The 288,358-nt window shown below is 38.1% G+C and overlaps 7 protein-coding genes across 13 annotated transcripts in view; 4 read left to right on the top strand and 3 right to left on the bottom strand.

The window, feature by feature from the left end:
* The first annotated feature begins 25,399 nt into the window (after positions 1-25,399).
* pex11a (peroxisomal biogenesis factor 11 alpha) lies at positions 25,400-30,894 on the top strand. The gene is made up of 4 exons (XM_084409271.1): positions 25,400-25,712; positions 26,181-26,422; positions 26,538-26,653; positions 29,618-30,894. The coding sequence occupies exons 2-4, from the start codon at positions 26,367-26,369 to the stop codon at positions 30,184-30,186; spliced, it is 741 nt and encodes a 246-aa protein (XP_084265397.1). The 5' UTR covers positions 25,400-25,712; positions 26,181-26,366; the 3' UTR covers positions 30,187-30,894.
* Positions 30,895-32,998: 2,104 nt separating this feature from the next.
* LOC311291199 (RNA polymerase II elongation factor ELL) lies at positions 32,999-75,685 on the bottom strand. The gene is made up of 12 exons (XM_084410116.1): positions 75,488-75,685; positions 71,746-71,793; positions 52,445-52,569; positions 49,941-50,104; positions 43,631-43,872; positions 41,739-41,863; positions 38,428-38,554; positions 37,617-38,058; positions 36,160-36,223; positions 35,624-35,795; positions 35,004-35,048; positions 32,999-34,444 (listed from the first exon to the last, which is right to left on the bottom strand). Exons 1-12 carry the CDS (start codon positions 75,668-75,670, stop codon positions 34,334-34,336), a joined length of 1,848 nt encoding a protein of 615 aa, XP_084266242.1. The 5' UTR covers positions 75,671-75,685; the 3' UTR covers positions 32,999-34,333.
* Positions 75,686-81,158: 5,473 nt separating this feature from the next.
* Positions 81,159-126,868, top strand: fkbp16 (FKBP prolyl isomerase 16). The gene is made up of 8 exons (XM_084409270.1): positions 81,159-82,093; positions 83,123-83,292; positions 83,676-83,764; positions 119,293-119,510; positions 122,019-122,194; positions 122,568-122,645; positions 125,945-126,085; positions 126,210-126,868. The coding sequence occupies exons 1-8, from the start codon at positions 81,523-81,525 to the stop codon at positions 126,294-126,296; spliced, it is 1,530 nt and encodes a 509-aa protein (XP_084265396.1). The 5' UTR covers positions 81,159-81,522; the 3' UTR covers positions 126,297-126,868.
* Positions 126,869-128,997: 2,129 nt separating this feature from the next.
* serf2a (small EDRK-rich factor 2a) lies at positions 128,998-130,622 on the top strand. The gene is made up of 3 exons (XM_084409274.1): positions 128,998-129,128; positions 130,010-130,115; positions 130,265-130,622. The coding sequence occupies exons 1-3, from the start codon at positions 129,122-129,124 to the stop codon at positions 130,329-130,331; spliced, it is 180 nt and encodes a 59-aa protein (XP_084265400.1). The 5' UTR covers positions 128,998-129,121; the 3' UTR covers positions 130,332-130,622.
* Positions 130,623-130,650: 28 nt separating this feature from the next.
* On the bottom strand, positions 130,651-140,948 carry rasef2 (RAS and EF-hand domain containing 2). 2 transcript variants are annotated; one of them, XM_084409272.1, is made up of 17 exons: positions 140,365-140,948; positions 139,127-139,279; positions 138,039-138,129; positions 136,479-136,574; positions 136,310-136,390; positions 135,684-135,799; positions 135,504-135,572; positions 135,315-135,396; positions 135,084-135,154; positions 134,710-134,893; positions 134,522-134,620; positions 133,658-133,799; positions 133,478-133,559; positions 131,567-131,681; positions 131,382-131,495; positions 131,231-131,307; positions 130,651-131,144 (listed from the first exon to the last, which is right to left on the bottom strand). In XM_084409272.1, exons 1-17 carry the CDS (start codon positions 140,673-140,675, stop codon positions 131,042-131,044), a joined length of 1,986 nt encoding a protein of 661 aa, XP_084265398.1. In that variant the 5' UTR covers positions 140,676-140,948; the 3' UTR covers positions 130,651-131,041. The 2 variants fall into 2 exon arrangements, with proteins under 2 accessions (XP_084265398.1, XP_084265399.1); XM_084409273.1 differs by having other exon boundaries at positions 130,681-131,144; positions 136,310-136,387; positions 140,365-140,818.
* A 4,537-nt stretch (positions 140,949-145,485) lies between these two features.
* On the bottom strand, positions 145,486-212,503 carry sema4ba (sema domain, immunoglobulin domain (Ig), transmembrane domain (TM) and short cytoplasmic domain, (semaphorin) 4Ba). 3 transcript variants are annotated; one of them, XM_084409740.1, is made up of 15 exons: positions 212,353-212,503; positions 176,531-176,904; positions 162,570-162,730; positions 161,535-161,597; positions 160,312-160,410; positions 159,538-159,649; positions 158,906-159,022; positions 157,732-157,889; positions 153,149-153,330; positions 152,559-152,709; positions 151,090-151,300; positions 150,354-150,469; positions 149,850-150,007; positions 148,893-148,987; positions 145,486-147,627 (listed from the first exon to the last, which is right to left on the bottom strand). In XM_084409740.1, the coding sequence occupies exons 2-15, from the start codon at positions 176,643-176,645 to the stop codon at positions 146,864-146,866; spliced, it is 2,502 nt and encodes an 833-aa protein (XP_084265866.1). In that variant the 5' UTR covers positions 176,646-176,904; positions 212,353-212,503; the 3' UTR covers positions 145,486-146,863. The 3 variants fall into 3 exon arrangements, with proteins under 3 accessions (XP_084265866.1, XP_084265865.1, XP_084265867.1); XM_084409739.1 differs by lacking the exon at positions 212,353-212,503 and adding an exon at positions 201,150-201,345; XM_084409741.1 differs by lacking the exon at positions 212,353-212,503 and adding an exon at positions 178,265-178,329.
* A 50,681-nt stretch (positions 212,504-263,184) lies between these two features.
* Positions 263,185-288,358, top strand: part of znf710a (zinc finger protein 710a) — a 25,597-nt gene continuing 423 nt past the window's right edge. The window contains exons 1-5 of one of the 4 annotated variants that reach the window (XM_084409871.1): positions 263,185-263,385; positions 283,145-284,710; positions 286,114-286,305; positions 286,421-286,595; positions 286,919-288,358. The exon at positions 286,919-288,358 is cut by the window's right edge and continues 423 nt beyond it. In XM_084409871.1, the coding sequence (XP_084265997.1) occupies positions 263,359-263,385; positions 283,145-284,710; positions 286,114-286,305; positions 286,421-286,595; positions 286,919-287,082 (2,124 nt within the window). In that variant the 5' untranslated portion in view covers positions 263,185-263,358 and the 3' untranslated portion in view covers positions 287,083-288,358. Of the gene's footprint in view, positions 263,386-280,852; positions 280,947-283,144; positions 284,711-286,113; positions 286,306-286,420; positions 286,596-286,918 lie in introns of those variants that run through there. The other 3 variants (XM_084409873.1, XM_084409870.1, XM_084409872.1) reach the window with 3 other exon arrangements.

Below are 288,358 nucleotides of genomic sequence, written 5' to 3' on the forward strand. Positions count from 1 at the left end.
CAGTAAAAGGCCCAGCCCGATAGTAAGTATGAGGCTACTATCGGGTGGGATCTCCGCAGGAAAGACCTCATCCACTTCCACCATCCTCCCGGTAAGACTGAGATGGTCTACCCAGGATCACCACTGCAGTGCACTCATAGACTCTGGAGCCGAAGGTAACTTCATGGATCACCGGTTTGCACTACAGTTACAGATTCCCCTCCGAACACTTCCCCAGAGAATTACTGTCAATGCGCTCAACGGACAAACTCTACCTGCCATCTTTCAAGCTACCGAAAAACTTACCCTCATCACATCAGGAAATCATGCAGAAACCATTTCTTTTTACATTACGGACTCACAACTCACCCCCATAGTTTTAGGACACCCCTGGCTTAGCTTGCACAACCCACGTATCGACTGGAAAGGCAGAACCATCTCAGCTTGGAGCACTGAGTGTCATAAGTCGTGTCTAGTGTCTGCTTGTTCTGTTGTTTCTGTCCCTGTGTTTCAGGAGGAAGCCGTGGACTTATCAAACGTGCCCGAGGAGTACCGGGACCTGAGTGAAGTGTTCAGTAAGTCAAGGGCTGCTTCTCTCCCTCCGCATCGTCCCTATGACTGTGCTATAGATATTCTGCCAGGTAAGTCTCCGCCTAAGGGCAAGATCTATTCGCTCTCAGTTCCGGAGAGGGAGGCTATGGAGAAATATATTTCTGATTCTCTGGCAACCGGGTTCATCCGCCCTTCCTCTTCTCCAGCGGGGGCGGGGTTCTTTTTTGTGGGGAAGAAAGACGGATCTCTGCGACCTTGCATTGATTACCGAGGGTTGAATAACATCACGGTAAAGAATACTTATCCTTTACCGTTAATGTCTTCAGCCTTCGAGAGGTTGCAGGGAGCCTCACTCTTCACAAAATTGGATTTGCGTAATGCTTATCATTTGGTCCGCATCAGGGAGGGGGATGAATGGAAGACTGCTTTTAACACCCCTAGGGGGCATTTTGAATATTTGGTTATGCCTTTTGGGCTTTCCAATAGTCCCGCAGTCTTCCAGGCACTAGTCAATGACGTGTTGCGAGACATGATCGATCAATTCATATATGTTTACCTGGATGACATATTGATTTTTTCTTCGTCTCTCCAGGAACATGTGCAACATGTACGACTAGTGCTTCAAAGGTTGTTAGAGAATGGGCTTTTTGTCAAGGCGGAGAAATGCGTTTTTCATGCACAGTCGGTTCCCTTTCTGGGACACATTGTGTCGGCTGAAGGTATGCTGATGGATCCTGACAAGGTTAAGGCTGTGGTAGAGTGGCCAATCCCAGATTCCCGCAAGGCCCTGCAGCGGTTTTTGGGATTCGCCAACTTCTATCGGCGTTTTATTCGCAATTTCAGCCAACTAGCCGCACCCCTGACTGCCTTGACCTCTCCCAAAACTGCGTTCAGGTGGTCAGACGCAGCTGAGGTTGCGTTTGCCAAACTCAAGAGCCGCTTTGTTTCAGCTCCAATCTTAATTGCCCCTGATGCTTCACGTCAGTTTGTGGTAGAGGTCGATGCGTCAGAGGTGGGGGTAGGTGCAGTGCTTTCACAACGCTCTCCTTCAGACGACAGAATGCATCCCTGCGCGTTTTTGTCACATCGATTATCTCCTGCTGAACGAAATTATGACATTGGTAACCGTGAGTTGTTGGCAGTCAAGCTAGCATTGGAGGAATGGCGTCACTGGTTGGAGGGTTCAGGGGTACCCTTTATAGTCTGGACTGACCACAAGAATTTGGAGTACATTAGAACCGCCAAAAGATTGAACTCCAGGCAGGCTCGGTGGGCACTTTTTTTCGGCCGTTTCGATTTTACTCTTTCCTATCGTCCGGGTTCCAAGAACATCAAACCCGATTCTTTGTCGCGTATTTTTGATCGTCCCGAACACGAATCTACTCCCGAGCGCATTTTTCCAGAGACCCTAATTATCTCTGCGCTCACTTGGGAGGTCGAATCGAAGGTCAAGAAGGCCTTAGAAGGGGTAACGCCTCCGATCCGGTGTCCACCTAACCGCTTATTTGTGCCGGAGGGATTACGATCAGACGTTATCCAGTGGGGTCATTGTTCCAGTCTAGCTTGCCATCCAGGGGTGAGTCGTACCATTTTTCTTGTTAAGCAGCGATTCTGGTGGCCTCTTATGGCTCGTGATGTTCACAATTTTGTTTTGGCTTGCTCTAGTTGTGCCACTGGTAAGTCGTCCAATCGACCCCCAGATGGGTTACTTCAACCGCTGTCGGTGCCTTCGAGACCCTGGTCCCACATCGCTCTAGATTTTATCACCGCCCTCCCACCCTCCCAGGGTAACACGGTAGTTTTGACCGTGGTGGACCGATTCTCGAAGACAGCCCACTTTATTCCCTTGCCCAAATTACCTTCAGCCAAGGAGACAGCGGTGGTAGTCGTTAACCACGTCTTTCGGTTACATGGCCTCCCGACAGACGTGGTTTCTGACAGGGGACCCCAGTTTGTGTCCAAATTTTGGCGAGAGTTTTGTAGATTGCTGGGGGCGACGGTCAGTCTGTCCTCTGGGTTCCATCCCCAGAGCAATGGTCAAACTGAGAGAGCCAACCAAGATTTGGAAAGAACGTTACGATGTTTGGTCTCCAGGAATCCCTCCTCCTGGAGTCAACAACTTGCTACGGTGGAGTACGCCCACAATACGTTGCCAGTGTCATCCACGGGCCTATCTCCATTTGAGTGTAGTGTAGGGTACCAACCACCTGTTTTTCCTAGTGCTGAATCCGAAGTTGCGGTCTCCTCTGCCCACGCCTTCATCCAGAGGTGTCACCGTACTTGGACGAGGGCCCGAGAGACACTCCTCCAAGTGCGGGAGCGCACCAAGGCCAAGGCCGATCGCCACCGGTCAAGGCCTCCCGTATACGTCGTCGGTTCCAAAGTGTGGCTTTCTACCAAGAACATTCCTCTCCGTTCCGTGTCGAATAAACTAGCTCCTAAATTCATTGGCCCGTTTTCTGTCACCAAGATTGTTAGTCCGGTGGCAGTCCGCCTCAAACTTCCTCCGGCGTACAGGAGAATTCACCCCGTCTTCCACGTTTCTAAAGTTAAGCCTGTGTTTTTTTCACGTATTAATCCGCCTGTCCCAGTTCCCCCACCGCCGCGACTCGTAGACGGGGAACCATCCTATTCGGTCCGTCGCATCCTGGATTCTAGGCGGAGGGGACGCGGATTTCAGTATTTGGTGGATAGGGAAGGTTACGGTCCGGAGGAGAGAAGTTGGGTTCCTGCTCGTGACATCCTGGATCACTCCCTTATCGATGATTACAATCGACAGGTAAGGAGGTCTGGGAATGCCGTGAGGCATTCCTAGGAGAGGGGGTACTGTCACGGTTGATAATTCATTGTTTCCTCTGTGTCGCGTGTCACTGTTTGTTTACATGTCTGTGAGTTTGCGTGAGTGGGCGTTGTCCCGCTCGCGCGTTTGTTCAGTGCTCCAGCTGTCTGCAATCATCTCATTTCCCCTCCTCAGCTGTTTCCCATTACCATTCTCTACATATACTCACTCATCTCTCCATTCCAGTGTCCATCCGTTGCTTGCAGTCCCTCGTGTTGTCGTGCCGTCTTCCGGGTTGTGTTCGTCTTCTGTTGTGGATGTTTCCTGTTGTTTCACCGCACCCGAGCACCGATCACTGAGCACCGAGCACCGAGCACCAGACCATCGAAGTCCCTGTGTGACCGAGCCTGAGCGTCTTTTCCCCCTGAGTATTCCGTCAGCCCTGTGGCCAGAGAAGCGTCTTCGCGAGTTCAACCTGAGAAGGATCTTCCTCATTGACTTTGAGTGATATTCATTGTATTGAGTGTTGAGTCCTAATAAACACTTGTTCACCTGCTATTGCTTCCAGTGATTTGTCATGACAGGCGAAGGATGGAGAGGAGAATCTCAATAGCAAATTTAATGCAGAATTTACAGACTAACAAGACCTAGTGAAGAGTGACTGAATTAACCAGGTTTATATAGGCAGAAACTAACAAGCAACAGCTGAATACAATCACTGATAGTCTGGGCAGTGGGTTATGGGTAATGTAGTCTTTGCTAGAGTTGTGGGAAGTGTAGTGCAGGAACCTGGCAGACCTGTAACACCACTGACAAACACAAAAAAATCAGTTTATTTTAAATAGCCTCGATTTACCGGTTTACATGCAAATCAATAATAAAAAGTGAACAGTTGGATCAACTTAAAATAGTTACTTCAATTGGTAACACCTAAAGAAATTAAGTTTTCTCAACTTAAATTATCACATTTTATCGTGAAAAACGTGATTTACCAATTGAAGTAATTTTTTAAGTTGATCCAACTGTTCACTTTTTACAGTGAACTTGGCAATGCAAGTAAACAGTGTTTACAAGACTGTAAGAAAAAACAGGTTATTATTATGGTGACGTCACAACGCAAGCATCCATGTATTTTCACTCAGAGTATTCTATTTATAATGTGAGTTGTGATGTTAAATAAAGCATTAAAAACCCCAGAGTATATCAAAATGTCAGTGTGAAACTTGCACAGACTCATTCTCCTCTCATATTTGAAGTTTCTACAACTGTACCACTTGTCCTTTGGCTGAATGAGATAAGAAACCAATTGGGTCAAGAAAAAAAAAAAAAATCTCCTCCCCTAGCGCGAACCACTTGCTGTGGCTGGATGCTCTTAAATCTGCCGTATAAGGACATTTTCCTTATACATTATGACATATCACACATGTGCACTTCAATAAGCTAAAATCTAGCTGTGTCATTCGGCTTATTCTTAAGCCGTTCATTACCTTACGCCGGTAAAGGAAAACGGTTTAATGCATTTACATGATATCGGCTTATTAAACATAATTGGGTTAAGAGTGTGCGTGTAAACGCAATAAATCATATTAAGGCGCAGGAGAGAATGTAACAGCTTTACACACGTTAGCAAGGACAACACGTCCTGTGAACTGAACCAAACTGAGGATAGACAGAGGATGCACACAGGATAAACTAAACAAGACACAGGTGAACACAATCGGTAACCAAGGGAACAAACTAGACATAGGGAAAACAGGAAACAGGAACTAACTATCTAAAAGTCAATAGAAAAATAAAAAATGTCAAGTAACAGAAATTATTTTTGATGAGTTTTATTTAACAATAATAATAATAACACTGTGGTTATCAACCACCTACTTTAAAATGAGCTCTTAAATTGTACATTGTAATATAATCTGTCTTCCAAACTAAAAGCCGATATCATCATGTTATAGTATTACAATTTCCGTTGACCAAAACAATGGTTTAATAAATTATACCCATAGTCTGTAATAGCACAAGTCTCCTATTTCACAGATAAAATGCATTTAAATATAGATAAATTATGCATTTATGCAATTATGCATGAACATTTTAGTGTTGCTGATGAGGAAAAAACTTTTAAAATCATCATAAAGAGAACATCATTTGATTTTTTTATTCATGCATACAAAATCTCACACAAAAGGTCTAGAACTGCTAATCGCCAAAGATTAAGTTATTACATTCTTTGCAAAACACATGGTGACATTCATCCCAATTCCATTATTGTGACATCTTTGATCTCTATAAGATTAAAATTCCACAATTCCCCATAAATCACAAAAGCTTTGTAAAAGGGCCAATGAATGTCAAAGAGTTAATATGCAAGTCAGTGATGAAGTAGCTCTTGGCATGAATATAAAGGAAACTATTCCTTTCATTTGAGACAAACTGATGACCTCTGAACTGATGAGTTACAAAACACTTTCGTTCCAGTTCGAATGAAAGAACGAAGTCAACCTCAGTCAGTAATTTTTGACCTGAAAATTAACACTTCAGTAGAAAACAGCACACCCTGTCCTCCTTATTAAAAAATAAAAACTCCTCGTGAACAGGTGCACCAATCAAAGAGCACCTAATTGAACATGACCTTACCTCTTCTTTTTGGAAGTTAGTGTCAAGTTTTCTCTTTGGATAATTTCAAGAGGAAACTGGGAACTCTTTGTGCTCTCGGCACTTTGGGTACACGATGGGATATGACAGCTAGTGCTGCTCTTTACATGAAAGTGAGATTTGGAACTCGCAGTCTCTACCTGCGCTCTGCATGAAATGTTAAAGGTGACAGCAGGTGCTCTGTGACTGCTGCCGAACTGTGGTGACATCCATACTCAGTCTCAGCCCTATTGGTCTATTTCTGAAAAGTAGGACACCACATCTTTTTTATTTTATTCAATTCAGCAGTGAAATGCAAGGTCCAGTGATTCTTAAATTGCCCCTATTATGCTTTTTCAGACATTATACCTTTCAAGTAACATGTAGCTGTTTGTGAATGTAAAAGGTTTGCAATGTTACAAAATTCAAAGTGCACGACAAATGAAGTTATTGTCTCCTAAAAGACAGAATCGATTCTGAACTGCTGAAACGAGTCATCAGCAATTCTAATCACGTACCAATGTAACAATGTAAAACATTTGCATAATGCCAGGTTATGGTCTCTGACTTTGACCCAACTTCAAACACTGTAGTTGTAGCTGAGGCCTGGAAGAGTTTGGTTCATGTTGTCGACAAGTCAAGAAGACGCTGTTTTCAGTGCTGTGAATCCACTTCACATCTACTTGAAAAGGATGAGGACTCGTGCTGGAATTGATACGGTAAAACCAACGGCATCGTTTGTATCACTGTGCATTAAAGGCACACTATGCAGTTTCTGTTTTTCTCAAACAGCGACCCCTAGAGTCGCTGTGGAGTACTTGTCTTTATCGTTACTGTCGTAAATACCACTCACGCAGAGCCGTCTCTGCACTCTTCCGACCGCGTTTTCTTGGTTTTCTTCGTCGACTCTATGATTTACGTCTGAAATGCATGCTAGTCTTCCATGGCTGCTTCATATGTTGTTGATGTATGTGACGTCGTGCCGTAAAGCAAGTCGTGATTCTCGCGAGATTTGTCGGGCGCCACCTCTCAAACCTGCATTGCTGGTTTTGCCAGTGCCCCGCAAATTAAAGAACACAGACGCTTCCGGATCATTTCCATAATGACCAACGCAATTTACCAAAAGCAACGCAAATTAGCATCTGCTTTAAGAGATACTTTTTTTGCGTGGTAAATAATGACGCAAATACCAGTAAATTGATTAGCGCAAACCTTAGTAAATCACCTTGCAAGATTCATTTAAATACTCTCCTACCATACATTTTTCTTCTGAAAGGCAAACTCCGACAGCATATGCAATAAGGTCAGCTGCAAAAATAACTGTGTCCATGCCTTTTCAGTGCTAATTTTTCACTGCGTTTCTTTAGTAAATGTAGTTTTTAAACGCCAACAGATGATTTGCGCTGGTGCAAGCTGTCAGTAAATATTACCCTAATATTCAACAATATTATTGATTTGACTGCACTGACACTCGTGGATGAGAACTGAACTGAGCTGGGCGATGACATCACAGTCTCTGCAGAACTGCTTTATAGATTAAATTAACTAATTTAATAATTGATCATCTTTACAATGTAACTGAATCAGCACTGAACTGACTTCAGCTGAACATTGACACTATTTGTTTTAGAGCTGTTGTACAGCCGAAATGATCTCTGTTTGCATCACTGAATCATTTTCCTGTTATCACTGTAAAGCTGCTTTGAAACAATCTATATTGTATAAAGCGTTATATAAATAAAGGTGACTTGACTTGACAATCATAACAGACTGACCAATCAGAGCAGAGTAGTCTCTCCTGAAGGAGGGGTTTAAAGAGACCGAATCTTGTATTGAATCGTTTCAGACAAGAGGTAATGCTATGAATATTATAAGAAAATGTAAGTGTTTTTTGATATTGGATGCATGTAAACCTTTTAAAGAACACCTCCAAAACTCAATGAACCTTTCAAACAGTATAAAAGGAACACTTAAAGATGCACAGAACCAGATGAAGCATTTCAATGCTTGACAATTGTAATCTTTTCATGTCATGTCTTGCATACTCATTAATCACCTGTCAGGACACTATATGAGGCTATATTATTCCAGCTGAGGACTAGAATTACTCCAGTGTCTACAAAGTGGTTCTATCAGGTCTGGGGATGAAAAAGATTTCACATTATGCAAATAATAAATGACAAAAGGATGTATTGTCATTACCACTGCACCTGTCTCTAGAAAATGTTCATATAAATCCATGGTGGCTTATTTCAAGTCAACATCGGTCATTGTACTTGATTCTATAAAGCTGTTTCTGCCTTAAGAGTAAAAGGTAATTGTGAGTTTATAAGAAATAAGACATAAAGAGAGATATAATCATCACAATTACAAGAAACAAAGTTGTAATTATGAGATCTTAAGTCGCAATTGTGAGCTATAAAGGTGCCATTATCATTTGGCATAGGCCATTTACACTAAGTGTAAATAGCAAATAAACTAAATGTGAATAGTGTTAGATGCTATTTATACTGTCCCCTTCATCTGTTGCTGGTTTGAGTGGCGTCATTCATGAGTGTCATTTAGTCGTGTTAAACGATCACTAAACGATTATTAATCTTTTGGCTGCAGTTACTGGTTTGGTTTCTTTTGTAATCTTGGGCGGAGTTAGTGTAAATAGCCCTTTGCCAACAAAACGGGCTGTTTGCACTTCTGGGGCCCTATCTTGCACCCAGAGCAATTGACTTTGTACACCGACGCATGTATCATTCCTATTTTTCACCCGCGCACAGCGGACTTTTCCCTCCACAGACGCACATCGGTAAACTAGGAAATGCATTTGCGCTCCCGGGGGCGGTTCATCTCAAAGAGGAGGCGTGTTCCGGCGCAAACGTTCCCTGGTGCCATTTTGCAGGTTTAGAAAACAATTCCGCCACTGACCAGGAAAAACCTAGTCTAAAGTCAGTGGCGCGTTGCGCATGTTATTCATATGCTATTTTAAGAGCGCATGCTTGGCCATTATCAATGTAGCGTGTGCACAACGCGCATGCACCTTGCTTATCTCATCTACACACAGCAGTATGTAGCAGTTCTCATTTTTAGAAAACCATACATTATTACAAGGAAAAATATTAACACACGAGGGAAATCATTGTTGTGTCCATAAAGATGTGAAAAAATAGGCATAAATCTAGCTTACACATTTACCCAAATTATTATACGCCTGTTTAACCGAAGCTAATTTGGGTGGGTTTCTCCCATCCCCATACAATGTCACTTCTCTGTCTTTTACGGCCCTGACGAGAACGTCGGTCTCCTCGGGCTGTGAACCGCTCCTGGCGTGCGCCTGGCAAATCCGCCGTTATAATAGCAAACCGCCATGGAACAAGCACGCCTGCTCTTAAAGGGAATGTGAGATGTCGATCTCTGATTGGTTTATTTCACGTTAAGCCCAAACCACACCTATGAATAATGAAGCTACTTCAGACCAACCCATTTTAGATTTGCGTCGGGCGCAAGAGTCATTTATCCCGCCGGTATAATAGCAACAGTGCCCAAGACCCGCCCACAAAGTTACTTGCGTTTCGCGCTTGATACTTGCGTTTCAGATCGTTAAAATAGGGCCCTGGTGTGTTCAAGTCATGTCGAAAAGATCGTATTTACGAGTTGAACGCACATGAACGCCACCGCAAGGTCGTAAATACCAGTGTGAAGCTCGAGATTTTCTTCTTTTTATGCCATTTGGGGGCGTCAGTGAGAAACTTGTCGGAATGCCACAATATTTATAGGTTTGTAGCAGTGACATTGGTCAGGCTTTTTATTTACAACAAAATAAGCTCATTGCCTGCACAAAACAAGATAGCATTGTAATATAATATATAATATGTAATGACAAAGTTTACAGTGCTCCTAAATTAATTAAAAACATAAAAAGCAAAACACACCTGATGCACATTCTTTGTCTTTCATTTTCTAGAAGTAGTGTTTAAAAATCTTGCTGTATTTTTGTGTAGTTAAGGTACACCACCATCTTGCTCAGACGAAAGTGACTTGAACACACCTGACGACGTAAACATAACTTCCCAACTTGAATGCACCATTAGTGTAAATAGACAATCCATAATCTTTTTCCTTTTTCTGACACAGTTACAGGCTTCCATGCGCTTCTGAATTTCCTTAAAAGCAATGTTTAAAACCCAGACCTTACAAAATCATAGAAGATGAACATGGAAGAGTATTAAAGACAAAGAGACTTCCCCAGCAACCACAGCATACTACAACTTCCGATGTATAAAATCAAGTCCCGGTTTCCATTTTTCTTCATTTCACTTAGATATTCAACATGTCACACTACTGAAGTAAAATGGGTTGGAAAGAGTAATTGGGCAATAAAAGCAAAGAGCATATACATTCAACTAAGGTGTCTAACTTGCCCAAGAAAACCACTAATCAAATCCAAAAGGTGCTTTCAGCTTCACTGTCATTGAAATCTGCCCGCAGAGTGGAGAGATAAAGCAACTGAAATTGAATAATCAGATTAACCTTTTTCCTTGCTGAACTGAATTCATATTGACGTCAATGACTGAGGCTATCTGAGTTATACTGAGTTATCACACAATCAGTTCTTCTGCTACACTTGCTCTCTCTCGACCTTTATACAGCCTAAAGCCATTCAGAATCGAAAGAACCGACAACAGCAAAGCCTCAGGGTTATCTCCTAAACATATTCTCATCAATTATATTATCATTTTACATTTCATATTCTTGCATACAAAGGTTTTTTATATGGTTATGTCATTAAATTGCTTTTAATTAACAGTAAATTGGCCCATTAAGGAAGTTCACATCTCTGTAAGGATTAATCACAGGCTACCGATGAGTCAAGTACATGCTGAGGATTGTAATCAGACACTGCAGAGACCATTTTAGACCCAAACACTGATTAAAAGCAATTGCTCAAAGGCTGAACACTCACTGTGACCTACAGGACGTTTTGCAGAGGTAAAACTGAATTTTCAGTGTCTCATGATCCTTCAGAAATCATTCTAATATGCCAATTTGCTGCGTAAGAAACATTCATTATTATTATCAATGTTGAAAACTGTTTGAAAACATATTTTGTGGAAACCGTGCTACATTTTTATGACTCTTTGATAACAGAAAGTTGTAACATTATAAATGTCTTTACTGTAACTTTTTATTATTTAATGCTTGCTGAATAAAAGCATTGATGTCTTTCAGAAAGAAATAAATAAGCTTACTGAGCCCAAACTTTTGAATGGTAGTGTACATGAAAAATTTTGAGGCTGCATCTTCCAATAATCTGCCCTAGTATCATAAACTAAACTAAGCACTGTTCATCTGGTCACTTATGAAAAAAAGACTAGAACACTCATATTTTACTTTAATGTTTGTCTGGAAAGCCGTGTCATTAGTTGGGAGTCAGTCCTGAATAACAAACACACCAGAAAGCAAATTACACAGCAGGAGCTATCTCATCAGATACGTATCTGCAACATGACAGAGTCGGAAAAAATAGAGAGAAGGTTTCAAATAATCTGGGGTTTTCTTTCAAGGTCATTTGGTAAATCTAAACAATCTGTATGCAGAGCGCAGTGGAAGCAATATTCTCACCACTCACCTTTCGTCTTTCAAGAATAATAATAAATGAAACGCTGTTCGTTCTTTATCCACGTATGCTGAGCAGTCTATTCACTCTAGTTAAGCCTTCTTTTAATGAATCCTTGGGGACAGATTTGTTAGTCTTTTGCGCATGCCAATTCAATTGCACATCCATGTCATAAACCTTGGGAGTGATAGGATGTGGCTCAAAATTGTTGTTGTACGTCTCTTTCTCTTTGGCTGCATCCGAATATGCCTACAGTACTTCCCTACTATATAGAAGATTAAATACAGTAGCCTATATGAAAAGAGAAGTATGTCCAAATTCAAAGTATTCTTAGAACAATAGGCAAAAGGTACCCTGATGACCTACTACTACTTAGGAGAGAGATTTCTGTGCATCTAATCTCCCATGAGGCCACAGGAGAGGATTTATGAATGGCAATGAAGCGACGCTAGTGGCACTGGACACTTTGTTCTGGAGGTCTTGCAATACATATCCATTTTCAATTCAAATTAAGTTTGGACTGAATGTCAATATTTGGTAAAAAGCTTTCATTTGCATTGATTTCACACATTTTCACAGATGTTATTTTGTTAGCTACCATGCCAGATCATGCTATTCAGTCACATGATCAAAACATGTTTCTTGTCAGCCACAAGCAGACTCTCTAAATTTCCACACACACAAAAAAATATTCCAGCATTGGGACTGCAGAATGATGTAAAGGTTTTTAGATCAAATTTTTAATTGATTTGAAAATATTAAAATTTCATATACATCCATATATATACACTCACCTAAAGGATTATTAGGAACACCATACTAATACTGTGTTTGACCCCCTTTCGCCTTCAGAACTGCCTTAATTCTACGTGGCATTGATTCAACAAGGTGCTGAAAGCATTCTTTAGAAATGTTGGCCCATATTGATAGGATAGCATCTTGCAGTTGATGGAGATTTGTGGGATGCACATCCAGGGCACGAAGCTCCCGTTCCACCACATCCCAAAGATGCTCTATTGGGTTGAGATCTGGTGACTGTGGGGGCCATTTTAGTACAGTGAACTCATTGTCATGTTCAAGAAACCAATTTGAAATGATTCGAGCTTTGTGACATGGTGCATTATCCTGCTGGAAGTAGCCATCAGAGGATGGGTACATGGTGGTCATAAAGGGATGGACATGGTCAGAAACAATGCTCAGGTAGGCCGTGGCATTTAAACGATGCCCAATTGGCACTAAGGGGCCTAAAGTGTGCCAAGAAAACATCCCCCACACCATTACACCACCACCACCAGCCTGCACAGTGGTAACAAGGCATGATGGATCCATGTTCTCATTCTGTTTACGCCAAATTCTGACTCTACCAACTGAATGTCTCAACAGAAATCGAGACTCATCAGACCAGGCAACATTTTTCCAGTCTTCAACTGTCCAATTTTGGTGAGCTCGTGCAAATTGTAGCCTCTTTTTCCTATTTGTAATGGAGATGAGTGGTACCCGGTGGGGTCTTCTGCTGTTGTAGCCCATCCGCCTCAAGGTTGTGCGTGTTGTGGCTTCACAAATGCTTTGCTGCATACCTCGGTTGTAACGAGTGGTTATTTCAGTCAAAGTTGCTCTTCTATCAGCTTGAATCAGTCGGCCCATTCTCCTCTGACCTCTAGCATCAACAAAGCATTTTCGCCCACAGGACTGCCGCATACTGGATGTTTTTCCCTTTTCACACCATTCTTTGTAAACCCTAGAAAATCCCAGTAACTGAGCAGATTGTGAAATACTCAGACCGGGCCGTCTGGCACCAACAACCATGCCACGCTCAAAATTGCTTAAATCACCTTTCTTTCCCATTCTGACATTCAGTTTGGAGTTCAGGAGATTTTCTTGACCAGGACCACACCCCTAAATGCATTGAAGCAACTGCCATGTGATTGGTTGATTAGATAATTGCATTAATGAGAAATTGAACAGGTGTTCCTAATAATCCTTTAGGTGAGTGTATATACCAACCCGATCTCACGGCTATTCATACGTATTTTACGAGGTGGCTAATTCGTACGAATTCATACAACCTCACTCTCGATTTTTGCTAAATCTTACATATTTTACGAGTTGCCCAATTCGTATGAATTCACCTACCCCTGACCACGCCCCTATAAAACCTAGACAAATCGTACGAATTCATACGAGTGAGGTTGTGAGATAGCGTTGATAAATACATATATAAAAGTTTACTAAGAAGTATTTCCTGCTGAAGCAAAGACACTATTTGACTCTGGCCAAGTGTATCCATAGGATGGCAACATTCCCATTGCATTATGGGTGTTAAACCTATTTTGGCAAAGGGAAAACAACAGCTTTTTTCTCTGTTTTCTCTAGTCAGGCAGAATTTAAGTACTTAAAGGGATAGTTCACCCAAAAATGAAAATTACCCCATGATTTACTCACCCTCAAGCCATCCTAGGTGTATGTGACATTCTTCTTTCAGACAAATACAATCGGAGTTATAATAAAAAATGCTGTGTCTCTTCCAAGCTTTATAATGGCAGTGAATGGCTGTTTATGTTTTTAAGTCCATCAAAGTGCATCAATTCATGATAAAAGTGCTCCAACGGCTCTGGGGGGGGTTGATAAAGGCCTTCTGAAGTGAAGCGATGCGTTCGTGTGAGAAAAATATCCATATTTAAAACTTTATCAACTAAAATAACTAGATTCCGGCAAAGCATATATATATATATATATATATATATATATATATATATATATAAAACTCCGATTGTATTCGTCTGAAAGAAGAATGTCATATACACATAGGATGGCTTTAGGGTGAGTAAATCATGGGGTAATTTTCCTTTTTGGGTGAACTATCCCTTTAAGTACACTCTTTTAAAGTATGTTATTTCCATAATAAATACTCTTTTTAAAAGTTGGCTAAAGTGCACTTCTATTTCACAAGGGTAGGCATCAGTCTGTTAAGCTATTTGGTTTTTCAAGTCAAAATGTGTAGTTTCCAAAAAACTGAAACCGATATAAATTGAAACATTACAACCTTGTCAGTCAGACTGATCATGTACTTTACTGAAAATAGACACTGTAGACTCATTTAAAGAGGAAAAAGCTTAGCTGATGTATGGTGAATGATTTTCTCTGTCTGGGGAAAAAAAAACATATAACATTTTCTAGGAGCATCACAAACTCACAAATCTCCTGTATTGATATGCTTATACTTCGGAGACTGATTTCATCATGTGATATTGACATTCTACATTTGTAATAAATTGAGATGTTCCGGATCTTTATTCTTGCTTAGATGATATCCTGTGCTACACTCTGACTGTGCTTAGGTAAAGTTATTACTTTACCTATCTTTAGGCACCATTTAGCAAATGCTTTCATCCAAAAATACTTCAAGTACAACAGCAGCAGTTTCCCTCAAGCAACCGGAGGTTTAGTGCATTGCTCAAGGGCTAAAAGATGAGAGAGCAGGATTGAGATTTAAGTAACTTTCCAGTGGGGAAAATCTAGAGCTGAGCCTGCTGAACAAAAAAATGTTACACTAATTCACCCCAAAAATGGTCTAATTCGCTACTCATTTGTGCATAAAATCATATTTCAGTTTGCATTTATTTTAATTTGTGAATACATGCCCAAATAATTAACAGATGCTCAGACTTCATGCATTAGCTGAGTTTATCTAAATATTCTGATATTTATGTTCTGTTGCCCATTCTACACTTTTCTTCTTATTTGTCAGTTGTCTCTTCACTATTGCATATGAAACTGTTGTTTGGTGTGTAATGTTCAATGAAGCGGTCAGCTGAGCAGCTGTGAGGGGTTTGAAGAGACTCTAAAATACAATATGTGTCCCCTTTTTACAGTGCATCCGGGCAATTCACTTCACTCTCTGTCCTGGTTTGCATTCCTCTTTCAAGACTGTAATGCACACCACTGCATGAAACAGCTTTCATCTTTCAAAGCATCAACAGACAGATGGGTTTATAGTGAAAGCTGCATGTTTTTGACCATTTCGGACACCAAAACTGGTATGCAATTTTAGAAATGCAAGTGTAGACAATGTACATCAACAAATGAAACACTGTATTGTGATTTTAACATTTCATTAAGTAGCTCAATAATTTTTAACTGTGCTAAGATAATACGAAATATATATATATATATACATGTTTGTACAAATATATATATATAATTTTTTTTTTTTTTTTTTGTACAAACATGTACTATATAAACAGACCCTTTCCAAAAAATTAGAATATCATGGAAAAGTTTATTTATTTCCATAATTCCATTCAAAACGTTAAACTTTCATAGATTATAGATTCAGGGCTCACAACTTAAACGATTTCAAGTATTTAGTTGTTTATTTGTACATAATTTGGGCTTCCAGCTCATAAAACCCACGAAAACAGGATTTAATTTTTTTTGAATATTACATGAAATCACACAGTAATTACACAGTGATACCATGGTCATTGAACCAGGTTTTGGTTATTTTGGCAGTGTGGGCAGGTGCAAATCCTGCTGGAAAATGAAGGAAGCATGAAGTGCTCTGAACATGTCCTGGTAGACGGCTGCGTTGAGTGGACAGCACAGTGGACCAACACCAGCCGATGACATGGCTCCCCAAACCAACACAGACTGTGGAAACTTCACACTGGACTTCAAGCATCTTGGATTGTGTGCCTCTCCATTCTTCCTCCAGACTCTGGGACCTTGGTTTCCAAATGAGATGCAAAATTTGCTCTCATCAGAAAAGAGGACTTTGGTCCACTGTGCTTTATTAAAACGCAGCTGGAAGCCCAAATTATGTACAAATAAACAACTAAATACTTGAAATCGTTTAAGTTGTGGGCCCTGAATCTATAATCTATGGAAGTTTAACGGTTTGAATGGAATTATGGAAATAAATAAACTTTTCCATGATATTAAATTTTTTTGGAAAGGGTCTGTATATATATTTGTTTTTTTTTGTGCAATTTGTACAAACGTGTATATATATATATACACTCCTTTAAGGCTTGTCGGTAAACGGCCACTGTTCTGATTGGCGTTTTTTTTTTTTTTTACTATGAAACTAGACTCCTATCTCTGGAAATTTGCTTGACAGTGGAAAAACTTCTCCACACACAGCTTCGCCTCATTGACCAACAGAAAGCTGCTTGGTTTGAAAGTGACTTCTGTGTGAAACTGTGGTTCATTCAGCGCTACACTATTGACAACAGATAATGGATCTTTATAGACACAATTTTATTTTATTTTTTACATACATAATGGAGAAATAATGGTTGGGATAGATTGTTTTGCAAAAAAAATTGCAATATCCTAAGTACTGTATCAATTTCTTTTAAAAACATAATCATTTGATTCCATGTGATATTCACTTATAACTACTGATCCGACAATAAATCTTATACGAGTAACAAATGTGGTGTGTGTTATAGCTCAATCTTAAATTTATTCTGCATAATCATTTAGCTGATCACATGCATTCTAGATCTACAGCCTTAAAACTTTTATTGGATTGTGATTGGGTGACTTCAGTGATAAGTAATAAACTAAAAATGATCCACTAAACTCCATTAAACTAAGTTATAAAACAGAAAAATTGGTACTGGTTGTGCTGCTTTTGGAAGACTTTTCCATAACATTCTATGAAGGGAACCTGTTTTGATTGACAAAAAGGAACTCTTGGCTTATAATCAATTGATTTCCCATTGGCCGTCTTCTGCAATTGTGTTTGAAATGGCAAAAATTGACATTATCTGTCGAAATAAGATCAATCTAACTAATATGCGATGGTGTGGCAAGACAGCGGAATGACTGACATTACCAGACATCCCTCTATGGATATATCTCTTTTCTGCATAGATGACTGTAACCCTTTGTACAATAGCTCTGAGTAGATAAAACGAGTTGTTTGTTCTAACCACAAACACATGCACAATGAGAACCCATCCATGACCTTTGCATCATTGTAAAAAATATATCAGGTATAAAAGGCAGGATGAAATCATAAACGAGGCCCCTGCTGTTTAAGTAACGTGCGCACATATATACATTAACACAAAGAGTGATTCACAAACGTAGTCTTTTATTCAGACATCTCCGTTGAAGTTTGTGTACAGAAATAAACACTTCACTCACAAAAATGTCAATTTACAATCCAACAGCTTAGCCTATACAATTTCTAAAGAAACTGAAGAAATGCTCAGCGAGTTATCTGAAAAGCACAGTATAGATACTAAAGCTTTGCTTGCGCGATTCTGTCACTTGAATTACAATGCCTGTTAATCTGAAAATGCTATTTGAAGAATAAATTGTGTTTTTTTAAGAATAAAATGTGCTTTTTAAGAAAAGAAAGGATTCTGTGAAATATATAGGCTATAAAGGAGACTTACATAGTGACTGTACCATCTGTACCTGATATATGAAATATTTGAACAATCTGTGCTGGAACTCAACCTGAAAATTCAAATAATTGTTCAAAAGCAGCACTTACTCTTCTTTTTAGTCCGTTTAGAGCCTCAAAGACAAATAAAAAACCTTTTCAGAAGATAAGAACAGCACAAACTGGACTGGAGTAATCTTTGATGACCAGCTGACCTTCAGAGACCACATTGCAAAGACAGCTTGGTCATGCAGGTTTGCACTACACAACATCAGGAAGAGCAGGGCTTTCCTAACTGAGCATGCAACACAAGTTCTCGTCCGGTCACTGGTCATTTCTAGGCTTGATAACTGCAATGCTCTTCTGGCTGGACTTCCATCATGTGCAATCAAAAACCCTTTACAAAAGGGCCCACGTCACACCCCTCTTTATCTCTCTGCACTGGCTACCTATAGGTACTCGCATCATGTTCAAGGCATTGACGCTTGCTTACAGACCACAGGCTCAGCGCCCTCCTCCACTCGCTCTTACAAGTCTACATCCCTACCAGAAGCGATCAGTAAATGAGCGACGGCTCGTGGGACCATCACAGAGAGCCAACAAAATCACTCTCCAGAACATTTTCGTTCACCGTTCCTTGCTGGTGGAATGATCTTTATTTGCCTCTTTATTCATTTTGCCTCTTTTCGCTTGCTTCCTCATTTGTAAGTCCCTTTGGATAAAAGAGTTTGAAAATAAATAAATGTAAATGTACAACAGCTTTTTGCTTCTTTTAAAATACTGTCTTTTTGTAAATTCACAAACTTGCTTTGTATTGTGTGTGTTTTAAGAATGGCATTAAGAAGTAACCTTGAAGCATATCATCCAGTTTTTGTGCAAGTGGCATGAATATTCAAAACACATTAAAAACGACACTTTCTCTGAATGCATTTTCACACATTTAAGAGAGTTAATATTCTAAAAGTCTAAGGGCCAAAAGTGCCCATAGTTGAAGAAAGAAACAACCAAATGCATTCAGCAACTTTTGTGTATGTCCTAAGTGTGATCTAGACCCACATTTGTTTAACATGAACTCTGGTGAAGAAAGAAAGTTTGTCTATTGCTTGAAATTAACCCTGTCCTGTATGCTTGGCAGTGGTTCACTGAAAGCATATTAAATGATGACCGGTGTTGTAATGGTATAAGTGCTACGTCTCTAGATTCATAATAGATATTTGATCAAATATTCAACAACATTTTAAATTAATATCTTCCAATGAAAGATCACATGTTCACCATGCCACTCTTTATGATATATCATGGCTCTCCACTGTGCTTATTATGAATTTAGAGCTTTGAGTCTGAAAGCTCAAACAACACGTTATGAGATGACCAGAAATCAATGGCCGGCATTTGACACTGTGGTTGAAGTGAAGTCAAATGCAATAATATGCTTTAAGAATAGGTCAATATCTTCAACCTGTCATGAATGAAATGCAAAGTCAAACACAAAAAACTGATAGTTATTTATGGAGGTCTATTTTGAAGCAACAGAATGTACAGTAAAACACCAATTTCATGGTAAACAGTAATTTTGACTGTATTAGACACTAAAGAATGAGTCAGCTTTAAAATAATACATTTCTATTCATAATCATGTGTGTGATGGTGAAAGTTACTTTTAAAAGTAATGCGTTACAATATAAAGGTTACTTTCTAAATAAGTAACTAATTGCATTAATTGGTTACTTTTTATGGAAAGTAATGTGTTACAGTACATAACGTTTGCATTAATTTTTCTCACCTGGGCTGGGCTTGCTTGCTTGGTTTTTTTTTTTTTTTTTTTTAGTTTACTATGGTACTTTTTAATGTTTTTACTTTTACTATGGTACATTTTTAATGTCATGTTATATCTTGTTGTATTGTGTTAAGTTTAGCAAAATCATCTCCTGAAGTCTTTTGCAGATATATCTAGACATACATGCGTCTAACTACAGTTGCAGACGCTCAGTCTTTCTCTCAAATGTTTACAGACATGATTTGACTGTTCCAATATGGCGGACGGCTTACGTATAACAGCCCATAAAAACAGCCGCTAATGAGAATTTATATATATATTCATAGTTCAATACTTTTACTTCAGAAAAAAAAGAAGCAAAACTGATGTTTATCCAATGTCATTTGACTTATTAGTATGGTGGAATTGGATCATCGAAGGTCAACAGCAAAGACATTGCTTAATAAAGTGAGATTAAATATATAAAGTATTTATATTATTTAACATATTTAATTATTGCAAATTTTTTTTTTTTGATTCATTTTGAGGAATACTTGATCTGTTTTTGTGCAAGTGAGATGAGTAAATACATGCTCACATTTAGTCTAGATCTACAATATCTACATCATGTTCACACACAACGCCTCTGCACTTATTCCAGTTTTCTCTCAAGATCGGTACAGAAGAGCTATCAGTCGATACATGGGAAAAACTTGCATTACTTATTTGTAAAAGTAACTACTTTACTAGTTACTTGAAAAAAGTAATCTGATTACTTGTAATGTGTTACCCATACACTAGTTTAACTATTGCATACTAAGATATAGCAAAATTATTTGTCATTTTTGTAATTATTCATGTAATATATATATATTCAATATTTTTTTGTGATAGTATGGTAATTAAAAAAAAAAGAAAAAAAGAAAAAAAAAGAAGTATTGATTGAGTGTGAATGTAAAACATCCATAATCCTATACAGTTTTCATATTATCCTATGTGTAGCATTCGGTCATTGGCAGGGAAACACACTGGATGCATAGAATATACAGTAAAACAGTTCATCATCTGACAAGCATGTAATTCCTGTAGTGAGATAATTCTGTATCCACAAGCATGTTTTAATTGAGTGCTTTTGTATTGATGCTGCAGTTTGGCAGGGGCCAAAGGCACGTATTAGCTACTAATCTCTGGTTTAAGTAAGCAATCATGTGTCTGGGTCTTTAAACTGGCTAGTGGACATTACAAAATAAGAGTCTAATCTCTCTCGGCTGTCTGCCCCCGAGCATGGATGGTTTTCGCCCCTCACTCACTGTTAATGAACTCTTTACAGTAAGCATTCTCTGGCTCTAGGCCAGAACTAAGGTACTGATCAAAGAACTTTCAAAGCTTTGATTTGTGAGAATTGTATATACTGGACTTCTGTTATTCTGCTAGTCCTGGAAAAGTAAACGGTAAATATCACCTGATATCTTCATAATATGGTCAGCCTATATTATAAGCGTGTCTTAAATTCTTACTGTATATCTGAAAAATGCAAAACTATCAACAGGCTGGCTTGGATGTTGTTGGTGTGATTGAAATTTACACAGTACAGTGATAGACAGCTTTCGCCAAAACTCTTTGCTAGCATCTCAGCAGTCTTGCAATTAATTCTACTGTAGTCTGTTTGGACAGAGGCACAAAATACATTATTTATCATTGTGAATTTAAAAGAGAGAGAGAGATGATTATAATTTGAACTGGATTTCATTTTCTGAACGATGCATTTCACCTTTAGACTCAAGTTACTCTCAGCCCCAAATTGTGTTAATAAATTAGCCTCAATATCATATATGTGCTCTACAGATTTAATGAAACAAAGAAATACACGTTTGTTTGATGGTGTCATTTATGGTCACATAAAACAACAACGGTAATATATTCAAACCCTGAAAGCAATCTTAGCTGAAGGAAAAGAAAACAAGAAAAAGTGGATTTTGTCAAATTATCTTTTGAGCATAACAAAGCTGTGCGAATGCTTCGCCTCTTTCATTTGAACACACAGCTTGAATGCATCTCTGTTTGATGCAACTTGTTCAACAGTTGTTCCTATATAAACATGAAAGGCTTGCTTTCTAAATGACATATCTTTTGAGGATGGAATAATGACTGTAGATGTGATACGAATCTGAGAGTGCTGAAAAAAAGCCCAAATACACTAAAAATAAAATGCCTATAAGAGATTATGTAGGATGACAATGTGTAATTTGTAGGATGAAAGTGTAAAATGCATATTCTAATTGCATCCCATTTGTCCATATAATGAATAAAGAACAAACCAAGCAAATACCAACAAAACAGAAATACAAAATTGATTTACGATAAACAATCAAATATTTGTAACAACTGCGAAGATAAAAATGTACTTTAGCATAATTAGTCAGCTATACTATGAGTGCATGGATTTTATTTCAAACTACTTTAAACATTTTCATCAGCCATTATACTGTAGCAGCTGCTGCTATTTTAACTCGTTTTAATTTTTTATGAAGTTAGTTTTTATAACCAGTAAAAACAGGATTCGTTTGCATTATATCTGATAAAATAAAGCCTATCTTCTGCAATTCAAAGCAAAGGATCACAGAAATAAATATGCACTATTCAGCCTAAAAGCAGAACTAAGTGTTAAAATTAGGTTTAAATGCAGCTACTGGCAAAATACCATAACCTGTAAAAGCAGTAACCATTATGTCAGTGCTAACAGAAAGTGCAATCCAACAAAAAAGCCAGAGGTCTCTATAATTTGAGCCATTTACATGAATTGTTGACCATAATCATTCTGACTGTGGACCAACACAGCGGAAAAAACAAACTAACAGTTCTTGTGTTCAAACCTTATAGGATTTGAAGACATTCACAATCACAGCAGCACACGTTGCATTATCTACAATCTCAGAAAAGAATCACTCCACACTTTCACAATAGATGTACTGCACCTGCATGGCAACCGTTTTGAATATCATTAGATATCTCAAAATAACCTACTCTTGGAAGAAGGAGAAAGCAGAAACATACTTTTGTTTTACTCGCCTCCAGGCATGTTTAAAATAACCCATTCTTCAATCAATAATTCCAATTACAAAGTTGTTCTGTGTTTTCCTGGAATTCACACCAACAGTTTTCTCTCTTGTACATTAAGAAAAATTTCTTAGTGCATCTTTTTCATATTAAATTGCTTTTAAATGCGCTAAGTGTCTCTGTAAATACTTAACTCGCTGTACACATCATGATCTTAATGATAGCTCGTTTCAAAATGTGTGGCATTAAACATCTGTGACAGTTTAAAACACATCAACACTCCTCACAAACATCACAGTCTGGTAGGCAGTATAATCAAAAATTAGTATTATCTACACAATGACAGCTGAAAATGCATTGGTTAAATGTATTGTTTGTTCATAAGCCACATTAATATGCTTCTTCATGAACACTGTATTCTTGGGTAAACCATCTGTGCTTTCCCAAACTTCAGCTGTTCCAGGAATACTTAATAACTAAAGCAATCTCATGCATGCAAATAAAACCATTTCATTACATCAAATATAGCCTGATTGAGAATGGCACTATAAGGTACACTGTGTGATATCGTAAAAGTGACAAAAATTTCACTGCATATTTTATTTGGGCCGGCCTTTTACCTGAACTGCCTTTCAAAATGCCATGTTGCAGCCCTGAGGTGGTTGAATTAATGATTATGGTGTGTTTGGTCGGTCGGTGTGTGCAAAGACATTTCTGAGGATCCACTAAACACTGTGTGAGACTGACACTGAGTTTCTTTCTTTATTAAACACTGACCCCTGCAGGTGTGATCTGATCTGACTTTCACATAGCATGATAGTACTGTGATGTTTTTAAAAAGTTAAAATATGCACCACACACACACACACACACACACACACACACACACACACACACACACACACACACACACACACACACACACACACACACACACACACACACACACACACACACACACATACACACATACACGCAATTAATTCTGTGTAGAGATGGTGATTTTAAACTTTATGCAAGCTTCATAAAGCAATGATTGACAGCATTAATGAACTCTGGCTTTGATCTTATCATTTTGGACTTAAGGTCATCAATCTAACATGATTATACCATAATATTAATAAAAAATAAACATGCCCAATCCTAAATATTCTCTTTTAGTCTGCATATCAGAAATGAAAATAATAATAATTAATAAAAAAAATAAAAAAAAAACTCATTGTAAATGTAAAACATGTAATAGTTCACATCAAGAGGAATAATGAAAGGCCGGGAAAAATATCATAGATGATTCATTTTAAATTTCGCAGTCTATATCATCTTTATGTAAAAAAGTGAGAAGTGTTCATCATTCACTATATCTGATTTCAGGAGCATCTCATCTCTTGACCTATGATTTTCTATACTACTACTACTAGCAAAACAAGGTGTTTTCATAATCATAATTCTGAAATCTATTATTGAATCTGGTATTAATATGGAAGATTAAGCAAAGCACAAATAATAATCTGGACATATTCTTCCAAAAGGCAATCGAAACGACTTTGGTGATTATATGGGAGCAGTTCAAACTGTCAAGCAGAATCGTGTATAAAAATAGAAAGTAGGCTATGCCTGGTAATCTCATTCAAGTCACTCAGTTGGACAGTCAAGGCCCTGCATTTACAATGTGTTTTATGTAAAGAATTTCCTATTCCATTGTATGACACACACAAACATTTAATAAACAGTTGCTAAAAAGATTTTGCAGTCCCGCGGTAAATGACTTAGAATTTAGTGCTTAAGAAGTATTATGAGCAATATCTGTTACCACTAAACTCCAAACTGAATCCAATGTAAACACACTTTCACAATTCAGCTACTTTAAACTGCACATACTCTCACAACGTGATCAACATGCTTGAGTCCTACTCTGAAATAAACAAGGATGCTTGAAAGAATTCAATTGACTTGCCTATAACAACATAAATAATGATCATTATATGAAAGTAGATGCAAAATACATAAATTGTTGTTATATTGTTATGAGACAAATGCATATATGCGAACCTGGATCACAAAACCAGTCACAAGTCGCACGGGTAAACTGTGGCAATAGTCAACAATACATTGTATGGGTCAAAATTATCGATTTTTCCTTTATGCCAAAAATCATTAGGACATTAAGTAAAGATCATGTTCCATGAAGATATTTTATACATTTCCTACCGTAAATATATAAAACATTTATTTTTGTGAGCACACAATCGCGAACATAAAAGGATAACTTTAAAGGCGATTTTCTCAATGTTTCGATTTTTTTGCACCCTCAGATTCCAGGTTTTCAAATAGTTGTATCTCAGCCAAATATTGTCCTATCCTAATAAACCATACATAAATGGAAAGCTCATTTATTTTCAGCAATTAAAAAAAAGTGACCCATGTGACTGGTTTTGTGGTCCAGGGTCACATATTATCACGTCTTCCCGATTTTTAAGGAACAAAATAACTACGTATACGTCAAGAAAGACTGAATTTAAATGTAACAGCAGTGGCATGAGGAACTGGAACTAACCTGCGGTTCTAATCCAGGTATTTCCGTTCTCTAATCCTGATCCAGTCATTGGTCAGTTAAATCCGGAAGTAGGCTGTGACAGATCCATCATCCAAAAACATCCGATTTAAAACTCGAGCTTGACGACAATTAACATAAAAACTTTCTAAAATTACAAAAACAACAGCATTAATGATGTGCGTTACAATTGTAACATAACTGCGAATATTCATCTTAAAATTAATTCGTGTGTTGGTGATATGAACTAAACCAAAACAACCCTACAGTGAACGTGAAAGAATCGCTCTTTTGAGTCGGATCTTTCAATGAAACGGGTGAGCTGTTTCACAGAGGCAGTGTAAACAATTCATTCTCGACAGATCACGGAGGAGGATTTTACTTTTGCGGCGAAAAGTAAGTTAATAGCCGAGAATTAGACATGTTACAAATAAAAAGTAAAGGAAATATATTTACGACTGAATTAGAATTGCAACAAACAAAACTGTGATACATTCAATTACAATAAAAACACTGTCTACATATGGCCTATTACTAGAACATTTTTATTAAAATCAGACTGGGATGACAGGGACCGTGTAATGACGCAATTACGTAATGACGTAAAATTTGAGAAACGAACTGTTTGAAAGAACCGATTCCGGAAAATGAATCGGACTTCCTATCGCCAAAAAAGAACAAGAAAAAACTCTGGCCGTCATACATTTTTGTAACGTCATTAATTTTTAACTCTCCTATAATTAGTCAGCCATAAGCTGTATTCATTTTTATTAGCGCGACACAATAATGATTTACTAAATCGATCTGAAACTGTGTTCTTTGGTTCAGCGTGTGTTTTGTATGTTGCATGAACTTTCACCTCAGTTCCCACAACCACGCAGGATCTATGCGCAGGATCGTGTGGTTTTGACAGGACAAACAGTGACAACACCAACACGGATCTTTTAACTTTGAGTATGCGCTGCTTTTCGACTTTTTAGTCATTTACTCCTCAAAGAATCCCAAAAGAATTTTACACAGTTTTGTTGCACACTAGCTGCTGTCGCACACATGGAAACTTTCATTAGCTTCACTAACCAAAGTCAAGGAAGGGACCGCATATTCAGGTCAGTGCCTCTTATCAAAGCTTGTCATCCCTCAAAACAACATTGAACTGAAATTATTTGCTATAAAAGATGAGCTAGACTATGTCTGAACATTTGATTTGTTCGTTTGCTTTAGAGCAACCCAATATGCATGCGCTTTGGCGAAATACCTTCTGAGAAATGAAGCGAAGAGAAAAGAGCTGGTGAAAAAGCTGCAGTTTCTGGAGTCTAATATGAGTTCGGGAAGGAAGCGTAAGAATGAACATTTACTGTTACATAACACAAAACAATCACACACAAAACAAAAGTTCTTTTCTTTCTTTCTCAGTAGTTACTAGTATGTATTCCAGCTCAACTAGTACTTATTTATTAGTTACTAGGATCATTTATGAGACACTATGTATTCCAGTTACATTTCTTATCTCTCTAGTTACCTAACTTTACAGTTTGGTAAACGGACTGCATTTATATATAGCGCTTTCAACAGACCCATGGCCTCCAAAGCGCTTTACACATTGCCTCACATTCACCCATTCATTCATTCACTGACAGCGTATGAGTATAATAACATTTATTCTACTTAAAGTCACCATGAAATCAAAATAAGCAATTCTTATATTTTAATGGAATATTGCAGCATTCATTATAAATGATTTATCCTTAGACATAGTTTTATTTTAAATTCATGTGGCATTGTAATCTTTAATCAAAATGACATCCCTCTCCTATAGAGGGTTTTCACCTACGTCACGATTTGGTCGGTTACCCGGATGCGCGGCCATATTGGAGGTACTCGGATGTAAACAACAGCATGGATTGCACTGTTTATGTACTACTGAACACATTGTTACACTAATTTCTGATGTCTAAACCACGGGAACAACACAAGGAAGCTGCGAAATCATATAGAGAAGGACTTAAAGCAGGAAAGAGCTCAACATTTTGACAAACTTAAGGTAATATGTGGTAAAGATCTGAACGAGCTAGCTTCTCCAACTAGTCCTTACTTCTATTTTGACATTGGCTACGTTCAGATTGTCAGTCCAAAAAAAAAAGCACATGAAATCCGTTTCAAGCTACATCCATATGTGGTTTAATATCCTATTCAAATCACATATCAGGAAATCCACCAGTCTGAACGCTCTTTCGCGTGGTTTATGTGACTTTCTCACGCCACGTAAAATGTAAACATCAGACGTTGTTATAGGGAACATGCTGAAAGTCGCTGCCGAAACAAGGCTGTGTTGTTGCAAAGTGCCGGACAAGCAGAAAATTATTATTTTTGAAAAGTATTTTGAAACCGGCGCGGAAAAAGAGTTGTGCATACACCAGCCTCCTACAGTTCTGCAGATCGAGACTCAGTAGTCCAGCGCAGCGGCTACACATCTCCATATTGTACAATTTAAATAAGAAAACATTTATATTGCAAATGCAAACCCCTCCATCAACGCAACATCATTGCCGTGTTGTCAAAGAGCTGCGTGGACACACAAATCGGACCTGAACAGTTGCAATACAGTGTGGACATAATTTTAGATCATATTCCAATCGGATACAAAGATAATCGGATTGACAGTGTGTATGTACCCATAGTTAACTATTTTACGTCAAAATTTTAGCCATAGTTAACGCTTCATTTACACATGTGGCTGATGCTGTGCCTCTCTCAACCACAAACGCCATCTTTCATCAATTTTTTGCACTCTTCTCTTTAACTTTCGGCAGTCATGTTTTTTCTCGGTGCGACCGATGAGTACAGACCAAACCTTGACCATTTTTCAGAAGCAATAATCAGCCAAATTTGCGAGTCCGTTCAGTTCAATGGCACTGTTTACGTTCAGTGCCTCCAAAATGGCCGACTTCCGGATTGATGACGCGTCGTGAAAACCCTCTATTGAAACCTCTTCTCTTCTCTGATGGCGTGTTTACTGGCGCGAGGGCGGGGCAACCTGTCAATCACATGAGGTCACAGCAATAGAAAACCATCCAATCAATTCAAATCAAGTCCTGCCCTACATGTTTTCTTGTTTGGGGACTGTAAAGAATGGATCGAAAATGCTAAAAAGAAATTTGATGATATACCTCAGATACAGTGCTCACGAGCTAAGGGTAATAAAAAGCAACACTTCAACGGAGCATATGCACTTAAAGGGATACTCCACTTTTTTCGGAAATAGGCTCATTTTACAACTCCCTCAGACTTAAACAGTTGAGTTTTACCGTTTTCGAATCCATTCAGCCGATCTCCGGGTCTGGCGGTACCACTTTTAGCATAGCTTAGCATAGATCATTGAATCGGACAGGACCATTAGCATCTCTCTCAAAAAAAATGACCAAAGAGTTTCGATATTTTTCCTATTTAAAACTTGACTCTTCTGTAGTTACATCGTGTACTAAGACTGACGGAAAATGAAAAGTTGCGATTTTCTAGGCTGATATGGCTAGGAACTATACTATCATTCCTGCGTAATAATCAAGAAACTTTGCTGCCGTACCATGAGTCCACCAGGCGTAATGTTATGACGCAGCGCCTGAAAATAGTCCCCAGCTCTGGAACTTCCAACGTGACCGGGACTAAGTTTGTCTAACCTATTAGACCTATTTTCAGGCGCTGCGTCATATCATTACGCCTGCTGGACTCATGGTACGGCAGCAAAGTTTCTTGATTATTACGCAGGAATGAGAGTATAGTTCCTAGCCATATCAGCCTAGAAAATCGCAACTTTACATTTTCCGTCGGTCTTAGTACACGATGTAACTACAGAAGAGTCAAGTTTTAAATAGGAAAAATATCGAAACTTTTTGGTCATTTTTTTGATAGAGATGCTAATGGTCCTGTCCGATTCAATGATCTATGCTAAGCTATGCTAAAAGCGGTACCGCCAGACCCGGAGATCTGCTGAATGGATTCGATAACGGTAAAACTCAACTGTTTAACTCTGGGGGAGTTGTAAAATGAGCCTATTTCCAAAAAAAGTGGAGTATCCCTTTAAGTTTTCAGCATTAGGTGCGGAATTCCGTAAAGCTTTAAATAGGCATTGGCATATTACTTCTAGTGATCCTAAATTATCAGGTATTTTTAAAGAAGGTCCCAAATTGGTTTTTAAACGTCAAAACAATCTCTGCGACTTGCTTGTTAAATCTGAAGTTCCTTCTCATGCAGTTCAACTTGACATAGAATATCATCCATAATGGGTCTGTTTTGCTCTTTTTCAGTATTCAGGCTTGGGAACACGGTGAACTCCATCAATGCGGCCAAGAGCACTCTTCATATTTCTGACCCCGTGCTGCGCTTTTGCCTGACTTTCGCCAACCTCAGCCGTGCCTCGTACTTCATCTGTGACAACATACTCTGGGCCAGAAGTATCGGGCTAATACAAGATATCGACAAGGAGCGCTGGAGCTTAAACTCCACTCGCTTCTATTTCCTGTCCTTGGTCATGAATCTAACCAGAGACGTCTACGTGATCGTCCAGCTTATGGCGCAGAAGTCTCGGGACAGACGCTACCAGCAAAAAGTCGACCAGCACCTCAATGAAAGCCCGGATGTGGCTTGTGTCATAGTGCCTCAGCTTGATGCGTTCCTCTTCCTTCTCATCGAGAGCCTCAGAGGGCAGCCATCTGTGGCTCTCGATACACTTAAAAATGTGTGTGATCTTTTCATTCCACTTGACAAACTGGGCGTTTACCAGACAAATGCAGGGGTGGTGGGCTTCTGTGGGCTGGTTTCCTCTCTCTTAGGCATACTGTCAGTCTTGAGGCCCAACCTCAGAATCAAGCCATGATTTAGGGAATGAGGAAAATGCTTTAGAGTAACATCTTGAATAAGGATGCTTTCCTAACAAATGTTTTGATTACATTCTAGTGTTAAATTAGACTTCCATTAAGCTTTTGTGAAGGGATCAACATAATCGTTGTATAAGGGAGATAGGAAAATAGAACATACCCATAATGCAGCAGTGCACCTGCAAAAAAAGAATAAAAATAGCATCATTTAGATGAGATTTCACAGTGTGTGTTTGACCACATGCTGTGTACACTTTCATTAAATAGAGTGCCTTGCCGTATCTGTTGTTGTGTTATCATGGCAGCCCTAGTGAAATAATACACCTGTATATTAAGCACCGTTTAGTAGGCTACTTTTAATAGAGATTATATCACTTTGGTACTAATCATATTGAGATGATGTTTGGAGCTCGTGACATTTATTTTCCAGGCAAAAGCTGCTCTCTATGGTGGCAGATGCACAGCTTTTTAAAGCTCTTTTATGTAGAGAACCATCTGTGAAATTAGATCTATTCTACCTCATCCTGACAGATCCTAGACTTGTTTACATTTTATTTAAGATGTCAGACAGGGTTTTGTTATAGTTATTTCCAATTTTGGATTATCATGACTTTTATTACGTTCTGATTCTGCATAATTGGTTGTCAGCACAAACTGCTCTAAGAACAAGCTGTGAACTTTAATAAAGGAATTTTTATTCACTGTTAAAAAGGTTTTGGTGTATGTTTTCTCACGTCTGCCGAAAGAATATCGCAGCAGTTTTACCCCCACATTAGACACAATAGGAGGAGTAAAAACAAAATTCTAATGGGCACAAAACATCTCTTATGGATACAGAATATTTAAATATCTACATTAATTTGTGGTGATTTAGTTTTAAACTTTGTTGAAATCTTCACTAGATTTAAAGTCGCAACGTATCAGAAGTTGCATGCATACGTATTTTGACATGCATTCGAGTGAAACAATGAAAAAATGTAAGGCGGGGACTTTGCTCTATCCATCATTTGTGTGTTGGATTGAGGAAGATTGGCTAAATTTGAGGGTTCATTTACATGACAAAAATATACTAAAAACGGAAAAGGATTTACTTCGCGTGTTTCTTTGTCAAAACAATCCCTTTTCACACGGATCCATGAAAATGACTAAAAATGCTGTATTCTGCTGTCAGGCCAGTAGTTGGCGATGTAACTTTGTAAAGAAAAACTACGCGCCCATAGACTGAATACACGAATTCACAAATTTCCGTTTTTGTAGTTTACACAGATATGATAATGGTATCATTTTCAAAAACTTGTATTTTAAAAAATATTTTCAAAAGTTTGCATTTTCAGGTCCCCAAAATGCACAGTAGCACCTCACTGCAGTACACGAGATCTAGGGGGTGGAGTTGGATCCAGATCTAAGGGGTGGAGATTGGTGGGTTTAGGGGTAAGGGGGTGGAGATGGGTAGGTATATGTAAGGTGGGAGGAGTTGGATCTGGATTTCGTGTTCTGCAGTAAGGACCATCAAAATACATACGTTTTTAGTTTTTAGTCAACGTCGTGTAAACGGCCCCCAATCTTGCACTCAACTGTAAGAAGTGGGTGGGATTTAAGCAGACAAAATGATTGGAGAAGTTCAGTGTAGGTCACCAGAGAAAAGTTAGTGGAAGATCAAGTTATGATGCTGGAAAAAAAAAAAAAGTAGGGGAAAAAATCCATTTCATGCCGAATTAAATGCCTTATATTCAGAACTGGAAATGAAAAAGTCGGTGGACAACAGCATTAGTTAAACCAACTTTTCGGTAAAGTAAAACCTTTAGTAAATTGTTGGACTTGTAGGTAATTGCAATTTTTTTTGTCCTTCAAAATAAGAGATCTTTTGACTGCTATTAAATGTGAAACAACAGTATTTACAGGGTTTAATTACCCAGTGATATCAGGTAAACTAATGTTATTTTAGTATTATTTATATACTTCTATAGTGTTTAATATTTTAGTGTTTCAACTTAAACATTTTATTTCAGTTAGCTACCAAGACAATTTTAGTTTTTCATCCAGTATTTAAACATTTTATTTCAGCTTTATTTCAATAAACAAAAATATTTGTATAGTTTTAGTTAACACTGTGCTAAACACACAAAGCAGTGAAATTCAGAAGACATGTCCATATAATTAAGTTAATGTGGTCCAGTTTATTTAAGGCATCTACATCAATACATGAAGTTGCCCCATGAAAGGATGAAACAAACTGTTAACAATATAAAGAGCAATGCTATTTTGGCATTTATTTATCTATCAGTTTTCCAGCCAGATAACAAATCAGGATCAAGGATTAGAGGAACTAACACTGTAGTGACATAAATAACAGATCAGCAGTCTCCACAAGAGAAATGTCAAAGCGCAAAAGTGACAAAAAATACTTCCATAATGTACATGAGGCTATGGGCAGGAACAGGAATGACACGGACATAAGAGGGACTTTGGAAAGACTCCGCTTCTACAACGTTTGGTGTCTGAGCCGGGGCCGTTACGTAAAGTAGAAGACCAGTGAGATCCTCAGTTTGTGTTCATCAAGTCCTACATTCTGGGAAAACAGACATACTGTATACTTTCATTCACATAAAACATGACCCAAACAAAACAAAAAATGGATTCAGAGAAACACCTTCATGCTTTAAAGGGAAAGAACGCAGTGTTATTTCAAACTTCAAGAAATTAAACCAATAACGACATGTCAATAAAAAAAATACACTGAAGTTCCTGTAACATATCCAACAGATAAGGTCATGAATATGTTCTTTCATTAATCAATACATTTTTGTAAAAAAAAAAAAGGATAAAAGGAATTAAATGTGCTTTAAAACATGATTGTTTCAGCTGTTTAGTGTCCAAATAATAATCGTAATAATAATGTTATCAACATCATTATTTTAAGGACACAGTGTGCTGTGGTGGTTTGAGCACTGGACCCTGGACACAAAAATCAGGAGAATTGTTTCAGCTGTTTAGTGTCCAAATAATAATCGTAATAATAATGTTATCAACATCATTATTTTAAGGACACAGTGTGCTGTGGTGGTTTGAGCACTGGACCCTGGACACAAAAATCAGGAGAATATTATCACTTCTGAATGTTTATGGAAGCTTGTTTCTGCCACTGAATAAAACATAAAAAAAACAACTTAAAATTGTGCATTTATATCACGTAATTCTGACTCTAAAACTCACAATTGAGGGTTTATATTACACAATTCTGAGAAAAAAGGCAGAATTGCAAGATGTAAACTCGCAATTACCTTCATTTTTTTTATTCTGTGATGGAAACCATCTTCCATATATGTTTGTCATATTTAAAAAAAAAAAAAAATTCTCTCTCATTTTGATGCGTCCAGGTTATCACCTTTCCTTTCATTACACAATTGGCTACAGGAATTCGAGATTAAATTTGGATCCCAGAGCTCATCATGTGGCTACACACACACACAAAAGAGAAAGGTCTGGTCTAACTGAGAGTCTGATGTAGGTGCTTTCACACAGACGTTCATATGACGGATTGCACCCTCGTACTCTACACACAGTTCGGTAGGATCACCCCAGAGCTGAGAAAAATTCCAGGTTTCCCTTATTCTATCCAGTGATTAAACGCTCTATTATAGATGTCAAGATCTTACAAGTGTACAAATATACATTCAGTAAAATATCAAAATAGAAACTGTGCTTCGATAACAGACAGCGAACACGGATGAGATAATCATCTCTCATCGTCCAGGCTTTATGATTGTACCTTAAAAGCGGCCTGCAGCCTTGAAGGTCAGAGCTCAAAGATCAGGGCAACAGTTACACGTATGTGGGGGAAAAAAAACTATTTTGGCTTAGGTTGTGTCTCACGTCTAACCAAATTCCTCAACACTTTTTTTTTTAAATCAAAAATCAGAAACTTTAAAGGGCTTAAGTCACTAGTCGGAGGTCTTGGCCTTTGTTTGATAGTTTGGACTTAGATCCTCTGCCTCCACAGTTACCCACAGTTTGTGCGGAGGAAAGATGTGGAAATGCCTAGCCGTGTCCAAGGAGAGACACTTGGTCCTGGATTTTTCCACTGAGGAGTCTTTTGGTCCGTATACGAGCAGACTGGGAAGGAGGAGGAGAGCGGAATGGCTGGCACTAGGAGAGCGCTTGTGTGTGGTCATAGTCCAGAATCAGGCCTTTGATGTGAGATAGTTTCTGATGGAGATACTCGCAGCGTTTCTTTTCTTCCCGGTAGCCTGGAAACTTCTACAGGGACAGAGAAGATCACAATCGCGTTGAAAATCAGGGGCTTTCGCACTGGGTGTCAAAAATGCACTACATATAATGTTCAGTTTTCATATAGACCCAGAATACAAAGGCAGAAACGGTCCAGTAATGTTATTAACTGAGAATAGTCAAATCTATTACAAATAGTTTTCATTCTTTTAGAAAAGAATGAACATTTTAAAAAACAAAACAAAAGTTGCCTTGGCAGCTAACTGAAATAAAATAAGTTGGAAGTACTTAAATTACTAAAACTGAATTATTAATTAGAATTATTATTTTTTAAACATATAAAAATGACAAAAGCACAACAAAACAACAAAATAAAATATAAAACATAATAGCTAATTAAAAATATTAATAAATACTATAATAGCAGTATGATTACACTGAAAATAATTCATATTAGAATATTAAAACAAGGCTCATAGTTAAGTTTGTATATTTAAACCTAGCTCTAGTTTGGACAGTCCATAACATATTAAATATGCAGTTATGGGAGTTCGACATGTGCTTTTCAAACACAATCCAATTCTCTTACCTTCTTATACTTCCTATACTTCTCCATTATTTGATCTTCCATTACCTATAATAATAATAAAAAAAAATCAAACATATTAATCTAAAATAACCTCTGACATCATGCATTATGTAACCGTTATATAAAGTTTGCCAAGGAATTATCTTGTAAAGTTTATCTTGGCATTAAAAATGGACAGTACTGTTCAAAAGTTTGGGGTTGGTAAGATTTTTTATGCTTTTGAAAGAAGTCTCATCATAATGTGCACCAAGGCTGCATTTATTGTTCGAAAATACAGCAAAACAGTAATACAGTAAAACATTAAATAACTGTTTTCTATGATAATATAATTTAAAAGCTACATTTTCAGCATCATAACTCCAGTCTTCAGTGTCACATGATCCTTCAGAAATCATTCCAATATGCAAGTTTGATGCTTAATATTATTATCAATGTTGGAAACGTGATTCAGGACTGTCTAATGAATAGAAAATCTATTTTTGTAATATTGTCTTTACTGTTACTTTTGATCAATTCAATGCATCCTTGGTGAATTAAAGTATTAATTTCTTTCAAAAAAAGAATAATAATACTGACACCAAACATTTGAACGGTAGTGTATATGATGTATTTTTCCATACCTTATACTCCTGTGTCCCAGGAGACAGTGTCTTTATCTTAGAGCCCAGCTGTACAAAGATCTCCGTGACTTTCCCTATGCGTTCATGAAGGTCTCTGTACTCGTCGTATTCGGCACAGAAATCCTCTTTGTACCTCTGTCGCTGCTCAGAGTCTGTAATAGTGTTGTATTTTCTGAAAAGAAAAGTTCCTTGAGTGAACTAAACCATTTTAACAGTGACAATAATTCAAGTCACCAGGTGTAACCAGTAGGTGGCACTACATATCAAAATAAAACGAGTATTCTCATTCTTAAGGCGTTCGTCTGAAATGATCAGTGCTGTTTGTGACCCGTGACAGTTCAAATAATTTCAAAGTAAAAACGTGTGTTTTTTTTAATTCTTCAATTCTAATCAAGCACTATAGCTTTAAATGTGCAGCACTGTTCATTTTCGATTCCTTCATTTATTCGTGATGAAAATCAACAGACATGCTCCACCTGTAAATAAATACAGAAGCACAAAGCAGTCAAATAAAGCCGAAATCTGGTCTTACTTACAATAAATAGTCAGGCAGCTCATCGGGCGAGGCACGGGTGACAGGTGTGTTGGGCCGTTCGTGGTCTACACAATAACACAGACAAGAATCATAAAAAGGTTTATATAATCTCACTACACAAACATATCAAAGCGCCATAGATATCATACTGCCCGTTCTGATGGAGTCATTTATCAAATGTTGCGATAAGGGACGTGGAGGGCGGTCGATGCTGACAAGACGTCGGTCTAGGGCTCTGCGCGTTTTACAGTGGTTCAGCCAGCTGTTAGCGAGTTAATAATCCACGCTAGCGCTAGGGAAGGGCGCAGACAAGCAGTCACCTCACACACACACACACATCTGTGCATTCACACACAAACATACAGGAACATTTCCTGAATTGCTTGGCATGTCTGAACCTGTTTTGCCATAATTTCACTTGAAATGAAAGCATCTTGCAGTGAGTTACTTCTGAGAGAAGTACAGACAGGGTGTTTTGTTTTTCTTTTATGTAATTGGAGTTATGAAGCATCAAAGACATCTACTAGGGAAATGCCCTCTGAGAAACAATGACTCCATTGCCCTTACGGCAGTGCAAGTAAATATTGATCATGATCACCACAATCCCTGCTAATATCACTGCCTGGCATTGTACAGTGTAACGAGCATTATCATAAACTCAGATGGATGATAAGTGATTGAATGTCGAAGTTATACAACGTTTTTCTGCAGATTCCAAAATCTCTTGGCCGATTAACAGAAGAGCTTAAAAAAAAAGTTATGATAATACATAAGATTTATTATTTTAAATGATTAAATTCATTTTAAAATAATATTTATTTTAAAGAATAAATGTCAATAAAATCAAAAGACTGAAGAATATGAAAACCCGTCCTGTGTGTTGTGTTGTGTAAATGTATTATGGGCTATAATGTATTATGGTATTGATAATTATTTAACTTTATTATTATTATTATATTATTATATAATTATTTAACTAGTTATACACCCAAAAGTTTGGAGATGGTAAGATTTTGTTTTAATGTTTTTGAAAGAATTATCTTATGCTCTACAAAACTGCATTAAAAAAAATGATATAGTAGTATGATTTAAAATAACACTTCTATATTTGTATACATTTTAATATGTAATTTATTCCTGTGATGCAAAGCTGAATTTTCAGCATCATTACTCCAGTCTTAAGTGAAAGTCCATCAGAAATCATTCTAATAAGCTCAATTTCTTATTATTATCCATATTGAATATTTTAGGATTATTTGATGAATAGAAAGTTCGAAAGAACAGCATTTATTTGAAATAGATTTTTTAAATAAATGATTTCTGTCACTTTTGACCAATTTAATGTATTTTAAATCTTACAGACCCCTAATCTTTTAGTGTAGTGTATATAGTAGTTTCTCTGCAAATAATACATCATCCACCAATATATTGCAATATATTTAAGCCTTTTAAACCCACCATTAATATTTTCTTGGTTCTGTTTGAGGTCGGGACTGGTCTCGGCCCACGCAGGTTTTAAGCGTTCCCTCTCCTTTTCTTTATGCTTCTTGGACTTCTTCTTTTTGTGCTGGCCGTTCGCTAGGTGCTGGTCAGTGCGGATTTCTGGTTCAGTTCTTGTGTGTTTGGGGCTGCTGGGAGGCTGATGTGCTGGTTCTGGCTGTTCTGGTTTGGGCAAGCTGTTGGACTCGCTGAGCTTGTGCCGCTGGTAAAGACCATCTGGGCTCTGCTGGGCTGTATTGGTCCCCCTTTGCAAACTTGTGTTTCCATGAGCGGAGGAGCTACGGCCCATGGAGGAGCTGAGATGTCCATTGGAAGGAGATTGCAAGAGCATGTTCTGGTCTAATAAACGTTGCTTTTTCGGCGTCTGACTTTCTAGATGGTCGGAAGGCACTGGGCGTTTCTGGGAGTAAAAAAAGAAGGAGACTTTCACAAAGTTTGCAGATGGAAAACAGCATGACGACTAGCAATAGTGTGGACCAGCAGCTTAATTGGCTCTTGCAAACAGCAGTGACTGAAGCGCCTCCAGCATCTCCATAAATAAAGAGCAGACGGCGCCAAGCATGATCTTCACAAAAAAAAAAAAAAAAAAGAAAAGAAAAGGAGGCTCCTCTCACTCATCTCAGGTAAATCAATCACATATTCAACAACAAACCGGTCCACATAAGAACCTGCTAGTCCATTTCAGAGATTATACAACATGCAAAAGCTTTAAAATGAGAGCGACAGGGGGAAAAAAAAGTAGCACTTCTTTTTATAGGTGCATATTTACCATGGAGAGATTCTTGACAGGGCTGAGTTGGGATGGAGAATTCCCTGAGGTTTTGTGGAATGAATGGCTGGACTGGAAGCTTTTCAACTGGCTACTGCTGCTGCTGCTGCTGAGAGGCTGGAGTTTTCTGGAATATCAGAAAGTGAGACGCTGTCAAAATGTCATTCTTTGCATGCTTGCCATCAGGAAGCCTTTGCTAATTAAATTCTGAAACAAATCCGTGAAACGTCGCAAGTTGAGATAAACTTCCTTGTTCCAGAAAGCTATAAAAAGGTGCAGTTATGGAGTTACTGAAGGACCTAAACATTTAAAGCTCAGGATCAAGGTCTAGGATTTGCTCGGGTGTTAATCAGGTTGGGACGTTCCTGAGCGGAGTGTAAAAACACTAAAACTGCTGTACAGCGTTCGGACGGTCAGAGCGCCGGGGCTTGTTAGTCTAGCTTAGCATTTCCGGGTAACTGATAACATCTGCAGTGAGACTGGCAAAAGCCTCGGTAATGTCCAGTGACGAGAACAATGGTGCCAGAGACATTCCTACTCTGCTGGAACTTTCCTCTGGCAATCTGCTTCCTACAGCTCCTTCCTCTTATAGAGCTGCCTTTTCATCACACGGAGGATCGTTCCTCATAAGCGCCCTGACGAACCTACTGCGGAATATATGGTCAAATATAAATCAAAAATATGTTTTATTAAACTAATAAATAAAATGTAAAAAGATAGTAAAACAAAAGCCACTAGTTCAAAGGTTTGAGGTCGGTAAGGTTGCATTAAATTGGTCAAAAGACTTACATTGTTACAAAAGTTCTATTTTAAATAAATGCTGTTCTTTTGAAACTATTTATCAAAACATGCTTTAAAAAAAACTAGGCATAAAATATTAGGCAGAACAACTTTTCAACATTGATAATAAGAAATGTTTCTTAAGCACCAAATCAGAATGATTTCTGAAGGATCATGTGACCCTGAATGCTGAAAATTCAGCTTTGCACATTTGAAAATATATTAAATTATAACATATATTAAAATTGCAAATAAAATGCAGCCTTGGTGAGCATAAGAGACCTCTTTCAAAAACATTCGGACCACAAACTTATGCACAGAAGCACGTTTCAGCAAACACGCCATGTTGCGCAAGTCCCATTCTGGGGATTATTGCAAGAGCATCTTGAGCTGTCCCATTACGACCCTTTGACTGGCAGAGCGCATAAAAATCGAGAGGCAGAGGTGAAGGCAGAGGAGAAACTGAAGTACACAGTCAGTTAGGCGGAGTGTTGAAAACCTCCCAAAAACACGGCTGCCAAGCTCGTATTTGGCAGGATGGCTGTCGTTTATTCCCCTATTGTTCCGGGACTGAATGCGGCTGCACAGAAGCTTTCAGCATAATTCCACTCAACAGCACAGTGAATCGCATGGCTTCCTGCTCAGACAGGCCTATTAACCACATCATCTGTGCTAAAACGCATACTTAATAGGGCCTCCAAAACACATCATCTCGGCAGACTGCGGGGGCACGGCCTGGATGACAATAACGTACTGAACGTCAACAGCACTTCTTAGTCAAAGAAAGTTGGGAAATTATACTGTTATGAAAGCTTAACGTGTTTCACAGTAGGGTTATTATCCTTACCTAAAACTATTAAATACATTTTTGTTAATTGAAATAAAGCTGAAATAAAACAAAATGTAAATATTAGATAAGAAACTTAAACTAAACTAAATTTAGTTTGCAGCACTCCCATAGACTTCAATAGGAATTGAGGAATGTGGAAGTAATGCGTGTCGTGGAACAACCAATGGTTCCAGCATTGAACCCTATTCATTTCAGTGTTTCTCAAGCACAATCGCTGAAAAGTTGATGAAATTACTGTATTTTGTTTTACATTTTAGTGCATTAGTTGACCTCTCAGGAATCAAATTTTTATTTTGAAGTAAAAAGATAAAGTTAGACACCCTTGGGGTAAGATTAGGGTAATTTTACATTTTGTTCTATAACAACTAAATAAGCAAATGTTTCTATTTATTTCCTATAATAACTCATTGGCTGATGCATCATCATCATGCACATGCTAAACATATCTAAATATGCTAAAAATGTAAAAGTAAATGCACTTTCTTAAGTTGGGCATCTTCCCCCATGTTACCTTACAATCAAAACAATTAGATGTAGCTGAACACTTACATTTACATTTATGCATTTGGCAGACGCTTTTATCCAAAGCGACTTACATTGCATTTCAAGCTACACATTTACATTCTTATCAGTTCTTGCTTTCCCTGGGAATCGAACCCATGACCTTGGCGTTGCAAGCGCCAACGCTCTTCTAAGTTTCTCTACTAATTCAAATTTTGTACTGTAATTTTGTAGTGTCATTCTTGATTTGTAAAAACAGTTTTCAAAAGAAAACATGTATAATGCTATACCTCTAGTCAGTGTTTTTAGGTCATTGTTTTTCTGAGTGACAAAGTGCGTTTGTTGCGCGGAAACTTTGCTAGTGTGCTAATGTAAGAATGGCCTGATTTGTGACATGAATTAAGTGTTATATGGCGCTTTTCCACTACACAGTACCAGCTCGCCTCGGCTCGCCTTTGTTTGGTTTTACACTGTGTAAAAGTTGTACCTGTACCTGCTTCCAGGTACTTTTTTTCGTACCACCTCCGGCGAGGTTCTGAGCGAGCTGAGGCGATACTAAAATGTGACGTGAAAACACGGCAGACTGCTGATTGGTCAGAGAGAATCGTCACTATTCACTGCGTCATCATTGCACGCGCCAGACGGAGTATCCTGAATAAAAAAACAGCAAAAACAAAAACAAAACCATCCAAAAACAGCATACACTCGATTTCCCCCATTGTCCTGTGTGTGGGTAGCGGGTGCGTGTCGCGTAGAAGAAGTCACGGCAGTTTCCTGCGGCGTCGCTATGACGACCAGGTACTATTGTGGAGGTACTATCTGCAATGGAAAACGGAGCGAAAAGCGAGCCGAGCCGAGGCGAGTCGAGTCGAGTTGAGCTGGTACTGGTAATGGAAAAGCGCCAATAGTTTAAGAGCAATCTGAATGTGAAATTAAATGCTGTGCCAAGCTGAAAGTTGGTTAGAAGAACTGTGTGTTGAGTATGTATAAAGTATTGAGAAATGTGTCCAAGCAGTTGTGGGAGTATGCAAGACACAAAAAAAAAAGGTTGGAAGTAGAGTAAAGAAAAGCAAAGATATAGTAAGTTAAAGTATGGTAGATTAGGGTCTCACTCACTAAAACGGCAATAAATATTTACAAAAAGATAAAAAATTATGTTGTAAGAACTGAGAAAATGTACCTTGCCAACACCCTTTGAATGAGTTGGCGCTCTTCCTCCACATAGCCGGGCCAGTCCTTTCGCACATGTCTGTAGAAATCATCCTTTAGAGTAAAGCTGTGATCTTTGGGATTGAGTTTAGCCACCTGAAAGGAAATATACAATAGAGTTATTCTCCTAATCAGAAACTGCCCTCTGTTCCCAAATGCAGTTAAGTAAACAATCTTCCAAGAGTGACTTGAACCATCAAGCTTTCCTTCAGTCAGCATCTTTTTGAAGAAATGTGACACTTCAGAATTTTTTACGAGAAAGAATAATAACATACGATAGGCCTTTTAAGGACATTCTTAAATACATCCAGAGGAGGCTAATTCAATTCAGACCTCGTAAATGTAAAACAGAAAGCATAAATGTATCGCAGCACAGGACGTTTTGTAGAGCACTTCTACAAATGGGATATGAAGCCAGCTCAACCCTCTGTCAAAACATGATCCATTCTCGAAATATCATTAAGGCAGCAGGCTGATTGCTACCGCAAGCGCCGCAACCTCCCCTTGTTGACTGTGCAGGAACTCCTGAAAATAAACCCAGCAGGAAACATTCAGCAAATAAACCTACTGACAAAATCAGCCAGGGCCATCTCGCCTGCCCAAATGCAATAGGGAAGCAGCTCTGGACATAAACTACATTATCTGTACAAGCTGAGTACTGAACTGTGTTTTCTGAAGTAGGATTGATGGGAGAGATAAAAAAATAATAAAAAAACTTGGCACTGGTGCAGAATGTTACACTGACAAAGAATTTTAATTAACAACATATTACACAGGCTCCAGACTATAACTAAAATGGTCACGAAAGGGACAAAAATAAAAACGTGGAACAATTTCAAATCTAGCCTCCGTGAGCGACAGTCAGGAAAACTTTGTGTGCATTCATACGCAGATGGTCAGATATCATCTTGTGGGGTGGCCTTAGTTAATTACATTTGCAGTAAGTGTTTCCTGCATGCAATAACGAACAGTGCAATTCATGATTTTTTCGATTTGTGAACAAATGACTCTTATGAACTGGTTCTTTTTATTGAGTCAAGTCAAAATTATTCAGCAAACAATCTTGAACAAGCTTATGAGTAAGCGGTTTCAATCAAATCACCAAATCAGAATTTGACAGTGAAGACTGAAGTAATGATGCTGAAAATTCAGCTTTGCCAAAAAATAAATAAATAAATAAATAACATTTAAAATATATTAAAATAGAAAATAAAGCAATAAGTCCCGCGAAGCCGTGATTTATAGTGAATTTAGAACAGCTAAGGGACGTTGTTAGACACGACGCGGAGCGGAGTAACCGTTATAAAACGGTTATTCCATAAAAATATTCATTTTAATATTTATTCAAAAATATAACGCTATAACACATTTATTCCTCCGCCAAGCAATGTAGTTCCAAAGAGGTTGCTAAGCAACACATGCAGCAACAAAGAAATACAAACGGCAGTTGCGCGGTAATACTAATGTAATGCGGTCACAGGTGTGCGTTTGTTGAGTAATTTACAACGGCTTCGAAACGCGGCTCAACCAATCAGAATCAAGGACCGGAACTATCCGTTTTATAACAGTCATTTTAAACCGTAATAATATTTCACAATACCGTTTTTACTGTATTTTTGATTGAGTAAATGCAATCTTGGTGAGCATAAGAGACTTTTCAAAAACCCCTGACTTTTGAAATGTGATGTAAATTAGTGACATGTAATTTAAGCAGAAATATTCTTTTAAAACAGAATGATATTTATATATGGCACAAGTACAATCACTAGAGTGAGAGCATCAAATTGAAACTAATTCAAAACATCGAAACCATATTTTTCCATTTATGTATATTATAAACATTGCCGTGCACTTGTGTTTTACCTCATCCAGCACAGCGCTCAAGTCGGCCTTGTCTTTGGGGCTGGCTTTCTCCCTCTCCAGCCAGAGCAGTAGTTCTGGCTTGCTGTAGGGCTTTAAGGCCAGAATGTGAATGACACGTTCCTTCAAGGGCCTATGGGCCACCAAGCTGGGTGCACCACTCCTCTTGTTGCTGGGTGAATGTCTATTAATGTTGTCAGAGTTTGTAGGCAGGCCTTGTTTCTTCTTAATCTTCACGCATTTACCTGAGGGAAGAACAAAAACAACTTACCATAGTAATAACACTAAATTATGCATAATTACATGCAACTAATCCACAACCAAACCCTAATCCTACCCTAACCCTATAGTAAGATTTTGTAGTTGCTTAATATTACTCAATACTTAAATATATAATTACACTGTAACAATGACACTTTAAAATAAAGTGTAACCCAAAAAACAAACAAAACTAATGTTTTTCAATATTATTACTTGTGTGCTGGGTAAGAACTGAAATTATGGAAACTGGACTTAAGGCTGCACGATATATGAAATTGATAGAAATATCGCGATATGCATATTGCAATGGCTAACGATAACTGAATGGTTTTAAAACTTCAAAAGATTACGAGAAGTCTAAGTTTTAGGCCGACGCAGACAGCAGGGAAAAGACTAGACACATGACGGTTACATACATGTGACATGCTTAATGTTATTAGGCGCCATAAGCAAAGTACTCACGGGCAGAGGAAGCCGCCTCTCAGACAGCGTGTAATCTGATTTCAGTTCTCTTTCGCAGCTTATATGGCCAAATACACACAAATTTATCTCAAAATGCACACCTAGGTGACTATTCACGTAAAAGTGGAGAAAACAGTTGAGAAAGAAAGCACGCATGTAACTATATATATTGGATCCATGCAGCTCTTAAAGTGACAGCAGCCTAATAAACCCGCTTCCGTTTATATGCTTAATGTTAATCAAACAACATTAAAGAAAATCACTACCTGGTCCTGATGGAATAACTTTTGTAGCTTTGATAAGAATCAGTGTATATTTAATACATACAGTAAAGATTAAGCAGTGTTTTATTTTTACATTTATTTCTGTTGTTAAATAAACCTGAAGTAAATGACACTTGCTTTTTATGTAATGCTACAGTAAAACACTGCCGTTCACTTTCAGAAGTTGTAGGGATGCTTTCTTCTCACAAAAATAATGCGAAACATGTATGCTGGTCATTTCATTTTCAGGTTTCAAATATATTTAAATATAATGTACATTTATTTTACACACTTAAAGCATTACCACATCACATATCAAGTATCGCATTATTTAACGAGTTATCGCATATTGCATTTTTCTTCAATATCGTCCAGTGGAATATATTTTCTTTCTCTTTGTATTTTTTTACATCAATATAGTACAAGACTTTCCTGCTGAAATCTATGTGAAAACAAGTTAGGTCAAAAGTAATCTAAAAGTAATCAAAAAGTAGTCCGTTTACATTACCTAAAAGTGCAATAAATAATGTTACTAACTATCATTTTTTTTTATGTAATTTGCAATCAGTAGTGGACTAAATATTGCTTATATTATTCCTTAATGCATTTAAAACAAGCTCAGAATCTAAGACTTAAAAAAGTGACAGAGATTATTTCTTAACCCGACTGCCTCTTTAGCACTGAAAATAAACCGAGAGCTCTGCAAATAGCACAGAACTTCTGGGGCCACTCAAATCCCAAAGCTCTCGTTACGCAAAACAAAACCGAGCCGCCCTGAGGTGAAATTAGACACACACACACTCATAACGGAGAAGGAGTGAGCGGCGGCGCCGTGACAAACGACTGTCGCACATACAGTAGTGTAAACAGCAAGCGTTGGACCACTTTAGGAAATACAGCTTTGAGTAAACATTACGGCCCCCGTAGCACTCGTATGACCCATTCTCCTGATGTGCACTCTGAATCAGGCGGGCCGCAGAGTGTGAAAGAGAGCCGACGGTAAACGTTGCTCTCTCCAGCGCAAATATCTAAGCTGTGGAAACGGAAGCACCTAAAATAGAGCCGTTTTTTCTGCTTTCCATCTTCCCACCAGTGTGCTAATTCACCTGGAGCCAGCAGGACACAGGAGTGCTAATAGATATCAAGCATACCTAATCTTATTAGAAGTTTAAGCTGTACTTTGAAGGTTGCAATAGGACAAAGTGAAGCATAAGCTGTTCATACAGTGACTGCTATGCTTCTGTGAGCATCCAGTTTTACATAACGTTCATGCGTCCATTTATACCGCTTTAGGGCTTTATTATCGCCGCAGAAACGATTAGCTTTTGTCTTGCGAGGTAATATCAGAATGGACTGGGTTAAATCAAATTCATTTTACGTTAAGTCATTTCAAGCAATCCTCACATTAACTTGAAGGGAAAGTTTACCTAAAAATGTACTGTCTGTTATCATTTATTCACTCTCAAGTTGTGTACCTGTATGGCTTTCTTGCTTCTTCGGAGCACAAAATAAAATATTTTGAAGAATGTTGGTAGCTATTCAGTTTTGGTGACTATTGACTTCCATTGACATTTCTCAAATTTTCTTTTGTGTTCTGCAGAAGAAAAAGTCATACAGGTTTGGTAACAAGAAGTTAAGGTGGTGAAAAAAATGAAAAACAAAAATGTGGTCAAAAATCTCTTTAAGCCTTCAAAACGAACTCAACACCAAACCCTAACCCTAGTAAGTACATGTAATTAAATTACTCAGTACTTAAATGTATAATTTCACTGTAATACAGACACCTTATTATAAAGTGCAACCAATTTTTGTCTGCTAATCGCACATGCTGGCACATTTCATTATACTTAAAAGAGCTGTTTTCACATTTCAACAATTGTATTAACTACATGATGTATTGGGATAACCATGGAGCAGAGAGAACAATGACTCTATTTATGAGGAATGTTTGACTGTTACAGAGTCCAACATGCTGACAAACAAGAGAGAGAAAAAACAAAAAAGTACTGAATTCCTCTTGACGCCTAAACATGTCGCGCTTTCTATCTGCAAAAGCATTCAAAATACTTTACCGTGTTTTTTTTGTTTTTGGTAATACTGTATGAACTGTAGACAGATGTCACAAAACTCCAACATCAGACAATCAAATCTAGCCTTACAGGCAATCTCATCAAATCAAATTCCCAAATCAAATTGTTTTACCTCACAAAGCCCAGTATTCACTTGTTTAATCATGCCTGCATGCTCAAATATGCCACAACAGTGAAACATAGATAAAGGTGCTTATTAGGGGTGTAACGATTCGTTTTAACAACGATTCGATACGATTCAAGGATATTGGTTAATTTAGAACGATACGATCCGAAACGATTCAGTGACTTGAAATCGATTCAGTGACTTTTTAGCCAAAGGGAATCAGGTATCAATTAATTATGGATATAAACAAACAAGTAAACAACAATTAATGTCAAATGCATTCACATTTTATTTGAATGAAGTAGGACTGCACGATCATGACAAAAATCATAATTGTCGATTACTCCCTTTAAATTGTAATTGTGATTATTAATTACGATTATCACAACATTGAATGATGTTTTGAATAGTTCGGCCATGGGACCCACATTTCCTCATGGTCATCAAGCCACGACCCACCTTTTTAGGAATTATATAGGCCTATAATAATACATTTGTTTACACAAAAATTGTTGACACACAAGTTCTGTCCCCCTTTACTTAACATACAAAAAAAAATTGTAACAATATGACAAATACTGATAAACAGTAGGCACTTCGAGGTTAAGCTATTAAGTAGCAGTCCCAAACTAGTTTTTGTTAATACAATCTTGGTATGAGCCACCACAGTCAAATATAAAAATATACAAAATAACCAGTAAGTGGCATTTTGTTATGGAAACAACAACAATTAGGCTACCATGGTGATACACAGAACTGGTAAAGAAACATGGAAACTGCTCCTGATAAATAGCAACACACATGACGTACCAATAACGTAATTTATTGGTATTTTACTTTTATTTCTTAACTTACTCATTTACGACGTTGCATGCTCGTATTTCTTTTGCGCTTTAGTGAAGTGATACAGCGCGCGCCGGCGCATTTGCGCGTGCAATTAAAGAGTGCACGCTACGAGCACAGTATAAGGATGACACAGGACATGAAATTTCGTTTTTCTGAGGTGGGAGACTTTATTTCGTTACGAAAATAGTTATGAAAATAATGATAGAATAATGACACGGACATATAGCCTGACAACATCATCTGACCGCAGATACTGAATCTGGACAACACGTTTTTTTTTTTTTTCCTAATTTAAAACGTAACGACGTTGCATGCTTGTAGTTTATTTTGTGCTTTATATATAGTGAAGCTCCGCCGCATTTGCGCGTGCAATTGAAGAGTGCGCGCTACTGCAGTATAGCGGCTGAGAGGAGAGGAAAGTCCGTTTTTCTGAGGTGAGAGACTTTGCGCTGCTTGTTGTCTTTGCGCTGCTGCTGGCGCGTCACGCATGGCGACGACGTCACAGATAGGCAGACTGAATCGAGTAACGTTTAACGCCTTTATCATTAAAAGTGCTAAGAAAAAACAATCATATAAAGTCTGACGTGCTTAAATCCAATGCGTTATTTCCTAGTATCGATACAATCGATTCATTACCTTTTAAAACGATGTTAGATCGATATATGTCGTCCGGAAGGCCAACTTGACGAGCACAGATCGATGTAGTTGGATTATAGGAATATAAATAGATACATCGATGTAGTTGATGAATCGTTACACCCCTAGTGCTTATAGTAAATCCTACAGTGTATAGCTAGTTTGGCAGATATTATCAAGCAGATATTTGGCTGTTTTTTTCTGTTTGGTCGAAAACAGAGTTTTTCTGTTTGGTCGAAAAAGACTTAGCGCTGAGAACCATCTGAAACCCTGCTCTTTAAGATATCGATATTGGCCTTCAAAAAAATCCATATTGGTTTACCACTAACGACAACTGTACTCGTCCTGATCGCTTAATGAATGAGAACTAACATCAAACAAGCAAGTACATACTAAATGTTTGATGATGTTCTTCTGCACGCTTCACACCAGCATCCAAAATCAGAGCGACCTTAATACCTCTGCTCTTTATAATTAAACATCCACTGAAATACCTGCCATACGTTTGAAAGCATCTGTCAACTATGAGAACTATGATGGCAAAGCAGTCTTTAGAAGATACAGTAAGTGTACCATTACTTTACCACAGAAATACAGTGTGTCGCCGCAAGAGGTTTCTGCGCTCGACTACAGAGATGGGAAAAAAAGTTGGAGGCCGTTTTATTTTCGTTTCAGCCAAACAAATGTATCTGCCAGGCACTAAATTGTACAAGGACATGGCTCCATTTCTACCGCCATATGCATTTGGAGCTGGTTAAAAATATGCATGGCGACAGTATTGCTTTTTGTCCGTGGTGGAATAAAAAGCCAAAGCAAATACTATAAACTCAGTCGCAATATGAATGGAACCAAACACACACTATTATATGAAATCTGAATGGTGCAACATCAAATCATCCCACTTTGGTCCTCCTATAATGTCCGTCCCTAAATTATATCCTCAGCAAGCAGTGCAGCCCAAATGTGTTTACATTACAAGGGAAATTGAGACATACTGACAAAAAAAGAAACTGATTCTGCAGGGCTTTGTCTGGAAGGGCAGTATTTGCATTTCACAGTGAACGCGATTCAGTGCTTTTAATTGCCTTGAATCAAACATACTTTATTTTCTCCAACCACTCCATCACGCATCCACCTTTTTTAGATACGAGAGGCCAGAACGACACGTGTCCTTCTCTCTAGTCGTCGCTTGGGGAATTGCAGACTTTGCTTCAGAGAGAGACCCCATGTATAATTCAGTATTTCTGCAGATGAAAACCTAATTGATCCCCAGCCATGGTAATTAAAAGCCTGGGCTAAACTTCATCCACCCAGCTTGAGACTTGTTAGTGCATACTTCTGGCAGTCTCAATCAGATTAATGGAACAGGTCTGTGGCTTCATGCCTGTGTCATCTGCAGATAAACGCTTGTGAAGGAGGTATTGGGGGAGGGAAACACATCTTACACGCCTTCGACTGATACACAATCATCCCCTGATCAAAAAACGCTCTGGTTTATCAGTCATATGAACATAATTAACGATACTACTAGGGTAGGATTACTTGCTTTTGGATGAAATAAATGTGTTATTTGATTTGATTTATATGAGAGATGATTATGTTTGAATATGGAGTGGTCCTTTGTGTGTGTGTATGAGCTGGGTTCTTACTTGGACGTGTGGATCCAGGTTTGATCTCGATGGCTGAGCGACTCAAGATGTCTTTTTCCACTTGAGACATGCGCTCGCGGGTCATCTGGTAGGAATCGTCGGTGGCACACACCGTGATTTTGTCCTGAATACTGCCCTGACCTTCCAGATGATCCCTGCCATCTCTAAAAGGAAATACACAGTGAGTTAAATTATCAAGCTGGAAAATTTACATTTGTTGAAATTCCAGGGATTTAATTACAGTCTTTGAATTATCAAAATGATTGAAATTACAAACAATTAATGGATGTTTCTTACTGTATGTCATGTTTTTTTTAAGAATATTTATGAATTTATGCATGTCGTGGAGACGTGGCTATAGAGCTTGTTTGAGGAAAAATTATATAAATATTAATGTATTTATTTATTAATTTCCAGTAAACCTATGGGTTATATTAAAATTCTTATTTCTGAAAACATAAACATATTTATTTATTTATTTATTTATTTATTTATATATATATATATATATATATATATTTATTTATTTATTTATTTATTTAAATATTTGACAAAAAAAAAAATATATATATATATATATATACACACAAACACACTTTTCAGGATTCTTTAATATATAGGTATTTTACAAAGGTATATTTATAGCAGGGGCTACTGATATTCTGCAAGAAAAAAATATATTGTTGAAGCATACCATTTAAATAAAAAATGTTTAAGTACATATATCACAAGTAATTAAAAAATACTTGCAAATGGCATGCAAGTCAACTTCTGATTTGGAAGGTTTGTCTGTGTAATAACGTTAACAGCATTGTGAATAAAAGGCTGAATCAAAATCAGCGTGAAAATTTCACCGAAATTTCCTTAAAAGTTCTGAGCATCAACCTGCCATGAAAAGACTGACATGTTTAATTCCTCTCTCCGCATTTGTAAGTTTTACAGCTGCTCCCTTTGTCCACAAAGCAGCCGGAAAGTCAGTGACTAATTTATGACTAATGGTCTTAACCGGTTTTTGTGGAATTGCTTTGCATCCTCTTTCCCACAAACCTATGAAATGCTATTCTTCAGCGAGACAAGTGGAGTATTGTGAGACTACAAGTCTCCTTTGAGCGGAGAGCGAACAGATCAGTGCCACCCCGATCAAGAGCAGCAACTTCACAACCGACCGTGACGCCAAATACTGTAATGGAACTTGGGTTCAAAGGTCAAAGTAAATGTTGATCCTAACAAACAACCACCAACACTCAATGCTCAGACACACAATAACAAAATGGCAGTAATAGGAGTATACATTACTACTTTTATTATTGCATTAAGTAATTAAGCAGAGTTAAGAGTTTGTGAATATCAGTGAATAATGACTCAAATTTCATTCTTTCCCCATAAGTCCTATTGTATGAATTATTTATTAAATAATCCATTCATTATTTATGGTGCTTTTTCCCTTCCCTTTTTGGAGCTTGACAGTTCCCGGTCAGTATGAACTGTCACTATGTGCTCCACTGAGAAAATAACAGCATGTTATTTTATACAGATTTACAGGGGTCATGACGTGGACTTTTCTTTTAATGTGTTCCTTGAGGTTCACTTATGTTAATAATGTTTTTTGCACACACACACACACAAAAAAAATAATAATAATACATATATGGAAAAATTATTATTTTCGACTCTTTTAAGACTCTGAGAACTTTTAAGTTCTGATTGACTGACGTCATTGCATAGGAAACACCCTCAACTTTCAAGTGTTTTGAAAACATTATTCATATAAAACCATAATTTACAGACAAAGCATTATGAAATTATTTACTTTACATTTACTATCAGATTAAATACGGCTAACTGCTTCATCTTTCAACAAAAGATTCTTCGAGAACTCTCCATTACACCGTGTCTCGTGTACAGAACAAAATGCTCCGAACAAACATATAATCCTCCGATACGATCTGGGACGCCATTAAAATAAACCACCCACTTTTTTTACGACGCTGGGATTCTTCTGAAGTCTGTACAGAGATGCAAATGAGCTGTTTAAACAGGATGCGTTAAAGAGAATTTTTTTTCACTCTTTCATTTGTCCTGTCAACAGACTCAAGTACATGGAGTACATTAGAATCTGAACGCACATCTGTATACTGTATCAGTGTAGACAGTGTCAGAGATTATAATGCGTTCTATTTGCTTTTGACGTGACGCTCACATCCAGTGTAGCAAGTGTCAGCCGCTAAGCGACTGAATGCCAGTGGGCGGAGCCTATACTACGATGATGTATAATTATTCACAGATCCCGCAATATCAAAACGAGCTGTTTTTGGAGCTTTATTAAATAAATGCTTTGTTGAGAAATAGAATGTTTTACTGGTACGAAGACTTCTTATATGTCAAAATATCAAGACAAATTATATTTCTCAGGTCATGACCCCTTTAATATTATATTATACGTTTGAACTTTTGTTTGTGAAGTGTTTTCCCTTATTTGATTAAGTTTTACATCAGTGTCTTACCCAGAAACATACTGGTGAATACAGTCAAAGCTGGCCTGAGGTTTGTCTTTACTGTCACTGGACAGATAGAAGGAGAAGACGCGGAAAGCATCAGGAGAATCCGAGGAAGCAGGAATCTTGATATACTGTTAGATGAAAAGAAAAACAAAGACATTTCAGACCTGTGTCAATAACGTTTAATTCAATTCTAAATATACATTTATTAAAAGGTATCCCTAAATCATGCCCCTTATATACATGCTCACAAACAGTGTGATTATGTGAAATGGATATTTTTCATGCCCCCCATGCGTCTTCAGAATGCCTATTTTAAGCAATGGAAATACCCTTTCCAGAACAGATAATGCCAAGAAGATTTAACTTTCATTATATTGTACATACATACATAAAAAAAGGCATTCCTTGCCTTTCCAAACACACTGGCTTTTGTTTAATCGAGAAAAGCTCTAGCTCAATGCACTTAATGAAAACAAAGCTTTTTGGAAAAAACATCTTTCATCCAATAAACCAATCAAATGAGCTCCTCTTACGACTCACCAAAACACAGTATTCAGCTTGTACATAAAACGTTGCATGTCCTCATTAAGCAATTAAGTTATTACAGTACTTTCATAGAAAAGGTAGGCCTACTTGCTGTACCAAAACCTATTTCATGGTGGGATGATTTGTCCTTGGCTATTTCTAAAAAAAAAAAAAAAAAAAAACTCATATTTGCTAATTATATGAGCTTAACGTGGGTTTGTAACAAGCGTCCTACTGCACAACACACAGTCGCTAAACATGGTTGTAGTAAAAACTTCTACAGAAACTTTGCATGTTTCCTACATCTCTGCAAACATATGGTAGTTTTATGCTTTAGTACAGTAAAAACAAAAAACATTGCATAGAGCACCTTGAATGCGAGACAGTTTTTCATATGTTCTTGTTTTGTAATGAACATGTTCTTTTTTAAGCAAATGAGCCAAAGAAACCTTTATATTTTTCACCAGAGTATGTGCTATTTGCTCAGCTTTAATAGATGCTAGTAGGATGCCAAAAACGGCGAACGCAAACAGAGCTAAAAATAAACTTCAAGACAGGCAACCTACTTAAACTATTGTCTATTTATCAATGCAGCATTATTAGCTATAATTGGAAAAAGGTATTTTCTTTCCTAGTTGTCAACAGTAAGCTACAACCTCTTCAGTGCTACAAAACCTTTCAGCAAAACTGTGCTTTGATAGGTTTTGACTTATTCATGCCAGATCGACTGCAGCTCTGAGTCTGTGTTCTGAGGCAACGCAAGGGTCACGGCTCAGTAACTGAGTCAGTTACATAATACTCGCAGTCATCTGAGGGCGACCAAAACAAATGCAGCCCTGAACAAGTAACATCGGCAGCGTGACCTCACTACCTGTTTAAAGTCCTGTGAAAAGGGATCAATAAGATTCTGGCCAACTCTACATGCACAAAGCCAAAGAAGCAGTGCTTCAAGACTGCCAAACACATGGTGAGGGAGCGCTGTGAGCGACACACTGTGAGTCTGAGCAAAAGCGGTTCGTACAATCGACCTCGCGGCACTCAACTCGCCTTCATCCGGCGGCTTCTATACTATATAACTTAAGGCTTTAGGCAGGCTATTTCTGATATTAAAAGACAAGCCGTATTCTTCAGGGAGGCCTAGAAACCTACTTCCACTAATACAGAAAGGCAATTCAAAATACAAACTCATTAAGTAACAGGTATTGCGGTGTCATTAAAAACAGCTTTTCCTTTCAAACAGCCTCCAGCAGATAATGATGATGGATGTTTTAGTTGAGGCAGCGTCCTAGATTTGAGGGAAATGGATGGGTAGTGTCCGCATAATTTAAATACTTTATTTTTGTTCGGGAGGCAGCAGTCTATCATTTGTGCTCGAACGTGTCCAAAAGTGAGGTGGCGAATGATTATGGACACAAAAAGTCACCTAAATCATTTAAAACAGTTTTCAGGTGTGTGATTTTCCATAAATGAAATGGCAGGGAATAACAAGGCACCTTTAAAACCCCAGTCAAATGGAGCCACAGGGTATTTTCAAATATGCAGGGTTATGCTGTGCGAGCAAGTTTGGTTAAAGACTGGTTTAAAGAATGCATCAATGTCCTAGGGCATGAAAGCTCTCAAAAAAGCATAGTGCAATCTTTGTCCACAGAGAATGAATAATTTTCCCACCAGTGATCAAAACTCACAAATCAAAATCTACAGCTTCTACTTCTACAGCAAGAAATGGGCCAAAAACCAATCAACAAACAAAACTTCACAAACTTCCCTACTATATAGAAGGCGAAAAACAGTACGTGACAATATAAGAATGTCTGAATTCACAGTGCTCATAAAGAGTTGGCAAAACCTACATGGATGACATACTACTTTCGGCGAGATTCTGAAGTGTGCATACGATGGACACTTTACTATCCCATGAGGCCACGGGAGAGGATTTGTGAATGTCAGCGTAACAGACGCTGGTGGGTCACATGATAATGACAGCATAGTGAAAGTAGTACATTAATGCTATACACATTCATACTATATAGAACATTCTCGTGAAGTAATTACTTATTCAAAACAAGTACCTACTCAAGGGAGTATGTGATTTCAGATGCAGCCAAACTCTCTTCATCCCCATGTGTACAACGACTAGAGAAGCAAAATATAACAATTATAATATGGGCCTTAATGTATGAAATATACAGTTGCCTATATATTTGTCTTTATTTACAAAGGCATCATCATATTTGCCGGCCTCTAGCAACAAAAATCAATAAAATGCACTGTTTATAATCCTATAGGTTAATTGTTCCAACTTTCTTACAACTGCATGCTTCATAAACGTTCTAGAAAACACAAACACTGACCTCAAATGCTGGACTCATTTCAGCAGTGTTTAGTAAAGTGTATAAATACTCTAGCAAGCAATTTACCATCCTACAGATCTAAAAACAGCATGTACGGTCACCACAGAAAAGGGTTTTGGCTGTCACAAATGCCCGGTCACGCAGTACAACCATAAGCACTGTCGGCCACATGGAGCCAATAAAAAGCTTCCAGTCTCACAAACACACATTCAGCTCCACTACCCCCACAGAACGAACCCTGCCCCCATCATTATCTGTTAGTTTTCCGTGCAACAAAACAAGCACTCACAAGCAGTCACAACATGCTAGCAAACAGTAGCCTGCTACGACGATGGACACTCATGGGGGTTAAGTCGGGGGAATGACCCAGTTATGTCCTCAGCTTCAAATAAACAAGGCAGTAGGGCATGATGAGACTAATGCATATTTTCCTGAAACAAACCAAAAAAAGCATCACGGTCAGCCAACAGCTATAGCCCTGCTGGAAGACACTGCCAAAAGTGGTAGACATCTTCGCCCAAATTCAACAAGTCATTACAAGGAGGTCCCAGAAGTAGATCAATGGTGCACAGGAATGAATAATCATTTGCGTTTCAAATGGCCACACCGACGAACAAAAGCTAGTCACCTCTGAGGCATCAGCACAGCCATGGATTTACAGTCTTTACCCCCCTTAAAGCCCCCTTTTCCCAAAACATCACATCCCCCATCCCCTACCCTCCGGGAGACAAGCGTTCCCCCCAACCCTTGGTCCCCATCTCCTCCACGTGGTACATTCACTTGTCGACCCTTGGCCCAACCACCATGCACACTTCATATTCTGATTCTAATCAATGTCATGCAGGTCAGTCCATTCTGGGGACAACCCTCTTTTTCCATTCCCGGTTTTCTCCTCGATCTTCATAACCATATGTCATTTACTCCCTTGGTTCCCAGCTTCTGTCTCCAGGGAGAATGTTGTTTTTTTATGGACGGTTGGATCACACCAAGCCACTTAGATCTGAGTAAAGGCCCCTTCACACCAATAACTATATTAGCGTCCACACGAGTGGATAATATCGTTTTGTATATTCTAAGCATGCACTGCCGTTTTGTCGTCTGCTGCTTTAACAGTTTTTTTTTTTTTTTATAAACACTTTTTGTTATACTGGTTGAAACTCTCTTCACAATAATAGAAGTGGTCTAAATATTAAAACATGTACATATATCTTCTGTGGAAGTCTCAGGATCGAAAAAACGTTCATCCAATCATTGCATTCGGACCGATACGCTGTCCTACCTGCCTTGTCAACATATGTATCTCCATACCTCCATGCACCTGCTCGAGCAGACATTACAAGTCATCAGTGTGTTCCATGAGTCTATGCAGAGAAGACAGACATTCACGGAGTGCCGCAAACAAACAACAGCCGCCTTTTACAGTTCCCCCTGAACCAAAACAATGAGTTAATTCTGTGTTCACGCCATGTCGTAACCACAAGAGTTCGGATTGAGCTGATCAACAAACGGACAGGGAACTACGTCATCACGTTGAAAGGTCATGTCGGCGCCGGCAATACTATTTGAACTACTATTCATACTCATCAGAATGTTATTCATATACTATTCATATTCATATTCACTGAATACTATTACTATATATATATAATAGCAAACAATACTATTTGAACCATCCTCCTACATACGGTCGCATTGTAAACAGTGGGGCGGTACTTCTGCCGGCGCCGGCGTGACCTTTCAACGTGATGACGTAGTTCCCTGTCCGTTTGTTGATCAGCTCAATCCAAACTATTGAAGGTAAAAAGTCTATAAAATTTTTTTTTTTTTTCATGACCTATCGTTTCGCTAGATAACAACCTCTTCTTCAGCTGTGATCGCGTACAGCCCGTTTAAACTCTTCAAAGACTTTTGAAACTGCATTGATTTGGACTTAAAAACGATGGTAACCAATGAAGTCCATTGTTAGAAGAAAAATCCAGAAATGTTTTCCTCAAAAAACATATTTTCTCTCCCACTGAGGAAAGAAAGACATGGATATCTTGGATGGCATTGGGGTGAGTAAATTATTAGGAAATTTTCATTTTGGGGTGAACTAATCCTTTAAGAGAGATTTAAAGGCTATAAAGCAAGAGATACCAATAAAAGTAGGGCTTCCATATAACTTGTTGGTATCCACATCTTAATCCAAGATTCAAAAGTGTCAGAGAAATCCAAAGGCTTTGAGCAAAGTTCATTATCTGTGGTTCAAGTTGATTGTTAATGCATTTGCCTTTCGTTCCTCTTTGTGTTTATTCCTCCAGTGAGAGCCAACACCCATCTCGGCAGGTGAGATTTTATCAGCTTTTAGATCAGTACAGTACGTAGATCAGAAAGGTTACAATGCAAATACAGACTGCTTCAAGGGTTGTTACTGAAACGTTATCTCTCTCAACAAGCCTTGTGCATTTGTGATGATTGAGATTCAAGCCCTTTGTGTCATTCACCTTGTTTTCTCACAGTGAGTCTCATTTACGAACCATACACACATATTTGTGCATAAAAGCTCTTTGAAAATGTTACGGTGCAAAAAATCTATTTAATTTAACAAATTAAATACAATCACTTACATTTAGGATTACAATTAGAGTCATCCCAAACCATATGTGGGGGAAATAAATAAATAAATATTAAAATTCTATACTATTAAAACTAAATTGAATCATCACAAAATTATAAATGCACAGAACTAAAATGGATATTCATTTTGGGATTTGTGAAAGATTACGTTTAACAGCGTTATTAAATTAAATTAGTGTTTTTAAAGACTAACTTTAAGTGAATGTTAGATGACAGCAAAAGCAATCTCAGTGTATAGGTGAAATGAGCATGTACAATTCAACCTTCAATAACGGATATAAACTATGTAAAAGTTTGGGGTCTGAAATATTTAAAATATATATGCTATATATATTTTATGCTCACCAAAGCATTTGTTTGACCAAAAATACAGTAAAAAGAGTAATATTGTTAAATATTATTACAATTTAAAATAACTGTTTCTATTCTATTTTAAAATGTAATTTATTCCAGTGTCAGATTATCCTTCAGAAATGCTGATTTGCTGCAGAAGGAACATTTCTTCTTATTATTAATGTTGTGCTGCTTAATATTTTCGTAGAAACCGTGATACATTTTTTGTTTGATGAACAGAAAGAACAGCGTTTATTTGAATAGAAATCTTTTGTAACATTATAAATGTCTTTACTGTCATTTTGATCAATTTAATGCTTGTTAATTCCATTAATGGTTCATTCTTTGTTGAGGAAAAGTGTTTTTTTTTTTTTTTTTAATCATACTGACCCCAAACTTTTAGTTTAGGTAGTGTATAACCAAAAATCTACAGAGACCATAAAATCTCTAATATGAGCCAGAACTTTTTTGTACACGCAAGTACGCAATTATTAGTGAATTATATTCTTACAGTTAGTGACCAATTCAGCAAAGTCACTATGCCAAACAACAGTACTGTAAGTTAAACATTTTCCACTGCCAATAGCATTAACACATACACATTAGGTGGGCTTCATCCACGTCATAACAGCCACAAGGGAGCAGAGCACGACAGAAAGCCTTCGTCTGCGGCCCATCTTCAGACACATCTGCCACACGGTGCCATGTGTGTTTGGAGATGTCAAATACTTTCAGTCGGCTGTAAGGTGTGAACTGGGCTGGAACAGAACGACTTAGCAGGGGCCAAGGCCAATGAGGACGAGACAAAGGCTGTGCTTTGTAGCAACCATGGAAAAAAACAACTCTGCCTCTCTCTAAGAACATCATAATGTTTTTATGAGGTGGTGAGATGCACTGCTCCCCAGATTTAAAGTACTCAAAACTTTCTCCGCTCATGAGATTTTATGACTTTAAATGCTTGTGTTTTGTTCCTACGAAGCGCACATCTGTTTGGAAAGAAGAGAAGCTGGCGTGTTGTTTCAGGTGCTGTTTTCTTTTCTCTTTCTTAAGCCGTATTGGGTCAGTGTATGTAAAGAGACGAAACAGAACATCTCGTCCTCACACTTGGCATCATCATTTCAGGTTAGGGCTTGAAACTGACAGCCACCTAGTAAACAAAACTGCTGCCAGTTGACTTATTGATTAAAATCAGCATGAAATAGAAGTTGCGATAGTATTTTCTTCCCTATTGTGACATGTCAGAGTTAAACTGCTTCTCGGACAAGAAAAATATGTAGGGCGGGACTTGATTTTGTGCATTGGGAATTGATTGGTTGTGGTTTGTCGTGTGAGTGACAGGTTGTCCCACCCTCACGCCAATAAACACGTCATCAGAGATGTTGCTGCAAGGAGGAGTTATTTTAACTAAGGGCATATGAATAAAAAATATATATATTATAATATATACTGCAGTATGCCATAAATAAATAAAAAAAAATCAAGATTTCATGGTGTCTTTAACCATCTCTACGTTTCAGACCAGAAGGGAAGTTTCCAGCAGTCCAAAATCATGCAGCTTTTATCTCTGCTTCTGCAATTATAGTGCTAGCTATGATTCTTTGACTTTGACCAGTCACGTAATGAGCACTTTCTACTTTAGAGTTCAGTTGTCTTTGGCCTGGTTAAATTAGTTCCGCTGGTTCCTTCTACCCTACAGTCAGTCTTCACCGCGATCGGCACCATTGTTCTCTTCACGCAGCACGCTCGTCTACGGCTCCTGCGAGGCGCTCGTCTTTTGTTCCCGCCGCATGCGATGGCACGGAGTTTGGCCTATATTATTCATAAGCAGCAGGAACGTGTGGCCTGTTGGAAGAGGGTGGGGGAAGGGTGGGGTTTGGGACATCCCTGCCCAGGACCGACAAACGGGACTACATGACCCCCTGATCTGAAACGGACAGAGCCACTCATCCGAAAAAAGAAAAACAAAAAGAGGGGTGGGGGAGAGGGATGAAAGAAAGAAAGAAAAAAAAAGAGAGAGAGAGAGAGAGAGAGAGATACAGAGCTTGAGATTACAGTGCTAATGATAATCCACTACATAAGGGGCGAGATGGAAGAATTATGGGAACTGTGAATTATGAACTGAGCAAATGACCGTCACAACATCTGATTTAAGTGTACACTATGAGACTGATGCTCAAGTTACTGTTAAAAAAGTCTGAAGTAATGTTCTTTTTATCTAATGCAAGATACATTAGGGGGAAGTATTTAAAGGGATAGTTCACTCAAAAATGAAAATTATCCCATCATTTACTCCCCCATCAAGCCATCCTAGGTGTATATGACTTTCTTCTTTCAGCCAAACACAATCAAGAGTTATATTAAAAAATATCCTGGCTCTTCCAAGCTTTATAATGGGAGTGAACGGAAACTTTGATTTTAAAGCCCAAAAAAGCGCAGGCTATGTCTCCAGGGAGTCAATAAAAGGTCTTCTGAAGCGTTTTTGTAAGAAGAATGTCCATATTTATAACTTTATAAACTATAATCACTGGCTTCCAGTAACGGCCGAATGCAATATAAATCTTTTGTTACATTATACACTTATTTACTGTCACCTTTGATCAATTTAAAGCATTATTGCTCAAAATTATTTTAAAAACAACCCAAATTCGGGTAGTGTAATATGAATGAGACAGTGCATGGTGCAACATAGCAACTCTGGTTTTCTTGCCCACTTCTGTTCCTCCTTGCCGCTCTCTCAGTACGTACACTTGACAATCGGTCGGCCAGATTTCAAACCAGTGGAATCTATCATAGTGTCTTAAATGTGCTAAGAGATTTAAAACATGAAAGATCGAAGAGTTTCAGTCTTGGCTCCGGAGATGAAATTACAATAGTTCTAACAAGTGGCACTTAAGAAGGGAGATAGATAATGCATTCTACCTTTTGGGAAACCCTGTCATGTTTCTCAAAAAAAAACATGGGTTCTCAACCACACCATATATGATGCGATCAACTAGTATGCCATGAGTCACGTATTGTGAGTGCAGTGCATGAGCTTGTCTGTACCGGTCTGAAGTCCGTTACATTTAAATGGGGAGGAACCAGAGGGGGGTGGATGTCTGTTGATGCATGGGGGTTGGTTTAAGGATAAAGGGGGGTTGGCGATGAGAAGTTGTGGAGCTGAAAGAGGGGTGGTGGAGGGGGGGTTGTGGTGGCTGCCTCATCCCCTGAGGAACTGCCTCGGATGCCAAGCAAAATCTGTCTCTCTCTCCTCTCTAGCACCTGAGGGCTTATCTGTCAAGCTCAGTAAGCACTGGGCGACCTGACTCCATAACCATCCTTGTGTGTGTGTGTGTGTGTGTGTGTGTGTGTGTGTTGATAATGGGGGAGGAGAGCACCCCGCATGCTGCTTTCATATGCACCCCATTCACAGAGCAGCCAGAAGCCATCCTCCACTCGCCTATCAGTTACTATAGTGACGAGTCTGCGCAAATTAAATAGAGGCAGGTCTATGGGGGCGTCCACACACTCACTGGCCTCTGAGATTACAATAGTGGAACAGTTCTCCACGTTTTGATTGGTTAATGTTGCACATTTTGAAAATTCATACCCAACGCCAGCTTTGAAAGGTTCAAGGCAGTCTTCGCTCAGCATGTGTAGTAGTTTGTGTATTTTTATACACAGGATTGGTGGGAAATGCAGGGAGATCAGAAACCTTCAAAGAGCAATTAAGGATAGGACTGAATATTAAAGCGTATTAAATATTAAAGGGCCGAATATTAAAGCGTACACACAATTACAAGTCACTTCTTCAAATAATGTTATCAAACAGGTTCTCGGAAGCATTTAAAAAAGAAAAAGGTAATTGTGAGAAAGTTTAAAATAGTTTACAATAAGGTCTCATTAGTTAACGTTAGCTAATGTGTTAACTAACATTAACTAATGAGCAAGACATTTGCTACAGATTTTAATAATCCTTAAACACAACTGCTCATTTTCAGTTCATGTTAGCTCAGGTCCGTTAAATAATAATGTATGTGTACATATGTGTGTGTGTGTGTGTGTGTGTGTGTGTGTGTGTGTAAAATGCAAGAACTAAATGTCACAATGGTGAATAAAGTTGCAATTGTGAGTAAAGAGTTGTATTTGTGAAATTTGAGATCAAAATACGGAGATTTAAAGCCACAATTACAGGAAAAAAGTTTCAATAATGGGATATTGAGGTGTCATTGTTAAGATATTGTGAGATTTAAGGTGCAATTACAACAAAAAGAAAAAAAAGTTGCAATAGTGAGAGAGAGAAAATGTGTGTGAGGAAAAGTTTCTAAATTCTAAAATATTAAGTCACAATATAATAACCTTTTCATTGTACCTCAAGCTTGTCATATAAAGGTCTTCATTCAAAGCCTTAGGACAGAAACTGGTCAAAACAACTTATTCCTGAAATGCAGAATGCTTTTATGCCCAATGTTTATTTACACGACCATTGCTCATTTCCCGAGCAGTCACACTCCAGACTGCCGGATGGCCATGACAGACAAGCTACACGAACAAAAACAAACCTGAAAGAGGTTTCCGTTTCACGCTGCATTCACGTGACGGCTAGACGTGGCCATGAATGCTCTTCAAATAAGATTTAAACAACCCATGTGATGAAAAACTACTATAAACTATTAGAAGCGATGCATCCTGCTGGGCCGAGCCAAAGCCCCCTGCTGCAGGCACAGAATCAATGCATCCACCCATCCACATCAACAGCAACAGGACGCAGGCATGCTTAAAGAAAAGAGAACGTTTAATACTCAAGGAGACAATAATATGAGGTTTTAAGCATCAAATAATGAGTGGGTTATGGAATCAAAGAACGTTGGTGCGTTTGAGAGGTGCGGCCCGTTAATGGGTGATAAACTCAGAGCCGCACTCTTTCAGAAGTCGGTCCAGACACGTCAGAACTGTGAGCGTGCCCCGTGTGTGTCCGTGCATGAAAGGCCTGAAGTGTCTGTGATCTTCCCTTTGCAATTCTTGGCTTTGCTAAGCCATTTAAAAGATGTGAGATGTACAGTACAGCATTTTTGGAAGAGTTTCGAATACACACCACATTTTCCACATTAATCACATTTATCTTCAGAGGAAGATCCTTTTGAAACCAAATATGCTTTACTTAAGGTTCTTGGTATGCATAAAAATAAATAAACAGAGCACTCCTTGTTTTGCCAAATTTACCCATTTGCCACATGTTACCATTATTTGCATATTTCTGACAAATACCACAGCTTATCGTGCTTGTCTCTCGATCAACTTGCACCTGTCACAAAAGCATGAAGTCCATTTCATCTGGGCAGCTCGACATAATGAATATTCCACAAATCTGTTGCTGGGTAGAAAAATTTCGGTAGAAAAAAAACACACACACATTTTGACTATGCAAGAATGATTGTGAGGAGAAAGAATGACAAAAATGTTCTGCCAAAACGGTAAAAAATAAAATAAAATCCTGACAAAATTTATAATTTAAATGAAACCATGACATTTAATTAGCACTTCTTCGATAACGTGTATTGACTGAGTCAATGTCCATTTTGTGTACACACTGTGGATAAGCTACATGTCAGCAGTGTGGAGACACTTCAGCGTTACCAACAATGATGCTATTTAGATTTACATTTATGTAAATGTAATTTGCTTATTGATGAATTGATGATTATTATTTTAATTTTTCACCTGAGAACACAACACCCTTTACAGCATGAAGATTTCAGCTAACCAATTACCAAAAAGTTACTTTACCAAAGCTTTTATTTAGATTTTTATCCCTACTAGATAAACTTATAACTGCATATCTTTTTTTATATTGCATTTCTTTATGAAGGAACTGCATTGTAAAAAATTATATGATCAATAAGTATATATGTTTTGATCAAAATAAGATTTTTATATGTTATAAGTTATAGAAGATTAAGAAAGTTATACAAGATTCAACAATTTTCTTTAAGTCAGTTTAACGTATTTTAAGTTAGTTAAGGCAGGTCGTTCCAAACCTGTAAGTAGGGATGTCCCGATCCACGTCATCGGTATCGTGCCGATACTGGCCCAGAACGCTAGATCGGATATCGGAGGGGAGAAAAAAATATGATCCGATACCTATTAGGGGTGGAACGGTACATGTATTCGTATTGAACCTAAACGGTACGTGCGTCACGGTTCGGTGCATGGATTTACACGGAGAAAACACGGTATAAAAATAAATAAAACTCGCATGCACATTAATGTAATGTAATGCGTAACTACTATTAGATACGCGCATAGACATATGCGGGTTCTTTAGGGACACCTAATCTGTAGCCCCGCCTTAGCTCTGAACGAGCGTCTATTTCGCTTAAAACGCTCGCTTTATCATTATACGCGCACGGCGCGTCCTATTCGCGTTTGGTGTGAACGCAGCAAAATGAACAGGCTGCGATGTCAAGATTGCAATGCTGGAATGTGTGTGTGTGTGTGTGTCAGAGAGAGAGAGAGAGAGAGAGAGAGAGGCACAGGCGCGATCGAACAGTGGAAACATAAAAACATACTCCGTCATTTTGTTCATACAGGACATCATTAAAACTGCAAAAAGTGTTTAGTCTACTTATATTTGTGTAAAACACAACATTGTGCTTTTGTCAAACTGTAAACTCTTGTCAAACTGTAACCTACAACTGTCACCCAACCAAAATCACACACACACACGCTGTTTAAAAGCAAAAATTATCTCACCTTTTGGACATTCATCATATTGCATTGGTTTTCATTTCATGTCCGAAAACAGAGCACTAATCTGTTTATTTTGAAGTTACACATTCTACATTGATTAAAAAATAAAATAAAATGTGTTTTTAATGGTAGTAGTATTTTATACAGAAATAAATTATTTATAATTCAGATGAGAATAATGTTAAAGTTAATTACAATTTTAAGGAAACAAATATATTGATCTGAAATATAGCAAATTCATTTTAAATTCATTCAGGTACAATTACCAAACTCAAGGTCTTTTGAATAAAGGGAGACAGTCTTTTATTATCAACTGTTGTTGTGGACTATATACTGGAGAAGTATTTGTTCTCCATTTGAGTGAGATGTTTTTATGTGGCTAATTGAGCAAAGTGCTTCCATATATTTTATTATTAGTAGTATTAGTTCAAGAATAAAATAAAAATATCGGATTGATATCGGTAAATGGCCAAAGCTGCGGCATCGGTATCGTATCGGAAGTGAAAAAGTGGTATCGGGACATCCCTACCTGTAAGACTTTCGTTCATCTGAGAGCTTTCTGTCCCTCCATTGACAGCTACGCAACTACCACTTTGGCGCTTCAAAAAGTTCATAAAGAGATCGTAATCCATATGAATTGAGCGGTTTAGTAAAAAAAAGACACGATGGCTTTATATGATGAGTAGATTGAATTTAAGCTTTTTATTCACATATTAACATTGATCGGCGAACATAAACAGAAGCTCAACCGAACTTGCTTGACGCGTGAGAATGAACCTCATTCAATCGGCTCATCACGTAAAGCAATCGAGTCGCTTAACGATCTCTTTATGATCTCTTCATTAATTTTTTGAAGCATCAAAGTGCCAGCTGTCAAGGGAAGGACAGAAAACTCTCAGATTTCAACAGAAATATCTTCATTTGTGTTGGTTTGGAATGACATGAAGGGGAGTAATTAATGACAGAATTTTCCTTTTTGGGTGAACTATCCCTTTAAATAAAATCCTGAGCTTGGTGACATTCATGTGCGTCAAACTCGTAAATACAATCTTCCTGACCTGAATGCACCATAAGCTCACAGTATTATTTAAAAGACTTCTTCTGACTCACAAAAAAAAAGAAGATCCTCCCTGCTCTTGCAAGGACTTTGTCAAAGATGGCCTGTCAAAACCGTGCAGAAAACAGCTCTGCCAGTCAAAACACTGGGCCCCAGACAAGACGGGCACTCGGGTCCCTGTGCACGTCGCCAAGCACGTCACATCTGGATGAAAGAATCGGCGTGTGCCCTTTCATTCACACGTGGGACAGCTCCCCCCACACAGCCTCTGCTGCCAGAGACTCTGCGTTCTACGCTCATTCCTCTTATTGTCATTCTAATTAGCTTTCAAGAAGGAAAAAAAAGCCAGGCTCGCACACACACAGAGGCCCTGGCTGAGACAAGCACAGCAACTAATAGACACACTTTCATTCACCAGTCACATACAGAACTGACCATACATACAAAATTCACAGATCCCAAGACAAATTTGAGTAAAATAGGTACACTGCCTTATCCTCAGATCCAATTAGCAGAGCTACAGAGGATCCCTACAACGCATATACAGACATGTGTTTACACTAATACACACTCTCTGAGACTCCATCACAATTTTACTTACACACACTCATCGGAGGTGCGAGATGGAGAACTGGTGCATCCCAGCGAGAGAAAAGAGGTTGAGACAATCACAGCGATGACGAGAAGACAGATGGGTGGGGGAAGCTAAACCTTCACACACATTTACCATGAGAACATCTCAGAGAGAAATGCTTTACCCCCCACAGAACACACACTCAAACACACACTCACTCAGAAAACCTTTAAGGAAGGAATTCTTGCTGCTGTTGTATTGTCTGCTTCAAGTCACAAACAGGTGTTTTTAGTAAATAAGGGTCACTGACTTAACACGCATTTCTTTTTTTGTCGGGATCTCGTTATTCAAAAATACATAATTTCAATGCATTATGATGAACAGGTTTTCAATTTCCTAATTAAATACATTTTGATATTAATTCTTTGTGTAGCATAAAATTAGAAATGTCTATGTGGTGTAACTGTCTGCAGATATTGTAAGAAAAAAAGTCTTATTAAAAGTCCACCAAATCATAATATAATATCACAAATATCATATCAACTGCTTTTTGACATGGTTAGTTCAGGCTTTAAAATGTCAAAGACGACATTTGAAAAAACATCAAATTAAAATGATGTCTACCCTGACTACCGTCTGTTCAATATTCAAGAAAATCGTATTACTTTTTATTTGAGGGTTATACCACTTGACATTTTTAGATTAACTATCTCACAATTGTGCACTGTTATCAATCGAGAGACAAATACACAGATATACTTGAGAGAGCATATTAAATTAGAGAGCATAATACTATGCATAATCACGTAAAAGTTTCATTGCATTTTGAAAATGGTATACAGTAAAACTTTTCCAAAAATGTATGATCCCAACATGAATGCAAAGATCACATTTCGAAAAACTTGCTGGCAAATACGTTTTAAACTAGATTTTTAAAAGCCTTCTCTTTTTCCATCACAGACATTCATCATTCTCAGACATCCTAATTTGTTCCTGGCCCTTAAAGGAATTATGAAAATTGTGCAATGCAGCTTTTACATGATTCTGCATAATAATATGCTCTCTAATTTAATATGCTCTCTCACTTATGGCCATGCCTTAGTCTCTCAATTAATATGACATCATAAAAATGCATGTATAATACAAGCACTGGAAGAAGGTCAAACAAAAAAGTCCTGATATAGCCTGTCAAACTGCGGGACACTTCACATTTCACCCCGTGAGAACTGTTTCTGTTTATTAAAACAGACATATATATTAGTAGCCTCTGGATAATTAATTTTGTGCAGTAAAAATCCAATTAGCAAAAGAAAATGGGGCCGTGTGATGTGAAATCCCAGTCTTTGAGAATCCGAACTGAACCCGAACATCCCTAGTGAAGCCATCAAAGGCATTCAGATTCCATAAATCCTCCAGGATTGGGGATCACTCCCTGTAATATGAAAGGAATTTTACAACTCGAAACATCTTTTCCTGTGTTATTTCTCATCAGTTGCATCATCCTCATCCTCCACAGATGGTGAGAATTGAGCAAATTAAAGCTCCCCCATCTGTTAAAACCCAATGATGGCTAAATTATTTCTTAACTGCCACGTGAACACGCATTATCAAAGCATTGTTAAGTTAGTGGAAAATGGCAGCTTACAATTCTCAGCAGGGCACTTCCTGACTTTTCCACGCTGTCCCCGTCAAAGGTCTGGACTCTGGAGACAAGCCAGGACAAGGTTTATGGGAATTCCCTGGTATGGGGGAGCCCTCTTATAGGTGGAGGAAAATGACCTGGCTAAAGCCCTGTTCACACCGCCAGCGACACTCAACGACATGTTCCCATTCATTTTTAATGGAAGGCTGTCGACTTCCGGCAACATGAGCGACAGTGACCGCTGGTGACAGAATGTAAGCGTGTCAAGCGACGGGAGTCACGCTACAAAAGTTCAGAAATAGTCTCGAGTGCAGGCAAGACAGGACAGAGTTCCAGAGCGATTTTACTGCGATTTGACTGTAACCACATCCACATACATGGATGTAATAAAATAATGCGTGTAAAAGAAACTGTCAGCAGTCTCAGTGAGAGCGTGTTTCATTCATTGATAGTTTGTGTTGTTAATTATATGACACCGTGAGCAGTTTAGCACTGCTGCAGTTTCCCCTGCGTTATGTTGATTATCAGGGACAAAAAAAAGTTGATTATTTGTCAAATTCAAATGATGTTTTAGTAATTTTTGACTGTATGAGTGAGTTTAATTAGTTTAATTCATCATATAAAGTGATTTTGTCTCTTCAGAAAATTTGGACTAAACCACTCAATTCATATGTATTCATTTTACGATCTCTTTCTGAAGTGTAAAAGTGGTAGTTGCGTAGCTGTCAATGGAGAGACAGAAAGCTCTCAGATTTCATCAAAAAGATCTTCATTTGGTCCCTCCGAAGATGAAGGAAAGTCTTACAGCTTTGGAACGACATGAGGATGAGTAATTATTGACCGAATTTTCATTTTTGGGTGAACTATCCCTTTAAATCATCTTACGGAGTATATATAAAAGATAATAATAAAATTTGACTGACATGATAGCGAGAGACCAGACAAAATTCTCACACTATTCTTCTGGCATAATAATTTTATTATCAAAATATCTCACCATGTACTGACGCACCCGGGTCGCACCCAACCGGCATCTAAAATAAAATAGCCTATGTTTTGCCTTGGGCTGTGTGACTAATTGAAATCATAATAAAATCTCGATGTGATCATGCATGATTTCACGTCATGCGTGATGTATCAGAGCCAGGTAAATTGCAAGAAGTGTCAAACTATCGTTGTGGCAAAGCATTCACACAGATTATTTTTGCGGTGGAAAACACAAGATAGAGACGTGTTTTTTTTTAAAAGTTGAACTTCTTTTACCTTGAGCGCTGCATAGACAAGCCAATGTCATACACAACATGCTGCAAAAGACGCAAGCGCAACAGTTAAAGGGGTCATATAATGGTACATGCACTTTTACAAGTTGATTGTACTGAAATGTGTGTTGGCAGTGCCTGTAACACAACCATCATAAAATGATAAAAATCCATCCAGTGTTTTCATCCAAAGCTCATTATCATTTAAAGACACATGCACTTAAACGGCGTGCTGAAAACAGAGCTGTTTTTGACCAGGTAAAATGAGTGTTTTCTTACAATACTAATGAGAATTTTTAATTAAACTATATTACAAACTTTTAATTTAGACCCTAAAGAATCATATTAGCTTGTACAAAAATGCCATTATATGACCCCTTTAAAGACGTCCCTCTAGCGCGGTTACATAGAAAAACAATGGCACCTTTCAAACCAGCTGAACAGAAATGTATAATACAGGCATTTGCGAACTGCACAATATATCTGATATTTTCTGTTATCTCTGCAGAAGTCATCTCTGAGTGAAGGTGAATGTAATATGAAGATTGTACAAAGTGACATATTTAAAAAAAAAACACTATGAACATGAATAAGCAGCCACAACAAGGCCGGTATAACCATAGCAATCTATGGGTACAATATGCATCACATGACTAAACAAGCATCATCGTTTACAAAAACCTCTGTTTTCACAGTCCACACTACAATGCGAAAATGTCATCGTCAAAATTATCAAGGAAGAGCTCCGTTTCGCAGTACAAAAATGACGTCTCAGTGTGGACGGAAGAACAAAACAGAGAAAAAAAGATGCGTTTTCAAGTGAATCTATATTAATGTAGACATAGCCTAAGAAAGAGCAGAAATGGGAGCAAAGATGCAAAGTTGTACAAAGATATCCATCTATTGTAAAACTATGATGCTCAATATTATATCAAGCCTGACTAAAGTGAAAGCATCCCGAAGTTACGGCTAATAGAATGACTGATAACTTGGTTGCAGTACTGTGGACTTAACATCACTCCCTACCCCCAGCTGTAATAGCTTAATTTGTCACCCTGACACACATACAAACACACACACACACACACACACACACACACGGCTCAAATACCTCATTAATGCCCAGCAGCCCATTATCTGAGGAGGAGGGGATGAATGCTCAAATTCAGTGCAGCCAATTTGAATATGTAATGGGCTAAAGATATAATCACTATATCTAATTCGACAATTAGAACAGATTCCAGTTTTTACGCACTTGACACAACTATGCTACTCCAATTTTAAAGCGGAAGAAACTTCATTAGATCAGATATTGCTTGACTACATGTGACAGTATTTTGCATATTATAATTGTGGAATTAGTGGGGGTCGAGCGATGCTTTAGGAGACAGAGCGGCCACGGTTATCCCCCTCCTTGTCGCGGGTCTTTCATGTCTGCACTGAGACAACAGGCATAGAGACACACAGAGGCTCCCTTGGGTTTACCAACACCCCCACCTCTTCCTAGAGCTCTTGACAAAGCCTTTCCAGTCACCAGTCTGACCCAGTAACCTGGCGAGCAGCTCGGGGGTGTTGAGTAGCCTCTCCCGGGCTTCCGACCGCAATCCAGTCACACAGGCCGCCGTTTGTTGAGTCCTTTTCCTGTCCCGCTTCTGGATCAGATGAGTATGTTTTCGACGGGCCTGATTGTGGCTAGCGGGCGCTGATGGGGAGCTGTGCTACGGCTGAATGTGCTAATCCGTTTAGACACAGGCATCTTTCTTTACAGACGTTTCACTGGAATGCACCCCCCTACTAAAAAAAAAAATCCACCTAGGCCGTACAGTATGACCGCACTGCCAATTTCACCAGCTGTAAATAACAATACTCACATATAACCCAAACCACTGGCACGCAAATGATAGAAACCAAGGAATCGCATCCAAACGATGACACTGTTCTAATTTATGGCGCATAATTGCTCTTATGAACATGCGTGCTGCTATAATTATATAAATGTTCCCAATCTAGTCGGGCAGGCCCTTAGAGTGGCGTCACTGCGAGCTACAGTTCCCTCTCCATTTCAGGCGACGGTTCAGGAGCTCATGAAATATTGAGAGTATGCAGGCGGCTGAGGGGTGCCGTGAGTTTTTTGCTGCACGACTCGACAATCAGGTCTAATTAAAGGATTGCAATTTTTAGGCATCAGGAGGGGTGAGGAAAAACACATTCATCTTACCCCCTGGTTCCCCTTGAAGCAAATTGCCGGTTGATTTGGTAAGGACCCCTGGGGACAGAAGAAAAAAAAAAGGTAGAAGAGGTTGGTTAGCATCTACTATTATTATACAAAGGATTTGAAAAGAAACAAAGACATCCTGGAAATGCATCATCTCCACCTGAATCTCTAGGCTGGAACGGATTCCAAGATGCTTTAAGAAAAACAACGCAAATGTTTTTGTACCAGCCTTACACGAGTGAAGGAAGGAAAATCTGAAATCATTTACTGTCTTTTCAAACCTGTGTGACAAGTTTATTGTCCATATAATGAAAGTCAATCGGTTCCGAAACAACACATTTGGACCCCATTAACTTACATTGTAATAAATGTAAAAAAAAAAGTGTTCTACTGAGGAAAGAAAGTCATACAGGTTTAGAACGGCATGAGGGTTTTCATTTTATTAAGTGTTTACCCACAATGCCAGCATTTCCACAAGCTGTGTTTAGGTACTAACTTCAGTGAAATATCATGCCTACCTATTAGCTTCCCTTCCCAGTAATTACAGTCTCCTGTTACTTGCTTGCCCTCATCGACAGAGGCACAGCTCTCTCCTGTATTAATTCATGCAGAGTGTGTGTGAGGGGGGTTGCTTTCGAGAGAATGAAAGGCTGGCTGTCACTGGCCTCTCAGCAGTGTCATGGTTCTGCTTGTGCGAGCCTAAAGATCAAGGCCGGGCTTTGCTAATCTGCACCGGAATGCGTCCGATTAATAAATCTCGACTTGAAAGACTTAACATGAGTCAATCAAATGTTATTGTGTGAGGCGTGGATGAGTGTGAGGATGTTGAGTGAAAAGTGTGGGGGGTGGGACAGGGCAAACATCATGGGAAAAGCTTTTAGCCAACGAATTTTGAGCACTAATTAGGACTAAATGTAAGTTACAAAAAGGAAAAAAAAATTATATTTTTTTTCTAAAGGTCCATCAAACTAAATCAAGCAGGCCTGGACATTATCTACCCTGTGGTGTTTGTCCACCACATAAAGCGTGTACAAATAGGCCTTTTATATAACCATCTCTTGCGAGCTGTGTTGAGCTTTTAACACTCAGCTCAGTCCAACGTCCAGGAGCATTTTACGCCATGTATATGAAACAGACTCATTCACATCACTAACGTAAATTACTGAGACAAAAGGGAGAAAAACATTAGGCTTCCCCCAGCATAGCTCGAAACCATTAAGCAAGGTCAAAAGATAGCACTTATTATCTTCAAGGTACAGCTGGAGCTTTGGTCAACAAGCATGTTTATCTATTATGGATGTTACAGGGAGAGGCCGTCATGTCACACTCTTAGACATACAGCGCAGCTCAAGTTGCTTATTAAAAAAATACAGGCTTATTGGTTTTGCGTTTGTTGCTGTGGTCGGATTAGTGGCTAAACATTACTGAAGGGGGTTGTGGTGCTGTAGCTAACTTGAACTTTGTTTTTTTTTATTTTGGAGCAGCTTATAAGCACATAATGAGCACAGGTCAGAGGAGGACAGTGAGGTATCTAGTGACCTGACTTGCCCATGTCCTTGGTTATATTACAATGAATTAATTGTTCTTATTTTCACTTCTGACCTAATTTGTAATTGATAAACTAGTACCCAAGGTCTCCCATGAGCATCATATGTCAGACTGACCAGGGCCACAGCTCCAACCATACATTGTCGATAATGTATTACCTCTTACTTGTAAAATTAAACGGACACACTTTAAATTAGGTGTCTTTATCTACTAATATATAATTGTTAGGTATTGTGTTCATGTTGTATTGCAAAACACTTTTGCTGCTATTGAGGTGGGATATGGTTAAGTTTAGTATTTTTCAAATATCAGTACAATGTAAAATACGTAAAGTGTACACAATAAGAGTATGTTATCAAATTATTAATTAAAAAATTTAACAGAAGTTAGACATCAATTTATAGTTTATGCGATAATAGATATAACTAGGCTCAGAACTGAATATTGCAATGTATAACAGACAATGCAAATGACATCTAAATGCATCTATCTATCTATCTATCTATCTATCTATCTATCTATCTATCTATCTATCTATCTATCTATCTATCTATCTATCTATCTATCTATCTCTTGTATATTTACAGACAAAGAATAAAAAAATTAAATAATCCAACAGATTATTAAGGAATCCCCACCAGAACCCAAAATATTACTTAGACCAACGTGTTTATCTCTACTTTTCACTCTTTCTACTAGGTCACATATGATTGACAATAGAACATTCATATCGAGCTCCTGTTGCAAGCTCGAGAAAGTCTTCTCGAGTTCTGATTGGGTCAAACGACATTCTACACCGCCTGACTGACCAATGAGCGATGACATCGGGACGGCGTCCAAGCGTTTAAAGGTCTAACAACAATACGACAGAGCAAACCAACAAAAAACACCTTGATCGTCCAATCATCGTCAAGAAGCGCTGTGGTTGAGATGAAGCTGATTGACCAAGCTTGCCCAGCCCAGCTGGCGTACACGTTTTACCGCTGAAGTATTGATATTACTGGAATCTGTGCTGTAGAACCGACGGTGACAATGAGAAGTGTATTGATTACTCAGGATAACTGGTAAAGTGCAGCTTTCCTTTGCGCGAGGCGAACATTGCACTTAAAGGGATAGTTCACCCAAAATAAAACTCATTCAACCACCCGCATGCTGTTCAAAACCCGTCTGACTTTCTTTTTTCCTTGGAACACAAAAGGAAATGTTAGGCAGAATGATAGTGACTTACTGCTTCAAGTTCCTATTCACTTACAGTGCATGTTGTTGTTGTTTTTTTGCATACAATAAAAGTGAATGGGGACTGAGGCTGTCATTCCGTAGAACATCTTCCGTTTTGTGTAAGAAACAGTCATAAAGGTTCGTAACAGCATATAATAATAACAATATTTTCATTTTAAATTGAATTGACTGTTGCCATGCAATTGCCACATTTAAGTTAACAACTTCAAGAACTTATTATAAACTTAAATGTACCAATACGAGGTTAAGTAAGCTTTAATTCTCGGGATAGTTCACCAAATCTTGCAGCGAATTGAAATGTTCGAGTCAATAAAATATTTGATAGCGAAATAAAAAAATAATAATAATCTCAATGACTATTTGAATTGTTAGGCTAAATGCTATTCGATTAGTTCGAGCTTGAACCTTGAGCCCCTCTCAGACCGTAAGATCCCCGTGAGTGTTCTGGGTAAAAGAAACATTTCCCATCTTCTTTTAAAAACGATCATAATTTAATAGGCAAAGCAATATCCAGCATTAAGACAGTGTCATGTTGCATTTCGTATCATTTGTCAGAAATAATTAAGAGACGCCTTTATGTTGAATCTAAAGTGGAAGATAGGAGATTTTGTAAAGCCAATTGCAACTGGCTTAACGTAAAAATAAAACGATTGGCATTTGTTCAATTTTGTCACAGTATAAAAATATCAATAAGTAACAATAAATAAAAACGAACTTTAACGCACCACAGTAGGCTGACAACTGGATGTGTCCGATTTCCTCCTGTTAGGATACTATTTGTCCCTGTTCAAACAGCATATTGCACTTGAAGTGACGCAGGCTACTCTTCCGAAATAAATCAACACTTTACAAACAGCCAACTGTTTTGAAGTTGCGAGTTCTGAACTTTTCTTTCTGTCTGTCCAATTGAGATCAGTGGAGCAAATAAACACTGACGAAATCGAACCAAACGCGTTACCTTGAGATTCTGATAGGCTTCCAGCGTCCGGATGGCAGTGTCTGTTAGCTTGACGTGAAAGATGGTTTTGTTGGGAATGCTTTTATTAATCTTTCCACAGGAGAGTCCATACCGATGCTCCTGTCTCAACGCTGCCATGTCTGGAACTGAGGTGAAGTGGCGACATTCTAGTCCAAACGTCATTCTCAGCTGGGCGGGGTTACCAGACAGCGTTGTGGTCACGTCACTCACACACACACACGCACGCACACACATAAACACACGTTGTGTTTTCATGTTTTATGGGGACTTTCCATAAACATAATTATTTTTATATTGTTCAAACTTTATATTCTATCCTCTTACCCTAAACCTATAAATCACAGAAAACGTTCTGTATTTTTACATTTTCCAAAAACATAATTTAGTCTGATTTATAAGCTGTTTTCCTCATGGGGACCAAAACATTTTCCCACACAGACAAGATTTCAGATATTGCCATCTCTGTGGGGACATTTTGTCATCATAAAGTACCTGGACATCACACCCACACACACCCACCCACACACACACACACAAAATGCATATGTATTTCAGCATTAAACCTACAACTAAGGAGGGTGACAAGTCCAGTTTTACTGGACAGACAGATAGATTGCTTTTTTGAACGTGTATGTGTGAATATGCTAACTTGTACATTTTTATATATATGCACTGCCGTTAAACAATTGGGATTTATGTTTTTAAAATAAGTGTTTTATGCTCACCAAGGCTGCATTTATTTGATTAAAAATAAAACAGTAATATTGTTCAATATTATGACAATTTAAAATATATTTTTTTCTATTTTAATGTATTTTACAATATAATTTATTCCTGTGATGCAAGGCTGAATTTTCAGCATCATTACTTCAGTGTCATGGTCCTTCAGAAATCATTCTAATGTGCTGATTTGATGCTCAAAAAACATTCATTATTATTATCAATGTTGAAAACAATTTTTCCCCCAGAATTCTTTGATGAATAGAAAGTTCTATTTCATTTATTTGAAATAGACTCTTTTGTAACATTAGGCCTATAAATGTCTTTACTTTAACTTTTGATCAATTTAATGCATCCTTGCTGAATAAAAGTATTGATTTCTTAAAAAATTACAAAAAATAACATAGCTGTTTTCAACACTGATAAAAGCAGCAAATCAGCATATTAGAATGATTTCTGAAGGATCATGTGACACTGAAGACTGGATGTTGCTGAAAATTCAGCTTTGAATCAGAGGATACATTTTAAAATATATTAAAAATAAAATGATTTATTGAATAATAATAAATAATAATATAATATTATAATTATAAAAATATATATGTTTTTTGTATTTTTAATCAAATAAATGTAGCCTTGGTGAGCATAAGAGACTTTCAAAAACGTAAAAAATCTTACTGATCCCAAACTTTTGAATGGCAGTATATATATATATATATATATATATATATGTGTGTGTGTGTGTGTGTGTGTGTGTGTGTGTGTATATATATATATATATATATATATATATATATATATATATATATATATAATATATATTAGAACATACATAAAAAAATAATTACAGTATAGTAATGTAAAATATCAAATGAAGTCATCTGAAAAAAATCTCAATTTCATGTATGAATAAATCTCTGTATGTTAGATCGTCTTTTCCGCTTGCATATCATAAATATCATTACAAATATATTCTCTTGAAACCATTCGGTTGAAAAGCAACAGTTATCAGTCTGAGATAAAGCAAACAAATTTGGGTATGCCTGAGGAAATTCACTGCAGTGTCAATTGCAAATCTTGGAGATTTTGTGGTATTAAAGAAATGTCCTGTGAACAAAATGATGAGGGAAAAGCTCAGACTGTCATTTTAAACTAGATTAAAATGTGCATACAGAAAAATGCTTCACTTAATCAAGCCAGGCAATCATCTGCACCTTTTAAGCATGCAAACAGATGAGGTGAAATGGACAGTGAGGGGGGAAAATAGGGAATTTAGGTTAATTGGAAGACATAATCCCCAACAGACAAGGTGCTTGGGCCTTTGGATTAAGGAGCTCTCTCATAGTCTCTAATGGAAACTCTACTTGCCATATGGCTGTCTGAGATACAGGGACATCTGAAGCCGGCTGGACAAACAATATATGTTACCTTGAATCGTGGTTTATAATAAAACATGCCACTGACTCTACAACTGCTTTGAAATATTATGACATGAGACCCCATGTTATGTGTACATTTACATTATACAGATCAGATGAGTTCAATATTTTAAGGCAAAGAGAGCCATAACTGAAGTGTCAGAGCCTTAGGAATGGATCAAGTACATGACATTCACTGCTGAAATTCAAATAGGACAAGCAACTTGAAAAGAAAACAGTCAAACCATTGGAAATCCAGGATAATTGTATTCATAAGCCTTGAGTTTCGTCTCTGAAACTCCCTTCCTTTCCAACTGGTTTTTAAAAAACTGTTTGGGGATTTTACATTTGGCAGAGAATATTACAGATTTAGCAAGGTTTTCACAGTATGTGGCAATCTTGAAAGATTTGAGCTCATCAAATTGATAAAAAAAACATCAGTCTTTCTTACATAAAACACCAATTTTATTTAAATGTTCATTCTTTCAAACAGTAAGTCGCTTAGTCATCAGCTTAGTGACTATTCACAGAGCTCCACCACAGCTGTTCAAGTGCCATTTTAAGGCCCAGGTTAAACAAGAAGTCAGTCCTGTGGCCTTTGGTTAATCTTCCTCTTGCCATAAACAGTGCCGGCAGCCTCTGGAGAATGCAGAAAGCAAATAAAAATCTCTAGTGTGTTTCATCTTTAGAGACAAATCCAAGATCAACATTCTCAAAGCTGCATATAAAGTCACATCCGTGTACCTATACTGAATAGTTCCATTTAAATTTGATGCACTAATGCTGATAAATTAAATAGTGCAATCATTTTTAGTTTATCTCTCACGTAACAAACTGCATACTTTAAAGTTTATAGATATATAAATGTTATTGTTGCCAGTCAAGTGTTGTTGATTGATTGTTGTTTTAAAAATGTATTTGAGTGGAAAATAATCATGCATATGGACATTGAAAATGCTTGTCTTGTCTTGAAATTATGCATGGCTCATTGATGTCTCCTTTACACTTGGCATGTTGCAAACCTGGAAAAACCTGTTCATGTGTTCACACACAGTAGGTTATCTTCGGTCAATGCCTGTTCTCCTCATGAGGATATGGTATATGATTTTCTTTTTACCTTTGCTCAGTATCTAAACAAATACCCGTTAGAATTTTGTTCTGCCAATATAAGTAAAATTGCATTAGAATGATATCTACACTACCATTCAAAAGTTTGGAGTCAGTAAGTTTTTTTTTTTTTTTAAGCTACACTTTGTAATTTTTTAAAGTTGATTCTTAGCAAAAAAACACTTTGTTCTTTCAAAATGACATGTGCTCATTAAAGGGTTAGTTCACCCAAAAATGAAAATTCTGTCAGTAATTACTCACCCTCATGTTGTTCCAACCCCGTAAGACCTTCGTTCATCTTCGGAACACAAATTAAGATATTTTTGATGAAATCTGAGAGCTGGCTCACTCCTCCATAGACTTCTAGGTGACCGAAACTTGCTGGCCCAGAAAATGTATTAAAGAGATCGTTAATATAGTCCAAGTGACTACAGTGGCTCAATCTTAAGTATATCAAGCGACGAGAATACTTTTTGTGCGCAAAAACAACAAAAATAACGACTTTATTACACTATTCATTTCCTTCTATCTGGGCCTCGAGTGAGTTCATGTAGTGCTCAACACAGACGCGCTGCGCAAAAACACTACATGAACTCACTCGAGGCCCAGATAGAAGGAAATGAATAGTGGAATAAAGTTGTTATTTTTGTTGTTTTTGCGCACAAAAAGTATTCTCATCGCTTTATAAACTTAAGATTGAGCCACTGTATTCACTTGGACTATATTAATGATCTCTTTAATACATTTTCTGGGCCAGCAAGTTTCGGTCACCTAGAAGCCTATGGAGGAGTGAGCCAGCTCTCAGATTTCATCAAAAATATCTTAATTTGTGTTCCGAAGATGAACGAAGGTCTTACGGGGTTGGAACAACATGAGGGTGAGTAATTACTGACAGAATTTTAATTTTTGGGTGAACTAACCCTTTAATGTGTAATTACTTCTACCAACTAATCAAGTATTCTCGTAAGCGTAGAATCTGCCATTTAGAATACATACGAGCGAGTCGCTCGAATGGCGGCAGCCATGTTGCGCCTCCATCTTGAAAATACATTAGCCAAAGAGGGACATACCTGGAAATTCAAGCTTCGCCTTTCGCGTTTTTACACTCAGTGGCACCGTGACGAATGCAAGAGGGAGATTACTCGCGACTGCCGGCAGATTTGAAATAATACGGCCACCGTAAGAGTTAAAACGCCCTCGGAATGGGAGGGGCTAGAAAGTAATATTCAGTTGGTAGTCATAAACAATTTCACCGCTAGATGGGAGAAAATCCTACACAGTGTAGCTTTAAGAAATAACTTTTATTCAACAAGATTGCATTTAATTTATAAGAAGTGATAAAACATAGCTACAATTTACAGTGGGTACGGAAAGTATTCAGACCCCCTTCAATTTTTCACTCTTTGTTATATTGCAGCCATTTGCTAAAATCATTTAAGTTCTTTTTTTTTCTTCATTATTGTACACACAGCACCCCAAATTGACAGAAAAACACAGAATTGTTGACATTTTTGCACATTTATTAAAAAAGATAAACTGAAATATCACATGGTCCTAAGTATTCAGACCCTTTGCTCAGTATTTAGTAGAGGCACCCGTTTGATCTAATACAGCCATGAGTCTTTTTGGGAAAGCTGCAACAAGTTTTTAACACCTGGATTTGGGTATCCTCTGCCATTCCTCCTTGCAGATCCTCTCCAGTTCTGTCAGGTTGGATGGTAAACGTTAGTGGACAGCCATTTTCAGGTCTCTCCAGAGATGCTCAATTGGGTTTAAGTCAGGGCTCTGGCTGGGCCATTCAAGAACAGTCACAGAGTTGTTGTGAAGCCACTCCTTCATTATTTTAGCTGTGTGCTTAGGGTCATTCGGCCCAGTTGGAAGGTGAACCTTCGGCCCAGTCTGAGATCCAGAGCACTCTGGAAAAGGTTTTCGTCCAGGATATCCCTGTACTTGGCCGCATTCATCTGAAGACTGGAGTAATGATGCTGGAAAAATTCAGCTTTGCATCACAGGAATGAATTACATTTTAAAATGTATTGAAAATAGAAAACAGTTATTTTAAACTCTAATAATACATCACAATATTTTGCTCGAATAAATGCAGCCTTGGAGAGTTCTTTTAATAAAACCTGAAAAAAATCTTACCAAACCCTAAACTTTTGAAAGGCAGCATACTTATATTGGAAGAATATTTCTCTTTATACAGTATTTATTACGAAATATGTTTATATTGCATTATATTGTAAGTAAAAAACAACCACAATAGCAAACAGTCCCTGAAGTCCTCTTATTGGTGGACGCATTCATGGAAACGGTATTATGGGACGACGTGATGAAGTCATTAAGAAGCTTACAGACGTTGGGGCAGATTAGATTTTGCTCTTCTAATCCAACAGATTATCACTGCACACAACTCTACTGACCAGTAGGGCTTTACGTTTCAACACAATTCTCATGCATTGATCATTTCTTGCATCCTTCGATACTGAATCAACAAATTCATTGCAAAACATAACAACAAGGACCATTTTACGAGATCTGCAGGAAATGGACTGGCCACAGATGGGATTTATTTCATGCAGCGATGCATTTCCATGCTAATTCTATTAGAGTCCATGTGGACGTGACGCTTTAGAAAATACTACACGCTGTCACTAATGGATGCAGGTGATCATCGGCTTGGCAGTTGAATAGCAGCGACATCAATTTCTACAAACCTGGCGTGTGGCCTGTGCTAGAAAGACATTCAGCACTTTTAGGAAGAGATAAATGGTATCCATAGCACCGTGTGGGGACATGGAACCAGAAGCTGGAGAACTGGAGGAGACAACATTGGAGTCTGAAATGTTTGTAAAATCAGTTGGGGACAAAGAGGAGGAGAGCGAAGAAGGTATTTTGCAGCCCTGGCAGGAGCTCCAAGAACCAATCATGGAGCTGCAGAGAATGAATATCACAGTAAAGGAGGATGAGAAGAAACCAATGGACGACGAAGAGGATGAAGAAGGAAGTGAGAAGAAAGATGAAAATGAAGAGGTAGAAGAAATGAAGTGTGCTGAAAACTTGAGCACAGATGCTAATGACTCCAGCAGCGACCCAACCAATGAGCCCATTCCCTCAAATACTCCCATCAGCCCACCTGAGAACAATGATTCAGACACAGAGGACAGGAGAAAACTGACAAAGACTCCCAGCTTTGGGAAATCAGTTCGGTTTAAGGACATTGAAGTGGAAGAAAGGGACAGCTCAGATGACTCTCTTTTTCCAGATTTTGACAATGAAGAGTGGACCAGCACCAGCTTTGAGGAGCTGTTTCTGGCAGACGACTGGAAGGACGTCACAGGTATGTCCACAATGACATATTTGTTTAGTCTGAAACAAATAAAACACTCAAGCCATCCAATTTGTTATCAGAATATCATTGAAAATCCCCCAAAACCTGTATCTTTGCTACATCTGTATCTGCGCTAAATGCCTAACATGCCCTACTGGCATTTTCACAGTGACGCCAATGCTTACCTTTTAGTGAAAAGTTCTTAAAATAACCTTTTTTTTGTCTTAAGCTGTGGTCACATTTAACACTGAGAGAAATCCAAGCATTTCAATAGGAATCAACGCAATCAGGAATTACGTGGGTGAAATATTTCCCTACGCAGAATTTGCAACGGGTTCAAGTTGGTCACGCAGATTTGTCTTGTTGACCAACAGAAAGCTGCTTGGTTGGAAAGTAAGTGACTTCTATGGGAGCTGTACATGCTTCATACAACAATACAGTATTGACAATAAACAATGGACCTTTTTTTGTCCACGAAATTTCAGTAGAATTTGTGTGAAGAACATTTTAATGATCTGAAGAGCATTCCACTATAAAGAACATTTTGTTCAATGGAAAGCTCCATGGATGTTAAAGGTTCATCGATTTATCCAACCATAGATGCCAACAAAGAACCACTATTTTTAAGAGTGTATGATATACCAGTATTGCTGATATGATGTTTTGGATGTTGGTCTACACCATGTGATGTTGCTGTCCCCAAAAATCTCCTTAAAGGGTTAGTTCACCCATGTCATTTCCAAACTATAAAACTGTCTCTGTGTTTTTTGTTCAAACAGCAGAGTTCAGTGTTGTTTTGGACCCCATTGACAGTCATTATATGGACAAAAACAGTTATTTTGTTGTACAGGTTTGAAAGTAAATAATAACAGAATTTTCCTTTTAACTAGCACCTAGTTGAAAGGAAAAGGTTACTAGCTTAGCCAGAAAGACACCACACTAAGAACATCCACCACACAGTTTTACACTATTGCTTCAGGGTCTTGTTGATCTCTTTCCCCTCCCCCGTTTTCACTCCACTACCCCAACCGCCTGTAGATGACCGCCTGCTCAGGAAGAAGGTGTTACAGGCCAGTCCCGAGAATGCCATGACCCCGGCTTGGGGCCAAGAGGTCACGCTAAAAATGCAGGGTGTGCTAGAGGATAGGACTGTGGTGGAGAAAGACTGCAAGCTGGTCTTCGTTATCGGAGAGGGAGATGTCAACCAGGTGAGACGCAGACAGGCAAAGGAAGGGCAACCACACACACACACACGCACAGGAAACTCTGGAACACCTGCCTGCATCTTGTCTATCACCTCGCACCTGCTGCCTGCAGAGTTTTCCATAGGGATTAACCTGTGTTTTCACATGTTGAGTTCTGTATGTGTTTACTCAAGGCTGGGAAAACGTCACCTCCTTGCTGATTCACTTTTCAGTGGAAAGTTAGTAAGGTCAATCTTGTTTGCCAACACTGTATTAAGACCTTGAAGACTGCAAATAAGCGTCGTTTTCTTAAGTTATCTTGTTGAGACTAAATCTAGATATGTACAGTAAAATCTATACAGTATGTATTATCTGAAGTTTAAAATGTGCCCGTTTTGCGTGTATAGGCCTTGGAAGAGTGCACCCTTTCAATGAAGCAAGGGGAGATTGCTTTACTGCTTGCGGACTCACAATACACCTATGGACTCCTGGGAAGGTAAGAGAGAAATATACCTGTGTTATTTGTCCAATAATGCACACACTGACTGGGTTTTGGACTAAAATACAAGCAAGTTTTTTGAAAGGTGAATTTAGGATTTAACATTCTGTCATAAGTACGGGAGGGTGTAGAGCACAGCTCAACGGGTCTCTTGTGACATCAGTTTGAAAAAGTCAAGTGGTTCCCATCCTCACAGGGTGGGACAGAGTCCTTTTATACCTGTTACTCTCAGGGCTAACGGTCTGTCCCCAGTAGCTTGTTAAATGAACCATGAACAGCAGCAGATGGCTTTCCCAAAACACCATTGAGGACGTTCAGGAACCCCTCCCTATATCCTCTTAATTCTTTAACTATAGGCCATCATTTTGTTTAGTTTAACCACTTGCTTCACTCACTGATTTACATCGTGAGGGTGAAAACTCACTAAAATGTGAGTTCAGTTTTACTTGCGTGGCTGATGGGTATCTTTTCAGAAGTAAAGAGGGAAAAACAGTGATGTCTGAATCAGCACATTCCCTGGAATTTGTGACACATACATCAGATGACTGACCCCTTATTAGGCATCCCCACACATCTGGTGATATAAATATAAATAAGAAATACTGTACATGCAGTAAGTGACCAACATAAATATAGAAGATAATAAAGAAAAACTATATATATATATATATATAAAAAAAAAAGGTTTCATGGTTTCCAAAAAAAAACAAAAAAAAAACATGATACTTTATATATAAAGTATCATGTTTTTTTTGTGGAAACCATGAAACCTTTTTTTTTAATGTTTGATGAATGGAAAAGTCAAAAGAACAGCATTTATTTGAAACAGGCTTATTTAAACAATAAAGTCTTTACTGTCACTTTTATTAACCAATTTAATGCTGAATAAAAGTATTATATGTGTGTGTGTGTGTGTGTGTGTGTGTGTGTACTGACAATAATATACTTTTATATACATATTAATATAATGCTTTTAGACATTTAGTAAATGAAATAGGCTAGTACTGAGAGGCTAGTACTGTTATAAATACCTGTTTCATTTTCCATGTGCGTACTTTGTATTCACATGTTCACAAAGTAAATCCATGCATGTAGATAAGCAGTGAACGGTCATGTGTTTTTCAGAAGACGTTCCAGAATTAGAGAATTTCCATTGTGAATCGCCTTCAAATCAATTGCACGGGTAACCATGTGCTGTTTTTGCCTTTAGTTCAGAGGGTATTTCAGGCATGAATTTACTTACTGCAGATTTACTCGTAAGCACAAAATGACCAGAGATTGCCCAGAGATCTTGGGGGAACGGGAGTTTGGGGTCATGTTGTTGTTCTCGTATCATGATTGTGGTCTTGAGCTTTGGCCTGTTTGTATGCTAACTACACAAGCGCACGTGTGTCTGTGTGTGTGTGTGTGTGTGTGCAGTGCATGAGAGGGCTCATGAGTGATCGTTAGCTCTGGCTTGTAGCAGTGCAGACCCAAGGGCTGAAGGGACATGCTCCTATGTGATTCTCTCTCTTTGGCCCTGTTATGAGTGGTGTCCGCTGGGAACTAGCAGTCGTGAGAGGCAGACCCATCCACAGTTAATGGTTGTTTTGATGCTACTGATTAGGACTGTGAGCGGCAAACTTAAATTTAGCCCTGGCCCAAAGGTAGACCTCACAGGATTCTTGCCAGCAGTTAAAAGGATGACAGCAAAGCCACTGTGACAACATCTCCTCCCATGGCACTGAATAGGTACAACGCACACACGCACCTACACACCAACAATGCTTCCCTAAATGCAGCTGCGTTTAGCAAAGGTGCTAAAAGTATACACTTAAAAATAAAGGTTCCATAAGGGGATTTGGTTAAGGATTTAAGATAAGGATTTATTGAGTCCACATGTCATGCAAACAAGAAACTATGCTTTTAACTACAGAGTGAGAGCTGTCATTCAAACCACACAATTTTGCGATGCTGTTTGCAAAACACAGACTCGTTGAACTATGTTGATAACGACGGAACTTGCGACCATTGGCTAATGATGCTTTCGGGAAATGCACCCTAGAGCCGTACTGACAGACTGGGAAGAGAGGTTCTGCAACAATGTCAAATAATGTTTTTTTTGAACATTCAAGCATGAAAAACCTATTCTAGTAGACCCCAAAATCAAGACACTGTAAAAGGGCATAATATGGCTTCTTTAATAATCTAAAGAACTGTTTTCCACCATGAAGAACCTTTTGTGGAATGGAATGTTTCCATGAATGCTAAAGGTTCTTCATGGAAAACGGTTCCATTCCTCAATAAAGAACCTTTACTTTTAAGAGTGCATACATACAGTGTAAAAAATGATCATGATTTTAATGGTAAAACACTGTAAAAATGCTACAGTGAAAAACTGTTAATATAGGCTAACAGAAAGTTTCCGTACTATAAACGGTGAATACCTGTGTTAGATCTAACCATACATTTAATGTCATTTTACAGTAAAATACTGTTAAATTTACCGTTTTTGGAAGTGAAAAAGAACAAGGCATTGTATAATTTACAATGAAAAAACGTAAATTGACATTCGCACAATTTTCTGCGTAACACTTCACATTTGGTGTTTCTTTTCATATTTTTTATTCGTTTTTTGTACATTAGGGTTTTATGTTACATTTAATGTTTTTAAATTCATGTTTATTGCATTTCATGTGTGTTACCATGATGGTTTTTATGGTTTGTGTGAATGACACTGTGCATCAGCTTCTAAATATAAGTATTAACTTTGTCAGAGTGTGGAAATGCTGTTTGTGATGAACTTTGATTCATCATGTGACTCTCATCACCTCTGCAATTGGTGGTTGTCAGTGTATTACAATGGTACAAAATAGATATTAGTACTTCAATAGATTGGTAAATTAACATTATATCAGATAATGAAATAAAAAAAAATTACTGTAAATTTAAGTTAAATCTGTAAAACCAACAAAGTTGCTACCGTATTTTTTACAACCTAAGCTGCCAGTTTTTTACCGTAAATTTCCCAGAATTTTTTTTACAGTGTAGGTTTGAACTACCCAATATACTTCTACTATCTTAAAAAAGTGAACAGGATAATACAACCAGGCGCTGTTAGATATTCGAGAACTGAGCCTGATAAAGCCTTCTTTGACAAAGAACTAAAAAAAAAACAAAAAAAAACCATCACCTCCAACATGTTTTCTTATTTGACAACTGTGACGGCTTGTCAAAGTGGCAGTACGGAAGATGGAGGGAGAGGAAAGTGGCTGAGAGGAAGCTACTGAGGTAAGAAGAGAAAAAAAGAAAGAGTTAAAAGGAGCATGAAAAAAAATCTAATTTAGTTTCTCTCCAGTGGCTGTGGCACGTATTGACTGAGCCCTGTCGGTAGCCTGTTACAGACAGCGCTGTCTCCACCAAGAGCACTTCACAGCTTTTTGTTGGAGCCGACAGCAGACAGACTGATTCAACTGACTGTGATTGGAGTCGCAGCGTTGTGTAGAAGAGTGCTGTTTCTTTCCGTCTCTAATGCATGCATCAGTGGCTTATTAGTTATGGAACAGCAGGTGACTATTTTCTCATTAATGGAGGTGTATCAAGGTTAAAGCACACCCATGTTGATCTCCCGAAGAAAAGCACATTAGAGAAACCAAGCGACTCTGATCACATCTCAATATTGCAGATAGTTTCCAAATGTGTGAGGACATAGACTGGACCCCTTTAGTCACTGACCTGTAGGCATACAAATAAAAAAGTATCTCTTAAGCTTTCAACAAATACCAAGATCAACAATATTATACACAAAAATACAGAACTTCGTACATTAATGTTATAGGGAGTGTTGTTATTGTTAACTAAACCTATTAAAAATAGTTTTCGGTAATTGAAATAAAGCTGAAATTGAATAAAATATAAATAATAGATACAAAAAACTAAGAAACTAAGAGAAGTTTCCCTTGTAACTAATTTAAATATAAAAGTTGAGGTGGAAGTACTATTACTAAAATGTAAAAATAAATAAATAAAAGCTAAAAATCAATAAATATTACAAAAGGACATTAATAATAATAATAAAATTAATATGAATTAAACTAAAATTAAAATTAAAACTTAACATATAAAAAATAAAAGCTATTTCAAGAATGAATACTATAATAGTATATGAATAATAAAAAATACTAATACTAATATAATAATAAGAAAACATTTACAGTGGCTCAAAAACAAGGATTTTTTTCCCCTACCAGGCCAGAAGTATTTATTTTAACAGCCAACATTTTTTTTGGCGGCACCACAAAAAGACAAACTATTTATTTATTTATTAAATGTTGTTTCTTTACTAAATGTTTTATCCATTACCCCCATAGACCATCCTTATTGTTGAACCCTGATGTGATGGGCCATTCACTATACGCTAAGTAATGCATAGTAGCCTTTAAATTCCTGTTTATTGTTTTATACGTGAATTATGATGTCATTCTAGAGCAGATGGCAGAGGAGATGATATGTTTACTGCAAGCTAAGAAAAAGTGCTGCTGGTGTTTGTCGAAAAGCCCTCCAATCACATTCAATTTGTTGTGACTCACCGCCACCATTTAATTTATGTTTGGCATTTGCATAGAATATGCCAAAGACAGCGGTGATACAGAAATCCCAGACCTTTTTAAAAATGCTCCTAATATAAATGAGTCACGCATTTTGCTGGAAAACACGATAGCAGATCACCGCTCACCCCCTCACCCTCCATCACACAAACACACATTGTTGCTTTCTCACTAACACACACTAAAACCACACATAGATAGACAAACACACCCTCAGTGTGAACCCCTCGCTCCTCTTTTCTCTCTCTCAAGCTTTTATCTGTATACTTGCCGGAATCCAACACCCCCGACAGATAAACATGCTGGACATGGGCAAATAATAAATTAGTGTGTGAGCCGAGTACAAAAGTTCTCAAGCCAAACAGAGCCGTGTGTGTGTGTGTTATGGCAGAAACACAATGCTGTCTTCTCCAGCATGTGCGGAGACGAGGACCACCTTCTTATTGGTCTTGGCGGAGGGACTCAATGAGCCGTGCTAGAGAGGAAAGTGTGTATTTACTCGGACATCGAGACATGCCGTAAAATTTAATGAACAAACCCCAGATGGCTTGGGATGAACTGGAGTGGATCACTAACAAAAATATCAAGCTGAAATTGTCTCATAAAAAAACATGTTGTATTCATGTTTAAAAGCAAAACCCAGTCCCTAAATGACCCCTAACAAGCTCAGTGCTCACAGTGGAAGATCCAGTCAGCAAATATACAGGCATAGTGGACGACTGGGATTGAACATAAGGAGAGCCAAAGGTCACTGGACACCTTAGCTCTTGCATTATGGCCTTTTCAGGGAAAAGCTATAGTTAACTACGGTAAAGCTAAAAACAAATCCTTACCACATGCAAGTTAGCTTGGCATTAAAGGTAACTTAAAAGTGAGCCTCACTCAAATCCTCATCTAGAATTAAAGGAATAATTTAGGTTCAAGTTAAGATCAGTCGACTATAGAAGCTTGTTTCCGCCACAGAATAAAACATTTTAAAAGATAATTGCGACTTTTTATCTCACAATTGCGAGTTTAGATCTCACAATTCTGACTTTATTTCTCAAAATTGTGAGATATAAAGTCAGAATTGCGTGTTATAAAGTCAGAATTGCGAGATATAAAGTCAGAATTGCGTGATATAAAGTCAGAATTGTGAGATATAAAGTCAGAATTGCGTGTTATAAAGTCAGAATTGCGTGTTATAACAAATATAAAGTCAGAATTGCGTAATATAAAGTCAGAATTGCGTGATATAAAGTCAGAATTGCGTGTTATAACAAATATAAAGTCAGAATTGCTTGTTATAAAGTCAGAATTGCGTGTTATAACAAATATAACGTCAGAATTGCGTGATATAAAGTGAGAATTGCGTGATATAAAGTCAGAATTGCAAGATATAAAGTCAGAATTACGTGATATAAAATCAGAATTGCATGATATAAAGTCAGAATTGCGTGTTATAACAAATATAAAGTCAGAATTGCGTGTTATAAAGTCAGAATTGCGAGATATAAAGTCAGAATTGCGTGATATAAAGTCAGAATTGCGAGATATAAAGTCAGAATTGCATGATATAAAGTCAGAATTGCGTGTTATAACAAATATAAAGTCAGAATTGCGTAATATAAAGTCAGAATTGCGTGATATAAAGTCAGAATTGCGTGTTATAACAAATATAAAGTCAGAATTGCTTGTTATAAAGTCAGAATTGCGTGTTATAACAAATATAACGTCAGAATTGCGTGATATAAAGTGAGAATTGCGTGATATAAAGTCAGAATTGCAAGATATAAAGTCAGAATTACGTGATATAAAATCAGAATTGCGAGATATAAAGTCAGAATTGCGTGATGAATTGCGATATAAAGTCAGAATTGCGTGATATAAAGTCAGAATTGCGTGATATAAAGTCAGAATTGCGTGTTATAACAAATATAAAGTCAGAATTGCATGTTATAACAAATATAAAGTCAGAATTGCATGTTATAACAAATAAACAGTCAGAATTGCGAGATATGAAGTCAGAATTGCGTGTTAAACCAAATATAAAGTCAGAATTGCGAGATATGAAGTCAGAATTGCGAGATATAAAGTCAAAATTGCGAGATATAAAGTCAGAATTGCGTAATATAAAGTAAGAATTGCATGTTATAACAAATATAAAGTCAGAATTGCATGATATAAAGTCAGAATTGCATGTTATAAAGTCAGAATTGCATGTTATAACAAATATAAAGTCAGAATTGCATATCATATAGTCAGAATTGCGTGTTATAAAGTCAGAATTGCATGTTATAACAAATATAAAGTGAGAATTGTGTGTTATAAAGTCAGAATTGCGAGATATAAACACGCAATTCTGAGAAAAAAAGGCAGAATTGTGAGATAAAACGCCGCAATCATCTTTTTTAATTTTATTCTGTGGCGGAATCAAGCTTCCATAGACAGCACCTGTGGCATGATGTTGACCATGACAAAAATGTATTTCCATTTGTCCATCCTTTTCTTTAAAGACGGAAATTCAAATGTTCAATTCATTTTCTAAATGCATCTTATTGTGAACAGGTCATCCATGCAGTTTTCTTCTTCTTTTTTTTTGTCATAACTGACATTCTGGTGACATATTCCGGACTTCTCCAATTATTTCATCCTCATAAACAATGAACTTCTTACAATCAACTGCCCTACATTTTTTTTCTTTTTGAATGATCTGTTTGACTTGGATGTGCGTCACATGGAAGAAATGATCGTGCTACTTCCCTTATGTTGCAACAAAAAACAAAAAAGCAAAGATCTGGGTTGCAGTGAGGCACTTATAATAGAAGTGAATGTGAATCTGTAAATGTTAAAATACTGACTGTTTCAAACTGTAATTCTTAACCTTTTCTGAGGAAAGTTCCTGTACATCCAATTTTAGTGTGTTGCCATAAAAACTCCTTTATTCCTAAACCCTAAAATGACTGTAAATGACCATTTTTACAGCTCAAATAATACACTTCACAGAAAAAGTAATGTAAGTGCTTTTATACAATTATAAGCTTCACATTTCTGCTTTTGAATCCTCAAAAAAGTGCAGATTTATTTCCACATCACCTTGATGATAAGTGAAAGAAAAGGAGGGAAGAGTCGAGATATTTTTTATGCTAAAAATAAACATTATAGCACATCACAAATACTGTTGAGCTTAACTTGTACTGAACCTGGAATATTACTTTAATTATAAAAATCGACTGTACTGTTTTCAGTTTATTGTCTTACTGTCAGAAATTTGTTGACTTTGACCTGAACAAATCTGACGGAAAATGATGAAATCAAAGCTTTTGCATTGATTCTCCTTGTTTTTGTCATTTAGCTGTTAGCATATGCTAACGATTTGGGTTTTATTCAGCTCTGTCAATCTCTAACAAAGCTGTAATATCATCATTAATCACGATGAAGCTCTTCCACTCTTATTGTAAAACACCTAAACTTGGCATTCTTAAGAACACAAGTCTTTGTTTACACAAATTCCTACCTCAGAATGACAGAAGAGGTGCAAACAGATTGTGCTCTTCAGCAAACATGTTGTGAGCTGTGGGTGTGTGAAATGAAGACGTCTCTCCTATCATCTGAACGTCTAATTGTGTGATGAGGATTTTGTGATAGAACTGTATGTGCCATTGATAAAAATCTTCCGGCTGCACTGACATATGACACATTCTGTGCTCGCACGCACAATCGCGCACACACACTCGTACTCGCGCGGCCAAGTGATGAGTCTGTTCACAGCATGGCTTTTAAATCAACACACACAGCTCTAGGTTGTGGTGACTGTTAGCGGGCCAAATCATGAGAAAGAGCAGAAGAAAAGAACTGGCAGTAACTTCTATCTCACACATAAAAATGACTCAGCAATTCAAATGGACAGATAAAAGACTACAAGTATCAAACATCTGTTTTGGCAAAACCAATCTTGTGCTCCATGCAGAAAGACACAATGGAAATACATACAGTTATACATTGTGATCTGATTAGTTAATGGATTAGCTAACTTGACTAACAATAAGAAATGTGTTTTGACAGCATTATTAATATTTTTTTCATGTTAACTAATAAAACTGATGTTAACAAATGAAACCTTACTGCAGTGTTATCGACTTTTCTCGCGATTGCAACTTAGTCCAATGTGACTTTAAATCACAATATTTATTTTCATTCTATTTTTAACTCTGAGGTGAAAAAAATTAATCTGTTCCTGTGTGGTGAACGTGATACAACATGTTCCTGGATCAACATCTTTATTGATCCTGGAACAACATACCAATTAACCAATCAGGTTTGAGTGACAAGTTTACAGAGTATGTCAAGTTTAGGCTTACAGCCAGGGTTCAGTGCTTCTACATCAGTGTTATTCACTTATCATCATTTACCTCTAATTTTAGGGATAAGTTATGGGTAGGGTTAGGTTTAAGGGTAGGGATAGGGTTAGGACTACATTTTTGGACAGGAATTTTGTTCCAGGATCAACAAAATATGTTTTACTTGGCAAATCACGGTGACCGTTTATTTGTATGTTTAAGTGGTTCATAAGTGGGATGTGTGAATGTGACACTATTTCACTCATGTATCAGTGAATCTGTGTGTGTGTGCGTGTGCATGTGTCTCAAAGAGAGAGAGAACTTGAGAAATTGCATGACTCATGGTGAGTGACCAATCACTGCTGACGTGCAGCCCGAGAGCTACAATGCATTGTTATGAAGAACTTTTGAGAATACTGCCAGGAAGCCTATTGGCTCAACATCAACATGCAAATGTATGTGTGTGTGTGTGTGGTTCAGGAACACCGGCCTACGTTATGAGGACAAAATGTCCCCCTAATGATGGCAATATATCCGAAATTCTTGTCCTTGCGGTAAAACATTTTTGGTCCCCATGAGGAAAGCAGCTTATAAATAATACTAAGTGATTTTTTTTTTTTTCAATGTTGAACGTTTTCTGTGATGGGTAGGTTTAGGGTTAGGGGATAGAATATGCAGCTAAAAATCATCATTATGGAAAGTCCCCATAAGACACAAAAATGCGTGTGTGTGTTTTAGCTTTTACGGTTTGCAAGCAATACTGCAGTAAAATGCATGCAAATATCAGAGGAAACATTGTCACTCAGTGTCATGTGTAGGTTTGGAAACGTTCCAACAGCAGGTTCATGATAAGGGCTGTTAGCAGTCATGTGATGTCTGAGATTAGGACTAGCTGGAACTCCTGTAGGAAAGTGAATCAGAGCCACTCCCAGCAGTCACGCTGCAGGCAGGTCAGAAACACATGGCATACACGTTCATGCATGTCTGAAAACACACAAACAGTGACGTCGGTTTCACTACAACTTGGATGGTGGTCAGTGAGCCACTGCTAAGGTCATTAACCTTAAAATGAAAAGGATTTTTGCCATATATATATATATATATATATATATATATATAAATATAAATATATATATATAAATTTTTTTTTTTTTTTATTCAATAATGGTGCAATCGTAGAACAGCACATTAATATGTGTGTCTGTGTGAACTGACTGGTTTGTGACTAGGAGCAGAGTCATGCATGCATTTTGACTATCAGCATAAATTGTGTTAGCTTGCAGCTTATTCTGAAACAAGAATTCATTTGTACCCACTGCAATCATGTTTTAAATTGAATTATTATAAAATGTGTGTAATTTTGTGTGTGTTGTGTTGCTGTGTGTGCATGTATACTGCTGTCTACATAAAATATTGCTTTTCAAGGACAATAAAGTAAAGTTCTGGTCCTACTTGCTCATCTAGACTGGGAAAGCTTGTTGACATGAAAAGTGAACAATCACTGTTAGTTTTACTCAAACACTCACACAGCAACATATGTATATGCCAGGCACCATTTTCATTCACCATTCATTTGATCAAAAATACAGTAATATAGTACCATAATAAACTAATTTATTCCTGTGAATTCTCAGCATCATTACTCCAGTCTGGAGCGTCACATGACCCTTCAGAAATCATTGTAATATGCTGATTTGCTGCTCAAGAAACATTTCTTCTTCTATTATTATCAATGTTGAAAAAGGTTGTGCTGCTTAATACTTTGTGAAAATCATGCAAATTGTTTCAGGATACTTTGATAAATAGAAAGTTCAAAAGAACAGCATTTATTTGAAATGAGGAATGTTTTATCTATTCATCTTTACTGTCACTTTTGATCAATTTAATGCATCCTTGCTGAAAAAATAAAATCAAACTGACCCCAAACTTTATACATATATACATATATATACATACATACATACATACATATATATATGTGCACAATGAATACATGTGCAACCTCATAATATAGGCTAAAAAAAAACAAGATATATCAGACCGTAACACATACAACACAATAACGTGGTACAAACGAGTCATTTTGAGTAGAACATGAACTCCATCACAAAAACAACTTGACTGCGACTTCAACAATAACAAGAGTAAATAAACTCAACTGTATTAATGATTCATGTATATTCATTTCAGAAAATTGCACTGGTGAACTATTACCCTTTTGATTGGGAATCATTAAAAGTTCAACATCACTTTTATGACTAGTGAGATCATACATTTTTTTATTTACTCCCCACCCAAATCTCCACCTGCGTTCCCCAAAAAAAAAAATCGTTGGACACGTGAACTGGACTGCATTCGCTCAGAGACAGACACCCACACGCAGATACAATCTCACTGCTGATAACAGACCTGTTCATCTCTCATATTGTGCTCTGACACGCGTCATAGTAAAACCTCATTTCAAAAAGAGCTGCAGTTTGACTGCAAATGTTCTGCGTAACATTCTTTTTTGTTCCACGTGAGACTAAACATTTGTTTAGAACGATCTTGAACAGTTTGCCTTCTGACTGACCTGTGCACGTGCAGCCCTTAATGTTTCTTTTCCCTTTTGTCTATTTGCTTGTGCTTGACTTGTTCCTGGTAACCTCAGCGTTATCATCCACATCAACTCCACATTCACAAGTAACCTGACACAGCTTAAACAAATTTTTGTTGGTTGTTCTGTATCTTATACATAATTCAAGGGTATTAACATTTTGACACTTATGGAGGACCAACACACCCATTCCATAAGCCTAACCTTTTTTTATGATTAAGTATTTCTCTGGTGCGAAACTGGTCATGTACACACTTCAAACCTTTGGGAGTGACGATCATGAGTGACTAAACAAAAAGAAAAGACTTACTATAGAAAATACAGCTGTCATTAACCCAAATTTTTGGTGAGTAAAATTATGTGGTTAGTGCTTTTGTGATTAAAGTCCCCTATTATGCTTTTTTGAATATTACCTTTCATGCAGTGTGTAATTTAGCTGTTTGTTAATGCAAAGTTTTAAAGTTTAAAGTCCACGACAAATGAAGCTATTGTCTCCTAAAAGGAAGAATTGAGTCTGACCTGCCGAAACTAGTCAACAAAAATTCCAGTCTTACTTCCTGTTACATATGCATACATAACAATGTAACAAATTTGGGTAATACTTTATTTTACAGTGTCCTTGTTACACGCGTTACATGTAGTAACTGTAGTAATAACTATGAATTATGCATAATTACATGCAACTAACCCTAAACCAAACCCTGTTCCTAACGCTAACCCTATACTAAGTACATGTAGTTAATTATTATTACTCAGTTCATAATAACACTTTAACACGGACACCTTAAAATAAAGTGTAGCCAAAATTTGCATAATGCTATAACCTATGGTCTTCATTGGCTGTCTGCAAAAAAATGTCTACTTTGACCCGGCCTCAAGCAATGGTAATCGTTTAATTTCTGACACGCGCTATAAGCAGATAGACCAATCACAACAGACTGAGACATCTGACCAATCAGAGTAGAGCAGGCAAGGAGGGGTTTAAACAGACTGAATCTTCAAACAATCTTTGAGAAATGAGGTAATGCATGTTATAAGAGAGTGTTTTTTAACATTTGCTACATGTAAATCTATTGTAGGAGATCTCCAAAACAAAATCAGGAACCTTTAAAATAGCATAATAGGGGCACTTTAACTAAACTTTGCATGCACAGAATGGGATTAAGCATTTAGAGGAGTGATAAGTGTATTTGAATGGTCTGTTGGCTGAATTATCTCTAATCTTCAGTAGGTCACAGTACTTGCAGAGTACTGTAACAGAATTTGCATGCATGTGATGACAGGAAGAAGACTGATGCTCAGTTATTATAAGCATGTTCATAATGTTATTCATGTGTGTAAGGCCAACCTGTGTACGGGTCATTGACGAATAAGGTTTTTAAAAGTGTAAAAAAAAAAATAGAATGGAGATATAACTATATTTGAAACCATTTTTTAGTTTACTTAGGTGTTAACAATAAGATTTTGTGGTTTGTACAATCAATTAACACTGTTTTTTGTAATTTTTTACAAGATGGAAAAAATTTGTCACCAAAAAAGTCATTCGGTTTAACCACTGATTTGAAAGTTAAAAACTGATTTGACATTGATGTTGAGATATTATATAGTGTGTACCACAGAAGAAATATGAAATAAAATGATCACTGATCTCATAAATGTAATCATTTATTGGACTACTCTAAACACTCCAACATATTCAAGTAAAACATTGCACAGGGAAAGGAGAAAAGGGGAAATGTAAAAAAAGAGCCTTATCTGCTTTATATTTGTATTATTGTAGTTCCTTTAGTTATTAAAAACAATATTATTCCATTTAAATATTTACTATATCGGTTTTACCGAATGACCTTTTGACACTTCAAAATCTTTAAAATACCTTTATATGTAGTAAAATATAATTAAAAACTTTTGGATTCAGTAAAATAGATCAAGTTGTACTACCTTACATACAGTACTTTGGATGTTATATATTTGTTTTTTTATTATTATTAAGGCCTTTGGACAAAAAAATGACCCGTCACGTCATTGACCCATACACAGAGCCATGTAAACACACAAAGCTATAGGAAATTTTTCATGGATTTCCTCTGTATTTATTAAAATAAAATATAATAATAAAATAAAATTATTTGTATGAAATTGTTTGTTATATATGTTTCTGCAAAAAACTTCCTGTGTTTTCTGTACAGCAATTCAGACCGATACTGCTGTGCAAATTATTTCAAGATATATCTTTTTTTAATTTACTGTGGTACCAATTATTTCAGATACTGTAAATATCACATTAAAATGGAAAATGCAGTCAGTTGCTTCACATGTCAGTCAGATGCTTTATTCCAGTCTAACTGGCCAAAATAAACTACAAAGTCGATTGGCTATATGTGAGACTAGGTGTTGGTAAATTTCCCTTGGTCAGAGATGTAAAGTATAAAGCTCAGGAGAGAATGGTGTTTGTGAAGTGACATAAATGAGATAACATCTTCACCATGACATAATATGCATTAGAACAATACACGTCAGAATAAACGTCAGAGCCCCTGAACCCTCACCACTTTCCAGCCCTCCTTACAAAAGATAAAGCGAAAAGAGCAGAAAAACAGACTGATGGTGTACATGTGGTGGCCTTGGAATCAACTCTTTCAAGGCAACAGAGAGAATCACCTCTCCCCAACACAGCTATGCTCTCTCTCTCTCTCTCTCTCTCTCTCTCTCTCTCGGGGCTAAATGGCACATCTGAGTGCCCAAATATACAGAGATAACAGGTTAGAGCAGCAGGTCTGTAGCTAATAAATGGCTTTTCTATGCATATAAATACAGACATGCAAACGACACTTTACTGAAAGGAAATATTGTTATTAAGGGATGTTCACGCACAAGTTGTTTCTGCATGCTGTCTGCACTATTTAAAAAAAAAAGACCATTTTAATTTGAATGATTCTGATAGTGACTATGATGAATATGTACCTAGTGTAATGACAAGAAACGTCTTTGTATTGAGAGCAATTCATGAGCAAATGACTCTTAAGAGCAGTGCTGTTATTGTTAAAGCGGGGCTCAGTAGTTTCGGGATTTCTTCGCTGTATTCTCGCTTTTTGCTCGCAGGTTTCTCTCTAGAGCTCCCCCCACAGCTTCGGAATAGATATTTGACAACACTGTGGTAAAAACTCGTTGGCGATTCTCAGACACCAGAGGCTAGCAGATCAACGACATCAAAGCAGATGGGACATTCTTTAAAACGTCTTCTTCATTCGGGTTCGAACAGCGTGAGGGAGCGCAACAATGACAGCATTTTAGCAGATTTCTTTTGGCCGTAAAGCTATTGTTTACATCGCGAGACCTGATATCACGCGATACTTCCTAACGCGGCGGCCGGCGGCCCGCCGGCTCAAAGTTGCAAGTGCGGATTTTCCGCTCACGGGCACCAGGGGGGTGCGAAACGACTACCATTCAACCCGAAATAAGTAATATAACCATTCAGATGACTCCGAGGCTGTTCAGTTAAGGTAAAAAAGTTACTTAGTTCACCTTTAACTAAAACTATTGAAAATATTTTTTGGAAACTGAAATAAAGCTGAAAGGTCTTCACGGCAACCCGTCAAAATAAAAGTTTGGTTTAACTTAAAGAAATTGTGACAGAAATATATTAATGTTGTACAGTAGAATTTAGCTATGTCTCAATGTAATAATAATACTGACACTCATAATAATAAATTGTTATTAAAACTTTATTTTTCAAAGGAATAATAAAATTTTTTTTCCATGTTTTCATTTTAACAGTAAGGCACTTTGTTTGACAAAAAAAGTTTATTTAATTTCATATGATAAAAATATAAATTAAATTAATGATTTTGCCTTCAAATGATTGCTAGAAAAATTTAAATACACAACACAATTTCTGGAGAGAATTTTTTTTTTTTGAAAAAAATCATAAATTGTGGTTTTTATTAGTTCAATTAATTAGACATGCTTTTTATAAAAATTGTATTAAACCATTAAAATGGAATCCAGAAAAAAAAACATTGGTAAAAAATAAAAAGCATTTCATAGGGCTCTAAACATGTAATTTTTGCTAAACTTTTAATATATTGTTGTTAAATTGTACATGATTTCAATTAATTAGACATGCTGTTTGATTACTAAAATTTTATTTAATTTAACCATTAAAGTTGACTGGAGTCCAATAAAATAAACAGAATTCGGGAAAAATAAAATGTATTTCATAGGGCCCAATAGAATTTACAGAATTAGCAAATAAAGAATTTCTTTCATATTTACGCAGAATGTACATTAATGAAATATACCCAAAGGAATCAGAATGGAATCTGATTGAATCAGGAGCTTGTGAATCATAATCTAATTTGATCAGAATTTGGAAATCTGTATCGATCCCCAACCCGAATGTACAAGTGTGCTAGACCGATGTCTTTGGTCATGGTGCATTTGAGGACGTCTTGTCAAATAAAAACATTGTTCAGTTTCTAGCACACAACATAACAGAGCCCTGGTTCTCTAAAAGCGTATATTTCTTTTGCAAATTCAAAGAAACATGGACCACATTTTTCACAGGCTTCAAAAAGTTTGTGCCACAGGACAGAAAGAGAATGTTGTCCTGGCGTGTGTTTTCATAGCTGGTCTCAATACTTCCTTGTGTTTCACATGTGCAAGCTTTGTTTGATTGAGGCTCACCATCTCAAGGCCACCCAGCTCACTACTTCATATGCATAATCATGTTCAGCTCAAAAACAAAAGCAGGAAATAAGCAACCCGTTTGACCAGATCCAAACATGCAAATGCACAAATTGATGTGCTCTGAGAGCATGCAAGCTTGTGTGAATGTGTGTGACGGCTAGTCTGGCGAGTGCGTCACACAGCAGTCTGGTGGCACTGTCTGAAGGCACTGGGCTGAGAGAGAGAGAGGACTCTATGTAATGCCACGCAGCGTCTCATCCCCCCCCCTTACACACTCACTTGCACAGACACACTCGACGGCAGTGTGACTCACTGAGACGTCAGATCACCGTCACTGGCCCTCAGCATCAGCACACATCCATCACAAAAAAAAAAAAAAAGATTACTACACACACACACAGACACAGACGCAGACACACACACAGTTTTCACTGTAATTTTAGATTAAGTTTTAGTCATTTTGTTAAAAATAAGTTTTGGTTGTAAAAACTAATTTGAATGAGTTTTTCATCTATTTAGTTTATCATGTTTAGTTTTAGTAAGTTTAGTACTTCAACTTATTTTATTTCTGTTCATTTCTAAGTTTTGTTCACATTCTTTACAATATTTCACCAATTTTTTTTATTTTTTAGCTTTATTCCAATTCCAATTTAAACGTAAAATGAATCGCATGACATACTGTTACCGTTATGTTCAGTTAGTTTCTGTTTCATTGGTCACATGTAATCCTTGTTCAGATTCCCACCACTGGTTTGTCTCCTTGGTTACCGTCATTATTAGTTCGTTTGTTTCAGCTGTGTCCTATTAATCATCTTGTTTGAGTTCCTATTTAAGTTGTACCCTCACGTTCATTCTCTGTCTGGTCTCGCTTACGTTTATGTGTGTTGCCACCATCTGTTTGCCTTTTGAATATTTATAATTAAACTCGTGTTGGAACTTTATTCTTCCGTCTGCCTGCAACCACTTGTGACATTAATTGGATACATGCAAACACAAATAAATGTTTTAATGTTTTTAAAAGAAGTCTCTTATGCTCACCAAGTCTGCATTTATTTGATCAAAAATATAGTAAAACTAGCCTGGAAATCCAGACCTAAATCTAAAAGATTAAAGGTATTGCGGAGGATTTTCTTTTTCCGGGTGGATCATCAAGACTATTGGTCCTCCTAGTTGTCAATCATTCTGGCCGTCGTACGTGCTCGTCCCTAGGTAGTTTTCTCTTTCTGCGCATGCACACTTTCAGGTGTATATGTGTGGTGAGCTACGGTTTCAGCCATTCATTGAAGCTTGCCCGTTCTCACCGGGGTTTTTTTTTCAAAATGTCAGAGGGTCGCAAGAGAAAAAGTGTCTACGAATTGTATGACAAGAAGAGAAAGGCCTCTGAAGAAAGAAACAAGACCAGAGTGTTTTTGGGAGAATATTTCACACGCTAAAAGCACAGGTTAGGCTTCCCACTGATGCCTCAGTTGCGAAGTTTCTACTCGACAGGTAAAGGAAAGTAGGCTTAGTAATTCCAATGTGTTCACATAGTATTTATTACACAAATGCAACAAGCTACTTCTCCATTGCAGATCATGTCTTCAGTCCTCACTCAATCGATCAGTATAATAAGTAAGGGCATTTGACATTTTGTCTTGCATGAATGTGAGTGTTTTTGGGAGAATATTTCACACGCTGGCGTGCGCTAAAAGCACAGGTTGGGCTTCCCACTGATGCCTCAGTCGCGAAGTTTCTACTCGACAGGTAAAGGAAAGTAGGCTTGTATGAGCCATGCCGACAGCAACTTGTAAACAGAGCGTGCACGAGGAGAACTAGGCTCGTGCATGCTCTCTCGTGCACACGTTTAATAGGCGTTCCCTCTCTGGAGCTGACAGAGTGTTGCGCATGTGCATTTTTTCAAAAAGTGGAGAGGGCGGTTCTTTTCTAAAATTCGGGAAAATCCTCCGCTATACCTTTAATGGTCTGGCATCGACTAATGAAAATCGCCCAGCTCGAGGGGCGGCACCAAGCGTGCATTTGAAAATCTCGCTGCACGCGATTGGATAACACTACGACCAATCACAACAATAAACCCCAGCTACCAGCAGAGCTAACCTTATTAGACATTCTCTGATTATACTCTTACCGTGTCCGGTCGGCGAAACAGCAAAAACGTCCTTCTTGCAAAGGAACGATTCGAGCGGCGTCGTCTGTTCCTGTTTTAGATAAAAAGCCAAGTCTAACTCGTTCATTGTAGCGGCCAAAGCCGTTTCAAACAACTGGTGTTCATCCATAGCCATCTTGCAATGTTTACTAATGACTTCGACGTCGCAGCGCTGTCGTCATCTCGCCTCTGGCCCGCCTATATCAGATAACCCCATGTGATTGGTGCAGCTCAGATCGAGGGGCATATTTAATGAGCATTATTATTCGACACCAGAGTAACTCGCTGAGCAAATTCAACTTGTGCTCTCGCGAGAACTCTGGATTGCCAGGTTATAGTAAAACAGTAATATTATAAAATTTGATTACAATTTAAAATAACTGTTTTCAATGTTAATTTATGCCAGGATTCTTTAACGAATATAACGTTTGGGGGCCAGTACGATTTCTTTTTTTAAATCATACCTTTAGTTACCAAGGAGGATGCATTAAATTAATCAAAAGTGACAGTAAAGACATTTATAACATGTATGTGCAAGTTAAGCTAGTTTAGAAGCACAGTGGCTGGCCCTATCAAAATCACAACATAGTGACCAGCTATCCTGGTCTTTTTAACAGGATCTTTCACGATCTCAGAAGTCTCGTGAGCTTGCTTGCTAGTGAAAGTTGCTCTCTGGAGACCTTGGCAATAAACGCATGCTACCAACTTGTGAGTGACCAGCTGTCAAGTTCAGTTAGACCCTAGCAATTGGAAGCCGTGAGCTCTTAAAAAAACGGGCCCTGCTGGTCCCATCGTTCCTACAGCGATCAGAGGAGGAAGAATGTGAGGGTCAGGCTAATAAGGCTTCTATAATTATCCTCCCAGATGTGGAGAGTTCCTCCTTGACAACCCCTGACACATCCCCTCATTAGCAGATAAGTGTGCAGACCACAGACAGAGGGAGAACACACTCAACCGAAAAATCAGAGCGATTTATGAGCTATTCAATGGTTGGATGCAAGACATTTTTTGTAACGTTAAATGTGCTAGAAATTCCAGAATACGTGTGACCAAAATGACCTCTCTTCTTCATTTTTATTAAGTCTAAAGACAGGTAGAAAACTTTAGATGTTTTCACAGGGGCAAGATTTACTATTCCCACTGGTTTCATTATTTTTCATAATGATATGGGTGATATTTCTTTTGATCATCATTTTTCTGCTACATTTCTTATCTTTTCATTAGATTTCATAAGTCAGAAGTCCGGAGTCATTTCAGAAGTCGCAGCAACGAGCAAGTGGTTTGGCTTTTTAAAAGAAAGGAAATTAATGTTTGATGAATATCGGTTTGGATGACATGCGTTTCCTTGTCAGAGTATCATACATTAAAGGCAGATCTGGTGGAGGCAAGCTGTGCTTTACTGTCACAAGGATTTTCAATCCTCTTTTGTCGGAATGAGAAATAACCGAAACGTCTTTTTCCCCAGACGCTGAGCGAGAGGAACAGAGAGAGACAGAGACAGTTGACAGAAGATGAGGGACAGGTTGCAGTGTTTCTGTGAGACAGACTATGTGTGAAGAAGGGATGATTCATTTCATTTAGAGCCATAATACTCATCTGTCTGATTTTCTTTTTTTCATCCCCTTCTCAAATGTTCGTTTTCTGAATAAGTCTGGAAACAATCTGGGAACAAAGTGGAAATCTATCAGATTAGATTGAACTGCACAGTGTGTTGAATCTTAATAATCATAATGAGTCACAATGCACATTCGTTTAAATAATAAACATTCCTATGAGCAATCGAAGAACAATACAACCTTTGTGTAGAATTGTCTTCCAGGCAAGCCAAATATAAAAGTTAATATTTATACTGCTGGTAAGAAACTCTCCAGACATGGTTAATGTTGACTAAAACCATCGCCATTGCCTCTAGCATGCATACTATTCAGTCTGTCATCAAGGCATCATTATTTAACTAAGCAAAGCATTATGAGCTACAAAGAATTTACTTATGTATACATGAACTCTTTGGACCAATTTCCATTTTCGCATTACCAAACACATTCTATGTTTATTGTGTCACATAATTGAAGGGTATATACAGTAATGACCTGTAATCAAATCTCTCAGAGCATTGCTTACAGAGTGAATATTATGGTAATTTCAGATAACGTCTGTAAAAGTGAAGTGTGTCATTTCTCTGCTACTAGTGTAACCAAATGTTATAGCTGTGTCCAAAATCTCAAACTGTCAACGTTACACACTGCATTTCATCAAGAAGTTACTTCTCAACTGGTAATGAAGTACGCATACAATACAGATACTACATACCGCGTCTGCCATGTTGTCTTGTCAAGTCAAGTCACCTTTATTTATGTAGCGCTTTTTACAATACAGATTGAAAATAATGCAACAAAGTTTGTTTCCAGAAGAAAATAATGTCACAATCCAGCAGGGAGGGTCGGCAGTTTTTTTCGAAAATGTTGTTTTCCAAATTTGTTTAAACTTTCTTTATATACCAATACATAATTAAAATGTAAGTACTCTGAAAAGGAGAGTATAAAAATCGAGTGTCTGTAGTCCTCTCAGGGCTGCAATAAACACAGCTACTCATTTCCATTCGGAACGAATGAAATGATTGGCTGGGCGACTGTCACTCTCCCTCGCTACCATGGCTACCACCCCTGCCGCTACAGGAGCTGCCCACATGCGTCTGACATGATGTCGCTACATGCACTGCGCTCCTCTCCGCTCGGCGCTGGCAAACGCGTCCTCCAGCTGAGCGGTCGGCATCGCGCGTTCATGTGTTTTGGGGGTGTGGCTTTGGAAGGAGCCCAGAAGGGAGGGGGTGGGAGTGAATGGAATAAGTAGCTGTGTTTATTGCAGCCCTGAGAGGACTACAGACACTCGATTTTTATACTCTCTTTTTCAGAGTACTTACATTTTAATTATGTATTGGTATATAAAGCAAGTTTTTAAAAAAATCAAAAAAATATTTTTTGGAAAAAAACTGCCGACCCTGCCTTTAAGTAAGCTCAGTGATGTTTAATTTTTGTTGTAAAAAAGTTATTAATTTAGTTCATTTATATATATAGCCACTCTGGAGAAAACCGTGATGCCATCGTCCAGCTCAGTTCAGTTCTCATATAATGGTGTCAATGCAGGCAAATATTAAATTAAATGTCCCCGACTGCAAGCCAAGAGCCAATGGCGACAAATGCGAAACAGGCGACCTGTGACCTACAATATCATAAGACAACTGTTCCTAAGCCATTTATGTATACGAAAACTTCTCTCCCATTGCCTCATGGGATAGTAAGGTGTCCCTTGGATGCACACTTCAGAATCTTAACAGAAATATGGGTCATTGAGTATTATTATTTATTTATTTTTGCAGTTCATGAATACTGTGTTTTTGGGCATTCATTTAGCATACAGTTTTTCACATACCATTTTTTAGGAAGTGGGCATATTCAGACGCAGAATCAGTGTTGAATCAACATAAACTGAAACAATTAAAAATAATTAATTTTGACTAATTTAAGCTGAAATAAAATAAAATATAAATATTAGATGAAAAACTTAAATGAAAATTAGAAATGTTGCTAAAATAAAGCTATATGACAAATAAAATAAAACTAAAATAAAACTCAACACTGAAAATATAAAAATAAAATCCAATTAATAAATACAAAAAAACTAACAGTAAAATAAGACTGCAAACAATCAGATTGCAATCAAACAGGTTTCTCTGAACATTCTCCCATTCATTGGTCAGTTAAACAGACAGCTCCGCCCGAACGCACCTCATTGGCTGAGCTGTTGCTGTGTGAGACTGGTCAAACAAACAGAGCAATGTTTTGATAGTACCACAGAGCCACAGTGTTTACACCTTCAACCTTTGAGTAGCTTACTTGAACTTGTCTCTGTATAAAATTTGACTGTATAAAAGAAGAAAATCACACTGCAGAAGCGCAGCAGTGAAAATGCAACTTTGTAGCAATGTACAACAGACCAGTTAAAGGCTAGTTTGTTATTGTTCATCTGTTGTGGTTTAAACTCCATTTGGTCACACTTTACCATGAAATCTGACAGCTATATATTTAAAGCCTCCATCATACATCCATGTCCCTCATCTATGATTACTATGTAATCAGCCCTCAAAGAAGCCTTTATGAGAGGCGGTATACACACACGCACGTACAAATACAGCAGTAAAGGCCTATAAAACAGGCAGTGGAGCTGGCGCCGGTGGCCGCAGGGCTGAGATTGAGTTGTGTTTTAAAGGGCTGAAGAAGCCTGCTCCACATTATGAGCACTTCAGAAGAGCTCTCCCTCAGGCACTGCGCACTTTGCTGCCTTGATCCCTGCTGGTTACATCCTCACTGCCCGGACACACTGATAAAAATTATTTTGTGGTGAAGTAAATACTACGGAAAAAACAAAACAATGTAATTTACATGAAAAAGTTAGTTCAGGCAAGAATTTAAAAATCAAAGTAAATTCTATATTAGTACTCAATTCATGAAAGCGTGATTAGCAATGTTCAATTACTCAACTTTTCTGATACTGGTGTTCCCATCAAGCACTGGGCCTTGAATAATTAATGAGGTTGATTTTTCACTGTTTTCTAGCTGTATTTACACTGTTTTATCATTGCTTTTGTTGTTAGGATTAGTAACTTGCCATTTTGTGACATTAGGAGTTCATTTTATACTCAAAATGACACATTCAAACACAAAAACGATTCATCAAATGTTACCGTCATTGTGTATTGTCAGGTATTGAGGTCTCTGCGTTCACATGTTGCAAAGCTTCTGATATCTAAAACAATTTATATTGTATTAATTACTTAGTCTAATCAATGTTATATTGTTTGAGTGAAATGTATTGCAAAGGAAACTTCAAATAAATAGATATTACTCAAACTTTTACTAGCCAAGTTAAAATTACTTATTTTCTTTGTTACTTTCACTTAACTTAGTGAGTTTACTTAATTCCATATGTGAAATTAACTTAAAAAATGTGTGTGAAATGTACTTATTAATTTTGGGGTTTTTTAAATGTTTGTAAAAAACAAACATTACCGTAAGCATTTGGCAAGCAAAATTCCCGTTCAGATATGGTTGTGGTGTAAAGAATGGATAATAGGATCCATTCTTAGATAATAGGCTGTGTCTTTTGTTGTCAATGTATAACAGAAGAACAGTAAAACGAGAAAAACATCAGCGACACGCGCACACGCCACTAAATTGAGGAATCAAGTCCATGTCTGGACTGTGCGGCGTACCAACTCATGTCTCGACGGTAGAAGAAAAAATAGTGACATTTCATTCACAAAGCTCCACAAAGAAAACCCTGTGTCCTCCCTCTTGGTACTAGCAAACATATGTCTTAGGCTACTACATAGCATTTTTATTGCCAGCATGTACAGCGATAGGTTATTGCCATGGAAACCACTCAGAGACACTTGCAGGGCATTTCCATCATTTACAGACTCGTATGAAAAAAACATCTGACGTCAGAGGCCCGACTTTTTTTTTTTTCTTCCTCCACCTCCTTCCTCTATTAGTTTTTACTCAGCTCATTTAGACTGACAAGGTGACTGGCTGACAGATTGCACAATGAGTCAGCGAGCATTTGCTGCCCCAACCGGCGAACGCATCGGATTTGTCCCAAAGAGATGAAGCTAAAACATTGATTTTTACCCCGAGTGAGTGCACAACTATTTTTGGCATCAATTATATAAAAGAACACTCTAAGAAATAACTGTGGCATCTGGGGACTGACGGTTCCTTTTAATTAAGTTCCATTTCATAAAAACAAGTCTGATGAATGTCTGTCAGAATGCATAAAATAATTTGTAGGAAGCATATATATATATATATATATATATATATATATATATACACACACACACACACACACATATATAGGCTATATATATATATATATATATATATATAGAGAGAGAGAGAGAGAGAGAGAGAGAGAGAGAGAGAGAGAGAGAGAGAGAGAGAGAGAGAGAGAGAGATTTTCCTAGTTAAATAAACATTACATAAAAAGAGATACCAAATACAATTGTATTTTGTATTTTTACACTATGTAATGTTCTATTTATTAAAACCAAGAATAAATTTCATCAGGTTAGTGTTTTTACGCATTTGAACATTTATTCCAAAATAATAACTAAAGGCAGTAACAATTTAAACAATAGGCCTATATATTATTTGTGAGCTTATGTTCAGCTTTTCTTTTCAATAGTCAACTTATTTTCATCAATCATCAATCTTGTACACACTGATCACATACACGAAGGTGTACCTTTAATTTCCTCAAGCTGATTGCTCACTAAAAAAACCCACAGTCATCATGTTTTCAGGTCATTTTCAGTTTGATTTTGACATTACATAATGAGGTGATATCTAAGTGGCTGATTTGTTTACTTACTTTTTAATTAGTCTTCCCATTAACGGCATCATTGTGTCTTCGTTCAGCCCAATTCGAGAACACGCACGAAAACAAGAGGCGGGATTTATCACACGAACCAGTCCTATCCAATCATAACCGATCATATCCAATCATAGCGCGATGGAGGCATTGCTTACTCTCACGTGACTTTCCCCCGTTCATTCTCAATTACCCCCCATCAAACTCACCGCACGCTTTAGGGGGTCTGTTAAAAGTCAATGGGCTCAGGGGAGGCAAGCCTTGCTGTAACTTCACCTGTGGGTGTCTCTGATGGACAGTGTTACTTCATAAAAATGAGTGAATTTCACACTTTTCAAATGTATTTTTTAAATATTTGCATTGTTTTATTTTTGTAATATCGATTATTTTCTCATCCTGTTTTTTTGAGGAGGCACTGCCTCCCTTGCCTCCTCGGAGAAAACGCCCCTGATATTTTGACCCGGAATTTCTACATTACTTTTAGAGCAGCATCAATAATATTTTCGATAAGAGATTGTCTAGATACATTCCTGACTTAACCTGACTGTGTGCCACACGTAGCACACAAAGAATATGACCTGAATATGTACGAATATGACCTGAATCCTGCCACCTTTAATAGCCCTCCTGATGTCAGCGAGCGTCACCTGAAACGCTCATCTGTTCTCCCACAGTATACAGTCTCCCACGCTGCTCTCTGTCTCGTTTCTATAGCAACTGCCAAAGCTCTGACCCCTCCTTGTTTGAGTAACTATCAGAGTGTCAAACCCTTCTCTGAAAACTCCACGCCATCCGATGTGCTGCCATCACAAAACCACAATGGCTGTTTTTACCCAGACTGGCCTAGACATATCCAAAATAAGGTCCAGTAAATGCCTTGACTGGAATCCGAGCAGGAACGAGTCTGATGAGCGGTGATACGTTGTGGCACCAGCATAACCCAAAACAGTCATTTTGCACTCACTTGTGAAAAACAATTATTCTTTGGCTGAACTTAAAGGCTCAGTGTCATATTTTACTCACCCCCATGTCTATCCAAACCTGTGTGACTTTCTGTCTGCAGCGAAAGACAAAAGGAGAAATTTTGTAGACGGTTCACGCTGCTCTTTTCCATATACACTGAAAGCGGATGGGGAGCTGTCAGGTTCCTAAAAGGGCATAGAGTCCATAAGACTCGTTCAAGCAAACATACTGACCTTTATTATTATTACTACTGAAATTATTATTACATTGTAAAATATTATTACAATTTAAAATTTATTTGACTTTTTAAGAGTAATTTATTCATGCAGCCATTACTCCAGTCTTCAGTGTCACATGATCCTTCAGAAATCATTCTATTATGCTGATTTGGTGCTCAAGAAATATTTCTTATTATTTGCAATGTTGAAAACAGTTGTGCTGCTTAATTTTTAGTGGAAACGGTGAATTTTTTAAGTTTAAAAGAACAGTAGGCTATTTATATTAAACATCTTTGTGACATTATTAATGTCTTTACTGCCACTTTTGATCAAATAATGCATCCATGCTGAAAAGAAAGTATTTATTTCTTTCAAAAACAGTATAGCAATAGTGCACATTAGCCTGCTGAATGTAACGGCTTTTACCAAATGCAACGTTTGGTGTGACAGGAAGTTCAAGGATAAATAGAAAGAGACTTTTTACCAAAATCCCTTAAAGGGATAGTTCACCCAAAAATTCTGATATTAATTACTCAACCTAATGTTGATTACAAAATATTAATCTCCAACGCACGTTCACAAGAGCACCACAACACATGTGTTGTTGATGTGGGAGCAGACGTTGAATGTGCTTCGTAGTTTAATATTTTGTAAATAAAGTGGTAAAATATGTTTTTTTTTGTTGCACAAATCACTTGCGTCGCTTCATAAAATTGAGGTTTACTTCCTTTCTCTGGCTTTAAAGTAGTTGTATAGACTGTCAAATCTCAGATTTCATAAAAAATATCTTCATTTGTGTTCCGAATATGAGTCTTACGGGTTTGGAACGACATGAGGGTGAGAAATGAATGACAGAATTTAGATTTTAGGGTGAACTATCCCTTTTAAACTCCAACAAAACAAAAACTCCCAACATAACTCAATATTCATTAAAATAGTCTCCCCTTTTCTCGTTTTGCACAAAAACGCATAAAATATGTTATTTCAACATTTGCTCTTCCTATCCGGTCACATTCAAAGCACGCTGGGAACTAGAAATCCCCTGCCCAGTTTCAGCAATTTTACATTAACGCCAATGAACGTTATGTAGTCCCAATGCAAATGATTACGTAAACTTTAGCTTTACTCGTTTGAATGGATTTCATGCAAAATCCTAAAAATAGTGTTGTATTGGCAATCAAATTATAAACAATATTTTTTTTTTATAACAAATATTTAAATCTTTTGGAAATAGCAGAACAATCAGGACTTGTTTCTGGGTCCCACACTTTGCTAAAAGCACAGAGCATTGTGAGTTTCAGAGGACATGCTACAGTTTTATTGGAGAGTCCCAGGACCTCTTTCTCATTTTAGGCTCCTCTGTGCTCAAATCAGCCCCGAGGACCAATCAGCCCTGAGGGTTTATACACGGGGCCTTTACAACTACCTCCCTTTCCTGCCACCTAAATTTATTCAGTTTCAAGTCCTCAGGGCTTCATCAAATACTCACATTTCCCATTAATGCTGGCTGGAAAACAGATATGTGCAACGAACCATGGGAATTATGAAATATCTCATTTATCAGCCTGGAGCTTTTTACAGATTTATGAATTGAGGACAGATCTGTGATGTTCAGTTGCAGAATCACACTTCTGAAGCCTTTTGACCTGTTGAGTTTCAAAAGCAGAAAGACTTTTAAAGACTTTGTCTTGTGATCTTTCTTGAGGTCATTTGTGGAATAGTTTTATTATCCTCTGTCTTGAAATGATTAACTCATCTGACCTACTACATATCTTAAAGTGTTTTCCAGTGAATCTGACAACTGTGTTATAGATATTAAAAGTCATTTGCATTGCATCACATGCACAATTCCATATATTAATGTGTCTCTATGTGTCTGTATCTGTAAACGTTTAATGTGATAGCTACCTTAAAAAAAGCTGCATCTGTCAAAAAAAAAAAAAAAAAAAAAATAGAGCAAGCAGGTGGAAGCAGCAACCTTGTGTAATTGAAAAATGACTCAAGCCTTCATAAAGAAAATGGTCCAGCAAATCATGACTCACAGGTGGAGTTTCATTTCAAACTGATCACAGACCCCATTAAACGCCTAGACTGTGAAACCAATTAGCATTATCACAATACCTGACTGTTGATTCACACTCATGATCAAAGTGAAATCATCCAGTGTCCCCAAAGTCAATTTGCTCAACCCAGAGGAAGCCCAATTCCTGCCATTTGTCTGATAGGGATGCTTTGTCTGCAAAACGCAAGGCTTATTAGTTGCGACATTAAAGGCTTCTTACATCTGCATGTGAGACATGCTTTCAAATGTGCCAGGGGAGCACTTTGGCCGAAGATTACACGTCACGTCATATGGTAATCTCTTCTTAGACGCAAACACGAGGCGATGCAGAGTTTGTTCCCTTATCCGGGGAATTGAATTTTTTGTTTGTGAAATACATGGAGGTTAATTCTAGGCAAATTCCTCTTCTCAATTAGACTCAATAGCACTACTTTGTAAATGTGCCTTTAATTCAGTCAGTACAACACAATCTCTCTGCGGACCAGCCCAGGGTTGTGTGTTTAACAAGCTTGGCAAGTCACAACAGAACTAAGCGATCAACTAGGAAGGTATAAGTGGAAAGTCATAAGAACATTAAAAAATGAAAGAAATCAAGTAGGGCTGCACAATTTTGGGGGTTTGGGGGGGGGGGGGGGGGTCTAATTGTGAATTGCAAAAAAGTGTGATTGCATTTTAAAGTGTTACCAATTACCAATGGCTGAAAAGCAGAGCTGCACGAACCTATGGGGAGAAAGCCCGCCAAAATGGGCGGGGCTATCCCACTATTTAAGCGGCATTCTGCCATAGGGAATCAGGTAAATTCGACTGAAGCGACGAACGCAGAGTCGTGCAGCCTGAAAGCACAGCCGGTGACGCAGTACTCGATCACGTTAGTAACCAAGTATGTTACCTTTAGATACGGTTCACTTGTACATCGCTAGACCCAGTCCATTCGCGCCGTGCTTCGATCTGCGGAACGACAATTGTTCTGGGGCCCTGGCCCAGGGCGCATGAATAAGGGCCCAAGGGTGTCAAGGTTAAGATAGCGACGCTGTACGAGTGAACCGTATCGAAAGGGAACAGCAGTTAAAATAGCTTCTGATCATGTTTGATCTGTCGACAGATGAGGTCATTCAAATTAAACTATTATGATAGTTTGATATTTGAGACTATAGACTATATAGATCTGGCAATGTATGTGAGACTATAGTGTGAATTAATCTCTTTGCATGACACATTACAGTACAGAATAGCTCCTTCAGCATTATCCTGAACATTGGATAAGCATTCATTGCATGTCAACGGCATGAGCTTTTGGGAGACCGCGTAACCGTTACTTCTTTTTTAATTTTCCCGACAAAAACATTACTTCACATAAAAATCATCAACTCGCTTTCATAGACAACCTAAACCTTGTCGGGGAAGATCTTGTTTATGTTTCTTTTACAAGCTGTTCCCGAATTGGCAATAAAAAAAGCGATTAAAACATACAATTCTTACATTTATAGCCCTTTTAATATTACACTAAAAAATGCTGGGTTGTTTTAACCCAATGTTGGGTCAAATATGGACTAACCCAACGTTGGGTTAAAAAATGCAGTTTAAAAATGGACAAATTGCATTTTGGACAAAATCAAAAATGGACAAAAATGCAATTCAAAAATGGACAAATTGCATTGGTTACATTAAAAATGTAACCCAACGGCTGGGTTTGTCCATTTTTAAATTGCATTTTTAACCCAACGTTGGGTTAGTCCATATTTGACCCAACATTGGGTTAAAACAACACAGCATTTTTTAGAGTGTATTTATTTGTTATTAAAATTAAATATTGAATAATTTTACTTTCATTTTTTATGTGCTATAACATGGCCCTCATCAGTGTATAAAAAAAGCATGTGTTGTTTTATAATGTGTCCAGTATAGGCAGAAGCGAGTCATGCCACAGCAAGGGTCGTGGTTACAGGAGATGGACTCTTTAGTTACCAGATCCTCCTTTGATAAAAAACACAAAAAGAACATACACACTCACTTCCACACAGAAAAAGTAAAGAAAAAAAGTCAAAATGTCGAAGACCAGGCTTCACTTTTCATTGCATGGCTTGTTTTTCTTACTGCAATGATATGAAGTTAAAAGATAAAAGACTAGCCTTAACTAAAAAGGATCAAGGCCAGAGGAACGAATACGTTTGTGCGGCACAAGGGCGGTTTCTTTCTGCAGAGTGGGTCAAGGAAGGAAGTGGTTGGTTATGATTGGGCATTTCATTGGTGTTGTTAACCTATTAGATAGATCTAAATACAGTACAGTGTGTGCTGTGTGTGCTGTGTTCCAGTGCGTGCCATGTTACATAATGAATATACTTTGACCTCTTGAGAAATTAGGGGAGGTGAACACTTTAGCTAAATTTGGCCAGCATGTTATGATCTGCACTGCACTGTTCTGGTTCACAGCCATTTAACTGTTAACTTACAGAAAAGTATATTTACAGTGGCATATGTTTGTTGTGTATGGTCATATGAGGCCGTTTTGCTTGTGTTGTGGAAAACTCTCATTCATATGAATGTAAGCATTGTTCCCCCCCTGGATTAGCTACTGTACAGAGAGGGTTGAAATAAAAGTGCATCGTAGCCTGAAGTGTTGTACTAAGCCAAAAGATCAATTACTCAAAAACTGTACCTTAGATGAACTGTTCATTGGGAGAGAAATAAATAAAAATCACACAAGAGCACTACAAAAGAAATGATCAAATCTGCAGGATTAAAACAAATCCCTCTGGAATCCCTCTGGAATAGAATACTTAATGTCAGGAATGGCTACTTTTCGATTCTTCTTATTGATTCCATTGTGTGCATTTTAATATGACTTTAAACCATTCAAGCACAAGAAGACAGAAAGTCGACTCTCACACTGAATATTGCGCGATACTGAACTCTTCCGCATCTTTTTGCACTTGAACGGAGAAATACACACAAAAATATGTCAAAATATCCCTGTAAACACAGTCGATTATGCCTTAAGTGAACATAAACAGTTGACAAAGAAAACGCATGTCAGTATGTTGGATCCGTGCCACTCTTAAAGTGACAGCAGCCTAATATTCCTGCTGCCGTCGACAACAACAAAAGACAAAGAGAAAATTCACTCGCTGTTCTTTGACTGAATAACTTTTGTAACTAACTATATTGTTAATGTATATTTTATTTATAAAGTGCAGTGTTATTTTACATTTGATTACACTGTTTGCTCATTTGTTCTGTTTTAATTACTGAGCATTTGTCTTTAATTATGCTTAAAATGTATATTATAAGGTAGTTGTTTTTGATATGGTATTTTTAAACCATTTAGGCAAAAGTTCATTGTGTAAGTGTTCTTTAGCCTGGTGATGTTTGTTCATGGTATTCAGCTATAATGAAATGTTTTGCAATTAGACTTAGAATAAGTGTGAATTATATCTACGTTTTTTTTTTTATCAAATTGGAATTGAAAGTGGAAATCAATAAGAATCGGAATAGTTCAAATTAAAACGATACCCAACCCTATTGATCAGGAAAACATATATTCATAACATTAATTGTTCACAAGTAGACCACCAAAAGTATAAAATAAAGAAAACAAAACAAAATTTACATTAAGTTATTATATTTTCTATTCATTTAATTGATACACACATAAATGTGTCAATACACTATGTAGCTGCAATATGTATAAGGTGACATAACAGAGCTATCTCCTTACACCCCTATTCGCACGCCAATGTAAGTTCAGTGACTGGATCTCATTTCACTGTGGAAGGGAAGGAAGAGACCCGAACCTTAGAAGTGTTATTGTTATAATCTGCTCTAATATCACATACAAATAATGTGACTGACACAGACGAAAAGCTCCCATCATTAAAAGTTGGACTTCAATGGTTTTAATATAGACAAACTGATAAGGATTTATATGGTACACACTTCCTCTTTTGCAATCTGTGAATCTCAGTATGCACAAACAGACTCTTCTGTGTCTCTTAAGGTTTTATATGAAGAGTTTTCCCCAACAATGGCCGTCAACAGCTGCCAATGATCATGGAAAATTGATCAAATATTTACCTAACATTCTTTTTTTTTTTTTTACTTCTGTCTCTCCTTCCAATCAAATACTATCCAAAGTGGTTAACTGATCAAATGGACCCTGAACTGCAGCTTGGCAAGCATCCACACACACACACACACACACACACACACACGCACACACGCACATGCAAAGCTTCTCCTGCACTTTAACATCCTGTTAAATTAACATTAAAATACTTTGCTAGAAATTGGTCACAACAGTTTTCGACATTATGGGAGCCATTTTGGTGCAGTTCATAAAGTAATATTTCATGAACTGATGTTAATGTACTAACATACGTTAACTACACACATCTGCTTTGTACTTTCAATTATACTGATAACTAACATAATGAAACGGGTGGTAAAACAGAAGGCCACATGATGAATTAAATAGTTATTTAATAATAATTTTAAAGAAACAATTTAAATAATTTGTGGTCAGTCCCATTTTTTTTTTTTTTAAGTAATATTTTATGCTCACCAAGACTGTATACACAATGCAGTACACTGTAAAAATAACCGATAACATCTACATTTTTCAATTGGCCCAAGTGAAAATCTGCAAATTTAATTTTATAATTTACAGAATTTCACTTGGGCCAATTGAAAAATTTAGATGTTATCGGTCACTTGAAATTTTTGATTTGGGAGGGTTAGAAATTTTTTACAGTGTAAAAAAGTGTAATAAATGTTACAAATAATTATTTAAATTGAAATATTATTATAATTTTAAATAACAGTTTTTTAACGTACTGTATTCATGTGATGGCAAAGCTGTATTTTCAGCATCATTGCTCCAGTCTTCAGTGTTAATACAGTCGATATTATACAGAGTTATCATTCACTCTGATTCTGATAATAGTTCAATTGTGTGTTTTGTGAATCTCATTAAGTTGCACAAAGCAGCAGCACAAACCTACAGTTACATGTTATCTAGTTTCAGAGGCATTGGATTTGACAGTTCGCCAGCTGACTGATATTAACACTCCAATTTACTGAAAACCATGAACTGTACTGAAAAACTCCAGCTGTACAAACATGTATGTTTTTGCTGAAGAACGTCAAACTGTGACAAGTTAGCTGACTCTTTCACACCAGGCTTGATCCTCTTTTATCTTACGAGAACACACTTAATAAATGTGCACAGTGGAATTGACTCAGTTTCAGGCCTTTTATTTGTCAGTCTATTGATTTATGTGCAGTCGTGTGACCAAATACTGAGAAATAATAAGGCCAGATTAGGTTGTGTGGGAAAGGTGGTTTATCCCATGGACCCCTGGGATCCTCCTGTTCAGCTCCTACAACATCTCTGTCAGTTCATGATCTTATATAGCTCTTTGCAGCAAATGCTGGGTATAGGCAGAGAATAAAATCCATGGGGTTACATATTATTATTATCATTGCCATGTGTGGATGGGAAATGAGTTCTGTAGGTGATGTATCACAAAACATGAAACAGATCTCGCAAGAGGCTATTTTGAAACCACTGCCTCGGATGATAAATATTGACAGACGTATTGATGCGCTAAAAGATGTGACAGAAGTGATGCATCGAGCAGTCGATCAGAGAGAAAGAGGGATGCTTGCTATTTGTAATGGACCGAGTTATCAGGTATTTTCTTTGGAATTCATAGTACAACCACGAATAATCATGGCTGTACTATGAATTCCAATGACAAATTACTGATTACTTGGTCCATCACATACACACACACATATATATATATATATATACATACACATACATATATACATAGGCTACATATATATAAATAAAATCAATATATTCACTAGATTATTTTAGAATATGCCTCATTAGCCAACACGGTCTCATGCAAAGTTGTTATAATTTCTTAGCCTGGCTAACGTCAGACCAAGTCTCATTTGAGACTTGGTCTGGGAACCACGTGTTCATTTTCTCGTATTTGAGGCGTGGTTTACGAATGCCCAGAGCCGTTTATTGGGCGCTACGAATGTCTATCAAATGCGCCTGTACGTAGCTCATAACCAATCGCTTCAATTATACCAGATGACGTATGTAGAGTGACAGAAATTCGACGAGGAAAAAGACGATGGGTCAAAGATTTATTTGTGCACGATGGCATTTAGCGAATATTACCGTTTGTGCAAGATAAACATGAGGGTAGAAGGTAACGTCGAGTCTGATGCCATGTTGGATTCATAGATATAAACAAACTGCTTCGGTGTCGTCATCGTCTTGCTGCTCCCTCCCTGTTCTGTGATTGGTTCCCTTTTTCAGGGGAAAATCTGGTCCATGGTGTCCAGACTGCCTAGCAGCATGAATAAAATCGTGCTGCGAGCAAGGCAGCATGGGGAAACCCAGGCTAATAATTTCTCTAAGATGGCAAAATCAGAATAATTAGTCAGGCAAAATGTTACGAGGTGTAATGCTAGAGTGTTGAATATTTTGATGAAGTGAAAGGAACTTGAAAGTGAAAGGAACTATGAGGTACATTTTTAAATTACGGGTTTTTTTTTCTCCCCCGCATAATTAATTGGAGTCCCAAAGAACCAAACATAAAAAAGTCGAACTCAATAAAACATTCAGTTTAACTTCGGTGTATGTGTCTTTCCAGTTGAGGAAGAGTTTATTTGTGTGTGTGTGTGATATAACTTTTTACAGTGTTAATTCAAAACAATGCTCAAAGAATACCACAGAGAAATTTGTAGTCCACCAGAAAAGCAAGCAACGTTTTTTTTTCATCATGTCGTCATCATTCATTTCTACCTTCCTGAAGAATACTGAAATAATAGTTGTTGTTTTTTTGACACAAGCCTCAATCCGCCAGAGCATATGGTCTTCTAAAGAGGCCTCTGCCAGGACTAGAGTTCAGATCTGGGCAAAGTGAGGACAGAGCACACACACTGGATACAAGCCCTTTGCCTCTCAAAAGGCAGCAGGCAGCCAGTGTTCAAAACAGCAGCTCTACCATTCCCCTCTCCTCTCTCTCTCTCTCTTTCCCCTTCTCTCAAACAAAAACAACCACAATACCGCAGCACAAAAATAACAGACTTACTCGAAATAAGATATATTTTTTAAAAAGAGAGAGAATAAAAATAGCTTCCACTAACTGCCAACATCTCTAAAACTGACTAACAGTAATTGAAGTATCTATAGTACAGAATAAACACAGCCAGGAATCAGGGAGACACGATAGGCCTAGACAGACAGGTAGACAGATAGACAGATAGACAGATAGATAGATAGACAGACAGACAGACAGACAGACAGACAGACAGACAGACAGACAGACAGACAGACAGACAGACAGACAGATAGATAGATAGATAGATAGATAGATAGATAGATAGATAATGCAGTGACTAATTTTCAACAACTAGTGAGGAAATGAGCTCTTTCAGTGGACTGAGATCTTGTGAATGAATGGAGCTTCATCGCTGTGTTTGTGTTTTATTGGCAGGGAGCCTGATATACCAGCCTGGGCACCTCTCCTGTATCAGCTGCAACTCCTAGGCTTCAGAGAAAAGCAAGACCCCCTTTCACTGCCCGTCCCCGACCGGATCCGAATCGGCAACCAGAAACGCGAGCGAGGAAACTTCTACTTCCAGAGGGAAGAGTACAGCATGGCATCACAGGCGTACTGCATGGCCTTAGATGTGCTTACGACACGCACACAGGGTAATTCAAACCACAGCGCCCTTCAAACACCTGTGTCACATAATGCATTAATCAGGAACAAGCCAGTACATGGAGAAACATAAATGCATAAGGACACAGATCTCAATAATAATAAAAAAAACTGAATATTTATAAATATTACATGCAGTATTATACATAAATATTATTGTATATATAAAATGTATTGCATATTACTATAAAAACTAAGCTGATTACTAATTACAAAAACTACTGTTTAACCAATACCATAAGTAAACCCATACTCACACACTATATCATTTTTCTATCAGCTTCATGGTGTCTAATAAATCATTCAGTGGTGATGGAGAAAACCCTTGTAATAGCTCTCAGTCCAGCCCAGTCCTAGCAGCTCAGCTAATCTATTTGATCAATAATCATGTCATCGGAATGCTCAGTCATGTCTGCAAGCTGTGACCACCCTGAGAAACGCTCTTATTAAACCCTACGCTAATCAAACGTAATAAATCTACATGTTATTTCCACCTCCTTAATCATGGTAATTGCTGGAAAGCCTGGCCCATCTTGAGAGGAACGTTTGACAGTAATGAGACAGTAAAGTGCAAAGCACCGCTTTGGATTAGACTGATAATGACCACATATGCAGAAGTGATCTCCACATCGCCACAGTCTCCACTGACCACTCAAGCATCGCATATTAGACTCTCCTTCATTTTCTACACAATATTTTTCTACATTCATATACATATCCTACTAAGCAGAAATTTTATAAATTATTTAGAGAAAAGATTATGTGTAAGAAGACGAACACGAAGTCACTCTGATATCCAATAAAATTACTGTTGGCAACATGTTTTCCACAATCAGCAATCGCATTTAATCAATCAATAATATATTTATGCAGCATCACATGGCCATTTACACAGAACGCATTTTTGCTGTAAACACTTGGTAGACAGATCCTTTTTTTTTTACCTTTACCTTAAAAAGGTTTTTAAAGCCCCTCGAGACCTCGCTTTTTTCCATTCCACTGCCAAACGCAAAAACACGTTCACGATTGTGAGTTGCTTTTATACAAGGGTTCAGTAAAGTTATATTGAGTTGCATTTTAGACACATTTTGGTATTAAATTGCTAATCAGTTTCTGTTGCAAATGGATCCAAACAAAGCAACAGACCAATTGGTCTTAGCCTCTGAGCAACAAACACTAGACTAGGTGTTTCATTCCTAAATGAATCAGTGTTGTTAAACAAATCAGTTAAGTGATTGATTCAATGACTCACTCATAAAGAAGCTCACTTTTATTCCTGAATAAGGGTACGATTACATGACAACGATTTGCTTAAAACGGATACGTTTTTCCTTTGTGTTTTCCGCGTACAGACAACACCACTGTCAAAATGATTCCCATTCACACGGATCCACAAAAACAACTAAAACCCCTGTATTTTGCTGCCAGATGGTACCATTAGATGGCGATGAAACACTATAGACTGAACACGTAATACGCATGTGCATGACGTCATCGTCTTCAGAGATTCACGTTTTTGTTGTTTACACGAAGCGTTTTCAGGCACCCAAAATGCCATTGTCGTGTAAACGAACGGCCAAAACGCATAAAAAGTTTTACGTTTTTAGTTGTAAACGGTGTCGTGTAAACAGCCCCATTGTTGACTGAATGAATAAATTAATGAAAGATAAAGATAGTCATTTGTTGCCACCTACTGGTGCAACGATGTACCTGCAGAAAGAGCCAATGTAAAATCCCCACCGCTAATGCACAGGCTAATAGTCTCTCTGGAACAAAAAGTCAAACGTAATGGTGTGAAAAACGAAGCTTTTCAAACCTTTAAATCAATTGAACCAATTGCTTTGCAAAATGATTCTCTGGTTGAGTCCCCTGCTGGTAAGAACGGTGTAAATGCAATGAAAACTCAGCCCAAACATGCATAAAAACCAAAAATTTGCAAATGTTTTATTGAAAATGTAGTCTATTGAATAGGAAATTAAAATGAACAAATCTAAATAGCGAGTATGTATAATATGTGTTATTTTATGAAATTGTAGGGCTTGTTTTAGTTCGTTTTATGGAAGGCTTGGTTAATCAGGCCAGTAAGAGACTATTACCTACAACTTTGGCTTTTAATTCTACAATTTAGTCATTCAAAATGTCTGAAAATGCATAAAAATTATCCTAGGGCAGGTAAAAAAACAGATATAAACTGTTTCATGGGTTCAGAGAGAACGTAGCAAAGCTTAAATCACCCGACTTTGGCAGTTTGATATGCATTCCCGAAACAATGATTTCAAAGGTTTCGAAGCTTTATAAAGCAGTGTTTCAAATCACTAGTGAAAGTCCCAGTGTTGCTGGCCTGAACACTGCTTGACCAATCAGATTCTACTATACAGTTTACGCTGGATTGATCGATATCAAACAAACATATTTTTAATTGTTTATCATTTCCTCGAAATGAATGGCTGGTGTTTTGCATTACTACAGTGGGTCTGTACAATTGTATCCTCCAACAGACGGTCAAAGCTGTGAGGCAGAAGAAGAAGAGGTGAACGACTACCGGGTAAAATGTCTGAATAACCTGGCAGCAGCACAGCTGAAGCTTGGACATTTCGATGAGGCGCTGCACACCAGTCAAGATGTGCTGTTTCTCGATCCCCAGAACGTCAAAGCGTTATTCAGAAAAGGAAAGGTATGGGTGAATATTATTCAACAAGATAGATGCATAGCCCTGCACAGTTAAGCTTCAACCCTAGTTAAACTCACCTGATCAATCTAATCGAGTCCTTCAGGCTTAGGCCTTGTCCACACTAATACGTTTTCGTCTGAAAACACATATTTTTCTCTTCGTTTCGGTCCACACAAGCAAAGACGGCGCTTTTTGAAAACACACTCCCAAGTGGATGAATTTGAAAACGCTTATTGTACCAATAGATATCTATGTTTATACCTCTATGTTAAAACGCTAGTGTGGAAGGAGAGTGTTTTGAAACGAAAACGTCATTTTAAAAAGAGACAAAGAGTCATATTAACTGTAATCTGAGAAATGTAAACTGTGTCTGCAGCTTTTATCTGACAAGGGCGAGTATGAGGAGGCCATGGAGACCCTGAAGAAGGCTTTGAAACTGGAGCCGTCCACTAAGGTGAGAGACGGAACCGTATCTCCTGAACACATCTACATTTCACGTTAACTGGCAACAGAAAATCCCATTAGCTATTTACGGTTCAACCAAGGCCTTTGTGAAATACCTGGCCCAACTGGAGCAGTGGTATTAAGTTTTATTTCAAATTCAATGTCAGCTCATACTCACTGTGGGTCAGGGATGAAGTGTTTGTATTTAATGAAAGGTGCATGTAATATTTAGGTTTATGATTCTATTGAGCTTTCAGAGTTCATAAGTACAAGTACTTTCCAAAAATACTTTAAATGAGTCCCGGAACAGAGAATGATTCATGGCTACAAAACAACAAAATGGCTGGCCACTTGCATTTTTTCTTTTATTCGTGGCCCTATCAAAGTTTTTCAACAGGTCTGTATAAATTTACAACACAAACGTCCTGAGAAATTCCACCAAATCTGTCAGTAAGAGTGCATGCAAACAATATTTGTTTCTACAGGTAGACTCCTAGTAGCAGAAAATGACTTTTGTGCTGTGTTACAATCCACCGAACCAAAACATGTTCTGTCATGCCTTTGAGAGTAGTTAGTCTGTCAAAATCCTCAGAGCAGCCACCAAGATTACGGCTGTCTGGAGCCACTAAATGGACACAAAGTTACACACACATCCTCTCACTAGCCTTCCTGTAATAAAGTGAATCAGCACTGAGTACACTAAGGCTGTTTATGACATGCGAGACGTAATAAACAGAACAATTCATTCAATCATAACACTGAAAAATATTATGGCCCATTCTGCGTAAAAAACAATGAACAAAATGTCATATCTGATTCCTTCATGAAAGGCCATAATGCAATACAAGTTGTTTTTTTTCATGCTGTAATAATTTTAATTTTATTATATTATCCCAACTTTATATTTTGTATACAATACAATATAATTTAATAACATAATATAATAAAATACTGAAGCAAAGAAAACCCTTAGATTTCCTTAGGGCCTGAGTGATTTTGTGAGTGATCTCAGGTCCCCTCAAACTGAGCTTTGACCCAGAGTGCTCATGGTGAAGAGTGAGCTATGTCTAGACAAAACTAAAATATCTGCTGTTGCTATAATGACACCCCGTCTGGAAGGCAGGGCAAAAAGCAAACTTTTCCTCAGGAGGGAACTCATTGCAAAATTCTAATTAAGTTCATAGAGTCAGAGACGGCATGGGATCGAATACATTTGGTGCTATACATTTCAGCCTGTTAGCAGTCTCTTAAGTGTATAGTGTGTGCTAATGGATTTTGATTGTAATTATACATGTATGCAAATCTGTACCCATTATATTCTAAGGAAACTGTTCCAAATGGGATATGAAATGTGAATGGTGTTAAAGTAGCAAGGCAAACAAAAAGTTCAATAAAGTGATATCTGTCAAAGACCAGATCCTCGCAACTGATAAGATCAAGGTCAAGCAATATATCAGTCTACAAGAATACAAGAAGCAGATTTAAAGGGATAGTTCACTGAAAAATTCTGTCTTTAATTACTCACCCTAATGTCATTCCAAACCCGTAAAACTTTCGTTCATCTTTGGAACAATAATAAAAATCTTTTTGATGAAATCTGAGCTTTTTGTTCCTCCATTGAATCCATATGAATTGAGTGATTTTTCTGAAGAGACTTCATCGCTTTATATGATGAACAGATTTAATTTAGTCTTTTATTAAAATATAAATATTGTTCAGCGGACAAACAGAAGCTCAACCGAAAATGTTTGACGCGCAGGATCAAACCTCATTGGTTCTTGCTGAAACTCAAACACGCTGCACGAGAATGAACCTCATTGGTTCTTGCTGAAGTTCAAACGTGCTGCGTAACATGAGAATGAACCTCATTGGTTCTTGCATGTCAAGCAAACATGCTTGATGAACGAAAGTCTTAAGGGTTTGGAATGACATGAGGGTGAGTAATAAATGACAGAATTTTCATTTTTTGGGTTAACTATCCCTTAAGTGTTTAACTTAACATGAGCAGCTCACTCTTGTCATTTACAAACAACAACTACTAAGTTAATGCTGTTCAGAGAATTATTTAACAAGCCGTGCTTAATACGCGTTTTACCTTTGAGATGAAGTGGAGTTAGGGTGACCACCCGTCCCGCGTAGCGCGTGCGCGCACAGCGTTTGAAGCCCAATTCACGCGTCACGCAAATTGAGACCGTGTCACGCATAATCTATGCTTGCTCAAAAAAAAGTTGGTCGCTCTATATACTCGAGCCCCAAGCAAACAAACGAACATTACTTGACATTTCAGCACGCTATTGTTGCCACACAAACCCCTCAGTTGAACTGCTGACTAGGTTGTCAACTTTTTCGTTGTTGTCATGACAGCGCACGCACGCGCATACCAGACACACTTGGAAGGAAGGAACTTAGATGCGCGCTTTCCAATTCGAAAAATTCGAGAAAGAGACTGTCTGAGCGGCAACGCCATCATCAATTAAAAAGAGAAGGTGTGGGTACAAGAATGGGGAAATTAATATTTGTGGCTGAAAGGTGTTGAGGGGGATACCGAGAGGGCTTTTTGTGACCTTTGCAAAACGTCCTTCTCAATCGGACATGGAGGGAGGGGAATACGAGGTCAATCGTATTTTTTTTTTAAATACTTTTTTTGTAATTGTTCCTGTGGTGTTGAGCAACTACAATTCCTGTTAATCCTATACATTTATATTATAATTTATTAATTTATTTAAAATAAATAAATTGTAATGAAAAATAAATAAAATTAAATAGTAAATCTTAAGTGGAAGTACATCTGTCAATTCATTGAATGTTCAAAATATGAGTCTTTATTTAGAAAAAAAACACACATTGGTTGGCCTATTCATGAGCATACATCAAAAATTACACGTTTAGAAGAATAGGGCATTATTAATACTATGCAAGGTGGTATGTGCTAGAAATGGGTAAACCACTATCAGTGAGTCTGCCAGTGGGGCACCGCCGCACCAGGCAGTGTCCCACATTGTCCCTCAGAAACATACCCATTGTCCCCCCTTGGGCTTATTAGCAGGTGGTCACCCTAAGTGGAGTTGCTTTTATAAGCACGATCGACTGCCAGTGTTGTTTGACATGTGGAAACCCAATCATGACTGTCCTGAAACGCAGCTTGCAGTCAGTGAAATGGCACCATCTGTTGGTCAGTGTTAGCAACAGCAGCTCATATTTTCCTCACAGAACTGTACAAAGTTCACACACAGGATAAAAGTTGTTGTGTTTTGCCTTGTATTGGGGTTTTGAATGCTCATCTTTTTTTCTTTATAATGTATTTTATAGGCTATTCATGCTGAACTGTCCAAACTGGTAAAAAGACAAGCGGGGGAAAATGAGACCCAGAATTGGCAAGCTAAACCAGCTCAAGTGTTTGGCGAAAACATAGCGCCATTTCTGACACCCCCGCCCAAAAAGAAGCCGTTTGTAAGTGACTGACTACCACCTAGTGAAGAGCATAAAAGTGTTGGGAAAAAATCCTTTCAAAATGTGCCAGTGCTGGCCTCCCGAGTGCCTCCGTCGTTTGATCTCGTTTCTTCCTCTGTTTCAGGGAATTTCTTGGAAGTTTCTGCTTGGAGCTCTGGTGGTGGCCTTGGGCAGTTTAGTCACATCTGTGGTCCTGACCGCACGGAACTAGCTCTCTCGACCTACTTGCAAATTAACTTACAAGTCTCACAAACAAACATTCCACAAAGCTGCCAAGGGACGGAGGGAAAATGCACTGAACTGTTTAAAGAGCAGCTGCATGGGCCGGTGGAACACCGACGTATGCAAAGCAGTATACGCACAGCAAAATGGGCAAGGCAAATGCGTTTAAACTATTTGCAATAAAAACACAAGTATTATTATGTTTGGCGTTTCGTTTCGCTTCGCGTTCTAATGCATCACGCGCAGTGATGGAATTATCGATAGGAATTTGGGGGAACAGCTGTTATCTATTAAATCATTATAGAAAACATTTGATTCAGTTATGTGCGAAGAAATGTCTTCCAAGATAACAATAAATCAGTATTACAACCGAAATACAAAATTGTTGCTGGAAAAAAAATAATTGTCAAACTAATATGAATCCATGTGCAGAAAATTAATGAACTGTTTTTTTTTGTTTTTTTTTTTTACGTTATTTTTTATTTATAGCTATTTGTTGACATACATATGGAAAATTTAATTATATAAAATAGTAAAGATAAAATATAGAACAAGTAAAGTCACCCCGCTAAAGTCAACATTTCAGTGCTGTCAAATCGATGAATCGCATCTAACATAAAAGTTTGTATATATAATATGTGTGTTTCTAATGTGTGTGTGTATAATGTCACACATATTACATAAACTTTTATGTTAGATGCCATGAATTGGGAATAATTGATTTTAGAGCACTATTTTAAACCTATTCTACTTTCATAATGTGAAATATGATAATGAAGCACTTCAGGAATTGGTTGGATCATAATAAGTGGAATCAATATCAAAAAACAATTTCTACATTGCTCTTCCACATTATCCAAGTTGTTTCATTATATAAATGAATATATTAATACAATATAGTTTGATGAATATGTTCTGAGTTTATTGAAATGCTAAAAAAAAAAAAAAATCTTTTAAAAAAATATTTAGTTCTTAACATTTATGGAATAACAAAATTAATTGTGGTTAGTTAAAATACCAACACTTACATGTTTTTGTTTTTAATTTTTCTAGAAAACAAGCAGCTTTGTATAAGAAATACCTGAGGAAATATATTCCCTTGTATTGAGGGTCATTTGAATATTGTGTTGGACTATGGGGGGCCTTCAAATAAAAAAGTTTGAGAACCAGTAGATCAGAGTATACAAAGACAATTTTCTTTAAAATAACATGCACCGATGAATCATTCATAAGACCAGGAAAATGCATTAAGAAAGCAAATAAGGTCTATTTTGACTTCATGTTGATTTTACATCTGCTCTTACAGAAGTGGAACCACATCCGGCCTTGAATACTAACCCACACAATTACTCTGGTTCCACTCCAGAGTTCGGTTTCCTGGGCATGAGCATTACTCTGTCCGCCTCCACACTCCAGCACTCCTGTAAACAGTCTGAGCGGGTGACTCATCATACAGAGGATCTAATATTAATCTATTGTTGCCCAAACCTGCTGGTGTGACGTGCCGGAGGAAGATCACAGATTCTGTCCCTTGCTGTTATTAATGCATGTATCTGATAACAGCACAGGTGCGTTTCTCTCAGATGAATGGCTGAAGTGTCAGTTCTGCTTTGCTGTGGTCATTTGAGTGCAATTAAGACTTTTTTTAAACAGAAATATATGCTTTGAGTTGTTGGTGTTTTTTAAAGATGACTTGTTAGGACAATAGTCTAAAGCAGTGGTTCTTGACCAGCAAACCTCCCAGGTATACATCAAGATGACTTTAAAAATATAAGCTAAAACTCAAAATTAGAATATTTCTTAATTTAATTCACCCTCAGATTTCTAAAAAGTGAAAATTGTTGTGGGCAGTGGGGGGCTTTGGGGTCAAAAACACTTGCTCAAAGTGCACCTGAATTTAAGGACTAAGAGAGTCAAGGGTTTGCTTGAATATCATTGATCCCTGCTCCATTATACAGCAATTCAAATGTGTTCCTGCAAGCTTACATATTACCCAACATATTTCATTATAGGTCTATTGGCTTTATGACTTAGCTAGCTTTTATGTTATTGACATTCCGTGTCTTGATGTTCCCTGCCTTAACATGCACCAGGACTAAAGATTGCAGACTTTTAAGATAGGAAGTTCCTACAGTAATTATGTATTTGTAGGCCAACCCAGAAGTCGGCCTCATACTCACCATAGATACTCACAGAGCCAGCCCTTAAAGGCCTGAACTCCAAAGCAGCTTTCATTGGCCGATTGACCAAAAGGCAGCCTGAGTGACATGTAAAGCAACCAATCACAGCTTGTTTTGTTCAGCGTCGTGTTTAGAGGCGTGATAAGTCGATGTCCCCAACAGACCAGTGTGTAAAACTCTTGAACGTCTTTTAAAAAGTGTATTACGTGAACTTCACATACTTTTGAAAATCCAGCGTTTACTTGATTATGATAGGCGCTAATTGTCACAGTCGTAAATGTATTTACAGTTAAGTTATTGTACTATTATTAACAATATTAGCTTCCAGATTTTTCCCACAATTTCTAGTTTCTATCATACACCCCAGTTTAAACCATTATTTAGCGGCTCTGGTTTAAACCTTCCAAAATAATCTTTATACAGTTTAACCCTTAACCTATGACAACCGTTCCTGACGTCACATGTCGCATCCAATCAAATGATTGCCTCCTGTACCGAAAGATCTCGCGATGCTGCCGATGCTTCAGAGCAAGTTTGACGCCGGACAGTAAAGACATCGGTTGTTTGTTGGGTAATAAGATAGCGGCCCTTGGGGTGAGCTCATCTGAAAATCGGATAAAACTGATTTAAAAAAATGACAAGTGAGTATATAAACGGATCTTACTTGGGTCCAGTTTTGCGATATTTGGTCGCTGTCAGACGTAAACGAGAGCTCTGACATCCGGCCACAGCGTAACGTTAGCCTGACAGATTGAGTCCAAAGGAAAATCGACTGGTCGGGATTTTATAATATATAGTTAATGTAATTGGACTGTATGTGTTTTGTAGGGTTCAACACATCTAATTATATATATACCATTAAGTTTGTTGGCATCTATCTATATAATGTGGCGCTCACGCACCCTTCATCTTTGCCCGAATCCATTTCAGAGTTGATGCTGCAGAAACAATAACTGGTGTATATATATGATAAATTGATCATAATGCTTAGGCGTCTTCGAGTCAAGTTATGCGTTCCTCATAAGGGCACGTCACTGGTGTTTCTCGAGAATGCTTCCTCTTAAGAATCACAAAAGAGAACCTTTAAAAATATATATTTTTAAATATAAGTTTTGTATCATATGATACATCCGGCTATTAGTGTGATTGATAGAGTGAGAATATGGAGCTCACACCCGAGTTTAAGACGCCCAAACCAAGCAAAATAACTTACTTTTTAAGTCGCTCTATATCTACAAATAATGTTTCTTATTAACATTGTCATTGTAATAAAATGCAAAACATAATACAATTGAGAGAAACGCTTCTCAAAAAAATAAAGTAAATTGCTTCAGTTCAGTAAATGGTCATTTTGAAATATTTTACAGAAAAAGTAATTAAAGATTACATGTTTACCATGACCTGAAGGTGGACATTATACTAATAGTATGAACGATCAATCAAGGCATGTAGAAGAGTTAAATTACTCAAAATTGATTGTGTCATTCAGATCAGATATTTAATTTCAGCACTGTCTCTTTAGGGGGAAACCAGCGTGAACTTGCTCGCCAGAAAAATGCCAAGAAGCAAAGTGATATGCACAAGGGCAAGAGAAACGATGGTTTATCTGGCGCTGCCCGAAAGCAGAGGTAACAATAACAAAACTTGAGCTAGAAGCAGCGGTCATACATAATCCATTGCTTATTTTCTGTGAGGATGAGAAATGGAAATGTGCTGCAGTTTAAAATTGTAGTGGGACACACTAACAGCCATTATGTTTCCATGTATTCTCTTTTAGAGATGCTGAAATAATGCAACAGAAGCAAAAGAAAGCCAACGAAAAAATTGATTCTAAAGCCAAATAGTTAGAAGACATCAAATCCTCCAGACAATCTTAAGCCATCATTATTGTTGCTGTCATTTGACGGCATTCATCTTTTTCTTCTTGCTCTGGATTCAGTTGTACCATTGTACTTTCCTTTAAAGCCTTTTTTGTACAACATCAATTTAGTTTGACTGGGTATTTACTTTACTGTGCACAGGTCTCTTTTCTTCAGCAGTATTTACCATGTAAAAACCCAAGAACAACCAACCCATCTCAGAAACGCATACTCTTGTATTTTTATATTTCCTTGTTGAATAAAGTGTAACTCAAATCGGAGTTTGCTGCTTTTTTTTTTTTTTAGAGAACAGAAGAATGGTTTCCAGACTGTTGATTTAAACTAAATAAATCTAAAACTTTTATTTAACAATGTTAGAAACATGTACATGAACATCCTTCAACAAGTCATTCAAATATAACAAATAAAAAAAAAACATTTAAATAAACATTGAACCCTGAAGTGAATTGATCATTTGTAGGCAAATGTACAAGTACACATTTGATCAGTGCTTAAAAACACCAAGGACACTTACAAAACATTCAAAAGATGGCAATTGCTTAAGTGACTAACTTGATTCTTTAAAAATGGTTTTATTAACATTTTCCCAATAAAGGTCATTTTATAAGGTGAAATAATTATTTAAAAAGTTACCTTTACTACAAAGCACTGACATTAAAATAAATTTAAGACATTTAAACTCCACAGCAGTTGCTCAGCGTCTTCCTCCGTTTGTGAAGACTCAGATTCACCTGGGACTCTGACCTCCGCCCCAGTTTTGCATGTTTCTTCACTTCTCTGTGATAATGTTTCAGAAGACATTTGAAACCTCAAAACACTTCATATCTTTACTCAGTTTTAGAATGAGCAAGAGCTGATCTTACCTTGCTAAGTGTAAAACGGCCTCGACGACGTTCGTCCCCTCTTTAGCACTCGCCTCACAGAACAGGGCATTATAAGCCTGTCATGGACAGCAGCCGTTACAAATTGACAACATGATGGTTAATACGTTCTTTCCACAAATCCGAGACTCACCATAGCAAGCTTTTCCCCATGGAAAGAGCTCACACAGCTTCCCTCTGGCCTCTCTGCCCTCAAATCCACCTTGTTCCCAATTACACACATTGGGATGTCCTTATCGGTTGACTCCTGTGAGGGAAAATTGACCGGATTCAGACTATAAATAAAGGAAATGTAAAGTTCATAATTTGTCACCGTACCTGAATCTGTTCCACCCATTCACGAACATTCAGAAAGCTGCTCTCAGACGTGACATCGTACAGCAGTAGCACTCCGTGTGCTTTGCGGAAATATGACCTAGCAATGCTGCGGAACCTGGAGAAAAGCAACAACTTATTGAAAGTGAATGCTTACCAGTGAAGTATTGTCTACATACACTACAGCTCAAAAGTTTGGGGGTCAGTAAGAACTTTAAATATTTTTATTTCAATACTTTTATTCAGCAGCATTCATTTATTAAGATGCATTTAAAAGTTTACACAAATATTAAGCAGCAAAACTGACACTGAAGCATGGAGTAATGGCTGATGAAAATTCAGCTTTGCCAACAATATAATACCTTTTAGTTAAATTGTAGTAACTTCACAATATTATCGTTTTACTGTAGTATCTATCAAATAAATCCAGCCTTGGTGAGCACAAGTCTTTTTTCTTTTCTTTTTTCAAAAACATTAAACTCTTACTGACCCCAAACATTTGAACCGTACTTCATCTTCAGCATACGGTTCATTAGACAATGAAAACAGCAGGCAGCAACGACAAATCAAAGGCTTAAAATCTGAACGTCCCACAGGAATTACCCTTTACAACTAGAAATTCCTTCATGTAAAATAAAATCCTCAAACATACATTTATGCTACAGATCAAGTAACAAACAAAGGCTCAGTTTCACAGACAAGGCTTAGATTAAACCAGGAGTAGGCATTTAAGTAGCTTTTATAAAAGAACCCATTACTGGTGTTCATCTTGACAAAACAATGGCATTGATATATTTTAAGATGTGCAAGTTAATTTCAGTTAAACCAGCTCAAACATGCATTTTAGTCTGAAAGTAGACTTAAATCTTGTCTGTGAAACCGGGCGAAAGAAACCAACACAAGTTTCACATTTAAACCCTAGGCCTGCATGCCTGCCAATATTCCATTATTTACTGTAAACATGTTTCCCGTTCGTTTATACATATGATTCAATTTATTTTCTGTGGCAACATGCCACATTGATTAGTATTTGTTAAACAGGACTGACGGGACGGTCTTAACCATGTAAAACTCACTTAGAACGCAATAAAATGATTTTGAAGAAATTAAAATCAATCAAGTCACAGCTCAAAACACTAACCCAGTTGACAATATTTTAGCATAAACTAGCATTCAAAAGTTTTGGGGAAGTAAGATTGTGTTTTTGAAGGGCTCTTAAGTTAACTAAGGCTGCATGGATTTGATCAAAAATACAGTAAAACCATAATAGTGTGAAATATTACAATTTTAAATGTTTTTCATTTTAATATTAATGAATAAATGTATTTATTCATGCGATGCAAAGCTTAATTTTCAGCATCATTAATCCAGACTTCAGTGTCACATGATCCTTCAGAAATGTTTGAGGAAACCATGATACATTCTTTGCCGAATATAAAGTGACTTGTCATTTGAAAAGTCTTGAGGAAAATCTCTCGTTGAATTTAGGGCTGTCGAAGTGAAAACAATAGCAGCTCAATAGGCTTTTATACAGTCCTGCCAGAGACCGTATATTAAGACAGTCATGTTACATGATATGACTTGAATGGTACTCAAGAAGGGCGGCAGTGCACTGCTTTACAGGAGAGGATTGAATGCGGCATCATGTTTTCATAAAAATTTGGAAGCCAAAAAAATCAAAACCGAAACAAATTCTATTAATTGCATCCCTAGTCATCAAGTCATCTTTGAGAGCAAGGGGCCCCCTGGTGGTTCAGGGGCCTTACACAACTTGCGTACTTGGCATATAGGTAGAACCGCCACTGTGTACCAGCAGACAAATTTAGTATCTGTGCACCTTAACTCATATGTAACTCAAGCATCATTTTAACTATCCATGTAGTTGGTTCTTAAATCGGACATATACTACTTTACCTTTCCTGTCCAGCAGTGTCCCAGATCTGAAGGTTTGTTTTCTCTCCATCTACAAGCATCTTCTTGATTTGAAAATCAACCCCTGCAAGAACGAATTTTGAGCTCTTTGGATTCCATCATCATAATGTATTCATGTGGTAACAAAGCTCATTCAAAAATACCGTGGTTGCATGTTCTCACCAAGAGTGGTTTGCATATCTCCTTTGAATTCGTTAAGACTCAACCGTAGTAAAAAGCTGGATTTTCCGGACCCAGCATCCCCAGCCAACACCAGACGATACACTGGAGCAAGATCTGTGTTATGCAAGTCGTCTTCAGTTTGCTATAGAGAACAAATGTACAAAGTGTCTCACAGTGCTTCTCAACCTTTTTTACTTTTTACCAGTTTTATAGTGCCGTCATTTACTAGATAAGATTAAATTAACAATTTTATAGCCAATAAAATATTTGAGCTTGCCATAACTACAAAAATGAATACTCCTAGGATGCATACAAATGCTCAGAGTTATAAGTATTATTGTAAATTCATGCCAGGTATTGAAATCAATGAAACTTATGAAACTTATGAAATCAAATGAAATCAAAACTTATGATCAAAAATATCATAACCAAATTTAATTTATCATATCAAAGTCTCAAGTTCTTCAAAAGAGAGAATTTTAAATATGTGATTTTTGTGATCTTTAGGCCCCCAGATCCCTGAAGATATGATTAAACAGCATTTGATCATTATACACAAGATCCAAATGCTACTAAAAATAGTCCTTGGAAATAAGTTACTTGCTAACTGGCCCATAACTTTACAAAAACACTTTGGGCCTTTATAGTTTATCAAAACTACTTTGGGTAGTAGTAGAGCTGAATGTTATGTCAGCAGCTGAGGCTGGGCCGAATTACAAGTTACATAAGAGTTGCACAAAAAAAAAAAATACAGCAGTTTTAAGATTACACAAGATGGATTACATTTACATAGGATTCTAAAACTCTCTTGTATCATTTTCTACTTCAAAGATGTTTAAAAACTAGGGAGTAAGCAAGAACTACCTTGACAGGAAAAGCAGATAAGCGTCGCCGAAGTGAGGCTATTGAGCCAACTCTGCTGCGAGGTACAGATCCCAAAGCTTCAGACTTCAGTTCCGACACCTACAAAAACATTAGTTATTTACCTAGAAAGAAATTATACAGATACACAACATGTATAGTGTGAAAACTAGTGAAAGCTGAAGACTTGCCTCCAGTTCAGATGGAATAGAAGAGTAACTATGATGCACCGTCTCCACTGAATTGTGGCTGTCGTCACTGTCATAATCGCTGGCTGACATCGGCTCAGGGTCCGTCTGAAGGGAAACGCCACTGTCCAAATATTTATCAGCCCAGCACTTGACCAAGGACATAGTATCCTCTTCATTAGTAAAACTGTACAAAAAAAAAAAAAAAAAAAAAAAAAAAAAAACACATCTAGTCCTCCATAGGAAAAATAATAATATAATTAATATAGTATAATAAACACACAGGCCTAAACAAAGCATCTTGAATGTTTACTCTGTATTTGTTGCAGTTGTACCTTGACAAAATATACTGAGCAAACAATAGAGGGCATAATTACCCGCTCTGATTCATTGTACTCTGTCGAATTGGTTTCATCTTCCTAGGAGGGATTTCATTTTTTGGTGAGAGCTACAGAAGAGCAAACATTTTAATGAGGATGGTTATTGTGTACATTAAAATGCATTCCAGAAACAACGCTGATATCCTTTATGATGGAAATCCAAATATTTGATCATGGTTAAAACGAATGCAGTACCAACTCAAATTTAAAAAATATATATATAGCTACCCGTCTTTTCGTAGAGGAGTTATCCTGGCTCAGAGCAGAGCGTAACCCATCATTGCTGTCATACAACGTTTTGTTCACTTCCCTGAAAAAGTCAAACCTTTCATATCAAAGCAAGCAAGAAATCCATTTCTTCATTAGAATATATTTTTATTAATTTGACTATTACAGAGAACAACCGAATTGACTTACTGGAGGATTTCTATATGGCTGGAATAAGACTGATACTCCATCACCATCTTCTTGAGGTCATCACTTTCTCTGAGAAGGAAAAAAATAAAATTTACATTTATGCAGGCTGTATGTGAGAACCAATGGCAGCAATCATATCTTTACATACACAAACCCAGTTTGAAGCATCAGTATTCTCACCTCTCGTGTTGGAGTTTCTGGTCAGTGAAGGCATTCTTCAATCCGTCCAACTCAACCTGGAGAACTGAGACACTCAGCTTGGCTTTCATAAGAGAACTCCTCAGCTCCTCATTCTCCTGCAGAGAAACAAATGAAAGCTGTAGAGGTCATACATTTATCAATTTGGCATTTAGGGTGCCAAACCTTATTTTGCAAATACAGAATGAAGGGTAATCTGCCCCACCAAATTAAGACAGATTGGGCTAAGATGTGTCAGTAGATAAGCTGTGGTGCCTCTAACAAAATGGTTCATAATTTGACATTTGATCACATACTGCATTTAAAAAGGACCCTTGTTTTGTTAAAGTTTTATTTGAAGTGTAAATCATTCCCATATTCTATTTCTATGGCCTTTTGTGATAGTTCACCATCTTTTTTAATGAAGAAAAAAGAAAAGTAATTTCTCAAAATATATTTTATCCACAGAAGACAGTCATACAGTTTCAGAATAGAGTGATGGTGAGAATTTTCATTTTTTGGGTGAACCATCATTTTAGATAAAAATTGGCAGACTTTACCTTACTCTCCCCTAAGGTTCAAACATTTTTGAAGGGCACTGGCATGTGGTAGTAGAATCTGATTCATACCTGCATCAGAGCTCTAATCTGTGCTCTCAATTTGATGGCATCTTCTCTGGGGCTGTTTAATTTCGACTCCTCTTGATACTGCTAAAATTAGAGAACGTAAGAAAATGCAAGTTACACACAAAATAGACAAACCCACATGTATTCAAGCGAGAATCCCACATTGTCTCACCTTTGTGAGCCTCTCGATAGTTGTTTGCAGGTCTGCCAGCTCATTCTCATGCTTGATTTGGAGCATAGCAATGGATTCATCCAATTTCTTCTGCTCCTGTATGCATGAAACCCAAGAAGAGTGTTTTCCTTATATGCACGGACCTAATAAAGAGGCATTTACAAGCTCTCATAGAGAAGCCTTTGTGCACAGACTCAGGCTGGCCTTCCTGTTAAAAAGCTCACTGGGCTACAAGAATAAAGGTGAACCACTGAGCAAGAAGCTAAACCCCAAATCCCTCTTTTCCACTCAGCAAGACAGAATAAATACACATTTACGTGTATGAACCGTGGTTATAGTAACTAATGCCATTTAAAATGCATTCAATATATACACCGTAGTACTTAAAGTACATGGTGCAACTTTTGTTCAAAATTAAGTTTAAAAAGTGAGTAAATACAACAATCCTTCCAAAACATGTTGTCTTAACCCGTTTCACTATGGTAAGCCAATTATAAGCGTTTGTATTTTAGACCTGACAGTTTTCACAGGAAATCAGATAGAATCAACATTGGCTTGGCTTTTCAGAGATTATGAGAACTGAAGGATTTGAAGTGTTAAAGTGACGTAGAGGTGGCGTTTTTATTACTCAACAGGTGAGTAAGGAACTTTATTGAATTGTTAATTCATTGTAAAGCATTTTCTATTGTGCAGGCTCATTAATCCGCACAGTCACGCAGAGCCGAAGCACAACCAAAACGAATGCATGCAGTTTTATTTAGTGTCCCTTTAGTCTACAACACAATTGAATATCATTAAGAATTCAGAAAAGCATGACCTACTTTTGCTTTAATCTGCATGTAAAAATGTTACATTGTTAACTCTTTCCACGCCATTGACAAATTTCCAGCTTTCCATGTTTTCACTGTTATACGGTGGGCGCTATTATGCATCTCCTGATCAAAACACAATGAAGTAGAAACAAGCGATAGCATATACATATGAAAAAAATGCAGCAATCAACATTAAACCACATAAATCAAAACTGCCTAATGTTACTGAATGAAATGTCGACCCAGGACGAGCTGCGTTGATGGACTCGACCTACTCTCCCATCTATGTTTTGATCATCGTTCTGAATCCAATCCAGAGTCTTGACGAATGCAATCTGCTTTTTGCTCAAAATGTTGCTCTTCATGAATAATGTTACATTCATATAGCACTTTTCTGGGTACTCAAAGCGTTTTACATGGGGGAATCTCCTCAACCACCACCAATGCGCAGCATCCACCTGGATGATGTGACGGCAGCCATATTGCGCCAGAACACACACCAGCTTACTGGTGGAGAGGAGACCGTGATGAAGCCAATCAGTATATGGGGATGATTAGGAGACCATGATGGGCAGAGGCCAAGGGGCAAATTTTGAAATTGTGAAAATGATCAAAATGCTGGCAGTAGCTGACAACTTTTTTGAAAAAATGCTGGCAGGGAAAGAGTTAATATTCAAACTATTGTACATAAATGTGCCAAGTCATCATAAAAATAGTCACTGAATATAAAACATGTCTGACTTCTCACCTCTTCTCTGACCCTTTCTTCTGTGCGGGCCAGTTGCTGCTGCACGTCCTCCTCCATCTCTTCTAAATGACAGCTGGTCAGTTCCTCTGTTCTGTTGACATCAAAAAAGCATAAGGCATAGCCTGAACTTTTTAGAACCAAATGACAACTTTAAAGTCTCCAGAAAGCAGTTTGAAACAACCGGTCTTGGATGCATTAAAGGGTTTCCTAAGACCAAGTGCACTGGCATCCAGGTCTCAAAAGAAACGTTCCCCCGAGGAGCTACTACTGGAGAGATGAATTACTCCTTTAAGCTACAGTACACTGTCTTATAATCATCAAGTGGGTGCAGTTGAGCAAACCTCTGACGAAAGGGAAGGGAGGAATGAAGGTAGGACTCTTGAGAAAACAAGCCGCAACTGTGTAAGGTGGACCGGAGGTGAAACAAACAGCCTTATGCTAAACACACAGTAAAAGGCCTGGATTGTGTTTCACTGAGAAAACAGAGCACTCAAACTCTGTCCACACTTACAGAAACACAAATAGAAATTCTTGAGAAATACAAGGGGAAGGACAAGCTTAGTAACTCTGCACTAATTTTCAATTTCCTCCTTCCTTAAGAATGGAAGAGATTTTCTTCATTTTAATAATGAAAGCTTTAGAGCCTGAATCCATTAAATGCTTACAGAAGCAAAACACTTCCTGGACAAAAAAAAGCTGGTGTTTCTGTCCACCATACATGAAGTAGATAGGAAGTTCACAATAATATTAGTGATTCATTAATCTGATACGGAACAGCAGTCTTCTTGTACTTTCTACAATTGTGCACTGTTTAAATTCTGTGAGTCTTACTCCCGCTAGAAAGCTTCAGAAAACTTCCAAGGGGACAAAGAATGACAACAATAAAATAACCAACAATTAAAATGCTAAAGACAAATTCTTTCAAACATGTAAAGGGACATGAAATTATAGCGAGGTACAACTACTATGGTCCTTCAGATCTCATCAGGCTTGGCAATGACAATTTGAAAGGGCCAAACCAGCTGTTGTAAAACCTGTTTTTGAATCAGCACAGCATCCCGGCTGAATCCTGGAAATGCTCCTCTCACCTTCGAAGACTGGTCTCGAGTTGTTCACTCTCCATCCGGTGTTCTTTGCTCTCGGCCACAAAGGATTTGATGACATCCTCATATTGCTGCAGTAACAGCTCATCTGATGTGGAGTGGATTTGTTCATACAGCTCGCTCACTGCATCGCACTGCCTGCAGACAAGGGGGGAAAAAATCCTGAATCAAGGACTGAATCAGCGCATCTTATGTGTATGGATGAAGCCAGTTGTGAAGACATGCATTGGCAAAAAATATATATATATATATATATATAAAAAAAAAAAAAAAATTACAAAACAAAAGATTTTACAAAATGCAGATGAAAAACATTAATCGGTGTATACAAAAATTGACTTAGCTAAACGGGCAGATAGAAACCATATACTATTGTTTTTATATACAGCTAGATCTAAATGGAGGAACTGAGTCCAGGGAGTAAAAAAAAAAAAAAAAAAAAAAAAAAAAAAGGGAAGTCCCAGTTAAAACCGCAGAGGACTTCCATATTTTATCCCCGTAATAGCCTCCAAACGCTATGCACATTTCATACATAAATAGTAGGATTTTCTGCATCTATGGTCCAAAATATAAAATATATCTTGGCCATTTCCATCACTGGCTATAACAAAAAAAAAAAAAAAAAAAGGGAGTCAAAAGAGAAAAGAAAGAAAAGAAAAAAAGCAGCTTGTCGGCAGATTTAACTAACTTCTGGGAACACATTTGATCCAAAAACATGGTTATGTAGGCTACCTACTGGCGTGCACACACCCAAACAAACACACACATTGTTACATCTATCTTTGTGAGGAGATTCATTGACACATTGCAATCTCTAGCTCCTTACCATAACCCCATCACTAGTGCCTAAACTGAACCCTTACCCCAAACCCAATTATAACCTTATCCCTAAAACCAAGTCTTGACCCTCAAACAAGCCTTTACAGAGCTCTCAGAAAGTGAGGACCAGCGAAAATGTCTTCACCTACTCTCTTTGTCCTCACTGGTCTAAAACTCAAAGCGGGCCCCACAAATATAGTTGTACAAGTCCACACAAACGATATTTTTAAGAACTTGAGATAGGCTCCCTAAAAAACTAGAAAGCAAACTAAACTAGTTAAAATTTAAACCGTAGGCAAATTAGCCTATATTGTCTCGTGCATCCTCTTATGTTAATAATGACGCAAGTAGACGTTTAACAAAATGAGTGAATCTGAACTTCACAAGTCAAAACATAAACCTACCTTCCTAAATAAAAGGCCACATCTCCGTCTAATGTGTTTTCAAACTCATCCCAAGCGCTTCTCTGACTTGGCAAACTGTTTCCCAACAAAGCAAGATTGAGGGCTTCGGAAACTTCGTGAAAGCTTGACGAAAAGTCGTTGAAATTAATGTATCCGTCTCCATCCAGGTCGAATTTGTTGAATAAAGTCCTGATCTCGTCCGCAGGGACATTAAGCTCCCGGCAAACAGTAGTGAAGTCCTCGTATTCGACTCTTCCTGACTTATTCCCATCACATGCTGCGAAAAGTCTCCGAAGGTCAGTTTGGTTCATCTTTTCACTTGACGAGGACAAGCAAACGCTTATTTAAAACACACCCGTGTACAACGACACCGCTCCAAATAACCTATGTGAAAGTGATAAAACGACGAAAGCGTGAGGAGGAATGAGCGTTAATGCAGCCTACTGTACATCATTCACCAACAGGTGCGCGGACACCTCGCGCTGAAACTAGAGGCAGGTTAGATAGATGAAGCATGCGTGATTGGACGATCGCTCATTATCTCGCGTGTAACAAGTTAAACTCGAGTTAGTGTGTCATTGGATACCCGTGGAGGTAGGCGTGCTGTAAAAGTGCACAACAATCTGAGAACCAGCTCATATTTACATTGGTCTCTCAGTCTGGCCAACTAAGCAGAGGTGTAAAGTCCAGGGGTCAGAAAGTAAAAAGTCCTGTCATATGTTTATTCCACCCATGACCTCAGCCAGCTGATTTCACTAATTAGCTCATCTCCTGGCTGAAAAACTGTGCTAATCAGCAAATCCTGGTGATTGGAACAAAATACTGAGAAGGACTTTTGCTTTCTGAACCTGGACTTTACACCTCTGCAACTAAATGCTTTTTAAAAAAAGAATAAAAAAAGAAAAGAAAGAAGCTAAGTGTGAAGTTATTTTATGCTTTTTATCAACCAAAGAAGAATACAGCATAATGTAAAAAGCTGATGCCTTAAAATTTTAAATACAATCAACTTGGATGTTTGTCATTTCAACTTAAATTACATTAAAAATGAGTTACATTTCTTAAAAAACTAGTTAATTCTTGTATAACTTGTATAAAAAGGGGAGTTAAAGCAATGCAAAAACATATGTTGACATATGTATATATATTACATAGGCTAATTATGAATAAGACAAATACAAAATAATAGTTAAAAACAGAGTCAAATACTGACCTTATACTATCGAGTCTTTATGGATATTTTAAATAGTCTTTGGCTAGGCTATATCCAGATTTTACTGTGCCACGTAATTATTTTTCTAGTAGAAATTTGGCTTATTTTGCTATTAAATTTAGTAACGACTATAATAAAATTATCGAAAAATAAATTAGCAAACATCATCACCAAAATGACATCAGAAAACGCGGTCACGTTGACGTAGTTCTGTCGCGCGCCAGACGCCAGTGCGCGCGGTGGGTTGACGCTGTCGAGGGCGCTACTTTATTTCCCTTTTCAGGTGTGTGGACTGCTCTTTATCTGCTGAAGGACATTTGCCTTCCTTTGTTTGGTAATGTCCACGACACATAACCACACTCGTATTCCATTCAATTCAATGACATTTTCTCTGAATTATAAACTGATTAAAGAGTAGGCAGGTTAAATAAATTAAAAAGTAGCCTATGGAATTTTTATAATTTTTCATCGTCTCTCTGGCTGTGTCATTCTGCAAACAGGGCACCGCACCTTAAACTAACTCGAGTGTTTACATTCTGTTATAGTTAACTTTTAGCCTGCGTCAAATAACACACGCGCATAAAGGGGGATTACCCAGAGGAACTTAATTATTTACATAACTGGATATGAGTATCGTGTTGTTGTAACTATGTCAGCTGTTGTGTGTTACTTTATTTAACCTGGAAGAAACAGATAGTGATGATGACCACAACGATTACGGCTATATTCAAGGATGAGTCGTTTATATACTGACATTGCCACACGATGGCAGCATTATTACGGTCAAATGTTAGAGCGCTCGTGAGCACTTGGCTCAAACCCTTTTGAAAAGTGAGATTTATATAGGCGACAGACCCAGGCAAAAGTCTGGAAACATTACTATTTTTTTATGTTTTTGAAAGAAGTCTCTTATGCTCATCAAGCATGCATTTATTTGATCAAAAATACAGGAAAAAAAAAAGTAATATCATTACAATTTAAAATAATGGTTTTCTATTTTAATGTGCTTTTAAATATAATTTATTTCTGATGCAAAGCTGAATTTTCATCAGCCATTACTCCAGTCGTCAGTGTCACATGATCATTCAAAAATCATTCTAATATGCTGATTTATTATCGATGTTGGGAACAGCTGTGCTGCTTAATATATATTTTTTGGAACCTGTGATCGTTTTTTTTTTAGGATTCATTGATGAATAAAAAGTTTAAAAGAACTGCATTTATTCAAAATATAAATCTTTCTAAAAATATAAATCTTTCTTTACTATCACTTTTTATCAATTTAACACATCCTTACTAAATAAAAAAAATTATTAAAAAAAAATAGACTGACCCTAAACTTTTGAACTGTAGTGTATATTGTTACAAAATATTTATAAAAAAAAAAAAAAAAAAACTCAAAGTATCCTGAAAAAACTATCACAGGTTGTAAAAAAAAACATTAAGCAGCAAAACTGTTTTCAACATCGATAATAAATCAGCATATTAGAATGATTTCTGAAGGATCATGTGACACTGAAGACTGGAGTAATGATGCTGAAAATTGAGATTTGCATCACAGAAATAAATGATATTTTAAAAGCATGAAAACTATTATTTAAAATGTTAATAATATTTCACAATATTTATTTTTGGTCAAATAAAATACTTCTTTAAAAACATTAAAAATAGTAACGTTTCCAAACTTTTGACCGGTACTGTATTTGTAAAGATATATACATAAAATAGAGCCTATAAAACCTAAAGTGTCCATAAAATGTATAAGCTGACCGTTAGTGGTAGGTGTTTATGAGATATTACAGTAGTCCTATATCTTTTCATTAATCACGTATATAATTTGATGCCACTCGACTCAAAACTTTAGGTTGCGAGTTTCAAACCTGTAATTGACCCGAATAATGTTGAATCAGTAAAAAAAAATCAGTGGGTTTATTTATTTTATTTAGAAAATTAAAATTAAAGTGCTTTTATGTACAATATAATAAAAACAACAAAACAGTAGTGATGTATAATACAAAAAATACATTTCACAACAGGTTTTTTTTCTTTACATTGGCAGCAAAATGTACAAATACACCTTTACATTAAAGTTTACAAGACATTAACTTACAATAGATCAGAGCATCTTGGTGCGCCATTATAAAGAATGTATCTGAGCATTTAAGAGTGTAACAGACTACTGCAGTCCAGCAACTCTTATGTCTGAGTCAGCACTGAAATATGTGACTATACGACTATCTATATACGTAACTAAATCTACCGCTTGTAGGTAGCAGCTGATGTACAGTGAAGTTTTCACATTGTCTACTCTGTAAAACGGCACGCTAGTGATAATAATCAGATGATGTAAAATTTGCTTACAGTTTAAATGATTTTTGCATGATATCTTGAATGTGATTTTCAAACAGAGGTCTGAGTATATGTTTATTATTACAAATACATGTTTTTTTTTTCTTCTTTTTCTGTGCTTGAAATATGTTCAGTAAGTGTTTGTGTGATTGATATATATATTTATATATTAGGGGACCTCTGTAGATATTAATAAGCACAGTGGAGACATACCCTTGCAGTGGACTGTTGCACAGAAGACCATTCGATATACAGTGGTTTGCGACTTTATAGGTGTAGTCCACCAGAGCAGACATGCATGTGAGGTTTGCTCTTTGTTCACGTGGTTTAGTCACAAAAAGGCTACAAGATTACATTTGCTTTCCCGCAAACCCTTTAAGTCACGAAATCTAGCTCAGAGGCTTCAACTAAACCATTCAGTTGGTACTTGCTACAGCAATGTCAGGAGAGCATTCACCCCCAGACACTTTCATTCGAACCATTGCCACATTCTGTGCAAATACAATAGAAAAAAAATTATAATTGTAATGCATTCTGGTAAAAAAAAGAAAAAAAGAAAAAAAAAGCAGAATGTAAAAACATTAAATGTCGTTCATAACCTTCCCTTACAAATACAATTGTACAACTTTGTGATCAAAGTCATTGTCCGTCAATATCATGATAAAGTACATGTCCCGCTTTCAAACATTCAGCGTAAATTTAAATAAGACACAATGTTTCTATTGAAAGAAGAATTTTGGAACACTTTCAATCAATACATAACTACATTCACAATACAAATGTCTGTGTGATCTTTAAAGATCAATGGCAATGAAACATTACACACTTGGGTGGTGCAATATACAATGCTTGTCTTTGGGAATTTTACTGGAAATAGATGTTTCTTAAAAATTATTATTATTTTGTCCGTGTGTTCTTAACTATACATTTTTACATGGATCCTTATGTTGATGCTATGCTAACTTACATTTGTGCGCAAGTTATTATCCCCATCCCCAATGCTTTTGCAGTAACAAGTAATGTAGTGTTTGAAATCGAACCTATATGTCATTGCTCCCACCCAAAAAACATCTGTTAGCCTGCTTTGACTTAAGGTGTTATAGTGAACATGGCACTTTTTCATGAAAAAAAGAAATCTGCTGGTCACTTTACACTCTTCGGGAGCATAGGTCTCAAAGCTTAGCGTAAAATTGGCATGTAAAGTCGTTTTCATTCTGTCCGAATGCAAGTTCATCATTCGAATTTACAACATGGCAATATAAATGTCTTTAATCTGAGAGAAGTACACTTTTGAGTCAAGAGAACAGCTCTTGATAGATCCGTAGACCACTTGGGCTTCTGAGAGATGTGAAATGACTGAGAGAATCTAAAATCTTTTGGCACAAAAAAAAAAATTTGGATCGGTAAACGTTTGGTCACTTCTATTGACTATGAACTACTTCAAGAAATATTTATGTAGAAAATTCTGCTTTCATTTACTCATGTTCATGTTCTTCCAAACCTCTATGACTTTCTTATGCTGAGCACAAATAGAGATCATTTGAAGAACTGTTTTTGTCTAAACAATGAAAGTCAGTGGGGTCCAAAACAACATTGGTAAATGAAACCAATTTTTTTTTTTTTTTTTTTTTTAAGTAAATGAGTAAATGATGACAGAATTTTCATTTTTGGGTGAACTATACCCTTTAAACCAGAGGTTCTCAACCAGGGGGCCAAACGGGCTTCAAGATAACTTAAAATTTTATTTATTTTTTCTAACCAGGATTCCAAAAATCTCTATACATGTATGAGAAAGTCTAATTTTAAAAGTGTGATTTGTAGAAATCATCTAAATTAATATAATCGTTTTATACCTTTTATCAGGTAGAAATTGTGAGTGAAATATTATTATTGTTTATAAAATCCTTAATCCTTATCAGTAAATAATAGTAAACTACTGGGAAAAGACATTCAGATTTTGTTGTGGACAATGAGTGCTGGAGTCAGAAAGGCTGAGAACCTCGGCTTTAAATGATTTTTGAATTCCATTGATCAGTTAGCAACTGATTGTGGTTGGGGTATAAAGAACATAGAGATAATCATATTTCTGCATCTTCAGAATGTAATTTGTGCCTTGGGATGTACTCTTAGTATTGCTAACATGCCTTCTTTGGAGTCCTCTACACATTGAAACCTCACTGTGGGCTCTTTATATGCCTCAATCTCACTTGCATACTTTATTTAACGTGTGTACCTCTGAAGAAGCGGTGTAGAATACTGAGGTGGTGGCATCACTTATTGTACTAGGACAGCCGTGTACTGTTTTGTTAGCTCTCTACACGATGCTTCTCCTTTATGTGATTTGCATAGTATGCCTGCTATGTGCTGAGGTCATGATGATATACTGTGCAAAGGTTTTGCATATATCATCAAAGCTTTGTTTTGATGCACCACTACATCTTACATTGTGTTGAAATGTCAGCTAATCATCTCGCGTCAGGCACTATGTTTAGCAGAGACTCTATTCTAGACTAAAGTTTGAATCTTCTCGTTCACAGGACGACCAACTCTACGCGGCAGACCGAGGGATGAGATGGGAGCATGACAGGTTAGTGAACCCTGAGGGCATCGTATTGCTTCCACACAGATGCCACCAGACATTTTTGGACGGAGGACCGGGCGGGACGACTGGATTGGCGTCTCTCGCAATGCCCACCTTATTTTTTTTCAAAGTGTACCCGAGGCCTTGCGTCCCGCTCGTCGTGGCTCTGGGTGCTTCACAGACTTGGCAGTGACTGAGAAATGTGAACAGATCACCAAGACAAAATGAGAGGAGACAAAGTGCAAAATAAAACCCAGTGATGGTACGTTTCCAGTCATTTTCAGTCTGTCCCTCCCTTGGTGCTGTTCAGTTCAGAGGCCACTATTTTTTTTTTTTTTTAACAGTCATCCCAAACAAACTTAAACAATCGAGTCTTTGATTTCCGAGCCCAGTCGTACTCGAGGCCGCGGGCAAGTCGGCGAGATTTCCACGTGGCTCTCTTTTAAGTTCAATGGTCTCTTTTCGGATTCCGAGAAGCTCTTGCTGTTCTCGGGTGAGGAGCATTCGTGGGTTGGAGTGCTGCAGATGTAGTTATCATTGAGCGTCTGGTAGCCCTTGTGGTCAGACACAGAGGGCGGGATATTGTTGCCATTTAATGGAAGGCTTTCCGTGTGCTTCCCTGGAATTCGCGGTTTCTTCTGTTGCATGTTGGGGCACTCGCCTTCCTTCAGCATGGACTTCATCCTATCTCGGTTCCTGTATGCCACGAACAGCGACAGGACCACCAGGGAGAACACCAGTAAGGCACACACAACAATCAGTTCATTCCAGTAGGTTTTGGTTTTCTGCGGCGACCACGTTTCCCCGGGCAGGATAATCGCCTCCCCTTCGGGCACGTGCTGCGTTCGGGAACGTCCGGTCAGGGTGGTGCTTTCGTGGTCTGCTTTAACGCAGTAATTGGCCAGAAGCTGTTGGTAGCCACCCTCTTCAGACCAACATTCATAGATCTCCTCCCTGTCCACTTGGGCTACAACCACCAGGCCGCCGTCAGGACTAGGGTAGACGAATCGCTCGGCGGTTTGACTGTACTCCCATCGCCTCTCAGCCAAGTTGGATCGCAGCTTGCAGGGTAGAACCGTAAATGTGTTGACTGGTATTTGTACCACATGACATGATGGAACACCTGTGGGTTAGGTGGTCTTATTAGTTACTAATAAATCAAACATTTATCTGACATATTAGCAAACCACCACGCAACCACTTCAATCACTTACAGTCTATCAGAGCTTCTTGCCGGAGGCACTATGTAAATGTGTTTGGTCATGCCAAATGCCACAGTGCTTTTGTAATTGTAACAGCTTGCCTTAGCCTCATGCACTCTATAGCACTTTGTTGGAAATAAATCCTACAAATAGTGATTCACACTGTTAAGATATTGTAAAGGGCCTTTCACAGTGAGCGTGATTAAGCGATGTATGTCGCGATGACGCTCTAGAATCGAAACAATAGATTCTAGAAACAATGGGAACTATTTTTTACACCGGGAGTGATCAATCGAAGTGTGAGGGCGAGATTTTTTTTGCGACTAGTGTGTCGTGTCGCCCCGCGATGAAACAAGCCGTCCAATTAGATTCCAGCTTACCCGAGCCGCTGCTGTTGCACAAAAGTGTGAGAGTGACGGCGCTATTTTGAAAACCTGTACACCAAAGAAAAGTATGAATGGATATTGAGATTTATTCTTACATGTTCTTTCTACAGATGATCATTTCTATTCATTTTCCACTGAATTATGCGATATGGAGAGATTGAAAAGCGTACAGAGTGTGTCAGTGAGCTCATTCGCTCCTGAGCTTCCAATCATATTATGCGATCATAACTCCTGCCCTTCCGAATGGCGACGTTGTGTTCATTTCCTCGTTCTGAGCTCAGCACATAAACAACTAAGAGAAGCATTTCTACAAATGAAACATGAAGCCAAATAAATTTATGATTATGACGATATACGTTCTGTATGTGTTTTTCATGCGGCTTGGGGTCTTTTTTAAAACAATAAAGAATGAGAAATGCTAAGCATGTATTGCGTTCAGTTCATTATAAAACACTACAAATAATGCACGTCTGCCCATTATTTAATCAAAATCCACTTTAGATCGCAGTCGGAGGTTATTACGCGCACTCGATGATGGTTTCTGTGTAGTCCCAAACTTTATTTATCTTAATTTACTGTCGTGCAGCGGACGATGTTAAAGCCAAATGGGAAAACCTACGAGATGCATACATGAGGAGAAATGTATTCTTGGTCAGCGCCACCTATCGTGCCAGCGTGGATTAGCTGAAGGCAATCAATCGTTTTGCGTTCAGTGTGAAAGCGCCGTTCGTCAGCCATTCGCTTAGCTTTATCGTGTCATGCTCAGTGTGAAAGGGCTTTTAAGAATGGCTTTTACTCACGTGGTGGAATCGGTCGGCTTGGCATTGAACGAGGGCTCTGCATTGTCATTTTGCACATGGCAGTGTTGGCATCATCTACATCTTGTTGCCATTGACTAGAAAGAAAAGAGCAGAGACTAAAATTCAGTTCATACATACAGTAAACAAAACAAAAAATACTTCAAAAGTTTGGGGTCAGTAAGATTTTTTTTTAATTACTACTTTTTTATCTGACAAGAACACATTAAATTGATCAAAAGTAACAGTAAAGAGATTTCTGATGTTATATAAGATTTATATTTCAAATAAATGGTGTTCTTTTGACATTTTTATTCATGGTTTGAATAAAACCAGCATATTATGTTTGATTTCTGAAGGATTATGTGACACTGAAGACTATAGACCTACCATAAAGTAAATCTATTCTATGATAGATAAAAAAAATTTAAGTAAAATTAATTTTTGTATTTTTTTATGGTTGTTCAACTGTCTTGATGATCATAATTTAGAAAAAAGGCTTAATTAAAAGAATGAAATTCTTGAAAAGAAAACTTTAAGTAGTTTGGCATAAATAAAAATAAATGAACATTATTAATATATGAAAATCTTTTGTCTGCCAAATCAAAGTCATATGGTGCAACCAACATGCACAGCAATAAAACCAGGACATTATGTCAGAGGACCCCTGCAAACCCTCATGGGATGTGTGTCAAGGTCAGAAAGTCTCTAAAAATATCAGATAATTTGTCAGGCAAGTTTAGTTCAGTTTGTAAAATGTTATATAGTTCATTCCACTCAAAAACCTATTTGACAATAATGCTACACTCACAAGTAATCAAGGTGTAAGGAAACCGTGTTCATTTATGTACGTGTGTTTTGTGAAAATAATAGTTAATGTTTTAAACTGTATTTTAATACTTGTTAGTATACTAATTGGAGTGCAATAGATGCTAGTACTAGTAATGGAAATATGCTAACCTCTTAGCTGGAGCATGTTTGATATTTGAACACTGCTTCCCTGTCCAGGCACAGTAAGGATCTCTAGACAGCACACACTCTCCACAGCTCTGGTAGTTGGAGCAGTTGGCAAGAGGGATTTCAACCAGCCCAGAATAGCTGGACACAAACAACAGTCCCTGTTGGAAATGCAAACACATCAGAAATGAGACACTTTCTCATACAGTAAACACATACAGTAAATGCTAATAGATGATAATTGCAGAGACAGAGGCAATAAGCCTTTTTAAAATATACAGATGAAGTATAGACTGAGTAGTGTGCAGACAGAGCAGACACTGTTTGTTTCCCATCTGTTCACACATTTCCCCTGAGAAGAAAACAGGGACGCAATTATCTCCCTCCCAGGCCTCACTATCTCTACAGTTGAAGGGTCCTTTTTCCGGCCGCGCTGTCATTTCACTAATGCATTATGTTCTTCAGCATGCATAACAAGTACAATGATAGTAGATGAGTTTAAGGGACCTTTTCATCATCCAGTTCGATGTGTTGCACAGAAAGAGGCTCGGGGAAAATCACCAGCTCTTCAATGATATACATCTTCTGATTAACGTTGATGGCTTTGTGAATCCTGCCATCATCTGAAACGAAACGCAAGTAATGTGAGACGAAGCTTTCATGATTTTTATAAAGTATACCTAAGAATACATTTTATATTGTTAGTGGTATTTCAAGATTAACACTTACTGGACTGAAGCAACTTAGGCTTACTTAAAATGTGAGTATTAAATATGATACATCATGCTTTTGATGAACAATTATTTTTACATCTTTAAATCATCATTGAATTTCATTACATTTTGCTCCCACAATTAAATCTACAGAGCTTTGATCATACAAACCAAGCATTTAAAAATCAGACATTATCGTGATTATCATAAAAGCCGGATGTATAAAATATCATACTTTGTGTTTTACAGAAAATCAGTAAATTATGACATTTTGGGGTGAACTACCCCTTTAAGCACTGAATCTGTAGTTACGGACCAGTATGAATGTGTAAAGCAACACATAAAGTCATGCTGCTTTATATAAAGGTTTGATTTCCCAAGCCTGGACTTAAAATCCCTTATAGTAAAATCTTAATGGGGATTAGGGCAACAATCAAAAAGCCTTTAATGCAGGAATATAAGTATAAAATCAGATTTGCTATGGTGTATTCCTGAGCTTTCCATGCATATGCGGTGTTCTAAGACCTCACCTGTGCCGATGAAGAGCACATCGTAGGTCTTGTGAAGAGCCTGTACTCGGTGCACAGCGAGCTGCGTGTAGCGCACGTTTCGTTTGAGGAGCAGAGGCTGGCTGCGAATCACGCTGTCCATGAGGAAGTGGTCCTTCACAAAGTTCAGCACTTTATCAGGCATGTGCAGAGAGGAGGAGATCCCTTGGGCACGGGCCGCGTTGGTGATGCACTGCAGGAAGATGGGGAAAAAGATGCTTCAGAAACACTGCACAATATCCATATCGTGATGTTTGGTGAGTGGCAGCTTGATTACGCCAAAATCAATGTAACTTTCAACACAAACACCAATGTCAAGTCAAGATTGGAAGTGTGATCGAAAAGGTCAGTAACACTTTAGTGTAGGGTCCAATTCTCACTATTAACTAGTTGCTTATTATTAGCATGCATATTACTAGGATATTGGCTGTTTATTAGTACTTATAAAGCACATATTAATGCCTTATTCTGTATGACCATATTCTACATCCTTTAATCCTACCCAAAAACCTTACTAACTATTAATAAGCAGTAATTAGGAGTGTACTGAGGCAAAAGTCATAGTTAATTAAATTGGACCTTAATCTAAAGTGTGACCCAAAGATCTTGTACTCAGACGACCTGAACTCGCGGTCAAATAATGAAAAATAAAAATGAAATTTGTTTGCTAGAATTGGCATGTGAAAATCTTATTACAACCGTTGACCAGTATAGACAGTTCTTATTTTTGTATGTAGGATTGCATTTATCCATGCATCATTATTTTTTTAGCCCTCATCATTTTTCATCAAACATCCTCTCCCTGTCGCAACAACATCTCTTCTCTGATGATGTGTGCACCGTTGCGAGAACAGGACAGTAATCTCTCCCTTCCAGCAACCTGTCACTCAGCAAAAAACTAACAATGATCCAATCAATTCCTGATGGACAAATCAAGTCCCGTTCTCGTTCGAGAAGCCATTTCACTCGAATATACATCACAATCACAATTTTCATTTCATGCCGACTTTAAAATAGGCTACAAGATAGTTTAGAAGAGATGGGTCAGTTCGGTCAATTAGTCCTTCCACCAACGAACTAGTTTGTTGAGATCTTTTTTCTGTGTTTCTTCTCTTAAAGGGATAGTTCACCCAAAGATGTATATTTCTGTCATTATTTACTCACCTTCATGTCATTCCAAACCTGTATAACTTTCTTTCTTCAGTGGAACATAAAGGAATATATTCTGAAGAATGTTGATAACCAAACAGCTTTGGTTACCATTGACTTCCATTGTATAAGCTGAGACATTTCTCAAAATATTCCACAGAAGACAGACTTGGAATGACATCAGGCTGAGTAATTGATGACGTTTTTTATGATGCAGTGTTTTTTTTAACACTCCTCAAGTCCTCCACGTTCGGTTCTGTTGCGTTCCATCGAGTTGTTTTTGAACATAACACGAAACGTACCGCTCCAGGTCTGGGTTCTGGTACTTGGTGGTTGTAGGTGTACCACTGCTGCGTCTCCCGATTCACTTCCCGGTAACGTCCATTAAACGCCTCTTCAACCTGGTCCATGGTAAACGCACATACAGCTGAACTTCCTGAAGCACCTTTGTACCTGTACACACAAACACAACATTCATTACAATCAGTCTACATTTGCATATTCATCAACTTACTCGCACCTTAAAGACACAGAAACAGGAGCTGAAAAATCAGAGTGCACACAAAATGCAAAAGCGTCTTATTTAACCTCAGACATAACAGGTGCGTAGGCGGACACAAGAGGGAGGCTATTCTGAGTCTCGCTGACATCTCCTGCATGTCCCGTCTCTTTTGCCCCATGTTAATGCACTCAATCAATACCCACAACTCCCACACTAAGTACAGCAAAAGGATTCTGGTTGAGTGCCAGGCAGGGTTCAATAACAGAAATGAACGCTGGATTTCTTCTTTTTCTCAAAGGTTTAAGAGGAACACAAACATAGCCACAATGGTATTCACTGTATTATCTGTATTCTAAATGCAATTTCAGGAGATATAGCGTAATGCGTTACCACTGTGAGGTGAAGACTCCATAAAACACGGTGCTCTTCCAGGCCTCTTTGCTGGGGGTCAGTACAAACATGTCCTGGATGATGTTGAAGGGGAACCCATCATCAGGCAATGAACACAGGAGCTGGGCTTTCAGAAAGGTTGTCCATTTCTTTTGAAGAACCCTCTCTCCACCTTTATCACCCTGTGGAAATACAGATATAAATCAGTGTTATATTAGTTTTATATTATAGTATTTGCTCAACTGGTAGCATATGGTTTGATTCCCTGGAAATACTCAAATACTGGCAAAATGTAAACTCTGAAGTTGCTTTGGATAAAAGCGTCTGCCATAAACAAGTAAATTGAGGAGGATATGTGCAAAGACTTGTTATGAGCATTTCTGACCACGAGAGGGAACTAGAAGCTGCTGTCGATTCCAACAAGCTGGTGCATCAGCCAATGGAAATGCTGATTATGATGGCAACTTTCTCTCTTACGTAAAGATTTAGAACTGGACAAGGACTGCAGCTTCTATCACATGTTGTGCATTAAGACTGAGTACAACAGTGTGTTTTTATGATTGAGGCCCTGAGGGTGTACAGGCCTCAACTTTGGTACTTTAAGTCCCTTTAAACAAAACAGGCAGAATAATTCAAGGGCTTTAACGTCTATCAGAAGAGAAAACACAGCCAGTTATGAGAATTTCCCCATTAATATTATAGATCTGTTTTGCTGTTCAACATAATAAAAAAGAAAAGACGAAAGGGAAAATGTGACTGTTGTTGTGATATAAGGAAATGATGTAACTAATTCTTGGATTAAAGACAATTGCTAAATCTGATACTGATTTGACTTCTCTCTTTGTTGTTAAGTATGATGCACTATTCGCTATGCTGGAGTTCATTATACAAAAAAGTACCCTAAAAAGTAAGACAAATATTGGTTTAAAAACTAAGAGGCAAAGTGATCTAAAGATAAAAAATACAGTTAGGAAGAAAAAGGCATATTGGAAACTTGAGGGAAGGGACGTTGGAGAATAAACCCTATGACACAGGTGAAGAAGAACAAAGCCACACCATGAATCAACTCAATATTTTTGTTGTTCAGGGCAGCTTTATATTAGTGTCTGTCAACCCTCGCTCAAGCAGATCTTCATACTGAACACCTGAACAAACAAATGGCCAGCGAGATACAATCAAAGACGAGAAGTTTGGGCAAAGAGCAGGGCAGAGAAACAGACAAATAAGAAGCACAAATGGCCTGAACGACAGCCAGAGGTACGTAAAGCAGAGGTCCCAAAAGCACAATTTTTATTCATCCATGTCAGCTGCTCTCCAAAGAAAATGAGCTTTCCTTTAATTATAATATTATTGTAATCCAGCACGCAGGACAACGCCTTCCCATACCAGCAGGACCGGCAACAACACATTCCAATAAAATCTTTTAAAGGGAAACTCCCACCCATCGAGAAGGAGAGTTTAACACTGTAAATGTACAGCTGAAGGCTAAGTTACACTATAATCCATGAACGTGCTTGGACCATCAAAATCATACAGCAAATGTTCTGCACATTATCATATAAAATTGCTGAGCTAATTAATCCATAATTGCTGTATTGGTTTTGGTCAAAGCTCATTTTAAGCATTTTTTTAAAGTTAAAATCATTTATATTACGTTATAGCAAATTAATGTATATAATACATAGAATTTTTTAATTATTATTATTTAAGGGTATTATTTTTAATGAGGTGCAGTGATGGGGAAAGTTATTTTTTAAAAGAAATGCATTAGATTATTGCATTACTCCTTAAAAAAGTAACTACTTTGTTACTTTTTTATGGAAAGTAATGTTACATTACTTTTGCATTACTTTTTCTTACCAGGGCTGAGATTGCTTGTTAGTTTTTTAATAACAAAACAAAAAAAAGTCAGCAACAAAGACATTGGTTAATAAAGTGAGATTAAATACATAAAGTATATTTGTGTACTTTAACATATTTAATTATTGCAAGTTTGCAATTCATAGTTTTTATTAATTTTGAGGAATACTGAATCTGTTTTTGTGCAAGTGAGATGAGTAAATGCATATAAATATATCATTTATATAAAATGTACATGTATATATAAATATATACATATATTTAGGGTATTTCTACAATGGCAGAACAGTGGTAGCTGAAAAGTGCACCTTTAAAAACTTAAAGGCGACGCTTCCACATCTTGTATGCAATTCATTTCAATTGAAACCAAAGGATCTGCTCATTGTCATTCTGAGTGTAAATGATATGGTACGCTTTTAAATCCAAACCCCAGGTGCAATTCAGAAAGAATCTTAAAACAATAAGGAACTGTTGCAGCACGTAAATGGATAGTTTGACATGCTTCACAGTTTCCACTGGAATTTGACATGGTCATCTGTGCAAAAGTTCACCAATATCCATATTATAGTGACACGTGATTGGAGGTAAATTAGGAGTCAAAAAGAAAAGAAACCAAAATATAGAAAGAGCAGTGGAACTGAAATCATTCTCAGACTTCAAAAGCAAGACGAGAAGGCAAATGAATCTTGCAGATGTTGCACTCCGCTCATGCACCGCTCAGAACAGACAGGGTCAGTGCTTTAACCCAACTGGCAACGTAGAGACTCTCTTAAGATTCAGATCACTCCTTGTGCGCAAATACACCGATTTGAGATGAAGAGCATAAGCAAAGGGAATAAAAATAAATAAATAAATCACAGATGTGATAGGAAAGGGTTTGTGCATCGGCCCGTGAGCCTGGCTTTGTTGCATGTCACATCACAGAATGCACGACAATTAAGTCTACTAATGGGCTTTGCGGGAGTCATTATGTTTGTTTACTATATGAGAGGAGATAAGGTAGAAAACCAAGAAAATGCAGCTTATAAACATAATCATTGCATTCCCTTCCTCATGGCCGGGCTCCAGTGGATCTGGTTGGAGGAATATGGGGCAAGCTAAAAAGGGAACCTGGGATAATGTTTAAGGTAGTGGATGCCAATAAGCAGGACACATTCCCCTGGCATTGCAACCGTTTAACTGTCAGGAGGCATTTCATGCAGCCTGTGTGATAATCCATATTACAAGGCAGGAAGACTGGAGTGCGTGAACCTTCTATCGGCTGCCACTTGGTAAATTAGCTGGTGTGAAAACGGAAACAATTAGGTAATTATTCTTAGTGAAGCTGGTTAGAAAAGCCAATTTGAATGTCATCACTGAATGTTTCTATTCATCACAGTCATCGCTGCGTTTAAAAATACCAAGGGGTCAAAGTTACCAAAGTACCGTTAGCCTCCCGCTAGTAGATGCCATAACTACACTATCTGAACCCAAAAAGCATTTTTCTCCATTGATTGACATTCAAAATTGTTTGTATATTGTTAAAATTTTTAAATTTAAGTTAAAGTTCAAATTTAGAAACACATTTTAGACATGTCTTTGCCTATCTTTACAGTGCTAAACAAAGTTTAAAACAAATCCAGCACACAGTTGTATTTAGTACTTGTTTTTTGTTTTTTTGATGGAGTGAATGATTCAGTGACTCACTCTTACAGACAAGTACTTGTTTCATTCATGAATGAATCAGTGGTTTGAATGAATTGTTTGAGTAAACGATTCAATGACTCACTCTTACAGACAGGTCACGAGTCACTGTTTCATTCCCATATGAATCAGTAGTTTGAACAATTTGGTTGAATCAGTGATTGAATGATTTTTCTATAAATAGAGTCACTAATTAATCAGTGGTAAACTGGTTAAGTCAATGATTCAATGAATCACTCAAAAAGAGAGTCACTTGTGTCGCTCCTGAATGATTCAGTGTTGTGAACAAATCGTTTGAGTGAATGATTCAATGACTTGCACATAAAGACATTCTGCTATCACTGCTTAGTCTGTCTGAAACAAACAAACAAACAAACACAGACAAGCAGAGCGATACAAACAGTGAAAACTCCCGTTGCTGTTGCACTTCTACATTAATGATATATTACCTCTTTTCCCTTTTTATTCTCTAGTGAAGAGTTTGGTACTGTGCACATATGATGTCATCGGCAATAAGTCACACGGCATTTATGGTTTTGGTGATGGGCTCAAAAATAACTGGAAGCACCCATAGGATAGCTTTCTACAGGTATTATAGACCTCTTTGGAAAGAACTGTGAAGTGTTGTGTGTGTGTGTGCAATGCGCATTTTCAGCTGCCCCTCAAGTCAACAGATGAATGCTAATATTTGCTGAGCAGAGATAAGAATTGGAGGCGGACCAAGTAAAGGGAAAGCTCTGCATTGAGGAATGTGTCTTTGAAACACAAACCTCCTAATCTCTCTGAAAGGCAGCGGACCTCTCTCACCTCAGTGTGACATATGAAACGATCACACGGCCATGTGAGCACACACACACACAATGTCCCACATATGTGCACTAATATTAACATGCACAAACATAATGCCATGTATTCCTTTACACTTAATTGGAGGGTGAATAAATGGTGTGTGTGTACATGTATGTAGTTGGATTATTGCGTATCGGGAATGGCCCTCATCCAACTCCCTTCAACAATGTTTACACCGAAGTGCCCCTCACCTTACACACGCGAGCGATGCGTGACACAATGGTGTTGTCAAAGAAATCGAACTCCTTTCCCGCTTCACTGAAGAAGAAGTAAATCTTATCATCATCGCCGACTGTGTTCCCTTTGGGCAAACTCTCCTGAATGTAGGCTGAGCCCACAAAAGCGGGATCTGTGGGAGAAATAAAAACAAGTGTCAATCCACCGCATGGACAGTACACCGAGACAGCAGCGTTTTTAAGTAATGTGTCACAAATATAGCCACTGGTCCACCTGAAACCCCTTTTATATGACGATCTTTAGTTGTAGTTACCAATAGAAGATCTTTTGTTACACTATTAAAGTGCTCAGGATCGATTTTGCATATGCGTCTCTCATCAACTTTGTCACTTATGGCAAAATATTAAGCTATTATTCAGCACTCTTTAGTAAAGTGAGAAGGGTTTGACTGTGTAAACTGAAACTAAATTGATTTGTTTTGTTCTCTGTAGTCTTGTTTTATATGAATAACTCTCTGCTGTGCCAAAATGGCCTCTTAGTGGTAACTTCAGGGGGACTGATCCCTAAAGAGAACAGAATTGGGAATTGTGCCACTTATAGAACCATTTACTTGCATGCTGTTTGCGCTAAGTCCGAGTCACTCAGAGAAAGTTCACCCAAAAATGAAAATTCTATTTTAAATATTAGATGAAAAACTCTAACTGAAATAAATAAGTCCAAGTACAAAAATTACTAAACCAAAAACAACAATTAGTTATAAAACTAATTACTTTTACAAAATGACAACTGAAAATATAAAAATAACAGGTCGATCTATATATATATATATATATATATATATATATATATATATATATATATATATATATATATATATATATATATATATATATATATATATATAAATAAATACTATAAAAGTATATAAATAATACTAAATTACATGGATTGTCAATGAAGGGATAGATATCTATCTATAGAAATATCTTCACAAGTCTTGCAGGTTTAGAGGAACGACATAAAGGTGAGTATGACAGCAGTTTTACTGTGAATATAAATGACGACAGTGAGGAAGAAATTCCTTTAAGACATTAGCGCCTGGTTAAACTGAATTGCGAGAAGTTAGTGATTAAATAGCATACTGTGCGCAACTGTTAGTGAATCTTCTCTAGTGGATGTGGCTCTTACCTTGAAGCCAGTTCAGTGAGTTTTCAGTCTTTAATGCTGTGCCCTGGCCAAGGCTTTTGTAAATGATAGGTTCGTTCCCTTGGAAGTTACTGACTGTGCCGGCATACAGTTCTCCATCTGTAAATCCATCATTCAAAGCAACAGACATTAATGAAGCAAATCAGGAAAGGGTGTCGCGAACTCTACTTTTTGTAGCACGTATAATATCGGCATGATCTATAAGAATGCACTTAGACCAGTGTTGTTATTGTTAACTAAATCTAAAAACGCTTTTGGATCATTAAAATAAAGCTGAAATCAAATTAATTATTAATACTAGATCAATAAATAAATATTAAAGTAAAAAAACGTAGAAAAGTTGCCTTGGAAACTAAGAGTGTGTTCACACTTGGCAGATTTGGTTCGATTAAAACGAACTCTGGTGCGATTGCTCTGTTAGTGCGGTTCATTTAAATAAGTGTGAGCGCTGTGAAAATGAAGTCCTAAGTAAACCAGGATTCAATGTATAATTTTTTTTTTTTGGTCCAGACCAAAAGAACTGAACTACAAGTGTGAACACACCCTAAATGAAATAAGTTTGTATACAGTGATGCCAAAATACTGAACGTTACACCACTTTTTGTAGCACGTACCAGCCATGATGGCCGTGGACTTGTATTCAGGGTTGAAAGGACACCGGCTTCGACCGTCTTCGGTGACGATTTCTCCCATTTCACTGCGCACCAGGGAAAAATCAGACGTGTTCTGGAGGGGAAAAAGACACAGGGACATTCTTGTAAAGACAGCAAGACCTGTCTCTTGTCTTGACTGTGCTGACCGCTTACTGCCTGTGCAGATCTAAACAAGGACCTTATTTTTGCTGAACAGAACGTCATGTTATTGCGATAAGTCTGAGGAGGAGATAGTAAGAACAGGGTGAACGCACTCAAAGCGAAGGGATGATGTGTGTACTTTCGACTGTGTGTGGGCCAAGGATCCTGATAAAAAGGATATTTGGAGGGAGTTGCGGCAGGACGCACTTCGTTTGTGTCTTTATAGGGGCATAAAGGTAAAATGTAGATCTGCAAACCATTTCAAGGGACAGCTGTCACAGAATCAGCTTGTGTATGCAAAGTACACTATCCTTAAGCTTCAATCTTAGTGGTCCGCGTCGACCCCTCAAGTGCACAGACCAATCCAGGCATCGTCTCCAGAGTGAGGGGTCTAAGTAAAGTGCAGGGCAATAATCATTTCTCATCCGAACGGCATTTACCCTCGGGGAAAGCGGAAGAGTGTATTTCTGAGGACATTTTGATTGACTGAGTAAATTACATGGATAATTAATTCCTCCCCTGCAGTCTGTTAAAAGCATGGATGGAGGTGGTGAAATCCTGCGGCAGAACAGAACAAAATTAAACAGTACTTACGATGTATGCGCAGATAGGGCTGAAAGCATACGTTCCACACACGTACAGGTGAGTGCTGTTCACACGCAGTAAAATCTTGATGTAATTGAAGCAGTCAGTCTGGAATGAGAAAAAGGAAATGCATAAGAGAAGGAGAGACAGACAATGATTTAAGACATGAATGTTACAGTTACTAAAGTGCTGGGCATCGATGCACCTTGTGATCACTTTGTGTTGCATCCGAAATCGAATACTTCCCTACTATATAGCATGTGAAAAACAGTAGTATGTCTGAATACATAGTATTTGATAAAACAGTAGGCGAAAAGTCCCCGAACTATCCCATGAGGCCACGGGAGAGGATTTGTGAATGGAGGTGAGGCGACGTAACTGATGCTGGTAGGTCACATGATAATGACAACACAGCGGATATAGTCCGGATTACATTCATACTACACACATTCTATATAATCTATCAATTCTATACTATATAGAATTTTTTTTTTTAACGGTCGCAGAGTAAGTTTAAACGGACGGAGACTTGCGACTTTATTTCTTTTAAATTCTATTTTGCTAAATATCTTTTGTCAATACAATAGAAGTAAAAAAAATTCCCAACATTCATCAAAATATCTCCTGTTGTGTCTAGGTTTGCAATAGGAAAAGGGTGAGTAATTGATGATGAATTTTCATTTTTGGGTGAACTATCCCTTTAAGAAAAACATTTTTTTTACATATGGTAGTAGTCCAAATTAATTTTCAAAGATACAAAAAATTCATGAACAAAGAGTTATATGAGGGCAAATTTAAGCACCAGGCTGTGTGCACAAGTGTTGCTTGGCTGTGGTTCAGAATTTGTTTTCACATCACTAGGTTTGATCTAAATCCTCTGTAATAGTCGGGGAGAGGTTTCTGGCAGCTGCGTGTCATCGGTCTCAAGAAACAGCAGTTATTACTGTGTCTTCATCAGGGTCCCAACATCCATCCAAACCTGGCTCTCAAGACAAATCAATCTGGCAGCAAATTAAGCATGCGGATTATTAATCTAATAACAGCCCTTATGCCGTGTCAAGCTTTTAGGGAAATTACAGTGTGGACGTGTCAAGGCAATAACGGATCCTATGAACTGAAAGTGGCGCGAATTTTGCCCAACATCTACTTTAGAGACCTACTTCTTGAGTTACAGTATATGAATCGACAAATATACAGACATCTCTCCACTTGGTTTGATGAATATCTCTTACCTGTAAGTCTTTCCCTTTGAAACTGCACTCGTCTCTCTTTCTCTGTGGCGTGCTCCATGTTAACTGAAAAAGTGAAAATCGCAAGCTGACTGAGTTGAGCAGTCTCGCCAGCTATAGTGCATTTACAGAAACATCATGCATTAACAAGCACATTTGCATTGAGTGGGCCTACAGTGAGTCACCTTGGCTGTAACATAGCCTTTCTGTTATGTTCAAAATGAATCAAGCAACACAAAATATTTGCAGTGAACTGTGAAGGACTATTTATGACTTAAAAAGTTAATTTGTTGCAAAGTTTGATGTCAAAATACAATGAGGAGGAAGTGGGACAACTGGTAAAGTAGGACGCTTACACTGAATGAAAAAGGACACAAAATCCCAATAAAAGTAGGTGTGATGCTTTTGACTTCAGCACTAGTCTTCGGAAATCACACGATAGCTTTGTGTGATAAATGGATTGAAATTTGATCCATTATTCACTGATAATCAATGTCATGCAATGTCACAAAATTGAACGACATAGTATGACAGTGATGTAGCCATTTGGATAATATTTTTAAAAAATACCAATGACAAATGATCAGAAAGTGACCCACTTTACCTGCGTTCACACTTATGTGTGTGCCAAAAAAGAAAGTTTTGTCATCATTTACTCACCCTCAAGTTGTTCCAAACCTTGACCTTGAGTTTCTTTCTTCTGCTGAACACAAAATATGATATTTTAAAGAATGTCGGTAACCAGACAGTTGATAGTAGTCATTGACTTCCATAGTAGAGGGGAATAAAGTCAAAGGCTACCGTCACCTGTCTGGTTACCGACATTCTTTAAAATATCTTCTTTTGTGTTCAACAGAAGAAAGTCATATGGGTTTGGAACAATATAAGTGTGAGTAAATGATGACAGAATGTTCAACTATCGCGTTGAACATCAATGATTTTCTACTCTCATTTGAACCTTAAATTAATAATTCCCATATTACAGACTGATGCACATGCTTATAAATTCTCCAAAATGCAACACACAGACATACTCACATTACGCTGCAGCTGTGTTCTGCTGATATCGGTGATATTGAGTGCGAAGAGAGTCTCTCGAGCGCCAACGTACAGCATGTTATCCTCTTTACTGAGGAGCAGAGAGGTGTAATTGAAGACTCCATCGGGTGAAAATCTCTTGGCCGACCTCTCGTTTGCATCTATGAGGAGGAGATATGGAAAAAAGAGAGGGGGAGAGAGGGTGGAATGTCAGCAAAACCCAGCCAATAAGATTTACTACTGGAAATAAGATAAATGTGCAAAAGTCAGATATGTGATTGTGCTTTTCAACTGGTTTCAACTGATATTGTCTTGTAAAAAGCAACCCAATAATCTAAATGTTTTATTTACAACTGCGAAAAATCTATTGTAATTTTAACTGTAAAAGACTGTAAAAATGCAGTTATCGGTTAAAAAAAAGGGTAAGTTCCCATACGGAGTAAACTGTAATAGATCTAACCTTGCATTTTGTGTAATTTTACGGTAAAATACATTTAAGTAAAAAGAACAAATGATCTAATAATTCACAATGAAAAGCCATATTCTTAGTTTTTTTTATATCAGTTAGGTATATTAGTGTTTTATATTACATTTTATGTTGTTGAATGAATGTTTATTGCACTATTTTAGTGTATTTTAGTGTATTTGTGTGCATGACATTGTTTAACTTCTATATATTACCTCAGCTTGTGGAAAACCTAAGGGTGATGAACTTTGATGCATTATGGTTTATTGTGTCAGTATATGTTAAAGTTACAAAACAGATTTTAGTAGCAATTGGATTTACTGGTTTAAAATATTTTTTGGTTTTTGTTTAAAACTGTAAAATTTACAGTTGTTCTGTAAATACATTTTTACTGTATTTTTACTGAATTATTCTGGCAACCACAGCTGCCAGGTTTTTTTCTGTAAAAACGATGGATTATTTTTGACGGCACTAATATTATCGTACAAAAATGCCTTAAAATAAAACATTTAAATATATAATATAATATTAAGATTTTTTTTTTTTTTATTAATTTATCTTCCTTGCAAATGAACCAATATTTTATGTAGTCTAGGTCGTATTTTCTTATACTTTGCATATTTTTTTAATCATGATTTATTTTTTTATTTAGGGTATTTGTTTTGTTATTATATATTCACTATTATTTATTGATTTAATTTTCTCCCTCCTGAACAAACCTTAGATTCACCTTTAGTTCATGACCTACCAGTTATGAAACACTGCTTTAGGGTATTAGACAATAACGTCAAATGTTTACTGGCTGGCAGTGAGAAAACTAAAACCTGTTGCAACAGCAGTGTCTGAATCACTGTTGAATGAGCATTTGTGTGTGGTCACATATAGCTCAGAGACAGATGTTCATCTCTTAATCAAAGATATTGCACTGCATCATTATCATGGCAGCTCCTGCAGGCTGTTTCTCTGTTCCTGTGACAACGGCATCAATATAAAGTCGTATATTTCCTACCAGTAGGGGGTGTTTGATAAGAGGGATAGTGGCACTGTGATTGGCTCACATCCTCTTCAGAATGCCAAATCATACTTTTGCATGGCTTTTTATGACTTCAGACAAGCCACTTGAGAATTTGGTGGTGATTCAGAGAGTGTGTGAAATGAAATGCGTGGAAATAGTCTTTCATCTCGTAGGCTGTCATAACCAAGCACTCTCATGCTAAAATGACATCATTCCAAACTACCAGCTTCTCAGGTCTTAAGATGCATGTCGAATCAATGTCAACAGGCTGTAAATACAACCTTCATCACTGCATGGCAAACACAGTGTTCTCCTCATCTGTCATTGGCTTAAAGCTTGAATCACACTTGTCTTTCAGTCCAAGATACACAGAAAGGAGAGCCAAAAAGGTGCAGCTGGTATTGTGTATCTATTCTGTGGAAAATGAGTATTGGGAGAGTTTCAGTATCAATATGTATTGAAAAATCTATATTTTTAACAACACCACATTGCACGTAGTGCATTATTTCAGATCCCTTTTTAAAAGACTTCAAGTGAAAAATGTATATATCATATATAAAATTGAACCCGCCACAGTGGCTAGTAGGAGTGACTGTGTTACACACCACTGCTAAAATCCAGCGAGTGTAAATATATATATATTCCATGCTAAATATGTAATATTTGAGGTTCAAAATAAAATAAAATAAAAAGTAAAATCAGGAAATCTGTTTTAAACACTATTTTCACAAGGCAAAAAATATCCACAACTAGTTGCTCATTACTAGCTTATTGGCTGTTTATCAGTACTTATTATGCACATATAAATGTCTTATTCTCCATCCCTTAAAGGGATAGTTCACCCAAAAATGAAAATTCTGTCATCATTTACTCACCCTCAAGTTGTTCCAAACCTGTATGAGTTTCTTTGTTCTGCTGAACACAAAGGAAGATCTCAACAGATCAAAACAGAAACAGAAATCAAACAGATCTCGGTCCCCATTGACTTCCATAGTAGGAAAAAAATATATACTATGGTAGTCAATGGGGACCGAGATCTGTTTGGATACAAACATTCTTCCAAATATCTTCCTTTGTGTTCAGCAGAACAAAGAAACTCATACAGGTTTGGAACAACTTGAGGGTGAGTAAATGATGACAGAATTTTCATTTTTGGGTGAACTATCCCTTTAATCCTACCCCATACCTAACCTTAACAACTACAACAACTACCTAACAACAACAATTGCTAACTATTAATAAGCATTAAATTAGGAGTTTATTGAGGCAAAAGTCTTAGTTAATAGTGAATATGTGCTCTCCAAACTTAAGTGTGACCGAAAAAACAAAGCAAGCGCCAGCATAGTGCTCACCAATATCACATAAAATACAAGGTCAATAAGTATAAATGCTCAAGCCTTCATAGCATACAACCTGTGCTGTTGATTTACTTAATTTAAAGAATCCTAGAAAAAGCCGTCCACTCCTGGTAGGTCTTGGAGAGCATGTAATAATTACACTGAATATGTTCCCGTGGGTGACTTTGGGCTGAGGTAAGACTCTAAAAGCGTCCGTGTCTCTGGGAGCCGCTGCAGAAGGTCTGCGCTCACTTCCTGAGTCCCGGGGGAGACAATGCGGTAATAATAGGGCATCAGCCCTCAACCAGGAGGGCTTATTACCACTGAATCCAGTCTGCTAAACCGCAGGAGGGGATCAACACGGCACATTAGTGGCACGCTACCGGGGTCTCTGCCTCCGTGTGTCTCGTGTTTCCCCCCTCTCTCTGATTACAGGATGAAACAGGGCACCACTCAGCACTGGCAGCGTTCATTTCAGAGGGTTTGGGGAGAAATTTAATGGCGATTTAGTGAGACAAGGACAAAGGGCAATATCTGCAACCAAACAGGGCTTAAGTGGGATTTGCACAGACAGAAAGCGTTCCCTCGATTATTCTCCAGAGTGGCACAGCTGTAACGCTTCCCCCTGCAGCTCACACAATGAGGCAAATAATTGAGCCCCATCAGGGAAAAATCACACATGTGAATGTTCAACTGAACACTTCACTGTAAAATCGACATGATGACAGTCAGTTGTGGTTCAGCTATTAAGTATTACTTAACAGTATATTGTAAAAAAAAAAAAAAAAAAAAAAAAAAACTTTTATATATATACACATACACACATACACATACACTATGGAAGTTTTTTCCACCACGGAATAAAACTATTTAAAAGATAATTGCGACTTTTTATCTCGCAATTCAGATTTTTCAATTCTGAAATCATAATGCAAGTTATTAAGTCAGAATTGCGAGTTAAAGACTAGGAGGCGGAAAAAAGCTTCCATAATACACACATTTATAGGAAATCACAAATTGATATCTAAATATTAGTGCTGTCAAATTGATTAATCACAATTTGTGTGTGGAATATATTTACAAACTTTTGTGTTAGATGCGACTATTATGCGATTAACCAATTTGACAGCACTCCTAAATATTAATACTTCAATATTAATTAATGTTAACATTAAAGTATTAATAATAATATAATACAATTTATATTCAAATGTTAATATTAAATAAAAGCTTTTATCTTAAAGTATGTATTTAATATTTATATTATATTAATAATTGTTTTATTATATCCAGCATTCGCATACAATCATTTATATGATCTGAACTCCACACAGCTCCTGTACTACTAGATAAATAAATGAACGACTTCCCGTTAGTTGTTTATCTGAGATAGTGAAAAAGGCGGCTTAAATATGATAAAGTGTAAGAGTAATGCAAGCACCACAAGTTATTTACTATTAGTATTGTCTTGGTCATTGTATGTTGTGTTAAGGGAATTACATGGTGCAACACAAGCTATAAAACATATACAGAGCTGTATAAACACCTGCCCACGTCCAGCACTAATTAAACGCAGACCACTTCAAATAAGAAAAATCTTTGGCAATATTGGGCTGTTTTTGTTTTTTTGTTGAGTGCTTGCACGTTAAGTTCAAGATGTCTGCCTGTAACCACTTATGTGGTTTTAAAAAGGTGCAATTGCGAAACGCAAGGAAAGAACTGCGCCATTGAAAATGAACTACAACAAACAAAACTAATTAAGAATTACATGGAATCCAGTTCCAGCGAATGACCTATAATAACTTTCAGTGAGCTTGGGGTGGCGGAATGACCCAGGCTAACCCCAACATTTCTAATGCCCTTCTCATCGATTTCCATGTCTTGCAACATTACCAATCCCCACACAGACAATACGGTCTCTCTCTCAATGAGTCTGTTGTATTATTGTTTGAGTTGACTGAGGTCAGTTCCCATAGGGCAGTTCCATGACGACAGCTGAGATTTGCTTCCTCAAAACTGCACTGTTGCATGCTGGGAAAAGGCTTATCCTGTTCCCACTCATGAGGAAAGAGGGCTGAGAGTGTCAACAAGAGAGAGAGGTACTTACGAAGCGAGTAGTTATTGTCTCTTGTGCTGATATCATAACTTGTACGTCCTTGTCTTGTTGACCCTCATCTATCTTCAAAGTCTCTATTCCTCCATCTACTCTACTGTATTCTATAGCCATGTTAGATTCTTTGTGTTGCTGTGAGCAATATGAGATCATTACTGCCATTATGCAATTACATGTCATTTTTTTTTGGGAGAAAGCCACTACTAAATGGATTGCCATATCCGCAGCGATTTGCTTTCTAATCCATTTAGAGAGAAATTAATTATGCAGGCTTTTAGGGAACCCTTCCATGTTCGGTTTTCAGAGCGGAATTCCCTACGGCTGCTCTAACAGCACATGCCCGAAGTTAATTAGAGACCGAAGCGTCCCGTGGAAAAGAGCGACTGGCCGTCAGTGTGAAAGATCAAAGCTCGGTTTTGTTTAGGCCTCAGTAGACGGCTCATTTAAGTAAATAGTGTATCTGATGAGTTGAGCTTTCAGAGGAAAATACTCTGAAGTTAAATGCCTATTAGAATCCTACACAAACCTTTTTTTAGTCACACTGTAGTAATGCTGAACTATTAAAGTCACCATGAAATCAAAATGGACAATTCAGAACTTATTATGACATCTCTGCCAGACAGAAACCTAATATGTTCATATTTCATCTTTTTTTCGCCATAAATCATTAGTATTGGACACCCTTTTACGTCTGTCTGTGGGTTTCGTAAATATTTAACCAATGAAATAGCTTGTGACTAAATCTCGTAATTCCATTGGATCCTCAAGCTGTCGGTAAAACCTCTTAACTCCAGCCCGCCTCTATCGAGAATGAAGTGCCGCACGTCTATGCTTGTTTGCAATGCAAGGGTAAATAAAGAACTAGTTCTTTGAATAAGTACAGCGATTTCTTTACTTAATGCTTTATGTGTTTGAGCTTTGAGGAGCAGAGAAGAGTGTCTTAGACTAGCATTTGATGTTGATTCATAGTTGTCTTAAATAGCCTGTGCGAAGCTCTTCATCTTTTATATCATGAGATTGTGTCCAAATGAGCACCCATATAGCTGCAATAAACTTGTAAGTTGATGAAAAAGTAAAGCGATGCACTTGCTGCCGCAGATGTGGCTGTTCTAATGACAGACAAAAACACATATCCGAAAAACCTTGTAACTCCCTTTCAGCTTGATTTTCGTAAAAAGTTAATAATATATTGACACATGCAAGTGTCTGACCATGTATAAAGCCATGATATCAACTTTGACAATGCGGTGTTAAATTATTAAAAGAATACTTTTTTTTTTTTTTTTTTTTTTGAAAAGTAGCAGTCTTGGACCGTTAGGTAGGTTTTCGCCCAACAGACAGTGACGATATATGATTTATCTGTGCTGGCAACAACTTCTCTTCTCTTCTCTTCTCTTCTCTTCTCTTCTCTTCTCTTCTCTTCTCTTCTCTTCTCTTCTCTTCTCTTCTCTTCTCTTCTCTTCTCTTCTCTTCTCTTCTCTTCTCTTCTCTTCTCTTTACTGGCACGGGGGCGGGGCAACCTGTCACTCACATGAGATCATAGCAATAGCAAACCACAACGATCCAATCAATTGCCATTGTACAAGTCTGCCCTAAAAAATAAATTTGTTCAAGAAGCTGAGTGAAACGGTATACGAAAAGATAGCGAAAAGATATACGTCATAATAGGGAAAAAAACTATAGCAACTTCCGTTTCATGACTTTAAACAGCGAAGCAGACAAATCTGTAACTGTAAGTTGCGTCTGCATTATTTCTCACCTCCTCGAGCGCCAAGTAAACAATGTATGAGGTGAAGGAGAGATGATGTCATCTCCAGGTGTCAGGAGAATGACAAGCCCCCTGTTGCCTTAATGACAAAGTGAGGACTGTTGATGCTGCTTTTGATGTTGGGAAAAACAATCTGGAAAAATGCTCTCTTCAATTATTTTGTTGTAAACGGTTATTTTGTTGCTTAAGAATTATGATAAGTTTTACAGGAACATCAAGATCCGTTCTTTCTAAGAAGCTTAAGAGCACGCTATACATTTTAAATCCTGTACAAGGTTATTCATGGGTCAAGGTGAACAGATGAGCTATGGAAGCTGAAGCTTCACAACCATAATCACAAACTTACACCAGACACGAGAAAGAACCCATTATAATCAGTGATGCTGTCTACACTGGATGCAGCATTGCACGACGCAACACAGCAAATCTCCAACAGTAAACTGATGCACTGTTCTTTTTATGACGTACTTAAAGCACTCACGCTACTTCTGACACAAAGAACAAATGGATTTGCAACATCCGTTTTGTTGAGTCTAGTGTAGACAGCATAAAGTTGTTGTGGCGCGGCACGATGCAAATCTGAAACGAAGGGACGTAATGCACTTTTCTCAGATCTTAGCTTTGTGAATTTAGGCCTAGGACACTTAAACTAAATTTTTAAAGCTGCACTCTCGTCTTTAATATAAGGCTTCAGCTCTCGTATTAAGTACAAAAAAAAAAAATACAAATAAAGAGTTGTGTTGAACCGCTGAGGTTTGCTAAGTGTATCTGGAACAGAAACCTCTCAGTTTCATCTAACAGCCTATAGATCCGTCTACAACACTTTCAAAATCTTTTTATTGGGCTTTGTCAGACCCCAGACAGAATGGATTTAGACCAGAGAAGGATCTTAACCTTGTTTGAAACTAACATTTGCATTGTTTAAGTAGAGCCCGTAAATGTTTAATAGTGCCTGTATCCTATAAAAGCCTTGAACGCAGGGGCTGGTCAACTTTCGACTAGCTGTACCATACATACACATTTGAACAAAAGTGAAACTGGAGCGGTTTGGATTCACAAAGTACATTATAAGCAAACTGTATTGGTTCTGAAGACATCTGAGATCATTTATAATGCTCATATATGTTCAAGCTAAAATTCTTGCTAACCACCCTGAATTGAAAATTGTTGCCTGAAGGCTCGAAAGAAACTAAAAGCGAGTGGAATATGACTGTTTTTGCATCGTTTTATGATACTGCAAACCACATGAATCTGGCAAGAACATATGCATGCTCATCTCAGCTGTGTGGACGTTCTCTTCACTCACACATTCTCCATTAAAGCATTGCTAGCCGGATGGACAGCTGACGCTGCACAGGCTCTCTGGAGTCATTTACATAAATAAACATTGATTCATTGACTAGTCGATCTATATGTTCTGCAAACCGTAATATATACTGTACAGTACAATTCAATTATATAACATTTACTTGTACTGTGGGGTCAGTAAGACTTTTTTTTTAAAGAAATTCATGCTTTTATTTAGCAAGAAAGCGTTAAATTGTTCAAAAGTGACATTAAAGACATTTATAATTGTACAAAAGATTTATATGTCAACTAAATGCTGTTCTTATGACATTTCCATTCATCAAAAATCATGCAAAAATCTATCATGGTTTCCACAAAAATATTAAGCAGCACAACTGTTTTCAATATTGATTAGAAATATTACTTTAGCAGCAAATCAGCATATTAGAATGATTTCTGAAGGATCATGTGACTGAAACCTGAAGTAATGATGCTGAAAATTCAGCTTTGCATCACAGAAATAAATTACATTTTAAAATATAATTATTAGTTATTTTAAATTGCAGTAATTTCACATATTGCTGGTTTTACTGTATTTTTGATCAAATAAATATAGCCTTAATGAATTTTTGAAAATCTTACTGAACCGAAATTTAATACAGTCTATGGGCAAGCTTTACTAACAGCTTTACAAACCCTCTTTTGGCGTTAAAAAAACGCCAGGATTTACTAAAGACACGCAGTGAATAATTAGCGCTGAAAAGGCATGGGCGGTTATTTTTGCGGCTGACCTTATTGCATATGCATTTGTATAAGTTTCCCTTTCAGACGCAAAATTTATGAGAGGAGGGTGAATCATGCAAGGTTATTTACTAAGGTTTGTGCTCGTTAATTTACTGGTATTTGCACTATTATTTAACGCCCCCAAAAAAGCATGTCTTAAACCAGACGCTAATTTGCGTTGCTCTTGGTAAATTGCATTAGTCATTCTGGAAATGATACGTCTGCGTCTGTGTTCTTTAATTTGCGTGTCGTCAGTAGATCACGCGCAGAACTTTCCACTCCCATCGGCACTTTTATGGGTTTGCACTCTCAAGCTAATCTGCCTTGTTTAGTAAATCTGGCCCTATGTGTTCAAACACATCCATTGCATAATATTTGATGTAATCTTACATATTTCAGTTTAAAGTACATAAAGTTGCATTTGATGTTCTCAAATGCTCCCTTTCTTCCAAAGGAAGTGGTCAGTAAAGTTCTCCTGGGAAACTCTAGGCTCTTTTACAGTGAGCTCTTACTGTCTTTCCCCTTAAAGGACAAACCGCTTTCCCAAAAACCTTCTCACACTGCTCTGTTTTCATTAAAGCTCTGCGTTGATGAGAAATGACTGTTGAGCTTCTCCAGAGGAGGAGGAGAAAGGAATGACGCAACTCTTGGTTTACACTTCAGAAACATTGTGTTCTCTTCCACCTGCCTGCGTGGCTGGGTCTCCCTGTTCCAAAGTTAGAAACCCAGCATGAAATATTAAAAAACAGATGATATAATAAGAGAGCAGTTTGAAGTCACGGGAAGGACAAGAAAGGGAGAGATGGAAAAAAATGAAGACATCAAGTAAAATCTGTGGAGACGTTCAGGAGAGAGGTTAGTGTTTGTTTAGTGAGCTGGCACAACGTCTCTCTTGTTAGCTTGAGAAGTACAGAAGTGGCAGCTTGCACCGACACCATGGTGACCGCTGGAATTCTGGGTAGGTCAAACATGAGTTTGGCGAGTAGAACCCATATAAACACTCCTGGTTCAAACAGAGGGGGGCCTCTGAAACTAAACGAAAGAGGAAGAATGTGCATGATGCCAAGTGCTGCAGTTAAAGGTTTGATCAAAAAATGTGTATTAAATGAATTTACTGCAATTCACAGGGCAGAAAGGGTTCGAAAACCGCAAAGAAAGGTGTAATTAGGGTTTTCATGAGCCGTGTGGTAACATTTACTGGGAAATAGAGGCTGATTAATCTTCCCTATGAAACAACAAAACAACTTTTGCATTTACACAAACATGCAGTTTGCAAAAGTCACCAGCAGTATGATATAGTTATATATCAAAATGTACAGGATGGTCCAGTTTCAGATGGCTTTTGGGACACCATGGTAACGTGAAACAGGTGCCAATAAACAAATGGAGGATGCAGTTACAATGATCAAGGAAACACTTATATTTGCTTGTGTAGGGGTCTGTGTTGTTGCTTTGTCTGACAGATTTGATTTATCAGTAGAACTTAGCAGCATTTCACGATGTGGCTCTAATATACTCCAGTCGTGCCAAGATCAATCCAATCACACTGGAAGCGCAATGAAAATGAGTGGCGTCTATTTTGCAGCTCACACAGCAGTCTGTAAAATTCCTCAATGTTCTATTGAGACTGAAATTGCTTAAGTCTGGTGTTCATGGCATTGATCAGCATAAAAAACAGGGCTGTCAATCAATCTATACATACTATAGTTTTGTTTTTAAAAAGTAGACGTACAGTGTCCGAAATCGAATACTTCCCTACTATATAGTACGCAAAAAACAAAGAGTAGGATGTCCGAATACATAGTAATAGGCGAAAAATCCCTGGATGAGATTATGAAGTGCGCATTTGATGGACACTTGATGGGGGATTTATGAATAGAAGTGAAGCGTCATTGATGCTGGTAGGTCATGTGACAAATAACAACATGGCTGATGTAGTACGTCCTAATTTCATTCATAGGCCCTGTCCCAAATGGCACCCTAAACACTCGTAGTCTTCCTTTGAGTTTTTAATCAGATTTGGACAAATCATTACGATTGACATTTCTATTCCGACTGTGCTACAAGTGTGATTACAATTGGATTATTATGGTCCATGTAAATGCAGCTAATGTCACATGGCACAGCGTGTATAGGTTAATTTGTTACTTTGGTTGTAGGGTTAATAAAACAGCATCTCTAAGTAGGTAAACGAGACATTCCTTCCTCTAATGTTACAATGTGCTACCGGAGAAGCTACGTGATGCATGTGGCTGGATATGAATGGACACTTGATGCACGTTTTGGAAACCTTCCATGGACAACGTAGTGCAGGTCTCTGCTGCTTCAGGCATGTCTGATCACCTCCAGCCACAATCCTTTAAAGACTCAAACACTGCACAAAGCTTGATCCCCACACCATCTGCATGAATTGTGCATGCTATACGGTGGATCGCACTATGCAGTCATTTCTAATTGTTAGGCTACGGTGATAAATCAAGTATTACAAGTGCATAAACACAGGTTTGTAACCTTCACTCTTAAACAGACCAGTTAGCATCCTAGAGATTCCGTCTGTAAAAGCATTTCCTAGCTTTACCAGGAGAAATTGGCTGGATAAGCAGAGCGCTCTAGTGTAAACCGCTTATAGGTGTCTTTTTAAATAGCTTTCTAATGCGCTTTAAGCACTGCAGCATGGTGTGTATCAAAGAGAGGAACAAAAGAAGAGAGGCTGAGCAGATGTAGTTTCTCCTCCTACAACCCGTGATCCTTCTTGATAGGCACATAATGAGAAGCAGACCAGCGTTCACACCGTAACACACACACACATTCATTATTCATGCCATTTAGCTTCTTTATTAGTATAGTGGGACGGTGGAAACCAGCAAAGCGAGGAGAACGTTTGTGCCATTGGGATGGAGGGACAGCCTGGCTCTTTTCTTTTGGTGAAGTGTGTGCTGTTCTACGGATCGGAGTGTGTTTTATATCACTGTACAGGTTTTGAAACTTCAGAGACTTGTCAACAGTGAGCTGGAGTCAGAGTGACCACAGCAGTTTCCTGAATTTAGCTTAACTAGTGTTGCACACTGAACAGTTCATTGGCAGTAATTTGAGCCATTTAAACAGTACAGAAGCTTTGTTTATTATAAGTGTGAGCCAAATATAGAAGTCTACTACAAAATACTGACTTCACTGAGAATAAACCGCACTCTCTGATAGCAGTTCACTTGAGAAATTATGCTAATCAGGTAATACCAACGAAAATCTGTGCTGAACGCAAGTTACATTTTTGTGCAAATGTACGACTTAGTGAATAAGACGCAGGCTTGTGTGCTAAATGGTCATAAACATTTAGTGAAGCCCTGGAACATTCTGTTCATTCAGGTTTACCTACATGACATTTGCCATTAGGGAGAGTGACAGTGTATACAGAGACAAAGACACACCGGAACACACTCAAACGGAGAGAATGAGCAGAATTCCTCATGGTATTAGACAGACGGTTGAGAAACACCAGTAAAAAGAACAGCTGCATTCTTTCTTACAATACAGCATGATCCTGAGGACAACACAAGAACAAACGGCGAAGGACAGAAGGAACAAAGCGCAACAAGAACATACTGGTCAGTAGAAAGAGCTGAGGCATGAGACAAGAAGAGAAAAGGAAAAGAAGAAACATGAAAAAGATGAGAAAGAGAAGAGGCCGGACATGATGAGCAGACAAGTAAAGAGAGACTAGATGAGAAGAAGAGACAAAATGAGAAGAGAAGACCAGACAAAATGAGAAAGCAAGAGAAGCCAAGGAAAAACTAAAAAGAGAAGAGTATCTATATAAATAAAGGTGACTTGAATTGACTTGAAGAGTAGAGAAGAGATGAGATGAGTCGAGATGAAATGTCAAGATAAAACGAGAAAAGACGAAAAGACAAGACACAACAAGAAAACAAGAAGTCAAGATAAAATGAGAAGAGAAGACAAAATGAGAAGAGACGAGACGAGTCAAGATGAGAAGACAACACAATACGAGATGAAATGAGTCGAGATGAGTCGAGAAGAGAAGAGAAGAGAAGAGAAGAGAAGAGAAGAGAAGAGAAGAGAAGAGAAGAGAAGAGAAGAGAAGAGAAGAGAAGAGAAGAGAAGAGAAGAGAAGAGAAGAGAAGAGAAGAGAAGAGAAGAGAAGAGAAGAGAAGAGAAGAGAAGAGAAGAGAAGAGAAGGACGGGATGGTCTTTGTATATGTTGGCAAATGAACAAGACTTCCAATGCAGGTAGACCCTCAAAAGAGTTAGTCGGCATGTTCAGGCAGGTTTAGTATAACCCCCCCCCCCATCACAACATGAGCCAGTTTAAATGAAGGTGAGAAATAAATGAGGAAAGGTGACTCAGATAAATGAGTGAAGAAACATAGAACAAACACATGACGTCTGTGTCTCTGCACAAAGAGGATTTGTGGAAACAACAATTAGTTTCATTTACTTTTCTGACAATGCAGCGTGCAATTGTATTTATTACATGAAAAACAACCACGTGCCGCACGCCACTGCTTGAACAAAACCACACTTTTGTCTTATAAGGCGTCAACATTCTCCATCACAAAAGACTTTGTACCTTAGTGATGAAAGCCATCATCTAATATGATCAATAGTGCCATAGTAACTTAATAAAGCCATAGTGTGCTGTGTTTACAGACTCATTGTGCCCCTTCTCTTCACAATTCCCTCTAGCCTGCAAAAACATGAATGGACGCACCCAAAATTGCCAGCGATTCACGCGAGAGGAAGTGGTTTGTCTTTAACGTGACAGATGTTGAAAGAGAGGGGACGTATTATGTTGTTGAAGAATTATGAGACGGCTCAGAAATTTTAAATAGAAGCTTTGTTATTCTTCGATGACTGACGTGGAGATGCATGTGTATGTTGCACATTATGTTCGCAGTGGCACAGTGGTTATGTAAATGCGGTAATCCACCTCCATACAAACACGCCGGAGGCCGGCATGATCCAATCAGCTCTTGATATCTGCTTTCTGTTTATCAACACTTCAGCAAGTGTTACTGTGCATGGGAGATGACAGGGTTTCCAGCCCGTAGCCCCCTCAGAGCTCTTAAGTCGACTCCGCACCAGCCTTTATTTATAGTCTCGTACCAGTCGGCTCTTTTACACACTTTCAGTAAATGGACAGAGTGAGCTGTGCATGTGCGTGTCCGTGCACTTACTGTAAGAGAAACTCAGGCGAGGGGTGACGTCGTCTTCTGCTGCTTGACCCCATCCAACCAGGAGGACAATGAGGAGGAACAGGAAAGAGACACGTGTCATGTTTAGTGTCCACATTTTGCTCCTTGTGTCTCAGTGTGTTCTGTCTCTGGATTTTCTGGCGCTCATGAAGATCTTTTCCCTTGCTTGTTTGTTTTTCTTCTTCTCCTCAAACTCCTGAAATAAGAACAGCGTATTGCTGTGATGACCGGTGGGCACCTTCGCAGGGCCTCACAATGGTGGATTTCCACTAAGAAACAAGTCCTCAAGGACGACGATACGGCCCAATTCAGTCTCCATGTGCTTGTGTAGACTGTCACACGGGTGTCTCAGCAATCTGTAATAAACAAGACACAAGAATAGTCACATTAAAATGAGATAAAATTGTATTACTGGTGGGAGCCGTTTCATCAAAAAAACTGGTGTAGAAACCATTTTCATTCAGACATTGCTAGTATATTTCAAAGGTTGGAATGAACAATTACAAAGAAACGGCAGGTAACACATTGAATTAAACGTGAAATTTTTAAGTAGACAAACTGAAATAATATTATCTTGTAAATCCCAATTCACACTGCACCGACAGACGCAGACCAATGCAGACAAACAATTACAATACATCACTTCTCAGACATTCCACGACCCGACAAACGCTGACTCAACGAGTTCAATCGGCCAAAACAACTGCCGACCAACAGCAAAAGATAACGACAGGGGTAACACACTGATCGGTGCAGTGTGAATTGGTCATAAAATACTCAAAAAACCTTTGTTTTATTTACAACTTTGACTTTTTACAGTACTTAGTACTATTTTGATCTAGAATATTCTGTTTAATGCAGTTTTGGTAGTCTACATATGTGGATCTTAACCCAGTCTGAGCTAGTTTGCTGGTCATGGCTGGTTTAAAGGTAGGGTAGGCAATTTCGGACAGGCTAGCAATAGCAAGCTAGCTTTGAAAGCATGAGATCCCCCCCTCCCTTCAGAGCGTCTCCAAAGCCACGCCTCCTTCAAAACACATGAACACACACAGCAGTGTCTGCAAAGCATCACGAGACAAGAGACGGCGTTAAATTACCTCATGTCTCAAATCACATAACATTACAATAATAATGAACGTAAACAACTTACAGAGCTCTAGTTGTACCACCTGACTGCTGCAGATTCATTTCGCCGTTGATAGTGTTGACATAGAAACGCATAAATCCGGGTCTGAGGACGGATGTTCGGAGAACATCACGGGTTCCCATCTCTAAATTATGGTTACGACATGGCGTGTACGCAGCATAAGCTTGTTGTTCTGATTTAGGAGGAACTGCTTCCAGGCGGCTGTTAATATTTAGACCACTTCTATTATTGATTGCTATCAGGATGTGAAGAGAGTTTCAACCTGTATAACAGAAAGTGTTCATAAAACAAATTTGCCTACCCTACCTTTAAGGTAGCCAAAGCTTGTTACAGTTGGTTTCCCAGCTGAGAGGCTGAAAAGCGAAAAAGTGCCCCAAACCCCTTTAAACCTGACAAAAATCTTTGACTTAATTAAGACCATGTGTATAGAGTCCATGTTTATCTATTTCTAAATGAAGCAAACATCCTCTTCATGCTACGTTAAACCCACAATACGATGTGAAATAGTCGCATTATGTCACGCTTGAAAGCACCAGGAGACGTGGGAGTTCAAACCAGCCTTCTCCTACCTGTATGGTAAACTCTCCATGTGGGTTATATCGCTGAAAATCATCAGTAAGATATGGATTGTGCCAAGAATTGCAGCATGAATGAGAATATGTAGCCCTAAGGGACACAGATTTACACAATATTTACTCACTGATCAGCAGGGCTCTATGTCTGTTTAATCAGCTCTAATCGCTTAGTTGAGCATGTTTGGGTCAAAGTTTATAGAAAACTGCCCTGTTTAAAAGACCTCCACTGCTGGTCACTGGAATATGTTGCGTTTTAGTGTTAGCAACTAACCATTCCTTGGTCAACCAATGTCACAGGAAAGATCATGCTGGTGCACTAGCATTTGCTGGTGAAAAAAAAGAACCGGTCTGAACCAACATGGACAATCCTTCTGACGTAAGCTGGTCTTCTGGTGTAAGGATGATAAGGCAATAAATAAGTACTTCCTGGAAATGGTGGTATTGCTTAATAGACGATGGAATATGCCTCATTTTCTGTTTACATGTTAAGTTGCAAAGTTCGGAGAACAGTTGTTTGCCATAATCACCCATCAGTTCCGTTTCATAAAGCACTGTTCTGAGAATGGATTTTCAACAACGCCACACAATGTATAATTTCCAGCCTCCTGCTAAGATGACCTCCCATTTAGATGAGAAACATAAAGGTGTGGGGTTTGACTTCCAGGCAAATGAAATGGACTGTAAATAAGTTGAATAGCTTTGCACTTGATATGTGATCTATAGTTACTGCGCAGAACCCAACCCTGTCATCAGCCCAATATGTCAGTGGGCGAACACTTAAGTGGTTTTCATTACTCTGGCTACGCAGACGAGCCTTTTAAGCACAACCACAAAGCTAATCCAATTTCAATTCCCATTTAGGTTTAGGATTTAATATCAACGTCAAATGTGTATACTTTATTGTTATGAACTGCCAACAGTTAACGGCTAACAAAATGTGTGTGGTATAAAATCAGTATTTGAAGAAGAAGAAAAAGCAGACGGCTTTCAACAGAATATGTCTAAAACATATACGTCACAAGTATGTTAAATCTTAAAAGGTGTTATTATTACGTTTTAATTGTGAAAGATATAAACTTAAGGGAAAAGTTAACCCAAAAATGAAAATTCTATCATCATATACTCAATTGTTCCAAACCTGTATTAATGTCTTTCTTGTGCTGAACACAAAAGACGATATTTTGAAGAATGTTGGTAACCAGACAGTTTCTGGTTCCCATTGACTTCCATTTTTTCTCTCTCTCTATACTATGGAGGTCAATGGGGACCAGCAACTGTTCGTTACCGAAATTCTTCAAAATATCCTTTATGTTCAACAGAAGAAAGAACTTCATGTAGGTTTAGAACAACTTATGGGAGAGTAAATGATGACAGAATTTAGAATTTTTGGGTGAACCCTTTATGTAGATGGTCCATATTTGTGCTTTAAACCAAAACTTTAAACGTTAACTCTAATGTAATTTGGCATCAAGCTCTAAGAGTGATACTGCAGGCCAATTTACAACCATTGTACAACTGCCAAAAAAGCAAGGATGCTTTGCTCTAATATAGACAACATGAGAGCACAGCACAAGCTGACAGTCCCTGAATAAAAAGAAGACAAAAACAAGGCTACTTTTCCATCTGGAGCACGACAGACCTTGGACTCCCGCAGGAAAGATTCACGTCCCAAACGGGAAAACTGCTGCTTGTTTAAACAGCATCTCAAAATCATATTGGCACAGCACGAGGAGATAAACTGATTACAATTGAATGTGGTTTAGGTTTCCACAAGTGAGTTTCTGAAGAACTGCTGAATCATTGATGATTGTGGGTTTATCAACGTCAGGCAAGTCCTAAAGGAACAAAACACTTTACTACTTGATGTTTATGTCTGATAAGCAGTATATGACATCTATTATACCTATGAACAACACATGGCGACAAAGTAACAAAAAGGATTCAGCAAGTTTAACCTATATTCACATGTAGACAATATGGAGCCTCCAAAGGACAATCTTTGTATAATCTGGTGATAATACATCAACAACCACCACATAAAGTTAATTTCCCTTTAGAAAAGTTCACAAACTTCATGTGTTTGCTGTATTTTGCATAGAGTGTTTCACAACCTTCCCCTGCGTTCTATCTCAGCTCAGACAAGAGATATGTTTACAAGGTCAAACTCCTCCTGCTACTGTCCATATGCTGGGGTTGGAATGTGTCCTGCACTGGTCAAGGCTGTGGCTTCAGCCATATTGGTGTGGGAGGGTCGCTCACCAAGCACCATTAGCCTTCCTAGCGCTGGGAACGCTGGAGCGACGTCCCAGTTGACCAATGGCAATGTGATCTCATTAATTTCAAGTTTTGACAGGAAGAGGATAAATGCTGCCTAGGCACGTGAGGAGCTGAAGTAGGACGCTAAAGGTCTCTCTGTCATCACAGAGATATAATACATATTTCCCCATTCTTTCTACTGTTTGATTAATGCAGGAGCCATACATCATCTCAATACTCATCCTTAACTGTGAAAAATGATTTATAATCCACAAATCCTAAAATTATAGCCAATAGAAAAAATAGAAGCCAAATGGTTTGCATCATCATAGAAACTTTAATCCTCTGATCAAAGAATAATTAAACTGATAGCAAATGTTGCCAAGTACATAAATAATCTCTATTCAGCCAACGGCCAGTCAATAGTTTTGTGTTCTCCTGATACGTGAGCCATATGTGACGATGGCATCAGATGTCACTTCCTGTATGTCATAAAAATAGAAATGGTTTACTACAGAAACAGCTGTCCAGATTATCAGGTTTGTCAGATGGGATAAAATTATCTTGAAGCAAGGCCAGAGGACTAATGCTTTTCTTCTGTGCAGTATGCAATAGTATCTTCCTCTTCTGGGAAAATAATAATAATAATAATTCACCTAAAAAGCACTGCACCCTTAGATACCAGTGTTGTTAATTCAAACTAAACTAAAAACTAAAACAATAAAAAAAAAAAAAAAATTGTTAAAGCTAAAATATACATATTAGAAAAAAACACACAAAAAAAAATAAATGAAAAAAATAAGTAAAATTAAATTAAGCGTTTCAGCAGCGTTTGTGCGTGTGGCGGGGTTGTGGACTTAGACTTTGACAACAATGACTCGAGACTTGACTTTATGGCCTATACCTTGAAAACCATAAAGATCAGAGATGTGATCACTCTCTGGTCCCTGGAGCATATGATCAAACCGGAAAGATTAGCACTGCTTTCGCGCTTTGGCTGGCACTGAGCCAGAGAGGGACTCGCTCAGCGAGCGCTTGTCATATATCACAACCGTTCATCGTTTTCAACCACATAATGTTTATTTTATGTTTCAGACATTTAAATACACATAAGTACTAACAAAATGTCTATGGAAGCGGCAATAATAAACCTTTCGGACAAAATATGAATAGGCTATGTTTTTTTTGCATCAAACCAAATAGTTAATAGATAACTATTACTTACTCTATTCTTCTCCCTCTTTACCAAACACACTTTCATGTCTTAGAAACAGACGAATTCGGTGTATTAATTGGTGGTGTATATCCGACAGGCTCTGACTGCATGGTAGCGCACACAGTTGATCGCTAATATGGGCAATTATAATAATAATAATTAATAATTTGTTATATTTATATAGCGCTTTTCTGGGTCCTCAAAGCGCTTTTACATGAAAGGGGGAATCTCCTCAACCACCACCAATGTGCAGCATCCACCTGGATGATGTGACGGCAGCCATATTGCACCAGAACGCCCACCACACACCAGCTTATTGGTGGAGAGGAGACAGTGATGAAGCCAATCAGTATATGGGGATGATGAGGAGGCCATGATGGACAGAGGCCAAGGGGCAAATTTGGCCATTTTTAATGACCACAGAGAGTCAGGACCTCGGTTTAACGTCTCATCCGAAGGACGGTGCTCTTTGACAGTTTATATTTCAGCAACTAAAATAAAACCATGTTCCCTCTGTTAAAATTGCGTTCCAATGACTTGTTTAAGATTTGAAGCTTAAAGTTGAGGACTTACAACTTGAGTTGGACTTGCCTGTCTTGACTTGAGACTTGAATGCGACGACTCAAGGCCTACTTGTGACTTGCAAAACAATAGCCCCTTTTCACGGAGATAACGGAAAATACACTAATGATTTGTCCCGGGATCGTTTGATTTTGGTTCATTCACACTGCCAATGATTTTCTGGAATCTGTGCATGCGTTCAAACTTCACGCACATCCCGTAAAGATCTCATAAAGACACGTGACAGCGGATGTGACGTGTAATGTCTCCGCAGCGTAAAAATTTCTGATTTGATCATAAACTAGCGCATCGCATACCGTTCCACTAAGCTGCCGAACAATGTCAGCTTCAGCATCATCACTACGACACACGACTTACAGCATTGGTCCTGCCTTTTGTTCACACAGGGCGCGTTCCGGGATCGATCCCGGGACGTGTTCGCGTTCACACAGAAGGCACTCTAGCAATTCTATGGCAATTTTCTGGGATCAACGCTCTGTGTGAAAGGGGCTAATGACTTTGTCTCCTGTGGGTATGTGTCTGTGTATGTGTGAGTGCAGAAGCAGATGTGTGAGATGAGGAATGTGTCGTGACTCAAGGGGACTTTAAAGAATAACTAGCACATGTGTAACAAATCTATGACTCATTGCTCTCAAAGTGCCTTTTGAAACAGTCCATTGCAGAAGTTCTGCAAACTTTGAGATTATATACATATGGACAGCTATGAATCAGAGAACACAACCAATGTGACTCAGCAGCACAGGTACAGATAGTAATGCTGACACCTGTTCACATGTACTGTGTCATCAGAGTAAAGTTCAAAATTGGCATCTATTTGACTTCTTGTGCTGTATGGAAACAGTGAATCATGAAGTGCTGGAACTGAGATGGTGAAGTTTTCCTTTTTCCTCATCTCTGAGCTGATCCCCAGACCCAGCTTAGAGTAATTAATGGCCCACTCCTCCCTGGGTGATCGGGCCAGCCTTAATTACATCCATATGTTCCTTCACAGATCTTTAATAGCCTAATTAAAATCTTATTAAATAGCCAAAGCAAAATGGAAAAAAATCAAACTCAATTTAAGGCTACATCTACATTAATCCAGATACATTCGAAAACGGTTTTGTCTCAAAACGCTTTCCGTCCACACTAGCGTTTTCAAGCATTTTCCAAAACGTTCTCATCCACAATGAAACGTCGGAAAACGCGAAATTCACCTTACTGCGCATGCGTAAACCCTCATAAAAGCTCACTGAGATGATACAGACGGAACAGACATCATAAAGTTATCATGCTATACTTCTGGCAGGATCATTTTATTCAGCAAAATATCTCTCCATTCACTGATGCGTCCAGGTCCCACTCACTCACCATTATATGTTTGGTCTATAACGCGACTGCTCTCATGTTTTGCCGCAGGACAGCAATTGCGAGTAAAATTTTCTGTCAACTTTGCAGGACTGTGATATGAAGTGTGTGCAAAGTAACACATCTTTAGCGAAAGTGTGAAAGTGAATAGCACATAACAGGTACAATAGCGGTATAAACATACATATATCGGTTCAATATGACTAAACATGCGTCATCGTTTTCAAACACCTCCATTTTCAGTCCACTCTTCAATGCGAAAATGCCGTTTTCAAATGTATCCACTTGGAAAAGCGTTTACAAAAAGCTCAGTTTTCGCAGGACATAAACGGCATCTTAGGGTACGTTTACATGACAACGATAGGCTTAAAGACGGAGAGGTTTTTCCTTTTTTTCCGCGTACAGACGACACCATTAGTCAAACCGATCCCCATTCACACGGATCCGTGAAAACGACCAAAAAGGCTGTATTCTGCTGCCAGGCCAGTAGATGGCGATTAAACACTATGGACTGAACACTTAATATGCATGACCATGACGTCATCGGTTTCACAGATTCGCGTTTTTTGTTGTTTACACGAAGTTTGCGTTTTCAGGCACCCAAAACGGCCCTCAGTGTGGACGGAAGGCCAAAACAAAGATAAAAAGATGCGTTTTCAAAAGAAAACGTATTCGTGTGGACAAGGCCCAAGGTTAAAAATGTTTCAAAAGGAGCTTCCACAAATGATCAGACTATTTTTTCCAGGCAAGACTTCTCAGATGGAAAGCATTACATTTTAGTTCAATTAAATGGGTGACCTTACTAGATAAATGTGGATAAAATGTAAAATATGACCATGAAATGGCCCAGGAATATCATTACCTCTGTCTCTAAAAAGTAAAATACTTCTAACAGGGACAGAGTCAGATGTGCAAATATTTCTAGCTGAGATTCATTATGTCCTCTCGCTCCTGCCTAGAAATTTCCATAACAGATGTGAGGTCTGTGAAATGTAGAACAGCACAGAAGTGGCTGCGAAAAGACCTGCTAATGCCATCATCTCTTTGTCAGGTAAAACGATATTTAAATGAAAAGCTGTTTCTTAATTTTGGTGCATATTTAATCATCTCACTGGTTGAATTAACATGATAATTGATACCAGATCAGCATTCTTAAAGGGATAGTTCACCCAAAAATAAAAGCCTAAATTCAATCTGTTCATCATATAAAGTGATCATGTCTCTTCAGAATATTTTAACTAAACCACTCAATTCAAATGGAATATTTTTTACTTCATTAACTTCTTGAAGCGTCAAAGTGGTAGTTGCATAGCTGTCAATGGAGGGACAGAAAGCTCTCAGATTTCATCAAAAAGATCCTCATTTGTGTTCCGAAGATGAACGAAAGTCTTACGGGTTTAGAAATGACATGAGGATGAGTTATCAATGACAGAATAAAACATTTTGGGTGAACTATCCCTTTAAGGCCGTTTCACACCAAGGATGATAACTATAATGATACAGTTCAAAAATCATTCTAAATCTCCAGCTGATGTACGATAAAAGCACTGGCAGCCAATCAGAACCCATCTTGCTTTAATGAGCTCAAGCATTTAAAGTGGCAGACAACAAAACTGCAGTGCGCGGTTGCGCGCTTAAAATAAACAGAACAATACACATACTGTACATGTACAATTGGCCACTGGTGTGGATGCTAATATAGCTTATGTTATAGTTATTGTTCTTGAAAAAGGCTGTTACAGTTGTGTTCTCCACTCAGGTCTTTAGGCTAATACTACTCACTGCTCCATGCTGGACAGAAACAATGTGTGGACTGTTAACGGATGTAGGCCTACTTGAATGCCAAAGGGTAATTTGAGCAATTTCAATATAATTAGACTTGTAATGCTACTAGTGTCACAGCACTGACTCATCTCTGATGGCATCCCCACTTCTTTCAGTTTTATTTTGAGAGAAACAAAGATTTGCAGCACATTGAAGAACTGCCGTGTTTTTCCAAGAAATCAGCCTCAATGGAATTTGTTACAAAGAAATGCAGTTCTCAGAAATGGATATATAAAACAGCTTCTCAGATGAGAGAAGCCAGAAATCTCAATGAACAGAATGCAACAGGTGGAGTTTTGCCATTTCACCATTCAATGTGTTTTACATTTTCCCCCGCAAGTGCTAAATTAAAACAGGACGATCATAAAGCGTCTCACTTATCATTAGATTATGTTAGTGACCTGATTTCTAAGATTATGATTGTGTAGATAGAGTGTGATTTGGCACTGACTCTCTTCTTCTGCCTTTTTTCCAGGCACTCAGACAAAATCTCAGAGTCAAAGTCAGCCTATAACTCATATTAAGACTTTTAAGTGTTTTAAAAAGCATATATATATAATATATATATATAATATCATGGGCACAGACATGATGGGATCACATGACCAGTCAAATGCTACTCTTTTTATCACACAACCAACTTACCTAAATCAATAAATAAATGAAATGAAAAAGAAAAGGGCAGAAACAAAGAAGAGAAGTGGAAATTAACTAACAATTACAAATGATGTTATATAAAGTGCGACTTGAACTACAGGTGTGGTGTGGAGATTTGACAGTTGCTATTATTAGCAGTCAGTCAGTTGTGCTGCAAAACGGTAAACGTTGTTTACCCACAACGACTCAAAATTATTCACACTTGCTTCTAATGATGTGATCAAACCAAATGCACAAAATATGAGCCAGCTCAGAGCGCACAGGTGGCAGAGGCGCACTGAATGTTGATGCCAACAATGGATGGAAACAATCTCAAACAAAGAGGGAGAGGAGGAAGAGGATGAGGACGAGAAAGAGCAAGGTGTGGAGAGTGTTGTCAAGGCTGGGTCTGGCACACCAGAGGGGTTTTTCCTTTGCATGGAGTGTTTAATGCAGTGGGAAAATGGGTGCAGTTTTCAAGCAATTGTGAAATACTGTAAAATCCACAAGCACAAAGTCACTAATAAGTGCTATGTGTCAGTATAAGCCCAGGACGACTGCCATATCATGCCAAAATAAACAAAGAAGTCACTGTGCTCCTTTAAAAATCCTAAAATGTACAAAAGGAGACGCTCATTAGTTAACCCCATCCAGTAATTCTGAAAGTGGATCGTCCTTAGGGGAAGTAACCTTGATGATTTTCTGGAAGTGGTCTTAATCCATGAGGAGCTCTCTCTTTCTCACAGCCCGGTTTGAGCAAAGGGAGTATCTATGCCTCATCTCTAGCTGATATATTCTGCACTGGCTCCTCTGAGACATGATGCATAGAATGTCAACCTCAAATACAAAAGATTTCCTTTATAAAAGTCAAGACCCGGGGCCTCATGTATCAATCTTGCGTACGCCAGCTTTCACGCTCACGGTCGGATGTACTAACAGTGAATTTAACGCGAGAATGTGCGTTCCTCCACGGCAATTTCATGTCTGGCGTACGTACATTTCTCATTGTTTTTGGCCGTTGGCGACTCTTACAGGCAATGAAGTGAAGTTGCAAACATTACACAACCAATTGTTCTACAAGTCCATCGCACCACCACCTGTGGGAAGCATTGCTATTAATTTGCAATTTATAAAATAATTGACATACATTGTCACACAAGCCTTATGGGAATATTCTATCAATTATGCAATTACGTAAGAACATATAAAAGCATATGCAAATTGATACAACCCTTAGTCAATGGCAATGGCAGCTTTGGCCTTATTAGAGGACATTGCTAATGGCAGAATCCGAAGAGAACGAGTTTTTAGGGACCACAATGATTTTCTGGCCCAGGATGATGACTGGCTTATCAGATAAAATTAAATAAAATATAGTTAAAAAAATATTTTTTTTCTCGTGTCTACCACCGATAGTAGCACCTCCAATTCACTTTCTGTAAAGTTTTGTTTCTTGCCGCTTGCATTAGCCATTTTCTTACTGCTTTCTTTTGCCAAAGTGGACTCATTACCATATTTAAAATGATTTAATTAAGGGAGGAGACTGGCTGGGGCGTCGTGCTCGTGCATGTGCGCTCAGTTTTACGTTAATTGGGATGTACAAAGAGAATATGCGTGGGATCCTTCGTACGCAGAGATTCATACATATCTTTTTTTTTGTTTGTGTGTACGCACATTTACAGCTTTGTCCGTACGCAATGTTTTAGTATGAATTCAACGCAAGTCTTTGTACATGAGGCCCCAGGGTTGTATGTTTCTTTTGATGTAATCTAATCTATTCTACGGAAGCTATCAACACAATTAGAGCCTCTTGGGGTTGCCAGTTGTTCAATAAAAAAATAACACCACTTGAAGGTTTTCAGATATGAATTTAACCATATTTAGTTCAAATGAAGACGCAAAATGGGCCTCCCTTACATTATTTACAGCATTGTGTTGTTCTTGGGTCAAATCTCACTATAGTTATTATTTTATGAACAACGACTGTTCTTTCTGTGCTGGAGCAGCTGGCATAAGTGATAGTGTGTAATTACTCAAGTAAATAATGCATGACGACATTTGCTTTGATATCTACACTGCGCAGGGTTTAATTACATTGATTACAGCTGTGCAACTTCAGCGTGTCTGTACAATGGGATTCTAGGAGATTCCCTGCAAAGACAACCTATCTGCTTCAAATGATTATTTCTAAAATAAGCAATGACTGCATGGGAGTTTTAACACATCCATCTTTACATCCAGAAAAAGAGGCCTGCCTTCTATTAATTAAAGGTCCACTGTGATTTTGGTCCAATAGGATTCTCATGCCAGCTGGACCTTTTTAAACAGTGGCTTTGTATGAAAACCAAAGGCAGCTGCATTGCTACCCAGTCAGGCAATGACTTCACAGGCAACGTATAAAAGCATCTCCTAAGGAAACGTTTAGGCCGTGTTTTCGGCCAGTGTCGAACTCTTACCGCTCTAAATCATATCATACAGCTGTTGCAGAGGTCAAACATCTGTGTCTTCTGAGAATCTTAACGCCATACCGTGCGAACTCGCTCAGAATTCATTTGCGAAATTACCGTGTCAGCGGCATTTTAAAAGCATTGCAGGGACAGAAGAAAAGTGCTCAGAGGTCTCACGTCGAGCCTCGCAGTCCAGTAATGATGTTCTGTGGAGGCAGTTCATTTTCTTGTAGCCTAACATCAATAGAGGCGATAGAGCACTTGGAAATTACAGAGACGTTCACTAATAAAGCTCTGACAGTTAGGGCATGGAGCTGTCAGCACATTTTTTCCCTGCGCTGTTTGCTATATAATGCATAGATATGGCTTGTGGGTCTCATGCAATGGCTATCAGGGGACTAGAGAAAGTTTCTGCTTTGGATCCTCCAGGAATCCCGGTATAATTACATACAAACCAGTCTGGAAGAATGCCAGTGCCCTGCAGTCTTGGAATCTACCGGCCTCCCACTGTGTCTGTGGTGAAGTTAATATAATAAATATTTGTTTATAAATACAGAAAAATCAGACAGCTTCTTGTGCAGACAAAAGGAAAACCAACCATTAAAAAAATTAATAATAAGTTTTTATATTAAAATTAATAATAAATTATTATTTATATATTGTATTTGTTATTTAATCAAATAAAAAATAAATACAAATATTCATATTTAAATTAGATTTAAGTATGGGATAGATATTAGAATTTATGTGATATCCACATACATTCTGAGCCAGTTGTTTTAGAAGTTAAGCACATGGAGTGACGTTTGCGTGACACAGGTGAAGAGAGCAGTAAAAGTAGTCTGGTTTTAAAAGTAGGTCATGGCCTGCATTACCACTTTACTTCCATTTCTAAATGTTTCCAATTGTTCGGTATTATCTCACCATCATTTACGGTGGTGGTAATATTGGTCTGGGTGCTGATAAGGGCACTGCAAACTAAAGAAGGTCTGTGCTACTGCTTCCTGTTATGCCTGAGCTACTGGCAGTACGATAATAGTTATATTTATAGACCAATATATTCTCTATATTTTTTATATTTATATTCAAAAAATTAAAGCATACTAAGAAAGGCTTCAGAATATAGTTTATCAAAGTTAAAGGTCCAATCCTTTAGGGACATTCATCTTTTTTCAAGGAAAAGAATCCATTGAAAAACAATCTTATTTTCCTATTATTGTGTGATAAAAATGTTTTGGCTGAGGCAGGAAAAATTCTGTTCACTGACTCCTTGTGATATTTAATACACGCTTAATCATCCAAACGATTTGTAATTTATTCCTTCTTTTTATCCCACGCTTTGTTATTACTTTGTGGATACAGACCTACAACTGATGATTCTAACAAAGCATGCTGGTGGTATTCTTTTATTGTACGTTTTATGCTATAGATGGTGTAGCGCGGAGAAAATGCCTGCATTCCTGGGACTTAACGTGCATAAGACAGATGTTTAGGGTGCTGGTAAGTGTGCTACACCCATCAATCACATCAAAGGGCCAATAGTGTGGTGTGTGTGAGGGGGCCTTAGAGCTCTCGGCCCCTCCTAATGGCCGTCAATATCTCTACCATCACTCAAACTGTCTTTCACAGCAAGTCAGATTCCTGCCAGTGCCTCCTTAACCCTCCAAACAGATGGAGCTCTAACTCCATAGCCATCAGTAAAAACTATTTATAATATCTTCACTCTTATAGTATTAGTGCTTGTCACAGTCGTGAGCTTGATTAGTCATTCAGTCAGAGGGAGTCAGTGTGCACAGACACGTCTCTCATCAAGTGGGTGTTAAAAGCCCCAGCGACTAAAGACCCATGGCCATACTTGCTCTTCAACAATATTTAACATGTTTGATATGATTATGATATATATACATATATATATATATATATATATATATATATATATATATATGTGTGTGTGTGTGTGTGTGTGTGTGTGTGTGTGTGTGTGTGTGCGTGTGCGTGTGCGTGCGTGTATATGTGTGTGATATAATACATTTTTTTTTTAAATGATATAAAATAAAATAAAATAAAATAAAATAAAATAAAATAAAATAAAATAAAATAAAATAAAATAAAATAAAATAAAATAAAATAAAATAAAATAAAAAAGGCTACTTCAGGTTCACCTGATCACTAAAATCAACTAAATGTTTAAATAAAAAAAATTCCTGGAAAACCTGGAATCCTGAGCTTTATCTAAGTGATGGTCTACACTTTTCTACGTGCATCAGAGCACCATCATCTCTTCGATCTCTATTTTCACATTCTGCTGAATCTGATAGCTGATCTGAATCTAAAAAGCATTTTATGTGGGCTTTCCACATGCAGCTAGATAACCCTTTACTGTTAATCAAAGATTGATTACCATTAATTACTGCCCTTCGTTTGGAAGCAACCCAAAAGCATCCAAACGATTGAATGCATGACATAATCCCCCAACAGAGTTGAGGCGGAAAGACTGCGGCAAGCCTTTCCTATGGCTGTGAGTCCCAACACTGCAGTCAGTCTGTGCTCTGCCTGACAAGAGCTCTTGTCGATGAGATGAAATGCACTCTGCTTTAGACAGCAAACTTCAAATACCCATTACTGAGATTAAATCTCTCAAAACCATGCATGCAAAAATCTATCAGCAGCACTTTGCAATTGGATCAGCATTTTGACTATTAGCAGGAGCTCTTGATTCACTGGTAGTGGGAATTTATTCATGCAGTGCTCACGCTGTTACAAAAGAAACCTGAGGGTCATTTGGGGTTTTACTCTGCCGTAACTAAAGCCTGCCCCGTGCAAACACAGACTGGTGGGTGATCTCATTGCAGGCGGCTCAATGAAACACGCTCATTCTAGGGCCAAAGAGCGCAATGTCACCCAGGCAGTGGCATCTCAATCATCCCTGTGATCCAAACAATCCCTCACAACTATAAGATATTTTGAGTAAATTCCACTCCACGCACATTTAAGTCCTAGACGACGGGCTGTGACCCTGGAGGACGGGCTGACCCATAATTAATAGGGCCGACATGGGTCATGTCAATCAAATTGGCAGCTCACTAGCATAATGCTAACCTCTTGAAAAATATATGACTCGCGTTTCTGTGTGAGGAAACATTAATTAGAGATATGCATGTTTGCATCCATAAGAATTTTACCTCCCCTTCTGAAAAATAAGTGCTTTTACTTTAGCCTGGCTAACGTTAGACCTCTTCTCATTGAGATGTGGTCTGGGAACCACATGTTCATTTTCTCGTATTTGAGGCGTGGTTTACGAATACCCAGAGCCGTTTATTGGGTGCTACGAATGTCTATCAAATGCGCCTGTACGTAGCTCATAGCCAATCGTTTCAATTATACCAGATGACGTATGTAGAGCGACAGAAATTCGACGAGGAAGAAGACGAAATAAACTTGCGTTCTAAACTACTTAGAACACTATCTAAGGCTGTAACTTCGCGTCTGATGCCTTGTTGGATCCATAGATATAAACAAACTGCTTCGGTGTGTCGCATAGACGTCGTCATCGTCTTGCTGCTCCCTCCCCGTTCTGTGATTGGTTCCCTTTTTGAGGGGAAAATCTGGTCCATGGTGTCCAGGCTGCCTAGCAGCGTGAATAAAATCAGATGGGGAAACCCAGGCTATTTTTACTTATTACGGAGACTGAATTAAGGTAGCTTTATTAACAGCCAAATTTACAGAGGAAATTTGCAGTGGATCAGGGTGTTTACACAAAAATGATGTACTTAAAAATGGAAAGGTTTTTCCTTCGTGTTTTTCGCATATAGACGTCTATGTTGGCAAAACAATCCCTGTTCACACAGAGTCGTGTAGTTGGAGATGTTCGAATTTGGCGTATGTAAAGAATGTATCTCTGCTGGTCGTTGTAGTGCTGCAGTTAATCTACACTTTGCTGGATAAGCGTTAATAAACTCAGTAACTTGAGCAGCACAAACACAGTCCTGTAGTCCGCCATTGTTGTTTTGGTTGTCAATTACTCGCGCATGCCTATAGACTGAGTGCATGACGTCACCGTTTTCACGAATTCGCGTTTTTGTAGTACACAGAGACTTTAATGGAGCTCCAGGGCATGACATTAACACCCACCAACCCACCAAATGCGGGTCAGTGGATTTCAGCAGTGGCGTGTAACACAGTCACTCCTACTAGCCACTTTGGCTGGTTGAATTTTATATATTTTTTAATTTTTCAATTGTAGTCTTTTAAAAAGACATCTGAAATAGTTAACTAAGTCCAATGTGGTGTTGTCAATACTAATTTTCCACAGAATAGATAGGCTACACGTTGCCAGCTGCGCTTTCTCGCTCTCTCATCTCTCTGACATCAAGTCGACACACAAACCTGCCTCCCTTCACTCACTCGTTTCATTTGCTCCGAATGAATATTGCTGGTGTTCCAGGGCTTGAATTGCGGTGTGGGATTGAGCGAATTGTGCATAATTTCACTAATTTCCACATATTTTGTGCTCACACCCAAAGTGTGTGCACATAAAGCCACCTCTCAGTACTAAATTGAGTTCTTTTCCGCTGCTTATTGCGCTTAAACAGTCAAATACACACAAAACACAGTCAGTTATGTTTTAAGTGAACGTAAACAATTGAGAAAGAAAACGCATGTGTATAATGGATCGGTGCGTCAGGTCTGAAATTTTCACTTTTAAATCCGTTTCAAAAGTTTGCATTTTCAGGCCCCCAAAATGCTGTTGTTGTGTAAATGAATGGCCAAAAGGTATAAAAAGTTTAAAGTTTTTACTTGAAGACGGTGTTGTGTAAACGGTCCCTCAGATGGCAATTTACAAAACATTGATGTCTAATTGGTGGGTAGGTGTTCAGAAAGATTTACCCACAGCCCAAGTTGAGACGTGATGAAAGTCCAGTTAATCCAGTATGAAACAACAAGTTTCAACACCACCTCTTTTACAAGCCGCGTAAAGGAAACGCTTTTCATGAGCATATTATTGTGGAGAGGTGTGAGGAAGCAAAATACTAAATGAAGGGCTTTTTATGAAAGGAAGTACCAAAATACATGTTCTAGTTTCACCTTTGAGGTGTGACTGAGTTTGTAATTCAATAGTGATTGCACCACCACCCAGCTCAGGTTATGCAGGTCAGAACTGATGGGACGGAAGATGATAATAAAATTACGCGTTACAGGCAAATGAATCTGGTGTTTCTGTGCCAATTGACAACTCAACCTGATTCACATGCCTGATCATTTTTGTTTAAGATCCAGAGGAGTTGATCCAACACTTCAGATTGCCAGGAACCAGGCATAAACCTTGATGCATGTTGAGATTGTACTGAGGACCAGTCGTAGCCTGTTGTTATCACTCTCATTTCTAGGTTAATCTGAAAATCAGACAAATTTGGATCATTTTCAGAAGATTTTGAGCTTTTCGTTGCTTCGATCCCAAAATTAAGCTGGGTACAGTACAACCGATCCTTTTCAGCAGAACATGCAACATCAAAAGGGAAATTAAAATCTTAGCAGAATGTTTTTCAACAGACATGAGAGACATTTTCAGCTGCCAGACATATAAGTACGCATGCTTTGATCTCACTCATATTGCAGTCCTGATAGCAGGATAAAGGCCCATCTCTCTACAGCTCTTTGAAGCAGCACTGAGCTCTTAGCAGTAGATGATGCAGAAAATGTACAAAAACACAGAAAAAAAAAGGTCTTTCAGACTTAAGGAATTTGGAAAACACCATCAACCAACAGTTTGATTATATAGAAAATAAGGCTATAATAAGGCTAGAAGACCTACACCTGAATGGATGAACAGAAATGAGACATACAAATTTGCTAACCTAGAAATGAAAGTTGTCATGATCTAAAAAAACTGTATGTTGATGTAAATACTACATAAATTGTAAAAAGTGATTAAATTAAATATGCATTTATTCTTATTAAGTTTTTCTCTTTCTTGTTGTTTGAGTAACGAAATAAATTTGGATGCTGTCACTTTAAGACCGATCCTATATACTTGTGTGTTTTCTTTCTTAACTGTTTACGCACTTAAGGCATAAATGACTGTGTTTACTTGCAAAGACATGGTCATTTTGACAAATTAGTATGCGTATTTAAGCATTCAAGCCCAATTAGTCAGCAATAAACATTCAGGTCAGTTCTTAAGAGCTTTATGAGCAGTGGCTTCATGTGTGCACTGAGATAGCACTGAGAAACAATCTCTGACAGAGAGCGAAATGAGTTATTTTGCTGCTTTCTGCCCTTCAATGGTTTAAAATCTTGTTTTTAAACCACAATACTTAAAAAACGCATGCAAACGATAAGCTTTCGTGACTGCGTAGCACAGCAACATCACGTGAGCCACGTAACCGCGACAGAGGCGATAGTCAAAATCTCTACCTGTTGACAATTTCTTTCTACCGGTTAATCGTGTCTACCGGTATATCGCCCACCCCTAGTCTGAATGTATAAAATATAATAATAATTAAAAAAAACTATTCAATTAAACTTCCACAGATATTTAAAAGAAAAGATTTTAATTATTAAATGATTATTGATATTTTAAATTAATCTAAAGGTGGAGTCACATTAGTGAAATTATAAGGATGCAATTATAAACAATATAATATAAACATGCAAAACCATGCCTGTTCATGATGACAGTATATCCAATATGATTACCTATCCAATATTGTACCTACTGTATGAACAGCAGAGGCCAAAATGCTGTCATCGCTGCAACAGAACGAATGAAGCTGTTCGTCGACATCTAAAGCACAAGTACAGGACCTCGGCCTCTATAAACATGCCACATCTTTGATCCACTTTAATAAATCATTCAAACAGCAAGCGTATCCTACCTCTCTCTCTACCTCTCTCGCCTCTTTCCATACAAACACAAGTTAGGGATGCCTGGACTGCAGTGCACTTTTCACGCAGGAAGCTTTCAGGCTGTTGTTGGTTTAAAGCACATTGTTCCAGTTGGCTTCCCTTCACATACTGTACAGTCACACACACACACACACACACACACACACTCGAGCTTCTGCATAGGTAGAAAAATGGTGAATGGCTGCCTTAAAAAATGTGACAATGGGGCATTGCTGGACTCTTTTGTGGCCATATGGGTTTTGAAAAGCACAACTTTTTCCTCTATGTCTCAACCAGGGGCCCAGGGCCCACATGGGGGCCTCAGCAAACTTCCAAGAGGGCCACAGAAGGACTTATTGATTTAAGTGATTACATTCATAAATTGTCAGTCACATAAGTGAAACTGTGCGCAGTCACATTAGTAAACCTTTAGCAAAATTTTGCTGTCACTTTTAAAACGAAACAGCTTTCTGTTGGTCAACGTGGCAAATCCGTGTGCCCAGCTTGAACCTGTTGCCAAAATTTGGTTGGGGAAATCTTACAACCTTGATTTCGCTCATTCAAATTTGCTAAACAATGGTAAATGAAATTGCACTTTGAAGAACAAATATTGTATATTTTAATATTGTGCTGGGCAACAAGAGTAAAAAGGTTGAGAAACATTGCTCTACGTACAATATCTCTGAAATCAATGTATTTGCAGTGTTATCTAATGGAATGTAAACTTTAGCATGCAGACGTCCTAACTTGCACTCAGCAAATATTAAACGCTACAGTTCCGGTCATCACTTTACTCCCTCTCAGTCACATGATCAGCATACATACTAGCAAGGTTACAGTCGCTTTAAATCATTAAATATCTCCAAAATAAACCTGTCAGCTCAGATCAGGTATCAGAGGTAGCACAATAAACGTTTTCCCGAAGTGGAGCAGAACAGTTGTGGTGTGAATCTCTGCATGGTCAGGGTAAGGTATGAGAAGCCATTAGTTGAGTAAAGGCCACAATCTGGAATGCTCCGAGAAGATATCAGATCACAGGCCGTCTGTGTATGTGTCAGTGTCCTCGGTGGGGTTACGACTAGGCTAAAGTCCATTAATCAACTGGACTAACTAACGAATGCCATTTTAACTGCACATGCAAACTAATACACATGATTCGCACACACATACCACATTCTCAATAGTGTAAGAGTCACGGACACGCTTCAATGTCCCGGTCTGTTTAAAATAGACCTGCATAATACATGAAACGCAGACACGCAAGAGGAACAGGTGTGAGACAGAAGGTGTCAAAGTGTGTGTGTGACAGCAGCAGCAGCGGACTAAGAAAACAGACATTCTTGCCCCCTTCAAATGTGCCTGTGAACGACCATTAAAACTCCAAAAGATTGAGCACTTAAAAATCAAATATTGTGTCATACCAAAAAGCTCCCTCTGCTGATGGGATTTCTTTCCAGCTCGCGCTCTCTTATCAGGGTCAGAAGCCACTGAGAGACAAGCAGGCAAATGCTAACTTTTGGTCGGTTTCCAGCTCCAGAACAAGTTCCCACGTAAAAGCCCCTGGGAGGGAGAGAGAGTATGACCGGGAAAACCAGAGGGAAGGCTTGTGACGTCCCTCAAAGACGCATGTTTAAAGACTTCCCAGCAGTGAGTAAAAACACAGTGGCTGATCTCCCCCCAGGCCTCAAGTACTGCTTGCTTTACAAGACTCAAAACACATGAACCCTATCGGAGCTTCTGACGCTCGTTCCCACTATCTGTCACCCACACATCATGAGTTTATTAGTTATTTCAGTGGGTTATGCATGTTATCCCTGCTGAAGAAAAAGATGAAACCAGTCTAAACTGGTTTTAGGTGGTCTTTTAGCTGGTATTTGGCTAATTTGGCTGAAAAATGTTCTCAAAACCCCAAATTACTCAAAAGACAGTTTGGGGGGCCACCTAAAACCAGAAAAGCAGCTACGTCTGGTTTAAGATGTTTTTTTCTGCAGGGATAGCACAATCATACAGCTCTCAATGCTTACAAGGTTTAAAAAAAACCAGCCTGAGATGGTTAGCACAATCATACAGCTCTCTGGTCTTAGCTGGTCTTACAGACTTGACCAGCTGAAAAGTGCAAAAAACACTTTAAAACCAGCTTGGGAGACCATATAAGATCAGCAAAACCAGCCTTGCCACACAGCAAACTGGTCTTACAGACTGACCAGCTGAAAACAAAGTGCACAAAACCCCTCTAAAACCAGCTTGGGAGACCAGATAAGATCCGCAGAACCAAAAAGATGCCAAAAATATGTTTTTGGCAGCTCTCAATGCTTAAGAAAAACCCCTGATAAACCAGGCTAAGCTGGTTTGCGGGTTTAAGATGGCCAAACTGGTGTTTAGCTAAACTGGTCTTACAGACTGATCAGCTAAAGAGTTCCCAAACGCCTCTAAAACCAGCCAAAAAACCATCATGGAAAGGAAATGGTCACCCCTGTCTTAATTGGTTAAAGCTGGAGCTAGTTTAACTGGGTAGCCAACTGGTATGACCAGTAGAAAAGTAATCAAACAACCAGCCAACAGGCGAACCTGACCAGGCTGAGAGACCAGATACGACCAGCAAACCACCTTAAGGTGATTGCACACTCATTCAACTGTCCCTGCTGAATAAAATAAAAATAATAAACCAGCCGAAGGTGATTTGCTGGTCTTAGCTGGTTTCATCTGGGTGGCCAGCTAGTTTTCCCAGCCTGATAAGTTGCCCAAAACCTCTTTAAAACCAGCCAACAGATGAGCCTGACCAGGCTGGGAGACCAACAAAGACCAGCAAACCAGCTTCAGCTATTTTTTATTTTTTTCAGCCGGTATGGCACAATCATACAGCATCATTCTTAGCATCATTATAACTGTCAGACATTGTGTTTGTCCCTCAAGAGTGTGTTGCAACACTCAGTTTGAGCTCCTGCCAGAAGAATCTAAAAGCAAATAAGACTAGTGCTTATTTACATTCCTTGATTCTACAACCAGAGCCGATAACTGACCCCGTTCTTTAATCCATCCACGTTAAAAATCTCTTACACTCACACATACACATGCAGAGGCAGGTATATAGTAGCCAGCCAAGCAGGAGGAATCGAAGCTAAAGCTGGAAAAATAGCCTTGGGATCTGATGACTGGGATGAGAAACAGGTGGTGCGTAGAGGCCAGAGAATGGGGAGCTTTATATTCTGTAAAGATACTACGAAGAGATACAGCCTGCCTTGACATAATATGTAACAGGTTAATGCTGCAAAGTCAGTAGGTTCTTTTTTCTGTGCATCATCTTGTTCTTATTTGCTCCTAGGAGATCAAGTGAGACCAGCAAACCAGCTTAAAATGGTTAAAGCAGTTATGTAAATGTCTCTATGTTTCAGAAGGGCCAGATAACTGATTCAAATGCACTCCCTGACTTATAAACTTTGTCTAAGACTTATATGCCCTCCCTGACTTATAGTAACTTTGTCTGTTGTCTAGTAGTTTATGGTGTTGTATTGTGTGTGACAGGAGCTGCAGTCAAGCTGTGCACTATTGATATAACAGGCACCGGTTTTTACCAACTAACCAAACACGTTCTGACAGCCTCACACAGGCCGACCATTGTCAAGGCTCCTGTAGCCAGAATGCTATTGCCAGCTACTGTCTTTATGGATCAGAGCAAAGAAAAACACAGGGGAAAGGCTAACAGTGCAGTCAGCCCTCTCTCCCTGATGCTCTTCTTTCATCTCATCTTTTCCACCTCTACTGTCAGGCTCCAAACTTTCCAAAAACTTTTCAAAAAATTACCATTCCCTCCAAGTCTTCAGAGAGAAGTAGGTCTAGATTGTAAAGGCATGAACTTTCAGCTCTTTGAAGATGGCTAAAATTGCTGCGTTTGTTACCGTTCCCTTCAATTCTCAGACTGGAGTGGTTATCTTCCATGTGCAGCTGTCCAACAAGCTGCTGGCTAAAAAGAAAAGAAATCTCTCATTGGACATGAGTGTAATGTGCAGATTTGCGCTGATTGCACATGCTCACATGAATGCAAATATGGTCATCCATGACGACCAATGCTGGGGTCTTTATATTAAAGCGCAAACCAAAACTGTTCGAAACCTCTATGACCTTCCTCCTTCTGTGGAATACAAAAGAAGATATTTTGAAGAATGTTTTAACAGTTTTGTCCATACAATGAAAGTCAATGGGGTCCAAAATAACAAGGTTGGACCCCATTGACATTTCCAATAGATTTTTTTTTTTTTTTTTAAACACTGAGAAATGTTTTTCTTAATATCTTCTTGTGCTCTACAGAATAAATAAATACAGGCTAGGAAGCACATGTGGGTGAATAATGATGAAAATGTTTTGAACTACCCTTGAGAAAAAGAAGTGCTCTTAATTGTGTTGAATGAGCACTTGCAGTGTACGTCACGTCTTAAAAGTATGTTTTAAACAAAACGGTACTTAAAGATGATATATTATTAATGAAATAAAAGGCAATTGTACTTAAAGAGAGTACACTTTCATGTTTCTTAACACGTTTTAAAAAAACTTTATACTTTGTAACAATGTAAAAGTTACATTTAAAGTACATTTTAAATCATTAAGGTTTAATAATCTTTTGTCACGCTTTATAAAAGTACACTTATTTTGATGTGTTGAGTCCAGAAAGCACTCCAAAGTTCAGCTTATTGCATTTAATATCAATTTAAACTATAAAACATATTTATTTAATTTTAAAGTAGGTTATTTCCGTAATAAGTAAAGGCTTTTTTTTTTTTTTCATGAGGGTATTGGTTTAATTTCAGTTTCAGTATTTCAAATTAATTTTCCACCCTGAATACTTTTTTACTGAGAAAACCAACCCACATGACAAAAAAGACCATATTTCGTTGAAATGGTTTCATATTCACTTCTGTGGGAGGCTTAGGGTGGTAATACATTGATAGTCACTCATCTATGAATGACTAAACAGGCTATAAGTTTGCATTTCCTGAGAAACACCTGCAGTGTTCACTCCCCTACATGCCCTTGACCAAATCACAGATCTCTAAAGATGCCAAAACCACATGAGCTTTTAATGGACAACCTCACACTTCTCACTTTCCAATTTTTCCCTTCACTTGCAAAGTTCTGAGTTCATGGAAAGTTCCTCCGCGCCGACACCACCGCCTGCCACATATACGCTCCCGTCCGCTGGCAGAGAGTGTGTGCAAAGATACAAACTCCACAGATCAAGAGACAGAGCTTTAAGCTTCTCCAAGTCAAACTCCCCAAGAGCTCGTACGCACCGGCCAAACCAAACTGCAACACACCCTGCAAAACTGATCGCTTGAAACCAAACCCAAACAAACTGAGGCACTTGAGGCACGCATGCAAACAGAAGCAGACTGAGCTCGCTGTCCTGTGATCCGCCACAACAGGCTATCACCTTGCAGATAAGGTCTTACAGTAGAGGGATTGTCTTGTGTCAGCACACACCCTCCCCCTCAATCCCTCCCGTCCCGTCCCAGCAGCCCCTTGCAATAACAAACCCCCGTGCAGCAACGCCGCTCGCCTGGAGCGTCTAACAGGAGTGCGGCGCTATAAAACCCTTTCATTTGCACACTAACCAAACACTTCCCGCAGACACGAATCAATCATTAACAGCGACCGGTTAAAGGCACTGAAGCAAGTAGCGCTGACTACTTACTCTCTTTCAGACACAGTTTTCCAGCACGTTCCTCACAAGAAAAAAAGAAATCCCAATGGAAATCAGAGTCCTTAGGGATTGTCAATAGATCCAGCTTTGAGACTGCCAGTATCAGCTGTTTATAGGGGTCTGGATGTGGGATTGGTAGGACAGTGCTCACACACCCGCTCTGTCTGAGACTGAGTGTGTATCTGACACGTTGGTGTAGTAAAGCCTCCCTCTGGCTTAATCACTGCTCCTCCCCTCACGCTCACATAGTACGAGAAGCAGAGAGAGAGAGAGAGAGAGAGAGAGAGAGAGAGAGAGAGAGAGAGAGAGAGAGAGAGAGAGAGAGAGAGAGAGAGAGAGAGAGAGAGAGAGAGAGAGAGAGAGAGAGAGAGAGAGAGAGACAGAGGGGCGGTAGACAGCACTGCCCTTGATAATCATTACAAAGACTAAAGGGAAACCACAAGAATACTTGCTAACCTTAGGCTCGGTTTACACCTGGTATTATCCTTTTGGTCGATTGGATCACAATTGGACGACACTAAATACAGGTGTAAACGGGGTCTAAAACGTTTTGAGCTTGTCCACTTTGGACCACTTCCAGAGGTAGTTGAAAACGCATTCAACCGGATTGCTTTCGATGTGTAAACGCTCATGTGGTCGAATGCGTTCAAAACAGCCACAAAAGACGCCTACTCTCCGCCTACTGACCTAATGCATAAACATTATGGGAAGCGCGCTAGCCAGACGGGATTTCAACTTTGTCGGCTGAAGACCCAGGTTTTTGACCCATGGTACCAAGCGCAATGTTCTCTCACCATTCTTGATTTCTAACACACACACACAGTGTTCGGTGAGGTCTTAAGGCTGTCAGAGCAGAAACGAAAGCTGCTGTTCTCCGTGTGTTTTTACATAGTCTTCGGGCATGTTCATATGTTCATTGCATGAGCTTATTTTGTCCATTAGATCGAAAGATCTGAAAAAAACCCACCCATAGACCCTCTCCTCGAAGAAATCAGGACAGAAGTGGTTGAAAGTGGACAAAAGAGACAGGTTAAAACGTGTATGTGTCTCCCTCGTCTACTTGGTGATCCGATCGACCGAAACGCATCTTAAAACCAGGTGTGAACAGGGCCATAGTTTCAGTACTGGTGGTTACTTAAACATGAATTACACTACTTAAACTGGAATTTTCAACAATGCTCATCTTTCTAAGCTTAAATGATTAAGACAGCAGAACTACTTAAAAGCATTCACTGTAAAAAGTGATCAGTTGACTTACTTAAAATAGTGAGGAAACCATTGCCTTAAAATTATTGAGTAAATAAACTTCATGTGTAATGGAAAAAATGATGTTATGTGAACTTGACAATTCCACATAACTTAATTTTTTTATTATGCATGAGTATTATAAAAGTTTATTTATTAATAATTTTAAGGCAATGGGTTTCCTCACTTTTTTCCAAGTTACTGATCACATTTGACAGTGCATGAATAAAATAAAAAATATAAAAAACAGCTAGAAGGGAGTGTTATAAAAATAAAAGCATTTTCAAACTGGAACTAAAAGCCGAATATTGTTCACGCTGTTTAGAGGCAGAGAGTTTAGTTTATGATACGAAAGACTTACAAACAACAAAATGATTAAATATTCTATGTTAGTGGGACTAAATGTAAAAGTTTAAGAACTTTGGAAAACAATGATCGACCATCCACTACCCTAAATATTTGAATGGGGGATATTTATGAATACATGAAATTATAAATAATTATTAATTTTATTTTATTAATAATTAATTAATTGAAAAATAATAGGAAAATAAAGAAATGCATCTTTATTTTCTTTATATTATTATTATTATTCTTACAGGCAAAAAAAAAAAAAAAGTAAACTTTGAACGACCACTATCCTAAACATTTTACGTAAATATTTCTATATTTTTTATCCCCCTCGATGTCGATAATTAAATTATCCAAATTATTATTATAATTATTATAATACACTATTTTAATTATTATAATTATTATTATAAATAATTTAAAATGTAATTATATAATTATTATTATTATTTTAAATTATAGTAAATAATCATTATATGACATTTAATATATTATTATTATTAATTATAATTTAAGAAAATTAAAAAATGTATATATATTTTATTTTATCATGGCTGTGTAAGGTGAATTACTCTATGAATGAAATTGCTATTTAAATAAACTTGCCTTGCTTGTGTTGTTACAGTCCCACAAGAAAATAGATACTGAAACATTTGATAAAACATCATATGAGTTGTAAGACACCATAGTGTAGTCCAATAAAGGTCATTATTTGAAACTAAATATTCCTAAAGTGCAACTGGCACTGCCGGCACTCGGCTCACGTTACAACACCTTCAGTGAATAGAGTTATTACTGGTTGAGTGACAATCACCTCCTAACACAAGCGACAATATTTATTGACCTTATGCATTACAAAGCCTTGTCCCAAAACAGTATTTCCAATCACAGCTTGAAGAGAGACACACATTTTTATGTCAGTTGTTAAAGAAGACTCACATCGGTGTTAAAACCGGTCCTTAAAATGTCACTTAAATGCTTAAAACGGATGGTGCTAGAACAACTGAAAGATATCAGTGACAGATCATCTAATCATGCCCTAGTTAACAAAGGGAAGAGAACTACAGAGCGCAATAGAGGAACAGTCACAGTTGGGAATCCCTGTGACTGAAATAGTGCCGCTAAGTATTGAGGGGAAATGCTAAGCAGGCAGATGGAATGGTAGGTTTGGGGTGTCAGGCGTCGGGATGCCGTCATTAGGAGACGGGGGACGGGCCAAATGCAGACACAAGCATGTCGAGAGAACCGGGAAGCAGAGCTGAGACACTTTTCAGCCTCTTACTTACAGACGCCAGATGCCGACTGGGACTCCGCCCCTTTACACCAGTCAGCCCTGGTCTATCATTACGCATGTCAGTTTGAAAGCAACTGAATGTACAGTAGTTACCCACAAAAAGAAAAAAGTAGAATTAATTAAAAAGCGTAACACTTTATATCGATGGTCCTCTTTGGACATTCTACTAACTATAAGTAACTTTGCAACTACACGTCGACTAGGTTTCATTAGTACTAGTAGACGGTCTGCTTAATATCTGCTAACACTTTATTTTGATGCCCCAACAGACATTCTACTAACTATAAGTAACTTTGCAACTACACGTCGACTAGGTTTCATTAGTACTAGTAGACGGTCTGCTTAATATCTCCTAACACTTTATTTCGATGCCCCAACAGACATTCTACTGACTAGAAGTAACTTTGCAACTACGTGTCAACACGAATCCTAACACCTAACAGTCTACTTATACTCTAATGAGAGTTAGTAGACATGTAGTTGCAAAGTTACTTATAGTTAGTAGAATGTCTAAAGTAGACTATCGAAATAAAGTGTTACCAAAGAAAGAAAAAGGATAAAAAAAAAAAAAAAAAGTTTTTTCAACTAAAAAGAACCTTTTGTGGAATGGAAACGTTCCATTGATTAAAAAAAGAAAAAAACCTTTAAGGGTTTATTTGGACTTAAGAACATTTGGACTAAACTGCTCAATTGATATGGATTAGTTTTATCATCTCTTTTTTATGAACTTTTTGAAGCATCAAAGTGGTAGTTGCGTAGCTGTCAATGGAGGGACAGAAAACTCTCAGAATTCTTCAAAAAGATCTTAATTTGTGTTCCGAAGATGAACGAAAGTCTTACAAGTTTGGAACAACATGAGGGCGAGTAATTAATGACAGAATTTTCATTTTTGGGTGAATTTTCAAGAGTGTATATGTCCGAATAATAATAATCAATTGATAATGTAACCTAAGAAAATAAGTGAAAAAATAAATGATTTCTTAAATACACTTCTCCTAAGTCATGATGCATTTTAGTGGGCTAAACTCATTTCCATCCACTTCCTTCCCATCATCAAGTTTGCATTTAGCTGTCAGTCATCTGAGTAAAATTTTGGAAACTTTTGTATAATCACTTTTTGTAATTAAACATGGACAGAACTTATGTGGCTTGCCATACACGCCAAATCATGAATCACGACATATCATGACTTTTAGACTTACATATAAGGATTTTGTCATTTGACTTACGAGCAGCTAAAATCATGCAAACTTCATCATCAGCACCCTAGAGATCACCCGAGTGTATTTTTCCCCCTCTCTGAACCTCTTGGTTGACTGATGTGGCGTGAACATCTTCCAGACAGCTTTGCCGTGGTCCCCTCGGTCTCATTTGTCATCTGAAGTTAAACTCCCAGGGCTTCGTGTGCACCCAGCAAGGGGAAGCATTGGCACAAAAGTTTTCGGCTCTGTTAATCTCTCTATAGGGGGTGTGTAATCCCCTAAATTGGAACACAGATTAGAGTTGTTTAGATTAGTCAGAACTGACATCTTTAAAGGTATAGTTCACCCACAATTAAAAATTCTGAAAACATACTCACCGTCATGTCCTTCCAAACCTGTATGACTATTTCTTCTTCTGCAAAACACAGATATATATATATATTTGTTGTGCCAAACAATATATCAATGGGGTCCAATACTGAACTTCATTGTATGGGCAGACAAATTCATTTAAAAATACCTTGTTTTGTGTTCCACACAAGAAGAAAGTCACACAGGAGTAAATTATTTAAATTTTTGTATTAAATAAACAGAATCTTCATTTAAAGCCTGCCTTGTTTAACCAGGGAAGCAATGCTTATTTTCTTAATATTTTAATTTAAAAAAAAATTCTCACATTAACATGTATTCACTTAAGTATATTATTTTCTTAAATAAGCACACTGAAATAACCTGAGCGTCAATATTCTTATCAGGGACAAATAGTTATTCTGACCTCTATAGATTTGAATGGGTATTGCAATCATCCTCAGTGCGCTCTAAACTTGTGAAATCATGAATGCAACTCTTTTTGCAAAGAATTCTGCTTTCGCAAGCGCATTCTCATCCTGAGAACAGCAAAAATTTGTGCATAGGTTTTACATTGAGTTTGTTCTGATGTGAAGCGCCATTCTCCTCTCTAAATCCGAATCAACAATAGTGTCTCTGTACAGAGACTGACAGATAGCAACACCACAGGAGGTGACGGCAAAGCTCCTTCTGAACGGGATTATGAGAATGAGACAAATAAAGACGCTTGGCTTATGTTGTATAAAGCACAACATTGATTACAGCTTCAGCCTGAAACGTGCTGAATCGGCATGTTTAAATACAGCCTTTTGTTGTTGTTATCAATTAATGTTGCTTAATTTAATCAATTTAGATTCAGATCCAGAGCTGTTTTATAGATTGATAACTTCAGAAACTGAAAGTCTGTTAGTATTCTCTACAGCCCAGTTTGCTCACTAAACAATAATTACAGGTTGCATTGATTACAGAGTCAGAACACTGGTTAAAGGTCAATCAGAAAGTGAAACTGGTACATCACATTGCTTTAAAATGCTCATGTTTACTGTGTGACAAGCAGTATGCAAATCATGAAAATTATTTTCACATATAGTGGCATTCATCTTTTTTTTCCAGCATATTTGAGGGAGGATGCCTCCTGGGGTCCAGATTAAATTTTGACTGGTGAAAGATCAAAAAAGACTTCTCACATTTACTTTCATCTGGATGACTAATGTCCGACCCTCAATAAACCTTACAAGCTCTGCCATCAGTGCAGACGCCAGTACTCGTCGAGAGCCCTCGGGCCTTTAGCTCCGGTCTCTTATCTGCTCGTGAAGCACGTGACTAGTTGAAAGTTTGTGCAAACACTGCATTTCTGCAAGTCAGCTGGCAAAATTAAATGGTTGTATTTCTGACAATATTTGGTGCTGAAACAAAGAAATTATTATTCAAATATTTGAATAAAAACAACATATATAAAATAATTATTTATATGTAAATAATTATGTACTGTATATATGTTATGATACAATTTTATATTTGCAATACCAAGTGTGGTGGTGGAACAACATTTATATTATATATAATTATTTATATATTTTATAATTAAATATTCTTATAAGATAATATTATATATTATTTGATTCTGACACATATTATAATAAAATGTAAAAAATGTATGTATATATATACACATATACATATATACACATACATACATACATACATACATACATATATATATACACTTGTTCACTAATTAATTGATACATAATAATTTCTGTTTCAGCACCAAACTGGATATTTTATAAAACCCTAACAGAGATACGACAATATTAAATCTTAAAAAAAATCCAACATATTACCAAACACTTGTTGCAAAACACTGTCTGCAAAGTGTGCTGTACACAACGTATCTTTTCTAAATATGAAATATTGAGTTGAGAAATGTCTGCTGTTCTCAGAGAAATGGAGAAAGAGAGTCAGCTGCGGCCAAGCGTAAAGCAGACAAACTTCTCCTCAGGTGACTCTAAATGTCCATATCAAAGGAACTATGATTTGCTTTCATGTGTCTGCCAGAACAATTCCCCTGACAGTGTGTAATAGATCATTTTGTCCCCCCTCCTCCCCAACTTCCCCCTCCTGTCAGTAAAAATAATTATCAGACAATATCTGTGTCAGTTAAGTGCTTCCCTATTCTTGAGCAGCGAACACATACGACTGGATTTTCATTGTATGGCAATATGTGCATTCAGCAAAACGTGTTTGAATTTCAGAACAAACTGTCCTTGAGGTGTGAGACAACAACTTTAAGCAAGTTTTGTTTAAAATACAAAAAGAAAAAGAATGTACTTGACCTCCATCTCCCTTTACAGTGTGGTGAGGACACAGCTCAGCACAAGTCATTCAGAAGAGCCAAGAGCAAACAGAAGTCTTGTATTTGAGCCAGACCTCAGGGGGGCGTCAAATCAAGCACTAAACATCTCTATCAAATTAAAACAAAAAGAATCGAAGAACTTTGGCACACTGTTGCCTGGTATGAGGCAAAAGTGGACAGATCCCCCCCCAAAAATGGGTTTCAATGACCAGAAAAAAAAAGTGTAGCCAGGCATTTTTTCCTCTGGTGCTGCTGAGCCTGTAAAAAGAGCATCTGTTTAGTTTCAGCATAGCTGAGAGTAATGAACCTGGGCAAGCAATGAACTGTGACTAAAAAAATCTCGGGCAGTCAATATTAGCTCTTAATATTCATATTACCGCCAAGGACACACACACAAAGATAAAATACATGGTCTTATAGGAGTTTTTAGAGACTTTCTCTTTGCGATGACAAGTTATATATTATTGCTAACTAATATTTTTACATTATCCTTTAAACACAAAACTTTACAACCCACATATTGTCACTCACAGCAGACTGTCTCTACATTCCCCTTTGTGACACAAAGTCATGAAATCAAAATTGCAGTATTTATATAAAATGATTTATCAGTGCACATCATCATTTTTTTTAAATTCATGTGTCCCCGTAAACTTTAATCAAAGTAACTTCCCCTCCCTCTTGCAGCTAATCTCTTCTCTTCTCTGATGACGTGTTTACTGGTGTGAGGGCGGGACAAACTGTCACTCACATGAGGTCCACCAATAGCAAACAATAACCATCCAATCAATTCTAGATAGACTAAAGTCCCGCCCTATATTTTTTCTTGTTCAAAAGCTGTTTCACTTGAAGGGAAGAAAAGACTATCACAACTTCTGTTTCATCCGATACTCTGTACAGTGTACATTTGTGCAAGCCATTCAAAGTACACCTTTGGGTTACACTTTATTTTAAGGTGTCCGTGTTATGGTGGAATTACACATTTAAGTACTGAGTAATAATAATTAACTACATGTTCTTACTATAGTTCTTATGTAGCCCCGCCCCTTTTCAGCGCTGCGCTCGTTGTCTTTTGACTTCCGGTCTGTATTTTCACAGTGATATTGCGTATTTATGAATGAACGGCTTGTTTTAAAATCTTCCCGGTCTACTGACATTTGTTAAGACATCTGCTTTAAACATTACAATCCTCATGATAACTTTCGTTAACTTTACATTAAGTAAATCCACTTCAAAAGCTAATTACTCCTGGACAGCAATGCCATAGGAATATACAGAGTGACCGCAAAACCAGAAGTTCAAAGACAATATTCTAAAGATGGCGGCGCCCTCGTTTCTCTGGCGCATAAGGTCTATAGGGTTAGGATTAGGTTTAGCTTTAGGGTTAGTTCCATGTAATTAAGCACAATTTATGGTAATTACTATAGTAACTAAATGTAACATGTAACAAAGACACTGTAAAATAAAGTGTTACCAACCTTTGTTTTTCTACGCTGTTGTCCGTGGACAATTCCGGGCTGCACGCGGACCGTGTGACCAGACATCAGCGAACTGATGACGAAAATTATGGGACACCGACTGTCCATGAAGAACGCATCCCCATAAGAAAATCCCAAAATGCATTCTGCTGAGAAAATAAAATCTAGCATAGTGGATGATGCAAGTTGATTATTAAAATAATATATTAATTCCTGGAAAGCATTGTTTAAAAAGACCCAAACCTGTTAAAAACCTGACCAAACTGGGAAAACTACCAAGACCATAAGATGGTTTATTTCAGCTGGGAATTGAAATCATTTGACTCTCCAACGCTATCTCGCGAACAATTCGTACGTATTTTACGAGGTGGCTAATTCGTACGACCTCACTCGTTCGAATTCGTATGACCTCACCCGTACGAATTTGTACGATTCGTCTAAAGCCCAGCGATGGGTAGGTTTAGGGGCGGGGTCAGGAATACGAATTCATCCGAATTAGCTACCACGTAAAATACATACGAATTGCTGTGAGATCAGGTTGGACTCTCTAATACATGTGCAGAGTGTAACCCATCCTAAACTGGTTTGCTGGTCTTAGTTGGTCACCTGGCCTGGTCTGTTGACTGGTTTTAGAGGGGTTTGGGGCTCTTTTGAACAACTCTTTTGAGTTGAGGTTTATAATTAACAGAACTGATTTATTGCTCAATGAAATGCTCACACACAAATTTGGAATTTACTACGCACACTACGTCTGTCCTTTCAGAGGCCTTTGTCCTGGTTTATAGTTTGTGAATGTGTGAGAGAGAAACAATACAGCAATAAGACAAAGACTGTGTCATGCCCACTCAGCTAACAATGCTACACGAAGGGCTATATGAGCCATAGCTTCAGCCAGACCAAACAATCTCCTCCAGAGTTTCCCTGACCTTGCTCAGTGTTAGGGGACACGCAATCCCACTGTGGAAGTGAACTCACTGGAGGACACTCCCTTCCATCGGCTCTATTTTAAGATCTCCAGCAACTTCTTTGCAGTTGAAATCACCTGCTGGGGAGCTAAATCCTGGCATTCGGATCTTCGCAAAGGAACGCTAAGCGACTTAGAGTCAAAATGTCTGTCGAAATCCTTCAAGTGCAACATTACGACTGTGTGAAATTTAGACATTTCCTGGGGGAAGGCTGCTTTTCTTTTCTTTTTTTTTGGACTCACTGTCTGGTAGGAGGGAAATCAATAAAAACACTCACTGAGAAAACTGTTTTTGAGGCACCGCATGATACATGGGCTACTCATTTAGGGAACATTTCGGCCACAGACATTTCATGTCTTGCTCATTGGACAGAGTGACAAAATCTAAGCTTTATCTTTTTTTAAAAAGAGAGAGGTTTAAGGTTGGTATGCTTCCTTTGGATCAATTTATTGATGCGTGGAAAATGCGATTGTGAAGCAACGCTCACATATTCCAGCCGCTCACAGATAAAGCATGCTAGCTGCAGGAGCCAACCACATCCTGAGTAAACATAACCTTCTCCCCGCTGGGAAATCATAAATTGACCCCCGACAAGCCCACATGGTCCCATTCCACCAATCACAGTGGGCCATTTTTCTCAGGTCTGCAGATTTCACAGATCCTCATCACAAAAGAAAATCTTTACACTATTTGATTCTGACATTGAGACAAGCCTACTGTTTCTTTAATAACCCCCCCGAGGACTTTTAAAACGCATGTACCCTTAATCTATTTGAAATCTACAATTACTCAGGTTGAAAAAGAGCAAATTAAGACTATGGAAGACTAGATTAGACACTACGACTATAATGCATGGATTTATATTCACACAGTGCAGTAATTACTCGAACTTAGCAAATCAATTATTTATGCAAAATTGACATGGAGGCTGCTGGTATTTTCCGTCTCTTGATATAACAGGGAAAAAAATCCTCTGGATAAATTAGTCATGACCACATATGCACGTGGAGCAGCCCAGACACATGAAATATTAAAAAATTGCAAAAGACAAAGTATGCGATTTTACAGCGAGCTACCCCTGAAACAATTTGAACTTTTACGATAGATAGATAGATAGATAGATAGATAGATAGATAGATAGATAGATAGATAGATAGATAGATAGATAGATAGATAGATAGATAGATAGATTCACACAAAATGCATTTCATACAACTGTAGCATAATAAATAAATAAAAATTACTGGCAATTCTGGAATCATTAGAAATCATCGATTGTGTTTAAGTAGATTTTGTCCACATCATAAATTGGGAACACGCAAGAGCTGCAAGAAGGGCTTACCCTGTCCATACTATGAAGCAGTGTCCACGCACACACCCAGTCCCTCATGCATAAATATGCAGGAAAATCAATCTACATGTCACATTCATGCTGGGCAGGAACATATTTCCCACAAAAGCTCAGCATAATTTATAAGTCTTCGTGGACAAAGTAATTAAAAGCACAAGAATCAATCTCAGCCGCAAGTTCACCTGTTCATTAAAGCCTACAGAATAAAACAGACATTCTTACTTTCAAGCCACAATGAAGATCCATTCAGAGCACAATCCCCTTTTTGAAAAGGCTGCAGTCTTCCAGGTGATATGCTGACCCAGCTATGAGCCAGCACAGGAATCCATCCTTCGCTAACCATGGTAACCAACACCTTACGAGAAGCAGTGTGTGCGTGCATGTGTGAGATCCGCGCGAGAGAACAACTGACAGCGGCAGCCTCGGGAAACCAAATTCAATCTATTGCCATGGCACCCGGTGCTGCGGTGACAGCAGGCGTTCGGGACGCAGACCTTTTCATTCAGCTGTGCACCAGACCCTAAGCCCAAACCGCTGTCCTGCCTCGCTCTCCTTCTTTTAAAATCTGAACACATGCCATTTGTCAGGGCTGGAGAGAAATTACCTTGGTCTACGAGAGAGGGTCTTTTCCGCGAGCGGGCGAGCCCCAGCCGTCACAGGGAGAAGAGGAACAGTAGCTCTGCAGGGATCCCCAGAGATGCCCAGGGCTGCAGCTCATACAAACGCCAGCCACCAACACCAGCACCAGCAGCAGTGGCGGAGAGAGAGAACGAGAGAGAGAAAGGGGGAATGAAACGCAGCAGAGGGGGGCAGCCAGGCACATTACATCATTGCTTTCCACTCCTGAGGAGGCAGAGCTGTGGAGAGAGGAGAGGAGAGGAGAGGAGGCACTCCCCTTTACACCTTCTGTCTGATAACGTAACAACCTGCAGAGGAAAAATACACCGCAACCATCTCAAACTGGAATTGTCAAATGGATTATCATCGGACTGAGACGGGTTTTCACGGCCATGCACAATGGTTTTACATATGTACACACACCCTTTTTGGCATCAATAATGGATGGCAGGGTGAAAATACAATAATGCAGTTATATTAATCTCTTTCAGTTTGCAATCTAACCCTCATTGAGAATGAACATTTATTACTGGGTAAATCACAACAGTCATTTACATTTTTATAGAGATGCTTGCTGGTCTGATAAGTAAAAATAGGCAGATACACGCATATACCTAAAGGGATAGTTCACCCAAAAATTAAAAAATTCTGTCATTGATTTCTCACCCTCATGTCGTTCCAAACCCGTAAGAATTTCGTTCATCTTCGGTACACAAATAAAGATCTTTTTAATGAAATCGGAGAACTTTTTTGTCTGTCCATTGACAGCTACGCAACTACCACTTTGGCGCTTCAAAAAGTTAATAAAGAGATTGAGCGGTTAAGACCAAATTTTCTGAAGAGATTTGATCGCTTTATATGATGAAAAGATTTAATTTAGGCTTTTTATTCATATATTAACATTGATCAGCGAACATAAACAGAGGCTTAATCGAACCTCACTGGTTCTTGCAGAAGCTCAATGCTGCGTAACACGAGAAATAATCTCACTGGTGGTGGTTGAGGAGAGATTCCCCTGATATGACTGTAAAGCACTTTTATGTACAGTAGTACATATGAAAGCGCTATATAAATGCCTCATTTATTCATGCTGAAGCTAAAACGTGCTGCGTAACACGAGAATGAATCTCATTGGTTCTTACAGAAGCTCAAACATGCTGCGTAACACAAGAATAAACCTCATTGGTTCTCGCACGTCAAGCGAACATGCTTGAGCTTCCATAATATTGATGAATATTTATATGTGAATAAAAGACTAAATTCAATCTGTTTATCATATAAAGCGATCGTGTCTCTTCAGGCTCAATTCATATCGATTAGTTTTAGGATCTCTTTATGAACTTTTTGTAGCATCAAAGTGGTAGTTGCTTAGCTGTCAACAGAAAACTCTCCGATTTTATACAAAAAGATCTTTAATGAGTTCCAAAGATGAACAAAAGTCTTAGGGGTTTGGAACGACATGAGGTTGAGTAATTAATGACAGAATTTTCATTTTTGTGTGAACTATCCCTTTAATATACTTTATTAATTATAAATAGGGTTGCAAAGGCAGCTATCAGTCTATCTTTTACAGCCCTAATTATAAATTATAGCCAAATGACCATGCGATCACACATTATTTCTAACTTGCCTGCCCGTTGTTAAACAAGTTTCTTCATTCTGTCATATTTGAGAAAGTTAGGCTATATTTTCCATTTATTTAGCACCACATAGTAACCGCAAAGCAACACACACACAAAAAAAAATCTCATAGAAACACTAAAAACCAAATTCAAAACATCCTATCAATGGCATAGCAACATACTAAAACTCAGTCAGAACCCCAGAACAACCACCTAGCAACGCTCTGGCAACCACCCACTACACCCTAGTATTTTGTTGGCGAGTTTTGGGCGGGAGTGGAATGGAGTCAGGAGTGGCCTGTTTTACAGTCTTTTTGCCAAAGAGGCTCCCAGGATCTAGAGCAGCTTCAGACCAGCAAAGGGCCGATGTGGGAGCATGTGGTCACAGCGGTTGGCTGATGGTCCTGAGAGACAGTCCACACTCACTGCCTTTCCATCCCCACCCACTGTCACACAAGAACATGAGAGTTTACCGGGACATGAACTCTTTTCAACTCGCTTTCAAAGGGAATGTGAAAGGGAAAACTATAGTTGTGCAATACATAAGATGGCGCATGTATAAGACATAGGCTGATCCTGTTTGCTTAACTATTAATAATGGTTCATATTATTATCAGTGTTGAAAAAGTTTTTGCTGCTCAATATTTTTGAGGAAACGTTACACATCTTTTTTCAGGATTCTTTGGTGTATCACTAGCCTGGGTGCCAGCCCGAACCCCGCCCACAACATTTTTTGGTCGGGAAGTTCGGTCTGGACTCGATCCGTTGAGGAGTAATTATGCTCGGCTCCCAGAAGGCCGGGCCAATCAAATTGCCAGGGCGGGCTTTAATTGATGATGGACAGATGATCTGCGGTTACGTAATCACCCACGTCACCAAAGAGCGCTTGATTTGAATTAGTTTACAACAAAGAAGACTGCCGCTGGAGAATTGACATTTCACGAGTTCACACTTGCAAATAAGTCAGATAGAATAAACGCGTATATTAGATTTCACGAGTTCACACAAATAAGTCAGATGCGTATATGACGTGTCCGAGGAGAGGGCTGTGGGCTCGGTAGCCATACTCCCCCCGGTATTCCTGGTTGTGAGAGAACAAGCCAAGACAAGAGTGAGGATTCGGGGTGGTGGAGGGATGCTGAAAAACTGTCAAGGAGTGTTAGGTAAGTTGACAGAGTGAATATGCTTCCTCATGCTGATAGATAGGGTAACGTTAGACATGGTATTGTTTGATGACAAGTTGATATTGGATTGATTATTTGTACGTGCTCCTCCCGAACTTTGTTTATGAAACATCATGTGTAGATTCCGCCATCGCGTCTGTTATAGAAGATATCCACAGCGCATTCATTTTAAAAGAGGAACAGAGAGCCGCGACATTTTGTTGGTTGAAAATATGAATGAAGAACATGCGTCATTTACTCCGTTGCTCTGATTGGTTGTAGGTCTATCCAATTGAGTGCAGAGGTTTTTTTTTTCCTGGTTCAGTTGAGACACGCCCCATAATTAAAGTCCTATGGAGCAGTATCAGACTCACATTCTGACTAGAATATGAGTATGACGAAGTCAGGCTAGTGTATCACAGTTTCCACCGAAAATATTAAGCAGCAAAACCTATTTTCGACATTGATAATAATTAAGAAATGTTTCTTGAGAAACATATTAGAAGAGACAGGGGATTTGGGAATCTCTCATACTGAGAGACAGGGGATTTGGGAAGAGCCTGACATAGCACCTTTTGTCAGGCACCAAAAAAACCCCCAAAAAACACAATTTTCTCTCCCAGCTGGAGGAGCCCGGCTGTGATTGGCATTGCGAAGAGCCCAGCAGACCCCGGCTATTATCTGCAGATTGCAGCCAAGTACTGACAAACAGATTTTAGAGTTGTCTTTGCTAGAGCAAAACCACTTTACATCAAAGTGATACACATTAAAAAAAAAAAAAAAAAAAGTGGCAAGAGCTGAAAAACAGTGAGCTCTGCTATTATTCCATTTAAAAGGTCCATCTCCACGCAGACCTCCAAACAAGTCTTCCTAATGTTTTGTGTTCCCCTCGATCTACTCGGCTTTGCGATTAAACGGAGACTCCTGCTTTTTAAGACAAGAAGACAAGCTGCCGTCTGAGTCTGAACCAGTGAAAACACAGTACTTTTTGTTCTGCAGCAGACCTAACTAAGTGATCATGATTTATTTGCGCTAATTCCACACTCTTCAACAAAAAAAAAAAACCATTGACTCACAGCAAGCAAAATCTCACTAACAAATAGAGCAGGCCTGCTTCTGATGAATGGCCTTCGCTGTTTTCACTGGCACTTGATTTCATAGAAACGATTTTTCTCAATAGTGGCAGCTGTTGGTCAATCGATGGAGGGTTTGAAGAAGAAATCATGGCCTTTTGCCGCAGTGCACTCTTGACTGGGTAAACGGCAGATGTTATTGCTCAAACTCTCTTAGATAGAGGACGATATTGATGGGGTTTAGTGTCCTCTGTGGAATGTAGCGTGTTATGCATTCTTTGCTCTGTTCTATCAGTTCACAGCATGATGCAAAACAACCACTTTTTTGCTACCTGTCCTTGCTGAAGTCAATGAAAAAGCCTGATTTGCATCTATTATTGTACAGTCCCTAAGACAAAGCCAGGTCATAATTATACTCGTTTTCATGAATCAACCGATAAATGGCAGATAATCTAAAATTCTATACTATTTTGTCTAAATAAATTAGAATAAAGAAACTAAAAATCTAAAATCAGTCATTACTCTAAAAAATGCTGGGTTGTTTTAACCCAGTTTTGGGTCAAATATGGACTAACCCAACGTTGGGTTAAAAATGCAATTTAAAAATGGACAAATTGCATTTTGGACTAAATCAAAAATGGACAAAAATGCAATTTAAAAATTGACAAATTGCATTGGTTACATTAAAAATGTAAACCAACGGCTGGGTTTGTCCATTTTTAAATTAAATTTTTAACCCAACATTGGGTTAGTCAATATTTGACCCAACATTGGGTTAAAACAACCCAGCATTTTTTAGAGTGGGGACAGTTCAGTACAATATGAAAAAATGGATAGGCATTTCAGGTTGAGATCTGCTAAAGATTACATTTAACAGTGTTATTATATCAAGAGTGTTCTTAAAGATTAACTTGTAATTAGTAATTTCAGAAATTATTTACAATAAGTGCATTGCATCAAATGATTAATTTAAATATTAGCACATAATAAGTCAAAGACATTTAATATAAAGTGGGACCTAAAAAAAGGTTTATATTTGATGGTCATTTTTTTCACATTAAGAGACTTTTTCTGCCCACAACTATTATAACTGGCTGGTTTGCCCTTCACCACATCAAAACTGTATAAAACATCATTGTTCATGTACGCCCAAACAGACCAGAATAATAATGGAACATTGTCTGCTTCATATTGGACTTAATACGTATGACGATGATGGTACAAAATACGGTCCAATGTCTTTTGTGAGACCCTTAGTGTCTTTGAGAGCCCATGAATGACATTCCAAATATGTCGTGTTGTAGGTTGACTGGAATGCAGAAAGCGGATCAGACTGTACTGTTTTCCATCATGTACAAAAACTCTCTTACAGGGCGATGCCTTAGGCAAAGAGAGAAGCTCCAGGAATACAAACACCATGGCAAAAAGAAGTTGACCTCTAGCTGTGAAGATTTGTCCTGCCTAAAATCCTTGAGATAATACAATGGAACAGAGGGCTACAGTGTTTTCTGCTATTATGGACATTCTGCTTGGTGCCAGTTCTTCAGCTTCAGATTACAGATTGTTCTAAAGTAGTGTCAGTGTCTGACCATGGCAGGGAAAAGCCCCTTAGTCTATGAAAGAAACCTTGGGAAGAACCCACGCTCAAAAAGGAAACCCATCCTCTTTGAGTTGACCTGTATGAGTAAGATATTATGTTTTATGTGGTTACAATGGTTACACTTAAATTCTGGCATGAAACTGCACGAAAATAGGAAAACAAAACAGATTCGGGAATGGACACAGAAAAAAAAAATAAAGAGTGACAGATAGCAAAAGAATGCAAAATGATTCAAACTATTACTTAATACATTACCTACCCAACTAAAACTTTAAATATTTACACTTTTATTCAGCAAGCACACATTAATTTGATCAAAAATGTCAGTAAAGACAAAATATTTCAAATAAATGCTGTTTTTTAAACATCATCAAAGAATCCTGAATAAAATGCATCAGGTTTCTACAAAAATATTAAGCAGTGATTGTTTTCAACATTGATAATAATAATAAACGTTTCTTGAGCAGCAAACCAGCATATTAGAATGATTTCTGAAGGATCATGTAACACTGAAGACTGGAGTTATGATACTGAAAATTCAGCTTTGCATCACAGGCATAATTAAATGGCATAATTTCTGGAAGTATTATACAGTTTTCAAAAAATAAATATAATTGTAATATAATTTTATTTATTCACTGTACGTTTTTAATGGTCACCAAGGCTGCATTTATGTGATAAAAATGCAGTAAAAACAGTAATACAGTGGAAATATTATTACCATTTTAAATAACAGTTTTTTATTTGAATACATTTTAAAGTGTAATTTATTCCTGTAATGCCAAAGCTGAATTTTCAGTTTCATCACTCCAGTGTTCAGTGTCAAATGATCCTTCAGAAATGCTGATTTGCTGCTCAAGAAACATTTCTCATTATTATTAATATAGAAAACAATTGCTGCTTAAAAATTGTAAATCCTGATCATTTTTATTCAGGATTCTAAGATCTAACCCTCACCCTAAGTTCAAAAGAACAGCATTTATTTTAAATAGAAATATTTTGAAAGATTATAAACAACTTTACTGATGCTTTTGATCAATTTGATTTACCCTTTCTGAATATATATATTTTTTTTTTTTAAGATAGAAAAAAATTCTTACCCCAAACTTTTGAACGGTAGCGTATGTAATATTCATTAAAATTATACCAGCACAGTTCACTCAAAATCTGCTTTTTAAATTACATTTATATCCAAATTCAAATCTATAAATCGGTTTGAAACTAGCATGGACTGTGACTACAAAGAAAACAAACTGGTGTGTGATCATCCACATTCCTAATAGCCAGGTATTGGATGAAAGAACACAAAAGAACTCTTATCACATCATTCAAACTTAAATATGCACTAATGATTCCTATACACACCATTTTAAACAGCCTTAGAGTGCCGTAAATGTTGGTTAATTGTGAAGTAATTACAAAAATGCACTCACATAAAGGGAGTCCAGTCTTCTCAGGCATGAAGTATGGTGCTGATTGATTATATTTAGCAGTGGCAGTGTGACTGCCCTCTCCCAAAAGCATTTGGCTAATTACACGGTCAGAGGTCAAAGAGCTGGCCCCTTTTGTGTCCATTCAACACTGCCAAGACAAATCAGATCGGCTGACAATCTTACTTTGTGTGTGATGCACTCTTTAATCTAGAAAAGAGGATGTGGGCTGAAAATGATCATGTCAAATCTCTGGATATTCGTCATGCAAGAATGGCATCCAACCTTGGACGCGTGAGTTGATTGCTTCGTCTGATTCATGCACTGATTTACCAACTTAAAATGGCACCAAAGGTCAAAAGGGTCAAAGATCTTCTGTTGTCCTGCATGAGACAAGAATGACAAAAATGTGACGTGAAAGCCATGCGAATATGTGATCAATTAAAAATGTTTTATTTTCAAAACAAAGCTCTCAGCGTGTCTCCTCTTTGGTATTTTGAATGATGGATATGGGATGGATTTGGAATAATAAACAATTTAATGATTCCGGTTCCTTAAAGGGGTCACGGCATGGATTTATTTTATTATTTTAATATGTTCCTTGAGGTTTACTTATAATGTTAATGAAGTTTTTAAAGACGGCTCCTTAAGGCTGGTCAGTAAACGGGCTGCTGTTATGATTGGCTAACGTCATTGCAGACAAAGCATTATGAAACCATTTACTTATGGTTTGTGATGCAGCTGCTGTCAGATTCAATACAGTCGGCTGCTTCATCTTTCAGCACAAGTTTTTTTGCGAACTCCATTACCCTGTGCCTCATTTACAAAACAATCTGTGGTCAAATTCTCTGAAGAAACATAATTATCCAACGCGATCCAGGACGCCATTAAAAATAAACCATCCACTTGCTCCTGATGCTGGAATCCTTCTGAGGTCTGTACAGAGACATAAACAAGCTGTTTAAACTGGACACGTCAAAACGAACGTTCCTGTACGCTTCCATTTGTCCTGTTGTCGGCAGACTGAAGCGTAAAACATGCATATTTAGTGTAGACAGCGTCAGTGATTATAATGAGTTCTATTTGCTTTTGACGCGACATCCAGTGTAGCAAGTGTCAGCTGTTACGTGACTGAATGCCAGTGGGCGGAGCCTATAGTGAGATGATGTATAATTATTCGTCAATGTCTTACTCCGGTCTAATGTTTTCGACTACCTCTGGAAGTGGTCGAAAGTGGACAAGCTCAAACCCTTTTAGAACCCGTTTACACCTGCATTTAGCGTCATCCACTTGTGATCCGCATCTTAATACAAGGTGTAAACAGGGCCTTAGTTGAAAGTACAGAATGTATTTGATTCACTAAGGGCGCTTTCACACTAGCACTTTTGGTGCGCACCCGGGTTCGAATGACATCAGAGTTCGGTTCGTTTGGATGATGTGAACGCTGTCTTCCGAACTCGGGTGCGCACCCGCGAACCGTACTCGAGTCCGCTTAAAAAGGGTGGTCTGGGGTACGGTTCATGTGAACTCCAGTACAGTTCGCTGCTGATATGAACGCAATCGTACCAAATCGCGGAAATGAACCGCTATTGATGACGTATAATTTAATAACGTTAGCTCTTTCGTGCGTGTGTGTGTATATACACTCACCTTGATGAAAAGCGGGATTGACGCACTGAAAGCAGAGAGATGATTTCTGCTTGTCTCCGCAAAAATTGTCTTTGCAGGACAGCCCGCTGTCTTTGGAACGATTTTAGTACTTTTGCAGCAGACAGACGCAAGTGTGTTTCTGTATCTTTTCTTTGAAAACAAAACCAAAGGTTAAAAAAGAAAGAAGAACAAATGTGAAGCGAGCAATTCTATCCATTTTGACGCCTTTTCATTCATAGCGGTTACCAAGCAACACGATTACGCGCCAGCTGCAGCTTGATGACGCAAGCGTACCGCGATTCGGATACAAATAATATAGAGCTGGTAAGTCCCGCCCCCTTCGCTAACCCCGCTGGACCTCTAGGTTGAAAAATCGTCAATGCAAGTGAATGGGAGAAAATAATTATTTTCTGGTCCCGTTTGAATTGTGCCATGAATGTGAACATATGTTGTCTGTGAATTTTTTATATAATCTTTCGTGTGAAGAATGCTACAATTTAGCGGGTAGAAGTTTGATATGGTTAGACTTTGTGTGAGAGCACTTTGTGGACTACAACTCTTCGCTGCTTTCGACGCGTTTGAAACGTCACCACCATTCGCACACGGACACTATAGCTCACGGATCCCGCTAAACATGACTGTGTCTTTGGTGCACTTCACCGCCTTCTTTCAGGGAGAGGACAAAATCGCTGAGGTTGGCGAAAACCACGGGTAAGTCAACTTTATGGGGTGACGTCACATAGGCGACATGTAGTCTTTCTCGTTATGTCTTTTCCACAACTGCTAGCCGAAGAATCATACCATATACTGTCAAACTCGTAACATGAAAGATTATATAAAAAATTCACAGACAACATATGTTCACATTCATGGCACAATTCAAACGGGACCAGAAAATAATTATTTTCTCCCATTCACTTGCATTGACGATTTTTCAACCTAGAGGTCCAGCGGGGTTTTACGGAAGGGGCGGGACTTACCAGCTCTATAATGTGAACACAGTCCATCGGGGGCAGGGGGAGGGGGGAGCAATCGAACCAAGTGTGAAAGCGCCCTAAAAAGAACCGATTAAAAGTGATTTGTTCTACAATCAGACTGCACTGAATGTCTTTGATTAACTAAACAGAAACGGTTCATAAGAGTAATTTATTTGGGAATCAGACTACACTAGCTTGGTTACCCATAATTTGGGTTCTGTATTTTTATTTGGTTAATTCTGGTGCATATCAGCATGTCATGTTAAACACTCCATGCCAAATACAAAAAAAAAAAAAAAAAAAAAATCCAATCATAACTTTTCAGCACAAGTACCTTTTTTTTTTTTTTGGAAAAGTTCACTGTACCAAATGTAAACACCACAGATTAATAACCAGGACAAAGCACACCCTTCCCGATGCCAAGAATCTGTATGATCCATCACCTCGAAGCATCAGCAGCCTGTTTTCTTTGGCTTCTTCCAACTCTTGTAACTTTTTAACACTCTATTCATGTCACTAGCCACCATTGTGACAAATGCATTGCAAACAAATTAGACTGTGGTTAAGAGAAAATGAGAAATATGTTTTTTTCCCCACTTCTTTCTATTTCCCTGCAGAGCTGCTGGTGATGCCCCACAGAGAAAGTAACAATTCTATTGCATATAGTGTTACACAAATGAAAAGAACATCATTGCATTTGGGGAATATCAACAGGCACCATGGGAAACAAAGCTATAGTTTTCCAGCATGGCTGAAGTATTAATCTTTACTAATCTAAAGAACAGCTTGGCTTTGTAAACAAGAATATAATACAGTACTTATTACCGATAGCACACAGCTGCTGCACACCGCTGAAAATCAAAACACAATCTTTAACTGTTTATCTTGTGTTCTCCAGTCAGGCTAGGCAAACTTGACCCCAAATTATCCAATCATTTCAGCACGTTGCTTTAATAGAGATAAATGCCTGCTGAATTCTCCTAGCAAAACCACTGAGAGATATCATTTAATAGCAATCTGAGCCATCTGAAACTCTTTGTGATAATTGATTCCTCTGGCAGAGCACTCCAAATGGACAGTTTGAATGTTATTATACACTTAGCACGTCCCAAATGCTAGTTATTTTTCCGCCTGTGATCGCACAGAGAAACCGCTATGACACTAACAGCAGGTAGCACCATCAACATTGAGGTTACGTTCCCAGGCCCAGAGCAATCGCACAGCAGGGTTTGATGGTGGAGCAAATCTAAATGATGGACATCATGTAAACACAGCATTTATATTCTACTGTATGTGACTCTCTCTTGCTGTCATGAAATTAAAGCTGCAGTCTGTAACTTTTTTTGTGTTCAAAGTTTACAAAATGTAGGCTATATAATAAGCGAGTACATCATGAATCCATTTTCCAAACCGAGTTTTTGTCTCATCCTGAATCACTACGGTACACCTATAATAAGTGTTTATATTGGGACTATTTTAAACTGGTTAAGGTCATACCGCTGCGGAGTAACAGTAACTGCGTGACTCGTCATAGACTTAAACAGAGAGAAGTAGCTCCGGCTACAATGTTCTTCCGCAAGACGCATGCAGTTCTGTTTATTAACCACTAGAGCGCCAAACGGACTGAAGGTGTAATATTAAGGCCCGATCATACCAAAAAAGATAACTATAAAGATAACTATATTAGCGTCCACACCAGCGGACGAAACTGTTGTTTATTCTAACGCCGCCTTCACACTGGCAGTTGAAATCAGCTCCGATACGGCTTCGAAACGACCGGAAGTCATTCATTTCCTATGGAGATTCGCAGACCGCATGCGAATGGGTCCGAATGAACCGGGTCCGAATGAGTGAGGTGTGGAAAAAATCGTGTCAGTTGGTCATCCGGATGCGTTAAAAATTGTTTACTCTTGCGAAAGGCTACGGACGGTTTCTATCCGACAATTCCAGCGGAAGTTAGCGTTGCTATGGTACTGATAAACAAACCTGATAAACAAACCTGAATTCTTAACTTTTAATATAACGATATACCCCTACATACCACTATTTTACATTTAGCCGACCTGACATGTCAACGTCCTGGGCAACTTTCCTCCACGCAGCAGCCTTCCGATTAATGTCTCTATAACCCTCATCAGAGAGATCATACAGAATTATTCTGACACATGACAAAATCAACCGTTCTAATCTCTCCGCCATTTTTGTTCTACTCGCTGTAGTACGACGTCCGCTGGGGGCGTATTGCGTATTACGGAGATGATTTCAACTGCCCGTGTGAAGGCGGCGTAAGCGCGTGCTTGTATGTCACTTTAAATGCTCAAGCTTGTGACAGCAGGATGGATTCTGATTGGCTGTCTATGTTTTTATCGTTCATCAGCTAGATAAAATCGTTCGGAGAGTATCGTTTCTCTGTGCCGTTATCGTTATAACTGTGGTGTGAACTCTGCTATTCTTTAATATTGAGAACGATTTTTAGAACTATATCTTTATCGTTATCTTTATTGTTATCTTTATAGTTATCGTCCTTGGTGTGAACGGGCCTTCAGAATTAATCGTTGTGACTGGCAAAGTTTTGTGATGCAAAATTTTGTAGACGGTAAATGTGCAGCTTTGTGTGGTTATGTAATAAAAGCATGTCTTAAACCAGACGCTAATTTGCGTTATTCTTGGTAGATTGCTTTGGTCATTATGGAAATGATCCAGCAGCGTCTGTGTTCTTTAATTTGTGTGTCATCAGTAGCTCGCGCAGAACTTTCCACTCCCATCTGAGCTTTTATGGAATTGCGCTTTCATGCTAATTTGCCTTGTTCAGTAAATCTGGCCCTAAATCTGTAAAAAAAAAAAAAAAAAATGTATGTGATTTGTTGAAGTTACTATATTAGCATGTGGTGCTAACACACATGCAGAATAATATGAAATGGTTAACTTCTGCAAGCTGATGACAGCAATCCATCTTCATCAAAACAAAAAAATACAATAAAAAAACTGTACATTGTGAGATCAAAGCTCAAATAAATAGGACACAGCTTTACAAGTCAACCAGCGAACAGTGTGTACTATCCAAGAAAAGCTCACACGAAGGAGGACAAGATCACCGCAAGCTCGGCCAAGCTCTTATTCAGTAGTGACACACTGAGTTCCTTAGAGAAGAGCAGGACACATTTTGACAAACTGCGTTGTGCTGCTCTCTTCACCTTGTGTCCTTGAAGCAGGACTTCCCTCAAATTGTGGGAGTGCGATCATTAAACAACAACCTATGCAGAGGGTGACCACCGTTCTCTTATTTCACTCCTACCTGTCCAGCCATCCCCCTTCCCCCTCATCCCATGCTCCCTTTCTCTCACCGTGGTATTCAGTTCCACGTTACCTTGGCAACGCACTGGTTATGTTCTGCTCTCCATTCAGCCGGCATTCTCTTGCCCTGGAGGGCAGACGCACTCCGCTTGTCCTCCTGTCATCCACACCAAAACAGCCCGTGTGGACGGCTCCATCAAACCCCCGTTTAACCTTCACGCTGCCTGAGACAACTGCAGAAAAGAGAAGCATGACAACACAGACACAAAATCAACTGTGTCCGAAAGCTCTCGGTCTTCCCCTTTTCTTACCAGGATATATGAATCTCAAGACGGCAAAGCCTTACTCTGAGTGGGGGTTGAGGACATTTCTCTAATTGAGGAGGCTGGTTGCCATGGCAACATATTGAACCGTTGCATAGGGTAACGGGAGAACACCTTACTGCTGCTTGGTTTCACCTCGCTGAAGTGACATCTCGCCATCTCTAGTGTAAATCCAGCTGAAATCTCTAGAAAATACTGACTGCTTTCATCTTAAGAACACTTCAGCTGCTTTAATCCATTTATTTCAACATTACATGGAAGAAACACTAAAGAGCGATAATTTGTGCTATTAGACAAAGCGTCAAGGCAACAAAAAGACTCAACACATCCTTAAAACCACACGTTACTTTGTTTATCTTCTCTCAGGTCGAGTGTTATTCATTTGAGCGCTGACAGAACCGGTATGCTGCTATGATTAACTAACGTAACCACAGTGTTTATTCTGCACACACGCCTTGTCTGTCTCACAGAGGTCAAACACAGTTACATACAAGCAATGTTTTTATACAGAAAACCATGTAAACACAATACAAAAAAAATATGCGTTTCTGAAACAGCCTGTACTTATTTGTGTACTTATTTTTTCCATAACGATCAATACACTGTAATAAATTATTTTCATGATTTGTTATTACAACTTTTTTCTTCTGTCAAATCAACTTGGATAATTAATGTGACTCAGATAACAATATTTTCTATTTATTAGACCAATCTCCTTTGTATTAACTCAAAAAAATTTATTTCAATGAATTTAAAATTAAGACAATCAGGTAAATATTTTTTTTAACTTAAAACCAACAATAATTTTTTACAGTGATATGCAAAATACTTTATTGATAATTGATATATTAGTTTAGTCTTATAGTCGTATAAATAATTGTACAACATTAACTTTTAACATATTTAAGATGTATAGTCCTGTATATATAATTTTTTCACACACACACACACACACACACACACACACACACACACACACACACACACACACACACACACACACACACACACACACAATAAATGTAAGATAATTCATTGCTATATTAGTTTAGTCCAGTGTTGGTGGTAATACATTATAGGTAATGCAAAGTAATCAGATTACTTTTTTCCAAGTAACTAGTAAAGTAGCGCATTACTTTTAAATTTACAACAAAATATCTGAGTTACTTTTTCAAATAAGTAATGCAAGTTACTTTGTTTTCTCGTGTATTGATTGACTGACAGCTCTCCTGTCCTCATGTGGAGGCGTTGTGTGTGAACAACATGATGGTTACTGTAGTTCTAGACTAAATGTGAACATGTATTTACTCATCTCACTTGCACAAAAACATATTCAGTATTCTTTAAAATGAATAAAAACAGTCAAATGCACACTCAAAATAAAATTGCAATAATTAAATATGTTAAATAATAAAAATACTTGATGTATTTAATCTCACTTTATTAACCAATGTCTTTGTTATTGACCTTCGATGATCCAATTCCACCATACTCAGCAAAATGACTTTGGATAAACAGCACGTTTGTTTCATTTTTTTGTTTTTGTTTTCTGAAATAAGAGTTTTGAACTTTCTTCTCCTGCATCTTATTCTTCTGCAATCTAGAATGGTAGGTTTGAGCTGCGCCCTCTACTGTACAGGTGTGAATTTGCATTTCATTTCACTTTTGTAGTGATAAACTTTGCCAAACCTTTTCTAATTAAAAAAAAACAAGCAAGAAAGCCCAGCCCAGGCGAGAAAAAGTAACGCAAAAGAAATGTAACACATTACTTTCCATAAAAAGTAACTAAGTAACGCAATTAGTTACTTTTTTTTTCAGAAAGTAACACAATAATGTAACATATTACTTCTAAAAGTAACTTTCCCTAACACTGGTTTAGTCATAAATAATTAACCAAATAAAAATGTAAAGTCCTCTTTAAAATATAGACCAAATATTCCTCATATTTTTGTCCAATCAAATGCTCTCTAGGATGAGAATGTCCCTCCCCCTTCGACAGACTAACACGTAACAAATCAAGGTTCATTGATGTTAATAAAGCCTTCACAAGTGATGAGCCTGTCGATATTCCCTTCCCAAACATGAAATTACGCATGAAACACAGGACAAAAATCTGCTGTCGTCAAGAGATTTCATGGTGTCTTCAAAGTACTGGAGAACAAGACTTTCAACCGGCGCATCTTAAAAATGTAGCAATAAAAGTAAATAAAATAATGTTGAGTATAACAGGGGTGGTTCCTCAATTTGAGGCCTCTGAGACACACACTATGTTTTTTCCATTGGCCCACTTCAAAGGCAGAGACTGATGGTGTTTGTATATGAGCCTGAATACTCCAGAATTGGCCCATAAGGAGGCTGTGATCCATATCATTGCATCCTTTGGCTGCAGATCAGAGCCGGCGTGGGGGAATAGAGACAGGGCTCCATTAGTAGGTCCTGCATGGAGCCAATGCACTGAATAAGCCATTTTCACGGATTCCGCATTAAACTAACAGGCAGTAACTGTTTCAGAAGAACAGATGCCCTTGGGATAATTTCCTCATATGTACATGCATACTTTGTGTTTTGTTAAGATAAATACTCCTCCTGGCTGATTACAATAAAATGGGGACTAAAAGCACTAAACTTTCACTGACGTATATACACAAGCGTGGAACAGCACTCAAAGACATGAACAGTGAAGCTTTCAAAATGCTAATAAATATAGACAAGAACCAACAGCACAGAAACCATCTCTTTCTTAATTATTCATATGTTCTGCAGAGGGGAATCCTCAACTGTGGGTGTGATTTTTTTCTTTTTTTAACAGGATATTCACTCAGCTGTGAAACACTCTGAAGAAGAGAGAACACCACACAGTGCACACACCACTTTCATCTTCACACTTTCCTCACACAGCTGCTGCACCTTTGAACTCAAAAGCTGTATTTCAGTAAACTATGATCAGTGCATGATTACATGAAATCAGATTCCAAAACTTAAGTCCTTGTTTTTAGATTATTTTACTTTTTAAAATTACTTTTTTATTGATTACATGATTGCATGTTATTCTCACTATGGAATTATTCACAATTCATTGATTCTTTTATCTTTTAAATTTTCCTTTCTAAAAATAAAAACCCTACAGCTTATAATGTATGTGGAATTGCACACACAGACCAGCCACTAGTCATGTGACCATCACTGAAAACTGAGACCCACAGCATTTGATCACTAGATTTAATGAAATCATTTCACTTTTGAGAAGTGTTTCCTCAACATTGCACCATCTAATCAGCTTCTGACAAACTCATTAATTATATCACTCAGTGAGTTAAACCATGTATTGCTGTCTTTGAAAGGTTTTTGTCTCTAAAACAAATGAACAAATTCACGTCATTTCATATTTACATGCAAAATGCAGGGATTCCCCAACTTTTTTGTCAGCTCAACCTCTTTGACTTGATATATTTACTCCTGAGACTTTAAGTTAATAAGTTAGGTCAATAATAAAATTAAGTCAATAATAATAATAATAACTAATAAAATTAAGTTCACTGTTTTCTGATGTTGGTTAATGGTCACATGACATGCAGGTAAACAAATCAAATATTGTATCTTTTTAGTGTTTTATTTTGATTGTTTTTATTTAAAAATTATTTATTTTAATCACTTTTTTTATGATTAATCACTTTTTTATTAAACCAACAAACCCCCTGCATTTCCATCGCAAACTCCAGTCTGGGAAACCCTGACATAATGTAATATTTAATGCACTTCATGTTGTTGATAAAGATGATTTCCTAGCTTTCCCAGGGACAGAGAGCGTTTAAGGTACTTTTTGATTTTGTAAAAAAAAACAAATGCCATGAAAATGTGGTTTGTGAGAGAATTGCAATTTGCAACTTGCCAAAAATAGTACTCTGAATCAATGTCAGATGCACATTTTTTTATGTAACTATTAGCTGGGTAGATTCATTAATTGTGAATTAATTTAATGGACACTTGGTTTCGAAAACAAGGCTGTTCCCATTTATTGTCCCATTCAACCAACCAGCAAGCAGCAACTAATGGCTCATGACTCAATCTTGTCATTTGATTATAAAAATTACCTAGCCAAAGAAAAAGAAATATAAATCATTTACTCTGCTTCTATGGACTATCACATATGAATCTGTTCAAGACTCATCATGTTAATGTGTTGTGGGTTTCATATAGTACAGCATACAAAGGGAACCCCTCTTACAAGCAGTGCGAGTAAATAGTATTAACCTCGACGATTTCTCACTGTCAGACACTGAGGAAGCACATCTTCCCATCTCACCCTTGCGACCGAGACCAGACGCAGCTGCTGATTTAATGGTGTGTCGTGAGAGCGTTCATTAATGTCTGTGCAGGATGTGTTTCAATGAGACTTGACTGGTCCACTATCACAGATTAGATATGCGTCACAATGACTGACGATCATTTGTTGAGAACCCTAGTTGATCTTAGTCATCCTCTCTCTCATTTATCGATTTTCATCGAACGATACACAATTTACTGTACTTGTTTGTGTGACAAAGCGGAGATGAAGCCCTAATCCAAAGCAGCCCCCCTCCCCCATTCACCCCCCAGGTCTGAACGTATATAGGCAGATGGTCCATAACGCTCCGATCACACATGGGGCATTCATACACTTCAGCAATTATGTTTCTATCACCATCAGTTGTGCAAACAGGAGGATGGAAGTAGTTTTAATATACACAAACATGGATACAATGTACTGGATAGCCAAAAGTATGTGGACTCCCCCTTGTAATTAACGGCTTTGACTTTTCCAGTAATTCCAGTAATGAAAAATGCTACAGTACACATAAACATTGTAGAGAATTGAGTGCTTATAAGTTTGTGGCAACAGTCTGGGAAGGGTCTGTTCCAGCATGACAATGACCCTGCGGTTCACTGAAGTGGCGTTGAAGAATTTGACTGGCTTGCAAAAAATCCAGACCTGGACACCTCTGGGATTAAATGAGAGAAAAAGAACAACAAACTGGTTTTGAATAACAACTGTCTTGAATAACAAACGCTTCCATTTTGCAAGTGGTTCTCATCATAGTTTCAATGAATAAATACTACTTTCCTGCACTACTTACTCAACAGCACTACGACACTGCTACCGAATCAATAGTGCGAAATATAAAGAGCGACATGTATAGTCCGATTCCCGAACAAATGAGTTATTCAAAAACAAACGGTGCAAACAGTGTAGTTAGCTTACTGAACAAGAGATTCTAATGAGCCGGTTCTTTTTAGTGAATCAAAACAAACCCTTGGGCTGAATCCAAATTCATTCACTCCTTCAAGTGAACAGTATTAGTGGACTAACGTAGGGAATAGTGAATGAGGGTTTAGGGCATACCTGTCAACATTTGGTTTTCAAAATCCGGGAGATATGTGAGATTTGGGGGGGGGGGAGGGGGGGGGGGGGAATTTGCTCGCTTTCGGGTTTAAGTTGAGGTGACAAACCGGTTGAAATTGTATATGGTGTGTGGATTGTGTGAATATAATGCATTTAATACAAGATCTGGCAACTGGTCAACATTAGACAAACATATTGGTCCGATTATTCATAAAGGAGTTTGGGTCATGCAAATTACGGGAGTTTCCCAGGAGAAATAACAAACCGGGAGGGGTCCGGGAGATAGGGCAAAAAAAAAAAAAATGGGAGAAACCCGGGAAAAACGGGAGTGTTGACAGGTATGGTTTAGGGGGCGATTTCGGATTCAGCCTTGTAGTCTGAATCACAAACAAATGACTCAAAACGAGTCAGTTCTTTTTAGTGAATCCAAAACACACTACTCAAACAGTGTTGTCTGGTTCCTGAACAAATGACTCCAATGAGCGGGTTCTTTTTAGTGGATCAAAAACAGACAGCACCAATTCTGTCGTATGAGGCCCGAATGAATGACTCTACTGAGCCAGTTCTTTTCAGCGAATCAAAATAAAACCCACAGAGAAAACAGAGTGATCCGATACTCCAACAAATGAACAAATATCTGAACAAAATCTGGCAGTGTAATTGATTTTTTTGTTTTGTTTTTCAAATAAAAGTACTAAAAGAATCATTAATGGAACCATCAAGGAACCAGAATCATTATTGACAGCTCCATCACTCCTTTTGCAGGCACTGAAAAAAAGAAAATCAGATTAGAAAGAAAAATAGCCAATTAGAATTATTGTCTAGTTCCAAGCCAAATGACTCAAATGAGTCAGTTCTTTTTAGGAATCCAAAGGAGTACAAAACACACAGATCAAACAGTGTGATCCGATACGCAAACAAATTAACAAATATCCGAACAAAATCTCATCATCTGGCAGCGTAATTGTTCGTAAATTTTTAATTCCAAATAAAAGTACTGAAAGAATCATGTAACCAGAATCGTTACTGACAGCTCCATCACTCATTTAATCAGCCACTGAAAAACATAAAAAAACATTAAAAAAAATGGCAATTAGAATTAGTGTTTAATTTTTTGGACAATTAACCAAATAAAACTACACGCACTTGTTTTGAACTCTGCATTCATTAACTGGGCACGGCTCCATTAGAGAGTCATTTATAAAGATCTGCAACTCTCTTTCTGAGGCTTGCTTGGCAACCAGACGCAAAAATCATGGCACTCGTCTTTGCTTTGGTGACAGAGTTTGTGCCAGGACCTAATAATACACTGACTGGAGATCCAGTCGATACAGGCCTCCCTGCGTCGTTCTCTCTGAACCTCTAAACATAGCCCAGTATGAAAATCAACGGATATTAGACTGATGTCTTGCCTGCTCCCTGCCACATGGACCCCCTTCTAAGACAAAAGGATTTGGGACAACTGCTCACATTCCAGGCATCACAGTGTGGACAGCATGGCACTGCGACAACAGTTGTAATCCTTCACTGTCTGCTGGCGTGAGCTTGCTCCAAAGATTCATTGTGTCAGAAAGTAATTAGTAGCAAAGCTATGTGTGCACCTGGAAAAAAATGTAACGCGATATGATCTTGCAAATGGATTATCATACAGTTTTACGGAGGTTGCAGAACTTTCCAAAACTAATGCTGTACTTTTAAGATGCTTGATGGCAATCTGATATATTAAAATATTTCATATCCATTAGTATGTAATTTGACATGTCTTGAAAAATCCAAACATATTATATTCCATAATATTATGGAAAAACAGATTTTTTCTGGCCAATTACAGCATTCTTCATCATTTTGTTTAATGATGTTAAACTGTATATCTGATCTATGAATAGGGGTTGGTATCGTTTCAATCTGAATCCAGTTCTGCTTATCGACTTTCTATTCCAATAAGGTAAAAATATATAATAAATCATTGTACCTGAATACCATGAACAAAAATCAACAGGCTAAAGAACAATTACACAAGGACCTTTTGCCTATATGATTTCAAAATACCCTAGCAAAAACAACTAATATACATTTCAAGCATTATTAAGGATTATTAAAGTAAACACTCAGGAATTAAAAAAGAACAAATAAACAAATGATCAATTCCACATATACAACTAAACAAAGATACGATTTAAATAAACAGTGTTTTAAGATTTTCAGGTATTCGGGTACAGAATGTGAGTGAATTTTCTCTTGTTGTTTGATTATTATAGAGACGGCAGCAGGAATATTAGGCTGCTGTCACTTTAAGAGCTGCACGGATCAATATACGGATATGCATTTACTTTGTCAACTGTTTACGTTCACTTAAAGGGATACTCCACTTTTTTCGGAAATAAGCTCATTTTACATCTCCCCCAGAGTTAAACAGTTGAGTTTTACCGTTTTAGAATCCATTCAGCCGAACTCCCATGTACCATGAGTGCAGCAGGCGTAATGATATGACGCAGCGCCTGAAAATAGTCCCCAGCTCGGTAACTTCTTCCAACGTGACCGGGACTAAGTTTGTCTAACCTATTAGACCTATTTTCAGGCGCTGCGTCATATCATTACGCCTGCTGCACTCATGGTACAGCCGCACAGTTCCTTGATTATTACGCTGGAATGAGAGTAGTTCCTAGTCATATAGGCTTAGAAAATCGCAACTTTTCATTTTCCGTCGATCTTAGTACACGGTTTAACTACAGAAGAGTCAAGTTTTAAATAGGAAAAATATTGAAACTCTTTGGTCATTTTGAAAGAAATGCTACTGGACTCATCAGAATCAATGATCTGTGCTAAGCTATGCTAAAAGTGGTACCGCCAGACCCGGAGTTCGGCTGAATGGATTCTAAAACGGTAAAACTCAACTGTTTAACTCTGGGGGAGATGTAAAATGAGCTTATTTCCGAAAAAAGTGGAGTATCCCTTTAAGACATAATTTACTGTTTACAAGGATATTTTGACATATGATTTTTTGAGTATTTGTACTATGACCATGGAAAACAATCTCCAACACTGTGCTGGTGCACAAAATGTTCCACTGGGTCAAGTTTATAGCCAGGCATACAATCTTTTAAAAATGTAAAATAATTCCATTCAATTCATGTATCATAGCCATGCTTAATCGGATTTGAACAAACATGCTCTGTAAATTTCAGTTGAGTAAATTTCATGGAATATGAGCTGGGTTAACTTACTGCACATTTAGTGTGTCCATTTTATTTGAAACACACTCTATTCTGATGTACACTAAAGCGAACTCTCGGGGTTCAGACAGTTCGCTAGTTCATTTAGAGGGTAAATATAATACGGCGGTTTCTTTTATAAAAGCACTGTGACAGGCATTGTCCTGCATCTTACCTTGTCTTTCACTTTTTGAAAAACAATCCCATAAAAAATGCAATGACCTCTTTCTGCGGTTACAAAATACAGTGTACTTCGTTTGGGACTGTAACAAATCAGTCGAATGAAAAGGCTGGAAGGAGGTTTGTAGGTTAGCAAGGGGAAGACAAAGCTCATTAGATGAGCCATCCTAGAACAATAACATTGTGCAGGCAGACAACGACAGACATTGTTTTACAGGAACATCTGTGAAATGTGTCCAAAAAAACAAAAAACACCCATCAAACAGTTCATACAAAGGAGAACAACAAATAATGAGATTTAAACATATTACGATCTATTGCACTAAAGCCCCAAATGGTTTCAATTGTCCTGGATATTATTTTGTGCTTTTTTATAATGCTTTTTCTTTTTTATGTGTGCACTGCAGTAATTTTACATAAAAAAAAAAAAAAAACTCTACAGAAATAATTATAATAAAAAACATATACAAAAAAAAACAATATAATATAATATAATACTGACTTATGCTAAATTCATTAGGTAAAAAAAAAAAATGAAGAGTTAAATTAAGTAGAAATAGGCCCTTAAAGTAACAGTTGCAGGTTATCACTTTTTAAGTAGGTACATAACTGTGTGACTAAGAGGTAGGGGTGTAACAATATATCGTGTCACAATATATCGCAATACAAAAATGCAACAATATGTATCGTGGATAGTGACAATATATATTGTGTATAGTTCACCCAAAATGAAAATTACTGCGTGAGAAATGTTTTTATTTTTCAGAGTTTTAGTATCACATTAAACATTAAACACCACATTAAACTACCATATATAAATGTATAATAATTCAATGTGGAAATATTTGTGAGTCCTGATAATGCCAAATGTCACCAGTAAAAAGCGGCCTACATTATTTTATATATATCTAGTCAGTGACAGAGTGCAAGCATGTTCGTCTAAAATAATTTTGTATTTTCAGCTTCAGAATCATGAATATTTTTATTCTGGTGTCACTATTGTCCTGTGCTTTGGGTTTCCAGCACCAAATCCAAGCCTATTCATTTACACACACAATGTAATACCAAATTTAGCATTTTAATCAACAGTACATTTTTTTGTTAACCTTTTATCATATGTCTTGGAGTATCGCAATAATATCGTATCGTGAGTTCTGTATCGTGATATGTATCGAATCTTAACATGAGGGTATCGTTACACCCCTACTAAGAGGTATAATGGTATAATGGAGGTGTACAATATATATAGTCCAGGGAAAGTAATATTTCAGGACACAAGCAGCAAAGCAAACAAAAACTATATGTTATAAGCCCTCAGGTAAAATGCAGGCAAGCTGCAGTCTTTTCATTTCAGACGAAACGTAGACCTCAGAGCCCTTCACGTCAAAAAAAGTCATGTCTCTGCTTCTGACATGAAATGTGATGACACCGAGACACATCAGAGGTGTGAAACAACAGCTGCAGAGGACTGAGGCTCAGGGTGACTGCATGAACAGCCTATGACAGAAACATCTAGAGATGTGTCACAACTGAGCTGTTATATGATCATGAACTTGGAGTCACAATCAAAAAAAGACTATAAAATGTAAAAAACATGCTTTTCAAAGGAAACTCTGAAATGACTTTTCTTTTCCCACTAACATCATTTAAGCAAGCTGAGTAGGCTAAAGGATAAATGCTAGTTACTTGCATTCAAATCTCGCATTCATAATTATCATTGAATATCCCATTTCACTTGGAAATGTCACTTTATAAAAGTAAAACGTATTATGAACATTCCACAACTATCACGTTATTAGGTCTTCCTCCAAGCCATAATTCAATGTTTACTGGGATCACTCGTCAAGAAGATGTCTGCACGGATTTGTTTTCAAAGGACAAGACTTAACTTGCTTGGATTAGGGATAAAGACTTTCACTGGAAGTCTTGCACTGTTGATTTTGGGAGAAAATCCTTTTTTTATATGCTTTGTTTTAGGCAGAGCACCATCATCTTCACGCTATACCCACCCTATGGGTCCAGCACTGCCATCACGCAGGATCCACATCCATGCACGGCTGCTTTCAATGAACAAATCCAAATACCTCTTGTGCTCTAAATCCAGCTGCAAATCTGCTCTTTAGCAATCACCATCTTGAAGCTGAAGTATGCCATTTCTGCACCAATAGCGTCACTAAAACAGAACAGTAAAAATAAGGACTGTTTTTCAAGCAGATTTCCCAAACACTCCCCCCGTCTGCAAAAATAAATGCCAAACTCCAAACATCTGTAGTTGAATCAGTGTTGGGCTGGTCGGGGTTACTCAAACAAGCAGAGCACATATAACCACAGTATGAATATTTATGATGAAAATCATGAATGACTTACAGTTCGCTGGGAATAAGATGGGTAGATGGAAGTTCATTTTCATTTAAAAAAAAAAAAAAGTATTTGTTACCTTTTCTTCTCTTAATGTGACAATACATTTTACACAGCGACTTTATTATGCCCTTTTATGAAGTCTTGATTTTGTTTTTGGGGTCTACTAGAATATGCTTTTATGCTTGATAGTTGTTCCAATTTAGCAGACTTTAAGTATACCAATTTACACTAAAAGTACAATTGCAGGATATTTATATTAAGTAAATAAATACAAATGTATTTGTAGTATACTTAGCATAAAATAAATGCATTTCAAATACATTTTAGTATATTTATGTTTCACTAGGGAAGTTAACTAAACAAAAATGCAAAAAAAAAAAAAACTTAACCTTTCATCCAAAAATAAATAAATAGATTTGAACATTTGCATTTGCAGCCACCTATACATTCAGTAAAAGGTTTTATGAGAGCATGTGTTATAATCACAAGTGCCTTCGAACTGTGTTTTTAAGGAGTGCGTGATAATGAGTCTGGGCATACAGATGTGCATAAGAGTTCCTCCGGGGGATAGAGGAAGAGGAGCAGGTCCCACAGTGCAGGGTGTGTGGAGCTACTGCTATTGTACAACAACAACATGTGAGCGCAGAGGAACCGGCCAAACCCATCTGGACGTGAGAGTCTCTCCCTGTTCCCCGCCCTATATGAGTCAACGGCAATCGTTTAAAGAGGCAGTCCGTTTAAAAAAAACACATGTTAAAGAGCAAAAACAAACTATTCCATAGGCTCTACGCAACAGGATCACTCCATGGTTAAAGCAGGAGGGGTGAGAATAAGGGGGGGTGGAGAATAAGCCAAACACTGAAGATAATACTACAAAGGAAGGAAGATGGAAAGGTGAATCAGCAGATTTAAGACACTGCAGCACTTCTAATCTCATCCAGCTGCTCACAAGGGAACAGAGACAAGGACTGATATGAACCCAATACTGATTTGATAATGAACTGAAGACAATGGGGCGATGACTCAGTGAAAGGACAAGGGGAAAGGGACACTCAGATGAAGGATATGAGATAGAATGAGTAAGGGGGAGAACAGGTACGGACAAGTCAGATGTAACAATGCAAATTTATATATATATATATATATATATATATATATATATATAATATATAATATATATATATATATATATATATATATATATATATATATATAGATAGATAGATAGATACACACACACACACACATAACCGGTCAAATGTTTGGTATAATTTTTTGTTTTTTAAATTAAAGGGGTGGTATAATGCCATTTTCACAAGATGTTAAATACATCTCTAATGTCCCCAGAGTGTGCATGTGAAGTTTTAGCTCAAAATACCCCACAGATATTTTTATATAGCATGTTAAAATTGTCACTTTTTGAGGGTGAGCAAAAACGCACCGTTTTTGTGTCTGTCTCTTTAAATGCAAATGAGTTGCTGCTCCTGGTACAGAGGGCGGAGCTTCAACAGCTTGTGTCCTTTTACCTCACACAGACATGCACTGAAAATGTCCAAACCTTTTAGCCTTTTATTTTCAAATCGGAGTCAGACAAATATGGAGAGACTCAAGAATGCAATTGGATATTTCTGAATGGTTAGTTGATGAATTTATGTAGCTTATGTGTAGTTATCTTCTAGAGATTGATTAGCATGATCCTTCAGAAATCAGTCGAATATGCTGATTTGCTGCTCAAGAGCCATTTATTATTATTATCAATGTTAAAATCAGTTTTTGGTGCTTAATATTTTTGTGGAAATTCAAAAGTTTGGGGCAAGTAGAATAAAAAAAAGGAAAAAGATATTTTAATTAAACAATGGTGCATTTATAAAGTGACTATGTTACAAAAGATTTATTTCAAAGAAATGCTCTGTTGAATTTTCTATTTATCAAAGAATCCTATTAAGCAGCACAACTGTTTATGGTAATAAGAACCATTATTAAAAACTGCGCACCAATAATAATTGAGCACCAAATCACCATATTTGAATAATTTCTGAAGAATCACGTGACACTGAAGACTGGAGTAATGATGCTGAAAATTCCATTTTTAATTTTAAAACATTAAAATAGAAAAAAGTTTTACTGTCAAATAAATACGGATCAAATAAATGTAGCAATGGTGAGCATAAGAGACATTAGAATTACCAAAGATTTATAAATGCTGTACACAGTATCAACAAAATGAATTATATTGTAATAGTTAAGAGTTACCAATGTCCCAATAGTATAATATATAAAACAGATCCATTTCAGTGGAAGTTTAGATGTCATACCTGCATATCGATATCAATCAGGTGTCATTATTATCTTGAGAAAGAAAAGAAAAAACAAGATGATTAACCTATCATGCTTTGATGACACCACACCAAGCATTACGTTGAGAATTTACACTGACATGCCCGTACAATGATTAACTCTGCCTTCAAGGCCTGACACAAATCTCATAATCTTAGTATTCAGGTGTGTGACCCTGCCGGATCACAGTTACATTTACAGTGCATCTCTAAATACAGACCAAGCGGTTTTTAAACTAAAATACTGGATCCTATTTGATGTTCTCATACCTTACTGCCTTTATTCAGAAGCATGCAACAGGTGTGAAGACTTGAATTTGACATTCAAAGCTTTCCTGCCACGATTCACCTGGTTTACCAGAAAAGGTATCGGGTCAAGTCAGATTACAATCAAAGTGCATGAATGACGAGGGCAAACTTGCGACAATGGCCCACAGACCAAGACGTGAAACCCAATAACCAAGTTCAAGCTCAGATTAGATTTCACAGAGCTTCTTCCCCCCCCAGATTCATCAAAAGGGTCTGAGGGAACTTCCTTTCATCATCAAAGACATTTTCAAGAGAATAACACTTAGTCATGAACAAGTGGGCTAATGTCAGTGTTGGGTTACTTCAATGCCTTTGTGTTAAATGAGTTACCCTCATCAGTGGAGTGGAAAACAACCTTCACACTTGGATGTTTATTAGACTGATTTGAGTTTTGGTAGAATACATTTTCTTGTAGCATGAAGTAACATTATAAAGATGATAATACAAATTTAAAATGTATAAATGGGTCATTTATCTATTAACTGCAAGCTATTTCTTTTCTACTTTTTTTTTCTGCTCCATGTGAATTTGTTGCAACTTGAGGAGCACTGAAGAGGGGACATCTTGCGGAGCACTGAAGACGGGACATCTTGAAGTAACGAAAAAGGGCGGTGACGTAAAGCAAAGTATCCCGAGCTAGAAAACCATTTGTGGTATTTTTCGGACCGTAAACAAATCTGTCACTAAACTATTAGACTAAAGGCTACAGAGCAAAACAGATGGCAGAGCATTGAATAATATCCTACATATCCCCAAAAATGAAAATTGCCTAGGCCAAAATATGCGAAAATTTGACTCACACATTTTGGACCACTGGATATAAATGCATCTTAGATAGACAATTTTAGTGGTTTTATCATGAATACACACAAGTGACACCACCTAAATAATTAATTGTCTCTACTTTACTATAAAACACACGCTCATTGTGACCACTTCACCAACACACACTCATTGCGTCCCGTTTAACGAATGCATAATTGCAAGATGCAGATGCTTGACAAACAAGAGCCAGCATTTGACGTCATTGACATCAAACTTAATTTGGATTAAGTCTAGTCCCAGACTAAAATGCATGTTTGAGCGGTTTTAACTAAAAGCAACTTGAACTGGCATATCTTAAAATATGTCAGTGCCATTGTTTTGTTTAAAGATGCACCAGTAATGCACGTTTATAAAAGCTACTTAAATATCATAATTGAACTGAGGCTTAATCCTGATTTAATCTTAAGCCATGTCTGTGAAACCAGGCCTAAAAGTCTGGCCTTGAGTAAACTAATCAAATCCTCCCCAACGACTTGAATACGACACCACCGTGATGTTTGAAATTCGGCATTTCCTCATGACCTGTGTTGGTTCAACAGATTCACATGGTCATGCCTTCGTGTTCTCAAAATATCCCAGTAACTAACATTTAACTGGATCATTGGTTTCCGCTGGTGAGTCCCCAAGCAATCCTCTTGAAATGACAGTGCTGGAAAAAGAAAGGTTTTCTCACCCTCTCAGCCTCTGGACAAAGATCAATGGCGCCCACAATAAAGCAAAGGCCAAAGTAAGTGACTTCTGGGCCATTGGGTCATTCAGCTAATCAAAGAGATCTTTTTCCACACATCATGGTGAGTCAGTCTGGTTAACTAACAGGATGTGATGCAGAGGACAGTGTTTCTTTGTCCCTATGTATGGACAGAGACACTGAGGCCGCATGTAAGGTGGTGTTTATGTAAACTCGCAAACAGAAAAAAAGAAGAGATTCGAACAGCCTACGCAAGGCTTGAGTCTAAACATTTCTACACACTTTTCCAGAAAGCCCCACCCTAGAGAAAACATTCATAATATAAAGCATATGAATTCAATCACAACAGTGGCTTAACGAGTTCTCTAGGCCTCTGACTCACTGAAAATAACGGGGCTTGTTTATGTCAAACAAAAGCTTCAGTTTTACACGGTCCTACAGGTTTTCTCTTAGCAATCTATTGCCTTATTGTCACGCAAACCCCCAGAACAGGATTAAAGGCAGGTCTCTACCTGAACGCTTGTTCAATCCTATGAACTTGAGCAATCTTGCCCTCTTCATTGGAAGTGTGTGAGCATTTCCGTGTCACTGATGCACAGCACCTGTCTTTCTGTAAATTATTCGCAATTGCCCACGTATGCATGCACTCTAAAAATGAAAACAATCTTCAATTTGTTTACAATGTTATGCACCTCAGGATTGACCTAGACTTTTTAGATATTGAAATTGGCTGCATGTTATTTATTATGTTGAGTTACATGAATTGATCACTGCTGAAGATATGAAACCTTATTGACCCCACACTCTGCAAAGCTTCATTTTCATGAGACATTACTCCAGTCTTATTTTTTCTTACTTTAAAGGCAGGGTAGGCAGGTTTTTTCTAAAAAACTTTTTCTCAAATTTGTTTAAACTGTCTTTATATACCAATATATAATTAAAATGTAAGTACTCTGAAAAAGAGAGTATAAAAATCGAGTGTCTGTAGTCCTCTTAGGGCTGCAATAAACACAGCTACTTATTCCATTCACTCCCACCCCCTCCCTTCTGGGCTCCTTCCAAAGCCACGCCCCCAAAACACATGAACGCGCGATGCCGACCGCTCAGCTGGAGGACGCGTTTGCCAGCGCCGAGCGGAGAGGAGCGCAGTGCATGTAGTGACATCATGTCAGAATCACATGTAATAAAATACCTAACTTTATCATTATGACCCTTGAGGTCCCTCAGTTGTCGCCACCGCTGGAAAGCCACGCCGATATTGACTCTCGTCTGACTTCTTGCTTTATCCAAAAACTTTTTGGTCATAGCCTTTTCGAATACGGTCTTCCTTTTTTTGCCTTGTTTGCCTTCGCTGACTGCATATGCAGGTACTGGGAATTTTGACTGCTCTTTCTCTGCCATAATTGTGATTCTTCCTAGCTTCCGTGCCTCTTCCCCTCCTCGAGTCAAACGGGTGCGCGCATGTGGGCAGCTCCTGTAGCGGCAGGGGTGGTAGCCATGGTAGCGAGGGAGAGTGACAGTCGCCCAGCCAATCATTTCATTCGTTCCGAATGGAAATAAGTAGCTGTGTTTATTGCAGCCTTGAGAGGACTACAGACACTCGATTTTTATACTCTCCTTTTCAGAGTACTTACATTTTAATGATGTATTGGTATATAAAGACAGTTTAAACAAATTTGGGAAAAAGTTTTTTTGAAAAAACCTGCCTACCCTGCCTTTAAAGTAAGAAAATATAAGACTGGAGTAATGTCTCATGAAAATGAAGCTTTGCAGAGTGTGGGGTCAATAAGGTTTCATATCTTCAGCAGTGATCTATAAGAAACTGTTCCAGCTGGTGGATTTGACTGGTACTGAATATTACCTGTGTATACTCCATGACTGATGACACCCAAGAGCCGAGCGTGAGCCTCTGCGTCATCGTTTCTAAAGTCCTCCGTTTTGACCCGTCTTCACTAAAACGCCCTCCGGAGATTCAAAACGAAAAACGGGTCGGCAGCGTTTCTAAACTTCTCCGTTTTGGGTCTCCGTTTTTGCAGTTTTAGTGTGGACGGGAGGTGCAAACGTAGCAAAAGCTCTCCGTTTTTAAACGAATACGCAGTAGTGTGGACGGGGCCTGAGGACCGCTTTGAGTTTTAAGCCATTGGAATGAGGACAAAGAGAGTAAGGTGAAGACATTTTGGCTGGTCCTCACTTTCTGAGAGCTCTTTAAAGGCTTGTTTGAGGGTCAAGACTTGGTTTAGGTATAAGGTTATAATTGGGTTTGGGGTAAGGGTTCAGTTTAGGCACTTGTGATGGGTAGGGTTATAGTAAGGAGCTAGAGATTGCATTGTCAATGAATGTCCTCACAAAGATAGATATACAACACACACACACACAGTCTCTAAAGTTAAGTAATCAGATTATTATATTAACACATTTGACAAATAGCTTAACAACCTCTAGTACATTTCAGTGCACCTGTAACAGCTCTGTTGAAAGTTTTATTGAACCATTGTGAAACACTGTTCCACAACTGCTGTAAGCAACCTAAAGCCTATTATTTGGGTTAAGCAATATTTGTACACAGATTAGGAAGAATGTCTTGCATCTAATCTTCACTTCAAACAATAAAACTGGTCCTGTGTGTACATCGCTAGGCCAGTCCCTGAGCAAGGCTATTAACTACAGAAACATGTGGTTTTGTTTATGGGTGGAAATGTTAGAAGGCAGTAAATGGCAGTGCTTCAGCAACTTCTATTTCACTGATCACAACCGCAACTACAACAAGATATAAAAATATTTAAGCTGTTTTCTAAGCTTTCTAACAGCCTAAGTAGTAAATGGTCCACAAAAAAAAAAAAAAAAAAAAATCCCTAAAATAATCACTTTTGGCTTAGAATGTCCATAATCCACCATAATGTGCAATACAATTATATCGGCTAATGTCACTGAAAATGTGTTTTAAAGGGGTGGTTGATTATGATATCACTTTTCTAACTTTAGTTAGTGTGTAATGTTGCTGTTTGAGCATAAACAACATCTGCAAAGTCACAACGCTCAAAGTTCAAAGCAAAGGGAGATATTTTCTTTTTAAGAAATTGCTTTTTAAGGACTACAAAAAACGGCTGGTAGGGACTACACAACATTCCTCCCGGGTTAGTGACATCACCAACCCCAATATTTACATAAACCCTGCCCCGGAACCCGATTTATAGATTATCAAGGCAGAATATGCTAATCGATGACTATGATAACTACACATAAGCTACATAAATTCATCAACTAACCATTCAGAAATGTTGTCTACATGTTGTCACTTCTTCTTGAGTCTCTCCATCTTTCTGACTCTGGTTTGAACATAAAAGGCTAAAGGCTCCGCCCTCTGTGCCGGGAGCAGCAGCTCATTTGCATTTACAGGGACAGACACAAAACGAGGCGTTTTTGCTCACCCTCAAAAAGTGACAACTTTAACATGCTATATAAAAATATCTGTGGGGTATTTTGAGCTAAAACCTCAAATACACACTCTGGGGACATCAGAGATTTATTTTACATCTTTAAAATATTAAATTATACCACCCCTTTAAAACATTTCCAGGTATCCCAAATTTGAATGCAAAGCCAAATGTGCAACACATCACCTGAAAATGTAACCCTGTGAATGACAGCACATTCAAATTGCTGAGCGGAGAAGCAGGCGTACTGCCCTCCTACACTGTTCACGAACAGACTGGCTAGTACCAGCACACTGCATGAACAACATTCATCTCCACTTCATGGCGGATCAGCTGCAGGGAGTGTAAAAATAGACACTTGGCGGTGCAGGTGGTCAAATCTCCCAGATACTGTGCATAAACACACATATGTGCAGAGAAGACTTTGAAAGCTTTTCCTCAGCACTTTGCAGGATTCTGCACTCTGATTGGATGTGACAGCTGAGACAGGGTTATTATTTCCCATATTATCCCAGCGGTCACATCGCTGAGTGAGGACTTTCACACCTCACCACGAATGCATGCTCACACACACAATGCTTCAAGCAAACCCGACTGATATGTTGTCACGACGAATTGCAGAACTTGTGCAACGGCAAGGAATCAATTAGCTGAACCCTTTCAGCAAGGTTAAACCGCAGAATTATCTTGTAGATATGGGTGCAAAAAGAACATGGTAACCAAACTAAGTAACTAAATAAAGTATGCTAACAAAAAGCAGTGGTCTATGAAGTCAGTGACATGTCTTATATTTTGATAGTATTTTAAAGATTCATATTTGGACAAAATTTTAAAGGAAATTTTGCAGCAAAGTCATAAAACTAATACATAATAATAATAATCTTTCCCCAGCAGCTTTGCAGTGTAGCTAATATATTGGCACTATGGGCGAGATTGCGATGAAATTTACATCGATAACGATGATAGCTTGTTACATTTTTACTCAATATGGAGTAATCAAACAACCTATCACACAGCAGAAATTAACGCGACTCTGTGTCTCTGTGTTCAATTTTGAATGGCGTTGTTTCGTCTGATACACAAACTCACACACATGTGACGCTCGCGGTGTTTTCAGCATTGCCGTCTCAAAATATGAGGAAATGAACTTGATCTCCAGAGATGCTTTGAGAGTCACTTCACAAGCTTTTTCACCGTTTCATTTGAGAAAAAACTACCGTCAAATACACACTGAAACTGAAACTAAAACTGAAAGATCTTCAGGACAAACTTTCAAAATAAAAGTTCGGGTTTTGCTTCAAGAAATTATGACAGAAATATATCACTACTGTATACTAAAATACTTATAAAATACTTCTCAAAGTAATAATAATAATAACAACATTATTATTTCTAAGGAACATCATGTAACCAATATATTTTTTTCATCCATGTTTTATACAGGTCTGTTGTGCAGCATCTTATTTGACAAAAAGTAAAAATGCAATGTTTTGTTGTAAATTAATTGTTATATTTTCAATTGATTACATTTTAAAGCTTGATTAAATTGTTAAAGTTTATATAATTTTGTATTAAAGTGCCCCATTGTGCCATTTTAAAGTTTCCTAATGTTGTTTTGGAGTCTCCTACAACATGTTTACATGCATCAAAGTAAAAAAAAAAAAAACTGTTTAATTTTCTCATAATGTACATTTGCACATCACCACAGGGGGAAATAAAATGGATTCCATGGGGCCCTAAATTCAATTGTGAACAAACAAGTTTACGTTTACATTCATTATCAAAGTCTTACAAATATGTGGAAATATGATACAGTAAAAAAAATATCATGATATTATGCTTGGCTATATCGCCCAGCCCTAATTGGCACACAAATAGTACTTCTAACTGTATGTCAAAGACTGCCTCAGGGAGAAAGAAAAAACAACAGAATAAATCAACTGTCAAAAACCAACTTGTCACTTCAGGGTTATTATAAAAAAAGGAAAAAAAATAATTAATATATTATTGTAAAATATAATAATATGATGTGTCTTCCGACATGGTTGTTTAAGAAATGAAAAGCTACACACTTCACCAATTAGGGTTAAAAGAACTATTGCCAAACATACATAATCACTGCAATAATGATCCAATCATAGACTCTTAAGCATTAGACTATTTAAATTCAAACAGCAACTTTTTTTGGGCCAGGCAGTGTATAATACAAAAATTTCATATGATATTATGGTAACACTTTAGAATAAAGTTTCATTTGTCGACATTAGTTAACATGAACGAACAATTAAGAATACTTCTATAACATACATTAATCTTTATTAATGTTAATCTCGACGTTTTTCAGATCAAAAGTTGTATCTGTTCAAATTAGTTAATGCATCGTGGAAAAATATTGGGAAAGCTTTCCAGCGCTGGAAAGAACTAAGCGGGAAGGCCTGAAAACAGACATCGAGGTTGCTTTGTTTCCCGATTCGTGAGTAACATTGTGTTTTGGTGTTTCACAGAACCAAGATATGCTGTTGTTGAATTAAAGCTCATTCGTCCATACTTGCGCAAGCTATGAAGGGAGGGGTGTGTTTATTTGGATGCCGATTTCAAATACCATCAGTGCTTCTCAGAAATCACTTACTGTACCTTTAACAAAGGTTAATACATGCTGTAAAAATATATTGCTCATTGTAAGTTAATGCATTAACTCATTAACTCAACAAATGAGACCTTACTATAAAGTGTAACCAATATTGTCAGTACTCGTGGAGTGTCAAACAAGACTAACTGTTGTACAAACAGACTGAACGGACCTGAGTGACCTCCGAAGTCTCACTGATACAGACAAAACGCTGCAATAGAACTGAATCGCTCAGCCCCACTGTGAGCTTCAAATGAAAAACCAGCCCAGCCAGGACGAGTATGAATCAAAGCTCTTCCTTTATTAGCTGGCCATCAGTCTTGGTCAGCAGCGTGGACTGCTGAAGGAAAAGAAGGTGCCTAACACAACACTAACTACAGAGGATTCTTTCTGTCTGTAACGATTAGAGCCATGGTCACCGGAAAATAGAGGAGAGAATGTAAGTGTGGCCTGTAATTGACATTTCATGGGGCCACTTTCTTTGTGTGTCCATTAAGGCAGGTCTTAATGGAACCGAATTATTGTACAAACTTCTAGAACTCTGGCTGTGATAATGTTACTCTGCCTCACAACCCTTGGTTCTCTTTCTAAAGAATGGCTCATGAGGAAAAAAAGATAGTCACTATAATAATACTAGACTAGACAATATTAAATTGAACATTCCAGAATAAATACAATTTTGACAGTTCTTTCTGCTGTCGATTATCGCAGACAACAGCTGTCGCCACAATACTTCATGCAAACAAATAAAAAGCCAGAGACTTCCATTGCAAGAACAACTCTCAGGGCATGTGTTTAATAACATAAAGTGACAAAAAAGTTGTGTCGGTCATTCAGAATTTCTATGGCCGAAACAATAAGTTGTTTTGGCCGATAACCGATAACTTTTTGGTCAAAATAATTTAAAATAATACAATAAAAGTAAAATCAGTGGGTAGTATTAAAAAAAAAGTTGCATTGCTTATTCAGATTTTCTTGGTGATGCACCAATATTAAAACTATGACTGAAACAATAAGAGGATTTTCATGTTTAACTGATAAATTGCAGTTCTTAAAATTCTTTTTGTCAAAATAACTTAAAATAATACAATAACAACTAAAATCAATGGTCAGTATAAATAAAATTGCATCATTAATTCAGATTTTCTTGGTTATGCACCATATGACCAAAACAATAAGAGGAGAATTATTTTTATGTTTTGGCTGATAACCCATAGTTTGCAGTTTTTCAAATTCTTTTATTTTGTCATAAATAAAATGATTTAAAATAATACACTACAATTATTTATTGTATTACTAATAATAGGTGATGCACCAATATTAAAACTATGACCTAAACAAAAAGAGGGTAATTATTTTCATGTTTTGGCAGATTCAAAAAATATTTATTTTGTCGCCTGTAAAAAAAAAAAAAATTTGCAATTGTACATTCATATTCTCTTGGTGATACATCTGATTGTATTGCATCTAATCTAATTATAAAATTAGGGGATATGACCATGCACAATCAAATACGGGTGACACCGATATAAAAAGATCAGTAATATCAACCGATAAGTAATGTTTTACGCATCGATGCATCCCCAAAAATGATGTATATCAAATCACATGATTTCCTTATGTTCTAGGCTGACTGTCTTATCCTTGCTTGTACTCTCAGTGGCATTTAATCAATATAATAGTGCATGACGGAGCTTGCATCAGTGTCCGCAGAGGGCTTTGAGACGTTCTTGGACGTCTCTGTAGCGAGCAGCCACGCCTGTCATCAAAGCAACAGCTGTCAATGAGCACAACTCACTTGAGGCACAAGGAGGAGCGAAGACGCATGTCTGTCCGGCCGCCACACGTTCTCACAGCACCGAGGACACGCTGTACCGCACATTCCAGACCCCTGCTGGGAGGCTCTGCTGAGGCTTAATTATGGAGCACCGCTGCCATTGCTTTTCACACACCAGACTGACTGTATTTCACATTGCACGTCACCAACTGGACCTGAAAAAAACCAACAACAAAAAAAAACAGGCCTGAATATATCCCTGCTATATATAACCAATTTCTTTTAACAGAGGAGGCTTGAGGATCTTATTAGCTATGTTACAGTTGGTGAGCCAAATACATTCTCTAGGATGTGATTTTTCATCTTGGGTATAGCTCATATTTAATTGCTTTGCATGTTAAATATAAACCAGTTTTTTTTTTTTTATCCATCGCCAGCAATTTTGATCAATTTCACAAAACCTTCATGGCCCCCAGAATATTTTGCTGTATGAATATCTGAACAGACACTATATCAAAAGAACAGAAACTATAAATAACATGCATAAATAATTATTATTTATTCTAGCTTCGTGCATTCTTTTTGAGGAAACTGTGTTTTTGTCAAAGACTACAACACCTGTTCGGATTCAGAACGATGACCAAAACATTGATCGAATAGATGTTGCATCCATCAACACCCCCAAAGCTTAAAAATGATGTACCTCTTCCTGGGTCGACATTTCATTGGGTAACGTTAGGCAGTTTTGATTTATATGTTTAATGTTTGATGATCGCGTTAGCTAACATGTGCATAAGCAATGCTTCTCTCACTTGTTTCTGCTGCTGGGGGGGGGGGGGGGGGGGATTGTTGTGAAATTCCGTCAATGCCGGGAAAGAGCTAAATACTGTGTGGGCAGCAAAGTTTACTTAAAGTAATAAACACCTCTGTTGAGATGTCAGGTATTATTCGTGTATTTGGTTGGTGCAGAGTGTCTGCATTCACACTGTCAGTCCAAATCCGATTGTGAATCCGAACGGAATCTGATCTAAAGGAATGACTGTCCACACTGTGTATCAGGACTGTTCAGATCGGATTAGTGGCACCCTTTCATTTTCTTCGTTGGTTTCTACAGTCTTAGAAGAAAAGGTTCTATAAAGAACCTTTTAGTGGGGTTTCCCATAATGGGATCATTTTATGGATTGATTTAGTTTTAATTTAAAAGCTTGTAACATACTATAAATACATACATACATAGCCTACAGAAAAAAAATGAAATAACCTGTCAAACATGCAAGTATGCAATAATTTAAGACATTTCTCTTTATATAGAGCCTTTTTTGGCATAAAGGGGTTTTTAACATTTCACAAGTCAAGAACACTAGGGTTCTACAGTATATTAACCCATTTAACCTTTGTTTTCTAAGTGTGATATTGCGATAATGTTGCGTTCGGTATGCATACGCCAAAAACAACATTTGCAATGTTGTCTTACAATATGACAATAGCTGCGGCCCTGGACTACTACTTTATTTTGTGCTGCCATCTCCGTCGGCCTCAAAATTCAAAGAGGTGTGTGTGGACCAGGCCAGCTATCAGACACTGGTGGACTTGTGTGGCATCAACTCATCACTGGACCACGGAGAGGTCTACATTATATTATAATTATATGCGTGACCTTCACATCGACAACAACACAACACAACCAAATCCAAGCAGAGCAGTCAGACTGAAATGGATTTCCATTAATGAGATTTGAATAAGTTTTCAAACCACATTTGAGTATAGCTCGAAACGGATTTGATTTACTTTGCTGTTCACACTTGCTAAATATGATCCGATTCCAATCGGATATGCACGGATTAGGTCTGAACAAGGATTTCAATGATGAGCTGCAATTAGGAGCTGACTATTTGCCTGGCAATGCAAGACCAGGTGAACTCTGACCTGTGAAAAAAGTGATCTGAACATCACAGATTGACCTCATGCCTCTGTACAAATGATCCAAGCTTCAAAGCTGCATCACGGTTTGTAAAGTAGATAATGCATTTTAACATTTTGAAATTATTCATTTATAATTTAATATTAATTCAGTAAAAGCAAATACCTTGTTTTGGATGTCTTTCTTTGTCCATCAATCATGGCAGTGTTTGCGGATGAGGATGGACATCAACAGAATTAAACACAGATCCCAGCAGATACACTGTCCCTCCTGTCACCCACAAAAGTAATTAATGCATTTCACATTTCATTGGTCATTAATAATCATTTCAAAGTTACAAGTTATGTTCTGTGATATATTGCAAGTAAATGATTTCTGTAAGTTAACTAATTTCACTATTAGTTAACTATAAATTCAGTTTATACACATAAAAGTCCCCATGGAAAAATGATCAGTAATAGCCTGGATTTTATGTATGGCTGTGACATGATGAATGAATGTTTGTTCTGCACGCTGCTCTCTCTCGGTCAGGTGATTTTTTTAGAGATGGAATGGCCATTAGATTACCATGGAAACCTCCGCAGAGACTTGATGGCAAACATGTAAATGAACAGTTATCTGACTCGAGGCTTCTCTTAAGATGCCTCTACACTTCATAGACACTTATGCTTTTCATATTTAATGTTCTCTTTGGCATTTTTAATCTTAAGACAATGGGCAAAAGATGTCCCACAATTTTCCGTTCCATTAGTTTTTGAAATAGCCTCATTTCAACAGATTTTTCTTTATTTTATCAAAATTGTTGCATTATCATCCATTACCCCTAAACAAACCTGTCTTCAGACCATGAAGCAATACTTCACGGAGATTAAAATATAATAATAAAAACAAAGAAAGAAATTTGTTGGTAAGCAAACAATCAGTTCTTGTAATCAACGCAAGAGACGTGGGCAGTAATAAAGATCTGAGCGACTTTGACAAGGGCAAAATTGTTATGGTAAGGCGACTGAGTCTGAGCATCTCTGAAACAGCGAGGCTTGTGTGTTGCTCCCGGTCAGCAGTGGTGAGAGTTTACCAAAAGTGTCAGAGGAGGGACAAACCACAAACCGGTGACGGGGTGTTGGGCGGCCAAAGCTCATCACGTCTGGTCCGAGCCAACAGAAGGTCTACACTGGCACAACTTAAGTCATACAAAATTTTGATGATGGTTATGGTAGGAATGTTTCAAAACACACAGTTCAGTTCATCACACTCTTCTACGTAGCTGCAGACCAATCCGAGTGTCTATGATGACCGATGTCCACTGTTGAATGCAATGGGCACGCGAGCATCGGACCTGGACCTTGGAGCGGTGGAAGAAGGTCTGGTCCGATGAGTCCCATTTTCTTTTAAATCACGTAGATGGCCGTGTACGTGTCTGCCGTTTACCTGGGGAAATGACAGCACCAGGATCACTGTGGGACAACGACAAGCCACTGGAGGGAGTGTGAAGCTCTGAGCATGTTCTGCGGGGAAACCATGAGTTCAGCTATTCATGTGGATGTAAATTGACACGTGCCACATACCTAAACATTGATGCAGAGCAGGAACACCCCTTCATGACAATGGTGTTTCCTGGTGGAAGTAGCTTCTTTCAGTAGGATAAAGCACCCTGCCACACTGCACACATTGTTCAGGACGGGTTTTAGGAACATGAAGTGTTCAAGGTGTTGCCCTGGACTCCAAATTCCCCAGATCTCAATCCAATTGAGCATCAGTGAGATGTGCTGGACCCACTTGTTCGATCCACGGTGGCTCCACCTCACAACCCACAGAACTTGAAGTATCTGCTTCACCTCCAGGTGTCTTGTGGAGTCCCTGACTTGGTGGGTCGACGCTGTTTTGGCAGCATGTGGAAAACCAACATAACATTAGGTAGGTGGTCATAATGTTTTGGCTCAACAGTGTATATATACTGAATATTATAAAGTTTCCCTCCTTTTTGTCAACACTGTCAGAAATGTATGAAAACGCTGATAAAATAGGGAAATATCATTCTTCATCCTGAAAGTCTCTTTCCATATTGCGTTCCTCCTGAAGGGGCATTTACACAACGCTTTTTGTTCCATTGTCTTCCATTCACATTCATGCAAATGCAAGAGACCAGAAACATAAGCTGATTTCGCTGCATTGCAAATTTGTTTATCTGACCTATGAATGAATACGCATCACATGAAAATGTGTGGCTAATAGAATATCAATAAATCACGGCGTGAACAAACTTTGCAGGAAAGTGAAGCAGACAGTATAGTTTTACATTTTGGAATTATTATTATTATTGTATTGGACATTTTTTAAAGGCACCACAAAGTGTGTCAGATCTCCTTTACTGCAGTTTCCAAACTAATTCAGCATGCTTAAAGTATATAGTGTGACCGTCCCTTGAGTCTTTGAAGAAACAAGAAGTGCTACTTTGTTTCCTGTGCAAAGTTGTAGCACAGACTCAGGTGCAATGTGATAATTTCACAGCAATCATGAACTTTGAGACAATATTTGCCCTGTAGTTGACAGGGCCTCATCTAGCATTCCTCACACATTGTAATCACCTCCTTTATCTGTGTACAGCCAAGCCACAGCAAGCCCATAAATGACTTACAACACAATGATCTAATACCCCTCAGAACACAAGACAAGACTTGTAACTCATAAAATCAGGCCATTTAAGAACACAGGAGAACATAATATCTGGAATTACTGAAACATTCTGTTGCATTAACAGAATGTACTAACAGATGAGAAATGGCACACAGAAGCTATGTTGGAAGGACAACACTGTTTTTTGTCTTGACATTGAACAGCCCAAAACACTACATTAAAATCAGCTAAAATTGCCCTAAAAGCCTGATAAATAATCCGTTTTCAAATAAAGAAATTGCACTGCCTTATTTAGACCAAATAAGGCAGTGTCACTGTGAAAATCCCCTTTTGGAACCTTTATTTTATTTAGTTTATGACATAAATGATTACTCTAAATTGCAAACAAATCATTTAAAGTAGGGGAACCCTTCTCAGAATACAGCATAAAAAGTGTGAACAGCCCAACAACATTGGTTTAACCAATGGTGTGAGTTTGGGGGAAGGACTATCAATTTGGGCCTGTTCACACCTGGTTTTAAAGGGATAGTTCACTTTGAAATTAATTTTTGATATGTTTTAGCTTACCTCAAGGGCATCCAAGATGTAGGTGTCTTTGTTTCCGCAGTAGTTTCAATTTTGATATTTTTAGGTCAAACCGTTCTTGTCTGTCAGTCATATAATGCAGGTCTATGGTCACTGGCTCAAAACACAAGCACAGAGTCCAAATTAAAACAATTCCCCATCGTCCAAATGAAACAATTCCCCATCATAAGTACACATTGATGGCCTAAGACACGAAACGAGCGGTTTGTGTGAGAAAACGAACAGTATTTATATCGTTGTTATCTCTTGAAAACAGCACACGTCCAAATGATCTGACGGCGCGGGCGGGTATAGATATATACACTAGATGTCGCCTTCGCTACTGATGTTCATTGGAACGAAACCGTAGCCAAGGCGACATCTATGTATATATCTATACCCGCCCGCGCCGTCAGATCATTTGGACGTGTGCTGTTTTCGAGATACACCTGGTTTTAAGATGCGTTTTTGTCGATTGGATCACAAGTAGACGAGGGAGACACATACATGTTTACACCTGGTGTTTTAATCAGTCTCTTTTGTCCACTTCCAACCACTTCTGTCCTGATTTCTTCGAGGAGAGGGTCTATGGGCGGGAAAATGTATGGGATTTTTCAGATCTTTCGATCTAATGGAAGAAATAAACTCCCGCAATTTACATATGAACACGCCCGGAGACGACTGAAAAACACACGGAGAGCAGCAGCTTCTGTTTCTGCTCTGACAGCCTCAAGATCACGCTGAACGCTGTGAGCGTGTGTGTTAGAAATCAGGAATGGTGAGAGAACAATGTGCTTGGCTTCTTCAAAACAAACTTGTCTCTTTACGCCTGGCTTCCCATAATGTTTACACATTAGGTCAGTAGGCAGAGAATAGATAGTCTTTGACGCTGTTCGAACAACACATTCGCCCAAATGAGTGTTTACACTACGAAAGCAGTCCGTCCGAATTCGTTTTCGACTACCTCTGGAAGTGGTTGAAAGTGGACAAGCTCAAAACGTTTTAAACCCTGTTTACACCTGCATTTAGCTTCATCCACTTGTGGTCCGATCGACCAAAATGTGTCTTAATATCAGGGCCTTTGTCTGACAAATAGCAGACTAGTGTTTGAGAAACCTGTTTATTTTAAGCAATTTTGATGACCCTATTTGGCCAGAAATTCACTTCACCTCTTAAAAAATATATTTGGACTAATACATCTGCACTGTTTGTGATGCAACAAGACCTATACGCTAATTTCAGGCAGCTGTGATGATATCCCAAAGTGGGTTTGTTAAGTAGAGAGAAAGAGAGTGAAAACGAGATCGAGAGAAAGAGGAAGAAAGGTAGATCGAGACAAATAGGCAGTGAAACACAGAGCTGTTTAGCTCAGCAGAGGAAGCAGCAGCCATCTGTGTGTAATGACACGCCTCCACTCGAACACAGAGGTGCAGGTAGTGCTTCGGCCTCTGAGGCCCCACTGTCTCCAGCACTCACTACAAAGACTGTTTTCACCGGCCAGCTGGCCCACTGCAGAGTGACCTTTAATACACAGACAGGACATGCTCACAGCTGCAGGGAGAAGTCAAAGATGCCAAGCTTTAATTGGCAGAGCTTTGATTTAGTTGCCAGAACCCCATGATACTAAACTCTTTAACGAAACAAAACAGTTGCTTCGTGGATCTTACTGAATATTACCATGGTAAAACTTTCAGAAGAGATGGAAATGTTTTAATTCACGACTAGCCATTTAAGAGGATATTTAGTGGGTATATTGGCTGTGTCCAAAAATGAAGCCAGCTGCCTCGCTGCCCGGTCTGTCAATGACTAAACAGGCGGTGTTTGTGTCTGAAAGTTCCTCCTGCGAAACCGGTTCCAAACAAGCACCATAACAACATTTTTAAAGTAGAGATGCAGGGATATTAAAATTCTGGTAGGATAAGCTAATCATTATTTTTATAAATAAATAGATATTAATAAAACACAATTAAAATAAAAGATTAAAAATGAAAGAGGCCATATTATGCTCTTTTACAAAGTTTTGCCAGTAACGCTTACGTTAGTTCCTGTCTCTATGAAGCCCCTCCTTCCGAAAAGCGCAATGTGCTCTGATTGGTCGGCTGGACCAGTATGTTGTGATTGGTCAACCACTTAGAAATTGAAGCACAAAGAACACATTTTTCCATTCACTGCACTACTTTTCCATAGTTTTTCAATGTAAACGCGTGCTAGACTGACGTCTTTAACAGTTGTGCTCGCATCTCTTGCAGCGTCTCGCTCATAACACAGCATTCTAACAACATGGCGCTCAAGTTAAAAGAAGTTCAACTTTTTAAAAACGTGTCTCGAGACCTTGCGGTTTCCCCCCATTCCACTACAAGCAAAAACGCATTCTGTGTGAACCAGACCTTAGAGCGTATCCAGTGGTGGCGCGTCAGGGGAGGCAAATTTTGAGGTGAAAATGGGAGAAGACAATTTAATGTTAATACAATTCCAGTTAATAATTTTATGTCTCAGAATGTATATTTCTTGTTTGTACTAGTGTACATCTTCCCCGAACATGCCGAAATCTGCCAATGTGATCACAAAAGTTCGGAAAACTGTGCTAAGGCGAGTCTGAGGGGATCGAAAAGGGCAGGGGGAGGCAAATCCATAGCCGGAGACTTTTGCATCCGTTGATAAAAGGAAATTACTCAATCACCATTAAGTATTTCTCTTTCAGCGATTAGGATAGTTGAGAAAAGAAACATGGCAGAGGAGGCTAGCCTCCCTTGTTATATCAACCAATCATCGAAGGGACGTAAAAAGAAAAACTGCTAGCACTGATCTACCAACTACGTATATTGAATATTTTATTGCAAACAAATTTACCAAACTACTATTAAAAAAACAGATACAAATTAAAAATGAAGGAAGACCCCACACCTAAAAGCTACGCTAAGATATCGTCTACAGCAATCAGCTTCACTAAATGGCCAAACGTGCTCTTTTAACACGGACATTTAAAAGGACAGAAGGCTGGATTTTTGCTTCATGTGATAGGCTAGGTGAGTGAAATTATATCTATATTGTCTTGCTGTACATTTATCGTCTTCTTTCAATTTTATTAAGTGACCAAAAAAGCTATTTTTAAGCTGTTAGGCGAAAAAAATAAAAATCCTTGGGAGGGAATTCGGCCGCTAACATTTTGTGCGCATACAAAATTTTTCTATTTTAAACCCATTTTGTAAAATAAATAATTAAGTGGTAAAAGTAAATTTTGTGATTCAGTATGAAAATATATATTTATTTTGAGATTTGTAAAAGATTACATTTAGCATTTATTACATTATTAGTGTTTTTAACCCTTAATCGCTGTTTGGGGTCAAAATGACCCCAGTGGACTTTTCCTTCATTTTTTAAAAGTGTTACCTTCATCTCAGGGGCATGAAACTCTGTGACTTTTCCTAAATAATCTATCTAAACATGCACAAAAAAACTGGGCTTGATTTGGTTGTTCTAAAGGTGTGTAAAACATTTTTTACCACTTAAGGTGTTTGGGGTGAATGTATTTCAAAATGTTTAAATAAATATTCACAAAATATATATCATAAAGTTGTGAGAAGTTTAAGCATCAAGAAAAATGAAGTGAAAATGAATGAGTCTCTATGGCCCTCTATTGGATATATGTGGTCATTGCAATTTCTTTCTTTAATTATAATTTCTAAAGTTTTTACACAAACCAGCAGATGTCAGTATTCTATCCCTAACACATAGAGCAATGTCCAAAAACTATTTAGATTTAATTAAGATCATAATGTAAGTGATTTTTTCTTTAAAAAATTTATGAGCCAATTTTTTTTTTTTTTCATGAGCCAATTTATGGCCTAGTTATGTAATTGTGCAGTAAATAGTTAAAAAACTTCAAAAATTCCACAAAAACAGCATAAATGTATAGTTGAGAAGTAAATAAAAAAAAATGATATATAGGTTTCCATATAAAAATGTATATTTCCTTATGTAATCGCTCTTTAAAAGTTTGGGGTCATTCTGACCCCAAACACCTTAAGTGTTGTCCTTTTTTAACAGTGATTAAGGGTTAAAGATGGAATTTAAATGTATGTTAAATTATGAAAATAATTAACAAATAGGGGAAATTTCCATGCAAAATTAAATATCCAATATCGACCAAAAAATATTGGCAAATAACCACTGTGGAACAGGAATATCATGCGTTATACGTCTTTTTATAATGCCTTGAGAAACCAACTACATGAAGGCATCTTAGTAGACAGGATGTACTGCTTTCCTTTCTACCTCCATATGTGAAAACAGCATTTCTCAGCTTTCGGACGCAGTCAATGAAACGTCCCTTGATTTTTGATAAAGACACAGGTGTGAGTCCAAATGTCTAGGCAGGGACACTGAGAAGATGTGGGCTAGAGAGCTAACAGGGATTTAAATGGTTCAGAGTTACACTTTGAGTTAACTTAGCCTTCAGCAAAATTGTCATACAGGAGAAAGAAGCACAAGTTAAACAGAGCACTCACTGTTTATACTGACATCAGCTCTGTCTTCTCTATGTGTGACAGCACCTCCTCACGATGGCGTCCTCGTCTAGTCCTTAATTTATGATGCATGAAATCCTCTGTCAGAATGAACACAGCATAATCAGCCTCAGGCCATAATAAATACACTGTATGCAAACAAGATCATTGGCAAAGTTGCTCTAATCTTAAAGATATTTAGGGGAAAGTGCACTTATGGGGCATTACAAATCATGAAATCACTATTTCTCTGAGCTAAACTGCCTCAAAGTGCTTGTTTTCAACTTTTATGCACAAAAGATCCATTTGTAATTGGATTCAGCTTCATGCTCTAAAGGGTTATTTCAGGTAGATGTTCTCCAGGTCTTTTATACATGATTTTTTTGTGTGTGTGTGTGTGTGTGTGTGTGTGTGTGTGTGTGTGTGTGTGCAAATTTCCCTGCCAGCCAAAGGTCTGTCAGCAAATAAATTGACCAATTATAGACAATGAGCCCTATGAGTATTCTCACATAAATAAACAATGTTTAGAAAGCTGAATTATACAACATTCAGTCTCAGCTTTCAAATGTAGCACAGGTCAGGAGTGTGGGTGTATGCTTGAGGTAAATCAAATTGCAGCAAATGTGTATTCTCACAAGCCTTAAAGTGAACATTCAAGCCAGTGTTTACAAAATCAGCATTAGTGTAGCTGTTCGGATAACCCATTTCCTTAAGCACTGAGCACAGGCTGAATGGAGGACTAGAGTGCCACTGAAAAGTATAACTAATAATTTAGGAATTCAAAAAATAATTATAATTACAGTCAACTATTTTATCACATTAAAACATTCTAAATAGGCATGACTTCAGTGGGACTTTAAACAAGAGGAAAGAACATTGCCTGGGAAAACAAACTTGTCAAATGTTGAACTTGAGGATGTCTATAATCAGTTAAGGGCACCATATCAATAGTTCTTCCTTTTGGCTGGGTTATTTCAGAGTCATTAAAACAATATTTTTGTTTTGTTTTCATGAAGTTACCACTGGAAATTTTAAATCTTGGAACGAACACTGTTTGACCAGGAAAAACAACAACTTTAACCACAGGAGAAAATCCAAAGGACAACCTAATAAAATACAGATATCACTGAGTGCAGCGCAGTCCTTGACTAAAGGAAGATTGGCAAAGCAAGAAAGAACAAGATGGAGGGCTTTACCTGACACCACAGGAAACATTGCTGTTGGTTTGGACACCTCGGCAATCCCCTAGTGATTCTCACATCGTTGATCTTTAGTTATTTTTTCCCCCCTTCTGTAGCTGTTCCTCTGAAACTGTTGGCTCAAATCCCATCAAAATATTCAATAAAGTATGTTTAATGAAGTTAGTGCTCCCAACATCTCACATCAATTCGTACGAATTTTACGAGGTGGCTAATTCGTACGAATTCATACGAACTCACTCGTACGAATTATTACGATTTTTGCTAAATCGTAGGCTACATATTTTTCGAGTTGCCCAATTCGTATGAATGACCTACCCCTGACCTCGCCCCTAAACCTAACCATCACGTGGGTTTAGACAAATCGTACGAATTCGTATGAGTGAGGTGGTAATTAGCCACCTTTTAATCACTCGTATCGAATTGGTTGTGAGATAGCGTTGGATTAATAAACACACTACACAAATAACGCGGTTGTCAAATCAGAAGAGAAACATCAGTGGCAAGAGAGCTTTTCAGTTAGTTTTAGTCTTTTATCTCTTACGTTCTGTGAGAGGATTTCCTTCCGAACCATTGAAATAGTCAAAATGCAAAAAGGAAGTAATGTTTAATATGACATATGAACAGAATAACCTTTTCATAACTGGACTTCATTGTAAATTGTAGATGTAATTACATTAAGGCCGTTAAATCACTAGTCACCTCTTTGTGGTACATGTGTCCTGACCTTCGAAGGTGTTTGATTCTGGCTGTGGCAAGGTACATGTTTTAACAAAACCCAGGCCAGACGCTGGTGTCATATTCGCTAGCAAAGAGAACAAACTATAAAGGGCAGAGCATCAAGATACAGACTGAGAAAAGCCACACAGACATCAAAATAAATTTTATACACTAAGACAGGGGTCTCCCACTGTTTTCAGGCCCTAAAGAGAAAGAACTGGGACCCGTTTCAATACTGTAAGAAATTAATATTACATTTTACTCCTGGCATATAACATCATGTGTAAAGTACCATATTGCTGAATTTACATCTTTTGGGATGAAACTCACTTATAGTAAAGTAACCAAACTATTGATATGCAAAGTCATATATTATATCATGTGAAATTATTATAATTCATATCATATTAATTGATCAAAAGACATTTTATAATGTTACAAAAGATCTATGTTTCAATGTAATTTAAACGCTGTGCTTATGAATCAAAGAATCCTGAAGAAATGGCTCCTCAAAATTATTGAGCACAACTGTTTTCAACATTGATAATAATAAGAAAAGTTTGATGTGCATAAACATATTAGAATTAGAAGGATCACGTGACACTGAAGATTTGGAGTATGCTGAAAAATCAGCTTTTATCAAGGAATACATTTCATTTTAAAATATAAATAAAATAGAAAATTTATTTTAAATTGTAATAATATTTCACAATATTACCATTACTGTATATTTGATCAGTAAATCTTACCGACCCTAACTTTTCAACAGTAGTGTATTAAGTGGAATTATTGAATTATATATATATATATATATATATAAATTATTATTATTATATTATAATTAAATTATATTATATTAAATTTAAAAAAGTACATTTTTACAAAAACATTATGTAAGTTAAACTACTTTACTAACACACAAACAAAGTATATATACATATAAGTCCATAAATTAGTTTAAACAAAAATAATGGATCCCCTGCAGCACAATGACAAGTGCCTAATAAAAAACTTGGAAAAAATTTTTTACTCAAGATTGTGCTTAAATGTTATGATTAAGAAATGCTTGATAGGGGCTAATGAATTGAAGAATGCTTCTAACGAATACTGGATTCAATCCAGGCAGCTCAATAAAGGTGTAAACATAAGAGATGCAAGTTCAGGACAAAGCTTCTCCTCAAAACATACAGCGAGTAAGAAAGGGCACAGAATCAGCATGAGCAGCCCTGTGGGTTCCTTGAATTGCTGCAATTTTTGGCTGACACACTGTGAAATCAAAGCTTGGCATGGTTTTGTTGGACTGCACTGAACAAGTAGAAGCCGCTCTCCTTCCTATACAGGTTTCAGAATCCCTCAATGAACACTGTCTGTGTTTATCATGCCAATAAAGCCTTCTTTGAATCATAAATCCTGAGCATGGTGGTGAAAGAAGTGAACATATAAAACAAATCTATCTAAAGGCATGCATATTTCTGTGGTTATCTTATAGCCTATAAATTTGTAACACAACTTTGTTAAGGTAGGTCTACAGTATATGACTTGTGCCACGGATACGTGCCCTTTGCTTTAGTTCTGTTAGCCGAGAGCACAAAGCAATTGACCAAGTACGTATTAGAGTATTACTGCAATTCCTACAACACAGGGATTCTTATTTAATTGTGGATGCTTCAATTACACTGATAATCAGCACCATGAGACTTCCCATTAAAGATTAAACCCTGTTAGCCTAAAGGACAAGAAAAACAAGGGGGATGTTAAAATATTTTATATAAACTATGAGTTTTAATTATGCAACCCTGGAAAATCCAATCAAAAACCACTAGATTGTGACACAAGCATTTGGACAGCTGATGACGTAGGGCTCCATCTGGAAGCTGTTTTATTTCCTATTCCACACATGTAAGACATCAGTTCAACTTTATTACCCTCAGAACCTCCGCTAGCACCCTATTTGTATGTTCGGTGAGGAGCGGCTCGGTTACATAAGCAGAATGAGTACAGAATTCCAGAAATTCCAGCTGGAGGAACAACTGTGATCCAATAAGGGGTACAGAGAAAGAGGGAGTTACAGCAAATGACGACAGAACTGACTCAACACACGCACACAGCTGATCCATCTGCAGTGCTGGACATATAGATTACCCATTACTGAACCTCCAGGCTGTCATTTCCTTAAAACAGAGGAGAATCAGAGGCCTGGACTGTCTCATTGCGCTCATGGGAAACTCGGGATAGGAAATGATCTAAAACGCCATCAGCAAGACAAAAAGCATCAGGCTAATACTAGTCTGATCATCTCAGAGCGTCTCTCAGGACATTATCTCATCAACTCACTGAGAGTGAGAAACTTAATGCATTTGATCTGGAACTGCATGATTATTAGTTAGAATTATCTGCATGTTTCTTCTCATAGAAAGGAAGCAATTAAGCTTTAAGGAGCTCAACAAACTTTGATGCAGAAGCTAAATAAAAGACAGAGGAAATGTTCTACTGCCATCTAGTGGCAAGACACGTTTATAAACAAATCTCTCTCTCTCCCTCCCTCCCTCTCTCTCTCTCTCTCTCACACACACACACACACACACACACACACACACACACACACACACACACACACACACACGTGTAGTATAAGATGAAGATGCCACGAAGTCAATTTGAGCTGTGTAAAGTATTGCACCAGAGTAAAATACGTTTTACTTCGGCTTTTAACTGTTGTCAAACCTCAGAATTTTCAATAAAACAATGGTGACATTAATCACATAAATAATTAAGAAAGCGATTAAGCGTCTTTCCAGGCAATGTCTATTTTAAAATATAATAAATTAGTGTAGAACAATTTTATCTTGCAGTACTGAGTCTGTCCTATAGAGGGCAGTGATCGCCAATCATTCGACTGAGTTTGTTTAACTCATCACAAATCAACGCAGAATACTGTAAACTTGAAGGCTATCTTGACGTTCTTACATGTATATCCTTATCCCTCGATTGATGTTAATGAAGTGACTGATGAAACTGACTTCCTGATCCATGCTCGCTAATGGCTCGTCACTTTTGCTGCCTTCACGTGCCTTCAAGTGAATTGAGGCCTGAATAAACAATCAACCGGCGTCGTGTTTACTAATGGGTACAACCTGTCCTACCTGAGGTCTGTCGTTGGAAGGGGCGTGTCCATCCATACTCAAGATGGCGGAAAGCAACCTGCAGATGATGGTAATAAATGATTATTTTAATTTCATTGTTACATAATAATGCATGCTTTGCTATTTGCTTTTTGGAGATAAATTATTTAGATGTCATGCATTGGTAAATAATGTTGCTAGCTATGCCTACTCAACATTAAAAAATAAATAATTGTTCAGTTGTTTTGGTTTGCTGACTGTTCTGAGTTTAAAGTCACCATGAAATCAAAATGGACAATTCTTGTTTTCTTATGGAATATTGCAGTATATCTTATAAATGATTTATCTGTAAACATCACAGTTTTTTTTATTCATGTGCCCTTGTACTCGAGACGAAAATGTTAAAAATGTGCATAAAAAACTCAATATAGACGGATCATTTTTTTTATCCAAAAAGAAGACATGCAAATGGAAACACATTTACTGAATAAATCCCTCGATGTACAACAAAAATCTCACATGACTTTGCCTCAATAGTGAATGTGATTTGATAACTGGACAAACCAGCGAATTAGTTTCATAGCACATTTCAAATGTTGTTTTAGTTCTTCTATAATGCCTGAGCCAAAGTCTGTCATAAAAATTATTTGGTTTAATTCCCTCCCTGAAGCGTCTCACATGATTGCGTTCCTAAACATCAGCATCCGAACGCAAGATAGCATGACAGCGTTTATTGCATTTCGTCTGTGCTCTCTGCAAGTCATTTGTTATGTAGGATAAAAGAGCCACAGTTTCTTCCCCGATTTCAGCAACTTCCATTTTTATTACAGATATTTTGTGCCAATTTCCCAGGAAGTGATGATTATGTTCTCTTGAACACATGGGGTGGAAACGCAGCTTTTTTCGCAAATGTTTTATGCGATATTCCAATTTTGCACACAAGTTAAGTTCGCAACTTTGGATGGAAACATAGCTACTAATTGAGAATATAATATATCTTAGATCAGTGAGTGGATAGCAAGTCTGTAGTGAAGTCAAAGTCTGCATGAAATGCTTTTCTTCCCTATTGTGATGTATTTGTGGCGAGTGAAACGGCTTCTCGAACAAGAAAAAGGTATGCCGGGACTTGTTTTTTTTTTTTTTTCATCAAGAATTGATTGTAACTTTGGATCATTGTGGTTTGCTATTGTGATCTCATGTGAGTGACAGGTTGTCCCGCCCTCTCGTCAGTAAAAACGTCATTGGAGAAGACAAGAGATGTCGTTGCAAGAGGAAGGGGAAGTTATTTTGATCAAAGATTATGAGGGCACTTTTTTGCAAATATTGATGAGCACAAATAATACAAAAAAATAGTCCATAAGAATTGTCAATTTTGTGACTTGGCCTCCCATATGCTCTTAAAGGCAGCAATAAAACTTGAGTGAGACTCGAGTTACCAAGTTAGGTTGACCCACAACCTTTCAACGTGGTGGAGAAGAGAACCATTTCAGTTGTGATTGGTAGAAAATGATCTAAGTAAATCTTCCTTGTTAGCTGTTTTGCACATGCAAAACTTGCTGCCAAAAGGCTAATGTGTTGTGTGTGGTGGACAAGGCATTGTTATGTGACCGCTAACGTGTTCTCAGTGGTTTTACACGTTGCTACACAGTTGCATTGGGAGTTTCTGGGTTGCTAGAGTGTTCTGGGTGGTTCCTTAGAGCCCACCTTCACATATCAGAATCACCTACACCACAGCGCACGCATAACACAATGAGATCTTGTGTGGTCCATAATTTATTAGGTTATGTTATGTGAGATTGTATGGGAGATAACAGCCCTGCCTTGCTTGTCTTAAACAGGTAGTGCTCTGCACACTGTACAATTCTCATTCATTGTCTATCTCCCAACATCTAATATTATTGGTTGTCGCATGCAGTATAGCCAGGGTGTATATGGAAGGTCATTGTTTTCAATTACAGATTGCATTTTCGATACCCAGTATCAAATTGTTTATCGCGACATGTCTGCTGGCAGGACAACTATATGGTTGACAAGTTTTTCCAGCTAGCTTGGATAAATGTTACCTTACTATTCAATGGCTTGGTGATGGAACTGCATATATTTGAATATAAATTCTGGATTATTGTATTTTCATTTGTAGAAATGTTAGCCCACTTAAAGGGAAATCTACCATCATTTGCTGACTCTTATGTCGTTTCAAACCTGAATGACTTCCTTCTGTGGAACGTTAAAGAAGATAATATGAGAAATATCAGTTTTTTTTGTCAATGGTAACCAAAACAAAAAAATGTGTGTTCCGCAAAACGCAAGAAAGTCATACAGGTTTGGAACGTCTGTTTTCCGTTGCGTTTTTTTTGCGTACAGACGACAACGTTATGAAAACGATTCCTGCGAATCTACGGATCTGCGAAAACAACAAAAAATGCTGTATTATGCATGTCAGGCCAGTAGGTGGCGATGTCACCTTGTAAAGAATCAATACACGCCTATAGACTGAATGTGCATGACGCCAGCGTTTGCACAAATTCGCATTTTTGTAGTTTAAACGGAGATGACAATATCGTTTTCAAAAACTTGCACTTTAAAACTAGATTTCAAAACTTTGTGTTTTCAGGCCCCAAAACACCAGACAGTTAATTGATCTAATATTGCGTCTCTGGAAAATAGTGATCTATAGTATTTATTTTGTCGAATATCAAAGGTTTTTGTGTCTTATTTGTTAATGAGGGATTTGAGTATATTAGATTTGTGGAGTAATTAGCAAATGTTTGATTTCCATTAATAACATATTTGCTGATGCATCATCATCCTGCACATGCTAAACTTAATATAATCTAAATATGTTACATATTATGGCTATATGGCTGTTTGTTAAGTCTAAATTAATCATTTAGACTTAAAGGCAGAGGATGTGGTGTGAATCTTTAACTTTGGTCTTAAAATTAGAAGCCTCATCCTTGCAACTTACCACAGATTTATCTGTCAAGAGTATGATGAAATCTTGTGATAGATGTGTAGTCGAGATGGACTTTATAGCTCAATGCATTTAAACCAGATAAATGGTTCATTTCTGCCTTTGTCAGTATGTAGGCTGGTTAAGATTTTCTGGTGCTATTAATTTTATGCCATTAAATCCATATTTTTAAAAAAAAGAAAAGAAAAGAGAAAAGACAGTTTCTCTCTCTCTCGCTCTCTCTCTCTCTCTCTCTCTCTCTCTCTCTCACTCTCTCTCTCTCTCGCTCTCTCGCTCAGCGCTAGCCTTTGCTCTGCTTCTTTTTTTCTCTGTCTCCCCCTCCCTCTCGCTGTCCCTCTTTCTTCTCTTTCTTTCTCTCTGGCTGCTTTTCATTCCTGTTTCTCTTTTCATTGTTTTTTTTCTCTCTCGCTTTTCTTTAGCTCTTTGGGACCTCTATTTCTTCTCTTCCTCTATTCAGGTTTTCTTTATTCTCTTTTCTGAATAGTTGTGGTACTTAAAGGGAAAGGGGAAAGGGAAGGAGCAGGGGAGGGAGGTTAGTTTCAGTCAGATCTCAAGCATAACACTTCCTCCTACTGCAGTCAGTCTCAACCAGACTATGCCAGGGACTTTTTCTTAGTGCGTTTTGTGTAGTGACTTACATAAAGCACTCGGTTTAGCCCTAATGAAACACCCTCAGGTGCCTTTCTGTGCATGCAAACTTGTCTCATTTTAAATAATCCTAAGTACAGGGGTATATTGTGTCTCACTGGTTTTCTTTGTTGTCGAGGTTGTGATATATTGCTGTCACTGCTGCAGTTTTGTATGAGGACCGTTATCTCCTCATAGGAGTTGTATAGGCCTCAAAGGGACATCTTCATCACAGCACTGAGCTGACAGGCCACAGTATGTCCTGCCACATAGCATGTTTTCACTAGGAACATATAGGCAAAGGATATGAAGGAACCCAAGAGGCCAAAGCATAAGAAATCTAACTCTTTGTTATTAAAGTCAACATAAAATTAAAAATTAGGGCTGGATAAATTTCATTTGAGACAAAAAAATATTTTGTGTATTTTGCTTATATATGAAAGAAATTCACTGTCAGTTAATGCTGAACATTCTACAAGTAACCTTCTAACAAGAGGAACCAAACTATGCAGTTCAATTGCTGTTTATTGAACAAATATATATAAGCAATTTAATAAGCAACACAACCAAAAACTCGGTGGATACCAATTTAAGCAAACTTCAAATGGCATATCTTTTGTAAAACAATTATTATTACCTTGTGTAAAATTTTCAGCTCATGAATGCCCATGAAAGAGATGATTCATTAAATAGACTAGCTCATAAGAGTAATTTGTTCGTGAATCTGATGCTGACTGTGCTGTATGTTTTTTTGATTCCGTAAAAATATCTGTTTTAAAAGAGTTATTTTTTTCATTTGTTTTAAAGATTCATTACGACTGGCCCATAAGAGACATTTGTTCATGAATCTGACAAAGCTGTGCTTACTGTAGACACCGGTACAGAACAGAAGGTCGATTTTGGGATTTTAATAATCAAGATCGTTCAAAATGTCAGGGTTTATAATAAGTTGACTTTACTTAGAAACAGAGAGGAAACTGATTGCCTTAAAATTTCTAAGTAGTGTATTCATTTTTAGTTAGCAAAACTTAATTCATTTAGTAAAGAAAACTTGTTAACTCAAAATCATTAGTTGTGTTAACTTATCATTAGTGTTCACATTACTAGTAAAATCTTAGGAAAATAGATTTTTATTATCATAAAAAAATATATGATAATAACAGATCTTAGGCAAAACATTTATTAATTATCAATTTTCTTAAAGGGGTCATATAATGGTACATGCACTTTTACAAGTTGATTGTACTGAAATGTGTGTTGGCAGTGCCTGTACACAACCATCATAAAATGATAAAAATACATCCAAATTGTACTGAAATGTGTGTTGGCAGTGCCTGTACACAACCATCATAAAATGATAAAAATACATCCAGTGTTTGTTTTTTTTAAATCTTCTTATATCTTTTCCCCCATCTCAAATCAAGCCGTTCGATTTTGTGACGTCACAAAATCGACGCCCCTGCCACGATTGTTGATTGACAGCAGCGTTTCAACACAGACCCGCCCTCGCTCGTGAGCGAGCTGTCTGTCATCATAGTCCGCGCGTCATTGTTGATAAGCTGGAGCACTGTCTATGAGCAGAGTGGAGTCTAAGCGATTGTGGTGTTCTGTTCTTGGGTGCAATAAGGAACACAGCATCATTTTGATGTTCCTTAATCCGAACCGCTGAAGACGCAGTGGCTGAGTTTTGTTTTCAAAGGGAATATTCCCCACGATCAACGTCAATGCTTTCATGTTTGCACGAATCATTTCACACACCAGACTGCTTTACAAACGAGGGTCAGTATAAAGCTGGTTTTGCTAAGAAGCTGCTCCTGAAAAAAGGATCGGTACCAACTATTCGTGTTCCTGCTGCACCTCCAGAAGAACTGAGGTGAGTGTAACATTTTATTAACCTTTATATTAATCTTTGCAAATCGCTATCACGCTTCACGATGAATGCGGCTAAGGTTTACACTCAGGGTACATTACGGCATGTTTTCTATGTACGACATTCTCAATATAATTCATAATCCCACGTTTATAATGAACAATGCGTTATGGTTATTGTGTTATTGTGTTATGGTGTACGCACAGAACAGAGGGTCGGGGTGAGCAAAGCTCATTATCATTTAAAGACACATGCACTTAAAGCGGGGCTCAGTAGTTTCGGGATTTCTTCGCTGTATTCTCGCTTTTTGCTCGCAGGTTTCTCTCTAGAGCTCCCCCCACAGCTTCGGAATAGATATTTGACAACACTGTTGTAAAAACTCGTTGGCGATTCTCAGACACCAGAGGCTAGTAGATCAACGACATCAAAGCAGATGGGACATTCTTTAAAACGTCTTCTTCATTCGGGTTCGAACAGCGTGAGGGAGCGCAACAATGACAGCATTTTAGCAGATTTCTTTTGGCCGTAAAGCTATTGTTTACATCGCGAGACCTGATATCACACGATACTTCCTGACGCGGCGGCTGGCGGCCCGCCGGCTCAAAGTTGCAAGTGTGGATTTTCCACTCACGGGCACCAGGGGGGTGCGAAATTTTATTTTGACCAGGTAAAATGAGTGTTTTCTTACAATACTAATGAGAATTTTTAATTAAAGTATATTACAAACTTTTAATTTAGACCCTAAAGAATCATATTAGCTTGTACAAAAATGGCATTATATGACCCCTTTAAGGCATTACAATGTACCAAACAATGCCATTCTGGCACCCCATTCTAAACATTTTTCATTAATGTAACAATATGCATTACAACAAATCATGACTGATGAATAAACAAAGAATACTGACAATCTTTTGACAAGAAACTGAATAGCTGACCCTGTAAAAATCAATGTTTGCTTAATTTTGACACTTAGAAAAACATATTTATTTAACAGAAATAAGTCAAACGGTGCTCTTAAAAAAAAAAAAAAAAAAAAGTTCACCCAAGGTTGACGAGTGACAATTTAACACATTATTTAAAAAGAATGTTGACTTTAGTGCAACAACAAGCTTTAAGGGTAAGTTCACCCAAAAATGTTAATTCTTTCATCATTTATTCTCCCTCATGACGTTCCAAACCATTGGACTTTGGTTAGACTTTGAAACACAAATTATGATATTTTTGAATGAAATCTAGGAGATTTCTGTCCCTCCATTGAAAGCCCAGGTAAACAAAACTTAAAAGATCCAAAAAGGTTATAAAAGGCATTGTAAAATGAATCCACATGACTATGGCTCCGTCTAGAATAATGCTGTGCAAGAAGACTCCAAATAGTGCTTGTGGAGGGAGAATCCTGGCTGTCTTCCCTTGTCACGGTCAGAATCCTGATTAAAGAAGTTTTGGGTGTGTCCATCACAGTCCTAATAAAAACAGGAACAGCAATAATTAAAATTCTGGTTACATTACAAATGAAAATCCATATCCAAAATAGGCTTGGGCGGTATTCGAATTTTGAAACCGTCAAACCGCCTCCCTATTTTACCGGGGTATACGGTATTACCGTGACTAATTAAAAATTATGACATAATGGGCTCAGACGGCGTCACCAAACTGTTGGCTTGTGCCTACACCGTTCAGAAACTGAATGCCAGATCGGACAAAAAAAAAAAAAAAAAAAAAATCAAGCCCAACCCCTGCACGTTGTGTCTGAGTCAGGCCGACGGCATTAACTGTTATTATGAGCGGAGCCCACCATTATTCAACATAATATCTGTGTGCGTGCAAGTTGCAACAAGCAAGAAGTGCCTTTGTAATCCGGTGACGCGTGTCCATTGATTTTTATTAATAAAACTTTTCTGCAAAGATGGAAGTTGACGATCGCATCTCTGTAGTGAACGCGCCTATAGAGAGAAATGCACATCATTACACAATCAGAGAGTGGCCTTTTTCTTTTCGTTTTGAATTGTTTCGTTTAAAGAAATTGACGATCGGCATCTGAACGCTATAGAGAGACATGCACATCATGGATTACAGAGAGTAGGCTAGTCTATTTATTTTCGTTTTGAATGGTTTCGTTTACTGAAATTGACGATCGCATCTCCCTATGAACGCGCCTAGAGAGAAATGCACATCGTGGATTAGGCTACTTAGCCTAATCAGTGAGTAGTAGCCTATTTCTTTCGTTTTGAATTGTTTCGTTTTGAATTGTTTCGTTTAAAGAAACTGACGATCGCCATCTCCGTATGAACGTGCCTAGAGAGAAATGCACACCATTGATTAATCAGACTATATTTCTTTTCGTTTTGAATGGTTTCGTTTACTGAAATTGACGATCGCATCTCCGTATGAACGAGAGAAATGCACATCATGGATTACTTAGCCTAATCAGTGAGTTGCCTATTTCTTTCGTTTTTAATTGTTTCGTTTAAAGAAATTTCAAGCTTTATTTATTTGTCATGTCTGTGAGGCATAGCCTTTTTTATGAGATTTCAATGCAAGTGACAGCGGCATGCCCATCATGTCATGATTATATTAAATCCAGGCAATTTTGGTTGATGAAAACTTTATAAAAATTTAGATACAATTTATACAAAACGAAATTCGTTTTAAAGAGGCCTTTTACAAAACTAAATTTATTGAAGTGGTCAAATCGTCTGACTCCCGATGCATCCCATCTTATTTGTGCTGTTCACTTTTCATAATCAACAAAGATGGAAAAAATAACATTATAATATTTTAACAAATACGAAACTTAATGCACTTATGTATCCTGGCAGCAGTGAGTGGGCAGTTGTTTCGGAGATGCGACGTTAGAGGTGTTTACATCTCTCGCGGTCACCTTTTTATTGCACAATTTACAAATTGCCTCGTCAGTATTTACCGCCTCTCCCTTCTCATTCGGTTGGAACCAGAAATATTGCCAAACTGCAACCACACATAAGCATTTTTTAGGCAATAAATAAATAATATATATTATAGGATAAGTGCCGGTAATGACGGTATTGAAACTGATACCGGTGCTATTTTAAGATCCCGCGGTATCCGATATTACCGTAATACCGCCCAACCCTAATCCAAAATACATCTAACAAAGTATCAGGTCTACGTACAACTAGCAGAAATGAATTATGGTTGTTTAAGTATTGTCTGAAACAGACACAAAAAAAAAACTAAAAGTAAAAAAAAAAAAAAGTAAAGTTTGTACAAACTTTAAGTTGGCTTGAAAAAGCCTAGCCAGAAAGTTTTAAAAAGTTTTAAAATGTTCTAGCATGGTTTAACATGATTTACCATGTTTCTAGTGGTTTACCACATTGCTAGCATGATTTACCATGGTGTACCAGGTGATTTAGCATGATTTAGCATGTTTTAACATGACCATGGATGGATGGATGGATAGATCATCAAGATTAGTTAGAAAGAAAGAAAGATAGAAAGAAAAAAGAAAGATTAGTTAGAAAGAAACAGAAAGAAAGATTAGTTAGAATGAAACAAAGATTTAGAAAGAAATATTAGTTAGAAAGAAAGATTAGTTCGAAAGAAAGAAAGATTAGTTAGAAAGAAAGATTAGTTAGAAACAAAGAAAGAAAAAGATTAGTTCGAAAGAAAGAAAGAAAAAGAAAGAAAGATTAGTTCGAAAGAAAGAAAGATTAGTAAGAAAGAAAGATTAGATGAAGAAATAAAGATTAGTTAGAAAGAAAGAAAGAAAGAAAGAAGAAAAAGAAAGATTAGTTAGAAAGAAAGAAAGAAAGAAAAAGAAAGATGAGTTAGAAAGAAAGAAAGATTAGTAAGAAAGAAAGAAAGATTCGTTAGAAAGAAAGAAAAGTTAGAAAGAAAAATTGTACACACAATAAAAACATCTAAAACATTAAAAAAGGTTTCTTTACTGAATACATGCAGCCAAATATCAGTGACTTACAAATGCTAGACTACTAATTTCGATTAGCACAATGCCAACAATCAATTTCAATAAAATAACATTACATCCAATATCACCATGTAACACTAAATTATTTAATCTGATTACTACACAGTCGATTAATGTATATTAGGCAATTCAGAAATAAATAAAAAACTGACAAACAAGCACCAACTCACCTTTCCATGTGCTTCTCCCCTCAGAATCCATTGTGAATTGACTCCATGTACATGTAGAACTGCGTATGACCATTCGAAAATTTCACAAAACTCATTATTTTAAGTAGAGAATAATTGAATCTATTAAGTTTAAGTTTAATAACTTTCCATGCTAAAAAGTTGTCGTTACTTAGTTAAACTCAGTAAGGTCAAGAAACTTAAAATAAGTTATAATCACAACATTTTATTAGTAAGATCATCAGTTACATTTTATAGTGTATATTTATTTTTCTCATCTATGTACATAATTCCAATTTAAAATCTGATCCCGAATCAGAAGACAAACCTACACCTCAAATACCAAGGATACTCCAGTATGCGACTGCTTGGTTATAAATCATCTTTATTTATATTTTTTCCTTTTGTATTTGTGAGTTAGTTATTACATTTATATTAGTGTTTAAAAGAAGACGCTACAGAAACTCGTTACATTTGCCAACTGTGAAACGTATTACATATGTTTTAGAAGTCTTGGTTGTGGCAAATGAAGTTTAAATACTTGGATTTACCACAGCTATGGTTGACAAAGGATAACTTACGCTGTTTCTTGTTCTATCGTTTGTTGCACCGTTGTCCTTATATTTATCGTTCATAATTTTCAGTAAAGTGAGTACATATCAAATGATCTGTAACAGACAAAGCGATAGACATGGTAAAAACATTGCTACTCACACTTGTGTTGCGACATTACTGTCAGATCTCAGATCCAATATAGTCAGCACTGCATCATCTTTTATTTTCAGCCTCTGAAAAGCCTGTGTCGAGCTGACCGAATCCAGTGTAAAATGACGCGAACAAATGAACAGTGTCACGATCTTGAACTTCTTTAAAATTAAAGTTTATCCACGCTTTCCTAATATTCGGATCACAAAGAAGGCAATGCAAAGACTTGGCAATGATGTAGAAGTGGGCGTTGATCTTCCTCTGCAGAGGCCGTCTATGATGTAATACCGAGACGAACTCTGAAACGAGTCATTTTGGCAAGTTTTGAGATCTGAAACTTTTATAGGTCAAAATGAAATTTTGATTTCTCAATTTCTGACCCGAACCCTCCCCGTAAGCAACTTGGTCTTATTTTGAAATGACATTTCCACTGACATCACTAAGGCCCTGTTTACACCTGGTATTAAGATGTGTTTTGGTAAATCGGATCACAAGTAGACGAGGGAGACACATACCCGTTTACACCTGGTCTTTTAATCCGTCTCTTTGGTCCACTTCCAATCACTTCTTTTCCGATTTCTTTGAGGGGAGGGTCTATGGCTATGGGCGGCTAAATGAACTTTTTCAGATGTTTCAATTTAATGGACGAAATGAATGCGATCGGAGATGACAGTCTTTCTTTTCTGCTCTGATAGTCACGAGACTGTGACAAACGCTGTGAGTGCGTGTTAGAAATCAGGAATGATGAGAGAACATTGTGCTTGGGACATTTTTTTCCATCTTCAATCCAAACTTTTGTCTTCAGCCGAGAAAGTTGAAATCCCGTCTGGCTAGTGCGCTTCCCATAATGTTTAGGCATTAGGTCAGTAGGCGGAGAGTAGGCGAACTCATTCGACCACATGAGCGTTTACGCTACGAAAGCAATCCGGTCATATGATTACCTCTGGAAGTGGTCGAAAGTGGACAAGCACAAATCATTTAAGACCCCGTTTACACCTGTATTTAGCATCGTCCACTTGTGAGCCGATCGACCAAAATGCATCTTAATATCAGGTGTCGGCTGAAGACATAAGTTTGGATTGAAGACGAAAAACATTCTTGTATGCAATCCAATCAATTTCCAATGTCCCATCCTATATCTTTCTCATTAATTATCCCATTTCACTCAGAAATGCATCACATTATGAAAGCGAAATGGTTTGCAAACAGTTCACTTTGACTTTAATTATAAACACATCACATAGACATCTACACCATGCTGAAGTAACCGTGGCGAGATGAGGACACACGATAACCAGTTTGATTCATCCTGTAATTCTTTTCACGGCAGACCTTCCGAAAGCTTGAAGGAACAGAGAAGCAGCCCAGGGATGAGCATTAAAGAACTGACCACTCTGTCTAGCACACATGTAAATGAGAGATTGTGCCGGTGGAAAGGAAACCGGGGATTGGACGAATGTGAAGTGATTAAAAATGCAGAATTGATAGGGCAACAGATGAAACTTTTTCTCTCTCTCTCTCTCTCTCTCTTTCTCTCTCACTCTCCATAAGTAAGAAACAGGAAGAAAAAAAAACAGCATGATGGAATGGCAGGCTTGAAGGGGAGAGAAAGGTGAAAGACAGATGAAAGTGAAAAGAGATAAAAGCCGGAGTGAGGAGGGTGTGGGATAAAGCAGGAGGAAGGGAGGCAGAGATGAAAGCAAAATGAGAAAGATAAGAACAGAGTGAGAGAGAGAGACAGAGGGAAACGGAGGGAGAGATAGATAGTGTACAGCGCAGAGAGAGGGGTAACCATGGAAACAAGAAGAAGGTACAAAAGAAGAGAGAGACAAAGGGGTTTTGATTTAAAAGAATGAAACTTGGGAGAAAGAAAAAGTAATTCAGGTTGAAATTTGTTACCGTGAGGTGAGGGAGAAGTACAAAAGAGCGCGAGCGAGCGGAAGGACGGACACTTTTTCCATGCTATTTATGAGGCCGAGCAAATGAGACTTCGCCTACGGTCAGGCGTCAGAGCCGCTTGTGTTTACAGGCCTCTTCGTCTGAGCGCAGGCCGAGTGAAATTGGATGTGAAACTAGGCGGCCAGACTCGTGCCGTCAGTCCATTTAACTGCCATTAGCAGGATTATGAGATGAAACGGCGCGGGAGGCAGGAGGCAACCGTTCCCAGTCGAGGCTTTGACCTGCTAACCTCAGACCGCAGGGAAACACACACATGCAGAGGAGTGGCTCCTGAATGCTTCTAGGCCCGACACAATGAACTTGTGCCTTCACAGCTGAGGTTTGCAGGGTGTGGACGCCCGCCTCATTCACATGCATACAATATAGCCTCCTATGTTCATTCAAATGTGTCTATCTTCATGGAGCCCAAGCCAGACATTGCTGCTGCTGCTTTTTTTATTATTATTCTGTGTTTTTTTTTTTTTTTTGTCTCTTGTGTGTCTCTTTTTCTTTCTGTCTCCCTTCCCCCTTCTCTCCTGTCTTTCTCTCACTGTCTCTCTTTCTGTTTCTCTCTCTCTCTCTCTCTCTCTCGCTCACTCTCCCTCCCCCTTCTCTCTCTCCTCTTTCTCCTTCTCTCGCTCTTCTTCTCTCTCTCTCTCTCTCTCTCCCCCACTCTCCTCTTTCTTTTCTCTCTCTGTTCCTTTTATATCCTGTGCTGAATGCTCTCCTCCCTCGACTGTCTTTCTCTTCTCTATTCACTCTATTTCCTCTCGGCAGAAACCTTTTCTTGCCCAATATTCTGTCCAACATTTTATCTGTAACCCCCATGCTGAATGAGGAGGGTAATCTTTTATTCAGGATTTGGAGAGCCTCTCTTCTTTGCATCTTCTGTGTTTGTGTTTGTGTGTGCGTATCTGAGCGCAATTTTCTCGGACGAGCTACAATTGAAATACACAAACATTGAAATCAAGAGCGCAGGATCATCGTCAGGGCCGAGACGCAACTTTCCGTCGATGAGATTAAGGCTCAGCGTTTGGATAAACTTCCTCATAACACGTTCACACGAGTGGAGAAATGATTTAGAAGTTAATTTAGAAAGGAACTAACTGCTGGCAGTTATGTCTGGTTTGGGGTCAAAGGTTATGTCCATTGAGTTTCTGTGGTTAATGAGTGGCAGTGCTGGTGTGTGTTCTGGGCTCAGATGGGGGGAGCTGAAGGCTGGCTTGTATGTGCTTTAACACCCCACTAGATCTCCACTAAACCCAATCTCACGGCAGCGCAGAGTAATGATCCCGTAGCTTGGATGACAGGTGATGGTCTGGCTTTGTGCTAATTCATGTTTGTTCGGTTCTGCCCATATTAAAAGCGTTTGAACAGATCATTTATCATGGAGACATGTTTCGATTAACATGACAGCATTGTAGGGGAGTGGGGTAAGATTGGCCACCTCGTTAAATCTAAGCAACTGCGTGGTTTTTGTCACGAAGTAAAAACGTCTGTTAATGTTTTATAGGCGTTTATATATATAAGTGAATTATCTACATGGCAGGGAAAAATTTAATTATGTAAAAGCAGATCTAAAAAATTTGAAAAATGTTTGTAAGTTTCTTTTTGTATAGACTTCACTTATGCTCACCAAGGCTGCATTTATTTGATTTAAAAAAAAAAATGCAGTAAAAAACAGTGATATTGAAAAATATTAAATATATTTTATATATATTGTATATAATACAAAACAATTCCTAATACAATTTATTTCTGTGATGCAAAGCTGAATTTTCGGCATCATTACTCCAGTCTTCAGTGTCACTGCGATTCCTTCAGGATTATTAACAATTAACATTTCTTATTATTATTCATGTTGAAAACAGCTGTACTGCTTTTTTGTGAAATCATCATGTATAAAAACATTCAGGATTTGATTAATAGAAATTTCATATATTTGACATTGAAATAATTTGTAACATTATAAATGTCTTTACTTCTGATCAATTTAATGCTTCCTTGCTGGAAAAATTATAATTTCTTTACTGAAAAAAAAAAACTTTTGAATTGTAGTGTATGGGTAGTTGACACAATGTATCAATGAGCTTTTTTTAATCAACATCAGTATTTGTTAAAATGTAAATGATTCACCTTATGATTTTTTTTTATTATTGATGATTTATTATGATTTCAAAATGTCTATTATGATTCTTTTTAAAAGGTCCTGTGGTGTGATAACAGAATTTTCAAATAGATTTCATAATCTTTAATTTAAAAATGATGTATTAAAAGCTGCATGCATAATAATAATTAGCAACATGCATTTTAAAAATGTAGTTTAGCTTGTCACACCACATGACATCACCTTTCTAAAAACATTTCATGTCAACTACACACATCTTATGGTGAATTTCTATTATAAAACCATGTAATCGTTTAGTCATGAAATATTACTGTAAATGCAGTGTTTTCCCAAAATGGTACCTGTGGGGTAAAACGTGACAGTTTAGGATATACTGTCTCCAAATGCTGGAATAACTATTCTAAATATTATTACTCTTTCAAATACTTTTATACCAAATGTTGAAAATTATTACTACATTCAAATATTCAGAATATTGATCTTTTTCCTGCCTGCCTGAATAACGTGCATCAAAATAAGACTTTTTTTCGTATTTTTGTTCACATTTTTATTTGAAACGTAAATTGTCCCTAGGTTGGTCCCTGATGATTCAACTTACCCCTTGAAATGATACAGCTTTCAATTGAGAACACATCCTGAAAAAATATATTTAATGCATTGGAGGACAACTTCCATAAAAGTGGCACAGTTTACCCCACACTCTACTTTTGAATTTATCTCTCCCACAAAACAAAAAAAAATTAAGAATTGAATAACTTGTGTTTGTGCTATACACCCCTTCTCCTTCATTGCGTCATTATGAAAATGTTTCGAGTTTCCCCGTCGCATCTCAGCTCAGGTCAGGGTTTTGGGAACCAAAAACAACCACGTGCATATACATCCCAGTCAGGTCTCAGCCACTAACCCAACCGGTTCATGCCCACTTTCCTCAGTATCATACATTCACACTGCCACAGAATACAATGCAGACAAAAGTTCCCTATTGCTTCTCTTCAGGCAGAAGAAAAACACACAAACCACAAGTACAAGTGTCATGCGATATGCTCACACACACATACACTTGTCTGTAAAACCTGTAGATGGATTCCCAAACCACACACCCCTCTAAAACACAGCTACACAAACCTGTGAAGCAAACGCAGACACACACACACGCAGAAGAAACGGGTTTGTTATTCATCATGTATCCTTCCCTGCGTGTGTGTGTGTGTGTGTGTTAGGACTGGTTCACACAAGTCTGATACTTCTGGGCAAATGAGGTTAGGACAGGTTTCAAGCAATTTCTTTCTTCTTCTTTTTCTTTTAAGGGAGGAGGAAAACCTATAGGCCTGGATGAGTATTCCAGCCAGCGTATTCTCTCTTTCCCCCCTAACTTTTGTTGTCTTCCCCCTTTTCGTTTTCCCCACGGGCAGGCAGCTCTGTGTTGTTTAACGTCCCTGGCCGTTTCTTCTTCCATGTGGATTCTTTGTCTTTTGCGTCTTATCTCTTTGTTTCTTCCCTTGCACTCTTTCTATTTTCTCTCCTCACTCGCTCTCTCAACTTCCTGCTATCTCTCCCCCTCACTCACACCCTCCCTCAATCTCTCTTTATCTCTGTCTGTTTTCCTTCGCTCCCTATCTCTCTCTCTCTCTCTCTGCCTGTCCTTTCTCTTTTCCCTCCCTCCCTCCTTTCCTCTCACGATCTCTCACACGCACACACATCTTTCTCTCACTCAGACGCACATATAGTGACTCTCCTACAATGCTTGATTTTCTCTCTCCTTCATGGATTGCCCTTTCCTGCTCACTGATGAAAAATGTCCTCCACTCTTCTCACACACTGACGGTATACAGCACTCCTTCACTCAGGTGTGTTCCATGCCATAATAGAGGCTCTTTTGTGGGACGGCCAGCCTATATCCTGACATTAATAAGCTCACGGGAAGTGTTAGAGTAATCCCATACCTTTTCCGTAATGAGGATGAGCGGGAACACCTCAGCAACGGAGCGGGCAGGTAGCCTGACAGAGGAAACCAGAACTTCAATAGTTAATATCTTTCCTTGCTGTTTTTCCCTTTTCCTCTCTTCTCCCCTGCTCCCCCCCCCCCCCCTTCACTCATCCACTCCCCCTCTTTTTCTCTTGCTGATGAACTCCTCTTTTTTATTTTCACACTCCACCATCCCCCTTTTCTCCCCCCCCCCACTATCTCTTTCACAGGCTGCTGAAACTCTCTCTCTTTCACTGCATTCTCTTTTTCTATCTCTCTTTCAGTCCCCCCACCCCTCCTCTCGAGCGCTCTCCCTCCCTCTTCTCTTTCTTTCTGTCTTTCTCTCTATTCTTTGACCTCATCTTTTCTTATGCTTTGCTCTCCCTCCCCCAGTTCCTCTCTTCCTTCTTTTTTGCTGCATTCTCTTCTTCTCTCGCCCTCCCCCACCTCTTTTCTCTCTCTCTGTCGCTCTCTCTCTCTTTCTATTTCTCTCCCATTCACCCCCCTTCCCTTCCCTTCCCTTTTCTCTCTATACCTCTCATTCTCAGTCCCCCTCCCTCTTCCTCTTATTCTCTCTCTCCCCCATGTCTGTCTCACTCCCTCCCTCTCTTTCCAAACTGCTTTTCTTTCTCCTTTTCTTTCTTTTGTCACTCATTTTTTGTGCGCACTGCTCTCAGACATTGCACAGGCGTCTCGCGGCTTAATTATTTGAGATGCGCAAATAAACAGACCTGTAGAACTCCTCCCGGAAAACATTTCAGCATATCTCACTCACTGTCTGTCTGACACCGACAGACACACCTCCAGTGTGTGTGTGTGTGTGTGTGTGTGTGTGTGAGCGCGCGTGCACATGCCGGCTTGAAACATGTTTGCGATCATCTCTAAAGTGAAGAGAGGACGTACATGTGCGGAGAAGTGAGCTTTTGTTAGTAAGAGAGAAATATGTTTGTTGAAGGGTCACGCCGTATGGAGTGTGTGCGTGAGAAAGAGAGATAGTGAATGCGCGCGAGAGAGAGAGTGAAAGAGAAAGAAAGAACGGAGAAAGAGATGGGGGAGTGTGAGGAAGGGAGGGCAGAGAGACGGAAAGAAAGAAAGAAAGAGAATGGAAGAAATAGGTTTGTGTGTGTATGCGTGCGAGAGGCAGGCACAGTCAGTTCTGATAACAGCAACAGTAGGAGGAGGATGAGTTTGGCTCCGCCCCTCTCTCGCTCTCGCAGTTATAAATAGGAGCTGGTGTTTTTTGCTCCTCTCACTTCTCTTGAAGGATGAGGTCCCTGAAACATCTCAAACATCACACCAGGAGTAATGTGGTGAGTGCTCAACCCAAACATACATGCTTCCCGAAGCGACTTGTGTTGATATATTGACTTGAGCTGTTGGTTAATTGCTGTGTTAAAGTTTGTAACTCTGAACTGTGGAAATGAAGTAACTTTTTTCTCTCTCACAGAATACTGCAAGAGTGTCATTTATACTTTAACCTCTCTCTCTTTTACAGTCTAGCCTCTCATATTGTCTCTCTACCTTGAATGCAGTAAATTTCTTTTGTTTTCTCTCAGACTCACAAACACACACACAGGTTCATTCTATGCTAGTCTTTATACTAGCTAGCGTTTTTGTTTTTTATCTATTTTTATATTCACTTCAGCTCTCTCCTCATACAGTCACGGCTGCTATCTTGCCCGACTGGCTCTTTCATTTGTCTTACTGTCTTAACACTCCTTCTTTTTCCTTTTCCTTTTCCCTCCCTCCTTCTTTCTCATTTCTCACCCTCTTCTTTTCTCTCTCTTTCTGTCTCCTTTTTAGTTTCAGTCTTTCACTCCCCACACCCCTCCCTCACTCTTTATCTCTCTGTTGTACTCTCTCACTCACTCAGCTTGTCTTAGTCTCTCATCCCCCGCTGCCCCTCCCTCTCCCTCTTCTTTTCCTCTCACTCTTTCTTTATCTCTCTTTATCTTTCTTTTCTCACTCCCCTCCCTCACTCAGTCACTCAGTATATCTCTCATCCCCCAGTTCCCCTCCTTCCTCTCTCTTCCTTCTTTCACTTGCTTCCTCAATCACCCTTTTTCACTCACTCACTCTTTCACTCTTTTTTTCTGTCTGTTTCTCCCTTCCTCTGTCTGACTGCTTTAAAAGCAGTAATTATAAATGACACGGTTATCAGGGCATCCAGGTTCCCCTTCTCATTTCTCTCTCTCTCTCTCTCTCTCTCTCTCTCTCTCTCTCTCTCTCTCTCTCTCTCTCTCTCTCTCTCTCTCTCTCTCTCTCTCTCTCTCTCTCTCTCTCTCTCTCTCTCTCTCTCTCTCTCTCTCTCTCTCTCGCGCTCTCTCGCGCTCTCTCTCTCTCTCTCTCTCTCTCTCTCTCTCTCTCGCTCTCGCTCTCTTTTCTCTTTCTCTCTGCCCCCCCACCCACTTCTCGTTTTCTTTCCTCTGTCTCTCCTTGTCTCTCTTCCTCTGTTTTACAGCTGTCAGTCTCTCCCTCCCTCTTTTCCTTGTGTTTGCTTGTTTTTGCTTAAGCTGAAATCCGTTTTTCATGGCTTTCAATTCAGCACAAATCAAGGTACCAGCTCGTTAGAGGTGATAATGTACGTTAATGACTTTCTGAGCACACACACAATTACTAGTGTGAACATGACAGTGATTTGAGCATTCTGGTAATCCAGAACAGAGGTGTGGTAAATTGACCTGAGCTAAGAGTTCAACCAAGTTGTCCTTAATTAATGCATATGTAAGTAACATAATCATCAGCCTCAAAGGAACGAACTGAATAATTTTGGCTACAGCCAATCTCTGAAGTCCGCGAATAGACTGGACTCACTTATGTTGCTGGTTCTGCTAAAACTTCACTGTCCAGCCTTTTCATAGTCAGCAGTGGCAGCGCTTGACCTCGCAGGAAATGCTGTGGATAGTCCACGGATGTAGACTTCCCGCTCGGACCCAGTCACTCTTTGTGCTTCGTGTCCTTTTAAAGACTGTGAAGGAAGGAAGCATGGCGCTTGAACTGTCTTATCTCTTCTATCTAAAGCAATCTCTAGTGGACACGGAGGCAAGGCGTTGTCAGAATATGTCTCTTGCTTGCTGCTGTGAAATTATAAAATATGTGTAGGCTATTTTATATATAGTATAATTATCTTTCTTTATGAGAATGTTCACTATTTGACAGACAAAAAAAAAAGGAAAAAAAGATCAGGTACAGGAAAGGTTCTAGAAAAACATTCCTGCCATGTTGCCAGAAATTGCTTGATCTGACTGAACTGTCATTTAGCTCGAAAGCAAATCCTATCCAAACAGCTTTTATTTGTTGCCCCGCATCAGTCAAATTCGTTGTTCTGACACTCATGTTGATGTGACGCTGTTGCACTGACTTTGTTGCTATTGTAGTGACACTGTTGCCATGACAGCATTGGCCAGACTTTGTTGCTACGAGTGTATTGTATTGACGCTTGCAATGACAGATTTATACACTGATTTCATGAAGTATTGCTAAGACCTGTTGTTCTTTCCATTGACAGGAAGAACAGGAGGTTCCTCTGGTCCGCTGCTATTCTAAAGTGATGGAGCATGCGGTGGATGTCAGCACTCAGACTGACCCGGTGGTGGTCCTGTCCCTGGCCCAGGCTGCTGTGCTGGGCCTCATATCTCAGAACGAAATCTTCGGAGCCACAATTGCCCCAAACGGTTTCTACACGGGAGAGGGACGTGAAGGCCCTGCTCCCCCTGCAGAATCAATGGAGTATGAATATGCAGATCAGCTAATTGGAGCCAATGGAGACTATCTGTCCGAGCCTCACGGGGAGAACAGGAGGCCAGGAGGGCTCTACGGGGCAGAGCGCAGGCGACCGGGGCCCCGCGGGAGGACCAAGAGGCCCTTGAGTGAAGTAGAACCGGAGCAGTCCACGGAGAGGTCTCTGGACACATCGAATCAGGTGAAAGGAGAGAGCCCTGAGTTCTCTAGCCCCTGTTATCTCTCGAATCCCCAGCAAACTGACAACGAGCCAGAAGTGTTGGACCTAGCACCTCACAGAGTGCCAATGAAAGAAGAGCAGTGTAACAAAGGCTACCCTGAGTCCTCGAGGGAGCCTGCCATCCAACAGGTAGACTCTGAGACTCAGTCTCAAGGCCCTGTGGAGCGTGGAAAGGCATTGGTGGAGTCCCTCAAGGAAGGGCGGGGAAAGGAAGAGGAACAACAACAACAAGAAGAAGAGGAGGAGGAAGTAGAGGAGAAAGCACTGAACCTGAAAACCACAGAGGAGGATGTGAGCCCAGCAATGAGGCGCTACTATGAGTCCAGCGTGACGGCGTACGAGGCTGCTGAGATGGGCCTGCCGGGAGATTACGAGGAGGGCGGCCAGGCCGTTGCGTGGGCGGAGGGCGAGAACTCCTTGGGTAGACGGATGCAAATCGACCGTCTAGATATCAACGTGCAAATCGACGAATCGTACTGTGTGGATGTGGGCGAAGGCCTGAAACGCTGGAAGTGTCGCATGTGTGAAAAGTCCTACACTTCGAAGTACAACTTGGTTACACACATCCTCGGTCACAATGGCATCAAGCCACATGAATGTCTTCACTGTGGAAAGCTCTTCAAGCAGCCCAGCCACCTTCAGACACATCTGTTGACGCACCAGGGCACGCGGCCGCACAAGTGCACCGTCTGCAAGAAGGCCTTTACTCAGACCAGTCACCTTAAACGGCACATGTTGCAGCACAGCGACGTCAAGCCATACAGCTGCCGCTTCTGCGGCCGAGGCTTTGCCTACCCCAGTGAGCTGCGCACTCATGAGACTAAACACGAGAGCGGCCACTGTCACGTATGCACGCAGTGCGGCATGGAGTTCCCCACTCACGCACACCTCAAGCGCCACCAGGTCAGCCACCAGGGCCCGACCACCTTTCAGTGCACCGAATGCCATAAGTCCTTCGCCTACCGTAGCCAGCTCCAGAACCATCTGATGAAGCACCAGAACGTGCGGCCTTATGTCTGCTCGGAGTGCGGCATGGAGTTCGTGCAGATCCACCACCTGAAGCAGCACATGCTTACACACAAGGTATTGACACAGCCGGCCCTCAAACACAAGGTACTTAAACCTCATTAGTTTTTGTAACCTTCCCGCAACCGTCCTATTAGAAATGACTCCCCAGTGACTTTCAGATCCCGCCTACATTGCCAACATCTACATGTTCCCATAAATCCGTAGGTTACTGTGTCATCTTCAGCTGTGTCTCGGGTATTGCCACAAAAAGTTTCAGTGTAAATGGAGCTGTCTCTGTCAGTCCCTTCCAGCCATCCAACCCTGCCATTAACTCGTCCCGTTTCTCTGTCCCTTTGCGCTAGTATGGAGCTGTTTTGTTTTGAGTGTGCTTTGTGCAGTGAAGTGTGTCTCACATGCTGATACTTCCTCCTTTCATTTCTCACTCTACATGTGTATGATTCATCTCGTCATGCAGTGTCAGTAAACAGAATGTGTCATCATAGGTCAGCGGGGTTATAAACCAAAAACACATCGGCAGTTAGTCCTTTTTTTTTTTTTCAGCTACTGTTGTCTAGTTTGGAATCCATTTTTAGATGTATTGCCATTAGAGATAATGCTTGAATGAAAACACTGTGATTTCAGTTAGTTGGGTACACTATATGTCCAAAAGAAAATGGACACCTGAATACTGCTTTATAGTTGCTAATAATAGGGAGTTTCCACTAGATGTTGGAACACGAATAAACGAATTTGATACTATTCAGACATGAGCATAGTGAGATCAGGTGCTGATGTTGGGTGATGTGGCCCGGTCAAAGTTCCCAACAGAGTTCAGTGGGGTTCAGATCTGAGTTTTGTGGCCAGTCAAGTTCTTCCACAATTTGTGCATAAGGACATTGGGACACTCCCTAAACTATTACCACAAAGTTGGAAGCACATAGTTCTCTAGAATTGTCTTGACTGAAATTAAGGGGCCAAACACACTGATTATAAGGGGTATGCACCTGCGGCCTTGTTGTGTAGGTTCAGTCATAGCACATTCTGAAATGGAAAGGATGTTTGCATATATGTTAGGACAGCAGTAATCCCTGGTTACACTGGAAGTGTTCACTGAATAGTCAAATTGTTAAGGCGAGAGAATGTTTAACACTCTTCATTTGTTAATGTTTTAGCGTGGTGGAGCATCAGAGCTCACACTGCAGTGTATACACGTCTATTTACCCTGCAGCATTGCGATAAGAACAGTGAATAAAGTATGTGTGCGTGAGTTTCTTGCTCTGTATTATGAATTCTAGTGAGCGAGCAAGACAGGCACCCTGCTGATGAATTCAGCTGTGCTTATGACAACTAACCACTTTTTCACATTCAGCTGATGCCAGTGATAAATTAGTTTTTCTCCCGCCCTCAAAAACGAAAAAAATACGGGCAAATTACAAATGTTACTTTTAAAGTGATGGTCGCAATGGAATCATATCTAAATACACTGCCATTGTCTTTCTCTATCTCAGGGTATGAAGGAATACAAATGTGACGTGTGTTCTCGCGAGTTCACGCTTTCTGCCAACCTGAAGCGACACATGCTGATTCACACCAGTGTGCGCCCTTTCCAGTGCCACATCTGCTTCAAAACCTTCGTTCAGAAGCAGACGCTTAAAACGCACATGATCGTCCACTTGCCTGTGAAGCCTTTTAAGTGCAAGGTGGGTACAAAGAACTCTTCCATGCACTGTATAACCCTGCTGGAGTCTATATTTTTCTACTTGATATGGCTGTGAATCAAACATAGACCTCTAATCGTTGCCTTTTTTTTTGTAGGTGTGCGGGAAGTCCTTCAACAGAATGTATAACCTGCTGGGTCACATGCACCTTCATGCCGGCAGCAAACCCTTCAAGTGTCCTTACTGCACCAGCAAGTTCAATTTGAAGGGCAACTTAAGTCGACACATGAAGGTGAAACATGGAATCCTGGACACATCAAATGAAGGGCAAGGTGACATGCAAATTATACCTCAGATTATACTTGCTTATGGCTTACTTAACGACAGGACAGAAATAGCCTTGAGGTTTATAGAGCTGCTTCGCCTTTCTGTGGGTTTATAGAGTGGAAGCTGAAAAAAGTCAATGCTAATGCTAGTAAAAGTTTGCTATCTAGTGTAAATAAAAGTACCACGGCTTGTGATGATATTAGACTGATTCAGTGATTTAATTTAATGAAATTATAAAGTATTGGGTAACCCCCTGAATTCACATATTGTGTATATGTTGTGACAAAAACAAGTGTTGAAGCTTATATTTGTGTATTTTCTTCCTCAGATGCCCTGCCCGACACCGAGGGTCAGGAAGATTACGAGGAGGAGAGCTTTGATTACAGTGAGAGGGAAAATCTAGCCAGCAACAACGCACAAGATTTGGCAAAACTCGCCAAAATTAGCTACTACAACTACACCAAGGTCGCTGCTCGCTACAACACGACTTAGGCAGCAGACTGAGACACTAAAATGTGGTTTAAGGGGGTGAAAAAGACTGCAATGGTCATTTCAGTAGTACTCTTGGCTCTGATGAGGAAATAGCCATCGTGAAGTGGATGTGCACTGGAGCCCATTTTGGGTCTGTGAAACTAAAGCGATAGCCGATTGAAGCTTCATTTTAACAGTCATTTTAAATTGGGGGCCATCCTGAAGAATAAAGGACTGTGTCTGTGTAGATGCTGTTCTTTTTTTTAAACAAATGTTCCACTTTTTCCCCATTACAGAATGCAGTTCTTAAGAAGTGTATAATTTCTGAGTTACGCTCAATGGGGGAGTGAAACGATATGTTCAGATATAAGAAAGCACTTAAAATATACAGACAATCCACAGCTCCTTTAAACCGATAAACCAAGACTGCTGTTTAGACCATTGATCTTGTCTGTGGTTTTACTGTCCAGCAAGTTAGATACCACTTAGTAGGACTTAACCAAAGCTGACAAAGTGCAAATAGGTCTCATTACATGTTAACTTCCCCAGGATTTAGTTAAGCATACTGTGACTTTTTGTTAAGATTCTTCTCCAGCATTTTTTCAATGGGCATATGTTGTTTGTAGCTCATAGTGGATTGATAGTTACCTGGAAAGGGTTTTCGTTGCCTAATATTTTTTTTAATTTTTTTTTGGCATTTAATCACTGTATGGCCTTCTGGATATTTCTTTGTTTTAACATTATTGCAAATAGTATTTATTGTTCAATGTTTCTTGGCATTCACAAATGTAAATACATTGCCAATGTTCCAGATGGGCAGATTTTATTTCAAATTTAACAATTCATGGGCTGAGTTAAATTTGAGCATAATTGCATTATTTACCCAAGTGCATTGTTTGGTCCATCATCTTTCAATTACAAGAATCTTCTATCTAAATTATATATTATTTTTTTCCCCCATCTTTAGTTTGATGAATGTAATAATACTAAGATTTGACCTCAATATTTCACAGAGCCATGCGTCAGAAAGAAAAACTTAAATATTTTATCTTCACAAATATCTGAAATGTCTTTTTAGTTTGCAATCTGGTCTTTACTACTTCTGTGTACTACGTACCAGCGAACTACGTGGGCTAAATTCATTTTATTTTTAAAATGTGGTGATCTTCTAGCATCATTTTTTTTTGGTGTGGATTATACTGCCTTTTTTCCAAACCTCATCCAATTTTGCATCCATTTTAATCTCCTTTGACATAAAACCTTGTAACATGTACTGCATCTTTCACAAAGTCACCAA

This window comes from Rutilus rutilus (assembly GCF_951802725.1).
Source record: "Rutilus rutilus genome assembly, chromosome: 5".
NCBI classification, from domain to species: domain Eukaryota; kingdom Metazoa; phylum Chordata; class Actinopteri; order Cypriniformes; family Leuciscidae; genus Rutilus; species Rutilus rutilus.

Excerpts from the sequence above, each read along its gene's own strand:
- pex11a (XM_084409271.1), top strand. The coding sequence starts at position 26,367 with ATGGAAACTTTCATTAGCTTCACTAACCAAAGTCAAGGAAGGGACCGC. Across the intron at positions 26,423-26,537 it reads GGAAGGGACCGCATATTCAG|AGCAACCCAATATGCATGCG; the intron begins GTCAGTGCCTCT and ends CGTTTGCTTTAG. Across the intron at positions 26,654-29,617 it reads TATGAGTTCGGGAAGGAAGC|TATTCAGGCTTGGGAACACG; the intron begins GTAAGAATGAAC and ends GCTCTTTTTCAG.
- LOC311291199 (XM_084410116.1), bottom strand. The coding sequence starts at position 75,670 with ATGACGTTTGGACTAGAATGTCGCCACTTCACCTCAGTTCCAGACATG. Across the intron at positions 52,570-71,745 it reads GCTTCAAGGGGAACCAGGGG|TATATCAAGATTCCTGCTTC; the intron begins GTAAGATGAATG and ends TTCATCTAACAG. Across the intron at positions 36,224-37,616 it reads GAACCAAGAAAATATTAATG|ACCACGAACGGCCCAACACA; the intron begins GTGGGTTTAAAA and ends GTTATTGTGTAG.
- fkbp16 (XM_084409270.1), top strand. The coding sequence starts at position 81,523 with ATGGTATCCATAGCACCGTGTGGGGACATGGAACCAGAAGCTGGAGAA. Across the intron at positions 83,293-83,675 it reads GAGAGGGAGATGTCAACCAG|GCCTTGGAAGAGTGCACCCT; the intron begins GTGAGACGCAGA and ends TTGCGTGTATAG. Across the intron at positions 126,086-126,209 it reads CGCCCAAAAAGAAGCCGTTT|GGAATTTCTTGGAAGTTTCT; the intron begins GTAAGTGACTGA and ends CCTCTGTTTCAG.
- serf2a (XM_084409274.1), top strand. Across the intron at positions 130,116-130,264 it reads GGCGCTGCCCGAAAGCAGAG|AGATGCTGAAATAATGCAAC; the intron begins GTAACAATAACA and ends ATTCTCTTTTAG.
- rasef2 (XM_084409272.1), bottom strand. The coding sequence starts at position 140,675 with ATGAACCAAACTGACCTTCGGAGACTTTTCGCAGCATGTGATGGGAAT. Across the intron at positions 135,155-135,314 it reads ACTCCTCTACGAAAAGACGG|CTCTCACCAAAAAATGAAAT; the intron begins GTAGCTATATAT and ends GCTCTTCTGTAG. Across the intron at positions 131,308-131,381 it reads ATGGGGAAAAGCTTGCTATG|GCTTATAATGCCCTGTTCTG; the intron begins GTGAGTCTCGGA and ends TGTCCATGACAG.
- sema4ba (XM_084409740.1), bottom strand. The coding sequence starts at position 176,645 with ATGTGGACACTAAACATGACACGTGTCTCTTTCCTGTTCCTCCTCATT. Across the intron at positions 161,598-162,569 it reads GAACACAGCTGCAGCGTAAT|TTAACATGGAGCACGCCACA; the intron begins GTGAGTATGTCT and ends TCACTTTTTCAG. Across the intron at positions 157,890-158,905 it reads CTCACTGAACTGGCTTCAAG|ATCCCGCTTTTGTGGGCTCA; the intron begins GTAAGAGCCACA and ends TTTCTCCCACAG.